Source organism: Rhipicephalus microplus, chromosome X, assembly GCF_043290135.1.
Source record: "Rhipicephalus microplus isolate Deutch F79 chromosome X, USDA_Rmic, whole genome shotgun sequence".
In the NCBI taxonomy this organism is placed as follows: domain Eukaryota; kingdom Metazoa; phylum Arthropoda; class Arachnida; order Ixodida; family Ixodidae; genus Rhipicephalus; species Rhipicephalus microplus.
In genome coordinates, this window is record NC_134710.1 from 79867815 (window position 1) to 80118689 (window position 250875).

The following is a 250875-nucleotide window of genomic DNA, read 5'->3' on the forward strand; positions in this document are numbered from 1 at the left end:
TTGTAGATGAAAGTATATGTAAAGCTGTACTAATCAAGCAAAATAGAAGTTGATATTCCTACTTAATTGTAACTTCAAATATAATTATTACACATGCCTATTGTAAATTAAACAAATTGAGGAGGCCAGGTTTGTCCGGAAAGTATTAAGAGTGCTTTTTCCCCAAAAACTTGATAAAAGGAGGGGAGGGATGTTCCTGTGCCAGTTAGGTGCTGGAGGAACTTGTCTACCGCACACCAGTTACCAGTCATCTGCATGCCTTTGTGGAGTATAAATTATGTTTAAGGTGAGCGCCTTTCAAGGTGCCTTGTCATCTTCACAACAAATTTCGTTAAAGAAGCATTACACGGTGAAGTTTGCTTAAAACTGGGCAAAACTGTGCGTGAGAACCATGACATGATCGATACGACTTCTGGGAGTGATTCCATCGGTTGGCCAAGTGTTTTTGAGTGGTGCAAATTGCTACGGGAAGGTAGAGAGCAAGTTGAAAATGAGCAACGGTCGGGACACCCTTCACTGGCAAAAAGTCACGACAATGTGCTGAGCCATGTGGCCATCGCTCTCATGAACTTCCTCATGAAGCATGGCATCACACAGCTTCCCCAGCCACCCTGTATTCCTGGTGTTACTTTTTCAGACTTCTTTTCCCAACGAAAAAGGGTCATGAAAGGATGGCACATTTCGGCTCAAGCCATTAAAGAAGGAGTAATGGTGAAGAGCATTTTGGCTTCTGCATTGCAGGTATCCTTTTGTGATCAGAATTATAATAGAAGCGTGGAAGCAACACAAGGGACAAGAAAGGATGCAGACAAGCACTAACATTGAACTAAGCTTTATTGTGAAATGAAAGGCTAATATGTAGGCAGCGATGATGATATGTGGGGTTTAACGCCCCAAAACACCATATGATTATGAGAGACACCATAGTAAAGGACTCCAAAAATTTCGACCACCTGGACTTCTATAACATGCACCCAAATCTGACCACATGGGCCTGCAGCATTTCTGCCTCCGTCAAAAATGTAGCAGCCACAGCCGGGATTCGATCCAGAGGCCTGCGGGTCAGCAGCCGAGTACCTTAGCCACTAGACCACCGCGGAGGAGCTATTTAGGCAGTGGTTGCAGTGACAAGAGAAAGAATAAAGCCAGACACGTGTCCATCAAGCATCAACAGAATGAACAGCATAAGTACGAACGTGGCAAGTGGACAGAAACTGTTATCACTGGCTTATCTCCACGAAGAGAAAACTTGCACCACAGTGGCATACCTGTAACAATGGGGCAAACAGCCAGGACGTTGCTATTTGGTAGGCATTGGTCTGTGTACTTTTCTGTAAACTATTGTATAGTTATTCATTCTCTGACACTGCGTGAAAAATCAGTTTCTGCAAAATTATTCTTATGGTGTGGCAAACTCACCATACTTCTGAAAAAACTTCTTGCGCAAATTAGGGCGTTGATTTGCTACATATGCAGTAAAAAGCCACTTGAGCACATGTCAACTTAAATGAACTATTCAATTGTAAAAACTATTTTTATTTTCACCTCAAGAGAGAGAGAAATAAATAAAAGGAAGAGACAGGGAGGTTAACCTAGAAGAACTGGTTTGCTACCCAGTCTTGGGGTGGGGAAAAGGGTCGAGAAGAGGATATAGATAGAGATATAAAATAAATTAGAAAAAAAAATCACGTGCGCACACATTCAGGGACTTCCGATCACAGTCGTTTGGACAGGCCAATTGAACGCAAGAAGCGCAGGAGCGCCTTCACAGCCTTCTTCTGCGACAAAGTCCTGTCGGTAGCGCAAGATTCTTTCTCCCGAAAGAGGCTGGTTGTCCGGTTCATCTAGTGCATTGCAGAGTGACTGTCTCTGCGAGCAGTATTGTGGGCATTCACACAGAATGTGCCAAGTTGTTACGTCACTGCCGCAATGGTCGTATGCAGCAGTGTCAGCCATTCCTATGCGGAACGCGTACGCATTGGTAAATGCGACGCCCAACCATAATCGGCACAGCATAGTAGCGTCTCGTCAGCGTAATTCCGGAGGAATTCGAAGACTGAGAGTTGGGTCTAAGGTACACAACCGTGCATGAATGAAATGTGACTCATTCCATTGTGTCTTAGTGCGCTTGCGAGCAAGCATGCGGAATTTCCGTGCAGCATCGGTTCTGGAAAGCGGAATTGATATTTCATCGCTTTCAGTATGGGCAGAACGGGCAGCTCGATCGGCCTGTTCATTGCCAATTATTTCACAATGACTTGGAAGCCATCGAAAGGCTACTTCAAGTCCTTTCTCAATAAATTGGTGAGTCTTTTCTGCAATCTCGAATACCACAAAAGTGCCATTCAACCCACTACTAATAAATGATGGTTCAGTGAACTGGGAGCACAGGGGTAAACACAGACACAAAGCAAAGAAGAGGCACACAGCACGAGCGCTCAACTAACAACTGGTTTATTCTCACGTTTGAAGGGCATATAAGTACACAAGGGTGCGCATGTCAACAGAACTAAGATGATAGTGTGAGCAGCAAGCGTGGCGTTCATTCGAAGCACTTGTCTACGAATTATCAATATAATTAAACTCACAGTCAGGTAGTGATAATGACGGATGGCTTCTTTACTTTGTGTCTTGTGTTTACCCCCGCGCTCCCAGTTCGCTGAACCATGATGAATTACCAACTAGCCCACCTTTCGATCATATTGCCACTACTAATAGACTTAGGGCATAGTGCACTTCAGTTCTACAAACATATTCCATGACACCATTCTATGCCTCCCGAGTCATTCTGATCACATCAACAAGTACAACTGCAATTTTTCTAGCAGAGTTTTATGCTGGCTTTCTTGAACAGCTCTGTCAATGACACACAGCCAGAGCTAATTGAAGATGATTTCACACAGACAATGGTGCTTCGTTATAATGTGATGAAAAGTGGTTATCATGAGTGCTAAACGGAGGCAATGCCTCTGGATGGAAAACATGATGCGTTTGGAGAAACTTAAGTCCTTTTCTACCCAGCAGAGTGTTGCTGGGAAGGTTCATGAGCGTTCAGACACAGTAATTCAATTTGTGACCGTTGCAGTCTTAAGAGCACAAGGGTAGTAAAAAATTACCGAGTTCTTCACGAGATCCCCAGTAAGCATGAATTCACATGTGAATGAATAGCACGATAAATAAATGGGTTGAAAATTTCCTTTGAACACCTGATGTTTCCTTTAGCTTGTGATAACAAGCAATAACAAAGCTGTTTAATCCAGTCAAGTTTCACTTTGACAAATGTTTTTTTTTTTGTTCTAATGAGCAGTTTTGATTGGGGAGCACTTTAGGGGCCCAAGCTGTCGAATGCTATCTTCATTTCTTGCCGTAAAACACAGGGCGAAATTGGTATGCGAGAAATTATTGGTCAGGTGCCATCTCGCAATAAGATCACGTACTACGCGACGCCTAACAGGCAAGATGAGTGTTCTACTCTCACCTTCATGGCAACAGGTAGCGCTGACTGATGCTGCCACGTTTAAATGCACATATATACCCTATAGCATGGATGGCGGACAACTGCTGCCGTAGCTCAGTGGTAGAGCATCGGACGCGTTACTCGAAGGTCACAGGTTTGGCTCCTGCCGGCGGCAAGTTATCTTTTTGTCCACTTTTGTTACTTCAAAGTTACATTACAATTACTTTTATTAACATCTCCATGCTTTCCATGGCATTATTGTCTGTTAGTTCTTATTAATATTGTGCCTGACAAAGGAAATGAGCCCTTCAATTTACACTTTCCTTCACATATAACGTAGCCATTTATATCATAACCGTGCATATAAAGGGGGCGGGAAAGCAAAGTGAGGCTGAGGAGAAGCAATGTGGGAGTGAGGTGGAGGAAAAAACAGGAAGAGAAAGGTAATATTAATATCTGGGGTTTTACATCCCAAAACCACAAGATGATTATGAAAGACAAGTTGGTTCATAGTCATTGGAAGAACAAACCAGTGAAAAATAAACAAAGGCAGCAGAGGAAAACAACCAGACAGGACAAGCGCTGGATTACAGCCTAATCACCTGCTTTTGGAGACTAAGGTGCAGTGAATGCACACAGCTCTTTATTAAAGAATTCCCAAGGCACAAATAACCAATACCTTTCTTTACAAGCTTTGAGTGGCATGATTCAAAGAGGAGCAATGCCTTTTTAACCCTCAATGTGTACCGCCAACACACATGACCACTACCTTAAACTCTACTACCAGGCCAAGAAACCCAAATTAAACAATTTTGGCACAGTTTGAAAATGAACTTGGAGTGCTGAGAGAGTGAGGAAAAGGTTGGTTGAATTTCTACAAGAGATTCATTGTTGCTGTCTTTATTAATGTTCATAAATTCCGAGAAATGTGAACAATCCTATTATCTTGTAAGCAGCTGCTAAGTACATTATAAAACTTTGATGAAGCGTCTGCCATGGTGGAGCAGTGGTTAATTAAGGTGCTCGGCAGCAGACCCGAAGGGCGCGGGTTCGATCCCAGCCACCGTTGTAACATTTTGATGAGGGCAAAATGCTAGAGGCCTGTGTGCTGTGCGATGTCAGCACACATTTAGGAACACCAGATGGTCAAAATTTTTAGAGCCCTCCACTACAGTCTCTCTCATGGTGGTTTTGGGACGTTAAACCTCACATATTATAAAACTTTGATAAAGAGATCTGGCAAAGTACTAGTCCCACGCTTGAGCCAATGCAAATTTACTTTGCACATAAAACTAGCCATCAAAGGAACCCACAATATTGGTTACACAAAATGATAAAAAGTTCAATAAAAGAATCAACTGTCAAATAACTAGAGTTCACAAACTTGGTGACCCCACACTGTTCAATTAGTTCACAGCCAAAAGTGGTACACCTTTTGGAAAATAAAACAGTTTCTTAACATTTATTGACAACCAAGTGTTGGCACAAAGATTATTTGACTACAAAACTTCAACCATATTCAAAGAGCACTTGAACCCAGAACAATCTGGGGGTCACCAAGCTACTTAAAGCAATCTGCAAGAGCCCGCTCGCCAACTTTTGTCATGTATCTGGTTGTTTTCCTTGGCACTCTTTTTTTTTTTTTTTTTCCACCGGCTAGCCTATTTCCTCGAAAACATGGGCAGCTTCGCAAACCTACCTTATTTCCCACATTGGGCAATGTCCACTATTATGTAACATAACGGCCCAATGATACCAGCCATTGAACATGCATGCATACCTTTCCAGGCTTTCTAGAAAACTGGGGGAGTCTCGGTTATTACAAACCTCGAGTTCATAGCAGAATGAAAAAGCATTAAAACGAGCCATTGCTATCAGTATCACACTAGTCTGGGATAAGGGGAAAGTTTATATTGCACTTACACTTGTACATTTGTATATATGTTCAATTTTTCACAAATATTTTAAATATATACATTTAGGGACACCCTTTCGTTTTAGCAATTTATAGGTTTTCAGAAAATTTGTTTAACCTATTTTTCAATTATGCAACACAGAACATAAATTAAAATAGTTTTTCATATTTTAATTATGAAATTGCAGAGTGCAGTGCCTTTTGCCATCAAAATTGGAAAATGTAATGGGAGACCTGCATCACTTCCATACTAACCAACTACCACTGCAAGTAGGAGCAATGGCATTGTCACTGGCTGGCAAGTGCTTGTACCATTTAATTTCATTCACAGTCTGGGACTCAAGTGAAATGAGACACGGGAGCATCCCCCAAGCCAATGAAAAAAAAGTCAAGCAAAAGTTGTGTACACAAAGGTACAAAGCAAGTTGAATGTCTTTATTGTCAACAGCCAAACAAAATTAAAGTCTCTCTCTACAGACTTTTTGGTCTTCACACAATTTGGTTGAACTAGCGATTGCTAAATATCAAGCCCCCTTGAAAGAGGCACAATGCTTTTACAAAGGTTAAGCATAAACACAATTCACCTGAGCTTGTGACGATCACTAAACAAAATGTGCCACTTTTACGGTGATTTTTTCTTTTTTTTTTTTTTTGCACACACTATGTGCAAATCACACAACACAAGGGACCTGCGACTGCATCAAATAAATGGTCCCACCCCCTCATCCCTAATATATGCCATCACACATGTGTAAACACTTAAACCTGCAGTGTTGACACAACTAAACACACAGTGCATGAATGATGCATGAACATGAAACAACTTAAAAGACAAGCAGCTACCAAACACTTACACAAAGGTTAAGCATAAATGCAATTAATTCACCTGAGCTTGTGACGATCACTAAACAAAATGTGCCACTTTTATCGGTGATTTTTCTTCTTTTTGCACACACTATGTGCGAATCACACAACACAAAAGACCTGCGACTGCATCAAATAAATGGTCCCCCCTCCCCCATCCCTAATATATGCCATCACACACGTGTAAACACAGACTTGCAGTGTTAACACCACTAAACAAACAGTGTATGAATGATTCATGAACATGAAACAACTTAGAAGACAAGCAGCTACCAAAGCTGCAGTATTTATCATTACTGCACAACCGTAATGATAAATAATAGCAACAAAGAAATAAGAAAGAAGAAAAGGTCACTGAGTGAAAAAGACACATTCAATCATACACTATGCAACAACATGTGCACAGTGACATACCCACAACCGCAAGTGTTACATAATAGTCCAGTTACTACATACAAAGTATGAACTTGACTAGGGGGGAAAAAAGGGCTCACATTCTCAAGGGACCAAGGACCAGTCATACACTGACCTCTCTTGCTAGCAATGCGTAATCCCTTTACAGCATAGTGCGATTCGAAAAGCTTAATTACAAAGATAAATATCCATACACAGCAACTTCTTTATGAACGAGACAAGTAACACATATTAGTTAACCAATAAAAAAGCAAAACGCAACAGTTAACCAATTGCCGAACAGTGGCAAATTTAGTATTGGCTAGTAATGATTGTTATATAAACTAAACTTCTATACAGTGGCAAATTCAGCAATAGCTACTAATAAATGTTAGATAAACACAAACTTGTATATAAAAGGGTACAAAAAAAAGAGTATATAAATACAAAAAAATGCAGTTCGCATTGTACACTATTAATACACCAAACATACCTGCTAAAAAACTACAACTGTAAAAATGCAGCAGGTAGTTTTATATATTCATATGTATATATGTATATATATTCATATGTATATATATATATATAAAGGCTTCAGGTGTTTCCATCATATGAACAATAAAAAAATGTTTGCTGCCATGGCCGAATGACAGCACGGAAGCCATTAGAACTAAAGCACTGAACAGCCAAAAGCAATCCTGAACTACAATAATAAATGTAAAAGGGGACCAGCGCACGTAAAGAAAGCAACTTAAATGATAAATGATCTGTACATTGGTATATATATAATGGCTTCAGGTGTTTCCATCATATGAACAATAAAAAAAATGTTTGCTGCCATGGCCAAATGACAGCACGGAAGCCATTAGAACTAAAACACTGAACAGCCAAAAGGAATCCTGAACTACAATAATAAATGTAAAAGGGGACCAGCGCACGTAAAGAAAGCAACTTAAATGAAAAATGATCTGTACATTAGAAAACTACACAAACAAAAAAAAACTTGCTAGTGGAAATATTAACTGGACTTGCACTCAAAGAGCACAGCGAAAATCTGTGACATAAAACGTTATCAGAAGTACCAGTTCTGTAGCAACATCACAATGCCCCATCCAGCATTCCTTGAACATTGTCAACATCAGAGGAACAGCCACCTTTGTCACTGTGCTCAGGAAAACGCTCCAAGTCAACAGGAGCACCTTGCTCGGCTACATCAGTTAGCCCGCCACCTTGGTCAAGCTCCTGAACTACTATGCCATGCTGAAGGACTGTAGGTGACTGCATTTCAAATACGTCCTGTGGTACAAGCACAGTGTCATCACCAGAATTTGTTTTGATGGTAGGCAGTGATGAACCAATTTCAATTTCTACGACATCGTCTTGCACTATGCAGGCGGCTACATCAGCTTCCGATTGAAGTTTATCAATCTCTTTGGCTTCTGGTTCTTCCGCAGCACAGCCATGTCCTCCACTAAGTTCAATCTCGACAGCTTCCGATTCTTCCCTTATTTCCAGACAGCCAGATTCTTTGTTTGTGGAGCCAAAGTCTGTAAGATCACACAAAACCTCTTCATCTTCTACCTTGTTATCTTCATCAAAACAGGAGCCACCGTTATGAGCATTCAAGTTGACATCTTGACAAGGGCTCAATGGAATATAATCTTGCTTAGAGCCATTAAGCCCAGCACTGGGTCCGGAAAAATCACATTCCCTTTGCATTTCACATGGGCTGTTCTCCTCGGGTTGCAAATTGTACCTTGAATCTTCAAAACCACACTCGTCTAGCTCTATATTGATAGGCGAATCGGACAGGACAGATTCCTCTGGACCAATGCACAAATGACCACCATCAGCTTCTCCTGTATTGACTTGAAAACCAGTAAGGCTGGAAGAGCAACCAGACCTACTATTTTCAAGTTCCTTTACAATGCATGAACTGTCTGCGTCGGATGCTATGTCCATCTTCAACACTCCCTTCAGGCATTCATCAGTAGCAGCGGCTGAGCCTTCTGAATCATCTAGAACATCTGCTGTTGAAAGCTGACTGGTCTGCTCTATGCTGTGCAGTAATGTGTCCTTGCACTCTGTAGCCACTTCACATTCACTTAAATTCAAGAACTCCCTATCCTCGGGATGCTTAACAGCTTTCAGCACAGGGTCGCTGCCAGCAACAAGAGCTCCACGGTCAGCAGAACCAACATTTTCACATTGGACATCACTAACATCTGGATCCTCAACTATTGAGTCACAGTACACATCCTTTTCATCTTCCATGTCTTCATACTCAGTCGCATCAGGATTGCAAATACGATTGAAGAGATCTTGCGCACTTTCTCCATCTTCTTTGCATGCAGTTTCACTTTCATTCTTGTGCTCTGTATGTGCAGATTCAGCTTCATCAATTTCACTAAGCTGTTTGGTTCCATCCAAGACAACGATGTTGATCACTTGCGTCTTACAACCAGCAGGCATTTCTTCTTTTGAGTTGTTGAGTACAACACTGCTCACCAAGTCATCAAGTGTTTCCTTGCTTGCCAAAACTATGTCATCCACCTCTTGCTCAACTGGTACCATGACAGGAGGCTCATGATTATTGTTGTTCAAGTGTAATTCAGGAGAACTGGACACTGTCGATGAACTGTCGATGGACACTGTCGATGAAGTTGGTGTTGAAGTCGGGCGTGATGGTGTTGCATCATTTTCACCAGCATCATTGCAGTCATGAAGGTTTGGAAAATAATTATCATCTCCGTCATCTCGAAATAGCAATGTCCTGGTGCCATCACTCATCGTACCCCAAATTTCTAACGAATCGCACTTCATGTACGCCTGTGGCTTGTAGTGTCGCATTGGCTGAAAATGACATCTTGCATGGTCCCTCAAAGTCGACGTATGAACAGACCGATAATCGCAGAAGGTACAGCGCATCCCCTCTGAAGTGCAGTGACGTTGAAGGTGATTTACAATGGTCTCGCGTCGATGGAATGCATATGGGCATCGGCTGCAGATGTAAACACGCTTCTCCTCTACAGGTGCTGGTGCAGGAGCCACTGTTCCACTTTCTGATGGAGATGCAGCAGGGCTGGGCTCGGTGCCTTTTTCAGATGGCTGGGGTGTGCTTGTAACCACAAGTGGTGTCGGAGACTTTGGTTTTGTAGTCTCAGATTCAGGCACAAGAACTTTATGAATCTTGCGATGTTTAACAAGGTTTGCTGCAAACTTGACTGAATAGTCGCAGTGCGAACAACAAAATCGTTCTTTGCATCCATGGAGGGCAAGGTGCTTTTGAAAGCGATTGTATTTTGAAAATGATGCAGGGCACTTGTCACATCGAAACGTCTTGCGAGGCTGTTTCTGCTTCAATGCACCTCGGTAGTGAAGGTGTGTGTGTGCATTGACATTGGCTGCACTGTTTGCAGCATAGTTGCAGAAGTGGCAGGCGTACACACCTGAGCTACCATGTAGACTAATGTGGTATTCAAGTGTAGTAGCCTTCTGAAAGACTGCAGGGCAGCGAGTGCAGCGGTGCAGTTGGACTCCCAAACCCCGAGAACCAGCATCTACAAAGGCACGCGTCTCGGCCTTCTCCAGAAGTAACATCTGATCTGCAGCAACTGGCGGCGGAGTAGCAGGCGCCTCAGGCTCTACATTATGACTGCGATCTTGGCTACGAATCTCAGCCAGTGTAAAGCCGTTCTGGCGTTCTGCATATTCTGGTGTGTGGACAAGAAGGTGCTTGTGCAGATGAGGCTTGTGTCTGGCTCTGTAATCACACAAGTGGCATGGATAGAGATGAGCAGAGTTGTGGTATGTCTTATGTGTGTCCAAGTCAGTGTGGCTCTTGAACATGGCTGGACACTTCTCACAGAAGTAACTAAATATCTTCTTGCGTGGTACCACTTTCATCTTGTCTTTTAATGCCGCAATCTCTGACCTTTGCACTGCTGCAGCTGTTGACTCTTGAGCAGACTTTTTGGCAATAGCTGGCCGGGGAGGCAATGCATTTAGATTTTCACAGAATGTCTTCATTCTGTTCAAGTCCAAGGACGGGTTGTCCGCTTTGTGCAGTTTCATGTGGCTGGCGAGAACACCAGTGTTGTTGCATCGATAGCTGCAGAGAAGACACTGGAATTTGGCTCCCTTTGACGCAGTGTGCATACGTTCATGAATTTTCACATTAGCCCTGCGCTTATTAGTCAGAGGACAGAACCTGCACTTGAACATGCGGTGTGCTGTGCCATTGACTATAGTTGTCATGGCTTGGATGCCACCACTGTTTGATGCTCCATTCAACGTTGTTCCATCAGCAGACTTGTGTACCTTTAGATGCTGCGCCATAAGGTGGCTGTGAGTTGACCAATAGTTGCAGTGAGTGCACTTGTGGGGAGCATTCTTGTTTGGTCGATGAAACTGCTTGTGGTACAGGTACTGCGTTTTGTTGTCAGACATGTATGGGCAATGTTCACATGAATGTTTCTTAGCATCTGTCTTCATAGGTAAACGAGGCAGTGCTTCCACGATTGGCTTCTGCTCTGCGTTATGAAGCTGCATGTGACGTGACAAGGTTTTCTTCACATTAGCATAGAATGGGCAGTATTTGCATTTGAAAATAGCTCCTTCTCTTGGCACATGCTGTTTCATATGGAACTCCATGTGGCACCCTTTGGAGCATTGGTAAGGGCACACAGCGCACTTCAAATGTTTTTGTTCTGCACTTGGTGGTGCAGGTGGTGCAGGTGGTGGGGCAGGCTCTTCTTCTTTTAAGCGAAACATAAAGCCTTCCTCCACAAAGGAAACCTTGTTTTCAATGTCCTTTGGGCCAGTGTTGTGTCGGTGCCTCACATGCATTAGAACAATGTGGTACCACTTTGAAACGAAGCTGCAAAGACGGCAACGATAAGGTTTCACTGCTGTATGAGTGCCTAAATGAGCAATAACCACTCTGCGATCACTGTGAGCAAACCTGCAGTGGCCACAATATAACAATTGTTGGCGTCCACTAGTGTCAGGTAGAGGGCCAGCCAAGTCATCCTGGTCACCATACAGTATGTCAGGTGTTACCACAATGTTCTCCGTTTCATCAGGACGGACCAGTTGCACTTCTGAACTGGGCTTCGGAGATGGTGTAGGCTGGAGAACTTTATCGCCTTTAGCAGATTCTTCCACGTCCACAAGATGAACCTTGTACTTGGCATAATTCTTAAACCCAGTTTCATCCATGACTACGAGTTCGGCCTTCTTGTGCTTGAAGTCATTGGCAGACTTTGACTTGATGTGCTTGTTAACATCCCATTGCCAATTTGAACGATAGTTGCACGCTGAGCACATAAACGGCCTTTTGTTGAGGTGCTGTATCATGTGCACATGAAATCGCGAGGCTGTACGAGTCAAAAACGAACATTGTGGACACTTGTACTTCTGAACAATCCTGGCTACTCCTGAAGTAGCCTGGTATGAAGACTGATATTCAATATGCTTTCCAGCAAACTTCCCAGACATAGCTCCACTGTCCTTGCTGCCAGATGCTTCGGCACTTTTAGAGTCATAATCATGGTCCGCATTTTTTGGTTGAGACAGCAAAAATCGCAACACATGGCTGGACTTTGCTTGTTCTACTTCTCCACTGGGGCCGTCAGCTGCTCCAGTATTCTCCTTGTGCATACGGAAAACATGACGTGTCATGTCGCCTTTCCAACGACTTGTGTAAGAACAGTAGGTGCACTTGAAGGGTTTTAAGTTTCCGTGGACCAACTCGTGCTTTCTCAGTTCTGAAATCCAACGTGTGGTATAGCCACATTGGTGGCAGGTATGCATAGGCTGCTTACTCTTTATAGAGATGTCAAGGGCTTGAGTAGAACCTGAATAGCTAGCTCGAGCTGTAGAATCATCAGTTTTTCCCAATTCAATGATGATGGGTGCACTTGTACCAGGACTGGAATCAATGATCTTCTCAGATGGTTCTTCCTGGTGGTCAAGTGTTACATGCTTCTCAAGGTGGTCAAGCTGGTCAAAGCGAACTTGACAAAGAGGGCATCCATGTTTCTTATTCATTTTAAAATGAGTTGCCTCATGTCTCTTGAGCTCGGATGGCCACAGAACTTGCTGAGGACAGTATCGACACTTGCGCATTGCCCCTTCACTTGTCTGAACAACAGCAGTGTCACCAGTTCGTTTCAGAGTCATTCTGAGTGGTGGTGGCGGTGAAACAGAGTCTTCTCCAGCATCTTCATCAATCATGAGCCTGTCATCATCATCATCATTTTCATGTTCAGTGTTTTCTCCCTCACTAGCTGAAGTATCTTTCAAAATTTCATTATGATGATGCAAACAATGGGCAGTGAGGCTTTTACGAGCCATTGTCATGAAGCCACACTTGTTGCAGCGAAACTCGCCATCCGAAGTGTGGTACTTGAGGTGCCTGTCCATGTTCCATTTGTAGCAAGTCTGAAAGTTGCAGAACTGGCACTTAATCTTCGGCAAACTGTGAAAACGCAAATGGCGAGTATAACGACCTTTCTCATGACACACATAGCCACACTGCTGGCAACGATAGAACCGCCGTTTCAAATGCACAGTCTTCTCATGTTCATCCACATGAACTTTGCTCCTCGCATGAAAGTTGCAACTGCTGCATTTGAAGAGCTTCTCTTGAACGTGCATACCGACTTCAGCTGCAGCTGCAAGAGCTTGCGGTGCTGCTGGTGCCACAGTCTTGACATCACGCCTCCGATTTTCACTGTTCATCTCTTCCTTATGGATAATGTTGCAATGTCTCTGTAGTTTCTGTGGTTGTTTAGATGCATACTCGCAAAAGGGGCAGTCGTGAATGTTTATTCTATCACCATGGACATCTTTCCTATGGCTGAGGAACTCTTTTGGCCACTTGGTTACCAAATCACATTCTGAACAAGTGTAGGTTCGCCTTCCAGTACGGCCCTTCTTGTTGGATTCAGGAGGTGAACTCTCACGTGGCCTTTTCCTTGACTGTCCAATGCCTTCACTCTGTTCTTCAGATGCGCCATTTTCCGAATGCGCTTCATCTGTAGCATCACCAGAAACCACTTCTGGCATGAAATCATTCTCAGGTACTTGTTCTAATGCTGCATGGTTATTGTCTCCATCCACCATGTTCACTCTTTCGGCATATTTTGCATACCGTATTCTCTTAGCTTCTAACTTCCTTAAAAGCACATCTAAAAACTGTGGGTGTTCACTTGACGTATGCACTACAAGCTCATCTTGACTCTCACACAACCGGCCACACATTTCGCATACATTGGCACTATTGAGTTTGTGAATGCTACGCCTGTGCCGGTAAAAGTTGGCCTGGTAGCGAGTAACAAATGCACACAGACTGCACCGATAAACGCGTGTGCTATGGTTTAAGGCTACATGATTGGCTAGGTGCTTCCTGTTCTTGCCAACAAATGAACAGCTCTCACATTTGTAATTAGGCATGGTGGGAAATCCAGGCTTCATTCTATTGGCTTTAGTGTCTCCAACCACGGGAATATAGGAATATGCAGTATGGAACTTCACCGTTGGTGTGGCCAGGCTTCCACTTCACAAAACAAGTCACCAAGGCAAGTTCTTGTACTGCAAAGTGTCTGAAAAAGGAATACACATATAATATATGCTAGATACTTGAGCATATCATAGCTTTAACATTTATGCGCATCTAGAATCTAACAATTTCTTTTTCTCTAACCAGCACGAGTTCCGAAAGGGTCGTTCTTGCGAGACTCAACTCGGCGTTCACCACTGACCTACATTCTAACATGAACAGTAATCTACAGACAAATTGTTTATTTCTTGATTTTGCAAAGGCATTTGATCGTGTTGCTCATTGTCGCTCGATATTAAAACTGTCATCACTAAAACTTGATTCACTCACGCTAACATGGCTCAGAAACTTCCCAACTAACCGCCAACAATTCACTATTGCCAACAGTCACTCTTCATCACTTTGTTACGTTTCCTCTGGTGTACCACAGGGCAGTGTTCTTGGTCCCTTACTTTTCCTCATCTACATTAATGACCTGCCTGACAACTTATCCTCATGTATGCGTATATTTGCCGATGACAGCATTATCTATAGTCCCATCCGCAACAATAGCGATCATCTAACACTTCAAAAAGACCTCGAGCATATTAACGAGTGGTGCAAAACATAGCAGATGCAAACTAATCACCTTTAGTCGAAAACGTGATAACTTTAACAGCCAATACATAATTGATAATAACATTGTAGAACGCACTGATCATTACAAATACCTAGGCATAAACTTAACTTCTACACTTTCATGGTCCACACATATCACTTGTATTTGTGCCAGCACATCAAGGTCATTAGGTTCACAAACTGGCTTATCTTGCTCTAATCCATCCTCAACTGGAGTTCGCATCCTCCATTTGGTCACCATATCAACAATACCTCATAGATAACTTAGAATGTATACAGAACAGAGCTAGTTTAGCTTAACACAGATTAAACATAGCCTTGCACTCGAGCCACTGAAAATTCACCGCGACATCTCACTTTTATCACTATTTCACAAACTCATCCACACCAGCATGATGCCATCTGTTCACCTTAATCTAGCACATTGAACTTCCAGCAGACTACATAACACCTTTAGCTTATCACACATGTACAGCAATACTAACCAGTCGGCTCTTCCACGAGCTATTCGTTTGTGGAATGATTTGCCAGATGATCTTGCGTCAGAACAAGACCACACAAAGTTCTATCATACTCTTGAAAAATACTTATGCACCAAAAACAGCTCTATTGCATCTTCGTAATCATCTGTACTTATAGGACTGTTGCTGATATTTTCGCGCTATTGCTAGGTTGTAGTTACTGTCATAATATTTTTTGTATTTCACCTTTACATACTGTAACTAACTTTTCTAGTATGTATTTTGCTTACATGTTCATAAGTTGAACTGCATTTCCTATTATATTCAATATTTGCCTATGTATGTGTAGATATATATGTATACATATTTTTCTAACATATCTGTACTGCCCCCCTTACACAATGCCCCTCGAGGGCTCTGTAAAGTACTGTAAATAATAAATAAATATATGTAACACCGAGACTTTCAAGTGATCACCTCAGTTAAACTCCATGGTCCAGCTAACCTTTGAATATGCACTAGAACAAAAAATATATCATGTGAAACGGAGTCTCATTACAACTGCAGGCAATGAGAGCACCACACACAGTTCCTTCAAGTCGCAAGCCAAGAACTACAATATTCGTGCATCACAGCACGGATACGCTCATTAAGCAGTGCGGTCCGCTAGGCAGCGGATGAGCCTATTGATCTCCGCGATATGGTCATGGACGTACAGTCGGTCACGTCTAACTATTGTGGGCAGTAGCCACTTTTTCTCAGCGCCATAGTATGGAACGAAATTACAAAAAATTGCTTCGCGGACATGTGCTTTACACTTGTCCTCACCTTTCTTGAAACTTAATTCAGTCGTATGGCAAAGATACACAGAAAAAACTGCCACTCATGCACGATAGCTAAAGATTTGGTCGACTGTACGCCTCTTGTAACATACAAACACGGCGGACAGCCGACCACATGCACACGGTGGAGTCACTCCTACCTAGCTGTCCCTGTCAGCGTAAACGCTCAATTGCTGTCTCGCTTCCGCACACGTTCCCTGCATCGAAGGCTTCTTATTGAAAAGCAAACACGCTTTTCATGTCCAGCGCTGTCTATGCAAGCGCCTAACGCTACCCGGCAGATCACCATCACCGGGCGCGACAGGAAAAAAAAACAGAACAAAGAAAAACTGGCTGCGTGCACAGTGTTGCCCACGGAGCGCGGGGCTGCTCACGAAGTCGGGTTCCCAGCTCCAAAGTGTCCGCGCTGACAAGTTCTCGCAACCAATTATAACAAGCAACGCTTCGAGTGCGGATACACAAGCAACGACAACACGTCCACAGCCTTCGATGCGGGGAAACTGCAGGTCGGTGTCACTCGGCGGCCCTCCCAACATGGTTCCTATTCCAACGAAAAGATCGGGCGCGATGAGACGTCCTCTGGTACGCGCAAATGGTGGGTACCACAGTTACGCGGCTATGCGGACAGACGGTCGTTATGCAACAGCTTAGAGTTGGCGTTCTTAGCGATGCGCTATCAATTAGTAAGGTCGCTTACCTCCACGGCGACGTCGATGCGAGCAGCGGCGAGTCTCTTTGTAGCAGGGCAGACAAGGCTGGGGCGCCATGTTGGCCTTTGCCAACACTGCAAGCTCTCGATAACTCTCGGACGGCCTAGGTGATGTTCTCTTGTTCTCAAAGCTAGTGGCAAGACGTATATTCTAGCTGGCGAGCAGGCAGAACTACGTTAGAGGCGACGGTTACGCTAGCCGCCGTGCGTACGAGAACACGGAGAGGGCCCGGCCGCACTCCGCTCCGTCCGCTGCCGATCTGCTAGTCCGTCTGCAGCTCTGGCAGGATCACGTGATGCATCTCCTGGTCCGCCGTGCTGCTGCTCCGCGTGTGGCTCTGCCAGACGTGGGCCATGTGGGGCTGTTCTCTCGCTTATATATGTCCTCGCGCTGGTGTTGCTCGTTGAATGTGCGTTCTCCCTAATTTTCATTCATTCATCGGTGGTTAGTATCACCTGTGTATATATATAAGAGCCGACCCTTGGTTGAGTAGTTGCGTATTGCTGATGCTTCAAAAGGCCGTCAAGACATTCGCTTATCATTGATGTACTTCGTGCTGCCGACTGCTTGATGAGATATTTCAATAGAAGGCGCAAAACAGTGGGGTTGAGTAACAGTATTTGCTCGTTTGCAAATATGCAGATTTTTTTTTTGTTTCGTTTGTTCTGTGACAGATGAGTGATTTATGTAATGGCCTGTCAGAGTTAATATTGCGCTTTATGGTTACCTGCACGCCTGACGTCATTGTGCATTGCCACTTGTGTTATGTTTATTGTTGTGGTGTAAACAATTACGTGATTTATTTGCGTAGTTTTGGACATCGCTAACGTCAAAATTTAACATTTTCGAAGATGTTCAGAAGGTCCCTCATCTTTTCTCTTTTATTTCGTTGGCAGTATTGCCTGATGAGAAAATTCGACCCAATGTTGCAACCTTTCGCCCAAAAGTTACGTACGGCTGCAGCGGGAAAGAAAGAGAAATGAACTTTTTTTTTTTTTGACCAGACTGTAATTTCAGGCGCAGCAGTGCAATGGCTGACGTAACCTAGATGTTGTGGGCTCACATATGTCATATTTTTCAGCATATTAATTATTGACGCCGTAACGCACAGTTAGCATGCACAGTCAAGGGCGGGTACAGGATTTTCTGGATAGGGTAGGGGGCTTGCTTATGGGAAGTCTGGCACCTATAGCTGACTATGGGTGTCAATGCCCATCGTCAGCGTATACATTGAAAAATAAAGGTAGGTGGGGGGGAGGGGGTGCTTAGTACATCCTAATCCTCCCACTCTGGATCCGCCCGTGTGCACAACGATCTAAGTTGTACATCTATTAAGTATCACTGCCTTTTACAGCTGGTACATAGCTGTTATCGCCGAAATGCTCTTAATTTATAACATCACTTGGTTTAACATTTTGTCATCGTACTGTCGTGGTCCCACACATAGATAGGTGTGCGCAAAGGGGGAGTGGGAGAGTAGGGGGTCGGCCGCCCTCCTCCCTTTGTTACCTAAGAGCGGGGGGGGGGGGGGGCGTGAAGTCAGCCCCATACATTGACGTAATAGGGAGGAGGGGAGCGCTTCGACTAACCTTTGCCCCCTCCTAAAGGGCAACCCTGCGCACGCGTATGGCCCCATATGTAACGTATATGAATACTGGCAGATTCGAAGAAAATAATACGCTGAAATACGTGTTTCCAGCTAGTACATGGGTGGGTGGGGGGAGTCTTTACGGCTCTATCCCATGTATTTCTATGGAAGCATGGCCTGGGAACTTTTGACCAGGACTCTACGTCTCCGTGCTGTGGCGGTGCTTTCTCGATCATTATAGTTACCTGCTGCGCCACATTTTTGGTATATGTATGCGTCAGCTTATAGCTTCTACCTTGTAGGTTGACGATTTCTGAAACCATCGCCCTCGCTTGACGGGCTGCGGTTAATAGACAACCTGGAGTACTCATTGCAGAGATTTTTTTTTTTTCGTTTTTATCGTGCCTGCATAATAGTAGTTACTGGGACCTGTCTGTCATGCTAGAGTATACGTTCGCAAGTGTGGCTTCCTCCGTTCACCGGTCGATGCGGATCCCCCTGAGTCCCTGCTGGAAATCCTAGTTTTCCGCCGTCAACCACACCCAGTGCTTAGCAGCCGTTTATTTTCAGCCTTGCGGCCCTCGCTTCTCTTGTCCCGGCGGAAGGGAGGGGGGGGGGGGAGCCAAGAAACTTGGTCGTCGTTATTTGTTCACAAAACTTTCTACCTTCTGAAGAGGCGGTAGCCTTACTTTATGCTCAGTACCACTTAATGAACAGAACATTTGCCACCGTCCGATTCTTTCGAATTAAAATTTCTGGCGTCGTTTAACACGGCAACACCGGTGAACGTGTGTTAATCGAGGGGTGTAGCCTGCTGCTACACGTTAGTTGCTGGTCGCGGCTGATGTCCGTGGCGGAAGCCGTTTTAAAAACTGCAACGTGTCTTTGGACAGTCGGAAAACGATGGAATGAGCTTTGCGCTTCGGGTGCGGCTGAAAGTTGCGGTGGTTGGGGAAGGGGTCACCTGCGCCCCTCCCGCCATCGCTCTCCTGCTTCGCTGCCGGCGGTGCGTTCGATAGCGGCCAGGCCTATGGATGGAATGGGTGCTGATGGCGAGAACGCCTACCTTATCAGGCGCGAGGCGTTTCCTTCATCAAATGTTCCTACGCAGCGAATTGCCCGTCATGGCAATGGCAGCTCTCGTCCGAAGCAGCCGCCCTTTTGGTGCGCGTACCATGCATGTCTGCATGCAATACGTGGCGGACTGCATTGGGCCGCTTGCTTTTTACTTTGACACCAGTGCGGCAGCGCCATGTCGCACTGCCGTTTGGAACGAGCTACGCCAGCGGTTATGTTGGGCCCGGCCGTGCACAGCGCCCGTCAGACAGCCCGCCGCGCTCGCATCGGCAAGTGCCGCGCAGCTGTGCCCATTTCGCTGCAGTGACGCGCGCTTGGCCACTTTTGTTTATCGTTGTAGATAAAGGACCTCCATCGGATGCTGTAGCACCCCGGTACCCTATTATGTGCAGCTAGTACGGCTGCCTTTAATCTACAATATCCATCTGGGTTTCTACGGTAACACTTGAACGACGTGACCATGTTTTAGGGCCCCGATCGTGCGCCTCTGTTCTGTGCACCTCGGCCGGAAGGCTCCGATCCGCATTTCTCATGCTCTGATAGACGCACGGCGTTGTTCGTATTTTCTTATCGCGGCTATTCGTCGCGTGCATTTTTTTTTTGTCTGTTTTGGTGGCTAACTTTGCACATCACCTCAGAAATGCCACGCGGCGTCTTGTGGTTTTGTTGACGTGTTAAAATAAAGTTTGATGGGGTGCTTGTTCGAAAATAGCTACTTGTTGCTATAGGCAAGCGTTCGAAGGCCCCATTTATGAAACGTGGCTTGCGGTCATGTGCGTCGCAAGTTCCACCGGCATGTCGGGATGGTTTGTTAATATAACGCCCATCAAAACCCCCAACCGACACATAGCAGCTCTGCACGCTGCATCCCCGAGGCGGTAGCTTTCTCGCCTTGGGTGAAGCCCTTTATGTAGCAAGTAAATTAGACGCTTTAATTTGCGGACAATTACGTGCGCGTGTTGGTTCTAGAATACAACCCAGTGCTTGTTCTGTGTAGTTATAAGCATATGGTGGTAAGCCGTATCTGTTGGAGGCTGTAGCCACCCCTCTTCTCTCTCCCCCGCAGGCATTTGCTCGGCTCGTGTGCGTTGCTGAATTCGAATTAATGTTACCAGAATGTCGGGGAGTGTTTCGTTACCACTGTTTGTAAAGTCCGCCTCGTACAGCGTGGGCCAGCTCTGCGCCGTGTCACGGCCCGCTCGCAACATTCCGGCCGGTCGATAGCGGTGGGTCGCCATCGCACGATGTGGTTGGGACAAACGAGGGGCAACTGGAGCTGCTGCGCCGGCGGGCAGCTTCCGTGCCGTCTGCTCGGCGCTCGAAAGAGGAAGCAGACGACGTCCTTGAGCCAGATGATCTGCCGCACGCGCCGCGCTGCTGCCTCCCACCTGGCCTCGGGGAGGGAGGCAGCCGCCATGGCCGCCATGTTGGAATAGTGGAGCCGCTCTTCTCTGCTCGGCACGGCGGCGCTCTGGGCTTTCTGTGTCGCTCGCGTGCTACAACTCTGAAATGACGCGGCTTGTTGGTGCGGTAGCTTCAAATATAATGACATTTCTGTCTTTTTTAGGAGCCACATTTTGCGCGACACAGAAGTGACATACGCAAAAGATTGGGACCCTCCTCCATCCCTGTTAGCGCACACTGCTCGGTCAGCTGTTGTGCACTCAAGAGCTAACAAGACGTAGGCCCCTAGCAGCCGTGCCATCGTTACATACTTCATAACTGTGTATACTAATTAGCCTATGACATAGTCCTGAAGCTAAAGCTTCCTGTTGTAATTAGCCTATCAAATAGTCCTGAAGCTAAAGCTTCCTGTTGTTTTGGTGTCTGAGCAATCCGGTGGGTTGATGTAGCGTAAATTAATCATGGACAAAGTATAAGGTAGGAGAAAAGGGTATCGCCAGCGTGCGAGATTTTCACTGAGGATTCGACGGAGAAATGCAACACACGTGTGATTTGACTGAAACATGGGCGTCGGCAGCGGTGTAGCCAACAACCCAAGCCACACCCACCGCGGTGTTACACGGGCTGGCACCCCCTTTCTACCCCAGCCCATGGACTCAGGTGTGCGTTTTAGAACCTCAGGTGCTCGAACTTAATCCAGAGCCTCGCTGTAGCTTGCCTGACTGTAGAACTCTAGAAATCATTACTGTTATTTTAATTGTTTAGCCCACAAGCGTCTCGATGAGTTTAGAAGAACTTACGTTGAATCTCACTGGCATTTTGGTATCACCAAAAGCGACAGAAACGCGCAGGTGCCTGGTGATTCTGCGTTTCTTTTCTTTTTCTGGCGTACGAGACCTTCACCGGCGGGAAGACTATACCTAGCTAGAATATGTTTACACTGCCAGATCACGGTGCTCGCTTGCGCAAGAGCGAGCGTTCTGAACGGGTGAAACTGGCTTTCTGTTTTCCTTACACTTAAGGGCTGAGTAGGAAGCTGACCGCTATAGTGCGTATTGTGATTATTGCTTAGGAGGTGCATTGACTCGGCTTGTCATGTTTGCTAGCTTCAGGTTTGCTAGAATTATCTCTGCGTGACATGCCTAGACTCTAGACGACCGACAAAGTGTCTAATTCGAGCACACGTCGTAGTCCGTCACTCTGTCAGTCGCATTTAGTCATAACGTGCCAGTTAGCACTATCCGTTGCATTTGAAGCTGTGACAACAACGCATAAGGCGGTGTACAACAGCGAAATGCTCTGCCGTGCTAAATCTTGATGTAGGATCGTTTGGTTGGTTCTTTATTTATTCTTTTTCGCTAGTAGCCTGCAGAGTTTTCGTGAACGCCCTAGTGACTTAAGTTCAGTTTTGCTTTTAACTTTGCGGGACGGTCGTTGCCGTAAGCATTTCACAGTATTTATTGGGCAGTGTGTGTTGTTTCGACTGCTACATAGCCGCCACTTTCAGATATCTTCACGTGGCGTGCCAGGTGCCGGCTCATCAGACCAAGAAAAAAAGGTGCGAGAGCCGTTATGGCTGTTCAGTGAAGGCGACTTTCCCGGCTTCATTTCCTCCGGCGGTGGCATATTCATTTCCTTTCAAGTCTCCTCGCGCGGTGTGGCGGGAAGTGGTTTCGAGTCTGGCAGCAGTAACCGCAGCCCAAGCAGGAAACCAGTTTGCGTTCAACAAGGCATGGGGGCGGCTGGGATTCGATGTCGCGGCGCGAGGTGGGGAGGAAGAGGCCCACGGTGCAGGCGCCATGCTGGCCCCGGAGGCCACAAGAGTAGTGCTCCGAGAAACGCGCCGCTGACGTCAGGTTGCCATGACTACCGGTCCTCGCAGGAATCCCGCGCCTGAGACAGCGATGACTCCTTCTTCGGCCACAATCGATTGGCGAGTGCGTGGCCGCGCAGTGAGGGGCTCGCCGAGAAGACGAGGAAGGCGCCCTTTGCTCGGCGCGAATACCAGGGGCGATGTTGGCCCCCGCTGCAGACGCCCAGTGCAGGCCACCGGTTATCGCCGGCTGCGATAACTGGCCGCGGCGGGGAGAGCGAACGAGACAGAAATGGTCGCCCGTGGTCCCACGACTTTCGGCCGTGAGACTACGGACACGCGCGGTATCGTGTGGCAGCACTCCGTCATGAAGGGTGCCGCGGCTGACGTCCATCGCGCGTCGTGCTCTGGGAGCGCATTGTTTTCCGAGCGGCATTCGGCACGAATTCATTGGCAGAGTGCCCGTCGCTCCGGCGAGTAGACGTGCAACCCAGAAAGTTGACCGTGAACGACCCTATATGAATCGGCTGTGCTTATCGTCCGAGTCGAGACAAGCGGCGTTTCGATGACCCTAAACCGAGAACCGCAGTTTTTAATTGCAGCTTGTCCACTAAGTCAGCGCGATTATTGACAATGCGACGAGGACAGTTGAATGCGTGAGAGGCCGGAGCGCGCAAGATGCACAATGCCTTAGTTTCCCATTCGCTGGTAACGAATATCGTTTTATATACTCGTTCACGTCTCGCCAGAGACAATGGAAACGTTGCCGAAGTGTCAATTCTTAGTCTTCACTTTTTTTTTACGCCGCCTCAAATCGAAAATGCCATAGGCACGGGACCCGAACTATCGAGAGAGATGGATGGATGGACTAATTAAATTTCTCCGCGTCTGATTTATCCATCCACGAATCATAGCGTACACTTTTCTTATGACCACCACATGACACCGAGTGACATCTGCAATGACATCGACTTCCGGTGCTCCATCGGAAGCTGGTGTCATTGCTCTCAAGTCATTAAACCCAAACAAAACAAAGGCTCAGGCGAAGTTGTAGACATGGAGTGATGAGGAGTCGTCGGACAAGCCAACGTTTTGACATGTGAATTTCCTTTCGTCAACTGTCTTAATAACCAATAGCCTCCCCACTTTTAAGTAGAGGAGGAAGCATGTGCGCTGAAATGTGCAACTGAAGGTCAGCAGAGTGGGGGGGCACGCTTACATACACCGGTCAATTCAACATAACAGTATAATTAATGGGGGTTTAACGTCCGAAGAGCGCAATACAATTTCGAGAACTCCGTAGTGGAAGGCTCCAGAAATTTCAACCAGTCCGCCGCGGTGGATCAGTGGCTAAAGTGCTCGGCTGCTGACCTCAACTCCCCCCACCCCAAAAGAAAAGGTCGCGGGTTCGACCCTGTCCGTGGTGGTCACATTATTTCGATAGAGGGGAAATAGTTGAGTTAGTGCATGTTCAAGAACACCGGATGGCCGAAATTTACGGAGCGCGGCGTCTCTCATAATCATATCGTGGGTTTGGGAAGTACAACCCCAGATATATTATTATTATTATTATTATTATTATTATTATTATTATTATTTAACGTGCACCTAAATCTAAGCACTCGAGCACTTTCGTGAAATCCCGACCCGATGGGTAAGCAGTTGAACGCCGTAACTGTATACTATATGAGTGGCAGCTTGGGCTAGTTGGTATGGCATGACGATAGTTATAGCGCGAGAACAAAACGACGATGTGTCTTTCGTGTCCTTCTTGTCTCTGTGTCGTCGTTTTGTTTTCGTGCTATAACTATCGTCATGTATACTAGATGACCGTGGCGGGCCGATGAGTTTAACGATTAGGCCTTGATTTTGGGCGTAAGGCATTGAAGCCAAGGAAGAGCGAGGGGGGGGGGGGGTACTCGGAGAGAGAAGCTAGAAGACGGTGCAAGGGGCGAACATCAAATGATAAACATGGAGGAAGTTTTTCCTTCTTCCATGCTGGTAAAGATACTACAGCGAGGGGAAAAAAACCCAAACCGCAAACATGGTGCGGTCACGTCGTTGCAATCTTATGAAAATACTACTCATCATAAATAGATTAATTATAATGCGTCGTCTATACCATCCCCGTCTTTCCCCTTCTTAATATATGTGCTGAGAAGGGATTATAAGAGGGAAAAGAAGAGAAAAGTGAGCCCCGTAACTGTCTGCAGCTGGTGCGACACCTCAACAGTAGCTTACAAGGGATGGGGTGAGGAGGGATTAAAAGGATAGCATTAAAGGTAGAGAGAGAGATGTTCTAAGCCAGCGAGCGAGGACATATCAAGGGGATAGGAGATATAGGAAAGATGGGAACACGGTCACAGGAGTCCGAGGACGGGACACCGCTTGAGAGAGCTCTTGTCGGCGTCAGGAGATGGCGTAGGACAAGTCCAGTAGGTCAGAGCTACGCTGTCGTCGGAGGTCGGCGTCAGGAGATGACGTAGGGCCAGCCCAGTCGGCCAGAGCTACGCTGACGTCGCAGATCGCGAGGGCACAACCGGTCGGCACGGAATCGAGCGAGCGAGTCCATATATATGTGATGAGCTTCTGCAACAGTCCCCGTGCCAGCATGTCCTGCCTACGCGAAGCCGCGGTTAGCATTTCCAAGTTTCGAAAAGGACGGCTCTATATGCGCCTATAGCCTTTACATTTTTAAAAGACAACTCTTGTTACTACGTGCGTGCGACTCGTGCTAACTTCGTGTTTCACGGCGTGACAAGCGTTGTCTGGCGTGCGTGGTATCGCAAACATTTCCAACTGGACGGCCCGGAATAAGTCCGGTCCCGACCGAAACGGCGCCGGACAAGCCATGCTGCAGTATGGAAATACCGGACAGTATCCGGGACGGTTAGTAACCCTAATTGTTGGAGAATTGTTGAGTGGCCTGTACACGCCTCGCCGCCTGGTGTCTTCCGCGTCGACATACATGCTTGCTTCATACATGCCTTCGAGAGATTCTGCTCATCAAATTTTTGTCCTCAAAGCGACTGCTGGAAGGTTAGAACATTATTTTAAAAACACGAAAACGGGCCGATTGCAGCAGTGGAAATTCGCGATCTTGGTGCAATTGAGCCGAACTAATTCCTGGGATTGTTAGGACGACTGCCAAAAGAGACAGGCGAGACAAAAAGTGCGTGCAACTTTGGTGGCCGCGACTACTACAATTTAGGGGAGGTGTAACTTTACTAGTTACACCTCCCCTAAAGCCGTAACTTTAGGGCATGATTAACTTTACTGGCCGTATTATTGTACGCACGCACGCACACACAGACACATACACACTTAGACAAGCTCTTATGCATCAAGTTCGTTCCTCGCAGCTCATCTCCCCGGTATTTGAAGCCTTCGGGAGGTGCACAGTAACCGGGAAGCACGCCGTTGAAATAAAATAGCCTTTCGGCATTTAAGGAACAGCGCAAAACTGGCCCGATAAAACTCAGGCACTCCTATAAACGATTCAGATACAGGGTGTTTCAGCTAAAGAGCACCAAGCAATAAAAAAATGAAAAGTGAGTGTTATACGTGTCTCCAGCTAGCGCACTGTTGTTCTTAGCTGTATGTAGCCACGTCAGGATATTTTTTCCCATCCGCCAAGCACGGTAATTAACAAAGATTGCTTCATGAAAACAAACACATACACATTGTGTGTGTGTGTCGCCGTGTTTCTCTGCGGCATACCTAGTCGCGCTCATGAGTACACGTACGTTCACATTCACGAGTTCTCACTCAAGCTCGTACTCACGTCCATTCACACTAATGAGTACTCACTACGTTCAATCTCGCGATTACTCACCCTCATCAGTTATCACTTGCGTTCACACTCCCTCGCGAGTGTTCTCTCAAGTTCAAGCTCACGAGCTCTCACTCGCGTTCACACTCACCGTGTTCGTATGAGTGCGCTCACGAGTGAGTGTACCGAGCTGTGATAGTGTGTGTCATCAGGCAACGCTTGTGGTGAGATGCACTGCGCTTTTGGAAGTAGTGTAGAGGGTGGCGTGAGGCGCGCTGTTCGCACGTCTTATTGAGGGACCCCACGAAGTTTTCCGTCTTGCTTTGAATGCGAAGCATTACTTTCGAAACATAACCCACTTTGAGCGTTTCTATCTACGCATCTCTCTCTCTCTCTAGATGCCCAAGTCTGGACGCATTCGGGGCCTCAACTGGACACATATCAAAGATTGCATGGGGAGGGCATAAGCGTATGACGAACACGATGAACAGCGCGAGACACTTGACGCGTACGCCATCTCTCTCTCTCTCTCTCTCTCTCTCTCTCTCTCTCTCTCTCTCTCTCTATGCCTTTAATCCTATTCTTTTAATCCCTCCTCACCCCCATCCCTTGTGAGCTATCTGTTGAGGTGTCGCACCTTGATGCAGACAGTTACGGGGCTCACTTTTCTCTTCCTTTCTCTCTTAGAATTACTTTGTACGCCATGCCACCCTTTCCCTCAGTTACGTGTGGCACATGCCCGCATATTACGACCCGTGGAATGCGGGTATTCCGTGGGTCGGGGTATGTGGCAATGAGCCACAGGTGAGTGACCGTTTGTGTCAAACCAGGAACGATGGTGACAGAACTTGAAAAACGTTTACGCGATCACGTCATACGGCGCTTGTGTAGTAGAAAATGCGAGGTAAGTGTCGGCAGTGTTGTGAGGGAAAAAAATCGGAGGAACGACAAGATTAAACACCGCACTTAGAGTCGGAATCGTGAACCCACGCATTTCGCGTGGCAGTCAAGTACTCTACCACAGAGCTATACGAGTGCTTGAAACAACTGATGAGAAAAAAAAAAAAACATTTAATGCGTCATATCGCGCCAACGCCAACTGTCGATGTCGCGTTCACTATAGGGTTACATGTAAGCCGATAGTCAATATGTAATGTAGTAAACATTACATATCTGTGACTCACCAAGATATGTCAACCAGTGCACAACCCGGAAGAATTCGGCGAAAAGCAGTAATGTTCGTGAAAACCGCTTCTTACGATATGCACATAGTCGCACCATATATCGCGCCGTACGTTTCTATAAAACCGGTGCCTGCGCTCTAATGTGAGTACCGTCGATACGACGGACCATGGGATGCCCCTTGGGCGTCATGTAGTCGACGTGACTATTAAACCCACGATCGATCCCGTAGCAGCGAGGGGGGGGGGGACACCTAATAGTCCACCCCTCTCCCTTGCGATTGTTTCTTCAGATAGGTTTCTTTCCTGAAAATAGGTGCTTTTCTCAAATACTCACGGCCTTCAGCAAGTCTTTCCGTGCCCCTCCGGCGAAAAATTTCTCGCCCATAACTACTCAACATGCACAAAGAAGTCGGTCGAACTCGCAACGCTTGAACAATATCTTTTTTTTTTTTTTAATGTGGTGGAGGTCACTATTCGGCTTGTTCGCCTGACATCGACTCTCAGAATGACTGAAACCAAGGGCGTGGGCAGATTTCAGTCATTGTGTGTGTGTGGGGGGGGGGGGGCACGTCTTTGGAATGGTGCGTAATTTTTCGCTTTGTAGGCCATGGCGAAAAAAAAAAATTCGGAGGGTCAAGGGAGAAGGAGGAACGGGTCCGATGTGCCACCCCCTGGCTGCGCCACTGACTGAAATCGGCCGATGTTTTTTTTTTCGTCCGTTGAAAACGAAGTATCAGTTTTTAAAAACTGTATTCTATACACACGTGGGAAGAAATTTGCAAGTTTGCGCTTTACCTACCTCGGTAACCCTGTGTCCATGGCCTTGTTATCCTCAGTTCGTGGTCGCGGCGAATCCCGACACACGGAAGCGGGGGAGTGCAGGAAAGGCTCCTCATACACTGAAGTGCACATTAAAGAACCGCGAGGGTTTGAAATAAGCCGGATGGTCCCCGATATCATCACAGGTTGGTTTATATGTATATTTTCTTTAATAAAATGGTTTCTCTACCTCTATAATCCGGAAGCGATTGCATCATGAAAATTCCCGTAACCACGCGAGCCTTCGTTAGCTCTACGGTGTATTCCATCATGATGGTTGCTATTGTACTTATACTAATGTGTGGCCTCCCGCATCGCTAGGAGTGTGGCCTCCCGCATCGCTGCCCCAGGTGGTCTAAATTTCCGGAGCCCTCCACTACGGCGTCTCTCATAATCATATAGTGGTTTTAAACCCCACATATCAATCCCACATATCGTTAAACCCCACATATCAATCAATCAATCAATCAATCAATCAATCCCGCATCGCTAATACGGTTGAGATACGCCTAGAAATGCCATGCTGCGCCGTCACCAGAATAGATAAAAAGCAGCATGCATGTGTCGTTTTATCAGGGGCACGCAGTGAAAATGACCATATATTTTTTTACTTATCTGCCTTCAGTTTTCCCACGCTTCTTTCACAATTCATTCGGTATCATTTTCATAACTAATGATTGATTGATGTGTGTGGTTTAACGTCCCATAATCACCATATGATTACGAGAGACGCCGTAGTGGAGGGCTCCGGAAATTTAGACCACCTGGGGTTCTTTAACGGGCACCCAAAATCTGAGCACACGGGCCTACAACATTTCCGCCTCCATCGGAAATGCAGCCGCCGCAGCCGGGATTCGAACCTGCGCCCTGCGGGTCAATAACTAAGCAAACGTGCCATGGACTTTTCTTACCAATGCCTTCGATCGTCGGGTACAACTTCAGAAGGCGTCCGCATTCCCAATTTTACGCTGCTCGACTGCTTGCCCGCAAGGCTCGGCCCCGGTGGATGACATTTCGGTCGAGGCGAAATTCTAGCGATCCATGCACTGTGTGATATGAGTGCACGTTAATAAACACCATATGGTCGAAATGTGCGGAGCCCTCCATGGAGCCCCACGGCGTCTCTCGTAATCATACCGTACAGTTTTGGCACGTTATATCCCGGGAAATGTTATTATTGCTTCCACCCTGAATTCAGGTGCATGCGCACAATCGTGCACCAATGAGCGCGCGTTCTAGGCTTACATCATAAGGACCGTGGTCACAAACGTCAGGGTCACTGACCTCTTCGTCGGAGAGGGCCGCCGCGTATACATGGGCTGCAAACCGGAGGCAATCGCGGCTGTCGCGATACGGTCATCTGGGCTCAGTCTCTCGTGCTAGATAGCCTACATACACACTCTGGCCGCGTATGTAGGCTCCCTAGCGCTTATCTACTGAGCTGGCGCGCGATAAGTTCTCTTCTACTCGTTAATAGCGACCATGTGACTGATAGACGATCGGTTTGGAACAATGATCTGGCCATTTGTGATTACGCTAGAACCTCGTAAAGTTACGCTAACTTTACATTCGTCTGAGCGCTGACATCTGTAATTGAAGCTGTCCCCAGATTGTAATTGTATGTAGCTTGCTAGACCCCGCCTGAGGGCATTAGATGCATTCCGCGAATCTTTTCGCGTTCTTCGTGCCAAAATAGTTTTTTTTCTTCTGTAATTTCAATCTTTTAAATCGCCAAACTTGTCTCAAATTAGCTCATGAGGTTTGTAAAATATGTCAGCCGTACCCAGCACAGACTAACTATTGACGAGGTCCCGGGTTGAATTCTGGCCGCGTTTCAACGTTGGCAGAGTACATAAATTTTCCCGCGCACTGTGAGAACCCCTGGCAGTCAAAATTAATCGGATGGTTGTTTGGACTCGCAAAGCCCCACTATATGTGTTGGACACACTACTATATGTACTTTCTACAGGGTTGGTTTGTCTATCGTGAGTATCAGTTGTAGACGTAGGCGCCAAAAACGCGACCACACAACAGACACACTGAAGGACGGGACACACATAGTTGACAGTGAGCACACGTCTTGTGCGCTTGGCGTGGTCGTATTCTACTATTGGCACTTGACATACACCTGTTGCTAGTAGACACTGTTTGTCTTGGTTTTGTTTTCGGTGCGATAGCTGCGTCGGACGTTGGGATTCTATCGTTCGAACCAGAGGCGGACTATCCAGGGTTCATAGAGTTGAAATGAACCGGGCCCTCTAGTTTTAGCTGCCCCTCCAAGGGCCAGAAAAAAAAAAAGGCAGACTTCGTTGTTTTGTTAGAAAAAGTTTAACCCTTCTGCTGGATTTCCCTGATAGAAACAGATTATTTATTTAAATAATCGATATACACGATAAGAGATTGTTCGTCGCATGATGCGCATAATCTTGAAGTCAGCTCACAGTTCTGCAGTCTGTGGTAGAAACCTTTACTTGCCCAAGACCATGCATCGTATAGAGGGAAGGAGCTGATCCAGCGGATGGACACATAGTGTGTTGCGTGTTGGACCGTAGCTGTTAAATCCCCTGACGGGGATTTTAACAGCTACGGTCCAACACGCAAGTCGAAGGCGCATAGAAAGTGGTTCGTGTTTAAAATGTCGTTTAATGCGCTGAATTAAAACAACCGGAATGTAGCAGACGCACAGATATGCTATAGTATATTTTCATTATAGACTAAACAACGCACTATTTAATATTTGTATGGTTCGGAACTTCCTGATTATGCAAGGACTCCGAAGGAGTAATGGAGCTTCATTTTTTTTTTGCTTCTGGCACTGCCGTTCTGTCTTCATTCCTGCTTGTTGGTTACATAGGGAAACTCAAGAGACCATCACTTGGTAAAGGTTGTGCACTGGAAACATCTACGACATATATCCACTAGCTGGTCGCCAGCAGACCCTCACCGCAATTGCTCGAGCGTTGTGATGGGGGTCTCCAACTGACCATCGCCTTTTGAACTTCTTTCACGCAATGCCCGGCATAGCACATGCAACCACGAGCGTCTCAGGTGGACATTATGCTTCTCCGAGCCGACCAGATGCGCGCAGCTTCTTCGCGATAACTTTTTACTTCCTAAATAATAACTTTTTACTTCCTAAGGTTCGTACTAACTATGGTAAATCATCTTCTCTCTTCTGTACCATCACCATATGGAATAATTTGCCCACTCCGCTAAAATGCAAAGCTTCTTTAATTTCATTTAAAAACTCATTAAAAGAGTACCTGTTAAATAGTTGATCTATCTTCTTTGTTTAGTTTTATGCTGTATGTTTGTTTTTTGATTCCATGCCTTTTTGTTTTCATTCTGCTTTGTATACTTTTGTTTCTACGATTCTAACAGCTGCTTGTGCTTTTATTATTTGTAATCATCACCGAGGGTCCCGTTGCAGTCGTGTACTTTGGGACCCTCGTCTGTATATTTTACTCCGTGTAACATCCTTTTATGACATGATAATAAACTGATTGATTGATTGATTGATCACGTAACACCGCTGCCAGGCTCACCGACCCACGAGGCAGCACGGCTCTTAAGACGCATTCTGTGGTTAAAGAAATTTCGTGTGCGCACACAACCGTGTGCGCACAACAGTATGCACACAACACTGCAACAAAGAAGACGTCCAAGTGATATTAAACACTCCTGAGAGGCTCAGAATAAATAAGGCTTTTTTTTTTTTGCAGCTATATCTAAAAAGCGTCAAGTCTCGAGCAGAGCAGGAAAGAAGGGGGTAGGGGCAAGAGGCCTCTCTATTTTTTTTTAACCGGGCCTTCGGCACCGTTAATCCGGCCCTGGTTCGAACTGGTTCGACTTGCTTGCACGTCTACCGCAGAGAAATGCGACGTGTATAGCACAAAGGTGCTGCCCTCCCCGAGCTCGCTTCGCGACAAGTGGGCGTCTGACCCAGTAACATTTGCCGCGAGCGCAACACGAGCTCTCACCACGGCGTCAGAGAGAGAGGCGAGACGGGTGTGCACGCCGCGAGTCGTGCTAGTACACCTATTTCTATAAGCATGCACTTACGAACAGGCCATGACTTCTCGGCTACTGTGTCCTGATGGTGATAATTGCGGGGTTTTACCGCCCCGAAACCATCGTTAGGGAAGTCGTCGTTGCGGAGGGCTCCGGAAATTTCGACCGCGTTGGTTTCTTTAGCTTCCTCGTGGCTTGCACCTACATTTAAATGCTCGGGCTGCGAGCGCCTCCATCGAAAAATGTGGTTGCCGCGTTCGGGATTCGATCCCGCGACCTGCGGGTCAGCAGTCGAACTCTGTAACCACCATGGATCGGGGGTTATTGTGAACTAGATTGTAATGTTGGGTAAAGGAAACATGCAGTGGGAGGGAACACTGGCTTAGCAAAAAGGTGGCGTTCCCCCCCCTCCCTCAAACTCTTTTTGTCATGGCTAGCAGATCACACAGGGACACTCGACTACATCTGCCTGCCCGGCCCTCACTTCAGATCAAGCAGGTGCCCCCCCCCCCCCGGGGGGAAAAAAAGGGGGGGCTCCTGGTTCATGTTTGGAAAATGCCGTTGTCGCTTATACGTCATGTAGCAAAGAAATCACATGGTTATGATTGCTTGACATGTAAGGAAAAAAGAACAACAATAAAGTGCGTTGTTAAACAGTGATATTGCGTTTGCGCATAAGCATGTTTGTAATAAAGAGCATATATAAAAGACAAGTGTTCGCTTCGTCATTTTTTCTTCGGTCCGTTGTCTTCCCGTGAGCGAACCTGCGGGGTGTAATTGACGCATGTGCATTCATCGCACTTGAAACCTAACAATTTCGCGAGGCGTCTGCATCATGTATGTGTCCGCGACGGCACAGACAACTTGTGCGGCTTGTGTGACCAAGTGGACCAGCCGTCACAGGAGAATCGCTCGTGCCAGTACCACGGCTGCCATACACTGCCCGGCGTCTTGTCTCCTGCGGATTGCGCTCAGTTTGCCATTCGTCCGCAAAGAAATCGATATTGGTCGTCGCAAGGTAAGGAGAGGCCCTCTTTGCGCGTGGGCGACAGCGCCGTATACCATCCTCCCGCAGTTCCTTCTCCAGCAGCCCGTTGACCATGCGCGCCATCTGAAACCGTGCCCTGGAACTGCGCAAAGGTAATGATTGAAATGTTGAGAAGATCGCGGGATCGCTGGAAAAGGAGAGGGTGTCAGATTGCGAACCCCTAAAAGTCGAAAATTGCATTTTTTTTTCTTTCTTGGGCTGCTGTTGTGGAATGAAACGCGTAGCCAACGCGCATGCCATTTGCGCTCTTCAGTTTGATTGATTGATTTGTGGGGTTTAACGTCCCAAAACCACCATTTGATTATGAGAGACGCCGTAGTGGAGGGCTCCGGAAATTTTGACCACCTGGGGTTCTTTAACGTGCACCCAAATCTGAGCACACGGGCCTACAACATTTCCGCCTCCATCGGAAATGCAGCCGCCGCAGCCGGGAATCAAACCCGCGACCTGCGGGTCAGCAGCCGAGTACCTTAGCCACTAGACCACCGCGGCGGGGCACGCTCTTCAGTTTAAGAATAACTAAGTGAATACAACATATTTCTAGAGTCAACCAGAAATATTCTACCTGAAGCCCCTCTGACTTGCAGTGACGTCAACTGAACCCTTGAACGATGTTCACTAACATCTCTTTTGCACGCTCTAGGTCTTACAAAATAAACGATTCGGTAATCTAAAAAGCCACGTCATTCAAGTATTTGGGCGTAATCCTTGCTTCAGGTTTAACCTGGACTGCACATATAGAGCAGATTACACATAAGGCTCTTAAGAAACTCTGCCTTCTTTTAAACAACGCTTGCATTTCGCCAAAAGGTACACAAGACTGCGCGTTTTCAATTCGTTAATCCGGCCGTCTCTAGAATACGCTTCAGTCGTATGGTATCCTCGCCAAATCAGTCTTACTAGTATGCTCGAAATGGTACATGATAAAGCTGCTCGGTTTATCTCATCATCTTACTCTCGTTACAAAAGTGTTTCGTTACTATAGCAGCAGAATTTAGCCTTGCCACACTTGCCATGCGTAGACGACGTACTCCTATCGTTCTTTCACTCCCTTTATCACAGCAACTCATCCTTCGCCCAGTCTTATCTTTCCAGCCCCTCGTACCTCAACCTGTCGTATAATAGATCATGCGCACAAGGTAGCCCCCATTTTTTGCAAAGGCCAACAAGTTTCGAGATTCTCGGCCCTTGTGCTCATATTCGGGTGCACGTTAAAGAACCCCAGGTGGTCGAAATTTCCGGAGCCCTCCACTACGGCGTCTCTCATAATCATATGGTGGTTTTGGGACGTTAAACCCCACATATCAATCAATCAAGTTTCGAAATTCGCCCCGCCGCGGTGATCTAATGTCTAAGGTACTCGGCTGCTGACCCGCAGGTCGAGGGATCGAAACCCGGCTGCGGTGGCTGCATTTCCGATGGAGGCGGAAATGTTGTAGGCCCGTGTGCTCAGATTTGGGCGCACGTTAAAGAACCCCAGGTGGTCGAAATTTCCGGAGCCCTCCACTACGGAGTCTCTCACAATCCATAAGGTGGTTTGGGGGCGTTAAACCTTACATATCAATCAATCAGACTTATGACCACCATCTTTTTATTTATCCGCTTAAGTTACATGATGAGTATGTTAGTAGGCCTTGCTAAGGAAGATAGGACTGCATGCTTGTCTGAGTTGCACCTTTGTCATTAAGCACTACGGAGTGCCTCTAACCGTTCGGACATAGTAAATATATTTATCAATATATTGTACACTGGCATACAAGCGAAGTTCGGGGGATGACTCAAATATTGTCGGGTGCGCGCGCGCGCGTGCGTGTGTGTTAGGTGTTAGCAGAACGTGCGAAGGTTCAATGGAAATGTTATGTTCTGGCATGACTATATCTTGCCGCATGTAAGAAAAGACATTTTAGTATGCTTGAACGTAGCCCGTATCAGACCTTGGTGTTGTGTCAGGCTTTTACTATTGAAATGAATCTCTGCCTACTGAAAAGTATCGTAGCGATCGACCCTGGCGAGATCTGTTCCGTTGAGTGCAAGTATGACCACCGGCTACAGCATTAACCCTTTGCCGAGACAACCTACAACGCTCGCAGCCGAGGTTCCGGCCCAAAATCTTGCAGAGTGTCAAAGCCTTAACAAACACCGTGACACGTTTTTCCGTCAGACATTAGTCGCTGTGAAAACGCTCAGGAATTATATTGCGATAGTAAGACCACTTCATTTCTAAATCATGTCAGCGAGAAGCGACGAAAAAAAAGGTTGGTAAGTGCCCCCCCCCCCCCCCCCCCCTTCCTTGGCTACGCCACTGGCAACGGATAGAAACGCCAATGAGTCCATTGACGAATGTCACGAGGACGGAGGGAGTGTTGGCTCGAATTTCGAGTAGTGTGTGTACTCTGATTGATGACTGATTTGTGGGGTTTAACGTCCCCAAACCACCATTTGATTAGGAGAGACGCCGTAGTGGAGGGCTCCGGAAATTGACCACCTGGGGTTCTTTAACGTGCACCCAAATCTGAGCACACGGGCCTACAACGTTTCCGCCTCCATCGGAAACGCAGCCACCACAGCCGGGATTTGATCCCGCGACCTGCGGGCTAGCAGCCGAGTACCTTAGCCACTAGACCACCGCGGCGGGGCAGCGTGTGTCTCTCTGTCCGTTGTAGTGCACGGCCACATGCATGTACGCGCGTTGCAGCGGTCAGGCATATATACACCTCGAATGCGCTTCGTATGCTGCGATCACGGACCGCCTGAAGCATAGGCGGAGAGTTTACATATTCCCGGAGGGGGCGCGGCGGCCGAAAGGAATATAAAGTGACTAGTACTGCCCTGCGCAGAAAGCCAAATATACTGTTAGAGAACAAACTTAAGCCCCGCCGCGGTGGTCTAGTGGCTAAGGTACTCGGCTGCTGACCCGCAGGGCGCGGGTTCGAATCCCGGCTGCGGCGGCTGCATTTCCGATGGAGGCGGAAATGTTGTAGGCCCGTGTGCTCAGATTTGGGTGCACGTTAAAGAACCCCAGGTGGTCAAAATTTCCGGAGCCCTCCACTACGGCGTCTCTCATAATCATATCGTGGTTTTGGGACGTTAAACTTCACATATCAATCAGAGAACAAACTTAATCAGAGAGTGTATTCATCGTTGGAAACTAAATATGCACTGAAAAAAAAAATGACCTGACGACCCATACTCGATCACGTTTGTTCCTTTTGCGCACGATTAGTGTTCCTTGCACACTGGTGACTAGCGAAACGTTGGCTTATACCCCCGCATCCATTATTGTAGACATGTGGTTCACATGCATGTGCACGTACGGATATGCACATAGGTTCCCCCTCCTTCACATACCTGAATATCAAATCCTAGATGCCTCTGTGCGATTAATATTACTCGTGTGACATCATTGAGCCAGATGAATAGCACACAGAGAGCGTTCTTGGTGCTCGTAAAGGTGTTCTAATTTCACTTTAAAATTATATCGCGGATGTTCCCTTGTGGTGGCCAGAAGCGGACACGCCGCCGTCGGCGCCAGGTGAGAGAGAGATGATGGCGGAGAAAGGAATGAACGGCGGGTGACCTGGGGTCGGGTTCTGAGACGACCACTTTTGAATATATCGCCATGGTATCGCTTTCAGTGAGGGATTCGCTCGCAGGATTTCAAGCTGGACGGTTGTGCCCTCGCGATCTCCGACGCCAGCGTAGCTCCCGCCGACTGGTTCGCCCTCCGCGGTCTCCTGACGGCGTGCAGCTCTCGCATTGTGGCGCCCCGCCCTTGGACTGCTTCGACCGGATCCCCACTTTCCTATCTCCTTCTTTTTTCAGTCGCTTGCCTGTCTATTTCTTCATCTATTTTCCTTCTATTCTTTTTATCCCTCTTTCCCCCCCACCCCTATAAGGCACTGCGCCGTGTCGCATGAAGGCAGACAGAAATTAGGTGCCTTTTTCCTCTTCATTCTAACCACTACCTTTCAGTGCGTGCTGATTGGCTCGTTGAGGAAACGCGGGCCTGTACAGCTGCTTCCCGTCATTTGGCGTGCCATATTGTATCACGCGACACTGGCGCGAAATGTGATTGTCGCGGAACGCGGTCGCTGACGTATATCGTGGTCATAAAAACATTGCACCCGTAGGCGTTTGCATGGGAGAAGGCAGCCCCCCCCCCCCCTATTCGCCTGACAGAGGGAGGACAAAGTCTGCCCCGTACATAATAAAGAGGGCGGACGTTCGCCCCTCCTCTAACGGTTAACCGTGCGCGCGCTTACGATTACACAGATTGATCGATATGTGGGGTTTAACGTCCCAAAACCACCATTTGATTATGAGAGACGCTGTAGTGGAGGGCTCCGAAAATTTCGACCACCTGGGGTTCTTTAGCGTGCACCCCAAATCTTAGCACACGGGCCTACAGCATTTCCGCCTCCATCGGAAACGCAGCCGGGATTTGATCCCGCGACCTGCGGGTCAGCAGACGAGTACCTTAGCCACTAGACCACCGCGGCGATTACACAGGTCATTAGGCGAAATAAGTGCGAGGATCTATAAGATTGTGTGGTGTGGCTATATATTTCCTGCGTTTCTCCCGCGAATAAATCAGTTACGAGTTGATCCTCTTTATCTACATCTGTGTGTCTTTCTTCTTGTGGTGTTTTGGGCGTCTAGAAGTTCCCCTCAGTATGACGAACCAACTAGCCCAGCAACAAGTATTGCTAAGATTATGAGAGTTGTCAGGACATAGGCGAGATCATTTAGTACGGGCCTTCGCATGATCATGTTTCCTGCACAAGCTGTCGAGTATACGACCGAGGCCTCGTTGCGTACATGAACTGAATGAAATATAAGTGTTTTCAATATGGCCACTTTTAATATGCAAGTGAATGTGTCAAGACTATGCGCACCGCCTGTGAGCATCGCGAAAAACGGCGCGTGCTTGGCCCCCCGCTACAGACCGGGTCGTGCATTGTTTCAGTGTGATGCCGCAGGCCTCCATGCAGCTGCGCACCGCTACGCAAGACACAGGAAGAAAAAAAAAAAAACTCGTGGGGACAATGGAGCTTTCCCAGCGTTCTGCTTTATTTGCGGCCGTTCCCATTGGAGGCGAGGGAAAAAAATAAAAAAGATGGACAGTACGCTGAATTGTCCGGAATTCTGGTTCGTCATTGTTGAATAGTAGGATACGGGGTTGGGAGTTAACCGCAGGCGTCAGGGAGGGCCGTAAATGGGGAGGGGAATCTACCCCCCCCCCCCTCATCGTCCCGCCAGTCGCCAAAGTTAGCTGTTCCACGGCCACTGGATGAAAGAGCGCATCCAGCGGCCGTGGCTGTTCTACCGACAACTCTTCCCCGCAAAAGAAAAAAAAAAGGTCCTGGTCTGACATTTTGGCGCTGCGCCGTACCCCAACACGTCTTGCCCTCTTCCACCCCAAAACGTATACTCGCCGGCCTGCTCCGCAGAAGTCCGCAGAAGTGGGAGGCCGCTTTGTCCAGCGCCCAGCCGGAATTTCGGTGACCTTCGCGGAGGACGTCGCGGCTATGGACGGCCTGGATGCCGCAACCGGCAGTCTGAAGGGTGCCCACGACGCTGCTCTTTTAAATTGTTTATTCAAAATTTTGTTTTACTAAAAAAAAAAAAGCACACCTGCCGCGAATCTGTTCAACAAGATCATATACACTCTTGCCGGGGGAACTCTACGAACGGGAATCTCTGGGTGCCTGAGCGACGCACTTTCTCTGGTTTGACAGCGTGGTGAAGCTGCCATGCTTTTTTTTTTGTGCGCTAGGCCACTAATAATCTCATCACATTACGCAATAAGCAAATGTTGCGGTTAGATTTAGAAAAAAAAAAAAAAACGCCACGCCTGCGCGGAATGTGCAGCACAGTGAAAACAGGAAGAGCGGCCTTTCGGAGCCTTTTCTAAACACTCTTTGGGTAAATGATACTTGCTGGGTACCCACTACGCCATTGATGATCATCATTTGTGGCTAGTAGGCCGGTATTCACTTTGCTATCCTTCGTAATTCTTCGGAAAAGCGCGGTATCCGCTAAACACTTGCAAGGAATTTCGTACCAATTGTTCATGCAGTGGCTGACTACGATGATTCCTGAAGTGGGTATGCGCCACAGTTAATAGGTGACCAAGAACAAGCTGTTGTAATGGGTTGGGACATTGAATGACCCACTAATTGTGTGACGCCTGGTTGTTTCTGCGCTGTTCTAGAACGCTTAGTTACTCATATTAACGCGATTCCTTTCTCGACATCAAGCCTGCCCGCCCCCCCCTTCTTTTTTTTCCTTTCACGTGATTCAAATCTTTATTCATGATTAGTACAGAAGGAGGTCCCGGAGTTAAAAAACTGTCAGGGGGACCTTCTATTAGTCATTTGTAAATGTCAATAAACTGCATAAAATGGCATAAAGCAGGTAATGAGTAAAAAAAAAAGATGCCAGAAAATAAATAAAGCAGGGCATATGGGAAAAAAGAACAATAATGGAAAGAACCAACAAAAAGTAAGTGTTTACAAGAAACGCAATTTACGAGCAAATAGTTCAGAACTCATTAAAAACGATAAAAATTGCAGGTTACGTTGCTTGCATAAACATAAGGGTTCATTAAAGAACACGGTGTACAATTGATATAAAAATATAAATTGATGTAAAATTGATTTGCAACTGATTTTAACGACATGAAAGCTTAAATTTCTAGAAACAAGAAGAAAAAATGGAGAATGAAGTTCAACACAATCATGTGATACATATTATAGAAGTTGTATTATGACTAAACGAATGAAATGGTTGACGTATATAATCACAATGAATCAATAGCGAGCAATGTTGTTTGTAGGTGTCTTCATCATGTGTTTTTAACACATGAAGAGACACCTAGACAAGTTTGCGAACAAGTCCCAAGCATATCTTTTGATTTATTCATGATGACTGCCTTGCACAGTATATGGTGCTCTCAAATGGCTAGATTTCACTCTGACCCTGACTGGAGACCCGCAAGACAGCATTTCAAATATATTTTAAAGAAAGTATCTCAAGGTTCTTCGACGTAGTAAGAACAAATGAATGTGTTTTCTTATGGTTAGAAAGGGCCCTTTACTGACCATAAAGAAAGTTTAACGGACGTGATGTGCTATATCAGTGCTTGACGGCCGTAGTAATTTTTCTGTCATGTTTGTCGCGTTTTGTAATATATCTCTCTTATACCTCGTGTGTGAGGCTTAACCCGAAAAAAAAAAAAAAAGGGTGTGGCTTAGTGGTAGGATGCTGGCCTGGCAAGCAGTGGGTCCGGGTTCGAATCCCACTGTGTTCTCGGTGTTTTTTTTTGTATTTACTGAGTTATTTTTTTCTTATTTCATGTGATAGTGGTTACGGACACCGGCAGCGGCGGCGGCGCCCGTGACCCGTGTTGTGATCTCATACTAACAGCCTTCGCTGGGTGATTCCACAAGAGATCGACACGGGTCCAAAAGTTGATATTTTAGATTTCATTGAGTATTTTATATTTCGTGCACCTCTCACCAGGCAGCCCGAAAGTCAACTTCGTTTTATGATTAACAGCATAACTTACGAAAAAAAAAATATCAAACTTCACCATCACGGAGGCACCAATTTCGTCACCTGTCATTTTAGAAAATTGCAGATGCTATAAAAAGACAAATATTTTTGTTTCAAGGAAGATACTTTTTGCCTGAAATGTATGTCTAATGAAGAATGAATTCATGCGGTTTCAAGTTTGTAGACCTTAAGAAAATAGCTTTTAAAAATGTCTAATTTTGCTACAGTTTAAAATAAGTTACGTATTTCCCTTTTTTTTTTTCTCCGAAAGTAATGCAAGCAGCGTTTTCAAACTTGACACGTTTGAAGGATATAGTGTGTTCATTAGGTACTTAAAATATTGCTGCTGTAGGGCAAATGTAAATTTTTATTTATACATTTATTAATTTTATTATATTTAAATGTAAATTTTTTGCGCACAAGTATGCACAGTGCGAATGCAAAACTGAAGTATAGTACGTTAAAATGAATTTCACAATGTTTTTGTCGATAAAATTACGGGAGGCGTAATCTTTGTCCCTACTTTGAACCATATGGTCTAAAGCATTGCCTCCGAGATGCGGCGCACAGCAATTCATTTGTAGAGCAGACGATGGATGACAACTTGCCCTAAAGCGTGTTCTTCAGTCTAATGCGGCAGTCTTCGTGCCCCAAATGATAAAAATTTGTTATGAATTGTTTATGAACTCATTCAACATTCAATTCTCTTACCCAACGTGTTGCAAACACATCGCCGTCACAGCAGCTCCATCTGTGTGTCAGTAATAGAGAGGCACCACATATTAGAAGTCTCAGTGCTCTACGTATAAGAGTGAATTCAGATACTGTAGAATACCGTGTTCAAATTAGTTACTCATATCTGCTAAAACAGCCTTTCTTCACCAAATGCGGTCACGTTTACTCGCGTTTGAAGCTTATTGCCGCTTTTCCGTTCCGATTTCTAGATTTCTCAACTTATCAGTGCATTCTCGAAAAGCCTTGATTTGTGCCACGAATATTGTCGCTAAAAACAAAATAATGCAACATGTTTTTCCATATTACTGTATTATGGCCTTCGGTTGTCTATTTACGAGATTTTAAGAAAAATCGAAGATGAAGTTTTTTTTATTATTCAAATTTCAGTGGAGTTCTCTTTTGCCAATTGGAGAACTTTGAGGCAATATATAAAAATTTATATTTGCCCTACGACAGCAATGATTTATGTACCTAATGAACACACTATATCCTTAAAACGTGTTAAGTTTGAAAATGTTGCTTGGATTACTTTCGGAGAAAAAAAAAAGGGGGAATACGTAGCTTATTTTAAACTGTCGCAAAATTAGACATATTTAAAAGCTATTTTCTTAAGGTCTACAAACTTGAAACCGTATGAACTCATTCTTCATTAGACATACATTTCAGGTAAAAAATTTCTTCCTTGAAACAAAAATATTTGTGTTTTTATAGCATCTGCAAGTTTCTAAAATGACAGGTGACGAAATTGGTGCCTCGGTGATGGCGAAGTTTGATATTTTTTTTCTCGTAAGTTATGCCGTTAATCATAAAACGAAGTTGACTTTCGGGCTACCTGGTGAGAGGTGCACGAAATATAAAATACTCAATGAAATCTAAAATATCAACTTTTGGACCCGTGTCGATCTCTCGTGGAATCACCACGCTGTAAAAGCTGTCTCCCGACCAGCGGCGGTGATGTGCTTTCGCATACTTACCAGTTGCGTAACCAAGCGGCGGCACACCAGGCCCACACCACCCAACCCCCTCCCCGATTTTTTTTTCTTCGTGGCACGCAAAGCTAAAATTTACCGTTCGATGATGGTGCCCCCCCCCCCCCCCCGTCTCCCAAATTAAGGAGGTGCGCTCCCGACAAAAATTTCTGCCTACGCCCCTGATACTTACCACATGATAATTTCCACTGTTAAAACATCAGTAAGTTAGTTATTGGGGTTGAATGTTCCAAAATCACGATTTTATTGTGAGAGACGCCGTAGTAGAGGGCTCCGGAAATCTTGATCACTGCCGAAACACTCGGAACAAACAGGAAAGTCACGTCGCTTGCTGCAGCTATTAGCTTTTCTTCGCAATTTGTTGCTATCGCATACAATACTTCACTTTTTCGATGTAAATGTGACCCCCCCCCCCCCTTTTTTTTTTCTTTTACCTTCTTTTGTTCCGACAAGAGCGAGGCTTTAAAGAGAGGGATCGCAAGCTAATTCAGCACGTAACTTGAGCTTGAAGAAAATTCTCGCTGTCTTTCTATTTATATAATTTTTTTTTAAACGTGACCGCCGACACGGGATGGCGGAGCGCTCCGCGGGATCCGCCGCCTCCAGGCTGACATGTATAGCGGAACTGTGCAGCGCGTTTTGATGCGCTATTGTGCGAAAATCTGGGCGATGTATTGGTGTACATTCGTATTCGGTTCATTACGAGTTGAGTGCATAGAAGAAGCGCTTGAAGTATAGCGTGGCCCACAGAACAGACTATCCGTTACCAACCACCCAGGATTTTACGGAAATTTCCCGACCTTTCACACAGTCCCGAGTCCCACGCCGTTCTGGTCGGGACAGCTAAATGTGCCGGATTTTTTTATGTGGTCCAGGGGTGGCAAGTATATCTGAATTGTGGGGGCGGTGTATGTGGGCGAATATATATATATATATATATATATATATATATATATATATATATATATATATATATATATATATATATATATAGCCGTTAATACATATCTCTGTTTTGTTAAGGCGAGAAAAGGAGGGGGGAGGGGTCGTAGCACCTTTCAACGGAATGGGGGGGGGGGGCATGCCACCCCTGGTTTCTAACCTGTAGGGGCGACGCCCCCCCCCCCCCCCCAATTCCGGAGCGCCTGATGTGGTCCAATGTACACCCAGCAACACGCGTCACAGTGATGAAGCCAGGGGCGGGGGGTTGAGGGGTTAAACCCCCCTCCCGAAATTTTTGGTCCAGCACCCCCCCCCCCCCCCACCTGCAACTTACCCTACTTTTTCTTTCGTCGCTTCGTGCTGATATGGTTTAGAAACTGGGTGCTGCTACCATCACAATATTATTCCTGGGCGCTTTTACGATGAATAATGCCTGCATACGGAAAAACATGTCGCGGTGTTTCGCAAGGCTTTGGCACTCTGTGGGATTTTGGGCCGGAATTTCGGCCGCGAGTGTTGGCTCGGCGATGGGAATAATGCTTAAGCGGTGGTCATACTTGTACCCGCCGGAACAGATCTCGCCGGAGTCGATCACTACAGTAATCTTCAATAGGCAAAGCTTTGTTTTAATGGAAAAAGCCAAACACAGATCCAAGGTCTGATAGGCCAGTTAAAGCATATTACAGGGTGACTCTTCGTACGCGTACTAAGATATACTCAAGGTCTGATAGGTGCATGTTGAAGAACCAAAGTGGTAAAATTTCCGGAGCACCCCACTACGACGTCGCTCGTGATCATATCGTGGTTTTGGGAGGTCGAACCCCATCGATTGATCAATAACATCTATGTTTTTACTTCTGTTCTTAAGAAAATCTCAATCCAAGAATAACTTCAGTTCACCGTTTTGCTTGATTTTTAGCATGCGCCTATGGGTGATATACACACATATTGTGCTGAAGCCGTCTACGTTCCCGGTAAAGAACAGGAAGAATGTCTTCTGGGTAGACATTCTTCCTGGGTAGACTTACTTTCTTCACAGCCTTACGCATGGGGAGAGGGGGGAATCTCTTGGCTGGATATACATGTGCACCATCTGTTTAAACTACCGCCCATAGTGAGCCCCCCCCCCCCCCCCCAAAAAAAAAAAAAAAGTCTGGCTACACTCTGACGCGTCACGCTTCGGAACGCGAAGTTTGCGCGAATCGATGTTGCAGGGTCTAGCAGTGGCTGTGAGAGGCTTTAGCTGAACTTCCACGTGAAGTGACACAAACTTTACGAGTGCTCTCTCCACCAAGCGGCGGGGGGGGGGGGGGGGGGTGCGAGCAGCGCGTAGCCAGCTGAATCAAGTACCACTTCAGGAGGCCGCAGCCATATAGAAAGAAACAACGAGTCTGGCAGATACCGCTATAAGGAAAACTGATCGCGCTGCTGGTTCCCTATATCAGTCGACGTACGAACCCTTGTTCCGACTTTCTTCATTGAATAGTTGATAAGCCCACCTAGCACGGGTGTATAGCGACGCCACATGACGCATGATGACCAGATAACATCATATGAATTAACGCTGCAGAAAACGAAACAATAGGCAGACGGCCATTTATCGGGACAGGAGTGACTAAGATGAGTAACTTTTTAGATGTTCTTGAAAATAACTCGAGACGAACAACATGATTATTACGCAGGGTATCTTTGCAATTATGAGACAGCCAGTGAGTCACCCTTCGTCTGTGTAGTTTGCCGAGATGATGGTGAGGGATTTCTAGCCGTCTTAGCAACAAAACTGAGATTTTGCTGGTCCGCGTGCAGTCGCATGCGTGTTCACGGAAGCCTTGCCTATTACTTATCGGTGGCGTCTCATTCAAATTGTTGCAGGGCCCCGCTATTTCAACTCCGACAACGTATACAACTTCAGTAGTCTGCGGCAAAGTGGTTCTCAAATACGGATGAACCCAAGCCTGTGCGCACTCCGGGCTGACGTCATGAGCCGAACGTCCGGAGGCTCTGCACTTCGGAGACCATCGCCGCATGCATGAGCGGGATTTCAGTAGTCTCGGAGGCGATCGGCTGGCGTGTATCCGTCATTTGGGTGGGGCATCTCAGGGCTTCGTGTTGTATCAGACAAAAGATTTTGAGCCTACAATGATATTTATTAACTTCATTGCACTGGCACCATTTCTTCTCTCCCGGTTTCTCGTATTATATTTTTATTGTATTCCCAAAAGGCTCATTAAATTACTTTCTGAGATATTATTGGTGGACACTTGATCAGACCTCTTCATAAAAAGGCAAGAGGGAAAAACGCGTGGTGTCTGTCTTCTCGCGCGCAAAAGACGTAGAAATACTAGACACATTAGACTTACAATTTTCTCGATTCACATTACTTTCTGAATGTAGTACTTGTACTGTTAACAACCTTTGGTGTTTCTTCAAAAACCTTGTGTTGCAGTGCGTTCATGACTTTGTGCCAGAAAAAGTGAAAATAATAAAAAAATGTTAGCCCATGGATTACTATGCCAGTTGTTCGTTTGGGGCGAAAGGCAAACAGGATAAGAAAACAGCATCGTCAGAACCCCACTCCATCGACCATGCTTAAACTCAGTAACGTGCGTAAAGAATTAAAAGACAGTATCAAGGAAGCAAAAGACCAGTACTATAACGTCACTTTAGAAAACTTCTTGCTGTCATCCCCAGCGAAATTCTGGCAGCATTTTGCCCCAAAGAAAAAGCGTTTTCATAATATATGTGTAAATGGGACTATCGTAACTAATAAAGAAACTATTGCAGAATCATTTAACATGTTTTTTTGTTCAGTGTTTACTGATGACGATGGGAGAAGGCCATGTCCAAAAACACTTCATGATATCCCACCAATAAGTGACCTTGCAATATCTGAGGAAGGAATCTTGTCTCTGCTTCTTAACATAGATCCCAAAAAGACGCCTGGTATTGATAGCATACCTAACGCGTTCCTTGTGAGGTATGCTGAATGGTGCTCGAAGTTTTTGTGCATCATTTTTCAGAAGTCAATGTCACAGCGCGCGCTTCCAGATGACTGGAAATTCGGAAAAATTATCCCTATACCCAAATCACCTAACACTTCTCTCGTCTCCGCCTATAGACCAATTTCTCTGCTTTGCTCATGTGCGAAGGTATTAGAACATATTATATTTAAGCATCTCTCAGTTTTTCTCGAGGAAAATAATTTAATCAATGACCGACAACACGGCTTTCGAAAAGGATTCTCAACCGTCACACAACTGTTGGAAACCGTTCATGACATTGCAGCTATTCTAGATAGGCAAGACCAGATTGACATGGTTTTCCTAGACTTCGAAAAAGCATTTGATCGCGTGTCGCATCCAAAACTTCTCGCGAAACTTAAACCTATACTAAAAAACAGTACATTAACTTCATGGATTGAGGCCTACCTTTCTTGTCGAAATCAAATAGTTTCTATAGATAACGTCCAGTCTGATTCCCGACCGGTGAAATCGGGAATCCCTCAGGGCTCTGTGCTTGGGCCACTTCTTTTTTTAGTATTTATAGACGACATCGCCAATGACATCCCGGTTTCTATCAAGTTATTTGCAGATGATTGCATTCTTTATCAAGAAATACGTAGTGCAGACGACCAGGTTCTTTTAAACGCAGCGTTAACAAAAATATCTTCTTGGTGTGCAGTGTGGCAAATGAAGATTAATGAAAAGAAAACGGTTGCTATGACCGTTACGCGCAAGCGGCTTCCTTTGAAACACTCGTATTCCATCAATGGTCAAAAACTATCCTTTGTTAAAACCTATAAATATTTGGGGGTTGTATTAAGTGCAGATTTTAAGTGGAATGAGCATGTTGCCTACATTGAAAAGAAAGCTTTACAGAAACTAGCATTCCTAAGACGTTCTTTGCGCAAATCTACTCCAAAGTTAAAATTAATTGCGTATAAAACTTTTATCCGTCCAATCCTCGAGTACTCATCTGTGGTTTGGGACCCTCATAGCCAAGTAAATATTAAAACACTTGAAATGATTCAAAGAAAAGCAATCCGATTTGTATATAATCGTTACAGTGCTCTTACGTCACCCAGTGAACTGTTAAAAAAAGCTGACTTGGATACATTGCAGGCAAGACGGCAACACGATCGATTAAAGTACATGTTTCTGCTTTACCACGACAAGCTACGCATAGACAAGCTCGCGTACATAAAAAACGGTTCACCGCCGATGAACTCGTTCCGAGCATCCAAAAAAACTGAAGGAATATTCCTGTCAAACGAAAGCCTTTAAAAACTCATTTTTTCCACGCACTGTCACTGATTGGAATGCTCTTTCTGCCGATCTGGTGAACTGCGAGACCGTTCAGTCGTTCGTGGAAAAACTTAAACACCAGCAACCCACTTGACTTTGATCTTTCTTTGCGCTTCGCCCTCTATTATTCCACCGCGCATCCTGAAGAGGCTTCCATTTATGTTCCACTTTCTATCACTTTGTCTCATATCAATGCGTTGTATTTTTGAAATGTTGCCGATTTTTGAACTGTTATATGATGTTTGTTTCTTAGTTCTGAGTGTACAGATGTTTGTCATCATAGTTTTTTTTGTACGTGTACGCGTAAACCACTACAATTGTGTAAGTACTAGCGTTTTACTTTGATACACTAGTTCTTGATGATGTAGCTCTACGTGACGTGTTTCGTTTCCTGTTGTATCTTCATATGTTTCCTTTTTTGTATCACCCACCCCTGCCTAAGGCCTCATGTGTGAGGCTGGCAGTACTTCTGAAATAAAAAATAAAATTTGCGCATGCACTCTAGTATTATCTCTTAACAATAGCTGTCACTTGCCGTCGCTCTAATACGATGTCAATTTCTTTCAGATAATGATCATAATTCGCCGCCACCCACCCTCTCTGGCCTCACAGCAGCCCAATTTTGGAGTGTACGATCAACGGGATCTTCCTGCCATGAACAACGAATGATAAGACCAGCATAGAACAAAAGCTTAAGGAATCCCCACGAAATACCGGCTTTGATCTGTCTCGGTATTAATTAAAACTCAGGTGTGTAGCAATGCGCACCCCCCCCCCCCCCCCCCCCGCCCTCTCGTAGTTTCTGTCCTCCATTCAGCAAGCCTGACGTGAAGTTGCACCAGACAGCACCTGCATGTCATCCCCCTTTTAATGCCTTTTTAGAGTTCAAGGAAGGATGCACCCCTCCTCCAGATGCTCACAAAAAAAAAAATTTCTTGACCATGCACTGCTACAATTGCGCGTAATTTTGTAGTTTCAATTTTTTAACGTTTGATATCCTACCATTTTAGTTACAGCCAATTGTTAATAAGTGATTGATTAGATGTTAACTTCCATGCTATAATACAGTCAAGCAATACTGATGTTTTCACAAACATGTTTTACACCCCTGCGCATTTGAAGTATAAACGGACGCTAAGCCCGCCAATTTTCAGCGCTGCTAAGTGGTCACCTCCCGCCGTCACATGGCGAAATGGTGACGCAAGTTTCGGCGGACATTTCGTCTGCTTTGCGCCCTTGTAGGCAGGTCTTCGTCACCCTCATCATCTTCCTCAGTGCAGATTCTTAAATCGACACTGGGCTGAACAACGACGAGGAAGCAGCTGTAGACGGGCGTGACAGTTTGGACTAGTAGGTATGGCATGACGATAGAACAGAACGACGACAAAGGGACAAGAAGGAGACGCGCGTTGGACCACGCTGGCTGGCTAGACATCGCAATTACGCATATTGAACGCTGCGGGCGTGTTACTTGTTCGCGATGATCGTAGCTTCGAACGCGCTAATGATTCCACGACAGATCACCTGAACGCACCGTTGATCCTTTAAACGCTCTTCGTGCTCGAAATAGAATCATTTCTACGTAATGGGCGCCGTTCATACTTCGCTTAAACATGCATGAATACCAAGCAATCGAATGAACGCCACATGTCGAGTTTGAAATTTCATGTCACTGCTTAATTCCAGGATGTTTTTTTTTCCCTTTTTTGAACTTCCTTAGCCACACGCTTTTAAGACAACTTGGGTGCAATTAAACTTTGTAACCAGCAAGATAAAATAATCAGAAAATAGGTTTAGTTAATATTTCAGCACTAACTTATAAGTGGTGGAGCATTCAAACAGAGTTTTTTGCATCTGCCTCTGTAAAGCCTTTTCATGTATTCGTGACTCTGAAGAAATGTAGACATGTGGTATCTAAAAAAAAAAAAAAAAGACCAAGCTTTCAAATGCACCTTTTTTTTAAGGCCCACTCAACTTATTGCACAAGGCTTGTACACAAAATGCCCTTCTTAGAGCGCTTTTTGTCACTCCAGCAAACTATACGGATCTTCGTGCATTGGTCTCTGTTTGCCAGATAAGTGTAAATTACTGACCATTTATTTTGGTTCCCACACTGAAATTTCTAGATTCCACTGCAGCAACCATATTTTTTTATGTAGCTAGCTGTTTTTAATTGGTGCGAATGGAAATAAAACCTGAATCCTTGTATCCTAAGTTCCAATGCAGCAATATGACTGTTATGGAACTCTGCAGTGGACTAATCTGAAGAGGAGTGGTGGCTAATTTTGCAATTGGCCACCACAGTCATGAGTTTAACCAGGGACTGTTATCAGCAGACCATCATAACCACAAGGAAACCAGAGTGACTGGCCAGCAGATAGTGATCTTGCCAGCACGTTTGCTGGTTGGTGCAACAGTATAAATGTAATAGCATTTCATAACAAGAACATCAGTAAAAGATGGAACATAATGGCTAAAATGTAATTAAGTTACATTGCAAATTACAGCTGGCCAAGAGCCACACTCATGACATTACATTACTCTTAAATTATGTTTAACAAATATTCATTATTAATGAAAAAATAATGAGCACCCTATGTACAGCACATACACACCGAATTATCCGAGATCATTTTTCAGCTTTTCAGGCTTGAGTTTGGGCATTCAGATTAAATTGGATTTATTATTTTTCTGTTTTTTTGTGTGTATATTTTATGCCATAATGGAAGCAGACACACTATATTTTATTCAAGAGTGATTGGGAAGGTAATTTTCTTGAAACTCCTTGCTTGAAGTAACTGATCACACAACCATGTTACCAGCCCACCCAAAAGTAGTTATATTACTCATTACAACAAAAAGTAATTTAATTACTGCAATGTCAATACTGCCAATTCTGACATATAAACAAAAAGATTGGATTTCGAGTGGCAAATGGTATAACTATGCAAATAAATTACAAGCACAGAATCTCATCGAAACACTTTGAAAGTGCATTCAAGAATGCTATTGCAGCTTATCTCAACATGCTTGCGCCTAGGTTAACCCAGCCTTTAACACTGAAGGCACCACTTCTGCATTTCAATGCGCTCTATCTCAGCTTTACACATATTACTACACACTACAGGCATAAAGAGCAAGGCAAATGCGCTTAAAATGACATAAAACTTTAGCGCAGGCCATAATGGGAACGGTTCCATACTTGTCTCAAATGACAAGTAAAAAGAGTGCAAAAATTCTGCCTCCTAGCAACTATTATGTCTGAACCATTGAACACCCTAGTGGATGAGAGGAGGCATTTCATAGCCTCTGACTGTGCTTTTGCGAGATTCAAAGGAAGAGAGGAAAGTTATACAAAAGACGTTATGTGTAGAAAAGTTCTAGTTGCCTGTCATCAATTAAAACTTTCTAGGCAATGCATTCACACACCGCCATAGGCAACTAAAAAGAGTGAATTGGATTAGTTGCGTTACCTGTAATGAAATATCACAGAGGTGCTTGCATCACAGGCATCTTAGCCATTTTCATAAGGCATGCACAGTGGCCATTGATTGAGTGCTGTCAGGTGATCTAAAGGTGCTAACAGACCTGGAATGAGTTGTCACCCTGCAGTACAATTACTTACAGGAGCTGAATTGACATGATACAGAGTATGGCATCTTGAAGTCACACAAAATGTTGGTCTTCATTTTATATTCTATCTCCTTTCTGTGACTTGCATAAACCTTGTGTCATATTTAATCAAATTTTGGGAAAAACTTGCCTGTGAAACAAAATTAATGCCTATACAGCTAACAGAAAATGATAATGCACTCTAGCAAATCAAGTAAATTATAAAAAATGCAATGAGTCTACTATCGATACAATATGCTTCTTATTTTTGTCTTTGCAAAGAAAAGTTTCTTGCAAGGACACCCAAATTAAAATCAACACAAGCAAGGGATTCCATTTCTTTCAATTAGATCAACTAGATATGCCAACTCTTTGCTCAGGTTAACTAAGAACTAAGAAATCCTTAGAACTCTACCTAAGCTCACCTCTGTTCACAAGAATAAATGGCCATACATAAACTAGTGCAACCATTTAGCAAAGTTGCTTGATTAAATTAATTTGCACATTTTGTGAGCGGTTCTGCATTCTGCATTCTGTTGGAGCTAGGCAGCATAGTTATGTGTGAATTACTATAACAATGTCTTTAAGCCTTAACATAACACAATTCATAATCACATGATTAAGGTTCTTGGCGATCGTACATGCCGTAAACTATCCAGTTTTTATGAAAGAACTCGACTAAGGAGACAGTGCAGGAAGGTGACAAGTTCAGCACTTCAAGCACCCTTCACCCGATAGAGAACTGGATTATACATATCCATGCATAATACAAGGAAACTTTTCATCAATTCACATTTTTTTTTGTCCAGGTTACATCCCATGCTTACCAATAGCTCCTATGTGCAGTAGACTTGTTGCTTCACGCATTACAAGTGTAGGCTGTTTAGAGATAGTGTACTTTGTCGAAAAACACTTCCTGGTGGACTTTGGAGTAAATCTATATGTCTAATCTAACACCACAAATCCATGCCTATGCATACATCCACAAGAAGTGAATAACAAGCATGGCAGCTTTTTTAATGCTGCTGCCAATGGATAATTCAACCAACCATAATTAACACTGCACCTTAATATAAAGTGTAGAGTATTTATGCCTATTTTGTGTTTAGATAAATCACTAAAAAGCTCAACAATTTTATGAAAAAGGTATTAAATGCAACTTAAATCAGTGCTGTAAGCAAAATTATTTTAAACTATTAGTACACCATCAACATGCATTGTTCTCCAATACTATAAATGTCTGTCTACAAAACCACTTTTGGCTACACTTGTAGATACAAAAAATTTAGCTGCTTGTAGCAGCCATAATTAGCTTTAGCAAGTATCAGTATACTTTTAATAGGGAATTTCAGAATACCATACGCAAAGCTTGCAGGCATAGTGTTAGCATTCATCACTAAACTGGAGCCTGCAAGAGGTTAGTATACAACGCATGTGCAATACAAACACAAAGCTTTGCACTGCACTGTTCTAAAACTAATACTGGCCATGCTGCCCAATTATTTCAAGTTTTTAATAGCTATGATGCTATCTCTAAAAAATGAAACAGTGTTATAGCATAAAACATATGTGTAAAGACTTGCTTTATTTCTCCAATTGCACTGCAATTATTCCTTTGGTTGCTCAAAGAATCTCATTAAAAATACACCACAGACTTGCAAATATGCACTGCATTTCTTAGTATTGCCCCTCAATAAATATGGTGTATACATAGTAGACATATATAATATTAGTCTTGCCAACCATTTGACCATAAATAACATTTCTCTTCAAGGCACTGTTATACACAGTGTACTTTACATCTCCGAAAAGTTGGAAAGAAGTGATTTCTGCCTCCATACAGTTCCAAGCATTTAACCGTAAGAAAAATATATATCCATAATAGACCGCTGAACAGCAACAACCTCACCTCAGTCTTATAGTGGCTCGTGATCTATCATTCCCTCAAGTTAAGCATGAAATGCAGTCAACGAAAAGTGAAAACTACATTCCAAGCAGAACTGTCAAGAATATGCACACTTGAAAAGCACCACAGAAAAAATTTTTGTGGAAGTGTGGCTTGTGCTCTACAAGGGATTGCAAGTATAAAGGATAGACCGCAGCCTGTTGCACTTAATACACTATCCTCTTTGCTTGCATCTTGCCTCACAGTGCACAGTTTTACTAAGTCAAATTAAAGTTCCATTAAGTCATGGGCGAAACAAAGACCTGCAGGCACTAAAGGTGCCTGGCAGCATTTCCGTACACTTATTTTTGAGGGTATCAGCTGAGAACCCTGTATGCAGTCAGTCACGTCGGTGGACGGTCAGCTGGCATCATCACGCTTCAGCGGGCCCTGGGGGCTGCCTGCAGCCAGGACCTGGAGGGAGCAGGAGATGAGGTGCATCTGGTAGAGTAGCTGCTGCTGAAAGGCCTCGGCGGCCTGCGTCTGACGTCGACTCTCCGCGAGAAGCTGTCCCAGGAGGCGCACCACCCGCTGCTGAAGGGTTCTGCGGGCGCGAGGGCCGCCGTTGCTGGACGCTGCGACAACGGGTCGTTCGGTGGGTTCATCCGCCGGTGGACGTTGCTTTTCGACACGGGCACTCGGCTCGGGCGCTCGTACAACAGGCAACGGCTGCCAATCCGCCCGCGGATTACGAAGCGTGTTTCCTTGCGAAGACTGTTCGCCCAGCTCCGTCTTGACCAGCACGGCGGGGCAGCACGCTTCCAGCGAATGCTCGGGCGAACTATGCGGGCCGGCAACGGCGGCCACAGACCCGTTAGGAGGCGACGCCGGCGCGCCGAGCGCGGCGCGTTTCGCCAGGATGGTGCCGACGCGGTCGGTGAACTCGCCGTGGCGGTTCTCTCGGAAGTCGCGCTTGAGCCGCTTGAGCCGTTCGCGCACTTGCATGGGCGTCCTGCTGTAGCCGTGCGCCCCCAGGAAGCCCGAGATGGCCTGATGCACCTTCTGATACTTGGGCGTGTTGTGCGGTGGGTAGTCGGTGCGTTCGTCGTTGAGACGCTCTTTCTCATAGAGGTCGAGCAGGAGTAGGGTCTCCTCGCGCGTCCACGAGCAGCCGCGGCCCAAGCGGCCCTTGAAGCTGCCGTAGTCGTCGCCCGAGAAATTGAGCGCCATGGCTAGCCGGCAGCGAACGGGGTCATCGCGGCGGCAGCGGGGCAAGCGCCACGTAGAAACACCTGCGCGACAGCATCACGGCCACTGACCTGGCTGCTCGCTCCGGGCTCGGGTCGCAGCAGCCGCCGCCGCCGCGGTATCGTGGGCCGCCCGGCGGACCGCGGGGCAACTGTTTACAGGTGACCGCCGGACATTCACCCCCTCACGGGTTATTGTACGTAGCCGTCACGTGACGCCTGCCCTTTGCCGCCGTGCACCGGTGGTTGCGCAAGGATTGTTGTGAATCCCCTCTCGCCGGTTGCGCGCCGCCATTTTTAAACCAGCCTGTCAACTTGGCTGCGGCTGGATCGCAGCAGTCACGTGGAGTCGCAGTCACGTGCCACGAGCAACCAATACAGTCGGCGGTCTCTTCGTCAGCTGGCGGGCGGTGCGGTCATTTCAGTTCGTGTAAAAGTGTGGTGCCTTGCTGGGCCACGTGCTTTGCCAAGAAAAAGCGAGAAACGTCTCTTACTCGCTTAACGTTAAGTCGAACGGCTCTTGTGTTTGCTGTAAAAGTTACAGCTGGTACAGGCAAGGCAGCGTGGGGATCTGCGGCAAAGTGCCAACGTGTTTTTTGAGGCGTGCTCGGGCGTTAAGCAAGTGGCTCTTAAATTATCTACTTGTCACTACATTTAGTTTTTGCTATGCATAAGCTACATTTCGATCTCGTTTTATTTCTCAGGAATGGGCGCGCTAAATCCGAGGGACTCGGCAGAGTACATCGTCAAAAACGCCAAAGACGTTACCATTGATCAAGGCGGCATTCGCAAGGTTGCTGATGTTGTGAGTGCACTTTATCACGTATAATTCTATCACCAAGACGTGCGGTGCGCACTTACCACGCTGCGCAACATGCAATATTACGTAGACAACGTGAGTGTGCGTGTGTGGCTGACCTGCTCGTTTTTCATAGCGGATGTCCGTGCCTTGCGTCAGGTACACACTTCGTGGAACAAAATGGGATACAATTGCAACGCTCTCTTTAAATATACTCTCTGTGTGGATGTATGTTTAATGTTTTTTGTCAGCGTACCCTGTACTGTCACACAGGACAGCGATATTATGTATTGCATTTCCTTCTGAACTGCGACGATGTATTTATTGATTTATGTATTAAAGATACTTTCAAGGCCCGAAGGCACTGCAGAAAGGAGTGGAGAAAATGATTATTACAAATGCAGTTAAAAAACAAAATAGAAAGCTACAGTCCTTGCGAGCTTGAAATCTTGATCGTCCATTATGCAGGTGATGGAGACGGGGAGGTGGTTCCAGGCGCTTGTCCTAGGAACAAACGAGTCATTGCACATAAGGGTGCGACAGGATGGTAGTTTCATATCAGCAAGGACCGACCACCTTATAGCGATAGTCGGTCCTTGCTGATATGAAACGAAGTGGATGAATCAGGGCTTTAAAAGCTGTTGTAATGATAGATTTTGTGGAAAAAGGTTAAGGCGAGAAAATTCACGACGCAATGAAAGGTCAGGCAAGTTTAGCGTGCTCTTCGTGGATATGCCACTGGAATTACGGGAATAATTTGATAAAATAAATCATTCTGCGCAATGCTGAATGGCTTCGAAAGTGTGAGAATGGCATGAACTGGATCCCATATGCACATGCGTACCAATGTGTTGTAAAGTGATAACGTGGTTGACGAATTGGCAGAGGAAAAGTTTTGATGAAGATAACCAGCATGCGGTTAGCGTTGTTAGTCACATATTCTACCAGAATATTCCAGGAAAGATGATTGATTGACTTGTGGGGTTTAACGTCCCAAAACCACCATATGATTATGAGAGACGCCATAGTGGAGGGCTCCGAAAATTTCGACCTCCTGGGGTTCTTTAACGTGCACCCAAATCTGAGCACATGGGAGTACAACATTTCCGCCTCCATCGGAAATGCAGCCGCCGCAGCCGGGATTCGATCCCGCGACCTGCGGTTCAGCAGCCGAGTACCTTAGCCACTAGACCACCGCGGCGGGGCTCCAGGAAAGATAAGATATATCAAAGCAAGGTGTTTATAATCGTCAACTTATTATAATGGAATGTTATTGGTGGAGTAAGTACAGAGTGGATAGCAATGTGGCATGAAATTTTAAGTGATTTTTAAAAGAGAGAAAAGAAGAAAAAAGTGAGCCCCGTAACTGTCCGCATCACAGTGCGACACCTCAACAGTAGCTCACAAGGGATGGGGTGGGGAGGGATTAAAATGATAGGGAGGATTAAAGGTATAGAAATAGAAGTGCAGGGGGGGGGGGGACAGAGAGACCACATACGGAAGTAAGGAGACGATAGGAAAGATGGACACTGTCGCAGGAGTCCGAGGACGGGGCACCACTCTGCGAGAGCTCTTGTCGGCGTCGGGAGATGGCATAAAACTTGCATGCTCTTACATTAGGTTAAATTAAGTGTCATGAGCCAGTTCTTACACCATTTGAATATTCTATCCAGATCGTGTGCGAGATTAAGGTGATCCGAATGGATAGTTATTTTCTGGTAAAGTACACAGTCATCTGCAAATAGTGTGGCATTTGAGGGAGAAACACTGGTAGGAAGGTCATTAATGTAAATTGAGCAGCAGTGGTGCCTAAAAAAGACCCTTGTGGTACATCAGATGTTACAGTGGAATTAAGGGAACAAAAGTTGTTAGTTGTCACGTATTGGCTACAGTTAGAAATTCTTTAATCCATGCGTGTTTGTTGGGGTCAAGGTTGAGCTGATTTCATTTGAAAAAAAGTAGTTTGTGTGAGACGGAGTCGTTTGCTTTAGTGAAATCTAGTATAGCAGTGAGTATCAAATTAAAGATATAGTTGTTAATATAACACAGCAACTGCATTTTTGTACCACAATGCTGCATAAATTGCTGCATAAAATTTATGAAGATAAATACTAAAGAAAGAATTCAAGGAATTCAATAAAGTGCGAGTATATTGCATGTTCTAAGATTTTTAATGGAATGAATGTTAAGGACAGCTGATGGTAGTTATTAGCGGACCACTTTCCCTGCATTGGATCCAATCCAATGGCAGTATGTACGTCTATAGTCACTGTTCAAAGAGTTTTGTTGACTACATTAAAAAATAGACTTGCTTACACTTAAACATTTTTGAGGAAATAAAATCTGCGCCGGCTGATGGAGACGCTTTCAAGTTGACAACCAGTCTTTTGACACCAACTGTTTCAACACCAGTGGGGTTCATTCGCAAGAAATGGGTTCTTGTTAAGTGCAGAAAAATTATGTGGGTCTTCTGAAAGTGTGCAGCAAGTACATCATTCAGTACATTGCTGATCTTGCTGAGAGCAATTGGGACATTAGACTGGAATAATTGAATATGTCAGTTAATTGAATATAGATATAGTTTGATGAGAACATTCTACATGTAAATCATTTCCATGTAATAGCAGCTGATATGCATGAGAGAGCCGTCACGGTGGCACAGTGGTTACAGTGCTCCGCTGCTGACCGGGATTTTGATCATGGTTGCATACTTCTTGTACTTAGATTTAGGCGCACAATTAAAAACCCCAGGTAGGCAATATTTCCGAAGCCCCCTACTGTGACAATCCTTATTGCCTGAATCACTTTGAGAAGTTAAACCCAAACCTAATAAAAAGAAGGTACTACATTAAATACATGCTAGACATTGAATATATGTTAGATGCATTTTGTACTGCCTGGTACCATTGGTTCTTTACCTGATTTCTGGAGGCTGTCGTAACCTTTGAGCTGGATTAGTTACACAGAAAACTCATTGAATCATGTTTTAATGTATGGTTCAAGAATACGTAATGCTGAATGAAATCTATCAGTATGGGAACAAAAGTGTCGTCTGCAAAACACTAAGTTGGTTATAATGCAGTCATGCAATGTGGAATTGTTTCAATATATTTACAGTTTTCCCAAACAGAAGAATGGAGTCTGTACTGCTCAAATTCAGTCTGCTTGCTCTGCTTAAAAGAGAAATATTTTTTGCTTTTTTTATTTATAGTTGTGAGGTGTTGAACCCTTTTTTTTAGGACTATGCTGTACTTGGCTCTATGACTGAAGGATCAAAGAATGGCTGAGAAGTGTGTGTTTGGCTTGTATGAATAGTAGTGCCACGCATTGATAATGCATACACACCAAGTTAATTACTTGCCTATTTATGTGCAATACATGTGTAACATTTATAATTATTAGTTCAATTTGTGCATGTACATTACTTCCCTGCCACTGAGAAGAAAATTGTAGGAATTTAAATAATGAAAAAAATTCATATCTGCTGATTCACACTGGCATTGTTTATCAATAAGTCGTGCATGGTGTGAGAAATTGTGAGGCTTGTTGCCGTGCCTTAGCATCTTTTGGCATTTTATTGACTGCTTTCTAAAACGTGGAGGATGCTTGAGCTCATAATAGTGTAACCGGGCCCCATGCGCATCATTATCAAAGGTGCTGCTAAAAAAGGAACATCTGTGTGTGTAACATTGGCCATTGCAAACGATCCTAGAATGCCTGCAAGTACTGTTGTGAAGGGCCCAGTGCGCCATACTTCTCCCTTTTGAAAATTGAAGTGCTCACTACGCGTCCACAAGGGCAGCTTTAAACCACCCACGCGTTGCGCAATGCACGTTTTGATGGTTGTTGTGATTTTATGCCTCTGCCATGCTATATTACATGCCTTAAGGAGACTCCTCCCAGTACATGACATTGTCATAGCTTTCTTGTGCAAAGAAGCTTCAAGCATTGGTGTGGCTTCATGGTAGAACACCTGCTTGCCATGTATACGTCCTGGGCTTGATTCTCACTGTAACCAAACATTTTTATTATTTATTTATTTGCATGTACTTTGAATTGTCGCTCACGGATAACTTCAATTTTTTGCTCTCAACCAAGAATGCCAACCCTGAAATTTCTGTGAAGTGAGCTCTTTAACGCTATTGCAGTAAAATTGGAAGAGAACAATATTAGCAGAATGACATGCTTTGGCTGCAAGTAACACAAACACAAGTGAAGGAACACACAAGGACAAGCTAACCCCGCAGGGGCGTCTCTGCAAGCAGGCGTTTCGTGTGTAACGACACCACGGAGCCTAGCTAACGGGGGGTTTCGACCTCTCCCAGGCCCAGGCGTGCATGGCTGAGCCATGTCCGGGGAAAAGGGGATCTTGGGGCTTGAGCGGACGCCGGGTGACTGGACCTTTAAGGCCCCCCGGCAGAGGCAACACACCCATTTGGCCCCGGCTTCACATAGACTGCACCCTTGGGCTGGTCCACCCAGGGAAAATCTGCAGTCACCTTTTCCTATCTCTCTCCCTCTAATTATCGGCTTTATCTCTCACTTTTTATCTATCCTGTCAGCTTCTCTTTTGCATTTACTTCCAAATTTCCTGGTGACGAGGGTTAACCCTGTGTAGTTACCCAACCTTGGGTTGTCATATTCGGTTATAGTGGCGATGCATGGCTGGCGTCTCCAAGTGTTTGCTTTCAACCTTGTAGCATCCCCTTGTTGGGCTCGGTGGTGGGTGGCCATCATCGCCGCCGAATTTAAAATGCTTCTTATGGAAAACCCTTTTCCCCTACTCCCTGATCGCCGCCTGAAAAGGTGGCACACCGATGACAGCTTCTTTTCTGCACAGCCAAAACAGACTTTCCCCAAGTACCATGTACAGCCAAAATGAAAAGAAAACAGTTCAGTCTATTTCACCATTCATTGTCTCGAAAACGCTCACAGATGCAATTGGCCCTGTCTATAAAGTAACAAAGATGGGGAATGGCGATCTTCTTCTAGAGGTTCGTGACAAGACTCAGTACGACAAGCTCTCAAAACTCGTATCATTTGATAACATTTCAGTATCAGTGGGCCCACATAGGTTGATGAACAAAGTGCATGGTGTCATATCTGATGATGACCTCCTCGAGCTATATGAAAGTGAATTGCTCGAAGGCTGGCAGGAACAAAATGTAGTGAAAGTACCAAGATTAACATTCAGGCTAGATAATAAACAGACCCCAACAAAGCACATCATAGCTACCTTTGGTACAAGCAACCTTCCTGACTTCATTGCAACCGGTTACTGTAAGCTTCGTGTCAGACCGTATATACCGAATCCTTGCCGATGTTTCAAGTGTCAGCACTTGACACGGATTCCAAACGTGCAGAGGGTGCGCTAGGTGCGCGAAGTGCGCATCTTGTGAACATGTATCTGAAAAGTGCACTTCAGAAGCCTGTTGCGCTAACTGTGAAGGAGATCATGCTGCCTGCTCCCGATCATGCCCTGCATGGAAAAAAGAGAAACAAATATTAGAACTTAAGGTCAAGTTCAACCTGTCATTTCAAGAGGCACGTCAACGGTTTTCTGCGCAAAACCATTCTGAACCTTCCTTTGCCGACGTGGTGCGCCGAGGCGCTGTGCCACGTTTTTCGGCACCCGCGAGATTCACACCAAGTGTGACTGTGGTTGTGCCTGAAGCGCCTCCGGCTGGAGCAGCCTGTACTGCTCCGCCTCCTGTTCGAAAGGGCCGGCAGACTTCAGAGTCTGCTGGACCCCGGACCACTGCAAGTGCAGTCAGGTCCGAAACTGCCATCAACATGCCTGTCAAGCAGGCACCATCCACCATCTCAGAAGAGGTGATGGACGCAAGCCATACTCCTCCGGCGCCCCAGACGCCGAAGGAAAGGCGCAGCTTTTTGGAGCGAAACAAGAAAGAGAAACCCCGCATTACAGGGCCACCAACAGGTCCTGTAACCTAAGGCAATGTTTCTGTACACACAGCACTTAACTACAATGGAGACAAAAATTTTACAGTGGAACGTCAGAGAACTCCTGAGAAACCTCGACGATATTCAAGAACCTTTACATAAACAGTCACCAAAAGTGCTGTGTGTACAAGAAACACACCCAACCAAAGATCACTAATTTTCTACGCCAGTATATTATAGTCAATCAAGGGATTGCATGTACTCATCTACCACTCGAAACATCTCTTGAAGCAGTGGCTATTCATGTAGTCCTTCTGAACAAACTCATCACCATCTGCTCTGTCTACATACCTCCACACTACCGTCTTGAAAAACGTTAATTTCAGTCCCTAATAGATAAACTTCCAGAACCTTATATTCTCCTTGGAGATTTCAATGCACATAGCAATCTATGGGGTGACTCACTGCAATGCTCGAGGTCACCTGATTGAGCAGTTCCTTTTTACTTCTGGCACGTGTTTTCTAAATCGGAAAGGGCCCACATACTACTGCCTCGCCAACAATACCTACTCCTCAATAGACCTCAGTATTTTTTCTCCATCCCTCCTTCCTTTACTGGCATGGAACGTCATCAATAATCCTTACGGAAGTGACCACTTTCTGGTAACGCTAAGCACACCCATATCAAATGAATATCGCCCACAGGTCCCCAGATGGATCACTGACAAAGCTGATTGGGAACAGTTCTCACAGATTACTCATTTAAGTTGGACTGACCTATCTGATGTAAACATAGAGGTAGCTGTACAATACTTTTCAGCTTTTCTGACCGACGCTGCGATGAAATGCATCCCGCACACTTCTGGACTGCCTGGCAAGCGATGTGTCCCATGGTGGAACACTGAATGTCGCTATGCACGCAAAGAACAAAACAAAGCGTGGAGGTTGCTACGGGACTCGCCGACAGCAGAAAATCTTGAAAGGTTTCGACAGCAGAAAATCTTGAAGCTTTCGACAGCAGCAAATCTTGAAAGCTTTATGAAAATTACGTCCCAAGGCAGGGAAACGCTCCGGAAGGCTAGGAGGGAAAGTTGGCATAAGTTTTTATCAGGCATCACTTCATATACACTACTAAAGTCTGGAACATGGTTCACAAGGTAGCAGGACGACACGCATCTTCACTACCTCTCGTAGGCACACAAGGGGACACCTTGGAAGACCAGGCAAACTTCCTCGGTGCCCACTTCGAAGAAGTGTCCAGCACGTCACATTATACTCCAACTTTTCAATGACACAAAATAAAAATAAAAAAAGAGAAACTACAGCAAAAATCCTTTAAACATGAGTCGTACAACAAACCTTTCTTTTTGGCCGACTTACTAGCATTGCTATATGTCTGCAATAAATCAGCTCCAGGTTCGGACTGTATAGTACACGAATTATTAAAACAGCTGCCTTCTGATACACAAAGAACTCTGCTTTCCCTGTATAGCGCTATCTGGTTTTCCGGTGACAAACAATCCCATCTGCCTGTAAGGAAGCCATTATTATTACGATTTTAAAGCAAAGAAAGGATCCATCTTCTGTTAGTAGTTATAGACCAATTGCACTTACAAATTGCATGTGTAAGCGTTTTGAAAAAATGATAAATCGCGGACTTGTACATTACCTTTAAACAAACAATCTGCTCGACACATTTTAATGCGGGTTTCAAGAGGGTAGATCCACCACCGACCACCTGGTACGTATCAAATCACAGATCTGAGATGCCTTCGTCCACAAACAATACTTTCTTTTTGTGTTCCTCGATATCGAAAAAGCCTACGATACGACATGGAGATTCGGAATATTAAGAGACCTGTCCAATCTTGGTGTGCGTGGTAGGATGTTTACTATTATCAAAAGCTACTTGTCCAATCGTACATTCCGTCTCAGAGTGGGCAGCGTTCTTTCCCGAACATTTGTCCAAGAAACAGGAGTTCTGCAAGGTGGTGTACTTAGTTGTACTCTTTCTATTGTCAAAATGAATTCTTTGTGTCTTTCCATCCCACAAAATATGTTTTACTGCACATATGTCGATGATGTCCAGCTTGGATTTAAGTTTTGTAACCTGGCAATTTCTGAGCGGCAGGTTCAGCTTGACTTGAACAAGGTCTCCAAATAGGCTGAGGAAAATGGATTTCGATTAAACTCCCCAAAAAGCATGTGTGTCTTGTTCTCTAGAAAGAGAGGCACTCACCCCAACCCTGAAATTCAATTGCATAGTCAACGTCTGTCTGTTATAGCCAAATACAAATTCTTAGGCTTAAATCTGGACACCAAGCTAACCTTCGTACCACACATTAAGTATCTAAAAAACAAGTGCGTCAGAACCATGAATGTTCTAAAGGTGCTGTCACGCACTACGTGGGGGAGTGACAAGAAGTGTCCCATGAATTTGTACAGGAGCCTGGTACGCACTCTCTTGGATTATGGAGCAATAACCTATCAGTCTACGACACCTACCGCACTAAAGATGCTTGACCCTATACACCACCTAGGCCTTCGCCTCTCTACGGGTGCCTTTCGCGCTAGCCCCGTTAAAAGCCTGTACATAGAATCGAACGAATGGTCATTCCACCTATAGAGATGTTACATGTCTTTTCTATATTATCTCAAAGTGAAGGCAGACAAGAACCACCCTTCACTTTTCACAATTGATGACATGTCTACTTCTGTTCTGTTTGAAAACCGTCCATCTTTGAGACAACCCTATTCACTTCGTGTGAGGGGCCTTTGTGAGGAAACCGGTGTGTCACTCGAATATCGTTTGATGGCACCTACAGCATGTCTGCCACCATGGCGGTGGCAATTGATAGATTGTGATAAGTATTTTTTAGAGATTACAAAGCACACACCTATTGTACATATTCACACATACTTCCTAGAACTACAACAAAAGTACACAGACCCTGAGTTCTTTACAGATGCCTGAAAGACCAACATTTCTGTTTCGTACACAGCCATTGGCCCATCTTTCTCAGATATTGGTGTCCTGCATCCTGATGCAAACATTTTCACAGGAGAAGCCTACGCAATACTTGCAGCTGAACACATTGGACTTATAAAAACTACAAAAAGCGGTAATTTACACGGATTATCCGAGTGTGGTGAAAGCCTTGAAAACGTTTAAAAAATGCAAAAACCCAGTTCTTGAGTCCCTTTATTCTCTCTTATGCAGAGTCTACTCATCCAAACAGCATGTTGTAGTCTGGTGGGTGCCGGGGCACCGTGAGATACAGGGAAACGTTTTGGCAGACCAGCTGGCTGCATCCGACAGCAACGATGCCACTAATGCATCAATACCAATCCCTGCACTTGACATGAAACCTTTTCTAAAACAAAAGCTCGGAGGTTATCGGAAAAACACGTAGGATAGACACACAAGTAATAAACTACATGTTATTAACCCACAACTTGGTCATTGGCCGCCATTATCAAAATCGCGACACACAGAAGTAACACTTACAAGGCTATGAACAGGGCATTTATACGATATACATTCATATATTCTGGCTGCCGGTGATCCACCATTGTGTGCGAGATGTGGAGAACCACTTATGGTTCTCCACATCCTCGTACAGTGTAATGAGTTGGATGCTCTAAGAAAAAAGCAGTTTTTACTGCCCTACCGACAGCAGCTCCCACTACACCCTGGGGTGCTTATCGGTAGGGATCTGATTTATAAAATTCACTCATTGTTTACATTCTTAAATTATGTACATAGTTTTCACTGCATGTTTCAAGGTAATCTTTAGCAGGACCTGTGGTGACTACATCTCCGCCATGGTCTTATTATCATGACCTTTCGATATCCACTCTCACTGCACATATTTCACGTCACTGTCATGATTTTAATGCTCATGTTTTTACCCGCGTTAGCGCGAGGAATTTTAGGGCCCCTATACAGCCACGCACCATATCATTGTTTACATCTTTAGTCACTGAAATAGCCCTCTGTGGCCATCAATTGGCCCTTGCGCCATAAAGCACCACACATCATCATCAAGGACAAGCTAAAGTCGACCGGGCGCAAACCAACTTAAGTAGACTGGGTGCAAACCCAGATTTAAGTAACAACATATAGACATGCGCAGTCTTCACACAGCCTTACGCTATCCACTTATCAAACAATCTCTTCTCCGATACGTACAACGTTACCAACGGTTCACTGATACACCTTTCATCTTTCTTTTTAATGTAATAGGCTTCCATCAACTCACGCGCAGTTTTATACCTACTTCTGCCTAAAATATTAAACTCATTAAAACGTGGTACACACCCGCACGCTTTACAATGTATAGGCAAATGCTCCAAGCCATCCTTCATTAGATTTAATTCATGCTCCTTAACCTGAAAAAGGTAGCAAGCCGGTATGGGGTACCTGTCGCCTTTTCCGCACCCGTAAAACTGGCTCAGCGGTGCCCAAAAACTGCTCGGGGGGTGGGGTGGGGGGGAGGCGAGCTGTCAGGGATGCGGCAAGAAACATGGCACGATGTACGGGAAATGTGCCAAAAGCGTTGTTAATGAGATTCCCTTTTCTTGTGGCAACTCGTACATTGGGGCTACCGGGCGCTGTATTGATGAATGGGTTAGGGAGCATGAATTAAATCTAATGAAGGATGGCTTGGCGCATTTGCCTATGCATTGTGAAGCCTGCGGGTGTGCACCACGTTTTAACGGGGTTAAGATTCTAGGTAGAAGTAGGCATAAAACTGCGCGTGAGTTGATGGAAGCATATTATTAAGAAGAAAGGTGAAAGTTGTATCAGCGAACCGTCGGTGACGTTGTACTTATCGGAGAAGAGATTGTTCGATAGCTGGATAGCGTAAGGTTGTGTGAAGACTGCGCATGTCTGTATGTTGTTACTTAAGTCTGGCTTCGCGCCCAGTCTACTTTAGTTGGAAATGCCGCTTGTGCTTGTCCTTGTGTGTTTCTTTACTTGTGTTTGTGTTATTTGCAGCCAAAGCATGTCATTAGCAAGTACCAACTAGGCCAACAATCAGTATTGTTACAATATTAGCAGAGTTCTTGATCATAAGTGAGAAGTGAAACTTTGTAATCATGAAAACAATGCTCACTGCTTTCATATCTTTTCTGTATGTCAACATGTTTATACGCAACAAGCACTTTGGAATGGTGAAGCTCTTGCTAAGATCTGGTACGTGCAGGTGCTGGACTGCTACAACAGGGGCCTTGTTGGGACACATGCATGGAGGGACCACCCATTGCATCCAAAAGTTGCGGATGATTCTGCAGCCCAGTGGGTTTCTCTTGTCGATGCCCTAAACTTCAACTTTTGGTCAAAAGACAGTACACATAAGTATGCTGTGCAGTGGAATGGCACTCTGCACACTGGCTACTTTTCACTATGTGCTGCTGTCGCTCGTGCGTTGGAGGTGAGGCAATTCTTTTTTATACCATTCACTTTCACTGCCACTATCATGGATAGAACTGTTACACTTTTTGAGATATGAATGAGTAAAATAAATTGCCATACTTGAAATAGGGCAGAACCAGCTTACTCTGTTTTGGGGCTCAACTTGCTTGCTAATTATTACTATATTCATCATTACTTGCAGCTATTCTTTAAGAATGTGGTAGCTTCTTGTTGAAAGCATGTGCATTAGAAAACAGAAATACTATGACGTATAATTACTATAACTTGTTTTGGGTTAATTTATAGTTAAGACATCTCAGCATGAGATAAAATGGTCATTAATTGAATAAGCACTACAGCCACACACTGTATGGCTGTACACATGTCGTGGGTACCACGTTGGGACCTATATAATTGAGAAGTTTGCTTAGCAAAACATGTTGCACGGCTAGTTAGGGATGCATATTTTACAGCGAAAGCTGTTATGAGATCACAACATGGGTCACTTGCAGCACCGTAGCTGTCCGCTGCTGCCATCGGTGTCCGAAACTACTATTGCATGAAATAAAAAGAAAAAAAACTAAGTAAATAAAAAATGCCAAGAGACATTGGTATTCAAATGCGGGTCCCCTGCATGCCAGCCCAGTATTCTACACTGAGCCACGCCGGTACTTGGAACTCATTTGCGAAATTGCCTTAGGCAGCTTGACGTCGGGAAAGGAATCGCGTTAATATGAGTAATAAAGCATTTCAGAACATCAAAGGAACAGCCAGGTGTCACACAATACGAATTGTATAACAAGTGAGCTGTCCAATGCTTCAACCCATTACAAAAGCTTGTTCTTTATGACTATTAACGGTGGCGCATACCCACAAGAGTGGGTATAGTTGGGCTAGTTGGTGCGTAGTTGGGCTAGTTGGTGCTAGTTGTACACTTGGGCTAGTTGGTGCGTAGTCATATTTGCAAGTTTTTCTTCAGTGCACGAACATAGTCAGCACTCTTTCTGTCTACCCTGTCCTTTTTTTCCCTATGTTCGCGCGCTGAAAAAAAAAAAACTTGCAAATATGACTGCGCATACCCACTTCAGGCCTAATTCTTCGTCGTCAGCCACTGCATAAAAAATTTGCACACATTTTTTGCAAGTGTGTAGCGGATACCACGCTTCTCTGAAGATTGATGAAGGATAGCTAACTGAATTCTGGCTTACTACACAGAAATTATGATTATTTATCGCATAGTAGGTACCCAGCAAGTGTGCTTGTAGCATTTCTACAAAGAGTGTTTAGAAAAGGCTCTGAAAGGCTGCTCTTCCAACTTTTGCTGTGACTGTGCTGCGCATTCCGTGCAGGTCTGGCGATTTTTTTTCTTTTCGAAAATATATTGCTAAACTTTGAACACTCCCCGCAGGGGCGCCTGCGCAAGGAGGCGTTTGGTGTGTAGCGACACCACGGACCCGAGCTAACGGGGGAGTTTTGACTCCCTCCCACGCCTAGCCGTGCGTGGCTTTGCCGTGTCCGGGGAAAAGGGGATCCTGGGGGTTGAGCTGATGCTGGGTGATTGGACCTTTAAGGACCCCCGGCAGAGGCAACACACCCCTTTTTGGCCCCGGCTTCACGTAGACGGCACCCCTGGGCTGACCCACCCAGGGGAAATCGGCAGTCGCCTTTTCCTATTTCTCTCTCTCTCTACATCTTAGTCTTTTCTCGTCTTTAAATATATCCTGTCTTCTTTGTTCCATTTACTTCCGATTTTTCCTGGCGGCAAGGGTTAACCTTGTGTATGTGCTCTGTCTTGGGCACAATATATTTGGTTATAGCGGCTGTGTACAGCTGACGTTGACATGCCTCATATAAATTTAGGACTTGTCACGTCCCCGTGTTGGGCTCTATGGTGGGCGGCTGGCATGGCTGCCGAACTCTTATTTAGTTTATGGCTTTTTCTTCTCTCCCTTCATTGCACGATCGTCCTCTCTCGAAGAGAGGGCGCACCGAAGACTTTTGCAATTATTTCAGCAAACCGAAAGAAACCTTTCCCCGCTACCATGTAATCCATTGTGAAACCGCTGAAAAGAACGCCAGAACTATTTCGCCTTTCGTTGTTTCCAAATGCCTCACCACTACACTTGGACCAGGTTACCAGGCCACAAGAATGGCCAGTGGGGATCTCCTCCTCGAGGTAAAAAGTCAGAGCCAGTATGAAAACCTCTCAAAACTAGAATTGTTTGGAAACGTACCTATCTCAATTACACCATACCGCTCACTCAACACTTCCCGAGGCGTTGTATCTGATCAAGACTTGCTTGACCTGACTGAAGGAGAGCTCCTCGAGGGCTGGAAGGACCAGCAGGTGACACAAGTACAAAGAATCAAAATTAGGCGTGATAAGAAGGAAATCCCAACAAAACACATAATTGTGACATTTTGCACCAGTACCCTGCCTGAACATCTCGAAACAGGATACTTAAAGTTGAATGTGAGACCCTACATTCCCAACCCACGACGTTGCTTCAAATGCCAGCGTTTTGGTCACGGCTCTCAGAGTTGCCGCGGCCAACTCACCTGCGGAAAGTGTGCCACCACAGGACACGCTACGGACGAGTGTAGGGTGGAGGATAGGGCCCACTGCGCAAACTGCGATGGTGCCCATTTCGCATACTCCCGAACCTGTCCAACATGGAAAAAGGAAAAAGAAATTGTTACAATCAAAATCACACAAAACATTACTTTCCGAGAAGCCCGCCAACAAGTATCTGGTCTTTTCACAAACAAACCATCGTTTGCCGATGTAGTGCAACAGGGGGCAGCACTACAACGGCCTGCGGCAACTGCCCATGCCAGGCACAGTGTGCCCAGGCGGTCGCCAATGCCCCCATCCACGGCGGGAACAGCCAAGGCTGCCCTGCCACTCGTCCCCACGGCGACAACCACAGCCGCTGCAAGCTCTTGCAGCGGCCAGGGTATCCCAGCACCAAAGGAGGTTCCTTCGACCTCTAGCCCAAGAGGACCGAAGGTTTCGCCCCCCGAGGTGAAGGAGACCCCAGGGTCGGCCGATATGAAGGCCTCGTCTCACCAGGCGAGGTCCCAAGCCCAAAACATCAGCTCGCAAATGCGGGCACGCAGTGCCTCTGAAGAGGCAATGGACACCACGGTACCCCTGGTGCCGAAAGATCGGCGTAGCTCCCTGGAGCGCGCCAAAAGAAATAAAAAGCCAATAACGGGGCCCGGCGACGGCCCTGTTCTTTGAGTCTTAACGCTTAGCTTAAGAAGCAGACACACCCATTTTTCCTTACACACAGCACTACGTTACCTCCAATATGGCAACACAAATAATACATTGGAACGTCAGAGGACTCCTTAGAAACCTCGATGATGTTCAAGAGCTCTTTTGCAAACATTCGCCGAAAGTGCTGTGTGTACAGGAAACTCATTTAAAATCTAAAAACACGAATTTTTTGCGTCGGTATGTTCTCTTCTGAAAGGACAGAGATGATGTTGTGGCATCATCCGGCGGTGTAGCCATTATTGTTAATCAAAAAGTAGCATGCACACATTTACCACTGCAAACAACACTAGAGGCAGTGGCTGTTCGAGCAGTTCTTTTCAACAAGCTCGTCACCATCTGCTCTCTGTACATACCCCCACACCACCGTCTTGGAAAACTAGAATTCGAGTCCTTAATAGATCAACTACCCGAACCTTATCTGGTCTTTGGTGACCTGAATGCTCATAGCAGTCTATGGGGTGATTCTCGCTGCGATGCACGAGGTCGTCTCATTGAACAGTTCCTTTTTTCCTCCGGTGCCTGTCTGTTGAATAGGAAAGAGGCAACATATTATAACCTTGCCAACAAAACCTACTCTTCCATAGATCTCAGCATCGCATCTCCTTCACTTGTACCATTACTCCAATGGAAAGTTCTAAATAATCCCTACGGAAGTGACCATTTTCCTGTTGTTTTGAGTACACAAACATCATACGAATGTCCTCCACGAGTTCCCAAATGGCTTATACACAAAGCCGACTGGGAACAGTTTCATAACAATGCTCAGTTATGTTGGACTGACATATGTGGGCTAAGCATAGATGAAGCTGTGCAGTACTTTACAGCTCTCCTTATTAACGCAGCAGCCAAATGCATCCCACAAACATCTGGACAGCCCGGCAAGCGACACGTCCCATGGTGGAACACAGAGTGTCGTAATGCGCGAAAGGAACAGAACAGGGCATGGAGGTTGCTGCGAAACTCGCCGACAGCGGAAAACCTTGAGAGCTTTAAGAAAATAAACTCTCAAGACAGGAGAACGCGTCGGCAGGCCAGAAGAGAAAGCTGGCAGAAGTTTTTGTCAGGGATCAATTCATACACACAGGAGGCTAAAGTCTGGAACATGGTCGGTAGGATAGCAGGAAAACAAGTACACACACTTCCACTCGTAAACACTCAGGGTGATACCTTGGAAGATCAGGCAAACTTCCTCGGTGCACACTTTGAACGGATATCCAGCTCGTCCCACTATACCGACACTTTCCAAAAATACAGAACAAGAATAGAAAAGCAGAAACTCGAACACAAATCCACTAGATACGAGGCGTATAACCAAGCTTTCAGTCTAGCTGAGCTCCGAACATCTCTAAACTCCTGCAGTACTTCTGCCCCAGGTTCTGACTGTGTGGTGTATGAAATGTTAAAAAACCTACCAGCCGAAACACGAAAAACTTTACTTTGTTTATACAATGCTATCTGGTTTTCTGGCACTATCCCTACCTCCTGGAAAGAGGCTATTATTATTCCCATTTTGAAAGAGGGCAAGGACCCTTCTTTAGCTTCAAGCTATAGACCTATTGCACTTACAAGCTGCTTGTGCAAAGTCTTCGAAAAAATGATAAACTGCCGACTTGTACATATCCTTGAAACAAACAATTTGCTCGACCCATTTCAGTGCGGGTTTCGAGAAAGTAGATCCACCACAGACCACCTTGTTCGTATCGAGGCACAGATCAGAGACGCCTTCGTCCATAAACAATATTTTCTCTCTGTGTTCCTCGATATCGAAAAGGCTTATGATACAACATGGCATTTTGGAATTCTAAGAGACCTGTCCCACCTTGGCGTGCGCGGAAGAATGTTTCACATAATCGAAAGTTACCTGTCAAACCGGACATTCCGTGTCCGAGTGGGCACGGTTCTTTTCCAAACATTTGTCCAGGAAACAGGCGTGCCACAAGGTGGTGTACTTAGCTGCACACTTTTTCTCATCAAAATAAATTCCTTGCACTTGTCCATCCCCCGCAATATGTTCTATTGTACATATGTCGACGACGTCCAGCTTGGCTTCAAGTCATGCAACTTGGCAATGTGTGAGCGGCAGGTTCAGCTGGGTTTAAACAAGGTCTCCAAATGGGCAGATGAAAACGGATTTCGACTTAACCCACAAAAAAGCACGTGTGTCTTGTTCTCTCGAAAGAGAGGCATGCACTCGGAACCTGACATTCGACTGAATGGGCAACGTTTGTCTGTCAAAGCCGAGCATAAATTCTTAGGCTTAATCTTGGACAACAAGTTGACCTTCGTACCGCACATCAACTATTTAAAAACAAAATGTTTAAAAGCCATGAATGTTATAAAAGTGTTGTTACGTACTACTTGGGGTAGTGATAGGCAATGCCTCATGAATCTGTATCGAAGCCTCATTCGCACCCGCTTAGATTATGGGGCTGTTGTTTATCAGTCTGCAACTCAAAGTGCTTTGAAGATGCTAGATCCCGTGCACCATTTGGGCATCCGCCTTTCTACGGTTGCTTTTCGCACCAGCCCTGTAGAAAGCCTTTACGTTGAGTCAAATGAATGGTCGCTTCATCTACAGAGAACTTACATGTCCTTTGTATATTTTCTTAAGGTGAAAGCAGACAAGAAGCACCCCTCATACTCTACTATTAATGATCTGTCGAGCTACATTCTGTTTCAAAACAGGCCTTCGATGAGGCAGTCCCTCTCAGTTCGCCTGAAGGGTCTAGCTGAAGAAACTGGAGTGTCACTTGAACACAGTTTAATGGCTCCTGTAGCATACCCGCCACCGTGGCAATGGCAGACTATAGACTGCGATGTGTCTTTCCTAAAAGTAACAAAACATGCACCTATTGCCCTTATCCGAACATACTTCCTGGAACTTCAACACAAATACAGACGTCCTGAGTTTTTTACAGATGCCTCCAAGTCTAACTCCTCTGTGTCCTACGCTGCTGTCGGCCCATCCTTTTCGGATGCTGGCCCTCTACATCCAGGCACAAGTATCTTCACAGCGGAAGCTTACGCGATACTTGTGGCAGCTAAACACATCAAACAATTACAAATACAAAAAGCAGTAATTTACACAGACTCCCTCAGTGTGGTAACGGCTCTGCACAGTCTTAAAAAACAGAAAAACCCGGTCCTTGTCTCACTTTACTCCATTTTGTGCATACTCTACACAAACAACATGTTGTAGTGTGCTGGGTGCCAGGGCACCGTGAGATCCAAGGCAACGTGAGGGCGGATCAGCTCGCTGCATCCGTCCACAAAAGCACTGCCCCTACACCCATATTAATCCCGGCCCTTGATCTTAAACCGTCTCTCAAACGAAACCTCAGGGACTACTGGCAGAGCAAGTGGGATACACACACACAAAACAAACTACACATTATTAAGCCACACCTTGGTCATTGGCTGCGAGTATCAAAATCACGTCATACAGAGGTAATACTAACGAGACTCAGGATAGGACACACATACACGACACACACATATCTTTTACCCGGTGGCGATCCACCATTGTGTGACAAATGTGGTGAGGCATCAACAGTCCTTCACGTTTTAATCCAATGTGAACAATTAGAAACTCTAAGAATACAGCATTTTCCATTACCCTACCGACAACATATACCTTTACACCCTGCAATGTTCGTTGGTAGGGAACCGCTTTTTACGACCTCTCCAGGGAGGTTTTTGCTGCGGTGGCTACACAGGAAAGCACTTGCCTCACGGCCCTTGGACGCAAGGGTATGAACGAGTGAGGTACTTGTGCTAATGCCATACATGTCCACCATCGTTTTACATTATCACCAACTTTTGTCATCTATTCACACCACACACACATTTCACGGCATGGTCATGATTTTATTACTTCTATGTTTTTACCCGCCTTACCGCGAGGAATTTTATGGTCCTTATACAGCCGCTAATCACAATCATTGTCCACATTCGTTGTCCCATGAACTGGCGCTCTTTGGCCATCAAATGGCCCTTGCGCCAAAAAACACCATATATCATCATCATCATCAAACTTTGAACACTAGCACTCGGAAAGACACAGCACGATATGCGCTGTCCCCTCAGTGCCCGTCTTGTCTTTCTGCATGTTTGTGTTGAAAGTTTAGCGATGAATATCTTAATAAAAACGTAATGAGGGAGTGTTAGAAAACAGCGTGCCCTAAAGGTAATGGACACATTAAAGCCAGTGTACAAAGGAATACCAGCTATGTGTAGGTTGTGCGTATGTGGTCCCACCAATGCAATTTTTCTTGCTTGTCACTAGGTGCTAATTCATGCCCTGAAGAACCTCAGTAAGCTTTTTCATTGCATTCCTTGAGTATTGTGATGTCGACCATTTTCTAAACTGTTAATTGAACTTTGCATAATGTTGTTATGCTTTATTCATATGAGCAGTGACAGTGTTAGCAGGGCAGTAATAAGTTTCTCTCGTGCACTTACTATGATGTGGTAACGCAGCAGCTAGGTATATGTTGTATTGGGGTATAGTATATATTTTCGTGCATTCAAACACAACATCCAATTTTTTAAATATCAGCTGGCACGCGCATTTTTTCAAGATAGCCACAATGTGTCGCGACAATGCTTGTCTCTAAAGATAATGCTGGCTCCGGTCTGCGCATTTGATTCGAAATTAAGCTGATATGACCAGACCTCAAGACTGTGGAAACGAAAGTGGGGTCATTACTTAGCACTAAATTGTCCCTTTTTAATCTGTGAGTACTGTACATCAGTAGTTATTATATAATGTTAAAAAGAAAAAAACAGCCACTGATTAAGTTGTCTCTTTGTAGCTATATATACACTAACTGCAGTGCTTACATGAAGTGCTTTTATTTGCCCTATTTTTCCAGGAGGGTGTGCCCCTTCTCAGTGCTGAATTCTGCCGCAGCATTTCTTTGCAGCAAGTTCACCAGATATTTCGATCTGATACAAATGTGGAGATACCCCTACTCACTGAAAGGCATAAAGTTCTGCAAGAATGGGGCCGTGTCTTGTCAAATGTAGGTCCAATGCCAAGCTTCACAGCTTAAACTTATTTTCATTATTTTGTCTAGTGCTGATGATATTGGTGTCGTAGCTGTTTCACATGATTATCAATTTTATAACCTGCAGATGAATGAGTTGCCTCTGCACAAAATGGTGCTTGTCTACTATATCTACTTTGTTTCACACACCAGGTGCAACGCTGTGGAAGCTATGCAAGAAGTTCGGCCAGAAAAACGTATAACTCAGCGTGTTTCGTGGTTGCTCGCGTGACGTCTGATTAGTGCTGGTGCACCCTCGCGTTTATTTGTGTTCCCCTTTGGCGTGACTGTCGAACAGAAGAAAGCGGGGTAAGCACAAAAGAACACGGGTACCGAAAGACCCTGTGGTGTCCTATCCTTCACTGACTCCAGACGGCCGCCATCATGACATACGCAGAGTAGAGAAGCCTGTATGTGACGTCACGGGGAAACTAATATATACAGCCACATAATATCAGACCTTCAATGGCGTTTTTGTTTATAAGGCACATAATATCTTCAGTTACTTTTCACTATAATAACGAAAGAAAAATTAAGTTATTGGTGGTAAAGACATCGAACTACTTTTCGTTGCAAAAGCATAGACTCCAACAAGTCTCGTTAGCTTCCGCAACGTTGCACATGATGTGTGAAACAGAGTATAAAGCTGTATAAAGATGGTCGTAGTTTGTTTTAGAATATTATTTGCACTACCTTAAAGGGGTCTCAAAGCACTTCTCAAACCTGTTAAGAAATTGCCTATAATCTGTAGACAAGGCTTTTGTGAATCTATAAGCCAAAGATTATTGCACATCATGCAGCACAGAACCTATTATGTCATGTCAACAACAGCCAAAAATCACTTGTTCTGTTTTTTGCAATGCCATCATCAACAACTCGCCAAGAAGACCCATCAGGATTGAATTGACTGATTCCTTTATTGCAAGAAGGTTCTCCGTAATAGTGTTGTTGCTAGCATTAAGTTAAAGATCCATGAAAAGCATACACGCCTGCACTGGTCTCTGCTAATAGTTGCCTGCTGAGTGTTTAATTTTCTTCTGTGCTCAGGTGATGTTGCACCCTGTGAACTTGACTACATGTCTGCTCTTTCATACACTATGTTCCTGAGTTTGTCATCTCTCGTATTGGGCCTGCCATGCCAGTATCCACTGATGCATGTTGTCCCCAAAACCAGATGTTCCAGTGTTAGCTCGCTGTCTTCTTTCTGCCTCATGAATGAAGCACCTTGGCAGATACCGCTTTGTGTTAACCAATAAAACCCCGAGCAAGCGCGGCTACCGGAGCAGGTGCCTCTTTTTCCTTTTTTGGGTAATTTGAAATGTGCGCCAATGACCAAGCAAGCACCGCACCCAATTTTTTTATATATATGTCTTTTTTTAAACCTGTTTTCTGCTCCAGAATCCTGCAGCAGCAGTTCCTAGGAACCCATGTTTTGGTAGTCTTTAGATACATACACAAATTCAACTTTTACAGTACGTATTGTGCCTTGGGGTTCAGAGTTGTCACATTTAAAGAACATTTTTTCCTTCTTGTGACAACACATCAAATTTCACATAGTGATTCCATGCTGTTCAGTAAGAACAGTAAATGCACGCATATTCAATAAAACGTTTCATTGGAAGTACCATGTGCATTCTTCGTAGATACTCTTCTGCCGCAGGCCTCTCCTCCAAATCTTGTCTGATTGTCTTTCGCCTTAGGGGAGGGGGATGCGTTTGCTTGGGATTTTATGTTAGGCTTTGAAATGTTCAATCTGGATTTGACTACACTCTGTCAGTTAAACTGGCACAGGGTGCAGTCGGTCTGCACCAGGTTAAGAGATAAACTGGCCAGGCCAGAGTGCATGAGCTTGCACTATATGAGAACAGCAGCATTTCGTTCCTTATGTTAAGCGTAGGTACTGGAACTACTGCATGGTGCATGAAATGCCATCGCTCTGCACCCCTCTAGCTGAACTGGTGACTTGCATGCTTAAGAGTAAAGAAAATGCTCCAGGCCCTTACATCTGTAATGTAACTTTAGCATAAAGCTCTGTCTCCTTTGCTCCTCCCTTCTGTATTGATTCCAGCATGCCCGTTAAAATGAAAGGAGGGAAAAACTGAGTAGAGCACCTAATGATTGCCTCTAACTTGCACTTTTAAGACCCAAAAAAGTTTTGCGACAAACATTTCTTAGAAAATGTCATACTGTGCCAAGGTCATTGTGCAGTTACTTGGAAAGCTGTCTCTGTGCTGCAGTATCAACTTTAAGGAAAACAGGTGACATAGCGGCATATTTAAATTCTTCATTTTGCCGACCAGCATTCCAGTACAAGTTCCTCGACTCTATCTGTGCATGGTTGCAAACTGCATGCACAAAGCAATTCTGAAGAATATAGGTGATAAGTAATCGGCCACTTATGACTAAAATAAGTCTGATAATAATAATGTTAAATCAGAGCTTGGGAATATTGCAAATTCAGAGTATTAATAAAATGATAATTGCCCTTCTATGAGTATTTCACTGAACAATTCAATGCATAATGGTGTCTATACTTCTTAGTCTTCTCTCCATTAAAATACTAAGGGATAACAATAGTTATGAAGATTATGGGGGAAAAAAGTGATGTGGTTCTGCTTTATGGGTCTTCATTTTGCAGACACATGATTTCTTGAGAATATGTTTAGAGGAGATGACTTATGCACAATAGTTTTCACATATTAAATAAGCCATAGGCTGCCTCAGAAATTTTTTTTCTAAATTTAAACAAAGCAGTTTATTACTTGTACAATGGCACAGTGTTCAGATTTGTACCAAATAATGGGCATCGTTTCAGCAATTCACTTATGGAATTATGTAATCACCACAGTGCTATGTACATTTGCAGACATACTCTTTCTTTGTTTCATTGCTGCTGTTGTCATTGTGTACCAGGTACAGCTACTCATTCTTAATTACTAATTTACAAGCTGTCATGGCATCATAGATGTATCAGATAACATAAATAAGCTCTTGTGACCATACAATTTTTTTTATATTTCCCTTAGTTTCAAATGTTTCTGTATGTGGTATTCAGTTTGATCTTTTGATGTGTTTTTTCATAAATATTTGTATTTTATTCAATCAGACACCCAGTAAAAAAAAAAAAAACTGCCATTCTTTATAAGTGGATATGTATTCGATGAGTTTTCCTATAATTTATGCTGTACTCATGAGATTTCTGCAAGGCTGGCATTACTTTGTACTCTTACATTAGTGACACTGTAGCACTCATAAATACCCAATAATGGTATTCAATGATATGTTAATTGTGTGATTTGATAGTTTTGATAGTGCATTTATTGTATATTAAAGTTCTGCTGGTTCATTCGCATCATGTAAGTTTTATATGCAATTAAAACATTGCAGAACAAAGAAATATTCAGAAAGATTTGAGGAATTATGTTGTGACAGCTAAGGGTAGATCGATCCCCTCATTTCAAGAAAGGCGGTAGCTTGAAATGAAACCTGAGAGGGGGTGGGGTCTTGAATTTCTTGTTTTTAATAGTTACCATCATCACAAAGACCCCGTCACTGCATAAATAGTGTTAATTTGTGCTCACGGTGGTCCCACTCATTTTCCTAATTGGTGATAGAAGGGGGACAGGTGCTGAAGGGAGGGATGACATAGGCTTTAGCGAGGGTGATTGCCCTCACTGCACCCCCCTCTGGATCTGCCATGGGATGTACCGGTCAAGTTCAAATTATACTAGTCTATAATGCAGTTTTTTTGTAACTAAAGTTACCATAACACAGAAACGGTGCATGTGATAAAGAAATACTGAAGTGTATTTTTATATTTTTATTTATTTATACATACTGCAGCCTACCATGGGCTATAGCAGGAGTGGCAATAACATTGCATGTCAAGTGCAGACAAAACATCGGCGATTTGTAGGCCTGTGCAAATATTCGAATGCTTTCAATATTCAAATGAATAATGGATTATTTGAATTCGAATTGAATTGAAAAATATTGAGAATTTTGAATTATTCGGAATGAACGAATAAATGCATATTAATCCGCATGTGACGCCCTGTAAAAGTGGTTTCACTACACTGGAGCGATGCCAAGCCGTGACAACACATGAGGATATTACCCTCACATCAATTCATTTTTTAAGTTAGAAGCTTGTTATATCGACTTGTGTGCTCCAAGTATAGTCAATTGTAAAAAGTAACATATTTTACATGCTGCCACTTGCATTCTATCGCAAGTAAAATCCTGCTACTATTTAAAATTGTTTCCACTTACTTTGATGCAAAAAATGGCATTTGCACAGGCCTCATTTTAATAAAAAAAATATATTGTGCAGGTTAGTTAGGTCATGACAAATGTGCTCATTTTTTAAATAATATGACATAGATACCATTCGAATTCGATTTGGAGTTATTTGACCAATATCACTAGATACTATTCGAATTCGATTTGGAATTATTTGATCAATACCACTGTTCGCTTCGAATTCCTCTCGAACCTCAAATTCACTATTCGCACAAGCCTAGCCATCGGCAAAGTGTGAACAAACCCAGGCAAAGCATTCCAACGTTCAACTGTTGCAGGAAAGTTGCTATATTTGTACAAATCTGTTCTAGATTTAAGCTAGTACAGGAAGGTTGAGCAAACTTAAAGTACTGATTTAAGTGGCCACAGTGTGGGAACGCAATCAAGGCAAGCATGAATTATAGGCTTTCATTGTGGTGACATGTTGCCAGTATAGATTAGAGAGTTTGGAAGATGGTGATAAGGGTCTATCGTAACGACAGTGGATAAAACGCATTGCTTTTTTAGTTTTTTTGAACGGACTCAATTCTGTTAATATCGCTTTATGAAATGGATTACAAACAATACATGCATATGCTATACTCCGTTTCATACATCAGGTGCAACCCTGTGGAATCTATGCTAGAAGTTCGGCCAGCAAAACGTATAACTCAGCGTCTTTCGTGGTCGTTCGCGTGACATCTGATTAGTGCTGCTGCACCCTCGCGTTTCTTTTTGCTCCCCTTTGGCGTGACTGGCGAACAGATGAAAGTGGGGTCAGCACAAAAGAACGCGAGTACCGAACAACCATGTGGTGTCCTATCCTGCACTTACACTGAAAGTCCAAGTGGCCGCCATCGTGACATACCCAAAGTAGAGAGCCTATATGTGATGTCACAGGATAACTAAGCTATACAGCCACATAATATCAGACATTCAACGGTGTTTTTGTTTGTAATAACAAACAAAACTGAAATTTTGGGGGGTAAGAAGATCGAACTACTTTTTGTTGCGAACACATCGACTGCAAGAAGTCTCACTAGCTTCCACAATGTTGCACATGATGTGTGAAACAGAGTATAGGACTGGACAGATTAGTGTTTTGTACGGGAGCAGTTTGGTTTCTTGAGCTACTCAAATGGTGTGCTGGATAACCAAGTTTTTTTTAATGATTCATTACATATTATTTGAATATGGTTGCTCCAGGATAGTTTTTAGTAAATAAAAGCCCTTGATACTTCTATTCGGATAATTTGAGTAAAGAATTTTTGAAAAAGTACGAGAAAACTGAGGGAGCTAAACGCCCAGTGAATGTCATTGAAACAGTTTTGCTGAAGTTTGTACTCATTTGCCAGGCATTGCACGATGAGCGAAAGTGGGAGAATGCATCTTCAAGAACTGTGTGGTCTTCAGTAGAGTTTGGTAGATAACAAGAAAGAATGTGCAGAGTAACAATAAAAGGCAGTATGGAAGAACTGTCAAGTTCATAGAGCATGACAGGTGTTAATGGAAGAAGGCAGGTAACTTAGCCATGTAATCACTGTACTGATGATTTCTAGATTGACGAGGGCACATTGACAGTTTATACCTGCCACAAGAGAGCATATTGAGCTCAAGAGGAAGATGATGTTAAGGACCATCTAACACCAGATACTAAAGCAGAGAGAAAAATGCAAGTAATATAATGGTGGAAGGTACTCGCTAAAGGTATTCATAGGAGGAGGTAGGGCCAATAAAAAAAGAAAAAAGTTTTTATTAAGTGTGCAGCATGTAAAATGAAATTTTGAACTAATTTTCTATTTCATGCTTCTTTGGGAACTTTATCCTTCTGGCAATATTGAAGGCTAAGGTTTTGTTAGGTGGTAACAATGAAATGCCATTGTAGAAGCAGTATGCTTAGTTAATGACTAGTTGCAAGGATGTCACAATAACCTTTTCCACTTGCTTTTAATGACCCCAACTCTTTTTGTAAACCTGATGTCCTTATTTTTTCTTTTCCGAACCTTGGATACAGATGTATGGCGGATCGTTTGCCAACTGCATTCGAGAATGTAAACACAGCTGCCAAACACTTCTGGGAAAGGTTGTGGAAAAGTTCACCTCATTTCAAGATGAAGGAACTTTTGATGGTGTTAGAGGTTAGTGAGACTTGACACTGTTACAAGCAGCATTGCCTCTCTTGTGCTTGCTACAAATTCGTGTGGAGCAGTGTAGCTGTAAACTTAGAACATTTTACTGACACTTACATGGAATATAATCTGGAAGACCTACACATAGTCAATGACGCTTAAGGGTAGATGCAATTTGGAAAAAAAAGTTGTATTAATCTGTAGCTCAGAGCAAAGAAATATTTTGCTGTATATATAGTCTTTTATGTTCATTTCAAATTTGTAATTAGTTTTATAGTAAGTTGCACAGTTTTCATTTAGTGCCATGACAATGTGAAAAGCTCATTTTGGACAAACATTTCATGCCCCTAAACTTTTATGGTTCTGAGCCATTATGGCTTATATTGTTACACATTAATTTTAGAATGCAAGTAACTGTCAAGAAATTGTGCATAAAACATTTTGATGGTTGAGAAAAATTGTAATGTCAGAATTATTAGAATTCTCAGCCCACAATAATTGCTTACTTTAAGTTCCTAATACTTTTACAGGCTATATCAAGTCTTGAAGGAGATACTTGTACCCCTCTGTGTTAAAATAATAATAATAATAATTGTTGGGGTTTAACATCCCAAAACCTCCATGTGATTATGAGAGACGCCGTAGTAGTGAAGGGCTCCAGAAATTTCGACTACCTGGGGGTTTTTCAACGTGCACCTAAATATAAGCATGCAAGCCTCAAGCACTTTACCTCCATCGAAAATGCGGCCGCCATGGCTGGGATCCGATTTCGCGACCTGCGAGTCAGCGGCTGAGTGCCTTATCCACTAGACCACCTTGGCGGGTTCATGTTAAAAAATCTGTGCACAACATTTTATTCCGATCGGGCTATCAGAAGTACCAAAAGCATGATGTCCAAACTGAAGAAGTTGCCCGAAATTGGATCTTGAGAAAAATATATTTAAAAGGCATAAGAGAAAGCTTCTTTATGTGGAAAAGATATGTTTTTCAAGATGACTTATTTCATCATGAGAGCTTCGCATTGATGGTTATTTTGAGCATGTGGCCTTAGTAAAGTCCTCATGCGAAATGTAATAGCAAGTAGCCAGGTGACAATTCCCAGGGGACTCTAGACAATGTGCACTTTTTATTTTTTTAGCAGCCACCTTCTACTCTTTAAAAGCGATTTTAAGCTTCTTTGAGTTTAATTATAATATTCAGTTTTTTTGTCGTCAAAATAAAAAAACTTGTTGAAGCAAATGAAAACAAAAAAATATGTAATTTTGGAAAAATAACTTGTGTTTTTTGACTCATGAGACTCTTAACGGGGTCGAGAAATGTTTTCAGAAAATTTTCAACTACGTGTGTATTCAAAATCTTGGCTGTGCATTCAGTACTATAGCTTGACTCGTTTCATTGTCTTGGTTTACTTAATAGCTATAAAACCACAATTTTGATTTCCCACTGACATTCCCTTCATCTGTGCAGCTGACGTCACTTATAGTCAGCTAATGAAAAACGTCGTCGACAGAACATGGTGATGCAGCGATGTTTGCTGAGTCATAGTTGACCGAGGTTCGTAGCCTCATCCCGCTTAGATTGCGGCACCGTAAAGTTGCCACATGTATGTTTTCGACTTTGATAAGCTGTGTGGCCCTTTCTTATGACACACACGATAGCCATAGACTAAGCCACCCAAAACACGCCGTGAAATACAACCTAAGGAATCTAGTAAAAAAAAGAAAACCAAACTGGGATGCTGCGTCGAGCGAGTGAAGGCAACACGTGACAAAGCCGGGATGTACTTGAAAGTGGAATGAAGCAGATCGCTCGTTATTCCATAATATACATAGCTCGGAATGCAAAAATTGCTGTTTTTTTTGCCAGGATCATTTTGGAGCAAAAGAAAGATAACGCTCTGTTAATAAATTCTCTTACCATGACGTTTTGCTGACTTTGATGTGGAAATAGCAGTCCAGAAACCTCATGGCTATATATAATATATAGCCTATATAATTTAATGTTGAAATAGTAGTCCAGAACCTCATGCATATATATATATTAGCAATGTCTACAATATCAACCACATGTCGGTGCTAAATAAACTAAGATGACTGCCCGGGGGAAGATAGCAAACGAGTAGGAGGACATGGAAGCGTGTTCTATGACATGTTTGAACAAATGCATGACACCATACAGCTTTTATTACGTAACATTGAAATAAAAGCCCCATTTAAACAAAACTACCCTTAGATTAATACGTAAATGTGAATGCTTGGAGCACCACCTTTCATTTTGTGGCAGGGACAATGAAGCTGAGCGGGCATGTGGCACAAGTATTGTATCATTGTTTTTGCTTATTTGTTTTAGTAGAAACATCATGAAATTAGGTTTTGTGTGAAGTTAGCCTAATTATTCTGGGTTAATTAAAACATGAGAACCCTATAGATACTTGCAGGGAAAGGAGGGTTCGTGGTATAGTTTGGAAAATTTTGTGAAATCAGTTTTTGTTATAGTTTGACTGTGTCAATTTATTCATGAGTATCCCACTGGTGACATAAATAATTCATCATTCTTAGCAATCATAATATGGTGACCTCCATAAAAAAGGGCACTGAAATACTAAACATAGAACTCAACTGTGTGTGTCTGTCTATACTGCGCATTATTCTACAACATTGGATGCTACACTGCCACTTCTTAGAATTACACATAATGAGCACCCATTGGAGGGGTTACAGCCTTGTCTATCACCTAACCAATCACAATGCATATATTCTACCATGTCCCCACCCTCCCCTTTCAAAACCCCTGTTCACTGTTGGTTTCACAGTAATAAATTGTGACAAACCAAAACACCATCTACGTACGTGCCACGCCTCAACTATGTCCCTCCCCTTCTTTTCATATACAGGCACTGCTTGTATTCAATAATTTAACTGCCCACCTTATTATACTACTGTATTATTCAGATTGTTTGGTGGTAATTGTGTCATGCATACGAAGATGTTTACCATGATGATTTGAAATTGCAGGCTAATTTGCGGGCAAAAAAAATGGGGTGTTGCATTCAGTGGTGTACGAATGACACTTGGCTCATCAGTATCTGTTTCCATGACAGTGTCTCTATGACGCCCCGCTGCAGTGGTCTAGTGGCTATGGTACTCGGCTTCTGATCCACAGGTCGCGGGATTGAATCCCGGCTGCTGCGGCTGCGTTTTCGATGGAGGTGAAAATGCTGTAGGCCTGTGTACTCAGATTTGGGGGCACGTTAAAGAAGCCCAGGTGGTCGAAATTTCCAGAGCCCTCCACTCCACTACGGAATCTCTCGTAATCACATGGTGGTTTTGGAAAGTTAAACCACACATAAATCAATCAATCATCACAGTGCGACAAATATGGCAGTTTAGGTTCATGGATGCATTATTAGTGGTACCGAAGGTAAAAAAAAAAGTAGAAGGTACAAGTATTTTGGATTAGTTTGTATATACTTGAGACCTATGGTGTACATGTAAATACTTCATACAACTCCACGAAGAGAGCTGTATTCAGCCTTAGGCTCAACCTGTGCACTGCAAACCCTGAAATAAATTTCTTGTTCATGACCATGGAAATACTTTTTATAGAATACATTGAAGGTATTTGTGATTGTTACTCATTAAAGAAAAAGGAATTGCCATGAATTAGTCGCACTTCAGTAACTAGCTGCTGGGTTAAATATTGCAACTATCCTTCCACTACTAAAGTATGCTGACTCTCAGCTCTTGCTGCTTTAGAATTAAATAGAATGTTTGACCAGTTAAAATTCACAATTTAATATTTGTATAATGTTAAAATAGTGTTGCAGGTCTAACTTTCGGCTTTCACCACTTTAGCCATTCTGTCACAGCGTGTTCATAGTGAGGATTACCACCACCAATGATGAAAAAAAAAGGAAAGAAAGAAAAAGAAAACTTCTTTTTTTTCTCGTTCTGCCCGAGGAAAACTGCTGGGCTTACCTTTAGTAAAGTTTATTCATTCATTCATTATACGAGTAGTCTGGGAGTGGAACATGGTTTCTGAATCTTAGTTTTTTTTATCACCTAATATGATTTTAGAGATTTAGACTCATTTATTTGATTTAGTGAAACAGTTGTGTGAGTTAATTATTCTATTTAGCTGAGTAGCACTTGCACCACTTGTTTTCTCTTGTGCTCATTCATGAGTTTTGGGAAATGTCAATATTGTTATTGTTGACTATGATCTATACTTCCATTTTTGTGGCTGAAACCATTTATGTGGCTGAGACCCTTTATTGTGGCTGAAATAAATAAAAAAATAAATAGTTCACATTTCAAAGGCCTACGCTGAGCTGAGCACAAAATTCAGGGTTGTGCACAATTTCACTGAATGTAGAGTTTCATCAGCTTCTTTGCAAAGGTAGTTTTTTTGCTGTTGTTCAATTGAATACTTGACAAACAATGTATGAATCAAGAGCAAAAGCTACATATTGTTTATGTGAAATTGATCTTGCATACTTTAGGTGAAATGAGAAGTTATTATGTAAATGCTAAATTATAACATGGATAGTAATTTAAAATGGGAAAATTATGTTATTTGCCTGATTTCCCACTGCATTACCACCAGGCAAAACTCCCTTTTGTGCAGAAATAATCTCCACCAAATGAGCTTTCATTACTTACATTAAATTTTGAGCATGTCAGTGAAGTAGCAGTGTGAAAACCCTCTTACCCCCGCATTCAGAAACACTTCTTGACTTGAACTTGACTTGAAATTGCCTTCAATGCAGCGCATTTGAAACGCGTCTGTGTATTTGTGTTGTCGCCACCGCCTAAAAACAGTGCGTTCGAAATGCGTTCGTGCTGCATTGAAGTCGATGGCAAGTCAAGTTCAAGTCAAGCAGTGTTTCTGAATACGGGGGTGAGTCTTTTTCACTCTTTCAACTAAATATTCTTTTGACATTTTCATGGCAACTATTGCAGTGTCATTCTACAAGCGTGCTCAAATACTTGTTGCTGACCTCTGGAGCTGCTTTGACGGAAAAGGCCTGGGCCATTTTGAGGATATTGATATGCTGACAGCATTTGCTGACTACCGTGTGCCCCAAGTACTAGCCTATTTTGGTGCTTTATGTTACTCTCCACAGCTGTCGTCTTTGCTTGCTAAAGGTGAATACCCGTGTTTATTTTTCTACATTTCTCTGCATTGCTTCAAAGTGTACATAAGTTAAATCATGCACATCGCTTTTGTTTTTGCCACTTATTTGTGAGCATTGCATATTATTTAGTGATTTGAGCAAATACTAGTTGCCTCGTTGCTTAGCTGAAGGTTTTGCAATTGCTGCTAAGTCTTGTAGCTAAAAATACTTTCTTATCATATTATTCTGTGATGTGTCTAGTTTGTGGACATCTTGTTGTGCTACATGTAATTTGTTCGTGAAATTCATCAGTCGATCACTTTTATTTTATTTTCACTCTGACAGAGAGGAAACAGCATTGGAAACTAATATAGTTTGACAGAAGTCCTGCCTCCTTTTACAGATGACAGCAGCACGTTGTGGAGACATAAAGAATAGGTGCAACACACTTATAACAAAATAATATGCGATACAAAATACAGTTTTGATAAAACACAGAAAATTTATATGCATATGTGCCTATGAATGCAAATTGGGATTTCACAGATATACATTTTCATACCTGATGCACAAGTCTATATACACAGGTCTATATACGCATATACACAGGTCTGATACACAGGTCTATATACGCATATGTATATGCTCTTTGATAACGTGTTCAACACGATTTCAACACGAGGGAAAGAAAAGAAAGAAAAAGAGAAAAAAATATCATGCACAATGTTAGTAATCTTTCTGGCACGATTGACAAAATAGTCTTATTGCTTGATTAGAATTGCACAGAGAATCAAAATCTGTGTTTGTAAGTTTATTAAGTAAGAATGGCACAGCATGTTTATATTAATTGTTTGTCATATTTGTTTCGAGGTGTAGAGACATTTAATTTTTCCTTATGCAGAGTATGACAAATAATGCGGTTTTCATTCAAATCGGCCAGCTAAAATGTAATAGAATTATTGGACTTTATGTTGATAAAAGTTTTAGCAATAGATGTATGTAGTTAGAAGACACTGCTGCTGTAATCATATTGGCCTATCTCTTGATTCAAAGGTAGCGTTAAACAAATGGTCCACTTGAAGAAGATGGAGTGGCAATGAAATATGCTTGGATTTCCTCCCCTGTCTGTCGTGGCACAATTTAATCTCTCTTGAGGAGATCAGCTAATTTTACAGTGAGTGACCAAAAAATTGTTTGCCATTGTAAATAATGCTTGCTTGTAGAATTTGAAAATAAAAGTGGTGAACCACATACTAAAATATTATCTCTTACCTTTAGTGCAGTATATTGCAGAGGGAGCATGCACTTGCAGTATAAAATGAAGTTTACTGTGCTTTCAAATTACAATGTGTTTGAAGTGGAAGTTTATCATAAAAATATAGCAGTGTTAAATAACTGTGAGGCATAGATGCGCATATTTTTTCACACTGGAAAGAACTATTACTATGGCACCTAGTTTCTGTGTCAGTTTTTTCATCATTGTGACCTACCTAAATTTGTCAAAAATTTTAGTGTGTGCTCTTATGATGTTAGTATTCATGCTTTACCTTGTCTATCCTCTATCCAATCTTCAGTACATGTAATCTACTCATGTAGATGAATGTAGGTCAGAAGTTTAAACTTCACCGGTATTCGCAGATTAGTTGGCGTGCCTCATGATTACATTCAACATATTTTAACATAGCGCACAATTATGCGTACACTAGAGAAGAAGGGACAAATCGCAGTGCTGTGTTTGTTCTTCTCTTGTGTCTGCATAGTTGTGCGCTGTGTTAAAATATGTTCAAGTACTGTCACCGATTGGCCAAGCTTTCAGTTATTCTACTATGTGATTACATTGTAATTTTGGCTCATTATATCCCATAAAGTATCATTATGTTGCCAGCTAAGCCTGACGAAAAACATTATAAGCCAACACATAAGCTTGATCAGCTTATTTTCTGGCTCATAAGTGTTGTTTATAGTGAATGATTGAGCATTGTACCGACTTGCACCCTGAGCAAAAAAGGGTAATAAGAGAGCCATGAAATATGACTTGCTACATTTTGGTCTAGAGCAGCAGCTCATCTCCACTGCTACTGAGCCATTATTTTGCTCATGCCCCATATCAGTCTTCAGTAAGTAAGATTGTCATTGTTTTTGTTGTCTCAGCTTCTGTGTCTACCACTATAACAAACTCAAAGGCAGAAGTAGTCGAGTTATGAAAACATTGAAGCCAGAAGCACAACTTGGCAGCGTTCATTAGCAAATTACTAGAGCTCTGAAAAAAAAAAAAAAGGTTTTTATGCCTTCATTTAAATTCAGACGAGAACACACTAAAAAAATGCTTAGTTTTGTTGTGCATCGAAAGGCTTCAAGTTATTTCAAGTTATGTAGGATGTGCAACTGTATTTTGGCTGTCATGTCGCTTGCCCCAGGATGCGTCTTGGAAAGTGGAAGCAGAGAAGAAATGGAGATTCGTGGAGCAACAATTCACGCATGTGAGGTAAGCAGGAGCTGTTCATTAATAGAAAAGTGACAAAGCTGTCATTCGAGACCTGGCAGAGATTGCCAGAAAAGTTAGCAGTAGACTCTCGATAAATGAAGCTCATTTGTATGAAAATGTTAGATAAATATAAAATGGTATCAGCTCATGTTTGCCACCCATAGGCACAACATTAACAAACCTTGATTTAATGGAACCCATGCTTTTTTTAAACTCTGGTCAAGCAAAACTCAGTCCAAGACTCCCATCTACCTCATTGTAATATGGAAAAGGAAAAAAAATCTGATAAAAAACATGTCAAATAGTGATGTTCTGTGTAAAGAAAGTCCAGTGTAGCAAGAAGTTGCAGGAAAGTTGACGCAACAGTGGTTCGTTCATCAGTGTTTGGCTAGGAAGGTAGCAATACCCAAAAAGGAACAGAGCAAGTGTCATCAGAACATTGCAGTCTGATTGCCACTACTACTTTGTTCACACTGCTAGAAATAGGAAACCCCTTATTACGCCTTTTTTTAGCTGCTTTGAAGGGATAGTAATTGAAAATATCAGTGGAAGTCATGCTAAAGGCCATGATTTTATTATTGAAGATGTGAATATTGCTGTTTTAGTGTGAATTACTGTTATAGAATAAACAAGATATCCAGTAGAAATTCTGAAAAGCTTTGAACATAAGGATTTTGCAGAATTGTTGAAGTCCTTTCATGCATGTACACAACTTTACCCAAACGTTTTCACAGTATTAGAAATAGAGCTTTTTTTTCCCCACAATATTAAAACACTTAGATACTTTTCAATCAATGCAGCATTTAGGAATTTTATTTTCTCTCTTTTAATAAAGCAAAGTTTAAATAAATTGAATACTTGCGTACCTCTGTCCCTTTTAAGGTTTGGTTATGGTGAGTCTACCATACTCGGAAGTCTTAAATTCTTGCATGCACAAGAACTTGTATTAATAAGCATGCAGACAGTTGTTCTTTCTCTTTACTGTCTTACACTTTATATTTTTGTGCATATAATTTGCAGTGTCTCTATGCTTTCCAAAATGCTCATTAGAGTATTAGACTTTGTTACTGCTGTTCAGAGCAGTAACAAAGTCTAATACCCTAATACAAAGTATTGAGATGTCACTACTTTTCCTGTGATATTATGTTTACTGCGCTAATGTGCATCTGCCTTTTATATACTGGTATAAAGTGCAGCTCTATAGTACACTCTGGAGGGATGAAGGAAGTTGAATCACCTCCAGCTACAATCTTGGAGGAAATCCGACGTTTAGAGACTGGCTTAGTCCCTTCCTCAGGGGTGACCGTAATGGTCAGGGAAGCGTCAACGCACTTTCTCCTAGGCTCTGTCTTTCCCTTTCCCTCACGTTTCAAAGGCCGTGCACGTAGATCGGAGGCATTGTTCCCCGGGACCGGTTCACGTTCATCTGTGTGTGCTGTATGTGCCAGGACTCAAGCGAGAGCCTTCTTTCCAGATTATTTTCCGCTTCTATGACAGAAGCGCCTTCGAAGTCACTCTTGTGGTCGTGCTCCTCACAATGCTCTGCAAGGGCACTGCGTTGCACCTCCATCTTCCTCACATCATTCCTGTGCTGGGTTATTCTTTCCGGGAAACACTTGCTCTCGCCTATGTAGCTCGCTGGACATTCCAAACACGATAATTTGTATACCACGCCCTGGTTTTGCTCCATGGATCGTTAGTGTTTTGCCGTGGTAATAAGCGTGTGAGCCACTGTTTTTAGATATTGTCAATTCGATAAGCGTGCATGGTCGCAGTGACCAAAAGTGGCCCCCTCCCTTTTGCCACACAGCGGTGGCGCTGCTGTCGCTTTGAGATCGGTGAAGGAGCATTGTCTGCTACCTGTGCATGCAGAACAGCAGAAAATTTGTTTCCAAATGTGCAGATTTTAGCTAAAGCAGCCAGTTAGGGCTGCACCTTAGTGGTAAATTTACTTAGTGGTAAATAAGGGCCATGCCTGTATCTAACTACTGTATGATTAATTCTGTGCCTGCAATGAATTAGTGGGGTGCTCAGGGGGTGGCACACCGGGCCTGCGCCGTTCTTTCTTTCCCTCTCCCCCCACCAAAATCTTTTGCGCTATTATTCACAGAGGAAAAAGGGACACTCGATCACACTTGCCTGTCTGGCATCCACTTCAGATCAAGATGGTACCCCTAGCCCCTGAAAAAAATTCTGCTTGTGCCTCGGCAATAAATAGCAGTCATCTGCACCTTCAGGCTGTGGATGATTTTAAGTGAACGAGCTTGTTATATTTACACATCGTATAAATTGCCTGAAGAATGTATTTAGAAACGGTTGTGCCTCTTTTTGAAGAGTTAAGAAAAAATAGACAGACCACACTGGCAGTCGTGCGAATTAGCACCACAACCCTCCTATGCTTTATATCAGAGAGCTAGCAGGGCTCACAGCTCACATAAATGGTATAATTTTTATGTAAAGATGCCTTTCATACACAAACTCTTTGGATTGTAGCGGAAATTATCCAAGCAGTTATGAGACAGGCTTAGAAAGTGAAGGAAGAAAAATTTAAGAAAAAATAGAAGGCAGTGCTATAGATGACACATAGGGAGTACTTAAATAACTTTTATTTATAAAAGCTTTTTCGCAAATTGTATTTCACATGTGACATGACGATCAAGCATGCTTGAGTGAATTAGCAGTTGAACATAGCAAACATGCCGACCTGCAGCCCGCTGGGCTGTCGAAGTGGCTATGCCTTCGACAAAAATACTGGCAATCAGCGGTTTTTCTTCAAAGCCCCAAATGACCCTGCAATTTTCAAGGCCTGGACAGCTGCTATTCCACGAAAAGACTTCCAGGTGACAGTCAAGATGTATACATTGGCGATCTAAATTTTAATCCGAGGACCTAATTAATTGCTTCGAGCACATCGTAGGCAGAAATGTTGTCGAAATTCCATTTGGTAGGTTGACACGTAATCCTGGTGCCGTTCCTCAAATTTTCTCGAACATTCCTGTACTTTTGTCTAAACCAGCGGCATTAAAGCTCAAACAAAAGCCACCAAAACTGAAGGAAACCACGAGTTTCGAGGGCCGTGTGTCGACAAGTGGTGGCGATTAGTCTGGTGTTAACATGGAGAACAGCGCTGTTGACGAAGCTACTGGCGTCCCCTCCAATGTAGAGTTGTGTCCAGAGGTAGCAGCTTGGTTCCTTGCATTATAAGACCAAACAAAGTTTCAATGCTGGAATTTCGAGCTTATCCAGGAAGTTTTTTTTTTCAATGTTGTTAGAAACAAAAATATTGTCGAAATCGACAAGGCAGTGGTGGTAACAAAAGACTTCATCGCTGTCCTCAGCTCTAGGGGGAAGCTTGTTCGTGCGCATACAGCGAAAATGGTATGGGAAGTCAGCTGAAACTCACGAGCTTGCAGATGGTATCAGCTTTTCTCAGTTATGTTGATCACCTAAAAATATGCATGGGCGGTCATAGTCGCTTATTCCCTTCTATTTCGACTGCAACATCAGCCCTGGAGATTCGGGACGTGTGGAGGAGCACTAAGTGCTTTGGGCTGTCCCAGGAAGACTTATGCCCACCATGCAAGAGCACTAGGTAGAATCAAAGAGCACGGTAAAAAAAAAAAGAGAAATCAATGGAACCAACAAGGCTTCACCAAAAATTACTCTCGACTACTAAAAACCTAAGAAAGACGGTTATTAAGGCCGCAGTTTTTCGAGAAAAAATGAAACACGACATTCGGAAAATCAAAACACAGCTTTGAAAAGTGTCTACCAGTCAAGTGGGTGAACTCATGATGGGCCTTCCTCCAGCAGAACAGCTGATGCAGCTGGTCGAAGCCTCACTGAACCCAAATTCGAAAGGCATTCCCTTATAATTAGTGTAACGCGTGCAGATGTCGGCAGAGGTAGTATGTTCATCTTTGACATCAGCCTATAGGCAGCAGGTCTCGATATTTTAAGGGGCAGGCAAGTGATCAGCCACTCGGTTATGTAGCACTACCCTCTTGCCCACTTCGCTTTTGAAGCTTTCAACACAAGACGAACAGCGAGTTTGAAAAAAAAAAAAAACTTCATTTGGTTTTGTAATGCAGAGGACCAAGTTGCCACCCGTGGACACAACTCTGGATCACAGGGGATGCCAGTAGCTTCGTCAACATTGCTGTTCTCCAGGTTGTCAGGCACATCGCCACCACTTGCCGACACACGACCCTAGAAATTTGCAGTTTCTCTAAGTTTCGGGGGTTTTATTTTGTGTTTTAATGCCGCTGGTTTAGGTAAGTGCGTAGGAATACTCGGGAAAATCCAAGGGATAGCACCGAGCCTAAATGTCCACCTACCATGTGGAATTCGGACAACGTTTCTGCCTACGATGTGCTTGTAGCAATCGACTAAGTTCCCGGATTCAAAATGTAGATCACGAATGTAGGTCTTGACTGTAACCTGGCTGGCTTTTTATGGAACAGTAGCTGTCCAGACCTTCAGAACTGCAGGGTCATTTGGGGTTTTGAAAAAGTGCTGCCGATTGCAAGTAATTTCCTCGGAGTTCTAGCCACTTTTCACGGCCCGGCACGCTGTAGGTCGGCATGTTTACTATGTTAAACTGCTAATTCACTAAAGCCTGCTTGATCGTTGTGTCACATGTGGAATACAATTTGCAGTGATCGAAATATAACCTTCAAGCTCCCGCCGCTGTGGTCTGAGCAAGCAGGCGCGCGCGCGCACACACGCGCACAAACACACACACACACACACAAGCAAACAAACAAACAAACAAATCTTCAACATTGCCGTGGGAAGTGGCGAGTAGCCGGCGGTGGCGGCTCGATCTCAACTATATGCCAGCGCCATCCTCGGAGCGGGCTTTTCCAACTGACAGTATCTAAAGCTATAGTGTGAGCGTTGAAGCCAGCTTATGAACTACCATGACACCAGCTTTTCTGAGGACCCTGGCGAGCTGTTCACTGGTTTCCAGCACATACGGAATGACAACTCGTTAGGCTGCTCTCTTTGTTCCCAAAACTCTCTTAAATGAAATTGCTGCTTAAATGGAACAACTGCCACTAATATGTTTGGTTTCCTATTTGAATACTGTACCCCTGTTTATCTCTCAGTAAACAAAACTCCTCTTTAAGTAAACACATTTTCCTGGTCCCTTCAGGTTTTGTTTAAGGAGAGACACTGGTCTGAAATTTTTTTTTTAATTTTCAGTATTTCTAGCTGAAGTTTTAATACAATTGAAAAAGGGTTTATTGACGACTGTTGCGACGGTGGTCCTACGAAGAAACACGATCGTGCAAGAGCAACGGTCAAGCAGATGCCGGCGATGATCAGCACGAGCCGAGCGAGCGAAGCCCAGCACCTAGTACCCAAGCGGTGGCGATGTTGCTTGCCAACGACGCTCTTTCTTCTTCACAATTTGCCCCCGCCGAAAAAGAGCCATCCTGGCGACCTAAGAGTCTGGAGGCAGAGGGCTATAATATGGCATAAGGCGGGCGACGTGGACGATGTCACGTCCACGCCGGCGCATGTCGTCAGATGGGGAAAGTGGCTCGATGAGAAAATTCACCGGCGAGGTTTGCTCCAAAACGCGGTATGGGCCCTCGTACTTTGGAACGAGTTTTGAGGAAATGCCGGGGGTTTGGTAAGGAACAGCCAGCCATACAAGTGATCCTGGGGAATAGCTGGGGCTTTGTGAAGAGTCGACGTTGTTTTCTTTCTGGCGCTGTTGTTCTCGAGACGTAAAAGTGCGTGCGAGTTCACGGCACTCTTCCGCATTTCGGGCAGCTTCGGACACAGATGGGCATTCGGATGCGTCAGGACGGTATGGAAGGAGAGTACCGATGGTGTGGGATGGTTCGCGTCCATAAAGAAGAAAGAAAGGTGAAAATCCAGTGGTAGACTGTGCCGCGGTGTTATATGCGAACGTAATGAATGGAAGAATGCGATCCCAGTTAGTATGATCGGATGTCACATACATGGCGAGCATATCGCCAAGGGTGCGGTTAAATCTTTCCGTGAGCCCGTTAGTCTGCGGGTGGTATGCCGTGGTCTTGCGATGAACAACATGGCATTCAGAAAGCAGAGACGTGACGACTTCTGATAGGAAGGCTCGACCTCGATCGCTTAGTAGTTCTCGAGGTGCACCATGTCGTAATATGAAGCGATGAAGGATGAAGGATGCTACGTCCCGCGCAGTGGCACTTGGAAGGGCGGCGGTCTCAGCGTAGCGTGTTAAATGGTCCACAGCGACTATAATCCACCGATTTTCATCTGATGTTGTCGGTAGAGGGCCATAGAGATCAATTCCGATCCGATCGAAAGGTTTGGCAGGGCACGGAAGCGGTTGAAGCGCACCGGACGAGTGGAAAGGCGGTGATTTGCGACGTTGACAGTCAGGACAGCCCATAACGAATTTTCGAACGAAATTATACATTCCGCGCCAGTAGAAGCGATGGCGAATGCGTTCGTAAGTTTTGAAAACTCCGGCATGACCACATTGGGGATCGTCGTGAAAGGAGGCGCAGATTTGTGATCGCAAGCTGCGCGGGACAACCAAGAGCCACTTACGACCTTCGGGGGCGTAGTTGCGTCGGTGTAGTAGCCGATCACAAATGGCGAAATGAGCAGCTTGACGTCGGAGAGATCAGGGTACCGCAGTGGTTGACGATCCAGAAAGACAGTTAAAAAGAGAAGCGATCCACGGGTCCTTGTGTTGTTCACTGGTAAAGGAGTCGAGGTCGAGAGATGCGATGGAGATAGCAGTGGTTCCGCAGGCCGAGTCGGGAGGTAAAGGCGAACGCGACAGGGCGTCGGCGTCAGAATGCTTGCGTCCGCTGCGATAGATGACACGAATGTCGTACTCCTGGATTTGCAGTGCCCACCGAGCTAGGCGGCCAGAAGGGTCTTTCAATGTGGCGAGCCAACAAAGTGCATGGTGGTCCGTTACCAGGTCGAATGGGCGACCGTACAAATAAGGGCGGAACTTGCGAAGCGCCCACACTAGCGCCAAGCACTCTTTTTCAGTGACGCTGTAATTGGCCTCAGCTTTAGTAAGTGTGCGACTCGCATAAGCGACGACGTATTCGGAGTAGCCCGGCTTGCGTTGGGCGAGGACGGCGCCTAGACCAACCCCACTAGCGTCTGTGTGAACTTCCGTTGCAGCTGTTGGGTCGAAATGCCGAAGAATTGGAGGAGATGTTAGCAGACTACGGAGCGTGGCAAACGCGACGTTGCAGTCAGAAGACCAGGATGAAAGGTCTGCATCACCGCGTAGGAGGTTGGTCAGTGGTGACATGATCGATGCAAAATTTCGCACAAAGCGCCGGAAGTACGAACATAGTCCGACAAAACTGCGTAATTCTTTCAGTGTAGTAGGTTTCGGGAACTCAGCGACTGCTCGCAGTTTTGCAGGGTCGGGTCGAACACCATGCTTGGAGACGATGTGCCCTAAGATGGACAGCTCTCGCGCGGCGAAGCGGCACTTTTTAAGGTACAGTTGGAGCCCAGCGTTGGTTAAACACGTCAGAACCAGTTGGAGCCGAAGCAGATGCGTAGGAAAATCAGGAGAGAAAACGACAATGTCGTCGAGGTAGCATAGACACACAGACCACTTCAGTCCACGCAGTGTGTTGTCCATGAGCCGTTCAAACGTGGCAGGAGCATTACAAAGACCAAATGGCATTACGTTAAATTCGTACAGGCCATCTGGTGTAATGAACGCAGTTTTCTGGCGATCAGCTTCTGCCATAGGAACCTGCCAGTATCCAGATCGTAAGTCTAAGGAGGAGAAGAATTCGGCTCCTTGTAGGCTGTCAAGGGCGTCGTCTATGCGCGGTAATGGATAGACGTCTTTCCGCGTCACCTTGTTTAATCGCCGGTAGTCGACGCAAAGTCGAATCGATCCATCTTTTTTTCGAACTAGAACGACAGGAGATGCCCAAGGACTGTGCGATGGTCGAATAACGCGACGGCGTAGCATCTCTTCGACCTGGTCGTTGATGACGTGACGTTCTGCAGCAGAGACACGGTACGGTCTTTGACGCAATGGCTGGTGCGAACCGGTGTCAATGTAGTGGTGCACTGCGGAAGTCCGACCCAATTGCGGCTGAGAAACGTCGAATGAATTCGCGAAGTGCTGGAGGAGATTAAGAAGCTCAGCGCGTTCATGGGCACTTAAGGTGTCGGCGATGGAACTCGAGAAGGTGTCACTCGATGAGCACTCCAGTGGGGAAAGGGCATGAAGTTCGGTCGAGGCGCTACTGCACGATTCGTCTGGCATGTTAAGGAATAAAGAGGAATCGAGGTACTCCACTCGACCGAGACATTCGCCGGCAAGTAGCGTAAGCGGTGCAGAAAGGGGGTTGTGGACGAAAATATTGCTTCGGCCCGCAGTGACGTCGAGTGTAGCGAAAGGCAAGGAAACGGCTCTGCGGCTCATGAAAATGTCGGAAGGTGTAAACATTACTGTAGCATCGTTATAGTCATCGCAGCAAACCGGGACAACGGCAAGAGAGGCTGGCGGAATTTCAGTGTCCTCACGCACGACAAGTTTTGGCGACCGCTCAAGGGTTTCGTGCAAAGGTTCGTCACACAGGTGCGAAAATTGAACTTCAGCGCGTGCGCAGTCGATGATGGCATGATGATTTGACAGAAAGTCCCACCCGAGGATAACGTCATGCGAGCACACCGAAAGGACGATGAACTCGACAACGTACATAGAGCCTTGGATGAATATGCGGGCCGTACAGGTGCCAAGAGGTCGAACTTGTTGTGCGCTAGCTGTACGAAGCGATAGTCCAGAGAGCGGCGTGGTCACTTTGCGTAGGGAGCGGCAGAGCTGGGCGGCTATAACAGAAACGGCAGCACCTGTGTCGACGAGGGCAAAGGTAGAAACACCATCGACAGATATAGCGACGACGTTAGCTGGTGAAGTGTGAGGACTTGAGCATTTCGACGACGGCGCAGTTCTTGCCTCTGGAACTGCGGCGTTCAGTTTTCCCGGTTGGAGGAAGCGGGTCTAGGACGCATTGGGGACAGTGATCGCCTGCGAGGAGATGGGGAGCGGGGAGAGTGAGTTTGAGGTTGGTGCGACCGAGACTCAGGAAAGTTAGTGTATCCATACTGCGGTGAGGGATAGGGAGCAGGTATGTGCATGGGCTGTGGGTCATGCGGTAACGGCCGAGTAGCGTCGTGGAGTGGTTGGAAGCGACGGCGACAATATCGTGCCACGTGTCCTGGTGTACCGCAGGCGTAGCAGATCGGTCGATTGTCAGGAGTGCGCCAGGAATTGCTGACTCGCGGTGCAGCCCAAGGTGTCGAAAGAGGGGTAGAGTGGGGAGCAACTGCAGGCATGGGTGGCAAAAGCTGCTGGCGGGGTCTGCTGCGTACCACCTGGGCATAAGTAAGAGGCGCGGCCACGGGCTGCATAGCCGGCGCATGGGGAACAGTCACGGCCACAGGCTGCTGGTGGGCAGCGACGGGAATAGCCTGAGCTACCTCTTCGGCAATAACGTCGCAGAGTGGTGAGGGCAGACGAGAGGACGGCGGCTGCTGCGTGAAGGGAATCAACGACAGTTGCCGAGCTACTTCTTCACGCACGAAGTCTTTAATCTCTTGCAGGGTTGGTGCGTGGTCGGGAACGGAAGTGAGACTGGAGAGCGAGTCGGCGTGTGAGGAAAATGGCCGAGTCAGGGCGCGCTGCTTGTTCAACTCGTCGAAACTTTGACACAAAGTAACAAGTTCCGCAACGGTGGCAGGATTACGGGCGAGGAGCAGCTGATATGCTCCGTCATTTATCCCTTTGAGGATGTGTTGAATCTTCTCCGACTCGGGCATGGTGGTGTTCAGTCGGTTGCAAAGTCCAATGATGTCTTCAATGTAGCTGGTGAAAGATTCCGTTGGCTTTTGTGCGCGAGTCCGCAAGCGTTGTTCGGCTCTGGACTTGCGGACTGCGGGTCGGCCAAAAACGTCAGCAAACAAGGTTTTAAAGATGGACCACGTCGTGATGTCGTTTTTGTGGTTGTTATACCACATTTCGGCCACGTCAGTGAGGTAAAAGATGACGTAAGTCAATTTGTCCGCGTCATCCCACTTGTTGTTTGCGCTCACCAGTTCATAGTTAGCGAACCAGTCTTCCACGTCGGTCTCATCAGCTCCGCTAAAGACCTTGGGCTCTCGCAAACGAAGAACGCCGGGGTTGCTGGGGGATGGAGTGGAAGAGGCAGGTTGCGCGTTGTTGGTAGCCATGATGGGAGGTAGCGTTCGGTTGCGCAGCTCCAGGTTCAGGCGACGGCGAATGGCAGCACCCAGGTTCAGGCGACGGGGAATGTCAGCACCTTCCACCAATTGAAAAAGGGTTTATTGACGACTGTTGCGACGGTGGTCCTACGAAGAAACACGATCGTGCAAGAGCAACGGTCAAGCAGATGCCGGCGATGATCAGCACGAGCCGAGCGAGCGAAGCCCAGCACCCAGTACCCAAGCGGTGGCGATGTTGCTTGCCAACGACGCTCTTTCTTCTTCACACAATATGTATTTTTAACAGCTGAAAACAAACATGCAATTAGTTTTTTGCTATCACTTTTAGATTTTTAAATATTGACTGTTACATAAACTTGCATTCTGCCCAGCCTTTTGACATCTTCCTCATAAAATATTGCTACAAATTTGATATGACAGCATTCCATGAAGGTCAGGGAGTGCAACAAAACCATAATTTTATTTTTAGCTTTATTGGTACCAGAGTTATGACCTTAACAAGTATACTCATTAGAAATCTGAAACTGCTGCTTAAGTTTGTTGCTAATTAAATCACTATTGTAAATAAAAATATTAAATTTTTTTGTTTTCTTGCACTAATCAATGTATAAGCTTTCAAGGAATTATCAAAATCCGACTGCTACATCAAAAGATACTGTGGGCAATGGCTTAGGGTGGGATGAAAAATGTTTTGAGAAAACGAGAAAAGAAGTTTAGGAACATGCTGAGCACTTATATTTAACAAGAAAAGGTGTGAAACGGTGTATTAACCATGTTAGAAGCCACCAGGAATGTAGTCATCATCATTCTCCTTGGTGCGCTTTCTTTTCATGGCATGCTTGAAGTTTTCAGCATGCTCATGCTTCTTCTCCGATGCCACTAGTCGGCGACTGTCCTTTTCTGAGCATCTTTCAGCGGCCACAACACTCTGCTGCAGGTGCAGCTCCTTCAATATGGCGGCATCTGCTCTCCCTTTGGCAGTGTTGAACCTTGCGACAGCTTCGGCCACAGCAGCTTTAACGGTGAAAAGCGACGCGTGTTTGTTTTTGGACACGAACGACCAGATGACGGAGTGCAGGCTCTCGTTTGGGTTCTGTGTTTTGCCTCGCTGACAACGCTCCAGCAATTTCTTGTCAGAGAGGCGCGTGTAAATAGGCCGCAAGGCATCAACCACATACTCTGGCAGGTTGTAGCAATGATTCAGAGGAATCTCCTGCTTGGCAACAGCCTTGTTGTACTTGCACCATGACTCTTCACCAGTTGGGCAGTAAGAGTGCTGAGGGCTTGCATCAGTAGATGCTACGTGATAAAAGGTTGCCCAGACAGCATTATTCATGGCCTCAATGCTTCCTTGGTTGCTTTGTAAAGCCCATTCATAGTATGACGTGAGCTTTGTGACCAGCTCGCCTGTCAGTTTGCCCTTGCCGCCAAGGCTTGGCTTTCCTTCGGCTCTTTATTTTTGCAGGAGGTTTCGAAGTGCTGTGCCCATGCGCTTATGCACATGGTTGACACACTCCTCTTTTTCTTTTGGCACGAGGCCATATACCTGTGCCTCCTGCAGACTGTTGAAGGCCCGGCTGTCTCCATCACACAACATGGCTGTGTAGCAGAGCCCATGTCTCTCCAATGAGCGGCCAAATAAAATTTGTGCTGCCGCCACCTCCATTTGTCCTGGCTTACTGGAGGTATTCTTTTGGCAAGTGTGACCAGCTAGCCACTCGGTATACCTTGGGTTGTCCTCCTTCGGCCCTAGCTGGCAGCCCAAACAAAAGTTCGATAGGACGACGAAGTCGAGCGCATAACCCGTGAACAGTTCAATCACGGTCTCTACACAAATATGGGATGAGTGGCCCCTGGTCAGCCAAGTCCCATCAAAGGAAACGGCGATATTTCCAGGATTTCTATAGTTGAGTTCGGAATACACCGTTTTCACGATGCTCGCGCAGTCGTCAATAACGCGCGCGGCAGGGTTCATTTTCAATTTCACATAATCCTGGTATGTCTTGGTGTGCAAGCCTCTCCGTGAAGTATTTAGGGCGGAAAAAAATATCGTTGAGCGCAGTTTGCCCATTTCCTGTGCTCATCGCCGCGCGAACCGCGAGCACGTTAATTTCGAAGGCGCCGTGCGCTGCGTCCCCCCCTGCTCTCGGCGAGCTCTATACGGTCCTCAGTTTACCGCACTTGTTACATGTGAGAACAAGTTTCGCGCCATATTCGCGGTCTTCCTTGGAGATTCTGCCAGGCCCGCCACACGCACCGCACTTCATACACTGAAGAAGTTCGTTGACCAACTCTAAGCTAACGACGGTGAACGGCGTACCAGGCGTTGCGGCTCCATCCGAGTCTCGAAAAAAAAGACCGCTTGCGTTTTGTGGCAGACTTCGATGAAAGATCTTGCAGAACATCGCTTGCACGACACTCGATGGCCACTTTTTCAGCGTCGGAAACCAGGGGAGTGTCGACACGCACAGCTCTCGTGTGATCTTGGGACGCGGCTATCGCGTCCGCGATCGCGGGTGCCGCGGCGGTGATAGCGCTGGCACAGCCTGCTTCTTCCGAGTTCTCGGCGGCAGAAGGTCTCGCTGGTGATAAGGTGCGGGCTCTCGGACGCCGTTTTCGCCTTTTTCCGAACGCATGAGCACTCCGAAACTCCGTTGACCGCCTGCCATTGCACCTAATACACAGCCGTTGTTAGGCCTCTACGCATAATGGCGGCTTGCACGCCGCTGTCTAGCAGACGAATGCCTTCGCGTCCATTAGGAAACCGGGAACTGTCCCACGTGACAAAAACGCACCAATTATGTGCGAGTATTTAGTTTTTTTTTATACGCGATAGCTGCGTTGTTGCTAGACGAAAAACGTTCTTCTGCTAGGAACAGACAATAGAAAAATGCGTGTTTAAAATGAGATCAAAATGGCCGCGCTACTTGGTGCGGTTCTCGCGCGCTGCGGCGTTGAATACGACCGTTTTTGAGGTGGTTTCGGAAGCGAAAATGGTCATCAAACTGACTTTGCGAGCCAATAACTTGACAAATACGCATTACAGAGCTATAATATTTTAGAAACAGCTTCCTTAGACCTTAATAAGTATGAAAAAAAAATACTTCAAAAAATCGGTTTTTCGGAAAATTTTCGGCCTCCCATACCCGTGTCTCCCCTTAAAAAGAGTCTACTGTATACCGATGGCCTTGAGAGAGATGTTCTCTCAAATGCCGCTGTCGAGTATCCATATGCCTTCCATCATAGCTGCAATGATCTTTGGTAGTGGCAGACACGTCATAGTCGTGTTGAAATGGTATTCCTTTGCCAGCACGTCGTGCTCTGTTGGGGAGAGTTGCCTGGAGGACAGGTTGACGACGAAATTCTCGTTGACTGTACTGCGGTGGCGTTTTTCTTGAAGCGTTGCAAGCTTGCCTTTGTGAGCAGCTTGTTGCTTCCAAGCTGTTGTTTTAGCCACATTCTGTGTGAGTTCTTCCATTGATGGAAAGATGTTGGGCAGATGATGGTGAAGTTGCCGTTGGAGGTCTAATTCCTTCTTCTTGATCACGCTGTGGCATTTATGGATCTGGGTGTTTAGCAGATGCCTTTCAGCTTGCGTGCACATGACGATCTTGTTGCCCTCCGCCAGGTGCACCATGCGTTTGAGCTGAAGGCTTCGTGGTACTGCGTTTAACTCCCGGCAGGTCCTCGAGTAGTTGAGATGGGTCTAGTAGGTCATGATGCCTCACGCCACGTGAGGAAGGGGCCAAGCCAGTCTCGAAACGTCGGGTTTTCTCCAAGATTGTGACTGGAGGTAATTCGACTTCCTTAATATTCTACTCAGCTAGACAGACTTCTGTCAAAATGTTTACATGTAAGTTTGGTGGGATGGCATGACAGAAAATAAATGAAAATTGGTGCAGTCACATCCCAATTAACACCACAACCTCAGGGCATCCTTAAAACATCACTTCAGGACTTTTCCAGTATGTTTTCATAGCAACCTTTGTGCAGCTGGTGTGGTGCTGTAAGCCGTGATATAATTATTTATTACTACTTATAATTTATTTCTTTTCTGGTTATATTTACATACATCAAAGGAAAAACACCTGTGCGAAGTCTTTTTGTATGTGTACTTTATCAAGCAACAGAGAGGTGACAATAAGTGCTTGACTATGACAGTACAACTTGGAAAGCTTGTTGACTAAAATTCATTTACTTTAACAGTAATTAGTCACAACTAGTTATAAGCACATCTTTTTCAGGCATCCGAGTCTGAGCAGTCAGAAAAGAAAAACAATATTAAAGCAGTCAACAGAACTCAATCTCCCATGTTTGTAATCTTCCGTCAAAGTAGGACACAGTGCCCTCATCATCATGTGTAACTCATAAACACTTTATTTTTTTTAAAAGTTTTCTAACTAAAAGTGCCTAGTTTTTTTTATTGCTGATTTGAGTATGATTGTACTAAAGAGCAGCTAGTAGATGTTGAAAAAATATTTGTACCACATACTTAGTCAAATGAACACAGTAAAGTTGATCTTTGAATAATACATAGGAAGCCAGCTACCTGCAAAAAAAAAAACCTTATAAACAAAACAGTTGCAGACGCCACCTCTTTTTTCACGCTAGTAGGCTAAGCACCCTTGGGCTATTTAGCTTGGAAAGCTTCGGGACTCTGTGAAAAATTTCAAAACATGGAATAACGCAAAGCAATTTCACTGGGGAGCACTTGCGATGTTCACTTACGAGCTGTCTTTTTCATCATTGGAGGAGCTGCTCAGTTTACCGTTATTGCTGTCTTCACTTTCAGACACACGATAAACATTGTATCCAAATCATAATTACTCGAAGTAGATAACGAAAATGAAAAGCTCTTCTTTGTGTTGATGGGCCTGCTATGCATGAGTCGCCATCACTGCATGCCATCTCTCCATACAAAACCACGCTTCTGCCACAGAAGAAAACTGAATTGTCGTGTGAATGCTGCCATTTAGTGGATGACACGCAATCTAAACCATAGACGAGTGCTTCTTGTCCTAAACACTACAGAGGAGTATCTTTTCTGCTACGACAGGCTCTGCTTATCCAAAGCAGCTTGAAGAAAGTTTGGGCATGACGAGCTCTGCTCGTCTAGAGCACTTAAAGGGGCCCTGCAACGCTTTTTTGTCTGTGTTCTGCAGCACTGTAGTTTGTGTAGTGCTGAATACTGAAATGAATGCAAAAAGAATGATTGATATTGGTACTCGTAATAAAAGTTATTAGCCTTCAGACCTCGAAATTTCAGCAAACAATAAAAAAAATTACCTTTTCGCATTTCGCTCCCCCACTGACGTCAAAGGCTGTTTCAAATCGCTGTGCACCTTTTACAGAGACGTACCGGATGACTCGCCTCGTGGTGGCTGTTGTTCAGCGCTCGTGGCAATATTTTGCAATTGTTTTCACATTTTTATATTTAAAAATGGAAATCCTTTAATATCTTATGAAGTATAAAAAATGCTTTTATAATTTTTAATGTATAATAGTGTGGCTATCTGGGACTGTATGAATATTATGCGTGACTTGTCCCGTCGAAGCAATCAAAACGCACAGCCTATGTCGTCACTTTCGCATGGTGAAGCGTGACTTCTAATTTCAAAAATAGCTGCTGTGTGTTGCTCTAGTCCGAAAAGAGTGTAGTTTCTTTGTACAAATAAAATTATAACAGCTTTGTTTTCAGCATTGCGACTCGTGCAGTGATATCTGTACATTCCACAGTTCGAGAACAAGCGGTGTCGCAGGGCCTGTTTAAGGGGCTAATGTTAGAGGCTCTGCTCTGACAGTCTACCAGTGCACTGGAAACAGGCATCGAGTTAACTTGCCCTAGGTCGAGCCATTTGTCAGACAGACGTTCATTTCTCGTCATTCACATTCCAAAGCACAATCAGTTCACTTTCCAAATAACTTCCAAAGCACAATTCATTTCAATTTGTTCAGCTGGTGCTGATTCATCCATGAGAGCAGCATTCAGAATGTTGAGCGATCTGATGCACCCTGAAACACAGCACTTGATCTAATATCGACATCTACAACTTACATTCTCAGACATATCTCACTTTTGTTAACTGTACACACAAAGAACAAAGGACATGCAGTGTGCTCACCAATCTTCATTGCAAAATCCCATCATGACAGTCAGTCATGACTTGGAATGGCTATCCAGAATGGCATTACATGGTTATTGGTGGTCATCAGCTAGTTTGTTATACTACAGTGGCAGATTTCACTTATATATGGCTGCCAGTTTAAGAACACACTATTTTAAATGAACATTTTGGAATACCAATTTAGATACCCAAGCTGATTATTTACCTATGCTTCAGAAAGTGAAATGCGTAATTTGAAAGTTTTCAACCGAAAGAGAAGAAACAATGTGAAAATATGCAATAACTGTACAAAACAAATGTGCAGAGAAAATCTTCACATGATATAGGCACATCTCCTTGGTGTGAAAATGACTCGAGGAATTATATCTAAGCACTCAGTACACTCCTTTTGTCATCGCCAAAAGGTCCTGGTAAGAACCTTTTCAGCATGAAGTGTTGTCCTAGGAAAGCTATTGAAAAGACATTTCTGGGACAAACCAGCTTGTGTTGTTTTCGGGGGCATATCAAGGGTGTTGAGAAAAATATGTGAGGATGATTGTATTATTTGAGGATGACTTTGGGACATCGAGTGTTGTTTGGGATAGGACACAGCACTTTCAGTCCTTCTGAGTGATATTGTATTTAGTTTCCAGGAAGTTCTTTTATTGCTCAGTTGCTATATTTCCCTCCACTTATTGCATTATCTGGGGGATGTGCAGCTGTATTACATACAATGTATGGTCAGTGAAATCCATTTTCTTTTTCATAAGCATTTTAGGTGCATGTGTAGTGGCTTAACTTCATGCACTGATTTTTAATTTTTACTTGCACAAACTCATTTAGTACACTAAGCTTAATTTTTATCTTATCAATTTTCATTTGGGGGTGGAAATGCTATATGTATAGTTTCATATAATGTTCAAGTTTTTTTTTTATATTGCTTGAAAAGTTGTGGTGTGGCTGTTATATAAGAGCATGACTTCCTCTCCTTGGCTGGACTCCTCTTTACAGATGTTGGTTGTAGCCTACGAGGGTGGTCTGAAAACTTCTCAGCCTCAATAAGAGCCACGTGAGCTAAAACTTGCAGCACTCATGTGCACGTTTATTCAAGTCTCTGCAAGTCTCAGATGAAACGCCATCTAGTGCCGACTAGCCGTGCGGCTTTGATAGTTGATCACAGTGGGTGTAGTATGAAGCACTGTAACGCATGGAGAAGCTTGAGTTTCGTGTCGTGAGAAAGTTCTTTGTAAAAGAAGGTTTATTTTCAAATGAAATTCACCAAAGGTTTGTTAGTTTAGAAGCAAGATTCACCTTCACACTCCACAGTCAAGAAATGGGCTTCTGAGTTTAAGTGGGAGAGAGAGAGCATTGAAGATCAACCGCGCGAATGGTACCCAAAAAGTGAAACAACTCCCGAATTGATTGACCTTGTGCACGATATGGTTTTAAAGACAGGAGAGTGAAGTTGCACGAAATTGCTGAGATTGTTGGCATCTCAGTGGAACATGTAGGCAACATTTTGCACAACGAACTGCACATGAAGAAGCTCTGTGCAAGATGGATGCCGCGCGTCCTTTACTCCTGAACAAAAATACAACTGCATGATGATGTCACAGCATGCCTTGGAGCTGTATAACAAAAATTCAGTGGACTTCTTGTGCAGATTCATCATTACACACTGGAATCTAAACAATAATCACAGCAGTGGACTGAAGCCGGGTGCTCTGTACCAAAGAAAGCCTAGTCAGTTTCCTTCACAGGAAAGGTGATAGCCTCTGTTTTTCGGGACGCTAAATGCATTCTGCTTGTGGATTATATTGAAGAGGGTAAAACAACAACTAGGGAGTATTATTCTGACCTTTTAACTCAATTGGAGCAGAAAATTCATGAGAAAATACTAGGTTTGCAGAAGAAGAAAATTATCTTGCACCGGTGTACAAAGGACATCTTGCAATGACAAAATGCATGATTTGAAGAACGAATTGTTGGAGCACCCACCCTTTTCTCCTGACTTGGCCGTATTGGACAACCACCTGTTCGCAAATTTCAAAACCTTTCTTGGTGGGCTACATTTTTCATCAAATGAAGCGATTGCTGCTGTGGCTGAGTACTTTTCAGAATTTTCACAAATTGATGTTAAAGATGGAATCTTGCCTCTGGAACATCGATGCACCAAGTGTGTAGAGCTGAGAAGAGACTATGTTAAAAAATAAAAATAATTTTGAATGTCCAAAATGCTTTTTTCTGCATCAGGTAGAGAACTTTTCAGACCACCCTTGTACGTACTTGTACATTGGTGCATATCAAAGTTTTTGTTAAGGTAGGGGAGTGCCTGAATGAGTTGGTGGTCAATAATGATGATAAGACAGTTATTTACTATAATTAGTTGTAATGATGAATTCTTTCACATTGAAGTGAACATTGTAGCGGCACTGTAAGAGCTGAAAAGAATTGCTTCTTGAATTTGTCACATGCCATATGCTGGCGCTGTACAAATTACAGTGTTCATAGAATGTGACATAAAAATTTACTGGCATGTGCAATTGTTCGAGATAGCCATGTCGTGGCTCTACAAATTTGGTCACTAAAGGTAATGATAGCTCTGGTGTAAGATTTTAAGTCGCATTGATACAAAACAAAACGTATCAAAACGCAACTGTGACTGCATTTCGTGCTCTTTTTTACATGTGAATGTTAAAACTTTGGCTTATCTGCCGATGAAGTGCCAAAGTATGTAATTGTTTTTATAGTTATCTATTCAATGTTTGGAGTACACTTACCTGAATGGAACTTCTATAAATGCTACTTGTATAAGTGCAAGTATTTGCAGTGCTTTGTGCTGTGTGCTGAAGTTTTCTTTGTGTTGGCTTTTGCATCTTGAACTTGGTTAACAGCACAGCATTAGAGACATAGGCACTAGGAAGGTTTGAACACAAGGAAGTTTTGTTTCTGCTTTCATTGTCTTTATTTCTAGTGTTGCACTGTTAATCGAGTTCCAGATGAATCCCAACTAACTGGCTTAACTTGCCATCTTACTGTCTTTTGCAGCTTGTTCGAGAGGAATTGAGAAAAAATATGCCATCTGAGAACATCAACTCAATACTGGTTGACTACTGTCTTTGGGACTACCGCAGGCAACATGCCAAGGAAATTGAGCATATACCTTACCACCGTGTTCGGTGCATCTACTATTGAACTTAAGAAGGAATCATGATTATGACTGCAGTTTCTAGGACTTCCACAGGCAGGCTAAGTTTGTGTATGGGGCTGTGTGGTGGATTTAGCAGTAAAATTGATGGTTTGGCACTTTATTGGCATGTCAACAACTTTCCATGTGTGTGTTTTTCCCTGAGTGTCTTTGTATAAATTGTACACTATTGTGTGGACCACATTTGACACTAGGACATTAAAAAAATTTTAATTGTGTTCACCATGTGATTTTGTTAATAGGTTGTGGTGACATGATTAATTGATTATAATTTCATGGCTTTGTATCATCATCAGCCCAACTACGCCCACTGCAGGACAGACCTCTCCAATGTTGAGCCAATCAAGTCGGTCCTGTGCTTGCTGCTGTCACTTTATACTCACAAACTTCCTAATCTCATCTACCCACCTAACTTTCCATCTCCCTTTCACCTGCTTGCCTCCAAGTTTCTGCTCCGTAGGTAAGCACCGGCAAGATGCAGCTGTTATATACCTTCCTCTTGAGGGATAGTGGCAATCTACCAGTTATAATCTGAGAATGCTTGCCGAATGTGCTCCACCCCATTTTTATTCTTCTAGTTACTTCAATCTCGTGGTTCGGCTCCGCAGTTACTTTTAAGACCTACCTTTCTGCTCTTCTTGTCTAATTCAGTAATCATGAATTGCAATTTGTCCCCTGAGTTACTCAGCAATGCAATGGCATCAGCGAAGTGCAGGTTGTTAAGGTACTCTCCATTAACTCGTTTTCCTAACTCTTCCCATTCTAGGCCTCTGAAAACGTCTTGTGAGCACGAAAAAATGGCACAGTGACGTAGTGGTTAGACCATCAGCCTTGCGTGCAAGTGGTTCATGGTTTTAATCTTGGTACCGCGCCATTCCTTAAAGCTTTATATAGTGCTGTGTACATTTTATGCATTAGGCACAGCTGGAGCCCACGAAAACTGGTTTGCTTTTGTGTGGCCACTTGGAGAGAGAGTGCTCACCACTTACCCCTCATATGAATGAGATGTTAACTGTTTCCTGCACACACACTCACATGCATGCACACACACATGCATCTTGCTTGTCTGTACTCTTACTTTCTGTCACATGCTTGTATGTTGGTGCTAATTGCACATTTCAATTGCACATCTAATTGAAACTACTACACCAAGGCCAGTCAGAAAAGTTTTAAGGGAACTAGCTATTAGCTCTCTGTATTTAACTTTCTATCTCAAATATTGTGCATGCAGCTTATTCAATGTTTTTTATGAGAATTCACAGCTTACAGAATGAAAATGTTGGCAACATTCTTAGTATTTGTAGCAAAACAGGCTTGTCCCAGTACTTTAAAGATTGGTTGAAATAATTCAACATAAGTTTTATTTGGATTATACACAACTGTGAGCTCAGATGAATGGCAAGACTAAGAACAGTCTCAAGCAGTGGAAAATGGCACCAAAAATAGAATAGAGGCACGGTAAATATTGCTACGGGGCACCACACTTCTCCTCGTAACAATATTTACAGAAATGTGTCAAACCACTGTGGCATAGTATATCATATACCAACTTGGACGATGTAATGAAAGTCACAATGCTAAAATGACTAAGGAATGTTGTTTTTTCTAAATACTTTCTCTGCCTGAGAAAAGTCTGACTCCATATCGAAAAGGTCTCTCACTGCATTTAGCATTTTTAATGCACAGAAATGCTCATCCTCAGCACTTATATTTAGCCACACAATACGTTCCCTGATATGTAATTAAATGCACATACAAATGCCTGAAATCTATTAAATACTTCTCATGCCTGGCATAATACAAATACAACTACTTGTATTTGGGGCGGTCATGGCATCGAATTCCGGCCGCGGCAGCCGCATTTTCAATGATGGCGAAAATTCTTGAGGCCCGTGTGCTTAGATTTATGTGCATGTTAAAGAACACCAGATAATCGAAATTTCTCGAGCCCTCTACTGTGGCGTCTTTCAAAAGCACATGGTGGTTTTGGGACGTTAATTGTATTACTTACTACTGAGTGTGCAGCTGCACATATTGCTTTATGGATGTGCAGCCGTATATCACTGGTTCGCAAGATGAGGAGTTATAGTGTAGTGGGCTCTATGCAACTTTACTTACTTTCCACTTGAATTCACATTTAGAATTACTTGTAATCACATCCCGTATATTTTCCTTGGCATCATTGTCTGTTATTTCTCATTAATGTTGTCACTAACAATGAAAATGAGCCCTTAAATTTACACTTCTTTCCTTTACTTTCATGAGGCATTCTAGGAGAGTTTAATATTGCCAATTTTATCCACACAGACATTCTTTTTCTCTTGGCATGGTTGAGATGTCCACTTTGTAGTGAAGCCTGGTAAGTGAATGAGAAGATGATAAAAATGAGGCATATTCGGGCTATCATGGTCTACTCTTGAAGGAGAAGCTCAAGCCTCCTCGAAGTTTTTCCATGGGTCTTGCAGTTTACAAAGGCAAGTTGCAGTTTTTCTCAGAAAGGCATCAGTGAGACAAGCCTCAGCTTACCCGCCGAACAAATTGTGTGCCTCAGGAGCTTTGTACACAAACACCCGATGACATAATTAACAATTCAGTCTTCCACTCGTGCAATTGTTGCACATGGTCAAACACATCTTCACACACTAGTTTCTCGTCAACCAAGCCATCAAGTTTTTGCTTTGGCTCCTAAAGTTTAGTTTCCTGGTCAGAATCAACTTAAAATGCTGATGGAAAATATAAGAGTGTAAGTAAATGAGATTCATTTATATTCTGGACTTCCCAGTTTCCGGATTTAGTTGGCTTGATTAGGCTATATATGACAAGCATGTTGTACAGCTGAAGGAAGGTTTGCACCAATGGATGTTCATTCTGACCACCTGCTTAGTGAATTATTTCAAAGAGCCTTTTGATGACATCCTGATTAAACTTCTGGTTTTCACAAGTCCCAAGGTAATATTTTTAAAGTTCAATTGCAAAGAGGGTTTCCACATGCAATCTTCTACCAGCTGAATCCTTCGGAAAGTTCTCGCGGTATATTCTGCCAGTGACAAGCTCCCTCTTCCATCTGTTCATTAAATGCAGAGAGGATGCTATCACCCTCAGTTGTTTACTGCCTAGATTCAGGCTCTCTTTTTGTATAATTTCGGTGGAAGAAGAGGACGAAACGTTATTCAGATAAAAAACATTGTGGCAGTTATGGTTGAGCCCTTAGTTCAGGCCTCCGCTGCATGAGTGGTTTGCTGGGCTGGACCTGGTCAAAAAGAGCTATTTGGCTGTGCTTTCCCTTGTCTACAAGCCATGCCTCCGACTACCTGTTAAACATGTAGAGCTTAGTGGTGTGTAGGCTGTCTGTACATGTGGGTCTTCCGTGCACTCCCATGTTATGTAGTTGAATGTTGGCATGCCTGAACACCATGGAGAGGTTTCCCTGTTTTTCTAAATCTAGTTAGATATATTTTACCTAGTCTCATGTTTTCTAGACTAGAGTGGCTTTCACATGGCTGGAAAAATTGCTTTACTATTGCTGCAGAAAACAAAGTTAACTTTGTTTTCCACAGCAATTGTAGCACAATTTTTTCCAGTCATGAAAAGCCAACTAGCCCAACACCTCACTTTGCTAATGTGGCTTTCGCAGTTTCTAGACCATAGTGGCTCTCACATTTTCTAGACCTGGCACCCCTCCGCTTGAGTAATAATCGAGACCTTTAGTGACACCCCTGCTGAAGACTTGTTTGGCCTATTTAACTTTTTTTTTGTGTGTGTGTTCGATGGGTGCAGATGAGAAAGTGTAGTTTTCAACACCCCCTGCGGTAGTAAGGAAGTTTGCCGTCTTCAACGAACAACATGTCGTAGGGCGCCCAAATTTCATGGCCCTCATTAGTCTACAACACCTGTTTCAGCAGGTAATTCCTCATACATTTGACTAGGTGTGGGCCATCAAAAAAACACAAACACTGCATTTATTTTTTTATTTATTTACACTTACACTTACAATGCCTACATCGCCGTAAGGCATTGCGTAAAGGAGGTACACATATCCCGCCGCGGTGGTCTAGTGGTTAAAATACTCGGCTGCTGACCCGCAGGTCGCGGGTTCGAATCCCTGCTGCGGCGGCTGCATTTCCGATGAAGGCGGAAATGTTGTAGGCCCGTGTGCTCAGATTTGGGCGCACGTTAAAGAACCCCAGGTGGTCGAAATTTCCGGAGCCCTCCACTACGGCGTCTCTCATAATCATGTAATGGTTTTGGGACATTAAACCCCACATATCAATCAAAGGAGGTACACATGAGTAATTTCACTTCATAGTTTGCAATTGATACAATAGATACAATAAATACAACAACACTTTAGATATTTTAAAAGAAAAAACACGAATAATGGTGAGTGACGCGAATTACAAACAACGTCACAGTTATGCATTTGTAAACACCCACACGCTTCGAGACAACAAACAATTCTTAGTGGCAGTGATATTGTAGGCGTTGTTACAAGGAAGAAAAAAAGGATTCATTATCAGTTTCATTGATGATATCATCCGGTAGACGGTTCCATTCCTGTATTGTTTTTACGAAAAAAGAACTACCAATAAAGTGGGTTTTGTTGTGGTATTCTAATATTTTTCGTGAATGGTCTCGTTGATTTGAGATGTATGTTGGTGTGAACAGATAATGTCATTTCCATTGTAATAAATACAATGAAGAAATTTAAGCAGCAGTCTCTGTCTCCTTACCACCAGTGGCTCCCATTTCAATGTTTGTTTCATTTCTGTGATGCTTGCAAAGCAATTATAGTTATTGCTATAGTCTGGCTATAGTCTGGCTATAGTCTGGCTGTAGTCTGGCTGCTCGGTTTGGAACTTTTTTTAGTGTGTCAATCAAGTATTGCTGATGGGGATCCCATATTACACTAGCATAATTTAGAATAGGTCTCACATACACGAGATAAAGGGTTTGTTTCACGGTCTGTGAAGCTTGCTTAAAATTTCTGCGTACGAAGTTTAGCATCCGGCCTGCCTTTGTCAGGGTTATATCAATGTGTTTATTCCACTTGAAATTGTCAGAAAAATAGACACCCAAATACTCATAATAGGATTCATTGCTAATTATTGAGTTTTTATTTCATATGTTGTGTCTAGTTTACAAATACAGTTGGTGAATGATACACAGCAACATTTACGGGCGTTTAGACTCATTTTCCATTTCTGACACCACACTGATATTCGGCACAGATCATGCTGCAGAATGTCAGCATCCTTGTGCAATTTAATCTCTCTAAACACTACACAATCATCTGCAAATAACTTATTGGGGAGGTAATATCGACGATGCTATTAATATAAATCAGGAAAACCAAAGGTCCTAATATGTTCCCCTGTGGTACACCGGACGTAACGGTTACCGCAGATGATTTGAGCCTACGAATGTCGCCATTAAACCAAGGTTTTTGTTTTGTTCTTTAGTATTCTGTTTGGTACATGAGCTTCAACTACGTTAAGTAGCTTATCACGAAAAGAGAACCACAGCGCTAAAGAGCAACGACTTTCTGCCAAAAGCAACAATGTTAAGTAATACATCTCTAATTCTGCAGAAACAGAATCATAGTTGCCATGTTCATTCAGAAAAATTTGTCGGGGTACTGCCTGTGCTACTTGACAGTATTTTATGTTTCATTCTGCCACAATGGCCTTAAGGTCACTTATACCAGGAATCACCGATGCAGTGGAAACAATATTTGGGTCACTACATAAGATTAAATCTAGGATGGCGTCATGTCTCGTTGGAACATTCACATATTGACAAAAACCAAGCATTCTCAAGAATTCACCAAACAAAGTATACACTGAAGACCTGTTCTGTGTACCATTGGTCATCCAGTCAAAATCTGGCAGATTGAAATCTCCATTCAGGAGTACACTGTCTGTACCATCTCAGAAAGCAGTGTCATTGGAGTATCACCACTGTCTGGGGACGGTAGAAACAACCTAACACAACAGTATTTCCCTTCGGTAAGAAAATGCGGCACCTAACTATTTCGGAGGAATTATGGAAAGAAATTTCCTCGCTAGTCTGCTCGTTTGCAACAAGAATAAATACGCTGCCATGGCGATTTCTATCTTTTTTATAAGTAGTGAAGCCATGTGGGAAGATCTCAGTATCAGGTATCGCACTGTCCAGCCAAGATTCTGTACCCATAATAAATTTTGCTTGAGTAGTCGCCACAAGGGACACAAACAGGTCAACTTTATTATTAATACTTTGACAGTTCACAAGAAGCAGAGGTATATGCCTGCATGTGTTGGAAGTATCGATTCTCCCGCTTCTGTAATGACTGACGTCACGTCGGTCGGCTTCTTGAGATCTCGCATGTGCATGAAGGGGGATGGGTTTGTTCATTTCAATGTGCCGCACGAACGCCTTTTTGTTATAACAAGCTTATCATAGTTAAGGTGCACTCTGCATCCTTTGCTATCTCTCTTTTTCCTCGCATAATTCCAAAGAAGCTGTGGTTTTTTGCGAACAGCATGACTGAAACCTTCGGATACACTTAAAGAAGTGTTCTTAAATTTGTAAGCATTATGCATAACACTTTCCCTGGCTTTTCACCTTGAGAAGGTTGCCACGATAGGCTTAATGCACCCCTCTGTGAAGGCCCCCAGCTGGCAAGCTCGTTCAATCGCAATGAAACTAAGCTTGAGCATGTTACTGCAAATATCTTCAATAGGGCTCTCAGAATTTTCTCGTGTTTCTTTGCGCTCATTGTCCAGAGATTAGACAAATTAGTGTTTCGTGCACATTAGTGATCAACGTAGAGACAACTGTTTATGCATACCCCGTATAGGGCTCTATCACACACAATGGCATCAACGAACGCTCATGCACTCTCGAGCAACCGAATAGCTTTCACTAGTAGTTGTTAGAAAACTGTTCTTCTTGTCAGTACTTAGCTTGCGGAGACTCTGAGTGGCTAGGATTGGCTGTTACGGAATGCATGAAATGTGGACACCGGTCCGTAATCTACAAATTTATTTGAAGAGCTTGCCACTTCACCAGAGTCCGCAAACACTGGATATGTCATTGTTTTAGCGTTTCCCCAAAACTCTTTCCTTATTTGAATTTCGTCGAATACCGAGATGGCATGAAGTTGAGCTAGACTTTTGGCTATCATTTTCTTGAAGGCTGCAAAGAAACAGTCAAATCCAAATTTGTTCTGCACCATTGACGGATACTTCCGTGCTGTGGTCACACAAGGCTTCAACAAGATCTCATTATCTCTCAGAAATAAGTTACCGGATGGGCGAATGCAGGCACATGAAAATCCAGTGCTCAGTGTACCATCTTTTCTTTTAGCTTCACCATCTGGCAGCTTAGGCATATTCCTGAATTAATTCCACCTGAGATAAAGGCAGCTTCAGTACCTCCAGTTTTTTTCATGGAGTGCTTAATTAAGTAGATGTTCTTTTCATCTTTACTTGGGCCTGCTTCAGCTCTTCACTGAGGACTTCCACATGTTTCATCAAGCATTCCTTAGGTCTTTTTGATGCATTCCTTTCTGTGGAAACGAAGCACGCTGTCGCCATTTGGTACAGATTTGAAGCGAAAATGTTAGTCGCTCTGGTTCCATTTTTGCACTTGGTCACCCTCTTCTGGTGAATCTGAAGTGTGTCAGACAGACTTCTATCACTTGCATGTGCTGATTATTTGTGGACAAAAAGAAAGCACTTTTTGTATCGCCATTGATCAAATGTATTGACAGATGCACTCTTGGGATATGCCAGTGGATACACTCTCATGTATTCCACAGATAGACATCTCATGTGAACATTACGGAAACATTTTGGCATGTTCGATTGTGCCTATGTCATTCTTGAAACTCATCCATGTGTATGCACGTTCTCATCACAAGTGCAGCATCTGCATGTTCTGGTTAATGTCAACAACCTTTGTTGCGGCCAAGTGTTTTCTTTCTTTCTGCCACACTGATGGCTCATGTGGTCATTGCATAAAACTTTGGGCTTGTGCTCCACGCCATCTTCATAAAAGGGATGTTTCTTATCTCGTCCATATCCTGCCTGTGATAGAAGGATACGGACGGAAGAACCACTGGGATGGAAGAACCACAGGCTCTGGCACCTGAAACAGTTTGTTAAAAACTTGTCGCCACAGTTGACTAATTAGCTTCTGAAGCGTCAGCTTTGAGGGGGGGCTACATCGGAGTTTGAATATTGTCCACAATCATGGTCACTGTCAATGAGATCATTGGCTTCTTGAATGCTCTTGGCCCGATCATTATGATGAACATCCTTTTGCATAGGAATCTAAGAAGGCTGTCTAACAGCTGGTCTCTTCCAATGTTTTGTTTGCTTGGAGAGGATTGCCAGACAACTGTGAATGATCAATGCCTCACTGCTGCGTTGTCACTCAAACATGCTAATTGTGCAGTATTTACAAAAATCTTGCTATTGTACCCTGCATTTCAGGTCTTTCAGACAAAACCAGGCCTGAAATGTCTCTCGCAGGCATAATCTGGCACTTGAAGGATCTCATACTTTCATAGAATAGCATGCCTCCAAAGTTGCAGGCGAACTTCATCTTTTGGGACCACAAATAACGAAAACATTTGCTTGCATAACTTGCAGCTGGTGTTACTATGTGGTTTAAAGCACCTTTTTCCTATTATTAAAAGACGTGTCCTGACTCACCACTGATGATAACCAACGTGAGGGAGGCAAAACCATGGCCTGCAGTGCACAGCTGGCATTTGTCAGGAGGCATGTGAATCACCATCATTTACTCAGCATGCCCCTTGTGCTGGGAGACCTGCACATTCAGCCACCTTCCCCGTCTTATAGCGTGGTACTGGGTTTCAAGAAAGAAAAGGGTTGTGGTGTTTCGAAGTGATTGAGATTACCAATGTACACACTGGTAACGGTCGTAATAGTATAATGATTATGGTGTTTGAATGCTGACCTGCAGGTCACAGGATAGAATTCCGGCTGTTGGAAACCACATTTTGATGGAGGCAAAATGCTAGAGGCCCTTGTGATTAGATTTGCATGTTACTTAAAAATACCTTGATCGTTGAAATTTCTGGAGCTCTTCTCTACAGCGTCCCTTATAATCATACTATAGTTTTCTGATGCCAAGTTCCAACAATCAGTTTTAAAAATGTACTTATGACAACGTGTGCGGCGCACTGCGCTTGTGAACGGATGCCTACAGCAATTATTCTCAGCCACGGGTGTGTCGGGGACCCCTTGTGGACTAATGGAAGTGATGGGGGACCCTTTGCAGCGAAGGAGAGGGAGGGGGAGTACGTAGGTAAGTTAACACGACTGGAGCATGAAACAGGTGCCTTTTGTTGCTACCAAAAACGCTACCAAAAACATGAAAAAAATGTGCCACATCACTTCATTTTGGACAGTTCATCAGTACGTAGCACATTCTCGTTTAAACATAGTGTCATATGTAAAAAAAATGTAAAGAAAGGAGATGAGGGTTTCGCGGACCTTAGGAATGGCTCTGCAGACCCCTATTTGAGAACCAATGGCCTACAGTAAACATTGCAAAAGGATTATCTTTCGTTTAGTTTTTTTTTCTTTCTTACATTCTTTTTTTTTTTGCAATCATCTTCACCAATTCAGTGAAATACTTTTTGGCAATCATCCTCACCAATTCAGTGAAATACCAGTTGTGAAAATGAACCTCACGCAACAATATTTCAGTTTTTTAAAAGCTGTACATAATTTTAAAAATGATTTTTGTTATGAGGAATTGGATTGTAAATATAAAAAGAATGCATTGTCATACTTACTAGAATAGCCAATTTACTGAATGGTTCTGCTGATCAAGAAATAGTGGGTTTGATGCTCAGCTGCCACAACTGCACATATTAAAAGCAGCATATAAATAGCATGTGTTCAAGTGCAATTATAAGCAATCCTGGATGGACAAATAATTTCTTCAGACTGTCAGACTGGTTTTGGGATACAACAAAAACCTGATTAATTGTATTGACTAGGGTGACCTCGGTAATATAGTCTACCACTGCCATATTTTTGTAATAGTGTGTGGACTTTTTCTATAACAATGCAGGAACAGAAAGGAATTTGCTGGGGTTACTAATGTGTATTCTGCCATAGTATGTGCATGACTGATTAGTCTGTGAATTCAGTATACAGATGTATCTTTTTGGCTGATTTCTAATGTCAATCTGTTTTGTTCATGTTGTTCATGTTCAGATATATCATAGCCATGTTGTTTTTCCTTAACACGCATTGTACTCATTAAAAGCACTTCTTTTAACTTGTTATTCTTGCTGCATATAGTAGTGTGGCTGTTGTTCTGAAGGGTATGTTTCTGTACTAAATCTAAATAAAATGTTTTATTATACTGGCATAAAACAATACATTCAATTCGCATCACTCTTTCAAAAGTGATATCGGCTATGTGCATACAAAATGCGTGATGCACACTTGATACCTCGAAAATACCAATTTATACTTCAAAATCCGTCTTTGCAATGAACCTAGCATGTGTGAGAAATATTTTCCAATAAATTGCTTGAGAAAGCTTGAGTCGTGATCATTAAGTTAACACATTGGAAACTTGCATAGCATGTGTTTAATCTTTATGATTGTGAATGCTGATGTTAATGTGATGTAAACACAATGTAATAAAAAAAAATGTAACTGCTAAGCTATGGCATTGCATTAATGTGACAAGCATTTGCTCATATGAAAAAGCATTGCAGTCGTTTTTATAATTAATAAGTTTTGTTATCGGTGGTGAATTTACAGTGTTTAATGTTGGTTGAATTTGGAAGTACGAAGTGTAGTTAATTTATGAGCTACTCATGATACTCCTGTAGGATCCTGAACACTAGCACCTGATTTGTCTTTAGTTAAATTCTTAAAAAAAAAATGCTTGCATCGCATAAGGCCAAGTGCTTTAAAGTCGTTGACGCACGCTCTTTTTCTTCAATTTGTATGAGAACTTGGCGGGCAGTTAAGTCCTGTCTTGAAGCCCGACCCTGCACCTAGAGTTGCGTTCTGTAACTGCATCTTTGGGCAACGCCAGTTTCGGTTTCGAAATTCGTGCATGGTTTATTAGAAAGTATAATTTGAAGTACCAGAAGGCTACTCGCAGTTCTAATTTATAAAATTTAAAGTTTAACTTCTTACTCATGCAAAGCTTATTTATTGAAAACGTAAAACTGGGTGTTGTGACGTCATTCTTACTCGTCTCGAATTCGGCGAGAAGAGACGCCATTATCGCGATATCGAGAAGGTACGTGATTTCGTTTGAGATTTTGCGGGGCGCTCACTTTTCGTTTCTGGTTGTGCCGCTCTCGCTGAAAATATTTGCTACTCTGAAAGAAGTTTAGTTTACGTGTCTTTCGCTGTCGTGTCATCACAATCATGACGATTAATTTTAGGCCTCGGCCTCATGTTAACTTTCACACTTCGGCGCTCTAACTGTTTGAACTACTTATTAGAGGCGGTTCGTCTGCTGTTACTGCGCTTCTTTCGCTTAGGCGATCGTTGTCTTCCTCATCACTTTGCTGCAAAAGATGGGCTTTAAATATAAGCACTTTCATCATAAACGTTGTACTCGCTTAGTAGAAAAATCCTGAATGTACCGTTGTTAACGTTGCCGTGGAGCTTCTTCGTGGCCCATCTCGTGCAACACTTTTTGAAAATTGAGAAAATAATTATTTCTCTCTCTCCCGATGAACTTTCGAATGTTCACCGTTACGGCAGTTTTTCTTTATCATCCAATGAATTGAACAACTGCACGGTAGATGACAAAACAAAGCTGGATGTTATCGTTTTCCCTCCATTTCTGGTCATAGTAAATTCCGGAGCAGTTCTTCACTGCGTGTTGCCATCTCATTCTTACTTTCGCTCAAGAAAAATGTGTGTGCTATATGAAATAAAAAGCTGCATGTTTCTCGCATTGAAATAGTGTAAATGCGCGCCCCTTCATAATGCATGTGTACGCAGCGTCTGCGAAGTTTTTCTGCTAAAAAAGGGAACGATAAAAATGATTCAGTACTGCCGCGTGTGCAGTGTACATTAAGAAAAATTTTCTTTTGTGTGTGGGAACGTGAGCTACGCAATATCTTTAAAATTATATTATTCATCGTTTCTGGGCACATATCGCTCGGATGTGTGCGCCGATCCAAGTAAACGCAACAGGTCGATTGCCAACTGATTCTCAGAACCGAACAGCGTCTATTTTTCATTCTAGGAGGATGGCGGACGACCCACCTTCGTCATTTCAAGTCACAGTAAATGGTGATTATGTCTTTGGTCTTTCTTTTTGCAAAAGAACGTGCGTGATGTGCGCATATCTCTCACGTAAATTTGTCGTTGAAACACTTTAAAGTACTTGCAAAGTGGCAAGCACTTTGAATTGTTTTCAGGAAGCGTCAGGAGAATTTCGGTCATATATTTAGAAAAAAAAAAAGACTATTCATGATTGTGATAATGCACTGTGGCTTTAGTGCTCATGCCCAACCACGACATGTGTTATGTGCAAATTGGCAAGCCTCTAAGTTTTTCTTGCATTTCATTTTTGGTTCAGAGTTTCATGCCTGCAGAAAACACTTCGTGCAATGTGTAATATAAAAATTGTACTTTGAAGACTTACTGCTTGAATATAGTAAATAGCAGGACTGTTCAAGGTGCTAAATTTTGTGTTTTTAGATGCACTTGTTGCTCAATATTTTTGCAGTCTTTAACGAGTTCAAACTGAGAGGGTTAATTGATACAAATTCTTTAATGAGATTTTAGATGAACTTGTTGCTCAATATTTTTGCTGTCTTTTACGAGTTCGAACAGAGAAGGTTAATTGATAGAAATTCTTTCACGAGATTGGAAAAAAATTTTTTTCGATGAGTGACATCGGAGTTATTGGTTCAGTAGCCTGGCAAGAGAGCAGAATTTGTCATCATGATTTCTATCTAAGCTCTTACGTGCTAATACCGTGACATGATTATGTGGCACGCTGTAGTAGAGGGCTCTAGAAATTTTGAACGCCTGGAGTTCTTCCATCTAACAGTACAGAGACCTCTATCATTTTGCCTCCATCATGGTGCAGGGCTTGATCCCCGCAGTCTTTGGGTCAGCAGCTAAGCCCATTTTTTCATCATGGTGACCAAGGCAGAATTTGTGATTGGCAGTCAGTGTTAAGAATTGGTCCAAAGAGTATATTTACAGAAGGGTAAAAATGGTTTGGTGTGTGTGCTAGAAGCATTACCAAGCCGTGATGGCAGCTTCTCACTATTAATGTGTAAGAAAAAGCAGTCATTACATTCCTCCAGTACTGACAAGTAAGGCAGAAACTTGTAGGTTAACAATGAAACTTAAGGTTTTGAAGACTGCAAAGTGAATGATGCTAAGTGACAGTGGTGTTGATATCAGAAGAAATAAGTTGGGTTGAGGTGGCCATGTGTAATGTACCGGGCAGGTAGCCACAGTTTTATCGATTGATTGATTGATTGTTATGTGGGGTTTAACATCTCAAAACTAGCATATGATTATGAGAGACGCTGCTTGGACGGCTCCAGCAATTTCGACCACCTGGATTTCTTTAATGTGCATCCAAATCTGAGCAGATGGGCCTACAGCATTTTCGCCTCCATTGAAAATGCAGCCAGCTGGGATTCGATCCCGTCACCTGTGGGTCAGCAGCAGAGTATCTTAGCCACTAGACCACCGTGGCGGGGCAGCCACAGTTTGATGTTTACACATTTAGTGTCAAAAAAAAAAAAAAGAATACAGTTGAGGATGGGAGAGCACTATTGAATGTGACTAAAGTTGGAAATTTGCAGGCATAAGACTGAGCCATCTGGCCTCATCCTAATTGACCGAGGTGATAGGGTATCACCTTTGGAGCAGCCCAAGAATTCTACATTTTATTTGAAACAAATAATCACTGGCTTCTGCAAAAAAACATTGCTATTACTTTTAACCGACAAAAAAAAAAAAAGCCACATTTTTCAACTGAGGTGAGCTCATATACAGCAGCAACTACAGCCTTAATGATATTTTGTAACTGCAGGATGAAATGCAGGAAGTATTATACTATTCAAAGTAGAACTTTGTCAAGAGCTCTCAAATAAGTTTATATGTAAATATTAAAAAATATTCATGAGTCGCAATAGTATTGAAAGTTGGGCTAGTTGGTGCGGCCACATTATGAGGTACAGCGTGAACTAGGGAAGTGATAGAAGCAGTCCATGTTAAACAATTGGATAAAGCATGTGTCAGTGAGGCATCAATGTATCTCACGGATAAACAGTTCGCAAATCTTCTTGGCACATGTGCCGTTAGGTGATAGGCTGTGTAACTTTTTATATTCTTTTTAAACACTTCTGCACAATGTTGATATGCTTCTTTTTCCATTTTTTATATTTTTATTACATTCATATTCTTGTGTTCTTCGAATAAAACTTTCAGTTGCGAGTCAGTGCTCGTCTGTGTCCCTTCCATCTTCGTCGATCTTGCATTGTAACCCAATAAGCATTCATGAGTCAATGTCATCATGAATGTCATGGACTCATGATAAAGATAGTGAGTTGATGACTGTGTCACTTTGGTGACACTGGTGTTTGATGCAAAAACGCCTTCATCCTGTAGTTAATATAGCACCAATAGTCACGTAAAACCTTGGGCTGCATGCATTTTGGTAATTTGATAATTAAAATGAATGTTACCGTTCTCTTTTTTGAGGTTTTGTTTCTTTGAGATTAGCATTATTTGAAAAATATTCGGTATTATAACATGCACTATTCAATCTGAGTACCAAAATGAACAGAAGACCATTTTATTCGTTATTCAGAATTTTAGATAATTGCACACTTCTACTAGTCGATTAAACATTAGTTGAGCGATTTTTGTGCGGAAATACCAAACCTAAGCTATTAGTTACACTTCCTGTCCCACATTTGCCAACTCACTTCGATAGAAACCTTTCAGTATTTTTTTCTAACGCTAACTCATATGTTTAATCCATATGTTTGTAAGCTGTGGTGACTGGTTTTGAACACAGCCTTATTATTTTTATTCTCTGATCTTTACCACTTATATAGTATCACGTTAAAGAAGAAAAGCGGTGTGACAACGAAACCTGAAAAATAACCAGCGGCATTGTTACCGCGAATTTTCTGCTTATGAAATGCCAACTATGATAAAATGTCCATCCATTAGCTTTTAGAGTTTAGAGAGCCTGCAATACACTGAATGCATATTCGCTTCATTCCAGTTTTAAAGACCATGCTCTATTCTATAGGTTTATGTTCTTTTTGTTAATTTCGGCATGTTGCTTTTTAAGGTTTTAAAATTTCTGGGCATTCCAAAGCGTGTGGCTGTCCACAAACAAGAGAGTTTTGCTAGCCCCGCTGCGGTAGTCTAGTGGCTAAGGTATTCGGCTGCTGACCCGCAGGTCGCCGGATTGAATCCTGGCTGCGGCGGTTGCATTTCCGATGGAGGCAGAAATGTAGGCGCGTATGCTCAGATTTGGGTGTAAGTTAAAGAACACCAAGAGGTAGAAATTTCTCGAGTCCTCCACTACGGTGTCTCTCATAATCATATGGTGGTTTTGGGACTTTAAACCCCATATATCAATCATCCACTCAGAGTTTTGCTAGGGGGACCCAGACTTTTATGTCAGAAAGTTGGTAGATGGGCACATTCATGTTGGCAGATTTTTCTGCACACGGGGTAGAAAAATATGAGCATACTGTGTTAATGCTTACTTAATAATTCAATCAATCAATTTATTGAGCTTCTTTGGATACAATATAACATAGTGAAGTGATTAGGTAATAATTACATTATAAACATTTTTTGGGAATATATGAGAGCATTCACCCTCGGTAGGTAATTCACATAATGTGAAAAACTTGGCATTTTGTTTGCTACCTGTGTGCATGATCGATATTCAAGAGATTTGTTCAAAATGGCATTTTATTGCGGCCTACTTTCTTTTTTTACTTCAGTATGTGTATATATTGTAAGTTGCTTGGCTGCACTGTCCCTAAATTATGTACGTTGAAGGCAGTAGCCAATGTTAAGATAAGATTGGAGGCACAAATAGGCAAGTGAATCCATCACGAGTTTTGTGTTGGGACTACCTTGACAGCAGGGGACAGCCTGCCAGGACTCGTATTGGTGGACCAGATGGCAGAGCAGGCCGACAGCCCATCTCTGCAACTGGTGCCTGTTGTGGGTGGCCAGTTCGTGTTGGCTAAGATGGCTGGTCTGCCTCCTGATGAGGAGAACAGCTTGGCTGGCAGCACCTCTGCACAAGATGACTTGGCAGTGGGTCTTTTGTCTTCTCTTGTAGTACAATGGGAGCCTTGTCGGCAGCTTTTGCTTAGAGGTGCAATTCATGTGGTACTGTTATGAATTTAAAGTGACTTTGTTGCACCACTTTTTCTATTCAAGGAGTGATAGCATGTCATTTTCAAATTTATTTTTTAGTTAGATCTTTGAGTGGATGTCCTGGACCTCGGGAGGCAAGGATAAGCTAGGAAAGTGAGAAATAAAAAAAAAACGATATTCATACTTCTTTAAGCTGTATCGCCTGAATATATGCATGCTTTGAGTGGTTTACTTCGTTTATATAACTTCAAAGACATTTTAGCCAAATATTGCAATGCAACCTTTTAAGCTGCTTTCATGTTTGTGTCGAACTGAACCTACTGTATCCACTGTGTGCTTATCTAAGAGTTCATAGCAACTAGTTTTCAACAGCAGTGCACCTTGAGTTGCTGTTGTTTTGTTTTTAGTTTTTTGAATTCAGGTTATTAATGCATAATTTAGCCAAGAGTTGTTAAACAACCTCCGACTGTGAATTTTTCGTTTCTGACAATTTTACAATAATTTGTACGCGTGTGTCTGGTAATACCGAAATTGAATTGTAAATGCTTGAACATGTCATATAATTAAGGCTAGCTTCATTAATTGTCACCAATTCTAGTGTCACTTCAAAACACCCACCTAAAATCGCAAGGAACTAGTGCTGCACAGCGGGGGAGCACCTGAGACCACGTTCACTCAAGCTTTGGTGACATGAGTCGTGCAGCTTTCAAATCAAGAGACCCGTGCACAATGAACAATGAAGCAATCTGTGTGCTTTGAGTGTGCTTCCCTCAGGAAAAAGAAAAGCATACCTGGCGTCAGCATCCAAAACAACCTTGAGAGCAGCCCGATAACAGAGCGAGAGGGGGCAAGGAACAATAACCCTTGTTGGCTGTCAGTCGTGATTTCGTGTACACTTCTTGAATGTTCTGCGACATAGACGATTGTCGCTTTTTTTGTGGAATTACAAAAGGAGCCTCTAAGTAAAACTAGTGGTGATTTCGCGAAATGCTGAAAGCTCAAATGAGCACTCATGCTTACTTTAAAAAATATTTTAAAATTAAAATATTTTAATGGCAGCATTCATCAGTGATTCAACCGAGGAGTTGGGCCCAGACGGACACCTAGGCACCGGGACAGGAGGAACTCTTCGGAGGCGTCTTGCTCCCACGAAGAACACACAAATTTATTTACATATGTACAGCTGTCAAGAACAATAGGCGTCGAGACGCTTTACATCAGACACGACCAGCCATAACAAAGGCCACAGAGAGAGACTTGCGCTCCTTTTATATCGCCCGATCCGAGCACGCGTGACGCTCCTTTTATATCGCCTGATCCGAGCACGCGCTTTTTGTCCAACGCCGATGCACGTTCGATGTGGCGCACACGGACGGCTCTCACGTTGCTGCAGGACGCGAACCGCGTTAGCAAGGCTCACCGATGACTGTCTCTTGCAGGGCTATGTCCTGCTCTGCCAGTCGTAACAGCCCGCCGGCTGCCCGAAGAGGTCACGTAAGGGCTGCAGTACCGCTGCTCTCTGGGCGACCCTTGTACGTGGTCTGTAGCGATTGTTCATACCCGTCGCACCGGTTGTCGACTGCAACACACACAAATAGCACAAAGCAGGTCGCACAACAAGCGCATTTTGGCGTCGCCAGAATCGACAGCACACCAAAGGCTGCTGGGTTCCAGCATGCAGCTCCACAGCTGCCATGGCCTGGTCACCACTGCCGGGTTGCCCGGCATGGTCAAAGGTGGAACACATAGCTGAAAAAGTCAGCAGTTCGCAGAGGCTAGTTCCAGTACACCTTGCCATGCTGTTGGACCGGCAGGCATTGCTGGATTTCTATTCTGCCTGGTGGGAAGGGACGCGCTCTACCCAATACCAACACTGAGAACACTCAGCTTTCCCGAGATCCACCAGGTGTCAACAATCTTCAAGGCTTCTTGACTTTTTGCACAACGGAAGCCTAAACTGTGGTGGTGACCAGTTAAATAACTTAGGGCTCAGGTGATCGCGTTCCAAACCATGTGACGGAATTCATTCATGTGCTGAACAGAACCTAAACAAAATGCTCATTTTAAGAGCGTTATTTTAGACTCATGTCTGGAAATCCGCACGAAAACACCGTGAAGCTTCACGGAAGCTTTATCCGCGAGGCAGAAACCAGGCGATCCAAACTGAAACATATCCCTCCAGTAGCATGCAGACGGGAGCGTCCAAACGACCCTGACCTGCACGCACACACTTACCTTTGGCTCGAAATCTAAGATACTAATGACCTTTGAGGAAGTGCATGCTGCAACCTGAGACACCACTGAAAATAGATTGGTGTCTACGCCAGTTATATAGCCAGGCATTTACAGTCCATTATCCTGTATGTCACTTTCTGCGGCTTTATTATTGCTGTTCCCACAAATGATCTCTCCATTTTCGCCATCCTGCCCATTTATATCACTATATATAGGCGAGAGAACCTTTGATTCAACACTTCCTGCTTTAGCATTGTATGCTACCCAACCGACAGTTCCAGTTTGGCTATCCTGCCCATCCACGTCTCTTATCTGCTGACGATAGCACCACCGGCTGTATGCTTTCTGGTTTGATGAGTGCATGTGCACACTCTTCCTGCTCAAAGATATCGCATTTGCCCTAAGCAGAGAAAAACCTTTGTTCATGAGCGAGTCATCCTGGCATTCTGCCATGCTTGGCACACCTGTTAACTCCGACTGGCGACAAACGCTGCACTCACCAGCTTGCTAAGCCGTGCGTAGCACGTTTATTGCACCTGTTCCGTCGTGAATCTCTGCATTTAGTGTATCCTGACCATCGGCAAATTTCGCCAAGATAATCCGAAGCTCAAGCCTCAATTATTCCATTCTCCTTTCGTGAGCTGCAGCTTCCTCTCTCCGTCTGGCAGTCTCTCTCTCAAGCGAAAGCCGCTCTTGTTATGCGGCTTCCTTATGCCTGGCCTGTACGAACTCCCAACTATCGCAAATTCTCTCCTCATTGTTGCCAGAATCATTAATTGCCTGTATTAAATGCGGCTTCCTATGTACCCTCGCAGTAAATCTGGTTTCTTTAACTTCTTCGAATCCATGGCCACCCAGCGCAGACTTCTGTTGCTCAAGCTGCTTGAAGGTACCTCTAATAAACACTAGTCTTTACGAAGCAGTCACCAATCTACCCCTTTGGATAAACATCACCATCTATCTATCACACCTTGTAGAAACCCTATGGAAAGCAAGCACTCACCAGCATCAGTACCAGGAAAAAGCACGAACTGGATTCAAACGAATCCTGCCGCTACCAACCAGTTGATGTAACCGAGGAGTTGGGCCCAGGCGGACACCTAGGCGCTGGGACAGGAGGAACTCTTGGGAGGTTTGCTGCTCACATGAAGAACACACAAGGTACAGCTGTCAAGAACAGTAGGCGTCGAGAAGCACCTTTATATCAGACACAACCGGCTGTAAGAAAGGCAACAGAGAGAGACTCCGCGCACACGTGACGCTCCTTTTATATCGCCCGATCCTAGCATGCGCTTTTTGTCCGATGCTGATGCGCGTTTGAAGTGGCGCACACGGACGCCTCTCCCGTTGCTGTAGGACGCAGACTGCATTTGCAGGGCTCACTGACGACTGTCTCTTGCAGGGCTATATCCTGCTCTGCCAGTCATAACATCAGTTATAATCGGTCGGTAGTGCTTATGCATGCAGGGCTATCAAACAACACAAGCATCTTGAGTTTCCAAATTTGGTGTCAGGGGTCTTTTAACATTTTAATACGAGTCTTTTAAGATTTTAATAAGCAGCTATTTTATAAACACAGTGCATTGAATTTACATACTTGAAAAACAATGCTCCCTTGCATCCGTTGGTAATTGTTTCTAGCACTGTACATGACACTACCTGATATGTCATAAATAGGCTTGTACGAATAGTGAATTTCAGGTTCGAAGCGAATGGTGATATTGGTCTAATAATTTCGAATTGAATTTGAATAGTATATATCACATATTATAAAGAGATATAGACGTATTTGTCATTACTAAACTTTACTTTACAGTACTTTTTAAAAATTGATACAAGGTCTGTGCAAATGGCATTCTTTTTGGTTCATAGGAAACAGAAACAACTTTGAATAGTAGCAGGATTTGACTTTCGGTATAATGCAAATGATTACCTAGCAAATATGTTGAGTTTTAAATTTTACTGTACTATCTAGAGCACATTAACCAGTATAAGAAGCTTTTAAACTTGAAGAATGATGAATCGATGCGAGGGTGATATGTTCACTTAACCTTAAAGTGGGACTTCATGGCAGTTTGGCTTCTTTTTTTTCATAAGGTGCTTTCATGGCTTAGCACCCCTTTACTGCAGTGAAACCACTTTGAGAGGGGCTACATGCGGACTAATATACACCTGTAGAAAATAGATTGAAGCTGGAGCTCGGAGGCGAGCCCCGTCGCGGTGGTCTAGTGGCTAAGGTACTCGGCTGCTGACCTGCAGGTCGCGGGTTCGGATCTCGGCTGCGGCGGCTGCATTTCCGATGGAGGTGGAAATGTTGTGGGGCCGTGTGCTCAGATTTGGGTGCACGTTAAAGAACCCCAGGTGGTCGAAATTTCCGGAGCCCTCCACTACGGCGTCTCTCATAATCATATGGTGGTTTTGGGACGTTAAACCCTACCTATCAATCGAGCTCGGAGGCGAGTAAGAAGAGGTTGGCCAGGGGCACGCTCTGTATATTTTTTTTTAGATTCACGTTGTGTCAGCAATAAATGAAAATGTATCAGATCTGCGGTCTCTCTGGTCCTTCCGAAACTGGTGCCGTGAACCAGGATACCTGAGTACAGTTGCGGAGACTTCAACCCCCTTCACAACAATGTGTTGAAGAACGGAACAGCGGCGTTTGGCTCAACAACGAACCACTGCAGGAAAGACCACGACCGATGACTTTTGGCGACGCACCTACACAGGCAAGAGCTCTTTCAAGAAGTTTTTTAAGCATGAATAGAGACGTCCTATCGAAGAAGCAGAAGACGCTTCGAGCTAATGGGACAACGCTTACGAGCGAAATTGATAAGAAGGTAAAAGAAGACGTTGATCGAGCGCAACTAATGACACTTCTAAACCAGATGAAGATGAAGAAAATAGAGAAAGACACCAACGAACCAGCAACGACGAACTGTGACTCAACATCTAGACAGATGACTTGTAGTTTGAAAGAAATAGAGCTTTTGAAGATAAATATACGCAGCAGAGAAGAAACTCGTGAAGAAAATTTCGATGTTACCCAGTCACCACTCAGCATGAGGCGGACTAGAAAATCTATGCTTCAAAGTACCTCGATGAAAAAATGCATCTTATGTGAGATGACTGTACATTACACGGAAGATTGCACAAGAAGCATGACAATGAAACAAAAGAAAAAAGCCTTGCAGCGGGATCGAAGGTGCTTCAGTTGCACTAGACCTCACCACATGGCGTAGATATGCCACGCTAACGTACACTGCAAGACATGCAAGGGGAGGCACATGACATCCATGTGTAGACCACATGCGCCTGCAGGAAAGTCGACTCAACAGAAAAGCGCCAGTGATAAGCACGTATGTACCAGCGCACAACCTGACTGGTTAGACACCAGCAAGTTTTGCAACATGCACGCACAGCAGTCTGGAGAACACAAGTGCATACTACTGCAGACAGCCTTTCCGTGGATGGAGGGAGAAGGCCGCGGGTGCTACACACGTATTCTGCTGGACAATGGGAGCCAGAGGACATTCATCCTCAAAAGACTGTCAAGAAAACTGGTGGGGCAAAGTAAAAAATCTGAAAGGATCACTGTTGGATCATTTGGAAGAGGAGAGATGGAACTCGACAGGAAAGTTGTAGAATTCATCGTGAAAAAGGCCCCTACACCAGAACACGTCTTGACTGAGGCGCTGGAGATAGAAGTTATATCCTGCGACGCACTATCATTGCCAAAGTTGACAATACACGAAAAAGCAAGATCAATATGAATTTGTTTGGCTGATGACAGTAAAAAGATGGGCAATGAGAGCGAAAATCTGGAAACTTCAATATTAATTGGAGCAGATTATTACTGGGCCGTAGTTACTGGTCGCATTAGCGAGATTCATCCAAAAGTAATGGTGATAGAAATGGTGTTTGGATGGACGGTATCAGGTCCAGTAGAACTTTGCTGTGTACCACTGAAATCATAAATGGTTATGATACTCAAGGTCAGTGCCAAGTCTGACACGATCGTTGATGAATCGCAAAGATTCTGAGACTTGGAAACCATGGGAATCAAGGAGAAACCCGTAACAAAGCTGAGCGATGACCATGTGCTAGAGTACGTCTGACAAACAGTGGAGTTCAAAGCAGGAAAATACCAAGTGCGGCTACCATGGAAGGAAAACATAACGTTGGGCGACAATAACACTATAGCAGAGAAGAGGCTTATTCAGGTGACAAAGAAATTAAACAAAGATAAATATGACCTCCAATTTTACTACAAAGCTGTCCGAGAGTACTTTAAGCAAGAAATAGCAGAAAACGTCAAAGAAGCTGCCAGATCAGATATACAAATTAAATTTGTCTACTACATGCCGCATCACGTAGTAATCAAGAAAGACCGAACAACAACAAAGATACGGATTGTCTTTTACACATCGTCAAGCCAGAACCCTGGAGAATCCCTGAATGACAACTTGGAAAATGGGCCATACCTTAACCTCGACATCACAAGTTTGCTGATGAACTTTCAACAGCACAAAATTGCCTTGTCATTCGATGTGTAAAAAGGATTTTTACAAATCGGAATACACGAAAATGACCCAGACGCCTTGCGATTTTTGTAGTGTGAAAAGATACCTAGCGAAAAACTAGGTAGCAAACCCGAAGAGTAGGAAACCCGAAGATAAGAACATGGAGAATGACGAGGGTAACATTTGGCAGCACACGAAGTAGCTTTCTTCTAGCGGCAACAATTCATCGACGTTTAGACAAGTTCGAAGAGAAATATTCTGCAGTTATGATGCAACTCCGTAAAGGAATTTATGTTGATGATGTCTTACTAGGAGCCGACGAATACTCAACATTGGCAAAGCTGTACAAAGAAGCAAGGGACATTTTTCGTAGTGCAGGAATGAATTTAAGGAAATTGACTACAAATAACGCTGAACTAAGAAAACTACTTGATGAAGGAGGAGAAGATTTAGATCGAGCAATCAGAAAAGATGCACAAATTAAGGTTTTGGAACTGAAATGGAATTTCATCGACGACGTGTTGAGCTTTCCCGACACCACATGGTGAAAGGACATGGATATGAGACAACTCGCAAAACGACAAGTTCTGCAAGCTATGGCAAGGCTATGCGACCCTTTAGGTTTTTTGACACCATTTTCAGTTAGAGCAAAATATTGCTGCAGAAAATTTGGATGGCGAAACTGAAATGGGACGACCCGTTGCCAAGCCAGCACCGAAGGACTGGTCGGAGGAGCTTCAGCACTTAGATGACTTCACCATTAGCAGATGCTATGACAACAACATGTAAGCTTAAATGAAAGCATCGACTTTACATGTGTTCTCTGATGCAAGTCCAATGGCGTAGAGAGCAGTACATTGTAACAGAATACTCTGATGGAAGCAATGAAGCCAGCTTAATAATTGCTAAGATAAAGTCGCTCTAATCAAAAGGATTGCCTTAGCAATAATGAAGTTGTCGGCTGCCACAATATCAGTCAGATTGGCCAGTCATATAACTGAGAATTTCATCAGAAAAGTAAAGAGCATTAAATTATGGACTGACTCTTGAATTGTACTATGCTGGATAAAGTCAAACAAGATGAAAGATCTGTTTGTTCACAATTGTGCAGCAGAAATCAAGAGCAAGTCCAAAGAGGATCAATGGAGCTATGTTAAAAGTGACGAAAATCCTGCGGATTTGATGACAAAGGGCATGAAAATGAAACGTTTATTGAACAGTGAATTATGGTGGAAAGGCCTCACGTGGGTGAAGAACAAAAAACAATAGTCTGATTATGAAATCGCGATAGAAGCGGACAGAGACAACAACAAAGACAACGAAGAGACCGTGGCAAGCTTAACTACCACCGCGAGTCAAGAAAAGATAATTGATGTGAACAGGTTCAGATCGTACAAGAAAGCATTAGAAGTTACAGCAAGGCTAATGCGTTACATTGGAAATATAAGAAGAAAAAGGAAAATAGGTTCTTTTATAGGGGAAGAAATGGACCAGGCAAAGTTTGTGCTGATATAGCAGGAGCAGAAGACGTTACAAAATGCAGTGACACGAATGTATGACACCATGAATCTGTATGCCATGAACATCTTCGAAGACAGTCAAGGTGTCTTACGAGTGAAAGGGAGGCTTCAGTGGAGTGATTTGAGCTTTGATGAGGAGCATCCTATTGTTTTGCGAAGAAAAAGTCAGTTGCCAGAACTCTTAGTTCTTAATGCGCATTAAGTGACAATGCACGGTGGCATTGCAGCAACATTGACACATTTAAGAACGAGGTTTTGGATTGTTCGTTGTCGACAGATGGTGAAATAACTTATAAAGAAATACATCACATATAGGAGGTTCGATTCCAGACCAATGATGCAGGAAACTTCATGGCTACCGGCTGACAGGATAACACAGACGAGGCCATTCAACATAGTTAGTATAGACTGTGCTGGACAGCTGAATGCTCGAGAAGAGAAAGGCAGCAATATTGCAAAGTTCTACATTGTGATATTTACATGTGGAGTGACAAGAGCTCTACAACTAGAGTTGGTCAAGAGGATTTCATTAGAAGCATTTATACAAACATTCCAAAGATTTTTAGCTAGAAGAGGATTGTGTACAACAATTTACAGCGACAATGCAAGAGTGTTCAAGGAATCTGAGAAAGAGATAAAGAATATATTAAAGATGGCAGATGAAATGGTGCAACAGTATACCAGTAACGTGAAAGGGAAATGGAAATTTATTGCAGAGTTAGCTCCATGGTGGGGAGGACTTTATGAAAGACTGATCAGAAGCTTTAAAACGTCCATGGCGAAAACTATAGGAGCTCGACTTATGGATGAAGAAGAACTGCAGACTAACAACCGGCCTTTTACTTATGTGTATGACGATCCTAACGAGCCCCAACCCATCACACCAGTGGATGTTATAGGAGGCAGGCGAGCAATTAAGAAGCAGGAAGACAACAAACTTGGAGAATACAGTTTGCTGAATTACTGGAGTGCAAGAAAAGAGGCCATGATAACATGGTGTAACAAATGGGAAAGGGAGTACCTGAGGGAGCTTAAGGGTGCCAGGGGAAGAACAGAAGCTCACACAACTATACAAGGAGATGTACTTCTGCTTGGAGAAGCGCGAAAAAGAACACAGTGGCAACTCTGCAGGGTCTAAAAGATTTTCCCAGGCAAGGATGAACGAGTGAGAACATGCTTGCTTCGGACATCTGAAGGAAAACTGGTCAAGAGGCCGATTCTACTGCTGTATTCACTCAAAGGCTGCTTTGGTTGAATCTGGCCGGCGGGAAGATGTAGAAAACAGATTGGAGCTGGAGCGCGGAGACAAGGAAGAAGAGGTTGGCCAGGCGCATGCTCTGTACATTTTTTTAGATTCGAGTTCTGTCAACAATAAACGAAGACGTATTGAATCTGCGGTCTCTCTGGTCCTTTTGAAATATACACCTGTTCGTTCATTTTGAATACTTCGAATTTTTCCGCAACTCGAATTCGAATCGAACTGTATTCAAATGCAGCGATATTTGTTTGAATATTCGAAGCATTTGAATATTTGCACAAGCCTTGTCATAAAGCATTCTGGAAGGTAGCAAAACTAGATAAGTCGTGGTGTTAGAAAAGATAATGTGCTAATTATAGCTTATAGCAATCTGATGTAATTGGCATATCATTTATTCAATCTGATGTAATTGGCATATCATTTATTCACAGTTATGTGTAATGGAAAAGCTGTTGGCACTGCCTTGCCAATAGTAATAGAAGATGCATTCATGAATCCAGTTTTTGCATTTTGTGTCATATGTAGAGTGCTATATTGCGCAGTAACAAAGGAGAAGAAGATCGCTATCCTATGTGCATGGGAACTGGCACAGTGCTTTGAACAGTACTGCATGAGGCTAATGTGTTGCAATGCAGTATGCAGTGTGTGCTAGTTATTTCTCATCAGTGCTGCACTTCATAAATGTCTATATTACCGATAGGGTCAGAAGTTATATTTGAAATCTAAAAGAAAAAAAAAAGTATTGAAGGCCATGCTCACTTAAACTAAGGATATGACATATTTGGAAACGATAAATCTCTTTGGTGAGCCTGCTCAGCATTTTGGGGCATATTTACATTCAAATGATTCCAATGACAGGCAGATTGCCCCTATCCCTCAAGAGGAAAGTATATAACAGCTGCATCATGCCGGTACTTAGCTATGGAGCAGAAACCTGGAGACTTACAAAGAGGGTTCAGCTTAAATTGAGGACGACGCAGCGAGCAGTGGAAAGAAAAATGGTAGGTGTAACCTTAAGAGACAAGAAGAGAGCAGAGTGGATTAGGGAACAAACCGGGGTTAAGGATATCATAGTTGAAATCAAGAAGAGGAAATGGACATGGGCCGGGCATGTAGCGCGTAGACAGGATAACCGCTGGTCATTAAGGGTAACTAACTGGATTCCCAGAGAAGGCAAGCGGGTTAGGGGGAGACAGAAGGTTAGGTGGGCAGATGAGATTAGGAAGTTTGCGGGTATAAATTGGCAGCAGCAAGCACAGGACCGAGTTGACTGGCGGTACATGGGAGAGGCCTTTGTCCAGCTGTGGATGTAGTCAGGCTGCAGGACTACGTCCTAATTCTAATTTAAACATTACTTTCAAAGTATTGCTCATCTACTTCTGATTTCCTTGCTGACTGGAACATTAAGCAGTTTTTGAAAGGCGTGAATTTGAGATTCAGAGGACTTCTTGATAAGTGAACATGAAAGAGCCGTACAAAGCTTCATTAACTAAAAAAACTGGGTCACTTATTTGGCAGTTAATTTATTCTTAATATCTCCATTATATATTCTATAATGAAATGAAGTACATGCACTAAAATGAGGTATATAGGATAAATGTTCTGTCAAGACAGCGACTGCATTAATTTGCGAAGGGTTTCTTCATATGATGCTATGGGCTTTTTAGGAAGCTGGGTCGGCAGTAGTGTCATGCGCTTTGATGGCTTGTTGGTTTTCTCAAGAGCAGTGCTGATGAAGAGTACTTCCAAAGTCATAGGTGGTTAGTGCTTCTAAGACTTCATTTTCAAAATGTGGAAATCAGCCCTGTTCGAAATTATGGTTTTCTTGAAGCTGTTTAATGCAGTATTAAAACTTCTGGAACACTCGAGCGCAAACGATGATGTATAGCTCAATGTGTGTGTTCTTACCATATCTTCAACAGACACAACTGGCAGAGCTGCAGGCTGAGGTTATGGAAAGGCTAGAGGGGATCTCCAACAAGCTTAGTGCAGTTGAGACACGCTACTCCAACCTTGGGGACAAGATCCACAGTCTTACAACAATGCTACAAACACCAGCATCTGCTGGGAGCTCTGCCAGTACACCCTCTAGTGAGACAAGGTGAGAGAGCAACTGTTTGCAGTCCTGCGTTTGAGTGGTTGTACCTTCGGTCACCAGTGCAGCAAATTCTGTATACAAGCATAGAACAGCTTTATATAGTACCACTGTGACAGGCAGCAATAAATATGTAAGTAAAAAAATTAACTAAAAGTAAAACTGAAGCTTTTTGACGAGTTTTTATAACCTTCAACTCAGCATTATTTTTTGTCACATGTGTACACCACAGGCTTTAAATTTCCTAGTTATTATAATTGTTGCTAGGGGTCCACAGCAGAAAAAGGAGACTTGTACCTGCTATTTGAAAAGTACGGTTTTGCTTAGTTGAGTGGTTAGTTGCAGTCACTTGCTGAGAACATTTGTTGTACATTTACATTTGTTGTACCTGTGTGTAGTTTGAGCCATATTTAGTTCTAAAGAGGCCTCCTGTGGGTCTTGGCCATTTATTTTTGCTGCTCATCCTCTCATTACGACAAATATTTTTAGGGAGTAAATCTTGCCTTTGGTTGGAAGATGCACTTCTGGTTTCAAGAGTAGCCTATAGTCTGCTCTGTGGAGCTTGCAGAGCAAGGGCGAGTCATCGTTCAAAAGTCAAGAGCTTGTTATAAGGTGCAACACTATTGGTATAGCCTGTATTCTTCCACATGTGTTGTCATCATTTACTTAAAGTTACGAGCTTCACTACGAACCGGCACACAGATTATACAGCAGTTTTAGGTGGTTTTTTTTACTATTTTCAAAATCTCGAAAAAAAAAGAAAGACAACTAAGGAAGCAGCCCAAGGAAATCGGTGTGGAAGAGACGAACATGAAAATTAATATGGTGCATGATATGTATAGATAGAAAAATGCATTTTTAGGATTTGGTTTACTCTTGCCTTGCTATAAAATTGGGAATTATAAATTAAAGGCCAGGCAAATACTGGTAAAGTTATGCCAATACAGAGTGTTAGGGTAGCAAACAACTAAAATATGTGCACTGCATAGTGATAAGTGACCTTGGAGAAATCCCAGCAGTGTTTTTTAATAATCTCTCTTCTTTTTTAGGGCCAGTATGCCTGCCTGTGCATCATCACCAGCTGGTGGAACTGGTGAGCTTTATTTTGCTTGAAGAAATATCTGCTTTTCATTGTAATTTTCTTATGCATTAAAGGAGTACATACCGGTACACAGAATTTTGTTAAAATATTTTTGCTTTATTAGTTAGACAGCTGCTTGCTTCATAGCTTTGGCATGAGGCCTAAATTCATTAATTACAATCAACATTTAATTTTTCTGGCTTTTTAGGACTACAAAATTCTTTTAAAAGTTGTGTATGAAAGTAACTAATGCATGCCTTTTTACTGTCCTTAGGAGCTCAAATCTCTGTAGCACTTGTGAAGCAGCGCCGAAGGCCTGCTGCTATACTTTTTAGGTGTCTTTGTGCTTGTACAGCAAAAGCTCATTAATTCAAACTTGAAGGGGACTTTAAAATTGTTTTAATTAAGCGGAGTTTGAATTGGCAGGTGGGCAGTAAAATGAACAGACATTGCGTCACACTGCGTGGGCGAAACCCGAAGAAGCCACTTATGGACTCGTTATTGCGAATGAGGTGACACTACATGTTTGTGGCAGCTGCAGATGATTTCATAAATTGAGTTCATGCAGCCTTAACAGCAAACAGAATTAATTGAACAGTCAGTGATGTGCCAGAAAGAAAGCGATTTCATGTGAGCAGTGAACCGTAATGTTGAAATACATGATGCTATTTTTGCTCTAACATGTTCAATTAATCAAACAAGTGCTGCTGCTTGTTTTGCATCTCTAGTAAATTTGCCCCGCCGCGGTGGTCTAGTGGCTAATAGCCCTGTCACACGTGGCAACTTAAGTATACACTTTGAGCGTGTGTACTTACGCTCATGAAGTGTCATTTTGGTGGTTCGCTGCTACACAAGAAAGTGAATTGTACTTTCGAAATGATGGCAGTGGCATTTGTAGCACACCGTATATTTGTTATTTTTGCGCCTGTGTCTCATCGTCGGACCATGTTGTCTTTGGGCAAGTAGAATTAGCAGCACACGCTATCGTAAACGACTGAAGAACGACTCGTCTACTCATGTGCAAGTCTGCCTGGAAGTAAACAACGCGGCAATAGCAGCCATTGCACAGCATGTGCTGCCGCATCGCCCTAGCGGACGTGGCCGCAAACTTCCCGACGATTAGAGTAGTGAGGTTTCTTGTGGTATTTTATGACTTGTTTTAATGCATATCAGTATTCCTCAAAACAAAAGCAATGGTTTAAAAATAGTATGAGTGCCGCTTTAGGCAACAGCGTATTTATGTACAAGTCGCTGATACCAACGCTACACATTTCGTCGCAGCTGTCACAGCGAAATGAGGTTAGCGAACACACTTACCGGCAAGTGTACTTTGCTGCGAGTGACACTAAACTTTCTCGTATGACAGTGTGCAAATGACACTCATGGCGAAGTGTACTCGCTCAAAGTGCACTTAAGTTGCCATGTGTGACGGGTATAAGGTACTCGGCTGTTGACCGGTAGGTTGCGGCATCAAATTCTGGCTGCGGTGGCTGCATTTTCGATAGATGCGAAAATGCTTTAGGCCCGTGTGCTCAGATTTGGGTGCACGTTAAAGAACCCCAGGTGGTCGAAATTTCCGGAGCCCTCACGATGGCGTCTCTCATAATCATATGGTGGTTTTGGGACGTTAAACCCCACACATTATTATTGTATGCATCTCTAGTAAACTTGGTTTGGTTTGGTTTTCCATCACATTGGGATCACTATGGGTCGACATATACATATTTTGCGCGATACATTGCTATAGTAATGCTGTTTGTATATGTTTAAAACATATTCACTACATCCAAACCTCGTTATAACAAAGTGGAATCTCACATGAAAATAAGTTCGTTATATTAAAAAGTTTATTCAAAGGTATAGTATTTCTAACTGTAGCTAATGCAAGACTACTCTTCATTTATTTTGTTATAAGCAATATTTCGTTATATATGGGTTTGTTATATTGAGGTTTGAATATGCCCCTGGCTTTCGCATGCATAACAGCACCTCTAAACAGAGCATTCAATGTCTTAGAACTTACAAACCGTTTTTAATGAGGCTATTTTCATCATTATATGGTCTGGTGGTAACCACTTTCTATATATATATATATATATATATATATATATATATATATATATATATATATATATATATATATATATATATATATATATATATATATATAGAAAGTGGTTACCACCAGACCATATAATGATGAAAATAGCCTCATTAAAAACGGTTTGTAAGTTCTAAGACATTGAATGCTCTGTTTAGAGGTGCTGTTATGCATGCGAAAGCCAGGGGCATTCATCTTGCTTATCGAAGCCTGCATGACTAGGCTGTTTTCAAAGAGCTGGCACTTTCTTCTGCTCTGTGTATACAAAAACTTCGTGAGGGATATAGGCCCAGCATTGTGAACATAGTGACCCATGTTGTGGGCCATGTTGGCTGTGGAGAACTATGATGTAATGTTTTCTAGGAAATTTTTCGTTCAGTAATTTAAGTGCACAATAGCTTCTGCATATAGAGGGCGCACTGGTTGTCTTCTTTATAGCTTCACACAAGCATTTTGTATATATAGTACCAGAGATTTGGCAACTGACAACATGAATCGCTTTAAGACCCAACTTTCAGTTATGAACCAGCATCCCAACTTTCAGTTACGATCAAGTTTTGAGCATGTGCTGGTCTTGTCGTGGTTCAACCATATGTGCAGCTTGTGACTAATCTTGTAGCTTTGTTGAATGTAGCCTCAAGGAGAAGTATGTGTTCTGTGCTCAGTTATTCTGCATTGTGCATCCTGTACAAGGCTCTTGGACACTTCTGTTGTGCAAACACACACGCTGCTGCACCAGCATCTTAGAAGCAGCTGAGGATGACAGTGTTGGCCAGTGGCAGTTGCAGGTTACTGTGGCATGTCTTTCAGTGCTGCCATATATTTATTACCCAGGGTGGATCCAGTCGCTCATTTGGGGGGGGGGGGTTGCCTGAAGTAGCACCAAAAAGGGGAGCGTGGTCATCACTTCTTTGAGTTTAATAGCAGAAAAAGCCTTTCATAGCATAAATACTCTGAATGCGTGCTCACATTGGTTTCACTCATTTTTCCTAATTGGTGATAGGAGGTGGACTACAAGCACAGAAGTGAGGAATGGGGGTTATTAGGACTGAGGTCCGACAGCACACCATCTCTGCTGCCAGTCATTGCGGCTTGGGTCCGGCGGGTCTCGTCGTTGGTAGCTGGCCACCGCCATCGAACCCGTTTAGCCCATCTTGCAGGGAGGAAAGCGCGTTCTTCAGGAGATATTTACAGAGGTTTATTTTACATTATTTACAAGTGAGGGTTTCTCGCCACTTGACGAACATGTTAACGAAGATGTCGCCCTACATGGTGACGATCTCGTCAAAAGCTCTACATAGAAAAGCATCAGCACTGCTTCGAAGAAGCACAAGAAGCAGCCCGCGAGGGCTGATTATAAACAGTCTCCTTTTCCCGATCCGTGGATCAGGGAAAGGGCGCCAAATCACACTGTCCAATCACCTGTCACACAAAACATGCGAGGGTGACGCGCACACACTGCCGAGTAAACGTCCAATATTGAGGCTTGGTCGCTGCAGTGCACTGTGTCACGAATGTGGCTCTTTATCATGTGCGTCCCTCTGGGCGAGGGGTCCCGAGCTCACGACAGCATGCATCTAAAGGGCCGCCGTAACCAAGCTCAAGAGGGTCTGTCGAACTGCTTGCTCAAATAGCGGGGGGACTTGCGGCTGCCGCCGCTGTCCCTTCCAAGGAAGATGTTGCCACTGCGTAAACCCTTGCCTTCCTCTCGCGAAACGGCCTACGCCGTCGTGGTGGCACGATGCCTCATCCTCCAGTCAGGAGAGACAATACATGGCAAATATAGACTGGCAGTTGTTCGGAGACTAGTGCGAGGTTCAAAAAAACACCGCTTCCTTGTTAGCCCAGGTGCCGTACTTAACAGCTTCTCCGCCGGGGAAGAAAAATCCCGAGATACAGTGTCCAGCAGGTACTGTGTAGAGGGATCTGTATGGCAGCCTGTCGGCTCGTCCTCCCCTACTCTTGACCTGAACAGTAGGTTCGATGATCACATCACTGCAAAACCCTAGAGAACGCCGCACGCAGGGATGAGGTGACCTCCTCCGTCATCCTACCTGCACATGACAACATAAGCACCTGCGAAAAGTGCACCGAAAACACAGCCACAAACCAGCAAGCACACGTCAGTCCTCCACTAAAAACCACCAGGCTTAGCTCCACTCGTGATAGCCTTTTCCCATATCTTAGTATTAATTCTGTGTCCTTCCCATCGCAACACTAAAAGCAGACACTTTTGAAAGCATGTAAGAGCTGTAAAACACACAGACTCAGTGGTCCTTCCAAAAAACTAAAAAAGAATTCAACGCACCAGCCGGCCGGTGAAAGCAAGAATCGACTTGAGGCTCTCGTTATATTAGGGCAACGACTTGGTCATTGATAATAAAGAGAAGCTTGCGCCTGACCCTATCGATCCAAAACATTGCGCCGCCAAAGCTAAAACTGTCCCAGTGGAAAGAAAATATAAAATCTGGCATGCTGCCCCATCAGGAACGCTGTTCACAACCGACATCTGTAACGACACGTACTAGTGCCATGAGCATCTACTCGGTGGATGTGTGATTATTCTAGCTGTGCTTTTCTCGGTTTGAATTCTCACCAAACAAGTCAGCAACTCCCGTGATAACTTTATTTTAATCGCCTCCATACAAAACACATGCGGAAAAAAAAACAGTAAAGAAATGAAAACAACTTTGGCATGGCTCTTCTCAAAACTCACACAAAGCATAGCTTCACTCATTTTTTCCCCGCAAGCTTCTGGCTTCAACTCTAACGTTTTCACTATTCAACTAGTGGTACACTGACCTGATATTTACATGCGTCTACACATGACATGTAACGGAAATGCCATAAACTCTTTTCCAGGTCAGCTGTCGTCATCTTAATTTCAGGGATCTCATCTCACTAGCCTTGGAACTCTCTGTAATGCGTGTCGCTATCCTTCTAACAAATATATATATAGTCGAGCCCGCTTATAACGAACCTGAGCGTGACGTGGCATCCGTTCGCTGTATCCCGAAGTTCATAGTAAATGAAACACAGCTTTTAAAAACAGTTGCGAGTGAAAACACCAACTTTTTTTGCCCCAAAAAGTCCGCGATGCACGTGTTCTCGAGTTCATTTAAAACGGCAGGGTGCTCGTTCGCCGAGGCTCGCGGCATAAGCTGCATGAGGCACTGGCTCCAAAGTTTCGTCGTTCTCGCAGTCCGATTCCTTCAAATCGCTCTCGCCACATACTTAATTCACAATGCCCCAATCCGTGCATGGTTCCGCAGTGTTGGGATCATCATCGGCCGTAATTAAACCATCGCAACAGATGTCCCACCCGCTCTCTCGGGTCGGAGTCGACGACGCGTGGCCACAAATCACCGCCACAGTTCAGAAGCTTCAGGCTCGGCATCGGGCCCGACGTCGACGAAGTTGGTCTCGCGAAAACAGTTTCGCGCGCATGTAGTCGTCACCACAGCCCACGAAATATTCACTAACTCCACAGCTGAATATAGGGATTCCCGAAGCGGCAAGTTGGCTGCCAGGTGGTCAACAGCTATGAGCAAGCGCTCCGCAACGCGGCACCTAACGCGCTGATTATGCTCAAGCCAAGTGGTCACAGTTTCGACGTTTTGTTGAGCGGCACGAAAAAGCGTGCTAGTCGTCCCATCGGCCATCATGACCACACACGCAAACCAAGAGCGAGCAAGACGCGCACACGCGACACACATGCCAGAGTGCGTGCAACAGCTCTAGGTTCATTTCCAGTCAGAAAACGAAACTAATTCGAGCCACGTCGCGGAGCAGCGGAGACGGGCGAAGGGGTTGTGAACAAGAGAGATGAGCAGACTTGCGAGAGAAAGGCAAGGAGTTGCGATAAAAAGAGGGGAGGATGCGGCGGGAGGGCAACATTAAGAACCAAAACACACGGGAAGGAGGCAGGTTGGGTAGCTTGCTTGAAAGGTCCGCGAAACTCGCATGTAGAAAAACTTGGAAAGAGTGCATGGCCGCCTGAATCGGTGCGTGCGGCGGGGTTCGAAGAATCGGCGGCCGTTGTCAAAAAATCGTTTTGTTGCGCCGGCGGGTTTGCGTGGCCTCACAAACTTCAATATTTCGCGATTCGTTCCGCGCAAATTAACAATCGTTTTCGCGCTTCCGCATGCGCACAGAAGGCATGCTCAGCCGAGTGCGAAGTGAGTAAAAACAAGTCCTAAACACGAAACTAATCGCAAATTATCAGAGTCGGTGGGGTAGCGTACGTGTGTGCACTAGTCGCAGACTATCGGATACAGTCGGTGGCCGACGATGTTGGCAAATGGTCTGGTCACTCCAGGCCGGCGACACCATCGACAGTACTAGCGATCAAAAACAGGGTTGATGGCCGACCGGTCTTCGAAAGATCGGTGGCACTGTGAAAACACGGGCCTCGTCTGGCGATGCGGGGTACTCAGGGTAGCGGGGGGGACAAAGGACGGAGGGGTGCGTAACAAAAAGCGGTCGGGGAGAGCGGCAACTAGAGGGGCGCGGAGGCAGGGTCGGCATTTAACAATAAGAATGTATGGGCACCTCGCCGATGCCTGATCGGTGGTCGAAATTGGTTTCCCGGGAAGTCGGCAGGCCGCTGACTCAGTTCGCTGTAAACTATCAGCAGCGCTGGGAGACGTTCGTTGCAAGTGCGATTTTGTGCCATTGAACCAATGTATATTTTGACGGTCACGCGGATATTGTTCATTTTAAGCGAAAGTTTGTTTTAAGTGGGGCCGTTATATGTGGGCTCGACTGTACTACGCATATAGGCTACCAAAATGATAGAGCGCTGACGAAAACAAAGTTCAAACTAATTATTTATGAAATCACTGAAGTAAACAAATAAAACGTTCCTTTTTACAGTCCCGAGTCAACATTTTTGAGAAGATAACAGCTGTTCTCAACAACTTTCAGTCGAACTGGCAGTGGTCGCGACCAGAATGATTTTCTCGACAAGTGGGGTGTACAACACACGTAAAAGTCGATCGCCTTGCTACTAAACCCCACGACGTTCCTCGATGCCAACTTGCTGTCATCCCTTCCTGTCAGCTCACGAAAACCACCCACATTTGTATTCCGAATCCCGTCCAATACTCCACAAGAACGATGAAAGGGTTCACTGCCCTCTGCTCTTTTCTTTGCTCTTCAGCCGCTCGAATGCTTCCGACATGGCAACTTTCTCGAAATTTCGCTCCGTCATTTGAACACATTACTCAAACGCGTTGCGATTTTCACCCGCTTGTCTTTAGGACGTTTTCTCTGTTTTTCATGCTTCTTGGTGCCCTCTACGGAGCCATTTGCCCACCTCTGATGCTCATCAGCACCCACATGCTCGTTGGCTCTTTTGCGTGCACTGTCTTGATGACTGTCTTGTAATTTGTCATTTGAATACTGCCGCGTACGATGTGCTTTTCTTTTCCAGCAGCTCGGACGCATAAGGTACAGACCCGTCAGAGATGACAACGGCACTTTTCTCGCGATTTCACTCCGCCGTTTGAAGCCTTTACTCAACCGCATTGTGCTCATCATGAGTTTTGCCTCACTGTTGCCCTTTGGATGCTTTCTCCTTTGCACACGCTTCTTTGTGTGGACTTGAGAGCCTTTCGTCCTACTCTGACGTTCATCATCATCAATATGCTCCTCTGCTGTCTCATGCGAACAGTCCTGATGATTGCCTATCGATTCATTGCTCAACCGCTGCCGCGTATATTGCACTTTTAATTTATTTACTCTCCGGCCGCTTGGACGCATGCTACACCGAGGTGTCAGAGGTGACGACATTTTTCTCGCAATTTCACTATGCCGTTTCAAGCTTTTCATGAGATGCGTCACGCTGATCGCGAGCTTTGCCGTGCTTCGGTTTTTCGTACACTTTCTCTGTTTGGCACGCTCCTTGGTGCCAACTTTGTAGCCTTTCGTCCGCCTCTGATACTCATTGACATCGTCTATAGGGCTGCAAGGTTCTATTGTCGTGGAACACTCTTAATCTTAACTCTGTTTCTACCACCACGGAACCCTCACACCCTGCTCTCACCGCAAGCTTTCTTCGCTCGAAACGAGTTAGGGTATCTACTTTTCCCTCACAAGTACTAGCCTTTTCTTTGGCCTTAAATGGCACTGGCGCTACATCACACCGCTCGTGCGCTACATCTACAGATGTCTGACCTGTAGCTTTCTCTTCGGCATTAAACGGCACTGCCACTACATCACACCGTTCGAGCACTACATCTACAGATGTCTGACCAGTAGCCTTCTTTTCGGCCTTTAACGGCACCGCCGCTACATCGCACCATTCATGCGCTACATCTACAGGTATCTGGCGTCTTTGCTCCAATGCCACCACTTCACGATGTATCCTTTCTATCTCTTCATCTAATGCCTGCATCTTCCTCCTATGTTCTTCATGCCTGCGCTCTCTTTCCTCTCTTTCCCGCTTGCGCTTCTCCTTTTCTTTAGCTTCCCTGTGCTATCTTTCTTCTCTTTCCCGCTTGAGTTTCTTTCTTTCCTGTTTGTGCTTGCAGTGATCTGCCTGCTCCCTAAGCCACCTTTTCTCTCTTTCTCGCTTGCGCTTCTCTTCCTCTTTTTGAAGCTCGATGTACTCTAAACATTTTTCGAGTTCGTCATCGTCTGCTCCAATCGCCTCGATCGCCTCAATCACTTCTGGCTTTCCTTTCAAGTTGGCAATTTGGAGACCCAACTCTAGGGCTAACTCTAACAGTTCTGGCTTCTTTAGTGCCTTCAAATTCATGGCTGCCCCCAGTGCTGCTAACTCTTCGCTGCTTAAACAACTTTGACGTACTATACCTACTTCTGTCAACAGTACCAAAATCACTGCTTCACAAATCCTGGTGATATTCTAACTAAGAACAGCCATGCACTCACCATATGCAGTCATGAATTCAGGCATGTTCCCTCCGGAGCTGTCAGCAGTGCCACGAGGAACCATCCTTCAGTGTTAGGTCATCCGGGTAGCAGGCTTCAGCGTTGCCTTCCAGTCCGACAAACTCAATCCCACCATCTGTAGGCAGTTATATATCAGCTGGCCTCCGTTCACTTTCAGATGTCCATCTTATCGAACCGTTGTCATCCAGTTGTTAGGACTGAGGTCTGACATCATATCATTTCTGCTGCCAGTCGTTGCGGTTCGGGTCCGGCGTGTCTCGTTGTGGGTAGCTGGCCGCCCCCACTGGATTTGTTTAGCCCAACTTGCAGGGAGGAAGGCGTGTTTTTCAGGAGATATTTACAGAGGTTTATTTTACATTATTACAAGTGAGAGTTTCTTGCCACTTGACGAACATGTAAACGCAGATGTCGCCCTACATTGTGACGATCTCGTCGAAGGCTCTACATCGAAAAGCATCAGCACTGCATCGAAGAAGCACAAGAAGCAGCCCGCGAGGGCTGATTATAAACAGTCTCCTTTTCCCGATCCGTGGATCAGGAAAAGGGCGCCAAATTACACTGTCCAATCACCTGTCACACACAACTTGCGAGGGTGACGCGCACACACTGCCGAGTAAACGTCCAATATTGAGGCTTGGTCGCTGTAGTGCACTGTGTCACCAATGTGGCTCTTCTTTGTCATGAGCGTCTTGCTGGGCGAGGGGTCCCGAGCTCACGACAGCATACATTAAAAAGGCTGCCGCAACCAAGCTCAAAAGGGTCTCCTGAACTGCTCACTCAATTAGCGGAGCAATTTACGGCTGCCGCCGCTGTCCCTTCTAAGGAAGATGTTGCCACCATGTAAACCCTTGTCGTGCTCTCGGGAAACGGCCTACGTCGTCATGGTGGTACGATGCCTTACCCTTCGGCCTGGAAGGACAATACATGGCAGATATAGACCAGCAGCCGTTCGGAGACTTGTGCGACGATCAAAAGAACACCGCTCCCTTGAAAGCTAAGGCGCCGTACCTAACAGGGTGCTGACATGACTTTTTGGGGGGTGGGGGCCATTGTTTTTACCGCCCCCCTCTGGATTCACCACTTTTTATCACATTTGCATTTGAATGCTTCAAACTCAGTTTCTTTGCGCTTAATATTTTCCAGTGGATGACTACCCCAATGGTTCCTGGCTTGGGAATCCAGTAGACCTAGATATGAGGGTTCGTGTACCTATCTCACCTGCGTAAGTTAAGTTTTTGCTCATCCCTTTCTTTACTCATCAGGGACCTATTGATGTCTTATTATATTTTTGAGTAAATTATTACACACGTTTGTATGTTTCATAGCTGTAAAGCTGCCACAGGTTGCTTTGAGCACTATAGGGAAACCAGCGCTGCAGTTTCTGTGCACATGAAGCACCACCCTGTCAGGCATGGCCAGCAACGTTTGGGCATACAAATACTAGTGGCTACTAACTTGAATCATGCCGCCATGGGTGGTAATCAAACAAGGAAAACGAAGCTTTGAGATTGGTGTTATTGTTGCAATGCCACAACCAAAAAACATTTTTAATAACAGGAAAAAATAATCCAGTGCATAGTTCACTTTCTCTTGCCTTGCTTTCCACCAGTGCACATGGGTTTGCATTCTGGAAAAAATCGCAAGTCTTTGATTTAAAGCTTGCCTTCAAAGCGTTAAAGAAAGCACATGAAAACAAAGGTTGTGTAAGCGTTGCGCCGTGTATTGCTCACTAAGTGGTTTTTTTTCAATTGTAACATGACTGCAATTGTAACGCGAAAGGTGAAATTTTATTGCATCCAGGAAGGGAAAAAAAAAGGAAATTCGGTACTCGGTACGTGAGGGTCGATATTAGTAGCAAAAATCTGGGGTGGAAAAAGCAAAAAACAAAGCTCACATTACATTCTAGTAAATATGGTATTATATAATTGTCACATGCAGAGCTCCAGACTGGTTACAAAATGAGGACTGCTAGAAAAAGCACGATGATTTATGCATGTTCCATTGCTGATCACTAACTGTCTGCCAAACACGGAACCACCACATAGTCAGTTATCACTAGGTTCTACAAAGGCATTTTTTAAATAGGGCCCTGCAACACTTTTTGAGCAGGGTCAGAAAATGCTGCCGATCGGTAGTAGAGGCTCTTGACAACACGCGGGCCAAAGATTATAATGCAGCACGGGGCCTGAAATTCACAATAAATTATCAAAATCAGCTAAAAATTGCTTTCTCGTTTTTAGACAAATCACGCAATAAGTCCAAAAATCGCTCGTAATAAGCCCATCGATCAGCCATTGGCTGATTTGAACATGGCGCGCTCGGGCGTTACAGGAGGCCATAGAAGGCCGTTACTTGTCTACGCGTACGTGCACGATCGCACTGAAAAAGCCACGTATTTAAAGAGAAAAAAAAAAGAGAAAAAAAGCGCTCAACGTCACAACGCGCGCAAGACGTTTTTAGTTTGCCCCTCTCACCCCTCCCTGCTTAGCTTCCAGTGCCTTCATTGGGACGAGAGAAGAGAGAATGTGAGTGCAGTGTGTGACAAATCTTTGTAACTCGGCTCGTACTGGACAAATACCCAAGATTTTTGCGGTGTTGAAATTGTGAGACAATATGCTTTTCCTGTGAATTAATTTCATGGTTACTCAAAAAAGGGTTCTAGGGCCCCTTTAAGTACAGTAAACTCCCGTTAAGGCGAACTTTGTTAAGAAAATTTTTTTCTTAAAACAAAAAACATGAGGGTGTTGTTCATTAAAAAAAAACTCAAAACAAAAAAATCTGCTCAAGATTACCCGCATAACAGGCCTCTTCTGTTAAGACAAACTGTCGCAGTGATCGATGGGGACGGGGATTCTGCGCAATGAACATTACAATCTTGATGGGGCAATTCAGGTGAACAAAAGAAAGCAAAATGACAAAAAAAAACACAGAAGTTTTCTGTCACAAAGACTTAAAAAGCAAATCGAAGGCAAATTGTGACATGGAGGGAGAAAGTGAGACAAGTGTAAAAGAAAGGTCAGTGGATAAAATGGTTCGAATCGCGGCTGTGGCGGCTGCATTTCCGATGGAGGCGGAAATGTTGTAGGCCCGTGTACTCAGATTTGGGTGCACGTTAAAGAACCCCAGGTGGTCAAAATTTCCGGAGCCCTCCACTACGGCGTCTCTCATAATCAAATGGTGGTTTTGGGACGTTAAACCCCACATATCAATCAGGTCAGTGGATAAAGCTGGTAACTCCCCCACCCCTAGCCTGTAGGTGGAGAAAGGTCGGCTTTATCAGTAAAGAAAGCAACAAAAAGCTTTCGTTTTTTTATATTCACCTCACGTTCTTCAGTTCCCCAACTGGAATACAGTGTAGAACAGAAGAACACAAAAGCTTGACTAGAGGGGAAAATGCAAGGGAAGGGGAAAAAAAAAAGAAGTCAAATGAGAGTGAAAATGGGAACAAAGATTGTCTGTGCATTATAATCACATGAAACGAAAACCACATATGTGGCACTAGCACTCCCATCAGAGTATTCAGATGCAGTGTCATCGCCGTAACATAATGGTGCCTGAGCACATGTTGTGGTCAGTTTGCGTTGTTTTGCATAGGGCCTGTGCACGTCGTATCTGCTCCCAGTGAAACGCAGCAAATTGTCATGCGCCATTTTTATTAAGAAAGTGCATAACAAAGGCAGGTTATTGTGCACACTAAGTATGGCTGCGTCGTGTCTTTTTTGTGTGCCCAAGGCTTGTGATCGTGAGTAGCGTAAATGGAGATCTGCAGCTGCACGTCGTTCCGGAGAAATTATTGCGTGCTGAAAGTGAAAAAATATCCGAACCTCAGAAGAAAAGCTTGCAGACTTTCATAAGCAACTTGGGGTTTATTGGCTTTGTCAAGGTAGTGGTGTGCAATGGAGGCATATCCAAAAGTAGTAATAGAAGGTAAACAGCCAGAAAAATAAATTTTTCATTTTTTGAAAGAAAATTGTGCTTGTCTCTCTCTTTTTATTTTTTTTCTGATTGTAAAAATTGGATTGTGATAGTTTTACTGATGAAATGTGGTAGCAATTTATTCATGAGCATATTTGTTATAAACTTGCTCAATCGAGTACTCGTTAGATTAGTCTAAATACTCTATATGAAAGCATAGTTTTTATCAAGCTGAGCCAAATAAATGATTTTTCTTGTTCCTTTCCTCACCATTGTAAATATATTTCATTCAGTGTTTTCAAGCAACTTATTTGGGCAGACGTGGCATGTTAGCATTTGGTTTTTGGGGGCACATCTGATGAGATGCACTCCTGATAAGATGAACAAATGATCATGGTCTCTTGGAGTTCGCCTTAAAGGGAGTCTACAGTATGTATCAGGCTTAGACAATGGCCGTCCGCAAGCTTGCGAATGGTCTGCAGACGACGGCAAGTCGACTTCGTTAAAGGGCCCCTGAAACACTTTTTCAAGTAACCATAGAATGAATTCACTGGAAAAGCCTATTGTCTCTCGAATTCAACGCCACAAAAATCTTAAGATTCCATGTAGTGCGAGTGGAGTTACAAAGATTTGTCGCGTGCTGCAATTGCATTCTTTCTTCTCTTGTCCCGATGAAAGTGCTGGAAGCTAAACAGGGAGGGATGGCAGGGGGAAATAAAAACATCATGCGTGCCTCGTGACCTTGAGCACTCCGTTCCTTTTTTTTCTTCAAATGCGCGGCTTCTTTATTGTGACCGCACGCGCGCGCCTGGACAAGTTTCGGCCTCCCGCGGCGATCTCTGTAACGACCGAGCGCATCATGTTCAAATCAGCCAATGGCTGATAGATGGGCTTTCTACGAGTGACTTTTGAGCATCTTCCATCATTTGTCAAGAGAAGAGAAAGCGATTTTTAGCTGAATTTGATAATTTATTGTGAATTGCAGGCCGCGTGCTGCGCTATATTACTTGGCTCGCGTGTTGTCAGGAGCCTCTACTACTGATCAACAGCTTTTTTGACCATGCTCAAAAAGTTTCTTTAAAGGGCCCCTTTAAAGCTTGACTGCTGCGACATGTTTCCATTTTCGCGAACACCACTAATCTCCTTTTTACACAGGCCTTTCATGTGCAGATTGCTTGGACACTTATTTCACGATTCACCATCAGCCTCAAAATTTTTTTTTTTATTAAACAGACTGTGATACGAACATTTTTTGGGTGTTTGCTAGCCATTGAACTAATCATAAAGGGAAGCGTGTTGCAAAGCAGCTTCTGTAATACAGTTAAACCTGCTTATAATGAACCTCTGTATAATGAATTCTTCTATGTAACAAAGTAACAGCGGAAGACAACCATAGATATTGCCACATTCCTTTCCTCAAGTTTTGTTATCATCCCGTTACACTACGTTCAGCGCAAACCACGGCTACGATGTTCGAGAAGCTTTGAGGCTTTAGCAGATAGTTTTGTTACGATTACGCCCACTTCGGGAACGTCACAGATTATTCGGGAACCTATGTCACCGCTAGCGATAACGTTAGAATATTCGATGGCAAGGGTATAAATCCCGACACGATTCGCCGCTTGCTTGTCAGTTGATCAACCTCCGACGCTCTGTTAGCCGCTATCAGTGCCAGTGTCTTACTTTCCTTTTGGGTGGCCACAAGTTCGGCCTGAATAAACAGTTTCTTCTTCGACCTAGAGTCTGCTCCCTTCATTCACGTCACGACCCTGTGACATCTGGTGTAGGTGCTGCTTCGTTCATGTACCGGACACCCCCGTCAAGTCGTGAACCCAGCCCGCGTCGTGAAGAAGACACCGACGCTAGCCACGAGCACTGAAAAAGCCGCAGGCAGCAGGGTTTGTCTCTGAAGTACGAGCCTCTGTAAGACAAGGCTCGGAAGACCAAGGCCATGACCTCGATCGGGGCAACGATGACAACTGCTGCGCCACAGCCCGCGATCGTGATGCAGCAGCCAAGGAAACCACCTATTTTCTATGGGTCATCTTTTGAAATCTCGGAGACCTGGCCAGAGACCTACGACCGAGTGGCCATCCACAACCACTGGGACGCGGAAGAGAAGCTCCAACGTGTCTACTTTAATCTGGAATACGCGGCAAGGACCTGGTTCAAGAATCGGGAGTCTGCCTTTCAAACGTGGGATCTATTCTGCGGCGTATTTCTGCAAACGTTCACGAGTGTCGCTCGTAAAAAGAAGGCCGCTGCGTTGCTGGTGACCCAGGTGCAGCTGCCCAATAAAAATGTCACCATTTTCACGGAAAAAATGACCCGCCTCTTCCACCACGTTGACCCCGACATGTCCGAGGAGAAGAAAGTCCGTTTGCTCATGCGAGGGGCAAAGCACGACCTCTTCGCTTGGCTGGTGCGGAACCCACCAAAAACTGTGCAAGAATTTATCTCAGAGGCTACGACAATTGAGAAGACTTGAGAAATGCGTACCCGCCAGTACGATCGCCGATCGATGCAAGACAGCACAGCTGTTCACACCCTCGGCTCCGACGACGTATGTGAACCCGACGCCAGCCACGAGAACCGAACAAGCCACAGGCAGCAGGGTTTACCACCGGAGTACGGTCCTCTACAAAACAAGGCTCGGAAGACCACGACCATGACATTGACCGCGACATCGATGACAACTGCTGCGCCACAGCCCGCAATCATGAATGCAGCAGCCAAGAGAGTCACCGATTTTCCGTGGATCATCGTTTGAAGATTGAAGATCCGGAGACCTGGCTGGAAACCTACAACCAGGTGGCCACCCTGAACCACTGGCACACAAAAGAGAAGCTACGCTGCGTCTACTTTTATTTTGAGGGTGCGGCTAGAACCTGGTTCAAGAATTGGGAGTCTGCTCTTCAAACATGGGATCTCTTCCGCGGCGCATCCCTGGATATGTTCAGGAGCATCACCTGCAAGGAAAGAGCTGCGAGGCTGCTTGAAAGGAGAGTACAACTCTCGAATGAAAATGTAACTATCTTCGTGGAAGAGAGGACGCAACTTTTTCACCGTTCTGAGCCAGACATGCTCGAGGAGAAAAAAGTTCGTTTTCTCATGCGAGAGGTCAAGCAAGAACTCTTCGCTGGACTGATCCGAAACCCCCTCGAAGAGCGTCCAGGAATTCCTGTGGAAAGCAAGATCAATTAGAAGACCCTGGAAATGCGAACCCGCCAGTACAATCGATAAATCATGGAAGACAACCCAGCTCTTCATGTTCTCGGCTCTGACGACCTTCGCGAAACGATACAAGCGATTGCACGGGAAGAGCTGCGTAAATTGTTGCCAGCCTCACAGCATCCCGTCGACCCGATCGAGGGTCGCCAGGAAGTTCAACGATTTTTCCGGACACCCGAACCAGCGCAGCCTGAGCCACAAGCCATGAGCTATGCTGTTGCAGCCCGCCGTCATGCCCCTCCTTCACGCCCAGGCCAAAACGCCGCCCCGTCGCACTTCCGTTGCCAGATGTCACCGCCGCCACCACCACCACCGACCTCCTACTGTTCGCCAGCGGGCCAGTGCAGCGCGCCGAGGAAAACTGACGTTTGGCAGGCACCTGACAACTGCCCGCTCCGCTACCACTGCGGCGAGGCCGGACACACATACCGCCGTTGCCAGTACCGACAGATGAATCTACGGGGCTTCGACATCAACGCGCCGTGCCCACAACGGGGTGAATGACCGCATGACATCGCCGACTACCTCGCGGGAGCGCAGTCGACACCCCGACAACCTTATCGTTCACCGTCGTCAGGCCGCTACGCCTCACCACACCGCGGGCAGTACACTGGCTCTGTTCGGGGCCGATCTCCGAGCCCTTACTCGGAAAACTAAAGGCAGCAACCGATGGAGGTGTGGTTGCTGTACCATGAACTACCGAAGATACTCCGCCGCCGCCGCCGCCACGAAATCGAAAGCACCCACCACAACACAAAAAGGATCTTGAAGTCAAACCTTACCAGCCTGCAGAAGACGTCACGATGCAATATGGAAGCAGCGGAGCAAACCGTCGTAGCCGTGATCCGACGCCGCGACGCAACCGCAACGCCAGGCGACGAACTAGCGACCTCGACATTCTCATCGATGGCCACAGCGTCACAGCTGTTGTCGACACCAGAGCTGACTATTCCGTCATCAGTGGGACTTTCACTGCGAAACTGAAGAAAGTTAGGACCGCATGGGAAGGCGCGGAAATCCGTACAGCCGGAGGTCACTTAGTAACACCAGTGTGAATCTGCACAGGCAGAGCGACCATTAACAGCCACATTTATCCTGCAAGCTTTGGCGTACTGCAGCATTGCTTGAGAGATGTTATTTTTGGAATGAACTTATTAAACCTCCACGGTGCGGTCATCGAACTGAGAGCAAAGTAAATAACACTATCCGCAGAAAAAGCACTACCGCCACGCACGCCATTAGGAAGCCGTGCCCTGAATGTGCTGGAAGAAGTCACCGTCCCTCCGCGCACAAGCGGAATCATTTCCGTCGGCACCCCAAAGCCAGAAGACTTCGAAGGCGTCGTTGAAGGCAATCAGCACCTATTGTTCAACCGCAATATTTGTGTTGCAAGAGGAATTGCTAAGCTTCGGGGAGGAAAAGCAACAGTTATGCTCACGAATTTCAGCAATGAGTACAAACACATGAACAAAGGTACAATGGTCGGCTACATTGACAAAATTATGGAAGTCACTAATGCTTTCGTCTTCGCCGATACTACAGAACCTACTCCGTGAAACGAAGCTCTTCACCCAGCTTTCGACCTAAATCTGAGCCTTCTGAAGCATAAGCAAGAACAGCTTAAAGCCCTGCTCCTGCAATACAAGGACTGCTTTTCGTTGTCGAAAATTCGTCAGACCGCAGTCGTGAAGCATCGCATAATAACAGAGGTAAACACCAGACCACTACGGCAGAGCCCCTACAGAGTTTCGACGCGAGAAAGCGAGGCCGTTAAAAAACAAGTTGATGAAATGCTACGTGACGACACAATCCAACCGTCTAAGAGTCTGTGGGCATCACCCGTAGTGTTAGCGAAAAAAAAAGATGGAACCCTATGTTTCTGCGTCGATTATCACCATCTCAAGAAAAATCGCACAAAAAAAAGATGTTTATCCTCTCCCACAGATAGAAGACACCTTGGATCGACTCCACAACACAAAGTACTTTTCGTTGATGAAACTCAAGACTGGCTACTGGCAAATTGAAGTCGACGAGAGAGACCGAGAAAAAACGGCGTTTATAAGAACAAACGGCCTTTTCGAGTTCAAGGTTATGCCCTTCGGTCTTTGCTCGGCACCTGCGACTTTTCAATGCTTTATGGATGCAGTGCTGGCAGGATTGAAGTGGTAGACTTGTCTCGTTTAATTAGACGATGTCGTCATGTTTTCCTCAAGCTTCGACAAGCATCTTCGGCGCCTTGAAACTGTACTTCAAAGCATCAAGACTTCCGGACTCACCTTGAAGCAGCAAAAATGCCGCTTTGCTTATGAGGAACTTTTGTTCTTGGGCCATGTGATAATCAAGTCAGGAGTAAGACCCGATCCGCAGAAGACAGCCGCCATCGCGGCATTTCCGCCGTTTGCCGACAAAAAGGCCGTGCGCCGATTTCTCGGCCTGTATGCTTATTACAGGCGCTTCGTCAAAAACTTTGCCTGCATTGCCGAGCCACTCACTAACCTTACGAGGACTGACGTCGAGTTCAAGTGGGGAATCCCTACAGGAGGAAGCATTTTGGGAACTAAAACAATGCTTACAGATGCCTTCGTTGCTCGTGCATTTCGACGAAAACGCCGAAACAGAAGTGCACACTGATGCAAGCAGTGTAGGACTCGGTGCCGTCCTTGTGCAGAAAACTGACGGACTGGAAAGGGTTATTAGTTACGCTAGCCGGTCACTATCTAAGTTTGAAAGCAATTATTCCACAACAGAAAAGGAGTGCCTTGCCATCATCTGGGCGACGTCAAAGTTTCGTCCTTACCTCTACGGCAGGCCCTTCAAAGTTGTGAGTGACCACTACGCCTTGTGTTGGCTAGCTAACTTGAAGGACCCTTCAGGTCTCCTTGCGCGATGGAGCCCGAGACTTCAAGAATATGACATTACCGTCATTTACAAGTCCAACAGAAAACACTTTGATGCCAACTGCCTGTCGCGAGCCTCCGTCGACCCACCGCCTTCGAAGACCTGAATGACGACTGCTTCTTGCGAACGATAACTGCCGACGACTTCTCTGAACGCCAGTGGGCTGACCCGGAACTTAGGGGCCTAATTGAATACCTTGAGTGCAGAACCTCTATTGTTCCGAAGGTATTCAAATGGGCACTTACATCATTTTCACTGTGAAACAGCCTTCTGAAAAAGAACGTCTTGCCTCTTCAAGCCAAGTACCTTCTTGTGGTGCCTTCAGCTCTGCGACCAAAACTTATCCAAGCCCAGGCCCTGCACAATGCTCCAATGGTAGGACACCTTGGTATTTCGCGCGCGCTCTCAAGGATACAAGAAAGGTGCTACTGGCCGCACCTTACCACTGACGTCGCTCGTTACGTGAGGACACGTTGAGACTGTCAGCATCGCAAAACACCGCCGATGAGGCCAGCAGGCTTTCTTCAGCTGATCGAACCACCTCGCCGACCATTCCAACAAATCGGTATGCACCTACTGGGGCTATTTTCGACGTTGAATTCGGGAAACAAATGGATCGTTGCAGCTACTGACTACCTCACCCGCTACGCCGAACCACAGGCCCTGCTTAAAGGTAGTGCTGAAGAGGTAGCCAAGTTCTTCGTTGAGAACATCGTCCTTCGTCATGGTGCCCCAGAGGTTGTGATCACTGATAGAGGTACAGCCTTTACTGCTGAATTGACTCAAGCGATCTTGAGGCATAGCCAGACAAGCCATCGACGCACCACCGCCTACCACCCACAGACAAATGGTCCCACCGAGTGGCTAAACAAGACATTCGCCGACATCTGGCCATGTACGTCGACGTCGAACACAAGACGTGGGATGCCATCCTTCTGTACATGACCTTTGGATACAATACGGTCGTTCAAGAAACGATGCAGATGACGTTGTACAAGTTGGTCTGTGGAAGGAGCCCGGCAACGAACTTCGACGCTATGCTTCCAAACGTCGCTGACGAAGAGAACCTCGACGTCGCCACTTACCTTCAGCTCGTTGAAAAAGCTCGTCGACTCGCCCGCCTGCACATTAAGAGTCAGCAGGTGACCGACAGCCGCCGTTACAATCTTCGACGAAGCTTCGTTGAGTACCAGCCAGGGGACCGTGTCTGTGTACGGATGCCGATGCGCTGACGTGGGCTCAGTGAAAAACTTCTGCGACGGTACTTTGGACCGTACAGAGCAGATCGACGTCTTTGCCCACTTGACTACGAGGTCGTTCCCGATGGCATTACGAACTCTCAACGGCGCCGTACTCGACGTGAAGTCGTCCATGTCGTGCGTCTCAAGCCATTTCATGCGCGAACGTGAAGACTGCATTTTGTTGTCGTTGCTGTATTTATTGTTTATTGTCTTTATTATTGTACTTTCGTCTTTTGTTAAAGCATTGGGACGATGCCTTTTTGAGAGGGGGGCAATGCCACGTTCCTTTCCTCAAGTTTTGTTATCACCTCGCTCAGCGCAAATGGCGGCTACGATGTTTGAGAAACTTCGAGGTTTCAGTAGATCGTTTTGTTAAGATTACGCCCACTTCTAGAACCTACGCTGCCGCTAGTGATAACGCTAAAATATTGGATGGCATGAGTATAAATGCCGACACGATTCACCGCTTGTCATTTGATCGACGGCCGATGCTCTGTTCGCCACTATCAGTGCCAGTGTCTTGCTTTCCTTTTGCGTGGCCGCAAGTTCGGCCCGAATAAACAGTTTTCTTTTCGACCTGGAGTCTGTTCCTTTCGTTCACATCACGACCCCATGACAATATAATGAATTTTTCCCACGGACAATCTAGGAATTACGCTCCACATTTGGTACGAGCATGCATCTTCTGCGGCTGCCCCGCCGCTGACGAAGCCTGAAGTGGCAGCGGCGTGCACCAGGCAAGAGTGAGCGCTCGTTATTGGACGCGGGGAAGCACGAGAGGGGCTTGCACCCCACGAGCCGGCTTTGTGGCAATTCTCGTTGCCGCGGGTGCATGTGCGAGTATGCCCTCTCCCACCCTCTGCTCCAAACCAGAAAAAAATAAAACTACTTTTGGAGTTTGGCAGTGCCACGCTTCTAGTTAACATCACATATGTGGGGCCGCACTGCATATGAATAGAGCTTTACCGTATACTTTTCCACAGTATCGGTGTCTGTGTCCGTGTCGTTCGCTTTTCATTTTTGACGCCGTGCACACGCGCATAATTTCACTGCGGGCACATGGTGATGTCCAGTTTTCTTTTTAGTTGCGATATCAATTATATGGACAGTCGGCTGGTTTTTGCCGTCGCCGTCATTCACCGTATATGTCTACGTATCTACATATGTTAAAACTCAAAGAAAGAAAAAAAGCCACCCGTGCTTATCTTTCACATGTACTTTGGCCTGCGAATGGGGGGTACGCCTTCGACTCTCACCGGAATGATTGCGTTTAGTTGCCGACGACATCACCCTTTTTTCGGCGTGGCTCGGTGGGCCACACCGAGAGTACGCTCCAAGAAGCTGTACGCACGGCCGAGAAACACATTTCTTGTATGAACCTCGCACTATCAGACAAGAAGTCCGAGCGCCTTGTTAACCGACCCATTCGCATGGGGCGACGTCCTAATCGATGGGTACCAACGCCGGAGATCGACATACACCTGTTCACGAAGAGCGGTGCGGAAATACCCCACAAAGACACTATTCCCATACTAGGTCTGAGAACCGCAGAAATGCAGCTACAATACAGAAGCTGCAACAGCACACTGCTGCCACCGTTTGGCCTATTCAAAGAATCTTAGGTAGACAAGGAGGCATCAAGGAGGACAACCTCCTCCGGCTATTCCATGCCTTACTTTTAAGTCGTATCAATTACGTTGCCTCTATGCACACTTGGACTACTGCCGAAAAGGCCAAACTAGAAGTCTTGATTCGACAAACTGTACAAAAGGTTTTGGGCATCCCTTCTCGAACGAGTACCATGAAACTCGAGGCGTTGGGTGTTCATAACAAGCTTGACGAATTAATCGAAGTGCAGCACACTGCCCAGATTTCCAGACTTTCGTGCACTGGAGCCGGCAACAAAGGAGGTATCCCCTCTCCTCTGACTAAAGAGAGAGCAGGTCCTTTTCCAGACACTGTAAGGTCGACAATAATGGTTCATCCACTACCACGAAACATGCGTCCTGTACATAATCGGGGTAGAAGAAGAGCGAAGGCTAAAGCCCTCCTCTTCAATTTAAATAGCAGAAGCGAAAACGCGCTCTTCGTAGACGCATCTCGGTCGGGACCAAATAGCTTTGTGGCCGCAGTGGTAGACATGAGTGGCCGCATCGTTAGTTCCGCCTCGGTTAGGACCAAGTCCATCGAGGTAGCTGAACAGGTCGCTATCTCTCTAGCACTGATGACTAGAGATTCGTCCGCTATTTTTTCTGATTCCATGACGGCCATCAGGTCGTTTGACACCAACCAAATCTCTTTGGCTGCTTACAGAGTTCTCATGAATGGCACAGTATTTCCTCACGAGTTGACGTGGTTTCTCGCCCACATGGGTGCCTCCGTCTCCAGCATCACCAACCCCAACGAAATGGCTCACGCTCGGTCGGAAGGACTCATTCTCCGCCCCGGGCTAACAAGCCCTCTCATACTGAGGGGGAGGGGGAGTGGTGATGGTGCCGACGGGGACCCGTTGCCCGCCTTACATGAGTTGTGTTCGCACTACCGATTAGGTAGGAAATTCTTTCCAGATCCGCTCAGAGGAGACAGCAGATAGCCCTCCGACTCCTCCAAACTAGCTCCTTTCTGTCACCGGCCACTATGGCGCTGTATATAGGCATTTCTCTTAAATGCTTGGCATGCAATCAGCTCGCCACCTTCCCTCATTTGATGTGGTGGTGCTCCCGCTTGCCCCTTTCAACTAGGAGGCATCATGTAAACGAGACAAACTTTTTAGAATGTATCGCAAGTCCACAACTTGTGAAACAACTCCAGGCGGTTCAGGGATCCTGTGAAGCGATCAGGAACCTTTGGTCCCTGAATCAGTCACGGGTGCAGCCCTCGGTGGGTTCTTAACCTTCTTCCCAGGATGCAAATAAAGTTTATCTGTCTGTTTGTCTGTCTAGTTGCCGGGCGCACAAAGATCACTTCGCTCGCTGGACATGTGCCGTTTGCGAAAAAAGTGCGCTTTTCAAACACAACGAAGTAACAGCTGGGGCACTTGTTAGTTCGCATTTATATCTGTATCTGCGATTACATTTTGTGTCTCATTTTTGTTTAAACAGCGTGATACGTGTTGAGCGGTAAACATTGTTAGTTCGCTCTCGCCCTGTGTATGTTGTTTTCATGCGTCATTTGTGCTTGAGCAGCACGCTGCACGCTTCAATCTGCTTGCTGTTCTCAGTGTTTCATTCAAAGTTGTTGCTTATCGCATTCATTGCGACGAAACTGTGATTTTTCTTAATTTCGGACAACCATGTCGTCGCCATCGAGGGGATATTAGATTAGGTGCTTATGGAAACTGTGACGACGCATCTTCGGAGGTTGACTTGTGACGCGCTTCCGTCTTGACCCGTGCCGCGAGTTCGCAGGCTGGTAGTTTTCGTGATTAGCCGATTAGTTCTGGCAACACAACCGCGCTTTGAATACAATGCAATGAACGTGATAGCAAAAAATTGTACTTTTACAAGAAGTAAGGTTGGCAGCCAACTCTTTTGGATCCGATATCGCGGAACTCCTACAAAACGCTGGTGTGAGCAAATACGGCCGGTCCAGCAAGAACTGCTCTTTTCACACAGTCCCTTCGCGTTAAAACCGCACTGCGACTCGCCGAGATAGCAAGCGCGTCAGCAATCGCAACCGCCCTTAAAATTCAAGCTCATTGTTGCTATTCGAGCGATCCCCCTACCCCCTCCTCGCATTGTTTCATGTTCGTTGAAAATGGGTGGTTTACTTTCTGTTTGAGCATTGGACCGCAGTTCTAAAACCCGGGATATGTTATCTTAAGCACTTTCCAGGCGATAGAGATGGGCCGACTCATTTGATCTCTACTTCAGCAGCGCTCGCGCGCTTTTACCCACTCATGAAAGTTACGAAGCGCAGGGGCATGTTATCAATTTGGACTTGTTACAGAACATGGCGGCGACGGCAAAAACCTGGTCAGAGTGTCCATATAATTACTATCCTAATAATAACACAGTTTTTAGTGTAAAATAAGTGTTTTGGGTTAGCTCTGCCTTCAGTCGCCCTTTTGTTTTATTGGTGCATTTATTTTCTAAATTTTTCTGCCAAACCTGCATGTAACAAAATCCTCTCTATAACGAGCTTTTCTGTGATTTTATTAATTTCGTTATATCCAGGTTTAACTGTATAGTGCAAGAACTGTGACGGCGGCAGTGCATTTTGTGTGGATAGTGTTATCGACTTTGTCAATAACACTATCCACAAGGGTGACATTACGATGAACCTTGCCGAATAAATCTGGCGGTTAATGGTGATTCTGGCTGTGCAGATTTCTACCGGTCTAACTAGGTGACCTCCTGGTGTACTTATTTGGGGCCTTCCCAAGTGGTCCTAACGTTATTCAACTTCACAGCATAAGGACGACTGACGATGAAATAGTCGGCTCCAATGTCGATGAGAGTGGTAACGTTTGGCTGTCGAATATTACGTCGAAATTGCTAGTTCATTGTCGTGCGTTGCGGTTCGGTTATAGTGTCGTGTCATGGCTATGTTGGTTTGCTCCGCTACTTCCACACGACGTCGTCAGGTCTCCTTCTGGCCGAGAAGTTTCGACGTTAGGGCTCTGTCCAGCTTGCGGCGTATTTATGTTTCATTGCGTCATCGTTGGCGGCGGCGGAGGGTCTTTTGTAGTTCGTCGTACAGCAACCGCACCTCCATCGGTTGCTGCGTTTAGTTTTCCAAATGTGGACTTGTGGAACGGCCCCTGTTGGGGCTACTGTACTGCTCTCGTCGATGAGGGGACGGGTATGGTCCAGGTTATGGTGAACGGGATGAACGTCGAGGTGCCCATTCTATGGTGGTCAGGTAGTCAGTGATGTCACGTAGTCGCTCGCCGTGCTGTGGGGGCGGTGCGTTGATGGTGAAGCTGCCTAGGCCCATTTGGCGGTACTGGCAGCGGTGGTATGTGTGGCCAGGTTCTCTGCAGTAGTAGCAGAGTGGGCGGTTATCAGGGGCGTCCAAATGTCAGTCCCCCTTGGTGCATAGCACCGGGAGGCTGGTGGGTGATATGTTGTTAGTGGTGGCGGTGGTGTCTTGTGATGAAAATGTGACGGTGTGGATGCCGGGGACGCGGCTTAACGTGGACATGGAGGTGGAGCGTAGTGTTGGACTGCAGCAGCGTAGCTCATCGCTTGTGGATGAGGCTGCAGTGCTTCTGAAACTCCAAGCAATTGCTAAACTTCTTCATGGACAGTGTCGGCAATCGAATCCACTTGGAGCTGCGACGAAGGCAACAGCTTTCGAAGCTCCTCCCACACGATCTGTTAGATCGTTTCACGGATGTTATCGGCTGCTTCTATTACAATCTGATATGATAAGCTCTTAAATGGCATATTAATTTTCGTGCACGTGGAAAGGTATAAAGGACATTAATATGAAACAATGCAGCGAAATGTTAGCATAACACACAACATGTTGTTTTGCACTTTCACATTTACCCTCCACACATACTGCTATGCACATGCAAATGCTGGTAGTGAAGGCCTTTGTGGCAATAAGTGTGATATGCTCCAAATCCAGCTTCGTGGTTGAGAAAGACTGGTCATATTTTCAAAGCCTGTGCCTTATTTCATTATATTAAGTAGGGGTGTGCAAATATTCTAGTTGTGAGTTCTAATAGAAATATACCTAGTGGAATCATTTGATTCGATTTTCATATAGCTGGTAGTCAAAGTTTTGAATAATTCGACTCGCGCTGTGCATTCGCCATGGCCACACTGCAGCAATAGTTCAGAAACTCCCATTGTTCCAGTGGGCAATCGGAGTGCTGCTGTGAACGGGTGCCCGAAGATTTATGGGCCCATAGCACTCATGGCAATCGGGCACAGCATTACAGAAGTATACTGTGGGTAAGGGCTAGTTGGTATTCCTTTGCAAGAGTGCACAGCGCTAGGAAAGACACGGAACAAAGAGACCAAGGAAGTCGAGCGCTGCCAGGTGAACCATATTTACTATTCTAGTCTTATGGTAGCAGTCACACACTGCGTTATGTGTTTAAGGTCATCAGCAGATTTCATTTCTTTGTCCTTTCTTTCTATGTTCTAAGATCGATACCCAGCACCTCCACCAAATGTGAAGAGGTTTATTAGCCGTTAAAGACAGCGACGAGACAGCATGAAGAACCGTCCAGCGATCGGCACAGCAATGAACCGAAGCATGAGCCGAGTGAGCCGGGCGTTGGCGATGCTGCTTGCTGCAGGCACATCTTTTTCTTCACAATTAAAATATTTTGGTTCGATATAGTTGGCCACTATACGGCACTATTCGATTGAAATTTAATTCAAGGTCACAATTGGCTACTCGCACTTCCCGATTCAAAAAAAAAAAAAAAAATTGGAGTGGAGTGGAGGGGTAAGGGGAGCTGTAAGTGCACCAGAAGTTCAATGTTGGTCACCGCTACAAGAGTCTACATTCGCCTATAGTGATCAAATATCAGAAAGCCGCACGTTTCTCAAATGCATGGCAATGCCTGCAATTTGAACACGTAAAATCATATGTTTACGTCATGGAAACAGTGGTGGGGACGCGCTGGCGTATGCTCATGAATGGATTTCGTGCGGCTGCCAACTCACGCCTGCTCGCATTTCACGTACAAGAATAGTTCGACGGCTGCCACTTATCACGTTTTATTTTCAGACCACAGGAGCAGTCTTCTTGGTTTTTTGGAAAGGAAAACATTTTCAAGTCATTTTATCTTTTATAGTGCATTACTAAACGCAGCACCCAGGCATTCTGCACTGAGACAGCATGGTGAAAGATGCTTTCCATGTCTCGCTGGAGAGTCTGCATGAGCGGAAAGCAAGAAAATGGCATCGGCACTCCCCGGGAACCGGTTTTGGAGGTGGTGACCTTTCAAAGAGTGACTCCACCTTAAGCAGGGGCTCATGCAATGAGGCACCTTAATTTTAGGTCTTGGGCAGTGTTGGCTTCACATGGAATGAAGTGTTTGAGCTGTGAAAATGGGCATAATATATACTAAATGGAAGCATTTCAAGCTTTAAAATTGTAACCCAACCCCATATCATTTGAGACCAACACATGGTTGTGATGAGAAGAAGAGCACAGTTGTAAAAGACAAACAGAAGAATGAGAAGAGTGCAGGTGTAAAAGACAAGCAGAAGAAAGGCATAGGAATAAACTACTGACCTTTATATCTACCTTCGTCGCAGTGCACTCTCACTCTGTTTCCTGTCTGAAAGTCAATGTGCTAGCACTTCAGCTCTACCAAAAAATGGAAGAGCTTAAGTTGGTTGCATTTGTCAATGTGGTATCATCTTAAAAGGCCCCAATAGTTTTAATTGGTGCATACCCCAGCTAACTAAAGATGGCGGGCTTTTCTACAGAATGCGCTCCTTGTTCTTTTCGTGTCAACTGTCTGAGATATGTTATTAGACTGGGAAAAAACCAGAGGCTCTATGTATTAAGTATCAGTCTTTAAATCTAGTAAGAGCACAGGTGAACCAAAGTGTTTGTAATTGCACGTTACACTATTCTGTATTGCTTCGATCATGTTAGGTAGTTCCATTTATTATATATGGAGCTGGGCTTCTTGCTTTTGCCTAGTTGCTCCTGTATTTGTATTTTTAGTTGTCCCAGTGTTTTTCAAGCATTCTTTTATGCATATATGCATGTGAGTGAAACTTCATAAGCATGTACATGGGAGGAACAGGACGTTAAACCCCACATATTAATAAATCAATCAGCATAACTTAGCACCAGCTCTATCATTCCGGTAACTTTTTTTTGGTCGACCAGATTGCATTGTTGGTCAAAAGCAGCTCATCCCCTATGGATAATTTACCTACAAACATGGTTATTTCCTGCGTAAGTACAGCGGAGAATCTGCTGCTGGAAATTAGCTAGAAGGCGCTTATTGTCTGCGCAGGCATGTGTTATAAAATGGCGGTGCTATTTACAGGGCCGTAACTAGGGAGAGGTGAGGGGGTCCTGACACCCCCCGAATTTTTTTCATGCGGTAACTTTTTTGAGGATACTAAATGAATTATATGCCTTCGCATTGACCACCAGTTGCCAAGGTTGACCGTTCTACACATAAACATGCCCCCCCCCCCCCCCCCCAATTTCTGAGTATGGCCCTTGTTATATAGTAGCACTGTAAATCGTCTATATTTGTGTAATAAACTCAGTCCCCCCCCCCCCCCCCCCCTTTTTTTAAAGCAGAATTACAGATGCAGCCTCAGCTCCCTGACATTAGTTAAGGCTAGTTACAGTTTTACAGGAAGTAAGGATGCCTCTGTTGAAGTTCCTGTCTTTGGCTTCTGCCAATTAGATTTATTGGGTTTAAAGCTAAACATGGTGCCCAGTGTATTGCCATAGGAAATACACAAGGCACTATGCCTATATTATATTACAAGGTGCCTTCAGATAGTAATGTCAGCAGCATTAAAAAAAATACACATTACTGGCATCCATGTGAGCAGACAAAGTGTATGCTCCTTTTTTCATTATATCTGTTTGCACAATGTGGTCTCACTTAACCATGCTCAAGTTGCAGCCCTTTCTAGTGCAAATATCTTGTGTGCAGGGATTTGGAGAACCTCAACCGGACGTGCACCACCCCGGAAAAGATGGCCTTAACACTCCTTGACTTTCTTTTTGATCGGGAGGTTCAGGCCAGCTCAAACATTTCTGGCACTGGGCGCTATGGAAAACAACAGCTTGACCCACTTCGCATCTTTGCAATAAAATGTAGGTGCTGGCCATCTTGTTGCCTCCCGATCAAATTTATGGGCCTTCTGTGTGCTGCATATGGCTAGTGGCTGCTACTTTTATAAAAAGGAAAGGAATCAGAACCAGGCACTATAAAAATGAAATGAATAGGAACTTTATTCTGTGGATATAAAAGCTTAGTCTATAATGCTCGTACCATATTTACCGGCATAATTTGCGCACCCCTAATATTTTGTCAGCTTTGCTTAAAATAAATATTCACTTGCATATTTCGCGCTCCCCGACCCGCCTGAGCCAGCTCGTCGGCACACGCACGAAGTGACTTTGGGCCTTTCGATGCTTTGGACAGGCGCGCGCCTTACCGGGCAGACAAGCTCAGTCAAATAGGCTGTGCGTGGTAAGTCCCTTCTTCCGAGGACTTCCCCAGAACCTAGAATATCATACCCAAACTGGTCGCCGGAATCGCTCGAGCATTTGTTTCTCCTTATCTCTACCGTTGCGACAATGCACGCTCGTGTCACGGCATGGACAACTTTTGGCATTGGAGGCGGAAGAAGGCCTGTTGCACGAACTGTTCCCCTTGGTCTCTGCGTTCGTGCTGCAACGCATGCTTGGTCGATTTCGGAAGTTTAGGTTTTGTCATCCGGCCGATGTGTTCTTACGGTCACCTTGCGATGTCGAAGGAACCGGGAATCGCACCGCCACCAAGCACTAAGGTGAAGTACTTCAACGTGTGACGATCGGGGCGATTGGTACGCGAGAAAGCAGATGTGCGCGCTTGTTCATGCAAGTTTCCTGCCATTGAAGAAGGTCTTTTCAATTATGTGCGGATGCTTAGGTCTTCCGGTACGCCGTGTCGTAGGACCTAGTTTCTCCCAACGTTGTCTAGAAGAGCTTCAAGAAAGTGGGGCATTCGAACACACTCAACAGAACCGAAGCGAATGCGCTTTGGGAGGGCGGTGACAGCAGCCGCGACGATGATTCCCAATCGGACTTGTGATCAGTGACTCCCACAAAACCGCGCCTGACTGGATCTAACTTGTTAAAGTACATGCTAATTCTTTTGAAATAATGAGTATGGTTCAATTCATTTTTTTTTAAAATATACTGCGCGTGTTAGGACTGTTACACAATATTTCGTATACACGCTCGTGAAATCCCTGTGTAATTTGTGCACTCCCTTCTCGGGGCCCCAAAATCTCGAAAAAAAGTGCGCAAATTATGTGAGTAAATACGGTATGTAGGTACAGGGACCTTGTTATGAGACTGATAAATAATTTTGGTTGTACTTGGTTTTTTTAGCAATATATTGCTAGAGGGGCCGATTCTGCAATGGTAATGCTGAAAACATTGTGAATTTCTTTTTCATCAGAATTTTCCTGTTTGCAGCCACAATTGTGTTCATGTAGGGATATACGAGAAAGAGTGACAACAATATGATAGAGATTTTGTGCTGATATTAGTGGGAAAGGGAATCGAAATATTGTTATTCATGTAGCATTGGCAGTTAGTTATGGGAAAATTAGTTCATAGCATTTTTATATTATAATATTACAAGGAGACTACAGAAATATAAGCACTTGCTTGATACTCGCACGCACGCATACGAAAAGATTGAAGTGCACCACTATGTAATGAAGGGTACCAATGGGATGAAAAGTCGGGCCCGTGGTAAGGCAGCACGTTTAGTGTAATAAACATGGTTGAGCACCCGTCTGTGTGCCTTCTATTTCGCCTTAGTCTTCGTCATTTTGTATTGCACTAAACATTATAAGTGTACCACTGCTCACCACGGTTCTGCTGTTGACCCTTATGATTGCTGTAAAGGCAGGTCTGCTGTGCGTGCAGACTTTTTTTTAGATTTTAATATGCATATAATAAAGCTGAATTGTAGATATACCATAAAGACTACAATTTTAAACAGGCCCTGCAACACTTTTAGAGAAATAATTGAATGGCTCCATTAAAAGAGATGATTGCCTCGTGCATTGACTGCTGCAAAAATTATTTAGAATCCGTGAAGTATGAATGGAATTGTGTAATGAACTCAGTCCCCCCCCCCCTTTTTTTAAAGCAGAATTACAGATTTCAAGCAGCTTTTTCTTTTTGTACCAGTGAGCATGCTGAAAACTATGCAGGGAGGGGGAATGACAAGGGGGCGAGAAGATATGTCTGTTAGTCATCACACATCATGACCTTGAGCACTTTCTTTTCTATTTTTCTTTCAATGTGCTGCTTACTTTCAGTATGATCAGGAGCACGTGCATGGGGATCCTTCAATGGCCACGGTAACTATTCAGTTTCAGTTCACGATGCTCAAATCAGCTAATGGCTGTGGACTTTGGTTTGATGGCACAGTCATTTGGGTTTATGGCATCATTTGTGAAGAGGGGATGAAACTATTGGTAGCTGGTTGTGATCATTCGTTGTGAATTTTATGTCGCGTTTTATGCTATAATGTTTGGCTCGCATGTTCTCAGGAGCCTCGACTACTGATTGACAGCGTTTTTTGACCATGCTGAAAAAGTATTAAAAGGACACTGAACAGAAAAATAATTTTGCTTGTCTTGGTATGTCACCCTTGCCATTGAAAGACAGTTCGTAAGCCAGAAAAGGTTAAAAAAGAAAAAAAAAGACACACAGACGGGTGGCAACACTATTTTCATGTTTACACACCAGCTTGCTATCAAATTTTTGACACAATCTACTATGACTTATATAATTGTTCATCACTCAAAGTGGGTTATCAAAGAAGCCAGAATTAACTCTGCAAACTTTGGAAAATTTTTTTTTCTGCCTGAAAAAAAGATGGGAAAAGAAAGACATGACCTTAGCATCAAAGCAAGTGAGAGCAATCTTTTGCCAAGTTAGTTGTTCCAAAGCAAACAACACTAAGCATGAACATGCTCCAAGTTAAGCAATGAAAAACACGTTTGACACTGTTGGAACAAAATATTCTACTTCTGATCAAACTAGTAAAAACGCTATGAGAAAACTGAAGCATTAAGTTCAAAACTTCGATTTTACATTAAAAGTTACAGATTTTCCACAATTCTTGTCAAAAAGAATTTGGTAAGGCTTAAATTGAAATTCTGCTTCCTGCACTCAGTAAAATTTAGCTTTCCCTCTTTAATGAAAAAAGTTTTCAGCGGGGTCAGTGGTTGTTTAATTTAAACATTTTGGATATATTGAAATAGATAACTTGGAATCGGCTTTTAGGCAAACATTTCTCCATAATTCAAAAAAGTTCTAGTGTAGAGTACTGACATTTCTAATAAGGGTTCTTATTAGCTGTCAGGAAAAGAGAGGAAGGGGGCAATAATGTTTAGTATTTTGATGTTTATTTGTATAGGTTTTATTTTCGATTGATTTTCCAATGCATTCTTGGCATTCACCACCTGTAGGTCACTCAGAGGGGAAATATGTTCTTTAATAGCTGTGTATTTAATAGCTCTGTGCAAACAGGCAAGAGTCTATCTGGGCTCATTTTTCTGTGAAAACCTTCTTTTTATTGTACTATAAATGCTCTTAGAGGAAAATAATTGTCTACTGGTCCTTGCAGGTCATCTTGTACATCACTTCGCAATCAATGACCTTGACTGGCATCGAATCAAGCAGAATATGGACTCAAAATGCCGCACAGCATTCAGGCGCAAAAGCCGGGGCATGTCACTTTCAGTCAAGGCATTTCGTGATAGGTATGTGCCTATAAATTTTTGAAAAATGACACTAACTCATTTCGATGGCACCATGCCTCAGAAGGGCTCAGTCATGCATATTTTGCGGTCATTTCTTGCACAATTCTTGGGCTGTTATACCCTGACTGAACCACATAGGCATTAATGGCCAAGGCAGAATGGTTTGTTTGTTTTTCCCAAAATTATGCATGCTTCATTTACCTAACTGGCTTTTTGTTTATTTGTTTTGTTCTTACAAATAGTCAAAATGATGATGGCATGCACTGCTGTACGCAGTTTTGCAAACAAGTAATTTCTTTTCTTCAGACATTGGTCATAAATATGATTAGGTGTGCGAGGTGCTATTGGGTCCACTGGTAACTCTACACCATTAAACATACTGAGGTCCACGACAGGCTTTGATTTATATTTATTGAAAGCATGCATATGCTACATTCGTATCTGTTGCTCTTTGCATTAGGGAGAAAGAATAAATAGGCTGCAGGCGCCAGTTTTGTAAAATAGTGTGCTGAACTAGGTTTTTTGCGCAGCTCTGTCTGGGTTCCTATTTCATGGTATCCTATAGAACTTGAACTCATTTCTGGCTTGCTCTATTCTTTGGCATCTATAAACAGTGCTCTGTCATCAGCAATGGCCCTTTCATTTGTTTGGGAGTGGCTTTTCTAAAGAAAACAGCTACAAGAAAATAGCTCTCCACCCTCTCTCTCTAGTAGTAGCAGTAGTAGTAGTAGTAGTAATTTTATTTCTTTGAAAGCAATAAAAAGGATACAGAAGCAAAAGGTGCTTCATATGCCTGACAAAGGCCTCTGTATCTGTAGTTTGTCACAGATGCACATTTTTTTCATTTTTTTTGCAGATACAACAAGCAACAATACTAACATGTCATGTATCAAATGTGCACTAACAAAAGAGATACAGTAACAAAAAAGCAAGTAACACATAATAAACTTGACATAATACAAATATGCATGCCTTACACACAAAAAAAGAAAAAAGAAATACCGGAACAAACCTGGGTGCATCGTATACCACACTGAAACAACATACTTTCCGAACACTAGTGAATATGTCACGGCCCAATTTTACCTACTCTATGTGACTCGGAAGTGATTATGTCACGGCTCAATTTTACCTGCTCTATGTGACTCAGAATATATAGAAAAAGAGGCTATGCCCCTGATTGTAATCTATCTTTCATGGTTTTGATGAGGCTAGTTAGGAAGCAGAAATATTTATTACATGATGCCCTTTCTTTCAACTTCATTTGCTGTAGTCAGAGTGCTTACTGTTATCGTTCATAATTAAGATTTGAACCAGAGTTTTTGTTTTACTGCTAAATTGCACTTTGCTTTTTGTTACAGAGGTGTGTATCCCTCCACAGTCTCAAATTCTTCGCGTGCAGAAGACCCTACTGAGCAGCTATCACTTCTTTCTGAAGAAGCCCTGCGTGATATTGCCAGCTTACAGCCACAGGTGAGGATGGTTCGCATTCTGTGCCACTCTCATTCACCGGGTAGAGCACCTAACTTTATAGTACAGCATAGGCCCGTAGCCAGGAGTTTTTTTCAAGGGGAGAGGGGGGCACTTGCTGATGGCCTTGGCATTTTGAGAAAAATTTTTTTTTATTGGTGAAAAATGCCTTCTTCAAAATCAAAAGGGCGGATAAAACACCTATTCTGGCTACGGGCCTAGTACAGCACCTTGTAGTGCAGGACGGAGTGCAGATTTCAACTGGCTGCTTTGAATATTGCTGTGATTGTCCTGTACTTTGCTGCATGGAAGCAGTTCCATAAGCTTTTTGTAACAACTTCATCTTCTAGGCTTTTGTGAATATCCGAGTAGTTCTAATATTCAAACGAATATTACTGTATTCGAATTATTTTCAATTCGAATTTAAAATGTTTAAAATTTCGAACAAATATTAGTCCGCATGTAATCTTTGCAAAGGTGGTTTTGCTTCAGTAAAGAGGTGTTATGCTGTGAAAGCACCCATTGAAATGTACCTATACAGTCGAACCCCGCTACAACGAACGCGGCTTCAACAAAATTTCCTCTACAACAAAAAATTCACTGTTCTTTGTCAGCAGTCCATAGGAGTCAATGCATAAATATTGTCACCACAACGAACACTTTTTCTTCTGCCGTCCCGCTTCAATGAAATTTCACAATGCAATTCCAGGCTCAGATATTTATCGCTATACAGGAAACCCATTCTTTAACAATTTGATGCATTTTGAGAACCTGAAAATACTCCCACGAAGTCTAAAACACGCATTGGCACCACCAGAAATGGCCGCTGTTCTTCAAGCATGGGCGCCGTCATTGCTCGATAGCGATGGCAATGAGACTTCGAAGCTGAAGAGATGAATGAGAAGCTGAATGAGATCCGAAGCTGAAGCTCAGTCGCTCAGTTCATGGTTTCCTTCACGCAGCTGCTGCATGGAACTGCGGAGCGATGTCTTTTCCGATTCAAATGCTTATCATTTTATTCGCGCTTGACCAATGTAATACCTAATCAGAGCGGCTGTTCGTTTGCATCATCAACCAAGCCAGCCAGCCATGAGATTTGGATGATAAGAATGGCATGAAATAAAGGAAAAGTCACCGCTTCACGATATTATGCCTCCATCTCGGCGTTGTCGGATACACTTTGACGGCGGACAGCTGCTGGTGTTTACGTGCGAATGCAACTGTTTGGTACGTTTACGAATGCGGTTGTAGGCGTTATTCCAGTGGTTTTCACCATGGTCTCACTATGCATGACTGTAAATTGCGTCGTGACGCTGCTGGGAAAGAATAGGAAGCAGTGGACACTTTTTTCATTTTAAGAACAAACGTTCCTTTGTTTAGCTAGTTCTAGTAAGCTATATTTTTTTCGATATCACAACGAAATTCTCGCTTCAACGAAATATTTTCCGCACCTCGTGAGTTTTGTTGTAGCGAGGTTCGACTATTAGTTTGCATGCAATTTTTTTATAAAGGTGGTTTCACTGCTGTGAATAAGTGCTAAACTGTGAAAACATCTTTCAGGGGAAATCCACACTGTGGTTAAGCTCCACTTCAAAGTTAAAGGAACTTGTTATGCTCATATCGATTTATTAAAGTTTCAAAGCTTTCTATACCAGCTTATACTCTAAGTATAGCAAATTTGAAAACATAACATATTTTACAGGTTATCACTTGCATTCTATGAATCGTCAAATCCTCCTACTATTCAAAGTTGTTTCCACTTCCTTTGAACCAAAAAGAATAACAGTGGCACAGGCCTTGTTTCAATTCTTAAAAAATACTGTGCAGGTTAGTTGGGTCATGAAAAATATGCCTATTTTTCCTTGTAATATGTGATACATATATATGAACACTCTTTGAATTCGATTTAAAATTATTTGACCAAAATCACTATTCGCTTCGAACCTAAAATTCAGTATTCGCACAAGCCTATCATTTTCATCTTGAACTAGCAAAAAAAGCTAAAGGACCTTGCCAGCTTTCCATTGCTTTCCCAATATGCATAATAAAACTTTTGTGAAGAGCTCAAGTATGTACCAAAGCACTTTTGTAAGTTAAGTTGCTTCACTTGCAGAGAGCTATTGCTTTTAAGCTCTTACAGGCTCCACAAAAGTTCATTAGGCTTTTCATAAATAGGGTTCACTATTCTTGGTTTAAACTGAAAAAAAAAAAAAATGAACCAGGTACTTCAAAATATTTTTCGGAAATCAGGCTTTACCTGACAACTTACATGATAGCGAACTTGTGAAGGAACGCTGACTGTGCCCCAACTGCAAAGTCAAAACTGTGCTTGAGCTTGCCACCCAGTATTTTTTAGTTTTTCTCTTATTTGCCTCTATTTTGTCTGTCAATCTGACAAAAGAATTAGTAGAAGGGTGAAAGAAGTCTACAGAGGCCCATGTTTGGTGACAGTAACTAGTATAACTAGGTGACAGTGACCAGGCCGATAAGATTAAAAAGTTTGCAGGTATAACATAGCAGTAGAAAGCACAGGGCCGGGTTAATAGGAACATGGCAGAGGTCTTTGCCCTGCAGTGGGCATAGAGTCAGGCTGATGATGATGAACCGGCTTAGCAAATGGGAAACCTTGTGAATTTGCTCTTGCATGCCTATTTGGCTTTTTTTCCCCCTCAATTGAACAATAATAATTTGAAAAATTACAGCACAAACAAAGAAACCTCTGAATTAGCTGTGATATATGATGCCAGAAACATTTAAGCTGCCCTTTCATCACACACAGCATTACTTGCTACTAATCTTCTACACAGATTATCCACACCGAGCATGGGGACATCCAGGTTGTGCAGGCTACTGTGGAGCAGCTTGCGCAAATGGAACAGAACTCACAGATTCACATTCTTGCCAGCACAGAGGTTCTCAGTGCTGCAGACATCGAGCAAGGCAAAGTTGAAGAGGATCTAGAGCCATGACAGTGTTGAGTCGACAGTGGTCTGACAAATGTTTCATCAGTCCCGGTCTCAGGGAGGAGTGTACTGGTCCACAGTAACTTGCTTACTACTGCTAAGTTGCAATACCAGGAGTCGACAAGTCCGTCCATGGCTCCACTCATCCTGCCTGAGCAGTCTTGGGTGTTCAAATCTGCCTACATGCCCCCCTTTTCAAAAGAAAGGAAACAGCTGCTCAATGACTGATGTAATTTAGTTAGTTATCTAAAAACAGGTGTCCAATCCTATGATGTTTATGCAGCATGACCGACTTGCTCAGCATTGTTGGACTTTATTTTTATTGTTAATTGTACTCATAGTTAGCACAACATCAGTTGTCAGTGCTCTAGTTCACGGAGAACCAATATATGTGTGGTTATGCTTGTTAAGTGTGTTGTAAACGCAGTGAAATCTCGGTAGAACGAACACCAGTTTAACGAAATTTTGAAAAATCTCTCGCCAACTGCTAATAGTTTCAATGTAAAAATATTTCGCTACTACGTACTTCAGAATACCGAACTTTTCAGAATAATGAGCGTTAATTTAGTTTCACGTTATGTTAACAACGCCTCAGTACTACGAACTCATGTTTTGAAATCCGTCGCGACCACTAGCGCGGTACGCAAGCATACGACAAAGCGAACGGACGCCTTTTTTCTCAAAAGTGTCGCAGTTTGTGCTAGTTTGTAGACGACAAAGAGCGCTCATGCCATTCTTGTCTCTGTCGTCGTTCTGTTCTTGCGCTATAACTATCGGGCTTCTCAAAAGACGCGCGACAGTGCGGAGGGAAAAAAAACAACAACAATGAAAGGGCGACTTTCTTTTCTTTCTTTTTATTGAAGCGCCGATGCTGCAGGTTTACAAGCGCAGAGGCGAGAAAAACCAACACCACCTAGACTATTGACAAGGCCCCTCCAGGGAGAGCGTGATGTCACGCTACTTGCCCACCTGCACCCCGGTCGTCGTCGCCACTCGTTCTCGTTATATCTGCTGTGGGCACTTATTGAAAGCCGGTGTTTCTTTTTTTGTTCTTTTTTTGTTCCTGCGCGGTTTGCATTTGTTTACGCCTGCCTTTACACTTTAGTGATCAAACTGTAATAGTTAGAAATGCATTTGTAGAAGTGGTTTTATTAGGATGAAAGGCTAAAACCATCCTACCTCATTTCTTGTTCAAGGTTTTGATTGTTCTCTCAGCTGCCTTTTTTTGTGCGGTGCTTTGGATGGTGTCATTTCGAAGTCTACAAAAGTTGTTCAGAGCGACATTTGTTGCAACACGCACTACATGCCGCACGATAGTCTCAGAGGTATGGCTATTTTCACAAGTCTTTAGCTCAACATCTCCTAGCAGTGATGTGGTAATGGAGCTTACAATGCCACGTTGGTTGTTCGACGCGAGGAACGCCTTTGCATTTTCTCCCTTGGTGAACTTTTCGACAACAAGCGTTGTCACCAGCACCATGTGCACAGTACATGGCTGCGGAAACTTTAAGCTTCCTCTTGACAAGTTGTCAATCATTGTGTTACCTTCCGCATCTATGTTCCTGCTCTCCAGGACGAGCACGCTGCTGCAAAATGCGCATGACAGCTTCTTCAAAGCTGAATGAGCACAATATCCAGCGATATAAGCAACGGCCTCCATGTCATGCTTTGGGTTGGAAATTTCATCAATTGAGATGTGAACAGAGAAGTTATGTTGCGATACTTCTGAGTCACTTTCGCTGCTGATGTCTGGCTGCGGAAGCATCAGCAGCTTTTGCAGACGAATTTTCTTTTCAGACTCCAGAAGCTGCCTCACGGAAACATGATATTGTGCACCAGCAAGCTGACGGTAGCGACCGAAGCGATCTTCAAGAGTGTCAGTTTGAAATTTTCCCAGCAAGACATACTTGAACTTCAGTTTATCTAAACAGTACCGCGACAGCTCAACAAGGGAGTAGCAAGTGAGTCTCAACGCAGAATGTGTTTCCCTTGTCAAGCAGGCATGGCTCATGTTGACGCTGCTCCAAGCATCCAGCCAGTCTACCATGCCACTAAGGAAAACCAGCTGTTGATCCACCGTAGAATTCACTGGATTTTGAAGGGTGTCGTTCAGTCGGCGACCTTTCGAAGAGGTCTTCACGTTGACGATTTTCCACCACGTCGATATGATGTTTATGAAGAGAGCTGTTGAACTGGCACATGTGGTTTCAAGGGCATCGCCACGCGTCTCAAGTGCGTTTGATACAAACGGATTAATGACATTTAACACCAACTTTACATTGTCTCTCCTTAGGTGTTGGATTGATTGCCTTGGAATTTAGCTTGTAGCCAAGCTTGAGAAGCGATGTCTGCTCCAGTGCATACAGCTGCCGTACGGCTTCAAATAATGCTGCTTTCATTCTGGGTGGCCCGTTGGGCAATATTCCTGACAGGCTTACTTCAGGAAAGTAAAAGCATATTCCTTCGTTTTTTTTATTCATCCAGTTGTTCCTGATGCATTTTAGTATGTGCAAAGGGTCTACGACATAAAACAGAGGCCGATTGTTGTCGGCTGGATGAGGATATACAATGCTTACTTCCTGTTTCTCTGAGAAAAACATCATTTTCCGGTTGAGGGAATTGTTGTCGGTAATTACAGCAATGACCCTGAGGCCCATAGATTCCACTTCTAAAATTATTTTCTTGCAGAACTCATGTAGAATTTCGGCGGTCATTTAGCAACAAGAAGAATGTGAAGCACATCTTTGTTTGATGACAAGAGCAACTGAAGCATGAAAACATGAGCGGTTGTGGCTGCCTCTTGAGAATTGGCTGCAGATCCAACTATGCTGCCCCCTTTATAATCAAAGTATGGCTTGATATAAATTTTATCAACCATTAGCGTCACCGTCTTTTCGTGCGGCTGCATGCACTTCACTCTTTCTCGAATGTAGGAGAGGAAGTTCGCTTCGTTTTGCTCTTTCAGTGGATCGCCTCCATACTTGGAACAAACGCGGCGCAGGGTTGAAGGATGGGGTAAAGTCAACATCGACGCTGATCTGGCAAAGTTATAGGCGTGCGGAGATATGGAGTGCAGGATGCTAGAAAACACTAATGTTTCAGCACTGTAGCGACGAATGGGGGCAGCGAGTGCGAGAGCTATTTGCTCATTTAGCAAACGAAACAAAGCACTGTGTTCTTCGGTCGTGTCACTGTCTTGGGACAGTTCATTCAATAAGGAGCCGATATGCTGCAACACTGACGCTGTTTTCGACGGACTTGCAACTTCAGGCGTCTCAGTCATGTGGTTTTCCAGCTGCTGGAGCAGTGAGGACCACGTCCGGATGTCGCGCACTGCGTCTGGAACTGCGCCTCCGCAAGGTAATGAAACCAGCTTGATCATAGCTGCTGAGACTGCAAGTGAGAGATCAGCAAGCACAGTGACGGAAAACCTCACGTGCGGTGAAGGATTATCTTCGATGCGGAGAAACATCACACAACGATCGTCGGCCTTGATGGTTCAGAAATCATTACTGCATACAGCAGAAAGCTTGCCTCTTAAGTGTTCGAAAGAGGACACAGCATTTCTCTCCTCTTCGCTTTTTTTTGCGCATATAGAGTCCTTAATCGCTTTGCTCAAGGCCTCGTCTTCCATTGGAGCTTGTTTCGAGACAGGAGATTCTCGAAAATTGCGATTCGTGCTCAGGTAGGACGGACAGTTCGGAAACACTGATGGTATAGCATCTAACACTAGGTGCACCCTCTCGCTGTCGACTGTCAATGTCCGTCCCGATGCTGTGTCGAAATGTGACAGCTTTGTGATGAAGTCAGCCTCGAGGAAGTGGAGTTCACAGACCTGCGCCAAGCATAACAGTGACTTCATTACTTTCATACGAAACGGGCTAATGGGAACTTTGACACGAGCCTGAGTATTTCTGTTCTATTTTACCGCACTGCCCTACCTGAAGCGCGACAAAACTACCATCACCACTCACGATACTCGCTCCGTTCAACAGTAACAGAGCCAGAACGCCAGTAATGCGATAGAGCCGGTAAGACAACAAACTTCAGCAGTTTCTCACCTTGGAGTGTATGCTTGGTGTGAAATCCTTTCGCGGAATGGTTTTTATCCAAGACTTCTTCCGAGCTTCATCCTTGGGGAATGCGAAAACACGCACTTTGGGACCACTGTCAAAATTGCCGCGGCCTCGGGAACACAACAACGTCCCATGTCGCACTAATCGATGTGTAATCACATACTCACAAATACAACACCAATAAAATAGGACACGGGGGAACGGACGAAGACTCAGAGCAGCGCGATGCAGCACCAAGCCTAACGCAGTCTAACCAGCGAAGCAGGTAGCGATGAAAGGCAAACCTGTCGTGGCTTGTCCGCCGTTCGGGGTTAAAAAGTGCGCGGGGTGACCAACACCACCACCTGAGCGACGCGTCCTCGGCCACTGGACAGTCGGTGATATGCCCGGGGAGGGGTTGAGGCTGCTACCCAGGATCCGGCGAAGGACGACTCTTGCGACGCGTCTCACGAACAAGTAGAAGATGCGTTTAATTTACATATTTGCAAGAGAAGTACATTGCAACGAGAGCGTACAGACGTGCCTTTCCATCACAAGGGCCCAGAGCGAACTCGAGACGAGCGGGCCAGCGAAGTCCAGAGAGAGAGCACAGCGCACTCCCGACACGCTCCTTTTATAGCCGTCCGTGCACGCCGACTGTGTGTCCCAGCGACGCTGATGTGCATTTCCTGCGGCGCACACAGACGCCTCCCGCGTTCCTGCAGGACGCGGACAGCGTTTGACCGTTACGCCGATGAGCGTCCCTTGCAAGCCACCTCCTTGCTGTGCCGGTCATAACATTGGACAACTAGCGTGACGTATGCCGTCTGGAGAGAGGGGTATGAACGGGCCTTGTGAATAGTCTAGGTGGTGTTGGAAAAACACGATAGGGCAAGGCACGGAGGAAGGAAAGGTCCTTTCCTTCCTCCGTGGGGCAAGGTCAGCGAGGCAGAGGAGTACACTGTAGCAGAGGGCAGAGTTGGAGTCGCGGAGCAGGAGACATAGGCGCGGAAAACCCGAGACAGCGAGGGAACAAAAAACGAAACACGAAGAATTTTTTAGCGCTTTTTTTTTCTTCGGAAGAGGCGATGACAGCCGCGACGCTTTCGGTTTATCTCTCTCTCTGTCTCTCTCTCTCTCTCTTTTTTTTTGTCGCTTCTTCATGTGCTCTAAGACTAGGAGGCCTTGTTTGTCAGTCTTGTTCATCTCTTTTCGGTGACTACTTATCGCGTCCGCAAAGCTAGTCGGCGCTCGCGCTGTGATGCTACTACGATGTTCGTTCGTCTCTTCTTGAGACAAAGAAGCGGAATCAGTTTTCGCTAAGCGAGAAAGTGGCGGCAACTGGAAGGCAAAAAGCGGGCTGTTGTGACCAAAGAACCGAATCACACCACAGGAATGTGGATGAGCTGGGGTCATTCGCGCTGCAAAGTTTTTGCTGCATGCATCAAAAAAAAAAAAAAAAACACTAACTTCTTCGAAGTAAACGTGTATTTTCTGGTGTTCACCTTGCATTAGTTTTTTTTTCCTCGTTAAAAATGAGTTCAAGGACCCACCGTTGTAAAGGTAAGTCGTTTTGATTGGTGGAAAATAACTATTTATGGTTATTTTTTGGGTTTTCACAATAAGACAGTTCAAAATAACGAATGAATTGCTGTGGCCCCCTGAAGTTCGTTATACCGAGATTTCACTGTACATGTTTATAGCATATAGAGGATTGAAGCAAGTGTATGTTATTCTTGTTTCAATAACAGAACTAGTCAAACAGGTTAAAATGAAAATAGAAAAGTAACTACACAGTTCATGCGGTAATTTAAACTCATATGTAAATAAACATTTCCCCCCCTGCCATATCAGTATTCAAGTGTGCACAAAAGTCAATATATTTGCGTATCCCAGTTATAGTAGTTTAACAGTCGGCTCTGCAAACATAGTGTCACTTGTGTTTATAGGGTTTTCTAAGAAACATGTCCGAAAACTCTAAAAAAAATGAGGGTATTGGTTGCAGGTGGTGCCAGTACCACGCTTACTGTCTGTTGAAGTCATTATGAGGAGGGGCCTGAATGAAGTCATTTAATTTCTGTTTGTTTAGAATGCCATGTCATGTGTTCTTCAGTGACAGGTAGTTGCAGCACTTGGCCACTGAGTACTCAACCTTGGCAATGAATTATTTTATTTGGCATCCTGGCCTGTATGGGCCAGACACCACACTATCCCGTGATCAAACAGCAGTTCACTTGCCAATAGCTGAATGGCCCTTTGCGTCGTGTACCCAGAGAGATATCCAAACATATTCAAATGGTCGGGGGATACTATTTCAACATTCACACACATGAACTACCACTGTCCAGAGTGACCTGCTACAGTCGTCATTGAACAAGTGCACCCAACACACTCGTGGTTGTGGAAGGCGGTATTTGCTGAACTGACCTTGGCATACCGACTAACGTCCGGTGAGTAGCAATAGCCAGTGCAGCCTTGGGCTCCACCTGCAATCAACCGCTTTTTTTTTTTACAGTCAAAGCTCTTATGAGATCAAAACTCGGGTCTCGCGCAGCGCAGTAGTTGTCCGCCGCCGCCGGTGTTCGTAACCACATCTGGCGAAATTAGCAAAAAAAAAAAAAAAAAAACTTGTATCAATGACACACTGGGGCTTGAAATCGGGTCCGTTGGGTGCCAGCCAAGTATTCTACTACTGAGCCACGCCGGTGCTTGGGACTTGTTGGCAACCTTGCCTTAGGCAGGCTTGGTGTTGGTAAGGCAATCACGTCAATACGACTTATAAAGCATTTTAAAAAAGCAAAAGAACAAACAGTCGTCGCACATTGCGAATAGCGTAATGAGTGAGTCGTCCAATGCTCCAACCCATTACAAAAGCTTGTTTTTGTTCAGCTATTAACTGTGACATAGGCATAGTTCCTCATCGTCGTCAGCCACTGCATGAACAACTGGCACGAGATTCCTCGTAGTAGTTTAGCAGATACCACGCTTCGCAGAAGAATGACGAAAAGTAGCGTAGCGAATGCAGGCCTACTACCTTAACATTTTTATTATTAATGCCGTAGTGGGCATCAAACAAGTGTGCTTGCAGCTGTTACCCACTAGCTTTCGCTGCCACTGTGCTGCGCCATCTGCGCAGGCCTGGCGTTTTTTTTTCTTAGTAATGTTGTATGTGTCTTTCTCTTATGAAAAATAAGGGAGATATGATATTTGTTTTCTGCATTCATCTGCGTAGGCCTGGCATTTTTTTTCTTAGTAATGTTGTATGTGTCTCTCTCTTAAGAAAATGAGGGAGATAGGATATTTGTTTGCTGCCTTTTTAATTACTTTTTATGAAGTGGCAAATATTGAAAGTTGACTAGAGATAATATTTATGGTAGTATTTAAATAAATTACATTAATTAACCTTTTAATTTGTGGAGACAAGCCGTGGGGTGAGAGTGGAGAATTAAATCCCTCATGCAAAAAGCCCTTCACCACTTTGAGGTTTTAGGAAAGCTGGTTATTATTGTTGGGTAATGATTAATTTGGTAATTACTGTGGTATATGAACTTTGACCAAAGTCACTGGCAGAACTGAAGTGCAGATGCGTGAAACTATAGCAGACGACCAGGATGACGTCATGTACTGTTCACGAAAACAACTGTCGTGGTCTTGGGTTCACGTTAAAAAACCCCAGGTGGTCGAAATTTCCGGAGCCCTCCACTACGGCGTCTTTCTTAATCATATGGTGGTTTTGGGACGTTAAACCCCACATATCAATTAACTGTCATGGTATTCTGTATATAGCGCCATGCCTGCTATAAAAAATCAACCTAGCAAAGTCGATCAATAATTGACATAACGACTCTTACTTTTTTGGTGTGTCTGAGGTGAGTATGACAGTAGTTTTCTGCCCCATGTCGGTGTCGATTTCGCCTTCGAAACTGGTCTGAATTCATCACTCTTCTCGAATTGCCAGCGTCTGCTCTTGGGAAATTTATACAATTAGGAACCTAGTCTACACCACCGTCTTCTCTTAAAGGGAACACTCAAATCAATACTGCTGACCCTTTAACGGCATGTGGTTATGAAAACAATCTGCATGAGGTTGTTTTCATAACCATCAGAAAATTCAACCAGCACTAGTCTTATGCATTTGTAAGCTACTATGCCTCTGTAAGATTGTGAAATGTAAACATGCTGTTCCGGCGGCTGCATTTCCGATGGAGGCGGAAATGTTGTAGGCCCGTGTACTCAGATTTGGGTGCACGTTAAAGAACCCCAGGTGGTCAAAAATTTCCGGAGCCCTCCACTACGGCGTCTCTCATAATCAAATGGTGGTTTTGGGACGTTAAACCCCACAAATCAATCAATCAATCAATCATCAAACATGCTGTTCCCTTTATCTGTGGTGGCCTGTGTACAGTGTCAATTTTTATGAAAGGGAACACGGCGACGCGCGGCCTTCGCACTCCGGCGGCTGCTGGCAGCGCGTTCAAGCGGGAGCGAAAGCAACCACAGTCCTTTTTCGCGTCGTCTCGCGGCGAGCAAAACAGCCATTCGTTGCTGATATCGTACGGTAAGATTGCAACCCCTCCCCTTCCAAGGCGATTACCAGTTCTCGCGTAATCGCCTTCAAGGGAGAAGGGGTCGCAATCTTGCCGCTGGTTCCATGTCTACCGTACGATGAGAACTGGACGGCCCAGTGCCTTTTGATGCGAAAGCGCAGCCCGAGACTCTATGAGCACCTGCGTAAGGAAAAGATATTTGTTTTGCCGGGGCGAGCTTGTTTGCAGAAATACGTGCAGTGGTTTAGAGGCAGTTTTAGACTTAAATCGAATATATTTTCTGCCTTGAAAAAGAAGACCAAGGAGACGTTTTCAGCCGCCACGGGGGCCTTGTCATCTACCTGGCGAACTATCTGTTCGCGATTGGCAGTAGCCACATGATACGATTACCCCGGCAGTGTACCCTTAGCATGGTGCTGCATCATACCGAGTCTGATAGGCCGCTAACAAAATAAAATATGATGACGGCTGAGCGGTGTGAATAGCAGTTGACTAGATCGAGGTCGAGTAATATCACTGCGTTGGAAGCAAAACGAAACGGCTGGGACGAAGACTGAAAAAAAAAAAAAAAGCAAGCGCTGTTGCTCAGTTCCGTGTGGCGCGTTTTTTTAAAGCAGTAAGATGTACCAAGTGGCAGCCAGTTGCGGCGACACCGTTAATCGGGAAAATATACTGCGAACGTGCTCGTGTAGCTGTGAAAAATCGGGAGTTTTATTGTTCGTGATCGAAATTGCCGTGAGCCAATCTTACGGCACGATTTCTCGCATCTAATATGTCAGCCTTGGCTTATTATTTTTAAAGGCAGCTTTCGTATGTCGTAGTACATTCAATGTGGCTCCTCGTATTTGGCCTTGGTTGTTATAAGCACGGAATCGCGAAAACAAGCAGACGACTCGAGGTATGTGCGTGTGAAACGCTTCGTCGTTTTGTCATTGCGAACCAGCAGAGGATTATCTTGGGGCAGTTATTTGGCACTAAGATCTTTTCCCGTCTTGTGAAGTCTCTTGTCAAGTGTGTTAAAAACAATGAAAAAGACCGGATTCGCCGCAGAAAGTGCTCTGCTATGCTACTCATAGCGCAGGCAGTACAGGTGTTCTGTGGCGCAGGAGCCGCCGACGCGCGGCGGACGGTGGATAGATGGATTGATATGGCTGTACCCTTTAGATCGGGCGGCGGCTAACGCCATCTAGCCGTAGCAGAAAACGGCCGTAGTTCTTAGTGAGGAAAAACTAAATTTATCTTCTTTCTTTTAATGGCGAAGTTAAGCACCGGCACTTTGCAGTGAAGATTTTAATTTTCATTCGTACCTTGATTGTAGCCACCAATCGATAACCTCTTTCTAGTTGATTCTACCCGCTTAATGTCTATTTTGCCCCCCCCCCCCCCCCTTGCCCTAAAACCCAGTGCTTTGAAAAACTCTGTGCCATCATCCTGAACTACAGAATGCAGCCCTTTACAGAACACTGTGAAGTGTTCGGCAGTTTCCTCCTCCTCTGCAAGGGGCAGACACTGCATACTGTGTCTGCCCCTTCGTATTTGGCCCGATATGTCTTGCTTCGTAATACTCCCGTCCTGGCCTCAAACAGTAGAGAACTACCCCGAATATTGTCATAGATCCTCTCCTTGGCAATTTCCTGCTTAAATGTTCGATAGATCTCTAGTGCGGACTTCTTAATTATGCCAATTCTCCACATATCGGTCTCCGTTTCCTTCACCTTCTTCTTAACCGAAAGTTCTTTTTGGTTTGGCCCCCTGCTCTTTTCTAAGTATTTACCGTCAATTTACTGGTGCGTTTTCTCCATTTTGTATCGACATTCCTCATGTACATGTAGCTGAAAACCTTGCTAGCCCAAAGCTCCTCCCCCATTTCTCTCAACCGCTTCTCAAATTTTATCTTGCTGCTAGCTTCCCTGCCCTCGAATGATGTCCATCCCATATCACCTTGTACTCCCTGATTTGGTGTAATCCTGTGAGCTCCTAAAGCAAGCCTACCGATTCCACGTTGCTTAATTTCTAATCTTTCTTGAATCTTTGGTCTCACGCACAAGACCGCATTGCCGAAAGTCAGACCAGGAACCATATGACACATTTCCAAATTCCTCTCACATCGTACCTATTGTAATTCCCCAGTGCCCCATTCTTCATCACCGCTGCGTTCCTGTTTGCTTTAGTCGTTACGTATATTTCGTGTTCCCTTATGTACTCGGTCCCATTGCTTATTCTTAGAGAGCGGTAGTGCCACCATGCGGTGACTGTGGGAAGGCATCAGCGCGGGGGCCACGCGAGAGCGCGTGCTCAGCGCGTGCGTGAAAACCGCTGCGCCGCCTTTATTTGAACAACAAAATGCAACAACCCTCTTGCGAAAATATAAGTAAATACAGTATTAACACTTCAGAATCAGAACTGCTCGGATTCAAGCACAAATTGTTGAGCTTAGCAATCAAAATGGTTGCAAATGTTGCAACGATTGCAAATATTGCAGTGTTGCAAAAATGATACCTCACATACCGTGCGTGATCCTTAAAAAAAGACTTGAAGTAACATTACTTTGGCGACGATAATATTGAGTACGTGGTGACTACACTCGGTATCACAATGGCAATGAAGTAAGTACAGTATTAACATATCAGAATCACAAATGCTCAGATTCAAGCTTTGTGGACTTCAGCGATCGTGAAAGATGACGCAATGTCTTTCAGAAATGACGCTGTTTCCACGCGAATTGCGTGACGTTTCCTAAAATGACTAGAAACAACCCTTTGGGTGACAAGAGATAAATACGGTATGAGTACACTCAAAGGATTCAAGTATAAATTGTAGAGTTCACTTTCGCGATCATTTCTTGCGGGATGACAAAGTACGAACAGTTAATATTCCGGAGTCGCAGTCCGAACTTGATCTTGAGAATTGAAACAAGCACTTCATCGGACATCCGATTTCTGATGTCGTTCTTGGTTAGTATTATAACGCTTGAGAACACTCGTTCAGCTTCAGCATTAGATATGGGTATACAAGGAAAATAACTTCTATTGCCCCTGTGGCAATTATAGGATTCGAGCCAGACGGGTCATTAATTGTAGCTATGTACTTTGGTCCAAAACTCCAGAAGGGGTTCGTCTGAAGCGGTGCCAACAAGTTTCTGCAGGTACCTTAGCTCACGTTCGAGCTGGTGTTTCGAGCATGCAAAAACACCGGTTGGCCGATCCTCTAAGGTTTCCATGGCGCGTGGGCCAAGGATCGATTGTGGACTTATGGCCCTGAACTTTCTGAGCAGCGAAGTGGCATTCGGCAACCGTATCTGTAGATCAAAGGTACAGAGCTTGATGAAGGTAAAACAGCGCTGCTTCATGGCTTGTTTCTCGCGCGAAATGAGTTGTGTTCTCTGAAGATGCTCAGAAAAGGTCATGCCGATCCTATGATCTTCCAAACTTACAAAAACTGATTCAAAGTTCATAGAATCGAAATCACCGAGGCTGCCTTCATGCTGACGTAACACAGACGGCTTAATTACCCTTGTCAGAGGGCTCTTAAAAAGCCTTTCCAGCTCCTCAAGCGGGTAGTCATCCTGACCTTGGAAAAGTCTGTTCGCTCTTTTCAAATCCGCAAGGATGGGAGCGAGAAACGTAAGGTACGCCAGGTTCCTTTCGTCCTCATACATGTCCTTCAGGAGCCTCACGTTGTAGATTTCATCCGAAACTGTAGCGAAGTGAAGTCTCAGGGCCTCGTACTGGGAAACTGTACGTCATAATGTAAGAATTTAGTGCAACCTTGGCTCTCGCAAACACTCGCACATCCACCCGAGTAACACGAAACGCAGCGCTCCCTACCAACTGTTTATTGCTCCTATATGACCTTCCTATATACGTACACATGGATGCGCAAAGGCAATAATTAACAGAGCAGCGCATGTGGAAAGCAAACAGCACGTGCGGTATATAGAGCTGCCACACAATAAGGAACAAGTAAAAAAAAATATGAACACGGAAAGCAGATAAACCAGCTGGAATCACTAAATACTTGCCTCGAGGAAAGATATTTCCTGTTGATGCAACACCAAAGACGGCTCGCTGACACAAATATCCTTATTTTTTTTTCTTTCAATAAATTATGTATACTCCATTCCTTTATCCTGCGGTAACGTGTAGATTGGCATTACCGAGAGATGCCTCAATGACTGGCTTAGGGAGCATGCGCTAAAGGTCAAGAAAAACGAAGTACGCACATTTTGTGTCACATATTGCCGCATGTGGGTGTGAACCACGATTCACTGATACGAAGGTTCTTGGAAGAAGCTTGAATTTATCTGCACGTCCGGAAGCATATTTTATAAGCACCAGTATAATCACGTGCTAGCACACGACGAAAGTTGGTGCGCGCAGTGAAACGACGTGGATTAATACGTCAGCGGGGTCATGGTGGAGTGTGCTCGCTTTGCGAGCTCGTCCCCTGCTGCGATACCAACATGGTATGGGAGCCACTGCAATACAACGTCGCAACCACTCTCCCGAAGGAGTTTCTGATCGATGCGCTGGGCGAGCAGAAGGCCAGAGTCCTTCCTCGCGAGCTGGCGCGAGGTTCGTTTGGAGTCGCAGAAAATAGCTGCGCTCGTGACAGCCGTAGTCTCGGAGGAGATCAACAGCCAGCTCCAGACCCACCAGTTTGACTATAGTGAAAAAAGGTGGTGGTGGTAGTGGTTAGAAAGAAGAGGAAAAAGGCACCTAATTTCCGTCTGCCTTCAGGCGACACGGCGCAGTGCCTTATAGGGGTGGGGAGAAGGAGGTATAAAAAGAATAGAAGGAAAATAGACGAAGAAGTAGACAGGCAAGCGATGGAAAAAGAAGGAGATAGGAAAGTGGGGATCCGGTCGAAGCAGTCCAATGGCGGGGCGCCACAATGCGAGAGCTGCACGGCGTCAGGAGACCGCGGAGGGCGAACCAGTCGGTGGGAGCTACGCTGGCGTCGGAGATCGCGAGGGCACAACCGTCCAGCTTGAAATCCTGCGAGCGAATCCTGAAAAAAAAAAAAGCCGAGTAGCTCAGGCGTCGCTGGAGTTCAGTGCCCAGCTCAGGGGCAACGCATGCTGCAGTAGCGGAGCGGGCCTGCAAGAAAGAGAGAAGTGGTTATAAGAGGGAAAAGAAGAGAAAATTGAGCCCCTTAACTGTCTGCATCAGGGTGCGACACCTCAACAGTAGCTCACAAGAGATGGGGTGAGGAGGGATTGAAAGGATAGCATTAAAGGTAGAGAGAGAGAGAGAGATGTTCTAAGCCAGCAAGCGAGGACATATCAAGGGGATAGGAGATATAGGAAAGATGGAAACATGGTCACAGGAGTCCGAGGACGGGGCATCACTTGCGAGAGCTTTTGTCGTCGTCAGGAGATGGCGTAGAGCAAGTCCAGTAGGTCAGAGCTACGCTGTCGTTGGAGATCGGCGTCAGGAGAGGACGTAGGGCCAGCCCAGTCGACCAGAGCTACGCTGACGTCGTAGATCGCGAGGGCACAACTGGTCGGCACGGGATCCAGCGAGCGAACTCCGCAAGAAATCCGTCGGAGAAGACGTGGGTCCTGCCGGCAATTCCTCGTGAATCCGCGCTGCGGCTTCCTGTGCGATAGCACAACGGGGAGGGTTTTGCTTAGAGCGGACACCAAGGAGCTCGAGGGAAACTCGCCGGGCTCGCATCAATGAAGGGCGGGCCAGCATGCAGGGGCCATCGGCTCGTCAAGCACCACACTTTTCGTAAAGTCGAGGATTCGGCCAACGCGGGAGTAGGGGCTGCACGGAGTCGCACGAGGAGAGGGCCAGCGTGCGGGGCCTGCTATAGCCGCTTTATGTGGTACAGGCCGCGCGTATCAGCTGGTAGTGAAACAGTTCACGCGCGAGCTACCGCAAGTGTTTTTGACACACAAGAACTGCGAGGAAGTGCCCCGCCGCCGTGGTCTAGTGGCTAAGGCACTCGGCTGCTGGCCCGCAGGTTGCGGGATCGAATCCCGGCTGCGGCAGCTGCATTTCCGATGGAGGCGGAAATATTGTAGGCCCGTGTGCTCAGACATGGGCGAACGCTAAAGAACCCCAGGTGGTCGAAATTTCCGGAGCCCTCCAGTACGGCGTCTCTCATAATCATATGGTGGTTTTGGGACGTTAAACGCCATATATCAATCAAGAACTGCGAGGAAATCCGTGGTATATACGCGGATCACTCGGAGGTAATGGCGTTCCATTGCCACCACTGCACCTCATCAACACTCTATTCACGTGTCCCGTTAATTAGGGTGGCAATCGCCGGGCTGTTTCCAAGGGCGGACGTATCGGCCCCCAGAACGCACGGACAATTTAGAATGGGTCCTTTTGATGCACCAGCGAACGCCGGCTGTGGTCCAAAGAATGAAGCCGACCGAGAGTTGATAACAGAAATATATTCTCAGATAAGGCAGAACAAACAACGCACAAACAAGCGCACTCGGCTGTTATCAAATACTATACGACACCGGTCACACGATACTCGAATACACTCAAGACAACGGGCACAAACAACAACATGGCAAGTTAGGCCACTTTGATTACGTTCAGAATTGAAAATTTTGTTGAAGCACACACACAAACAAGCAGACGGACAGAAGAGGCTGACGACAAAGACAGCGCTTGCTGTCCTTGTCAGATAACGTCGCATGGCAGGTAACGTCGAATAAATATATGTACCACCAGACTAATTGCCGTTTATTGCCACAGCTTCATACTTGTACTGCCCTTTTACCAGTGGCGTAACTAGATAGGACGGCGCTCATGGCAAATATATTTCCGCGCCCCTCAGGATGCTATAATGAGTGAATATTTTTCTATTATTGTTTTGCATGAAAAAAAGCTATTTGGCTGTTTTGGGCAAGCAAATGAATGATCTCTTTATTGATCAAATATTCACTATAGTGGACTATCTCCTTGTTCGTATTCAAGTTTATGAAAATCATTAAAATAAATAGGTCAACGTAAGCCTGTTTGCACCTATAGCACGATTTTGATCATGAACGTATACATGTCCAGGGTCGTAGACAAAATCTTTCTTTTGGGTTCTGTCTTCGCTTTATTTGTGGTCTGACATCTGTTTGTATGTGTGCGAATATATACACATGTAAACAAATGTAATGTTATCGGCGCAGTGGGAGGTATACCTCCCTAACCTCCTTCCAGCTTCGCCACTGAGCTTATCGCCTGAAATGTTCGTTTTCTCTTGGCTTGGTCCAAACCTGTTTTGGTTCTTTAACACACATATAGCCCTAGTAGAAATTGGAAAGGAAAAGCGCTGTCCATAGTCTTGTTGCTGAAGAGTTGCGATCGAGAAGCTCTTTACCAACTCATCAGACACGTCAGTCTCTATGCTTACGGCGACCTTTCGTAGGCCGACGTGGGGAGGAAAGGACGAAATGAAAAAGCCAAGTATAAACTGTCCTGCAATGTTTCATTCTTTTTGAAATCAAAAACTTCTTCACATATTAATAACAACATCTGGGGTTTAACGTCCGAGAACCGTGATTTGATTATGAGAAATGCCGTAGTGAAGGGCCCCAGAAATTCCGACCACCTGGAGTTCTTTAATGAGCACCTAAATCTAAGTACACCGGCCTCAAGCGTGTTCGTCTCCATAGAAAATGAAGCCGCCGCAGTCAGGATTCGATCCCTTGACCTTCGGGTTAGCAGTCGAGTGCCACAACCACTAGACCACTGCGGCGGGGGGCGTTCGCATTAAGGCTGGGGCACACCGGCGGCTAGCAGTGGTCGCGCCACCATTTGCGACTGGCAACCAAAATGCGACTGATGTTCTCACCGACAGAGGCTGCATGCGAGCGACCGGAAGTCGCAATAGCGGACAGTCACGTCCGGATCTCGTCATCAGTGAGAACTCTGGAGACCGGCGCCGATCAGCTGATCGCCGCCAGCTGAGTCAGCCGAGCAAACCGAGCGCGCCGCATTTATTGTTTTTATTCGTTCTCGCCAGCGCAATGAAAAAACAAACAACAAAAACTGAGCATTGCTAATTGGTTCCAGCAGCTTTGCGACTGCAGTCGCGCGACTGAAAAATCGGTCAGGAAGCGACTAGCCAAAGCAGTCGCTTTGCGACCATTCGCGACTGTTTGCGACCAGTCGCAAATGGTCGCCTGACCGCTGCTAGTAGTCGCCGGTGTGCACCAGCCTTTATACTGCTTTGTTTCATAAAATTGTGTCACCTCTCCTCCTCTTTCTCTGTGTACCGGTACTTTCCCCACGGCAATTTTTCCGATTAGGATGCATATAAGATGGGCTTGACTATGAGAAATTATGAACCCGAGTATTTTTTGGAAGCCTTCGAGGTGTTTGCGTCTTCACGTAGAAAAGGAGTGTAACGTGAGAGCTCATGGTCACTCCCCAAATTAACATTTGCGCTCCTAATTTGCCGACAAAGTCGCCTTCTCGGAAACGCTTGCATCACGTGATCATTATGTCGTAGCATATGCCGACTGCCATGCCCGTGTCTCCAGTGGTGGGCCTCGTGCATAATAGCACTAAAGAATCAAAGGAAGTGGAACTGCAATGGCAAATTATCCTATTGTGATCACATTCATGCCATTATTCCTGTGAACTCAGGTTGAACAAGGGACAAAATTGCGATAAAGGATTCGTAATGATAGTGTCAAAGTAAGTGTGAACAGCGGTAAGTATTAAAAATCATATGGTGCGCGCCCTCCAGTCACCACCGTTGATAGGCGCGCAACAGACCTATTTCGCATCACTGCACATCTCCACGGCGATGGCTGCGCGGGACACACTTGACTATTGCTAATGCTTGGCGCTGTTCGCGTTCCATTTCATGCCGATAATACCAACATCTCTTCACGTTTTTCGTAATGACCACAAACGCAGTCCAGCCGTGCTTTGCCGAGAGTTAGTCATCTTGATATCTTCCTCATTTGTTTTGTTTTCTTGCTTCTGCCGGTGAGCACGTTGGCAATAACAGCATCCAGGTGTGATCTGACTCATGTGATGTTGACATCGTTTATATGAGCCAGCCCCGCAGCAATTCCGCGTCAGATTTCACACGTGTTCTGCCACTGTGCTACTGGAAACTATATCTTCGACGGTTTTGATCTCATGTTACATTTCTTCTCACTGGTACCCTCGCACCTGCTCTTCGGATGCGTGAAGCATTACAGGGGCAGATTGAGTAGATAACCTTGCATGGCTGTGCTTTCACTGCTCCGCCGCAATTCTCTTCACGGCACGCAGCCTCGGCTCGAGTTCTACAAAACGAGAACGCCCTTAAAGGAAAACTTAAACACGCGTGTACATAAACAGTATTCGGCAGTCGGACGCGTCGCTTATGTCATCGACGAAAACGACGGAGCCGGGCTTCATTTGCAGAAGGAGCTGCTGCCACCGCGAGTGCACGGGGGATCAATGTAAAGTCACTGAAATGCAATCCTGCATCCATGATGAGATCTTTGCTGTGAGGTTCGAAATCTGCGACCACATCCATTGCTGCAATCATGAAAGCCACGACTTCATTGCACCAAGGCCAAGCAGAGGTCAATGGAACGCGTGGTGACGGGTGATGGCGCTTTCTAATTCGCTATGAGCAATCAGATTTGTGACGATATCCATTCACCACGGAGTCTGAGGCGAGACGCATTTAGTAAGAGATATTCGACCTCCGCTTTATCTCTTTGGTAACTTATCTTTTCACACCCAACCAAAACTGCACGCATTCTTCAATGCCCCTGCTCATTCCCTAGATGACCGAAATAATCCCAGATGCTCCCTACCGGGCAGCAGAAATTAGGCGCTTTCTTCTTCTTCTAACGACTACCACCACCATCAACAGGGGCGTAGTCACAAATAATTTTTCTTGGGGGGGGGGGGGGTAACCATATTTTATGTAAGTTTGTGCGTGCGTTTTCATGTTTGCGTGTATGTATACGCAAGCAAAATAAAAAAAATTGGGGTGGGGAGGGGTTTGAACACCCACCTCCCAGGCTCGGTCACTGGTGGACTCAGCGGTACATTCTACGTTAGCAGATCTGGAGGAAAGTGCACTCCTTTGGTATGTGCACACTGTGAGTTAGCGTTGAAGGCACACATATGTCTTAACGTAGATGGCACGGAATGAGACACATATGGTTGCGATGGTAGCGCAACAGTCGCGAAGATTGAAATGTTGTCTTGGATGGCTTATTTTGTTAAGGATGGTAGGTAACGTCGCTTCACACAATACGTCCGCAAGGGAAGCTTCCCGCTTCGCTCCAAAGGCACGTCGGGGACGTGGAGTGAGAACGCGTCGTAAATGTACACGATCACCCTAGCTGGAATTTTTTTTTTCCGTGGAAGAGGGAAGGGGAGGTCGATTTTGTGGCTCAACCATACTTATGTGTTTTCGCGCGTGCTTTCGTAGGTGCAATGTGGCATAAGCAACGACGAACTTGTCAAATTCACGTTTACACTGGGCAAGCACAGTGCCGATGCCGACACCGCAAGTGTCCTTGTTTCATTTGGAGCTCTCTCAGCTTTCCTGTCATAATAAACTGCACTCTCTCTGTCTCTCCCTTGGGGCGAGCAGATCGAAATTTCGCAACATAGGTGAGACGACTCAAGAATGCATACAGCGGAGTTTGCTGTATGCATCGCCACATGTGATGACCGCGCTCAAAGGTCGCGGCCGCTGCGGAGGTCAGTCAGAGGCACTTTAATTGTGGGAAGCTGCGAATGAAACCTACAAAATAAAATCAAAGGCACAGAAAGCTGCGAACCCATTTATTGTCAGTTTGGGAAATGCAGCAACAGCACGAAGTGTCGTATCCGGAAGTGCGTCATCTCGGACGAAGACAGGGCCCAGAATAAACCGCTTTCGAGCGCCAAGGCCATTGGAGCTGAGGATATAGCTTCGACCTTTTGTATATACATAGAACAAAACGTTGTCTGAAAAGATTACAGCACCATCCAGGGCAAAGATTCATCTGCCACCTAAGCTTAATTAGGTAATTAACCAAATCATCAATATAGTTGGCTCAGTCTTAACTAGTATTAGACAAAGCTCCGCACATCTTACCTTGCGCGGCATGGCTAGATACAAGAATTTCAACTCGGCTTGACTATGGTTTATTACAGAGTGATTTCATTAGCTTAGTTATACAATGCTCAATATGGCTTTGTAAGGCTTGCCTATGGTTACATTGGTTCAGCTAGGCACAGCTGTTCTCAGTTTTTGCTTGACGCCGCCGCCGACTAGTTCTACGTTGCGAACTGGGTAAACGGTGGGCATATTGCCGATGCTGTAAAGAAAAGAAAAGACTAAGTTTGGCTGCTGTTTTCAAAATTTATTGATATGTGGGGTTTAACGTCCCAAAACCACCATATGATTATGAGAGACGCCGTAGTGGAGGGCTACGGAAATTTCGACCACCTCGGGTTCTTTAACGTGCACCCAAATCTGAGTACACGGGCCTACAACATTTCCGCCTCCATCGGAAATGCAGCCGCCGCAGCCGGGATTCGATCCCGCGACCTGCAGGTCAACAGCCGAATACCTTAGCCACTAGACCACCATGGCGGGGCGCAGAAGCCTCACACAGCTACATAACGTGCCACCGCGGCACGTTATTGTCCACCTATCAAAGTGTCCAGCCCTACTTATGTCAGGAGCTCTTCCCCCGAAGTGAAAACAAGATACATTCAGCATTAGAATACCGGCGCACACTCTTCACTGCAGCACGTTATTATACTCTGAGAACTGGACGAGCGTGCTTACAATGTGTGCATACAGGGTCGGGTTACTTGTCATCCTACTGTAATCATTAGATCTGGAGCTCCATGAGTGCTCCCTTCCTGGAATGCTGATAAACCAACTTCCAAGAAGAACGATCGTTACGGAACATCTGAGTTGACCGTTTCCTACTTCACTCGACCCTCTGGACATATGCGAGTGAGTGGCTCAATACTTAAACACCCTGCCCCCCCCCCCCCTTCCCCAAAGAAAAAGGGAAAGTTTCGTGACCACATAGGTGGCAAGCTTGGAGGGTCGGCTGAAGACAGGAAGCATCCCGTTCGTTCCCAAATTAGAAAGCTGATATTATAGGGGCGGCGCGTTAAAATCGAGTTCAGGGCTGCCTCGGAGCATTCCGCGCCACAGACATCAACGGTTTCAAGAAGTCGGATTGTGCCATCCACGCCAGTGGCTACGCGTCGAAATCGAAACGCGGCTGGCGGCGTGTGCATAGTTTTCCTGTTTGGGGGCTGCGTTGGTTCCGGCCAGGGGCGGCCGCGAGGAGAACTTCACCGTGCTGGCCACCTCTCCCCCGCCTTTGCGCTTGAGGGAAACAACTGCTGACTCACGTTGTTTCAAGCGCATTCTCTGCGTCGCACAGCCGAAACCGAGTCGCCATGAATAGCGCAACGACAGCGAAACCAGTCTACCACTCCTGCTTCCTGGGACAGCAAAGGGTACAGCGGGTTTCGCATTAAAAATAATAAAAATAGCCCAGACATGCGCAGTCCCCAATTCTGGTGTGTCTGTTTACTGACTGTTACGAGACGCCGACTCTGTATTGGAATGGCAGTCGTGTGTTATGAATACCACACACAGGGTATCTGGCAAGTCTAATTGCTGAACTAACGATGGCTAAACGCTTCTCAGGGTGCTAGAAAAATGGCGAAGAACTTCGGTGCAATGGAAGGTTTGCCGGAGCGGTCTGCACACAGTGTTATACTTACATCGTTCACTACATGCTCTACTAGCGTCAAAATATTTTTTCTAAGTTACCTTTTTAGCTTGTCCAGGCTATATAAGACATCAGTGAAGCGTTTCTTGACCTTATTTTCTATGCTGCCTCCGGGAAAGGGCATACGCATAGGGAGTACGGCAGCCCCTGTCAACAGTGGCCTATTGGCCAGTCGGGTGTGAGTTTTTATTTTTTTATTTACAAATACTGCTGTCTCAGTTTTTGAGACATTGCAGGAGTGGAATACAAATGTTCAAACAGTAAAACAAATTATCAGAATACATGACTACGCAACTCTTTCTCGAATTGCAGAGCATCGAGTCTGCGCAGAGACCCATCAAGCTCATTCCATAGATCCACGGTCCACGGAAAAAAGGAAAACTTAAAGCAGTCGAGACTAGCTCTAAAGGGCGTAATGTTTAAGGGATCAAATCGTCGGGTACGGCGCGCAGAAGCTGCAACAAAAGAAATGGGCGCTAGAACACCCAAGCCTGTGTGAACAGTCTTATGCAGGAGGATGATACGATCGCAAGTGCGCCGATGTTCTAGAGACTGCAGTGATAAAACATGCGCATGCGAAGTAGGCGAGAACCGCTGGTCATAGCGACGAAAAATAAACCTTATTGCTTTCTTCTGAACAGATTCTAACATAGCTATGTCATGTTTATGGTGAGGCGACCAAACAACCGACGCATATTCAAGTATGGGCCTGACCAAGGTCTTGTACGCTGTCAATTTGCATTCTTTTGTCGAGTTGTTTAAAGTGCGTCGGAGATACCAAAGTTTTCGAAGAGCCTTGTTGCAGATTGTTTCGACGTGCGTGCGCCATTTTAAGTTTGTTGTCAGAGTTACACCTAGGTATTTAAACTCCGTGACACGAGCTAGACTGACACCATTATTAGTGTATGCAAAACTAAGAGGCTGTTTCTTATTTGAAAAGGTCATGGCTACAGTTTTTTTGAAATTAATTGACATTTGCCAGTTTTCACTCCAATTACAAAACAATGAAAAAACACTGTTCAGGGCTTCCTGATCTTCAACACTAGAGATGGTGTTATAGATAACGCAGTCATCTGCATACATTCTTAGTTTAATTTGTGTGTCACCGATAATTTCTGCTACGTCATTTATGTAGATAATAAACAAGAGCGGCCCAAGCACCGAACCTTGGGGCACCCCTGAAGTGATTTGTACTTCAGACGATTTCACATGGTTAAACGTAACAAATTGTGTGCGTGACCGCAAGTAATCTGCTATCCAGTCAACTAGCTTATTGTCACCAAAAAATGTGCGAAGTTTAACTAAAAGTTTAGCATGGCAAACCAAGTCAAAGGCCTTTGAATAATCAATAAATATGGCGTCAATCTGTCCTCGGTCGTTAAGAGAAGAAGCGACGTCGTGCGTAAATTCAAGCAACTGTGTAACAGCAGAATAGCAAGCACGAAAACCGTGCTGTGATCGGGAAAGTATATTGTGTGCATTTAGGTATTCTACAATATATTTATGAATGATATGCTCCAAAAGTTTAGAGCTGGTAGAAAGTAAAGATATTGGCCTGTAATTTGGTATTAATTGCTTGTTTCCAGACTTAAATACAGGCACGACGTTTGCTAATTTCCACAGCTGGGGAACTGTTGCAGAGATTAATGATTTTTTAAATATTACAGTAAGATAATTAGCACACCACTCTGAATATCTTTTTAGAAAGACATTGTGAATACCGTCTGGGCCAGAGCTTTTCGTTACATCAAGATTTAATATAAGGTTATGTACTCCAGAGGAGCTTACTTCAAGATCAGGAAGAGCAGACAGATTGCTGCATGCAGAAAACGAAGGCTTGATGCCGTTATCAGTGGAAAAAACAGATTTGAAATAATTATTAAAGGCATTTGCTATAGCTTCGGGATTTGAGCAGGATTGGTCATTAACAATAAATGATGAAGGTATAGACGATACAGGACTAATCGATCTCCAGAACCTGGATGGATTTTTTTTCATAAATCTAGCCAAAGTATTGCTGAAGTAGTAGTTTTTAGCCTCTTTCATTTTAGTGCCTAATTTACTTTTCAATGTATTAAATGAAGAAACATTGTCGTTACACCTGGAATGACGATTCTTACGTAAACGCTTTACGCGACGAGTGAGTTGAATGATTTCTCTATTATACCATGGGTGTCTTGGGTTCCGTTTAATATACTTTTGAGGTACGTACTTTGATTGGCATTCACGCACAATGTCACAAAACTTAAGGAGCAGCGTATCTACATTGCAAAATTCACTGCAATATACAAATTCATCATAAGATGAAGCTAAAGTGTCCAATACGGAAGTATCATCAGCGTTAGAAAAGTTCAAAACAGTTTTTATCTCAGGTCTTTGAGGTGGACACACTAAGTTCAAGGCAACTTCGACAGCTTTATGGTCAGATAACCCATCGATGACTTCGCATTTTACACCGTGCGATAAGAGTTGCTGGTTTACAAATACAAGGTCCAATATTGCGTCCTTGCGTGTTTCGGTATCTACAACTTGAGTTAACCCAAAAGAAACCGCCAGATCGATCAGGGAAGCGCAAAGTGTCCTGTCACGCCCTGTTGGGATAAGTAAGTTCCAGTTAACGTGCGGGAGATTGAAATCTCCAGCCAAAAGTAACCTACAATCGTACAACTTGTTACTGACAAGGTAATCATTAATAGCAGGGACAATATCATCGGAGTTAGGAGGACGGTAGAGGACACCAATAACTATTACGATACCTTTAATGTATATTTTGCACCAAATGGTTTCTGTACCCGGAAGGTCAGGTAATAAAGAAAATTCAAGATTAGATTTAATTAAAACTGCCACACCGCCTCCACGTCCGGCACGCCTGTCTTTCCGAAGAAGCGCATAACCAGCAGGCGAAATTTCGCTGTCAATAACAGTATCATTTAGCCAGGTCTCAGTAAGGCAGACAATTGATGGGCTGTGGCATTCCACTAAACAGTTCAGAGCTTCAATTTTGTTTAGTATACTCCTCGCATTTAAGTTGAGGACAATTATATTCCGATCACAACGTCAATCAGCCTTCGCGAAAACAGAAGCGGATGAAGCTGAGTTTATACCAAGCGCTTGCGCAGAAGCCGATTTCGCAGAGTCGGACCCCGCTGAAAGCGAGTGCGTAGAAACCTTGATAATGGCTTTTTTATCAGTGTCCCACGTGTAACGAACACCGTCAATTGTGAGGGTGTCGTGTTTAAGCTTCACTTTCCTAGCATTCTTGCGCATATTTTGCGAATTCTGCCACAGCATTTTACGTGCCAGTCGAACCCGAGCAGAGTAGTCCTCATTTATATAAACTTTAGTTCCTTTAAGTTTTCGGGCGTTGCTCATGATGGCAATCTTTGACCTGAAGTCCATCAGTTTAATGATTACCGGCCGAGGTTTATCTCTTCTTACTGCTCCAAGCCTGTGGCAACGCTCTATGTCGTCACAATTTACACCGAGTTTAACTGATAGCAGATCCAATACAGACTCAAGCAAATGGTTAGTCGTCTCGGATGGTGTCTCATGCAAACCATGAATTATCAGGTTGTTTTTACGGAGTCTGTTTTCTAGCTCATCGTTCTGACGGTCAAGCTTACCAACTAGTTTTTGAAGCGTACCAACGGTCTGCTCCAGTTCACTTACACGTGGTATGATGTTTGACACAGACGCCGCCATTGCCTCAACATTCATTAGACGATTTTCAAACGATGCAACTGTTTCAGATAGGCTAGCTAATTCCTGGCTGATACGGGCTTGTCCAGACAGTAGTTGCGACAACATTTCATCAACTTTGGGACCGGGATTGGTCTCTATGTCGCCACAAAGTAACAGTAATGACACTCTTAAGCAATGCACCAGATGTGTCACAACGGCAGTAAAGTTCAGAGGGTCCGGTAGCAGCAGCAAACAGCGGTTATCACTTCTGCAGCATTTGTAATTATATGTTACCTGCAAGATGAAACAGACGTGCTTGAAACGGCAGTTCGCCATGCCGCCACCGGACCCACTGAAGTGATGGTTCCACATTGCCGCTCTTATATCCTTGGGCATCCTCGCTGCCAGCGCCGCCACTGTACCATGCCGTGAACAGTACAGATGGTTGATCGAAATCACGTCAACAGGCGGAAAATCCTGCACACGATCAGCAGCAGCAGATTCCCGCCCCGTTTGGTGTGCGAAAGAGGATATCTTATCAATTCGGCACCAGATCATCATCAGGGTCTAATCTCGGCACAAGTATATGGTATGTCACACGCACACGTTATGCTGCAGGATTTCTGTGGGTAGTTTAATTTATCTGTGTAGTTTCGCGTGCACCGTGTCATTTTGTTCCAGTTCGCCTACTTGGTTGCGTACTGTTTAGAACGCGAGTTTAGAAACGCAAGACCCTCAGCTGTGTTGTAGTGGTTAGGGGGCTCAACTGCAGATACTATAAAGTCACGTGATCTAATCCCAGTCACGGCCGGGAGTCAATCTCGGCTGGACGGAGGCGGCCGGATGGAGGCTAGAGGTCAATGTAATTAGAATTAGGTGCACATTAACGAACACCAGATGGCCACAATTCTGGAGCCTTCCACAAAGCCGTACCTCGTAATGATATTGTGGTTTTGTGACATAAAATTCCAATAAATAATAGAGAAGCTCAATAAATGTTTCGCTATATAAGTATATTATATAGCGGTCTGGTGCTCTCGATTGCTCTAACCGAAAAGTTAGTGAACAGAACGGTGCCACCCCTGTTTCCAAGAGTGTGAGTTGCCTCATGCTAGAGTTGTTAGTCGATGCCGAGGTAACAAGTGAATAATGGTCACAAAAGAAGCCTTTAAAAAGCTGCACGACTTTCGCAAAGCCACAAAAAAAGGGGGTGTGCTTAAAAATTGAACGTTCCTAGAATGTTTTAATTATAATAAAAAATATCACTCAGTCATGAAAGGGAGTTTAAATATGCACAACTTAGAACGAAAGCACATGGTTACTTTTTAAGGTTGTCTCAACGGTAGCCTCCTTAATGAAATGCACGTTTACCGGATCATGATTAACTTTACCTTTACTAGTCAAATACCCCAATGTGTGTTTGACATCAACACTTCATTACTCAAAGTCATTGACAAATACGCAATCAACGAACGATAAACGCGCTATTTTTGAACGTGATGATCACTAAAATAACCACATCTACCATAAAAATACAAACAAGCCCCCCCCCCCCCCTCCCCCTCTTAAAAACACGACAAGCTACTGCAAATTTTCTACGAACTACTCGGCGAAAAGCAAGTCTAAATCCGCTTATTATAGGCGGAAGTGGGACCTATACCTCATGCATAGGCGTTTGTAGGGTTTTCAATAAGGGGGAGCAAATTTCCATCTTAGCGCCCGCCCTCCTTGGCAGCATTGGTTCACAGGTTGTCGCTAATGGTGATGCATCTGGGCCCCGCCGCGTTGGTCTAGTGGCTAAGGTACTCGGCTGCTGACCCGCAGGGCGCGGGTTCGAATCCCGGCCGCGGCGGCTGCATTTCCGATGGAGGCGGAAATGTTGTAGGCCCGTGTGCTCAGATTTGGGTGCACGTTAAAGAACCCCAGGTGGTCGAAATTTCCGGAGCCCTCCACTACGGCGTCTCTCATAATCATGTCGTGGTTTTGGGATGTTAAACCCCACAAAATCAATCAATGATGCATCTAGCAACGCGAACAACTGAATGAGGACTTGCGTAATAATTGCTGAGATTTCGCGAGCGAAAACCACAATAAGGTTATGAGGCACGCCCCATAGTAAAAGACTCCGGATTAAATTTCGGCCACCGGGAGTTCTTTAACGTACAGCGAAATCTAAACGCACAGGTGTTCCTTGAATTTCGCCCCCATCGGAAGTTATCAAATAATCCTTTCTGTTAGACAATATAAGATGCACAATCTCACGGGAGTCCGCAAAAAGAAAGTCAGGTGCCATTGGCGACTGCTCCATGCCATTTTGCGGAAGGGCGGGCGCATCTTCAGTGCAACTGGCACCACATTCGGGCTCATCGAACACATAGAGGAGTTGCTTCTGTACGATAATAGTATGTGATATAAAAATATTTGCCTTTAAATATTTTATAAATTTTATTAGTAAGCTTATAGTCAAAAGAATTTATTATTTTAACACCACCGGATTGTTTTACGTACATTGAAAATTATCTGTACTGCGGTGGACTTACATTTAACTCCACTAGAGAACAAAAGCGGTATTTGAATATGACGTGCTCTTTCTGTGTTTGAAAGCTGGCATGGTCATGGTAGCGATACAGTCACATTTCGATTGTCTCTCATTCACAAGAGCGTTAGTTGACCGATCGTCCAGTTTAAAGGATATATGTAATAAACCATGTGAATAAATTCTTCATTAAGAAAGCCGATTTTGAGCAGGGTTTATACTTCTCGTTGTCTAGCAATGACGAAAAAAAAAGAAACGTTCTTATTATTTGATTTGGTTTGAAAAGTAGTGCTATTCAAACAAGATTTTTTTACTCACACATACGATTGTGTTTTGTACATTTTGATGGAGCTAAAGAAGATGAAAAAAAAAAGTTTTTTTTTTTCACTATGGCTTCGCATGTCGACGATGTAGAGCAGCCAGTAGAAGTGCAGTGCCGTTTTGACAAGTGAGCATTTTAGGGTGACTGCTTGTGATGGAGTGCTGGACGCTCGGCCGCGTACCACTGTGTGCGCATAAGCTTCCTCTGGTCTCTTTTTTTTCCCCCCATTTTATCTTTCTTAACTCGATCGCTTGCACTTCGCTGTGGTGTGTACAAACTGCTTTCTTTCTTTCTTTCTTTCTTTCTTTCTTTCTTTCTTTCTTTCTTTCTTTCTTTCTTTCTTTCTTTCTTTCTTTCTTTCTTTCTTTCTTTCTTTCTTTCTTTCTATCTTTCTTTCCTTCTTTCTTTCTTTCTTTCTTTTTTTTCTTTCTTTCTTTCTTTCTCTCTCTCTTTCTTTCTTTCTTTTTGTCTTATTTTTTAAAAACAGGACAGAGTTGTCCTAAGAGGCAGTGGAAAATGCTGAGGCTTTATTATCTCGATCGTATTTATGCTCTCCAACTTTCTTTGGTTACTTATTCCGTTTACCCAATTCTTCATTCGCTAGCTCCTTTGGCATCGTATACGCACTGCACTTCGAAAGAAAGAAAAATAGAAAGAAAGAGGGGCGCGAGTCGTTTTCCATGAAATAAAAAGCCTCGATGGAACCCATGAAGTACGTTTCTGTAACATGCTGTCGAATCTATCGGAATGTAGCTATAACACGTGATTGACGACTTCTTGCACTGCAGAATGCATTAGCTGTTCACAAGCGCCCATAGCAGCCAACGGCGATCCCGCTCCTTGCTGATTGTTAACCTCGTTCAACTGAATCTTGTTACGCGCTCCAATCGCATCGACGTTCGTTGGCGTGCGTTACAAAATCGCTGAAATGCGAAATATTTTTAGGAGAGACTTAAATACAACTTTTATGTAAACGCAAAGTATTACAGGTTTCTCTGTCAATGGTTTATCGCATGGGAGGAAATGTTACATGTATAAGCCTCCGCATTGGCTACAGTATTCCTTCGAAAGAACGAGACGCGTCGGAGAAGGAATCTCGTTTCGGAGTTAAATTTCCAGAAATTCATGACGCAAGTAGTTTCAGCATGGATGCATCGTGTCATTTTTTTTCTTTTTTTTTTCGCGTATGGTAGAAGCTCGCAAGAGCCTTTCGGGCAAGAAAATGTATCTTGACATGACAAAGGTAACCATTCCGAACCGACATAGAATTGAGAAAATAGGATACTATTTGTTCACTTTCGCATCGAAATTGTCGACCTATTAGTCAAAGATGTTTTTCGTCTCTTTAGTTGAGCTGACTAAAATTATAAAGCGCGTTTTTCAATGTCGCACGCCTCGCCGTGAGACTCGAATCATGACGTTTCTTCGCGGCTGCTTTACGACTGCCTGAGGCTAAGAGTGTTCACGACAAAGAAACTGGCTAGATCTGAGGCGATAAGGTGGAATTGATGCCATGACTGCACACGTAGCACGTCATCTCTTCTTTTTCTTTCTTGTTATCTTGTAAAACGCTGAAAAACGCCACATGCTCAATCGTAAGTCGTATGCAGCCGTTTCATCAGAAGTCTGGCTGTGCTTTTTTTTTTCAAGGAGCGAAACTCCTTTTAGTCTAACCTTGATTGATATGTGGAGTTTAACTTCCCAAAACCATCATATGATTATGAGAGACGCCGTAGTGGAGGGCTCCGGAAATTTCGACCACCTGGGGTTCTTTAACGTCCACCCAAATCTAAGCACACGGGCCTATATACATTTCCGCCTCCATCGGAAATGCAGCCGCCGCAGCCGGGATTCGAACCCGCGACCTGCGGGTCAGCAGCCGAGTACCTTAGCCACTAGACCACTGCGGCGGGGCTTTTAGTCTAACCTTGTCCTGCTTCCGGCGTAACCGACAGTATCAGACAAACAGACATATAAACAAATAAACAAACAAACAGACAGACAGATGGATGGACAAGTGCACGGATGGATGCACGGACGATCGCACGGACATACGGACGGATGGGCGCACGCACAGACAGACATACGCTTCGCCCCACTGATCGTCATTGACCCCATGGATATGCAGTTATTTTTTACCAGCAAGTCTGTTTGAGCTTGCTGTAAGTTGTCCATCGGAAACAGAAAGTTGTCATCACCGCGAAATGGCGCACACTCTCTCCACAAAACGTCAATTCTCCCCTTTTGGGGACAACATCTCGACCGAGGCTGTGGGAGACCTGGCTTCCTAGCAAGGATCGAGAAAGCTAACTGGCTCCGCCCAGCGAACCGCAAAGGCCAGTGGAGCCCTGGACTGAGGACCCCACCCACTTGCCCAGACACTTTTTATGTAATAAAAAGAAAGTTCCTTCTCTCTCTCTCTTCGTCCTTCTCTCTCTATTCTCTCTCTCTCTCCGTCTTCGTCCCAGAACACGCGCGCTGATTCGTCCGGTAATATGTTTCTCCTAGTTATTTCATTCTCGTGGTTCGCGGAGCCGAACCACAAGAATTAAATAACTAGAATAATTAAGGATGGGGTGGGTCTCATTCGGCAAGCATTATCCATTCATGAATGATAATCTGCCACTAACCCTAAAGAGGAAGGTATATAACAGCTGCATCTTGCGGTAGTTACCTACGGAGCAGAAACCTGGAGGCTTACAACGAGGTTTCAGCTTTAATTTAGGACGACGCAGAGGGCGATGGAAAGAAAAATCATAGTTTTAACCTTAACGGACAAGAAGAGAGCAGAGTAGGCCAGGGAATAAACCGGGGATTAAGGATATCATAGTTGAAATCAAGGAGGAGGAGGAGGATTGAAAGAAGAAGGATGGGGAGGTTAGCCAGTTCTCAGACCGGCTGGCTACCCTGTACTGGGGAAGGGGGTAAGGGAGATAAACGATGAGAAAAAAAGAGACGCCGAAAAACAAAGGGAGAGAGAAGGTCATCAGACGATCCACGACGCTGCTTACAGTCTGTCTCTAAGACCACTTGCCCGCAGAAAACGCAACAACGCTCTCAATGCCTTGCGTGCAGAGGACGGTTTCGGCCAGTGTCCTAATACCCCTTTTTCCGACAATTGGCGATTGTCTAGTCTATCTAAAGCTTCCGACAGTTTTTTTCTTGGCACGCTGAAGCGAAGACACTCACAGAGAATATGGGAGAAAGTCTCTGCGCAGCCACATTTGTCACATGTTGGGCTGCTGGCCATTCCGATTCGAAACAAATAAGCATTCAAAAAGTAAATGTACATGGGTCGGGCACGTAGCACATAGGCAGGATAATCACTGGTCATTAAGGATAACTGACTGGATTACCAGAGAAGGCAAATGCACGAAGGAGAGACAGAGAGTCAGTTGTCCACTGATATCAAAAACTTCGAAGGTATAACGTGCAGCAGGAAGCACAAGATCGGGTTGATTGGCGGATCATGGGAGAGGCCTTGATGATGATGATTATGATGATCTTCGATAGATTAGAGAGCAAGTACAGATAGAATGAATGACATAAGGAAATAGAGATAAAAGAAACAAATAGTAGTAGGGTACAGCAAGAAGGTTGGAAAAGGGAGTGAAGGCGAAGAGGACGGACGTCAGTGTGATGGCGAGGGCAAGGAGGAGGGTGAGAGTAAAGCATGACATGGAAAGAAAGAGAGAAACGGAGAGTTTGAAAGGCAGAAAAAAAAATGGTAGCATATCCACGGGCTGAATGATGGAGAGTGGGGCGAAGCATCCGTCCGTCCATTCGTCCTTGCTTCCATCCGTCCATGCGTCCGTCTGTGTGACCGTCCGTGCGTCCATCCACCAGTCCGTGCGTACGTCTGTTTTTGCGTCCGCACGTCCATCCGCACGTCCGTCTCTGCGTTCGTCCATGCATTCGCCCCTGCGTCCGTCTATGCGTCCATCCGTCCATGCAGCCATCCGTGTGACCGTCCATGCATCTGTCTGTGTGTCCGTTCGTTCATCTAGTCAACACTTCAAGTACCACCATCTCGCATCTTTTCATCATATATTCCGCATATAGAAGCACCGCCATCCAACGGACATTCCAAGGACGGAACGAGAGGTGGCACACGCACACTTTCTTATGGCTTGCGCTTCGTGTCAACTTCCCACATACTAGTTCACTGTATTCATGGCACTGCGGCTTAACGCTCACTAAACCTTTCTAAAACCAAGGTGGTTACGCCTAGCGAGTATAACGTAGCAACCTTTTCTTGTCAGATAGTGCTCAATGTACATGCCAATGGTTGATAATGGGGAATGAGAGACAGGAGAATTTGGCTTTTAGTCAACGCGCACGCTGCGACTTTTTATTGTTCAACAACGCACAGGAAAAATCTCCTACCAGCACCACCTTGCAGGTCAAAGCGTAAGACATGTTACGCGTACTCCGACGAGGGACGAACAGGTGCCGCTTTAAGGAGCTTCGCCCCTGAAAAGAAAACAGAAAGTTAAACACAGAGGAAGAAGTAAATAGTGAGAGAGCAGTAGAGAGAGGGGAGGCAAAAAGGTAACATAGCGGAAAAAATAAGACCGAGAAAGAGCGATAAATGGAAAGAGAGAGAAAAACATCAACAAGATCAGAGAGGAGCGAAGAAGAAAGGAAGAGAAAATTTGCAAAACTTGACCAAACAACAGAAGCCAGGACAGCATTGGTGCCCATCAGCTCCGCTGTCTCTTCAGCATTGGGCCTCCAGTTTGACATGAAGCGCTGGTTCTCGCGAGAATGTTAGCCCTGGACGCTGCTACATAAGTCAACTTCAGCGGATGGAACCTAACTACAATTGACGTTAACACGACGTGAAGGCTGCTTTATAGAAGTATATATGATTGTTTATAAAATTGGATAGTACGCACGGCAACCACAATTCTCTTTTCACGAACATTTGTGTCCTTTTGAAAAGTAGTTCCAAGACCTGGCATGGCTCTGTGGTAGAATACTTCAATTCATTCACAGGTGACTAGTGGCAGTTCAATTCGTGCCACAGGTGACTTGTGGCAGCGTTGGTGACGAATTTGCATTAGTCGTGCCAACGCTGCGAAAATCGGGTCTTTTTTTTAACGCTACAGTGTTAGAATTACCCATGTGCGTTCTCGCCGTTTTGGGGAGTCAACAACCTGTGGCACATACCCGCTTACCAGTGACACATACCCGCCCGTGGGTATGTTCCACTGTCTGGCGGAAAGTGTTCGACGACGTACGCGACGGCATTGTGACATTATTCATGCCTCAACTAGCGCGTCGTATTTGTCGAACCATCTTAACTTCCTATACTAATTTTGGTTCATACCAAGTTAAAGGCGTGACTACGAGAGCATCCTGACGTAAGCGGCTAGATAGATTTTATACGCCAAAAGTGCTTGCAGTATACACAATGAGGCGCTTCGCATATAAAAAAAAAGCATTCTTTAGATATGTTGCGTTAAAGCAGCGCCTTGAAAGCGCGGTCACCCTTTGGAAAGGATCTTGCTTCTGGGATCAATTTTAGTACGGCGGCGGTTCTCTAAACTATCAAACACAGGAACGAAATTTGCAGTAAACAGTGAAGTTAAGTTAAAAGAAATTTGCTGAGGCTCAAGCACATTATGCGTAAACTAAGATTTCAAGTTTAAAAAATGATTTGATGAGACAATCTGGGCAAGTTACAGGCACCTCACCCGGGCAAGGTTGGTGGTTTCGTCTTTTGACCTTGTAAAAGTAAATACGTTGAATTGTATGAACGACACATAACAGCCACTGAAGCAACTGAAAGTAACCTTGCGGGACGGCTCTGTGCTCTCCCATAGAAGAGTATACCTGGTACTCTAAATCGTTACCCACTTTTTCTCCTCACAAAGTAGAGTACGAAGTACTCTAGTCGTGAACCACTTTTTCCTTTCAAACAATATTAGCCGGGACACATTACGAGTTCTCTTATGGTAGGGTGTGTACAGTGCTCAAAAGCCTTCGCAATTTATTCTGAACACTGCCAGTATACAGTAATATAAAAGTTAAAGAGTGGTCGCTCTGGCCGAAAGCGGTGCCTCGACGTTGCTTCACACCGGCCGCAAGATGGCAACACATCGCTCACTGCTTTCAAGAAAACGCGCGTCCTAGTTATCTACTACAGTGCCGTTTCTAGTGCACTATACGTCTACGTGTGTTTGCGACTGCGATTGTATCTTTCACTAGCTCACATTGCGGCTCGGAATCCGTCTTTATCGCCTGCGATTGTATGGTGCGATATCGTCAAGCAGACTCTGGCATGAGTTTAGGTGCCCGAGAAGTGCACGTGGTGTCGACGCGATGGCGACGTTGTCAGGCCCCGGTAACTTAACGCTAGTTTCGGTTTTCAGGAACATGCACGCTCGTAGCGATTGCCGGGCATCCGAAGATTCGGTTGAACGGACTGAGTTTTGATGTGAATGCTCGTATTTTATTGCGACAGATATTATATAGAAACTATCGGCTTGATTTTACTGCCGGCGTCGACGTCGACATTAGTGTCGCCGTCACTCACCGTATGTATACGTATCTATAGATAGTAAAACGCAAGAAATAAAAATAATTCAGAAAATGCTCCGGTGTGCAGATTGATTGGGGGACCTCTGAAACGTGAGTACGAGGCGTTAACCATTAAACCACGGAGGAGCACGTCCTTTAACGTTCAAACGGCAAGCTTTTTATATATACCGCTTACTGCTGGCGACGGGCATCTCGGGGGGGGGGGGGGGGGGGCTATCGTGTTTTCAGCATTACCAACAAGATGGTGCAATGAGCGTGCGAACCTCTTGATTGATTGATTCGTGGGGTCTAACGTCCCAAAACCACTATATGATTATGAGAGACGCCGTAGTGGAGGGCTCCGGAAATTTCGACCACCCGGGGTTCTTTAACGTGCACCCAAATCTGAGTACACGGGCATACAACATTTTCGCCTCCATCGGAAATGCAGCCGCCACAGCCGGGATTTGATCCCGCGACCTGCGGGTCAGCAGCCGAGTACCTTAGCCACTAAACCACCGTGGCGGGGCGAACCTCTTGATCTAGGGGCTTTAGCGTCACCACATCGTCACGAGGTGGCGGCGCGTGGTCTCATTTGCACGCGTGCTTTTCCCTCCGGAGAGGAGGGGGGTGCCTTTGGAATTGCACCGGAACGATCGTGTTGTAGCTACCGGGCGCACAAGGGTCACTGCAATCGTTGCTCAGTCTCAGTTTGCGAAAAGAGCGCGTTTTTCAGACACGGCGAAGTAACAACTGAGACGCTTATTCGCGTTTATTTGTCCCTGTGAATATGTTTCGTTTGTCATTTGTGCGTGAGAAAGGTGGGGCACGTTTCAATCTGCTTGCAATTCTGTGCGTGACCTTCCAATTTGTTGCTACCACGTTCAATGCTTCACCTTTGCTGCAAAGCTGTGACTTTTATTGACTTACACAAGATTTTACAAATGAAAAAATTGATACCCCTTTAAAGAACTTCTCTTCTGTTTATACGTCTTTTCTTAATCCTTATTGTGTGAATTTTAAATCAGCCGAAGCGTGGGGGGGGGGGGGGGGTGATTGACTTACCTTGCCCCGCCGCGGTGGTCCAGTGGCTAAGGTACTCGGCTGCTGATCCGGAGGTCGCGGGATCAAATCCTGGCTGCGGCGGCTGCATTTTCTATGGAGGCGAAAATGCTGTAGGCCCGTGTTCTCAGATTTGGGTGCACGTTAAAGAACCCCAGTTGGCCTAAATTTCCGGAGCCCTCCACTATGGCGTCTCTCATAATCATGTAGTGGTTTTGGGACGTTCAACCACACATATCAATCATGATTGACTTACCTTCGTAGCGCTTGCCTCCACTCCTTCTCACCCTTCGCTCAGCGATATTAGAAGTTGGATCGCGCTCAGTTATCTTGTTCGGTTGGCGTGTCAACCACAAGAAAGATAAAGACGGCAAGTTGTGGCGGGCAGAGAACGGAAACGGCAGGGAGCTATGCCGGACAAATAAACCATGCACTCGTCGAAGATTGCTTAATCGGGCAACACATGTTTTGCGCGGCTCTGCGGTGTGCTACCCCGGGGTTTCTAGTTCCGCGGAAGTTCTTCACCGTTTGATAAAGGCAACGGGTGAGCGGAAGAATTTCGACCCATTATTTGAGCAGGTATTGATTTCGCACGAGTACATCATTGAACCCAGTTCTCTGCAAGCCCGACTGGACTGACAGAAGTGCAGTTGTAGTGCCTAGAATATACTGGGCCCCGCCGCGGTGGTGTAGTGGCTAAGGTACTCGGCTGCTGACCCGCAGGTCGTGGGATCGAATCCTGGCTGCGGCGGCTGCATTTCCGATGGAGGCGGAAATGTAGGCTTGTGGGCTCAGATTTGGGTGCACGTTAAATAACTCCGGGTGGTCGAAATTTCCGGAGTCCTCCACTACAGCGTCTCATAATCATTTGGTGGTTTTGGGACGTTAAACCCAACATATCAATAAATCAATCATCAATTAAAATATACTGGCTAGTGTGCCGTTCACCAGCTCTTTTCAATGATAGAGGGTGGCACAGACTTGGATGAATGCCTGCGGTGACCACGAGGGTCACTGCTAAGCGGGCGGGTGCTGACCACGTGTGTCGTCTGCTTCGCAAAGCCGATTCACTGGGGTTGCGTGAAATTCCGTGTTCGTGTTTTCGGTGTTATTACTGGGTTGTGTGTTTATTGTTCATGTCGTCAAAGGGGGAGTGAGTGGTTGTCGTATTTATGTGCCTGTCAAACGGGAACTATGAGGTGAAAGAACGTCGAAGTCAAGGTGATCGAAGGAAAGGACCTGCTTCGTAGCGTTCTGTACAACTGGTTACCCTTAGAAAAACAGCGATTATCATTGTTCATGACCCCAGCAGATGGAGCAAGACTCGTGGAATGGGACAGAACGATAAAGAGGGCGGACAGGAGACTGACACCAACTGCTGTGGTTTGTGAAAGACACTTTGATGAGAGTTTTGTCGAGCGTGCGTTCACCGTCACCGGGAATGGCGTTGTCAACAAGATCTCCCGTGACGAATCTCGCCCCAAACTTGATGCTTTACCCTCCATTATTCCCTGGATATCCCCAGCACCTTGTATGAAAGTTATCAAAAAAAAAACGAAAAACAATAAATTTTTGCCTTTAGCATGTAGACTTCTAGCAAAGCGCCGCCACAGTGCCAAGTCGATTGCCTCGGAAGCGGTCTCTGCCGAAGAACTCTGTGCTGAAGATAATTATTCTGTATCAAAGAGTTCGCCACACCCCGTGGATCAGAAACGGAAAACGTGCAAAACACTGAAGCTCAGCAACCACAATGCACCAATCGAGACCCCTTTGAGAGTGTAAGGGGGACAGCGCCTTATAATATACTCTCACCACTCAAGCATTTCGTAAAGAATATAGTACAGATGATTGACCATGCATGCTAAGATGAAACATGCGGCCCCGGTGTCATCACGTTCTGCGATCTATCAAAGTACATTCTGTTGCAAGGTTTAATTTTTTATCATTTCTGAGAAGTGTGCACCTCATACTTTACATTCGGTTACGTTAGCTTAGATGATATTAAGCACACCTGCCAAAGACACAGAGGAAAAAGGGAGAGAGCAAGCTGCCAACTGCCACCTGGAGGGGCCCATCCGTTGCACCACCGCCTAAAATGCCTTTTAGGTGGTGGTGGTGGTGGTTGGTATTATCCCAAGCTATATGTGCTGACATAAGCTAAAGAGAAGCTAATGCCAGTGCGAAAACTCTTCGAGGCAGGGCATGCTAGCATCTTAGGCCCGCCGAGGCCATACACCAAGAGTAGGAGATATTAAATACTTTCGCCTTATAAATTCCGGTGACGTCATGTATAGCAGCACTATTGTGTTTCATCAAAATAAATCAGCCTATGGTTGCTTCACCGAACAAAAATATTCTGCTTCAAGCATCAAAACGGGCAGCGGCTCCCATGCCGATGCTGTGGAAACACGGCAGGCTATGAGAAGCGGGCGGCGCCGTGGCACCCTCCCACGCTGCAGCGCCCTAAGTGGCAGCCACCAATATTCATCTAATCTGGGGCCACCTAAGAAGGCCGTTGACGGTACACTTGCCGGTATATTCAGGCATTATTGAGCAGATGTCGCTTGACTAATTGGTGAAGATGGACGCCAAGCTCCTGTCGGGAAAATGTGTTTATTGAAATGATTGAATTTGAGTTGACTCGGCTACCTAGTTTTAGTTTCTTTTACGTTCGGCGTATAGTTGAAATGATGTCAAGCAATTATAGGCTGTTTCCCGTCATGAAATTCTAATAGCCGTGGTTTCAAAATTTGTGTCTTTACTTCTAATAGTGTCACTCAAGTATACGTGATGTAGTAACTTCTAAAAATTATTACAGGGAATGTTGTGGAGCCAACATTTTCACCAGCGAGCTTTTCTTTGTTAAGGAAAAACTGTTGCCCTGACGAAGACAAGTCATCTTGCCGAAACACTGTTTGCAACGACGTTCTTTCTCGAAACACTTCTGATCGCTTCAAGCCTCTCCGTGCATCTCAACTTCAGTCTCGTTTGGTATTCAAGTTCTGAAACAAAACCATGCCCGTCGTCATAACAAGCGTGATTGAGTCACATACAACGTGTGTCCTGTCCTTCTAGCGATTGTTGATAATTTCGTATTGGTTCGGATATTCTGGGTTGAACGTTTGCTCAATATGTTCGTATGACAGCTTTAAGTTAAATCTGTTTTTATTGATTGACACTTTCACAGTACGTGTACGTCTGTTTTTTTATACAAAACGAGCAATAAATAATCACAGCATATCCACAGACTGAATGATGATGAGTGGCGCGAAGCGTCCATCCGTCCGTTCGTGCATCCGGCCATCCGTCCAACCATGGGTCTATCTATACGTTCGTGCATCTGTATGTCCGTCCGTCTAGTGAACACTCCATGTACCACTATCTCGCATCTTTTCACCATATAGTATTGATTATATACCAGTACCGCCATCTAGCGGACATTGCAAAAACTAAACTCTCCTGTGGCGCATACCCGAGAGAGGTGGTTACTACAGAGGACGATCGGGTGACGCCTTAAGGAGCTTCGCCTCCAATTAGAGGTTACGAAAATGTTACGAATGAACGCACCGCCCGAGCAGCCAGCGGACCTGAAAGAAGTCACGAGCGCATTCCGCATGCATGCGCAGTGGGAAAGGAGGGCTTCCACAGCAACTCTCCTGCTCTCGATTTTTCTTCCTTTCCCTCTATTTCTGGACGTCCTCAGAGACGTAATGAAAGGCATTTTCTGTTCCTGATTTATTTGTAGTAGGATGCCCGACAATTACCACTGGAAAAATCGGCGCTGCCACTGGCGAGAGCGAATACATGGCAGGTATAGGGAGTTTCCGCCCCCTGACGCTGCAACGCCATAGTAATGTGTACAAGAAGGGGGCAGTGGAATGAACGAGGCGGAATCGCCGCATCTCGGATGATTCTCCGGTGGGTGACAGTAGTGGCGGCGCTGTAGTCCCATGGTACTGAAGGTCTCAGGAGCGTCTGCAATGGGAGCGCGCGCGCCGTTGCCTGCGAAAACGTGTAATTGCTCGTTTAGAGTGCGATCAATGTGTTTCTAAGCCTTTATCAGTGGACGCACCTGCTACGCACCATAATGCACGAGTGAATATGCAGGCACGCCGAAATTGCGTCGATACAATCACTTTTTCAAGAGCCTACCGACCCACACAAAAAAATGAAAATGTCAAATGGAATTTGCCCGGATCCGTCTAGCTTCTCACTCAAGCAGCGCTTTGAGCTGCGTTACATCACAAGTCGCTACTGGCGAACTACAAGGAGAGGAGAAGTATCAAAACTGCGATTAAATCATACGGTCATTTTGTCGGCAGTCTCCACGATATCCACAGCACAGTGTTCTTCATATGAGCCTACATGCACTCGATTGTTTCACGAGAAACTAGAGTATGAGTAACGTTGTCACAACATTTATATCGGAAACGACTCAGTTTTAGCATGCTAGTTTTGCGGAAGATACTAGTCATTGCTTTTGGAAAGGTTTATTACATATTAAACATATTAAAAACAACACACGAACATATTAAAAAGTGCCAAATGTATATATAGCCTGTCTGTTAATCTGCGTTAATTTATTGTAACCTCTTCTCATTGTGTATCGACAGCTTAAGTTGTGCTGCTTTCCAAATATTCTATTGGCGTAACGCCATTGCAAGCCAGCAAATTTATGACCATGTTTCACATCATAAGCATAGTTCTACTATTAAGTGTCAAAGTGTAGGCAGGCGGTGGCGCATCTTGTTTTGAGAAATTAACCTTGTATATGTACAGAGTAAACACACACACACACACACACACACACACACACACACACACACACACACACACACACACACACACACACACACACACACACACACACACACACACACACACACACATATATATATATATATATATATATATATATATATATATATATATATATATATATATATATATATATATATATATATATATATATATATATATATATATATATATATCACCGCCCCCTTAACAATACTCTTAGCACGGCAACTATTTTGAGGCGGTGCATTTCTCGTCCGACTACGTTAGACTTGAACTAGTTTTACGCCGTCATACTGTATACTAAAATATACAGTGCGCATTAGTACAGAAGCACGCTATATTCAGCTTCGCCAATAGTAAACGTTTGGCGCAAGGCTACCCAGAATTTTTTAGGGGGGTGGGGTGTAGCAGAACGACTAACTTTGGCAATTGGTGGTCGCTGTGAATGCGTGTAAATATTTTACTAAGAAATCTTAGCGCCACAGAACGGAAACAAAAGAAAGAAACGTAGACAACACGAGCGCTAGCTCGTGTTGTCTACGTTTAGATATTTTGCCGTTTAAATATTTTAGTATACCCTGAAAAGTTAAGTTACGAAAACATTTCGTGGTGTAGGGGTTTCAGACTCTCTTGCTCTCCCCCTTTTACTTATAGATTCCTAGTTCTACGTGCGTCTGACATGGTATAAGTTTTTTAATCTCACAGCTTTCCAAGCACAACTAGCTTCCAATATATCGGCTCAGTTATTCTGAATATTGTGGATGCCTAACCAATGAAGAGAGAGTTAAGGGAGAAGAAAGCAGTATAAGACACAGTCTTTCTGAATTATTTTTGATCTCTCACAAGGGCTTTTATGGAGTTCAAACTCACTAGATTGGCGTGTCATACTTCAAGGCCTATGGCATCATGTGCTAGACATGAATTATGGGCAGGTACGAAAAAATCTGCACCAAGAAAGCGCGATGGAGGAGCCGAAGCGCATAGCAGTTCTGGCACGCGGCGTGCGGCTCTTTCAGTACTATTCGACTGCAGCGCCGCCGCTACGGGCAACGCGAAAAAGATCAGGTGGCGAGGCGTGGTAACGCCACTCAGCACTTTTATTACACTGTAGCGATAGAGTAATATATAAAAAGTTAAGAAAGGACACCCTCATAGGCTCCTGTGGCCCTTCCTTCATGCCTGCGGCTGATTTGGGTCCGCAGCGCTCCAAACGGGCGTTGGGAACCTTCGCAGCCTTCGAGAACACTTCTATGTGCGTGCTCGTCTCTGAGGCCATTATTATTATTATTATTATTATTATTATTATTATTATTATTATTATTATTATTATTATTATTATTATTATTATTTGTAGTAGTAGTAGTAGTAGTACAACGGGTCGTTCGAATGCATCGATTAGCTTCTTGTAAGCTACACTGCCAGAGAGGCAAGCACACGATGCCACTGTGTTTATGCACACTTTTTAAATAAAACACGAGAATCGTTCGAGAAGCGAAAGCTTTTATTTTCAATTGATATCCTTGGTAAGCGGATGCCCACTTTCTTAGTGTCTGACGAACGCGGGCACGACGAGATAGGTTCATTTCACTACAAGACGCGGAAATACAGCTGCCATAACATGAGTATAAATTACACACAAGGAATAAACACATAGGGAACATTATAAGAAGACCTGCAGAACAGTAAAACTGCAGTAAACGATTATAACTACACATACAGTGCGCAACGCTACACAGCAGTAGTTGTCGCAGCACTCGGCATGAACGAAAAAAAAAATTGGGTCACGTTTTCTTTTCCGCCTTCGCAGAAATTTTCTCCTACACTTTATTTACACTTGTTTTTCGCGAAAACAGTCGGAAGCAGTTGCCGCAGCAAAAACGAAGCAATTTTAGATGTCGTGCAAGCCGTTAACGAGCCAGAAGTGTTTACTCAGAGATTACGTCCTAGCTTTAGCTTACAAACATTTTTCTAGATTTACCACTTCTCCGCTATTGCGGTCATCAGAGCATTAGAAATTTGCGAATGTCGTAGATAACGATACAAAGAATAACTGCATTTTTCACAAAATTTCACTCTTTCACTGAATTAAAATGCATGTACTAGCACAAAGAAAACCTAGCAAAGCCGCAGCGACTCATTTTCTTGAGCCAAGAAACGATTTTCTCGTAGTGCAGCATAGCTAACATTTTCTTTAGGTGGCGAGATCCACGAAAATAAGACATGAAATGAAGAGCACAAAAAAGCTGTTGGTGCTGAACAGCACAATGCCAGAAATGTTAGGTTAAGGATTCAATGACAACGGCAATACACACTTTGCAAAGTGTTGATGGTGATCGTACCTATAGCAGCAGCCAAGCTGAGAGGCAGACGAAATAAGCGAAGACCACGACGCACGCCGGGCACGTTATCGGACATCTCTTACGGCGTCTTCCTGCTGCTGTCCGTACTTCTTCATTGCCTTAAATGCTCATGCGCACAGAGCGTGACAACGTCGCCATCGCGTCGACGCCATGTGCAATATATTCTCACATCCTATTCATGCCTGATCCCAGCCCGACAATATCGCACCGCCAAATCGCAGACGATAAAGACGGACTCAGGCGACGATCACAGCCGCAAAAACACGTAGACGCATAATGCACTAGAAAAGGTACTAGTACGCGTGTTTTCTTGAAGCAGTAATTAATCGATGTGTCGCCAGCTTGCGGCTGGGGTGAAGCTGCGTAGCTCAGCTGCTTTTTGCCCCGAGTGACCACTCTTGTCATTTTTATTTTGCTCTATGGTTGCACTCCGTGTTCATGAGTGTTTAAGGCAGTGAATTACGGACAACAGCAGGGAGACGCGATAAAAGATGCGCCATAACATGCCCGGAATGTGTCGTGGTCTTTGCTTATTTGGCTGCTAAGGTACGAACGGCATCAACACTTTGTGAAGTGCGTATTGTATTTGTCATTGAAGCCTTAACCTAATATTTCTCGCATCGTGCTGTTCGGCGCAGATATCTTTTTTTTGTGCTCCTCACTTTGCGTAATAATAATTTTGTAGACTGCTTCCCACAAAAAAAAAATGAATACTGGAATGCTGCGCAGCACGTTTGCGAGAAAATAATTCCTTGGCCAAAAAAAGTGGGTCACCGCTCGCGTTGTTAGGTTTTCGATATCACTGCAGTAGAGAGATTCTGTGAAAAGTGAATCTGCGCTAATATCCTTATCTGTGGCGTTCGGAAATTGCTTAAAGCTCTAACGAGCGCAATAAGAGAAAAGTGGTGAATCTAGAAAAATATTTGACAGCAAAAGCTAGGATGAAATCGTTGAGTAAACACTACTGTTTCCTTAACGGCTTGCATGACACTTAAAATTGCTTTGTTCTCACTGCGGCAACTGTTTGTGACTGTTTTTCGCGAAAGAGCGATGTAAAGTGTGCAGAGAAAATTAGTGCGAAGGTGGGAAAAAAAGAAACGCAGTGAAGGTTTTTTGTTCTTTTTCGGTTCATGCCGGAGTCAAGTGCTGAAGCAGCTACTCCCTTGTAGCATTGTGCACTGTATGCGTACTTGAATGTGTTTATTGCAGTTTTACACTTCTGCAGGTGTTCTAGTTACTATTGTCTAGATGTTTATTTATTGTGTGTAAATTATATCATTCATATGACAGCTGCATTTTCGCGTCTTGCAGCGCAATTAACCTCTCTTCGTGCCTGAGTTCATCAAACATTAACAAAGTGGGTATGTGCTTACCAAGAATATCCACTGAATATAAAAGTTTTCGCTCCTCCAGTGATTTCCATGTTTTAATTAACATGTGTGCATGGACACACATTGACAGCGTGTGTTGGCTGCTCTAGCGGTGCAGCTTACACGAAGCTTATTGATGCATGTAAACGAAGCATTAATAGAAAGTATGGCCTCAGAGAGGAGTACGCAGGTTCAAGTGGTATTGGAAGCTATATATTATTCCTAGTCACAACGAAATGGCCATTGAGGCGTATTTTTTTGTGGACTTCGATCTCTGAGACTGCAAATGTTCCTAATGTAGAGTTTCATACAATGATACCTAGAGGGGAATCTGGCGCTAGTGTATACGCAGGATCCTTCAGCGGCACTTGTTAAGGGTCGGGAGTTCGATGATGGCATCCCACCGCTGCCACCAGTTGTGAAGGGTATAAGGTCGACAGTAGGTACGGCGGGTTTCTTCACGGTAGCTGGCTCCGCACGGTCGTTCGCATAGCTGATATTCGCCAGTGAGGGGACGCGTTAAAAGTAGAACGAAGGTATATTTACATGATAGACGAAAGATAGGAACTGTACAGGGATCAATAAGATGCCCAATTATGTACAACAGAGATGCAGTTCATGATTCAGCTCTTATTAACAAAATGCTTCGTCTTTTATAGCCCGCCGTCTCCTTACACGGCAGTCCAAAGAAGGCGGTGGGCACTCTCGCCACAAATCAGGTGACGAAGTCTGAATGGTCCACCTACCAGAAAGGGTGCACTTATTGCACCACTCGGCTGGGCAAAAAGGTCCAATGGTAGCACGAGTGCACCACACAATGACGCACCCGGCCCCCGCCTTGAAGGCACCGCAGGGCGAGGAGGTAGTCCGGAGAGGGAAGGTTGAACTCCTCCGGGGAGATGGCCGCTGACCCGAACGCCAGCAGTGGTCCATGGCTGCTTTCAGCTACAGGCTTCCAGAACTCTCTCGAACATGACAGTCCAAACGCTCGATCCCTGAGAACGGCTTCTTCGACGCGTTCCCACGCTTCCGGGCTGTCGGTGCTTTGCGATGGTCTCGCGCAGATGACAATAGCCGAGTTGAGAGGTTGATTTTAATGAGATCAGCAACAGTGGCGCCATTATATTCTGCTCGAGCCCATTCAACAAAAGGCTTGTCTCGCGAAGCTTTAGTCGAGACCCGACTGCTACCTAGAGCATCTACAGGAAAGCGTCTTGCAGACTCGGCGCCGATGGGGTTGGACGTATCCCTAGTAGACCGGCTTACGCACAAGGGCGTCTGTCCAGACGAATTGCCGGGCCAAACGTAACACGCTTGTACCCCCATGGGAATCATGGGAAGTACAGACTTTGGATCTGCTTCGGGTGGATCAAGTTCTTGAGATTGGCGACACTTGTTTGCTGAGTGTAAAACAAAGTGATATGAAGTTATGTCTAATTGAAACTCACTTCAATTTTTTGTATGCAAACTTTATTGCAAAATGTTTTGGGACTAGGCGGTAGAAGTGAAACCTGGACAAACTTAACCACCAAGCTATGTATTGCTCTGTCATTGCGCTTCAGATTTAGCATCAAGATGTATTAAATTAATCTTTACAATATTTGAAAAACATTCTTCTTTTGCTCTCGAAGTTACGCAATATATATTTTTGCAAATGACAGCACAGTTTTAAATGAGAAACGCTTAACGTTTCGTCTTCTGAAATTGAAGGTGCGTCCGTTCAAGTGGTCTGCCCCCAACGAGCATTTCGTTTCGTTGTGAAGTCGAGTCAGAAGAGTGCGGCGATGCGTCTACTTCGCGTCACCGTCGTTTTCCAGATGATTTCAACGAGTTTTTGCTATAGGCGCACTAAGAACAAACGTGAACTCGATGTAATATTCTGCACTGACATGGGGCGCTAGATAAGACAGATGCTTGGGTGATTGCGAATACACATATTTGCACAGCGGAAGACTACGAGTAGTTACGACGTAACTACAGAAGTAGTTACGCGTCAATTCGTTGCGCGATTGGGCGGGGATGTTCTGTCACGAGTATATACGTCCAGTGTTCTCGCTAATAAAATTTCAGTTGTAGTCAGCGCTCTTTCTGTGCTTGTCTCTTCTTGTGTAGTTACGTCGTAACTACTCGTAGTCTTGCGCTGTGCAAATATGTTGATGGGACGCTACATCTATGCGCAGCGGTGAGTGAACGACGCTTCGCTTAAACTATCAAATACGACTGATACAACTCCAGCGTTGCAGTACGTTGAAAGGCCTAGCAGTTTTCAGCTTCTTTGAACAACAAAGGCGCATCTTCAGTCCTTTGCAAAAATAGTAACAATTAGTTGCCGCTGCGAGAACAAGGCAAACTTCAATGTAATGAAAGCTGTTAACGAAGTCATCCTGTTTACTTAAATATTACGTACTATATTCAGCCAAGAAGCATTTTTCTATATTCACCACTTCTCTCTTATTGCGTTCGTTGGAGCTCTATAAGCAATTCGCGAACGCCACAGATAACGATATTAAGCATAGCTGCACTTTTCACAATATCTCACTCATGCAGTGAATTAGAACACATGTAGCGGCACAAATAAATACTAACAACGCGAGCGGCGACCCACTTTCTTGAGCCTAGAAACGATTGTCTCGCAAACTTGCTGCACAGAATTTCAGTTTTTTTTTGTGTGTGAAGCAATCCACAAAAAATATTACGCACAGTGAAAAGCACAAAATAAAAAGGCAGTAGGAATCGATGATATGCGAAGCACGAGTGAGGAAGATTGATATGCCACTTTGAAATCATGACAACGTTACGAGGTCGAGGTAAATTATACCGTACACAATTTCCGTGTCATGATTGGATGTGTAGTTTACCTTCGTCATCTATCCACGTCACGTGATGCCATATTCAGTATATGTGAAGCTATCGAAACGGCCGCGAGCACGCTATGAACGTGGTATGTTGTCATGTTTTTCCATGGCACGCGTGTCATGATTATAATGTTTGCACCACTCACATACCTTTGTCACCCATTGACGTCACGGGACACCAAATCTGGTATACGTGTAGCTAGCGAAACGGCCGCGAGTGCACCATAAAGGGCCCAATATACTCCTACGTGGCGTTGACGCGCGCGCATGCTGGGCACAGCGACGCTACACACTAGCAAAACGCGAGAACTCTATAGCTTCACGCCAGGCGCAACTGACGCGACCAGCGTCCATTGGCACGGCCCGATGGCAACCGGCTCGAAATGCGACGTGCTGCATTTCGCGCCGATGCGTTACCCAGACAGCACTGCGTCTGCCTCTTTTAGTGAGGGAGGGACGCTGGACGGGCTGAAACGCGCATGCGTCAAAGCAACGCAGCGCGACGCGTGCCTTGGAGTTTATGGCAGGACTGGCGCCTGGCGTGGCCACCCCGGCATGACGCGACAAAACGAACACTGGCGCGCACGCGCGCCGTGTCTCGTCGAAGGGTATTGGAGCCTTTACTGGGCCATGTATACATATATTCATGCTGTCCCGTGACACGCATCTCATGATTATTATGTTTTCACCAGTTACAAACCTTCGTCATCCATTGACGTCACGTAATACTGAATTCGGTACATGTGAAGCTAGCGAAACGGCCGCGAGCGCACCATGAACGTAGCATGTTGTCATGTTGTTACATGACACGCATCTAATGTTTATCATGTTTGCACCAGTCTCATACCTTCGTCATTCATTCACGTGCCGTAATACCAAATTTGGTATAAGTGACACTAGCAAAATGGCCGCTAGCGCGCCATGAGCGTGGTATGTAGTCATGTTCTTACATGATACGCATGTCATAATTTTCAAGTTAGGGTCTGTCGCTTGTGTTTGCCATGCAATTGTGTCATACCATACCTGTTTTGCAACATTTCATGTGAGCAAAACCTCCGCAATGGCAGCAATACCATTAAATGTAAACCATGATTCATGACATACATATCATGATTTTCATGTTATGACTAATCAAATGTGCTCGTCATACAGCAATGTGATGCCATACGAAGTTTGGTATCGATATCGTAATCCAAACGGCCAGGAGAGCTGAAAGTCGTATCTGGATGAAAAAAAAGATAGATACGCTCCAAGTCGCCGACTTTCGCTAAGAAATGCTTCGCATTTAACAGATATCTGCGCCGAACAGCACGATGCGAGAAGTATTAGGTTAAGGCTTCAATGACAAATACAATACGCACTTCACAAAGTGTTGATGGCGTTTCTACCTCGCAGCAGCCAAACAAGCGAAGACCACGACGCACGCCGGGCATGTTATGGCACATCTTTTATCGCGTCTCCCTGCGGCTGTCCGTACTTCACTGTCTTAAATGCTCATGAACATGGTGCACACCACATTGTCACCGTCGCGTCGATGCCATGTGCACCTCCCTGGCACCCAAAATCACGCCACATTCTGCCCGCCGATATCACCCCATACAATCGACGGCGACAAAGACGGATTCCGAGCCGCAATGTGAGCTAGTGAAAGACACAATCTTAGTTGCAAACACACATAGGCGTATAATGCACTAAAAAGGTACTGTAGTATATTACTAGGACACACGTTTCCTTGAAATCAGTGAGCGATCTGTTGCCATCTTACGGCCGGCGTGAAGCTGCGTAGCGGCAATGTTTTTGGCCAGAGTGACCACTCCAAATTTTTAGGGGTGAAGCTCTTTAAAGCGGCCGCCGTTCATCCCTCATCGCAGTCGTAGTGCGTCACCAGTCTCACGCTTTGACCTGCAAGGTGGTACCGGTGGGAGATTTCTCCTGTGCGTTCTTGAACAATAAAAAATTCCCAGCGTGCGCGTTAACTTAAAGGCGAATTCTCATGTCTCTCATTCCCAATTAGCAGCCATTAGCATGTACAATGAGCACTATCTGACAAGAAAGGGTTGCTACGTTATAATCACTGGGCGTAACCTCCTTCGTTGAAAGGTTTAGCGAGCGTTGGGCTGCAGTGCCATGAATACAGTGAACTAGTATATACCATGAACACGAGATGCTTAAAGGTGGGAAGTAGACACGAAGCGCAAGCCGTAAGAAAGTGTGCGTGTGCCACCTCTCGTTTAGTCCTTGGGAGGTTCGCTGGATGGCGGTGCTTCTATATGCGGAATATATGATGAAAAGAGGCGAGATGGTGGTGCTTGGAGCGTTGACTAGATGGACGACCGGACACACCGACAGATGCACGGACGGACGCAGGGCGGATGCATGGACGAACGCAGGGACGGACGCACGGATGAACGTGTGGACGCACGAACAGCTAGACGCACACACGGACGGGCGGGTGGACGCACAGACGGTCACACAGACTGACGCATGGACGGACGGATGCTTCACCCCACTCTCCATTATTCACCCCGTGGATATGCTGCCATTTTTTCATTACTCTATATATGCTGGCAGTGTTCGGAACATGTGACAGCTCCTAATGTGTCGCGTCTAATATTGTTGAAATGAAAAAGTTGTTCACGATTTAAAGCACTCTGTGCTCTACTTTGTATTGTAGAAAAAAAGGGGTAACAATTAAGAGTACTAGGTACTCTGCTGTGGGAGAGCACCAAGCCGTCCCGTTAAGTTACAGATGGGTTCCTCACATGGTCTTTATTGATATGTCTTTCTTGCATGTCGATTTTATTTTGTCAGACCTTCAGCGAAAAACACCACCATTCCTTCCCCGCTTAATTGTCCATGACTTGCCAAGATTCTCTTAAGGCACTTTGTGAAACTTAAAATCTTAGTTTTTGCAGACTGTACTCCATCCCTAACGTTTTTCTTTTAACCTAATACTACTGTTTACTGCGAACTTTGTTCCTGCACTCGATAGCTTGACCAGAGAACCGTCGTAGTAAAATTGATCCCAGAAGCGAGATCCTTTCCAACGGGTGACCGCGCTTTCGAGGCCCTGCTTTAAGGCAACATATCTAAGACACGCTTTTTTTTTAATGTGAAGCATTTCATTGCGTACTACACAACTTTTGGTGTATATCTACGTATCTATCTAGCCGCTTACGTTAATGACGTGGACTCAGCACGTTCGCATATTAAAGGAAAAAGTTGCGTCATACGCGAGCATCTTTCGCTTGTTATTAGGCAATGACGGTGGCTGTTCTGTTAATGCCATGCTACGAATGTATACCGCTCTCTGCGAAGGTCTTCTACGTTACAGCCTTCCTGCGATACATAGAATTTCTCAAACCAACGTACAAGCACTGACTGAAGCTCAAGCAAAAGCCCTGAGGGTGTGCCTTGGCCTACCAAAGAACACATCAAGCACCGTAACCCTTGCTGGAAGTATATATATATAGGCGCCTTTCCGCTCCTGATCTTCTGCAGCAGAGGTTTCTTCGAGCCCCGCCACGATGGTCTAGTGGCTAAGGTACTCGGCTGCTGACCCGCAGGTCACGGTATCGAATCCCGGCTGCGGCGGCGGCATTTCCGATGGAAGCGGAAATGTTGCAGGCCCGTGTGCTCATATTTGGGTGCGCGTTTAAGAACCCCAGGTGGTCGAAATTTCCGAAGCCCTCCAATACGGCGTCTCTCATAATCATATGGTGGTTTGGCTACATTAAACCCTCAATCAATCAATCAATCAATAAATCAATCAATCAATCAATCAATCAATCAGGAGTTTCTTCGAGTTTGTGTGCGTTATGGCACAAGAGTGCCGGATCATCCGCTTGCTTCAGGCAGTAGTCTTGTCGGGGCCTCCTCTCGCTATGCTATCAGAGAGTATCAATGCATGCAGAACCATCGTGTAAAACTCCTTCGTGGACCATAGTCACCTTCGTGCTTGGGTTCAAGAGCAAGAGACGCACACCCGGACCAGCACTCAGATATTTCACTCTATATAGGGCATCTGGAAAACTGCTACAGAGCTCATCGTCATATTTACACTAACGGCTCTGTTACGTCTACATCATCCGCCGTTGGCATCTGGATTCCATCTGCCGATGACCCCATCTTCTCCACTCTCAGTCACTGCACCTCATATACAGCCACTGAAGAGGCTGCACTGCCGGCTGCCATTAATTAAATTGTGGACCAGACAGCCGAGTCCTGGGTCTTCTCCAGTGACACAAGAACAACGCTGCAGTCACTGAAGTCTCCAGCACACAGGAACAACTCGTCACGGACATCAAACGCCTATGCAAGAAAGCATGTGACCTCCATCATCCCATTGTTCTGCAGTGGATACCTGTCCACAGCGGAATACAAGGCAACGTCCGGGCTGATGACGCTACCAAAGCTGGACATGACACTTAAGCAGAAATTGTCGAGATACCTTTCTCGAGGCGAGATTCTGCAACGCTGGCTTCGGCACACGCCTGGCGCCTCCAGCGATCTCTCTGGACAGTCCCTAGCACACAGTATGGACCTCTGTACAAGATCGTTCCATCGTGTCACCTCAGGATGCCGCGAAACCTAAACAGCCAAGATGAAACATGTTTACACCGCATCCGATTAAACGCTACATATAAGAATTACTTCAGAAACAAAATTGAATTGTCCGACTCAGCATTTTGTGCACAATATAACGTCGTTGAAGACATCAATCATGTCCTGTGTGAGTGCACGATATGCGCATCAGAGAGACAGTTTCTGAAGATGGCCTCAAAAATACAACAGGACACAAACTTGGAGTTGAAAAATATTCTAGGCGCATGGCAGAACAGCTTCAGTGCGTTAGACTCCACAAAAACGCTACTGACATTCTTACGGACCACAGGCTTGAACTTAACGTTGTAAATAGTGCAGTGCGTGTGAGTGACTGTATGCGTTATGCGACTGTTATGCCTGCATATAACTGTATGCGTAGTGTGTTTATCATTGTATTTATCATTGTCATCCCCCGGCACCTGTAGTAGCCTGTCAGGTGAAAAACCAGCCAAACTTCTCCAGATCACAATTAAAATAATTCTCTCTAGCCGCTTAAGTCCGAATCCTCTCATGGTCACCCTTTTGACTTGGCGTGGAGCGAAATTTTTATTGGAAATAAAGATTGTTTGAAGGATACGGCGTGATAATCACGGCATGAATAATGTCAGAATCCCGTCGCGTGAGTCGTCGAACACCTTCCGCCAAGCAGTGGCACATACCCGCGGGCGGGTATGTATCACTTGTATGCGGGTATGTGTCACAGGTCATTCGCACCCATGAATGGCGAGAACGCACATGGGTAATTTTAACACTGTAGAATTAAAGAATATGCCTGACGTCGGCAGCGTTGGCACGACGAATGCAAAGAATTAATTTCAGGATACCAGCACGAATTGAACCCAAGCATTCTACGTGGCACTCAAGTATTTTACTACAGAGCCACGCAGGGTCTCGGAACTACTTTTCAAAACGACACTAATGCAAGGTATGTAAACTGGTAGCGTAAGTTCCATAGAAGCCCATGGATCCAGCAGTCGGCGGCTCGTTGCCACAGTCGCCATCTACGTGAGGAGGGGACAGCTAACAGGAAAAATAAAAAAATGAGATATGATGTAAGAACCGGAAGTGGTACCGACGTCGCGAATTTGCCCTACCTGGCGCGAAATTGAATTTTTGCTTAATGGCTGATCTGATACGTGGCCTTTATTATTATGACATTTTGTTGCGCCATGTGTCTCGCTAATTGCATGCGATTAATAAAAGAAACAAAAATACCAAGTTTGGCGAAGCAAAGTTGTTTTATTAGCCAAATGACATACTCGCAATATGCAGAAGAAACTTCGCAGAGGCAGTTGTGAGACAACTGTTCACAAGCACAACAGCATAATTTTTTTGAAAACTCACGTTGCCAAATCGTTGAAAACCACTGCACTGAGACAGCAGTTTTGAAAACATAGCTTTTTTGCTTAGCCTGTCGCCTTCACAGTCATCAAAGGCGAGGTCCGGCACGCCGGCCATGTGCCAGCGAAAGCAGTCGGCAGTCACAGGACCGTCTAATTGATTTATATGTGGGGTTATTAAATTATCACACTAAAGTGTTCAACAAAATATTTATTAAATAATCTACTAATTTCCGCAACAAAGAAAATAAAACAATCGAAAATAAATGTTTAATTATTCTTTTTTCTTTTCGCTATTTGTCCACCCCTCCTCTCACCTAGTCACGCTTCAATCGTCACGCGGTTGTTGATGTCTGTCGCAATGGGTTTCAGACGACTTTTCGTTCTGACTTTCGCGACCCATTTAGATTGACCTTGACTAATGTTCGTGAAACGGGAATAGTGGATGCAGAGCGGGCTTTCATATTTTATAAGCATTACATATGTATTACATGAATGCAACTGTCACGTCGTGTTAATATCAATTGTAGTTAGGTGCCATCCGCTCAAGTTGACTTATGTAGCAGCGTCCAGGGCTACCATCCTCGCGAGAACCAGCGCTTGATATCCCTTTTTCGCTTCTGGGGTTGCTAATACTCATGTTCCTGTTGGCATCGTTGCGCAAGTGCTAACAACTGCTTATATGAACATCTGCAACTGTTCAACATGTGTCTGTGCGTGCAATATCTGTACATATATTTAGCATCATTTCATAACGTGTCGCTCAATAAAAAAATTGAAACACTGTCACATTCCCTCTGCATGCTTTGCGTAACGTCGATTCCCAAGGTAAACGTTGGATCAGCCGAATTTCTTTTCTCTCTCAATTACAGAAGTTCACCCTCAGTAATAACAGGGCAACTTGTCTAGCCACTACGGGGGCCAGTGGCGCGCACAAGGAGTTTATTCCGTCTTAGTGCGTGTTATGCTACCATGCAGAATGCTGACCGGTATCGAAACTCTGCCGCGGCGGCCGTATTTTCATTGGAGGCGGAAATGCCCGAGTCCCATGCATATATACATTTAAGTGCACGTTGAAAAAACCACAGGTAGTCCACGCTAAAGAATCCCACCTAGTGAAAATTTCTTGAGGCTTAAACTATGGTCTTCATTGGGTAAATTAAACCCTATTTCAGCATATTCATAGGATCGTCATGCACTTACATGCAAGCATATATTTGCAACATCTAAACGAATAACCCATTATATTTACAAAAAAGCGACGAGATGCTATTATGAACATCCATCTTTTGCAGTGGAATAATAAAAAATAAAACAACTGCAAATATAGTTCGATAATTGATATACACCAAAATTGATATCAGGGGACGTGACTGCATGACGAACACGATTCGCAGGTCATGACATAAAAGAATAATTGCCTTCCACTAGTCACCTGTGGCACATACCCGCTGTTATAAAATGAGGTTCGGGGAGCAGGCTTTTATGAGTGGTGTGACAGACGCTGGCTAGCGCAGCGAGGAAGCAACTTGCTCGAGATACAAACATATATTCAAAGAAAAAAGAGCACACAAGGGGAAAATGAAAAGTATAGAAATACAAGGAACACGGGAAGCATCTTTAGAAATTGTTTAGTTCAAATAAACACCGCGCTCACGCTACGGGCCTTCGCTTGATGGTCGAGCCAGCGTCGCGGATCGTGGACGCAGTTATAAACAAGAAGGGCCAGACAAGTTGTCGCAGCTACTGCGTCCGCTGCGCCATAGTAGAAGACGTGGCGTTTATAAAGTCCTTCGGGTGTTGACGTTCGGCCAGGCCAACGCGTCTTCTTCGCTCCGGCTTCTGGCTTCGGCTGCTCAGCCAACGTGGCCTGTTCTTCTTTTTGGCACGCGCCAGGTGGGCACGTGCAGGGAGGTATTTTGAAGGTGGATGAATCACGATAGCTATAGCGCGAGAACAAAACGACGACACAAAGACAAGAAGGACACGAAGGACACGAGTGCTCGTGTCCTTCGTGTCCTTCTTGTCTCTGTGTCGTCGTTTTGTTCTCGCGCTATAGCTATCGTCATGCCATACCAACTAGCCAGAGCTGCCAAATTTCGGATGCCCCGCCGTGGTGGTCTAGTGGCTAAGGTACTCGTCTGCTGACCCGCAGGTCGCGGGTTCGAATCCCGGCTGCGGCGGCTGCATTTCCGATGGAGGCGGAAATGTTGTAGGCCCGTGTGCTCAGATTTGGGTGCACGTTAAAGAACCCCAGGTGGTCGAAATTTCCGGAGCCCTCCACTACGGCGTCTCTCATAACCATATGTGGTTTTGGGACGTTAAACCCCACATATCAATCAATCATCAAATTTCGGATGAATCACTCTCGCTTCAGTGCACGTGCTCGCGCTCGTTCGCCACCACATGTCATCTACTTAGCGGCGTCAATGAACCTCATCACACCCGCATACAGCGGATAGTTGTAGGCGGTTACGAGCCACAGATGGTTAACAGTCTTTATCAACAGTCTTCAACGCCCTCGTGCCGCTGGAAACGCGGTGCCATTGGTGGCGTTGCCGATGTAATATCCCGATGGAAGCAAAGAATAAAAACAACGATGGCAGCGCAAATGAAACTTGGGCGTTCTGCACGTCATGTCAGCTATTATACCACAGAGCCATGCTTGTGTTTTAAACCATTTCGGAAGATGACCATATACAAGCGTGATGTCGGGACAACGCTAGATGTAGTCGCGGGGCTTACTCGCTTTTAAAGCAGTGTAGTCAACATTACAGATACGTAAACCTCCAACTCAGCAAGCTATGATCAAGTAGTATTTATCAACTACGCCTAAGATCGCTACTTATGACAGGCACATCATTGTACCGTATCGTGAGCTTTGTGGTGATAAAATTGACGTCTCTTCTCTAGTCAGAGTATACGATATACACATCGCACCATGAGCCAACCTTTACGCGTACTCGATGCGCCTGGTAGGCCCACGATATGCGCACACCTACTCTATTAACCCAAATACATTGACCAGTCTCGTAACATTTGCCCGAGAAAAAAATAAATCTTTTCTTCACATGAAACCATCTGCTTCACATGAAACCGATTCCCACAACGATTTGTACCCGCCAGGATTTGTTTTCCTCGGATGATGATGGTCGTCCGAAATCTCGAAAGATATTACCGGTCCGAGCAGCCACTCGTAATGCTCATGGTGGCTTGCTTTGTACACCTCCCATAAGGAGGCTAAATTCGACTGCACCGCTGCCGCCGAAAGCGCTAATAACCCCGTGAAGTTACTGCCTACGGCTCTTGTGGAAGGCCGCGAAGCTGTCGCTCTGATAACGAATGGATTACGTTGTGTACGTTGTCAGGGCGACAGTAACAACAGCTGCTCACTTCTTCTCGCCTCTTTTCATTCCACTCTACGCGCCATTATTTGTTTTTTCGCCTTTCTTATTTTTTTACATTGGCCGAGTTTCTTTTTCTTTGTTTTTTCGTGCACTTGCGCGTTAACTGTATACTTAGCCGCGCATTCATGTTTGCCTGTTCGCTCGCAGTCCACAGTGTGTTTGAATGTACGCAGGCAACATGCTCACAGCTAGCCCGAGCGTCGAGCATTACAAGTGTTCTATAATCATAGTTTTAGTGTTTGTGTTGATCGCAATGAAGTGCTCAGTGTATTCGGCTTGACATCGCCCTTTCAGTGAGGTCATCTTCGGCTAGGCCTTGTATTTCCGATGTAAGAAAAGCTGTGTAGGTAGCTTATTTCGCCTGGCTTTGCGAAATACGCTATTTTTTCATGTTATGTGCTGCTTAAACAACTATTAGCTGCCTCTCATTGTCCCCAGCTAACTACCAAGTAGTGACCAAGTACGTGATGATATGCCTCGGTATTTTTTATTGCAATGTGATGCTTAGATGCAAAATATGCTTTTTTATTTTGTTTACCCGTAGTGCAGATGTCCAGCATTCCATGTATATTTGTGCAACGCCTGAGCAAATATATATGACTGATTGTTTGTGTTTTGCATCAGTACAATGGTTCGTGGGCATATCATTGCATCTTTATTATATATTCAGATAGCTTGCGCTTCACTATTGTTTTTGCTATGCTCTGACGTTCATCAAAGCTTTACGATTGTTTCCCATCAAGAGCTCCTCTGCACTTCGGCCGGTTAATAAACGAAAATCACGTTCTTTATATGCGTATACGTCAAAGGACCCACACATTTGAACGTGTTCGATTTTTGAAATGTCTTATTTCTGAACAATGGAGTCACGTTTTGTGTTGGTCAGTGATGGACACATTGTACATGCTTGCTGTCGGTTCTTCTCCTGAACGTGTACCGTGCCCCATTATACGCAAGCTTGAGTTTCGGAAGCGGAGCAATAAAACGAGGCCAGGGAACACGTTCCGCGCTCGCGTACAAAGGTCCTCTTCAGGAGATGGACATACCGTGGACGTCTGGACAGAGAGGGATAGAATGACCCGATACTGCAAAATATGAACTTTTATAAAAAAAAAACTACGCGTATTTAACCATCACCAAGACCCAAACTCGACAGATCTGAAGCGGTAATTTTGAGGCAATTGGGAACCCAGACCTTCTCCAACACCATTCATTTTAAGAAGATATGCCCAGATGTCTATCCAGATGATACTTGCAAAATGTGCGGCTGAACGCATGCATCACTTAGGCACATTCTCTGGGAATTTGGAGCTTTAGTAGAAGAAAATGCGAGCAGTCTCCCCAGGTGAGGCTCTGGCGTTGTGGACGGCTGCGCTGCGCAGTTCCAATCTCCAGGATGAACTGTGGGCCATCCAGCAAGCCTTCGAGGCGGTGAGGAGACAGGGTCTCCGGCCCTCCTTGGGAGTAGCCTAGGACCAGGGCATTGGTACAAATATTGCGCGCACAGACATATGCGGAAATGTTGCAGATGTTTATATAAGCAGCAATTGTTTGCACTTGCGCAACGATGCCAACAGGAACATGAGTATTAGCAACGCCAGAAGGGATAAGCTGATTTGAAGCGCTGGTGCTCGCGAGGATGGTAGCCCTGGACGCAGCTACAGTGTGGTTGATCGCTAGCGTGAGCATGTCTACTTCCTCATGGACTCATCCACAGGCCAGTCGACAGATCATCGCGAAAAACCTAGCAAACTCTTCTTGAAAAATTCACGAATAATGAAAAATACCACGAGCAACGTGGTCGGGAGATTTGCGAAGCATTGAAAAAGGTTAATACAAAGGTGGCCCATGCTAATGTGTCATTGTATACTCCGTGTATTTGCATCATGTTGCATTTCGCTGCTCAATAAGCTTACGGTAGAATAGAATACGGACAGCAGAGGCTCGTTCTGGAATTTGTTTTCGTACAGGTAGTGAACATTGCTATATGGGACATTGCAGGCGAGTATCCAATAAGCAATGGTTGTTGGCGCGGTAACAGTTACCCGTCCGTCGTTGGCGTGAGGATTTCCTTGGGCTATGACAAGGCACTCAATAGTATCAGAGGTTCTACGTCCCAAAATTATGATGCGATTATGAGGGACCCTGTAGTGGAGAGCTGCGGAAATTTTGACCTTCTGGTTCTCTTTATGGTGCGTTCAGACGACGGACCGAATCCGGATTTGTCGTGGACGCGGACGGCTAATCCGCGGATGATCCACCTGCAGGTGCATTCACAGGACGGACGGTGTCCTAGGAGAAAACAGCCGGATTATCCTCGACAGCAGATTTGGCGCTCACCTACGCCCGCTGGCAGCAGACCGGTTTGAGAGTATTCAACATGGATGCCCGCAAGAAGCGACGCTTGGCTGTGATGTCTGTCGCGTTGTGACAAATGAAGGATGAGTGTTATTCTTTCAGGAGAAAAGAGAGTTGCTGGCAGAATGTTCTTTCAACTACATTGTTCCCCAATTGTAGAACTTCTAAACGCGTCTCCCATCCTTTTTTAGAAGTGGCACGTTGCCAGTTGCAGAAGTTAGAATATTTCACACCATGACGGCGCTAAGAGTCTCGCGTGTGAAACGACGGCGGCGACATTTCCCGAACCACCAAACGTGAATTCTGCGTATTTAATCACCCGAGAACAAAGCCCCCGGAAATTAAGTAAACCATGCTCAAGCGTAGATGATGCCGACCAGTCATGCAGCTGTCCGCGAGCCATGGAGGACATGCCGCGAGCAGATGAAAAGTGTACCGGTTGCCAGAAACCCCGAGCTAATCCGCTGAAGTATCGGCTTTCTCCCGACAGAATCCCGATGTAAGAAACAGGTTGGAGTCATCCGTCCACGAGCCGCGCGGACGAGTCGCGGACGAGGGGAATCGCTGATGTGAGGTCACGTGACGCGCCGTCCGTCCCGCCACATCCGGATTCGGTCCGTCGTCTTAATGCACCATTAACGTGCACTTACATCGCACAATATACGGATTTCTATCATTTCGCCTTCACCGAAATACGCCCGCCGCGGCCGGGATTGAATCCGCGACCTTTGGGTCATCAGCCGAGCACCGTAGCCGCTGCATCCACCGAGGAGGACAAAACGAGCCAATTGGTCGTTCCGTGCGCAAGCAGACGCCCAGTTGCGGATGTTTCAGCAGTGACGATAATAGCGTACCATTTACACTACGATATTACCGTTCCGTGTTAAATGTGCCATGATCCTGACACGTATTAGCTGCGTGAGTTTCTCGACGCGTACGGCAAAACGATGAGATAATTATAGTGGCTCACACGGGTCTTACAAACTGAAACAGCGATGCGCCCACTAATTGCGTGTGGTATTTCCGTACTTACCATATGGAAAACCACCAAGGCTTAAAGGAGCTGAGAGTCAGACCTGAGAGTAGATAACGAAACAAAGAGACAGAGAGTGATATGGTATGAAGAAAGGCAGTCAGGTTAACCGGAAAGCAAGTGTCTGGCTTGCTACCCTGCACTGGTGAAGGGAAATGGGAGACAGAAAAAGTAAGGAAAAGGGAATGAGAGGAAGAGAGTGGGACAAAAGCGAAAGCACACAAACACACTAAAACGTCACAAACGTTCGACGAGGCGGGTCGATCGCAGAAACTTCAGAAGGGCCTTCGTCACTTTTTGGTGTGAAGCTTGATCTTTCCGGTATTCCAAAATTAATTTTTCGGAAAGCGGCTGGTCTTCGAGGCGTGCAAACACTGCTGACAGGGACTGTCTCTGACAGTTGTACAGAGGGCACTGACACAAAATATGTTCGATGGTTTCGTCAGCGCCGCAATCATCACACGCAGCACTGTCTGCCCATCCGATGCGGCAAGCGAAGGCGTTCGGAAAAGACACCCCAAACCACATGCGATAGAGAACGGTTGTCTCAGATCTGGATAACCCAGATGGAATGGAAAGTCGTAGGTATGGGTCCAGACGGCGAAGACGAGTGTGTAGAAATCCGGGCGTGTTTCATAGAGACCTGGTGGCATCATGCGTGAGCGTATTAATCCTTGCTGCTGCGTCGCTTCTTGGCAGTGGAATGAGATCCATCACGCCATTTTCGTGAGCGTTCTTTGCTGCAGCGTCGGCATGCTCGTTATGAATGATTCCGCAGTGGCCTAGTAATCATTGAAAAGTTACATCGTGTCCTTTATGTAGTACTTGCTGATACAATTGTGTTATTTCCAACACTAGTTGGTTTTGAAGTCCTCGACGTAGCGCAGTTCAAATACAATACAGAGCTGGTTTCGAATCGCTGAAAATGCACCATTTTAAAGGTGGTTCTTGATCAATCCTACGGATTGCACAGCGGAGTACTGCAACCTGTGCGGTTGTCGATGTTGTTTTGTGAGACGTTCGAAATTGAATGGTTTCGGTTTTTGCTGGGGAGATCACAGCTCCTGCAGATTCTCTAACATTCGTCGAACCATCCCCATAAAGTTTAACGTGGTGTTTGTATTCTTCGTGCAGCATATGTAGAGTCAGCTGCTTCAACGCTGGTGTTGAGAGATCCGACTTTTTTCGAATTTCTGACACTGTCAAGCGTAGGTTGGGACAGTCTAAACACCAAGGGGTTGTTAGGATACATTCCGGAGGTGTGCGGCATGCTGGAAGGCACACAAGGTAACTCAATACTCTCTAACAGAAGGAGGCACTCGGTCGGTCTTCTGGAAGCGAAGCGAGGTGGTGGGCGGGGGCGCGAGCAAGGTGCCTAATATGCGCTCGAAGCACCTTTAGAGTAATGTGTACTGAGGCTGGATGATCTTTGGCGATTGCGATGGTCTCCGCTGTGGATGTGCACCGTGGTAATCCAAGACAAACTCTGAGTGCCTGACCCTGGGCATTTTCGATTGTACGCATGCTACTTTTGGAGGTGTTCGTCAAAACAGGCAAGCTGTACCACAGGTACCCCAGGAACAACCCACTGTATAGCTGCAACATTGTGTGTGATGTGCCCGACTTTTTTCCTCCGAGGAAGTTGAAAAGTTGGGAAATGGCTGTTAGGCGCTTTTTTCAGAGTGACCACATGGGGATTCAAGCAGAGATTTCGATCAATGGCGGCTCCCAAAAACCTGTGTGTGCGGCTGTAGCAGACAATTTGTCCAATTATGGTGATGGGATATGATGTAATTGCCTTCCGCGTGAACGCAACCGGCGCTGATTTGTCGGGAGAAATCTCGAGGCTTAAGGTACACCGAAATAGAGTTCACAGCTTTCTGAAGTTTCGCACGTATCATGGACGTGTTACACCAGATGTCCAAACACCAATATCGTCTGCATAGATAAATATCTGCACAGACTATGGTATAGTTTCCACAAGGCCGATCATGACAAGACTGAATAGTGTGGGGCTCAATACACCACCTTGGAGAAAACAACGGTGTATGTTTTTTTTTTCAGATGTGAGCCCATCATCAGTTCCCATAAACAATGATCTCATATGAAGGTAGCAGCAGATCCAGCAGTACACTCGTCCACCCAAGCCAACGGACTCGAGGGCATCAAGTACGGCTTCATGGGAGACATTGTCATAAGCTCCTTTGACATCCAAAAAATAATGCTACAGATAGCCACCGGCTCATTTTCTGGTGCTGTACGTATGTCACGGGATCAATGACGTTGTCAATGGAGCTACAAAGACGACGAAATCCGGCCATGGCGTCTGGATAGACTCTGTATCATTCTAAGAACCACTCGAGTCTGGCAAGAATCATTCGTTCCATCAACTTGCCCAGGCAACTAGCTAGCGCTATTGGTTGGTATGACGTCAGCTCTAGAGGTGATTTTTCAGGTTTGAGAATTGGAACCAAACGGCTTGTTTTCCATTCTCTGGGAAGAGCTCCAACGCGCCTTGACTCATTAGTGTCGTCCAGTAAAGCACTACGTGCGCGATAGGCGGTATGAGGTTACACAATAGGTGGTATGATATATATCGATCTGACCCGGGCGACGACGATCGATTACAAGAAGCACAGCTCTTCTATCGAAAAAAGGCAGGTCCATGCACGGATCAAGGGAGTGTGGTGCGGAAGCAGCAGTAAGGACCCTTGTGCAACGTGATAGGCCGGCAATCTCTCTACAAAAATCTTCCGCTATCTCGATGTCCTTTCTACGTTGGAAAAGTGTCAGGGCTTTAAACGGATAACGTTGTTCGGGAAATGTGCATAGGCCTCGCATGGTTCACCATATTTCAGAAAGTGGTTAGCGAGGGTCTAGAGAATAGCAAAACTGCGCCCACCGTTGGAACTTCAGTTTATCCATACGGCGATGGATCTTCTTTTTCACGCGATTTGGTATGCGTAGATCTTCAATGGACTTTGTGCGCCGATATCTGCGCTCGGCAGCCGACGAATCGCGCCAAGTCACTCTAACTCTATATCCATTTCCGAGGGCCTTGAAGAGCACGTCAACGTGTACATCGTGTTCTGCGCTGCTTCTTTGATCACTTGCTGTCACAGAACGAGCGCTAAAAATGGGCGCGCCGCCAAATTCTTGCGATAACGCGCGGGAGAGACGCCGGGAGGTAAAAGAAAAAAAAAAGAAAACAAACATCCAAGGCTCCCCGGGCGCGCGCTCTCCCCTCGGAAGCGTGGCTTCGCCGGCGAACCTCCTCACCCCACATCGGCGGCCGAGCAAGCCCGCAAAATTTCTAGAACGAAAGAGGCGTGGTCACGCCGGGTTGAGTCATCCATCGCGGAGGGCATTCCAACCGTCTCGCCCTCTCCCCAGCCTTCGCTGCGTATGGCGCCGACGAAATGACGAGAACCTTCTGGAATCTCGCGCGGAAGGTATTTAATCGAGCAGCCGAGACGAGAGAGCAGGAGAAGACGGAAGTTAGCGCCAGAGTGCGTAGGGATTCCGCCGTGTAGTCGGCGAAGGTTTTGTCCGTAGGGACAAAGCAGGAGATGAAGAGGATTTCCACGTGAGGGGTGACGACTCGAGCTACAGGCAAGAGTGAGTGTTTACCGCTATCGAGCGAAGACGCGTGGCAACAGCTGCGTGTGTGAAGCCGACGTGTTTCCGGTGAAGAAGTTTGAAGCTTGGAGAGTGGCCATTTGAAGACGCGAGGTTTCCTGGAAGAGAAACTTCGGCGAGGTTTCCTGGAAGAGAAACTTCAGGGGCAGCGGAACGACAACAACGCTGGACTTTGAGTGAGTGATTCTCGGAAGAGTATCATCCAGACTTTTGTTCCAAGAACTTCGGACTGAATAGGTTTTCTATCTCTTTAGTCTTAAAGTGTCTTGGTTGTTCAATGCATGCGACTGCAGTGTAGTGCGTATTGTTGTCTGTGTCCGTTGCTTCGAGTGTGGCTGATTGTACTGTGTAGTACGTTGTTTGATTGGTGACATATTGTCCTCATCTATTGTGGAGTGTGCATTCTTGTGTATGGTTTTCGATCTGCCATTATTGAGAATATAGTTGTGTTCGTTTATCAACTCTCGGCTCTGACTTGTTCTTTGGGCCACAGCCGGCGTCCGCTGGCGCGCCAAAAAGGACCACTTCTAAATTGTCCACGCTTTCGTGGTGCGGTTCGGGGGGGCCGATACTTCGGCCCTTGGAATTAGCCCGGCGATTGCCTCCCGAATTAACGGGACCTGCGTGTGACACTTGCTCAATGCCAGAGGATAAGCCTTTTGCACATGAGTCTTCTAGGTTGGTTGTCATCATCATCATCATCATCATCATCATCATCATCAGCCTGACTACGTGCACTGCAGGACAAACGCCTCTTCCATGTTCCGCCAGTTAACCTTGTTCTGGGCTTGTTGCTGCCAATTTATACCCGCAAACTTATTAATCTCATCTGCCCACCTAACATTCTGTCTCCCCCTAAACCACTTGCCTTCTCTGGGAATACAGTTAGTTACCCTTAATGACCAGTGGTTATCCTGTCTACGCGCTACATGCCCAGCCCATGTCCATTTCTTCTTCTTGATTTCAACTGTGATATCCTTAACCCCCATTTGTTCCCTAATCCACTCTACTCTCTTCTTGTCTCTCAAGGTTACACCTACCATTTTTCTTTCCATTGCTCGCTGCGTCGTCCTCAATTTAAGCTGAACCCTCTTTGTAAGTCTCCAGGTTTCTGCTCCGCAGCTAAGTACCGGCAAGATACAGCTGTTATACACGTTCCTCTTGAGGGATAGTGGCAATCTACCTGTCATAATTTGAGAGTGCTTGCCAAATGTGCTCCACCCCATTCTTATTCTTCTAGTTACTTCAATCTCGTAGTTCGGCTCCACGGTTATTACCTGCCCTAAGTAGACATACTCTTTTACAACTTGAAGTGGACTATTACCTATCTCGAAGCGCTGCTCTCTAGCGAGGTTGTTGTACATTACTTTCGTTTTCTGCAGATTAATTTTAACACCCACCTTTTTGCTCTCCTTGTCTAGCTCCGTAATCATGAGTTGCAGTTCGTCCCCTCAGTTACTCAGCAATGCAATGTCATCGGCGAAGCGCAGCTTACTAAGGTACTCTCCATTAACTCTTATCCCGAACTGTTCCCATTCTTGGCTTCTGAAAACCTCCTGTAAGCACGCGGTAAATAACATTGGGGAGATTGTATCCGCTGCCTTAAACCTTCTTCTTACCCTTCTTGATTGGTATTATTTTGCTTTCTTTATGAAGCATTATGGTAGCAGTTGATTCCCTGTGTATTTGTTCCAGGATGTTTATGCTTCATCGACACCCTGATTACACAGTGTCTGCATGCTTTTAAATGCGAAGAATTTCTTAGCGAACTTCGGCGACTTTGAGCGTATCTATCCATCTATCTATCTATCTATCTATCTATCTATCTATCTATCTATCTATCTATCTATCTATCTATCTATCTATCTATCTATCTATCTATCTATCTATCTATCTATCTATCTATCTATCTATCTATCTATCTATCTATCTATCTATCTATCTATCTATCTATCTATCTAGCCGTCTACGACTTTTAGCTCTCCTGGCCGTTTCGCTAATGGTATCGATGCCAAAGTTGGTATGGCATACGATGACTGTATGAAGAACACATTTGACAAGTCGCACCATGACAATCATGACATGTATGTCATGAATGTCATGATTTACATTTCATGGTCCTGATGCTCTTGCGGTGGTTTCGTTCACATGGCATGCTGCAAAACTGGTATGGTATGACATGATTGCATGGCGAACACAAGCGACTGACCCTAACATGAAAATCATGACATGCGTGTCATGTAACAACATGACTACATGCCACGCTCATGATGCGCTCACGGTCGTTTCGCTAGCATAACATATATCCAATTTGCCATTACGGTACGTGAATGGATGAAGAAGGTATGTGACTGGTGCAAACATGATAATCATGAGATGCGTGTCATGCAACAACATGGCTACATGCCATGCTCATGATGCGCTGGTGGCCGTTTCGCTAGCTTCACTTATACCACATTTGGTATTACGGGACGTGAATGGGTGACGAAGGTATGATACTGGTGCAAACATGGCAAACATGAGATGCGTGTCATGTAACAGGACTACATGCTACGCTCATGATGCACTCGCGGCCGTTTCGCTAGCCTCACATGCACCAAACTCGCTATTACGAGACGCGAACGGACGACATAGATAAATGTCACATCCAAACATGATAACCACGACATCTGCGTTATGTAACAACATGACTACATGCCACACTCATGATGGGCTCGCGGCCGTTTCTCTAGCTTCACATATGCCAAATTTGGTATTACGTGACGCCAATGGATCACGAAGGTATGTGATTAGTGCAAACATTATAATCATGAGATGCGTGTCATGTGAGAACATGACTACAGGCCACAGTCAAGGTGCCAAGACATTTCGACGTGACGCGGTGGGCATGCTCGCCGGCGTTCATTTCGTTGCGTCACGCCGGCGTTGCCACGCCAGGCGCCGGTCCTGCCATATACTCGCAGGCACGCGCCGCGCTGCGTTGCTTCGACGCATGCGCGTTTCAGCACGTCCGGCGTCCCTCCTTTACGAAAAGAGGGAGACACAGTGTTGTCTGGGTAACGCATCGGTGCGAAATGCAGCATGCCGCATTTCGCATAACGCAAGGACCTTGCTGCTTTCGTTGCAGGTTTGGAACGGAATTGATACGTATCCTGATAGTCTGATTGGGTTTGTTAAGTTTGATTAAAAAAAATCACGATGATTGGGAAACGGTTCAAGAACACGTACTGACGAAAATCGGAAATCTGTGATTTAAGTCCTCTTGCGTTTCACTGGATAACTGATGTTTCTCTGACCTCTTTGCGGAACAATTGTTGATCTCCTGCCATGGTTCTACGCGAGGGCGGCGAGGACTGGGCTCAACGCGTCCAGCACCTGTAGGCCACTTTGAGCAGTTGGACTTCCCAGGCTTCTGAGTAGGTCTGCAATGACAGCGACCAAGAATCGTAGCATCGGGATGATCTGTCGATCTACCCTTGACACATTCTCAACAGAAGTATAGGCTCGGTGGAATCTGTAGGACGGGGAGGCCTAGAGGAGGCTCATTCGCAGGCTGCGTACGAGGAAGTGCAGGCCAGTCATCCGCAGCTATGGGCTTGTCCAACTCATTTCGCTTCGTGCTTATACTGTTTTACTGGTATTCAAATAAGATTGGTTACGCGCGACACCCTGTATTGCATGCCTTCTACGACGGCTGGCTCGGTACCGTACCCTTTCAGAAGCCTCTCTGTGCGATGAATTGTCTCTGACCATATGCTTGATAATGACAATTTATTTCTTTATGCGCGGGCATTTCTTGGAGGCAGCATCATGTGAACCATCACAGTTTCCGCACTTCAGACTTGTGTCCTGACATGAGTCCGCAGTGTGTGGCTCAGCGCATCGTGGGCATGCTGTGGTGTTCGTGAGTATACCCATGACATGTTCGATTTTCATGCATTTATGGCACTGAAGATGTTTAGGAACAAATGGCCGAACAGGATGTCGGAAACGTCCCACCTTGACATATGACGGAATAGAATCTCCTTTGAACATTATCTTTACACAGCGGATGTTTCCGAGGTGAAGTACATTCGTGATGACAACTTCCTCGTTCGCTGGTTTCATAAGAATTAGAAGATCCGAGTTCGCGATGGCCAAATCAATGTCATAGATTACTCCCGCCATGCCGGTACCATCCATTGGAATTATCAGTCGGACTTTCATGTCTGCGAACTCCGATAATCTGCGCAGCTTGTCTAAGGCACTGGCAGTCATCGTGTCTACAGCAAGAATATTCTTGCGCGGGTTCAAACGGATATCTTTAATTTCTTTTGGCGCAACCCCCCTCAAAGTACATAGAGAGAGCTTGCCTGTTTACTGCTCGAGGGCATGATGGAGGGGTCCTCGGACACGAACAAGATGATGTGCGACCAGCGTTGTTTTTAGATGCGGAAGCATCTTATACTCGCGCCTTGTAGTGCGCCGTCCGCGCCGTCCGCGCCGTCCGCACCGCTTCTCGAACATTCGACAGCTGACGCACGCGCATGCGCCGTCGCGCCGTCGCCCACTCTTGCACCATCTGTGCATCCCTTCCTCCTCTACACACCGCGCGTGCTTCACTCCTCCACCATCTGTGCACCCTTCCTCCTCTACACACCGCGTTCGACATCTACGATTCTCCTGATTCTCCAGTGGACGCGCATGTGGCGTCGCGCTTCGAGAACATTCAACAGCTGACAGTGCATGCGCCGTCGAGCTGTATATATACTCAAGGTCGGCGCTCGCTCGCTCAGTTGCCGCTCGTCGGTTGGTTTGTACGGCGCGTCGACGTCCAAGGTCGCGGTGAAATGAATTCCAACGAATCCACAAACACAATGATCGACGTCCCTTCGACCAGCGCCGCCCTTTCGCATACGTGTGTACGTGTTCACTCATTTAACACCCCCTCCTACAACCACGTTAACCAATTTAGCCATCGACCCAAGTAAGTCGCAATTTAACACCCCATTTCACAACCACGTTAACCAATTTAGCCATCGACCCAAGTAAGTCGCACTTTAACACCCCGTTAACCAATTATATGCTCCGCATCCTCCTCAGTGTTCCCCCGAGGGAAGCTGCGGGCAATTTTTTTTCTTACTTCCCAGTTGACATCCCCGATGATGAAGATGGCTTGACGTTTTTTCGTTTGGCCTTCCTGCTTATCACGGTCTCGAAACTGTCATCCGACAAGTCGTCACCGGAGGCCGGGTACAGTTCCGTGTCCTCGCTGGTGCTCGAACAGGTGCTTCATTTCCGCGACAAGCTTGCGTAAGTTCATCTCTGGTCGGTCAGCGGCGCAGAAGGATCCGCGTCCGTAGCCATTGAGCAGTGGCCATCAGTAGTTCCGGGCAAGGCGCGCTGATTTAACGAGCAGCTCACCATGGCAGACCTCTGACTGGGCGGGCCGGTGGAAGCCTGTGCGTCTGGTCGCCCTGGGACAGGGAGCATCGTCTTCCGGAAAAATCGGAAACTCAATAAAATTGCTGGGAGCAGAAAGCAGAAGCGTTCTATGAAGAGACACTTTGTCATCGTTTTCCCATATAACGAAACAAGATATTATTTGACTGTTAGTGATATACATTTCAGTACAAGCAGTAACAAAAATAAGAGGAAACTTGTAGACAGGTGCTGAGTATCACCAGTGATTACAACCAAAAGCAATGTAATGAACAGTTATTAATAGATAGAAAACTAATTCAGCATACGAGTGTACTATAACAAACAAAATACAAGAGTACACTTAACAATTGCTAACTGAAACAAAGTTGCAAAAATACAAAAATACGTCATGTATATGCCTCTTAGCAACAGCCAGTCTATACACAATGCATGCAGTCGACGACAGAGGTTTTCCGCCAAACGCTAGGGAGTCTCTTGAGGTGTATTGTATTACTGAGCTGGGTTTCGTCGGAGTATAGGTATTCGAACTCCCGCTGTCAGTTTGAGCTAACTTGGGAGGAAAAGGTGCACACTTGCTTGCAGACGTTGGTTTGTCATCTCTTAATTCAGCCTACTAATTCGTACTTAAAATAAGGCTAGGTGAGATTCATCTTCATCTCATCTTCTGTCGGCTCTTAGGAGTCAGGAACGGGGCTGCAGCTTGTAGCGCGCTTCTGACAAGGTACCCAGTGTCCACTGCGGTCGATCAGTGGCTGAGGAGCTCGACTGCTGAAGAGAAGGTCGCGAGTTCGACCCCGGCCGCGGCGGTCGCATTTTACTCCAGGTGAAGTGGCAGAGGCCCGTGTACAGCAGGATGTCAGTGCACTTTAATAAACACCAAATGGACAAACGTTTCAGAGCCCTCCACTACGTCGTTTCTCATAATCTTATCATGGTTTTGGGACATAAATCCCCAGACAATATTTGATAACGTACCCGATATAACAGAGTTTATAGTCGCTTGGGAGCACACCCAACCTTTTAAAAATCGGTGGCATGGGACCACCGCGCCTAAAATTAGGTCGCCTTTTCTTTATTTGTCAGTATTTGGTTCATCATATTTTCTTGCACTTATTAGATATATCTTTATTCGGTAATTCACACAAACTACACCAAATACCCTAACTGCCCTTTACAATCTACGAAAGGCATTTACTCATGCAATCAGCACGACTATTTGGGTGCTAAGACCACTTCCTGCTTAAAATGTTGAAAAAAATAATGACAGTTGTGTTTTCGATGCCAGAGGCAACAATTAACTCTAAATATTAAGACCCAAATCAGGCAACTTCATCTCTCAGTTAAAGTTAAAAACACACATATCAGTTAGACACCTTTCTGAATGCACAAGCATCATATTGTAACACCACAGAGTCATATACAGTCGAAAATTAGCTAGAATAATTCAACACCTTGCCTTCTAGCTGGTTCGTCTAGGCACCAAAATTCGCCTTAAGCGCCAGAGTTTTCTATATGAGAAGTGCTCCTCAGCTAAATTAGACACTTTGAAGCTTTATTAACCTTGTTTTGGAAATATGGTCGAAAATTTTGAAGCGCGTAAAAAATGATATTGCTAGAGCACATAAAAAAAGCGCAGCAAGAGTGTCAAACCTGTTTGTGACCACGCGGCAAATCACGCGTGTACGTCACTTACACTCGTAAGATGTTTGTATTTTCACTTGCCACGACTCGCATCGATAAGCAATGGCTGCAGTATATACAACCATGTCTTATCGAGTTTTCTTTCCTTTTCTTTTTTGTTTTTTTTGTTGTTGTTACTGTGTCAATTCGATCGTTGTACCATTTTGCGTTCGCTAAATAATGCGAGTATTGCATCTCACCTCGCGCAATACACGGCTAGAATCCATTGCCTCGAAACTCAAAATACTTGACTCAGTGGAGTGACGAGTAGTATACAGCCAAATGTCGCTGCAGTCGAAACGCTTGCTCATGTGTCCTTCCCTGCGCACCAACTTTTCATCACTTCAAGCATTCATTTTCCTGTGAAAATCTGCCCTAGCTGTTGATTCATTAGAGTAGTTCATTTGTTTTTCTCGTTTTTTTCACAATGTTTTATGCCTTCACACATTTTCCTCTTATCATTTTTGAGAAATACATCAACTGGGCTTTCCGTGCAACATTTGAACTTTTTGTTAATTATTCAAGGCACTGAGAAGCCCCAATCTCCGAAACCAACAAAAGACAGTTTAGAGAGCCCAAGAACTAGCAGAACGCCACCACGTTCCCTCCCCTACTCGGGCGTCGCCTACCGGGGCCTCCGCGATCGGCCACCGGCAGCCGATCGCGGAGGCTACGCGCCTACAGTATTCGCCCCGAGATCGGGCTATAGGGGGCAGCACCATCACCGTGCTAGTGTGGATAGGCGGCCGGTGGTTCACATGCAAATGCACGCAACGGCGCGTTTTCTGAGCGCTGTGAGCCGATCATCGGCGAATAAAATGCATTGACTACTGCCTAGTCGTAATAAATATGCCGTTCATTGCTTAACGGATGTACGAAGCTCACTGAACGTTACTTTTACTTGTGACAGAAACGCAGTCTGCCATTAAAAGGGATGTTCGCGCTAGGCGACTGCACTTTCGCACTGCAGTGTGTCACGTTCCTTGTATTTTTATTTTAGGTGTTGAGCTTGTGTCCCGTCTACTATGCACTGCTGAGCATGACTGAATTCATTCTTCATGCACGCTTATCATGAATACCAACCCCCTCGCCCCTCCCCCCCCCCCCCCCAAAGGAAGAAATTCGACATTTTCGGGTGATGAGCACCAAAATACAACGATTACTCATTCCTCCTTTTCGTCTTAATCATTTCTTCGTGGAATAGACGTAGGACAGTCGATAAGCTTATTCAGGAAAGCTACGTGACTTACAGCGCCTAAGCGCGCTTGTTCTTACTCTTATTACAGTATAAAAAGGTAATACTTGAGCCCGCAGCTTTTTTTTATATTGATTGATTATAAAGTGATGGAAAGGTTCGACTAATTGATGGCACGAAGTTTTTCTTTTTCAAGCGAATGTGTGTCCACTCCTTCCGTCTGTCTAGCACAATGCCACAAAAGCTCTCAAGATAATGTCGAAAAAAAAGTGACGTTCTCCTTGAAATTATGCGTCATATGTGAGGCACGCAGTCTGGAACAATTTTGACAATCTGGCTTTTTTTAAGTGAACCGAAATCAAAGAACAAGAGTGAAGCAATTATGAAACTCCAACCAAAAATTGTATTACAGCGCTTGAGTCAGCGCATGGTCTGGCTTCGAAACGTTGGTTTTCTGAATACAATTTTTGGTTGTTTTCTAATTGCCTCATTCCTATTCCAACCAGGCAGACTCCTGACAAGTATTCACCTTTGATAAAAACATGGGTCTGTCTGTATAAATATATCGCCCAATGCTAAAATTGCGCATGGCAACTCAAGTTTAAGCAGCTCCGTGTCATTCTATTGAAGTACCGAAGTGTCAGAATTTACTATACAGCAGTGTCATGGGACTGGGACCGTACAATACAAGGTTATCTAAAGCACAGTTAAGGGTCGTCGCATAACCGTTAATCAAGAACGCCACAATTTTTTAATGTTGACGCCTAACTACAATTCAAAACTTTAGTTTATCCCTGATTTGCTAAAACGCTGCATTCACACAATATTTATTATTCCTCATGTTTGGGGTGACGCCAAGTGCTCTTTACGACGGGCTTCAGCTAAAAAGCAGAACCTACACCGACATGATCCTGGCGAAGAGAGGCTACGACGGCGATACACATTACTCTCGCTAAGTGCTCGACCTCATCCTATTGCGGTACATGTACAGGCGAGTAAGGCCAAAGCTTCTGTAGACATTGCTAGGCAAACGTACGAGCAGTTGCTTCTGCGCTAACAGAGTGGGACAGACCGCCCTTTGAGCATGAGCATGACGTACGCGCACGTGCTAGCCTATGTGGATAGCAGACGACGCCGGGAGCAATCCACACAAGGTGCGCTTCAGCCAGTGGCCACCAGGCGGCGACTCCGCTTGATCCCGGCTGCTAGGATGTCCCTCGTGGACACCCTGGTGGCTTAAACTTCTCAACACCTTTTCATAAAGTTTCTGACTGACTGCATTTCGCTCACATCACCCTACACTGCTGGGAACCGCTACGATTCGCGTAATGCGTATAGCACTGTATCAACGCATAGGCGTCGAGCTTCGTCGTCCTCGCCATAGTACATCATTATTAGAGGCCCTAACAACATTTCACTGAAGACCTTTCTGTCGTTGCAGTACAGCCAGTATTTATTGGAGGGCCGCATTAATATATTAAACCCTATAGAGATCTTCAATGCAGCGTAAATTCATGCAGAAAACTATAAGCATTTTTGGGAATCGCCATTCACATCGTAGGAAGTGTTCTGTATGAAACAAACTAATACAGTTTGGTGCTACAGTGACGGCATACCCTTTGTTATGCAGGCTTCATGCACTTATAAGTTGCAACATCCAGATCTGTTTCGTTGGTCTCCACTTTTCGCTTCCTTGATGTTTGACGTATAGGGCCAAACTCGTGAAGCAGGATCTTTGCGAGGCTTCTATGCACTTGAAATCATGATCCTAAGATGTTGGTTAATACTAACACAACCAGGTTTGCGGCTAATAATAACTTTTTACTTCCTTAGGTTCGTACTAACTATGGTAAATCATCTTCTCTCTTCTGTACCATCACAATATGGAATAATTTGCCCACTTCGCTAAAATGCAAAGTTTCTTTATTTTCATTTAAAAACTCATTAAAAGAGTACCTGTTAAATAGTTGATCTATCTTCTTTGTGTTGTTTTATGCTGTATTATTTGTTTTTTGATTCCATGCCTTCTTGTTTTCATTCTGGTTTATATATTTTTGCTTCTACAATTCTAACAGCTGCTTGTGCTTTTATTATTTGTAATGATCACCGAGGGTCCCGTTGCAGTCTTGTACTTTGGGACCCTCTTCTGTATATTTTACTCCCTGTAACATCCTTTTATGACATGATAATACACTGATTGATTGATTGATTGTAGGAAAGATAGTTCTCGAAAAGAGTAGGTGCGGAACCCAGCCACATACTCTTCATCGCGCAAGTGTCTGCTGCATATGACTGTCGATGCAGAGTTGTCGTTGATGATGAGGTTGTCTCTCGCAATATTCTTTTGTCACTTGGCGCACAGCTCAGTATTGTTTGGGAATTGGTGAGAAGGAACACCGGGTGTTTTCCCCGAACGGTACTTGCAATACACAACCACGGTGATGGAGCGGCCGCGACGGAACACAGCAAAAAACCTTCACACAGGTAATATATATCCATGCGCTTAATGCGCGTACTGAAGGTTGTGCGACTGCCTTCTCGACTCAAAAAATTGCTGTAGACTGAACACTAACAAAGCACTGAATGAAATTCAGCCGTAGTGGGTAAATCCCAGAATAAAGCAAGCCACACTAGAGATAAAAGGCAATCCACAACAACCTGTTTGTCGCAATAAGGCACAAGAGAATTTATACAGATTAAAAAGAACTGCTGCTCACTTGACGAAAAGTTGTAATGTTGTCAATTTCTATTTCTAACCATGTTGTTCTACGAACTAGAAAGAGAGTGCAGAACTCATTTCCACTACAGTTTAGTTCTGGGGCAAGCGGCTTGCGAGCGTAAGCAGCTGCGTCCTTCGTTCGCAATCTTCGTGGACGTGGCTTGCAGTACAAAAGAATGCAAGATGGCTTGGTGTCTCCGGAATCAATATTTCCAGGTGGTGTTAACACCTGGACAATGTCCTCCACCACTCTCTGTGTGTGCCGTCCAAAGATGTTATTCAGCAGCAAGGGCCCTCTTTTTTTTGTACTTTCTTTCTCCTTATACGCAGTTTTTCAGCCATCAGATATACAACACACGTACGTGTTTTAAAGAGTTTTCAGGCTGCAGACAGCAGCTATTAGCCCTGAAAACACTCCACATGTATTTAGAAAAAGAAATAAAAAGCGAAAATAGCTAGAAAAGAGAAGACGCGCTCATCATTCCCTGGGCAACTTCTCTTAATTGCAACGCCATTGTACGACGAGACCAAGGGCCAAAGGTGTTTAGTTCTCTCTAATTGCAGAACAGGTGTAGCATTGCTCCTCTATCTTTTTGATCGTTGCCAGTGCTTTATGCCTTCTGAATTACGCCTCTCATTAGCCGATTCTTCCGCATTTTCCCTAAGTTTCAGCTTGTATTATCCACGAGCACATACATGCCTACATTAAGCAGCAAGCCGTCTGGTAAATTGGTTTCATTTTAGTAGATGATCCTCTATCTATCCTCGATTTCTTTAATCATCCCCCTCCCCCTCTTCGCCGAGAACCCTTAATCCACGGTTTCACATCAACAATCTCCCTCGTGCCGTGCGCGCCGCGAAGAAGATGCAATGTCAGGGTCGCTGCGCCCCTACCGCCGACGGGTGGCGCAACATACTCAGAAACTCTCCCATTGTATTCGTGAGGGGTGAGAAGACCATGAGGAAACAAGCACGCGGAAGTGCACTCTAGCCCGGTCGTTAGTTGCACTGCTCCGCTGCCCTCCCGCGCACTGTTATGCCTGCGAGTCCACAGCGAACGGCCCTGCCTCTGAAAAAGGCAATCTGTGTCAACGCCAGCCGCGAGCCCGCCTGACGCGATCAACAACTCAACGGCGTCAGCACGCCACGGCGCCTTTCTGTCGGCGCCTTTCTGTCGCCCACGTGCAGTGAGTCAGCGCACGTGCAAGCGAGCCCGTCGAGTAAACAACGGGCGTCTTCATGTCTGGGGGTCTGAAGCATTGCGCGGCGACCCCATTGGAGGAGTCTGCCCTGACGACCAGCGGCGCTTCTGGTTGGACATTTGAGTTGGACCCGGTGCATATAAGAGAAGCCCTGCGGCGCGTCGCGATCGGCGGTCCTAGGTGAAAGCTGACATGTGTGTCAGAGCGGACCCGTTTGAGAGCAGACCTATGTGTTAGAGAGGAGAGCTCGGCTCTTCGAGTCTCTGTCGGCCCCAGTGCCGAATTTGTAACGCCTCTGTATAT

General features: G+C 44.8%; 4 protein-coding genes and 2 long non-coding RNA genes across 11 annotated transcripts; 3 read left to right on the plus strand and 3 right to left on the minus strand.

Moving 5' to 3' along the window:
- Window positions 1-5786: 5786 nt before the first annotated feature.
- On the minus strand, window positions 5787-17257 carry LOC119176150 (uncharacterized). Of its 2 annotated transcripts, none has more exons than XM_037427297.2 (2): window positions 16812-17257; window positions 5787-14236 (listed from the first exon to the last, which is right to left on the minus strand). In XM_037427297.2, the coding sequence occupies exon 2, from the start codon at window positions 14106-14108 to the stop codon at window positions 7728-7730; it is 6381 nt and encodes a 2126-aa protein (XP_037283194.2). In that variant the 5' UTR covers window positions 14109-14236; window positions 16812-17257; the 3' UTR covers window positions 5787-7727. The 2 variants fall into 2 exon arrangements, with proteins under 2 accessions (XP_037283194.2, XP_037283195.2); XM_037427298.2 differs by lacking the exon at window positions 16812-17257 and adding an exon at window positions 16255-16413.
- Window positions 16455-49149, plus strand: LOC119176151 (uncharacterized). Its single transcript, XR_005110432.2, has 2 exons — window positions 16455-16709; window positions 48635-49149. It is a non-coding gene; the product is annotated as an uncharacterized LOC119176151 (long non-coding RNA).
- Window positions 49150-53245: 4096 nt separating this feature from the next.
- Window positions 53246-55065, minus strand: LOC142775630 (uncharacterized). The gene has a single exon (XM_075877205.1). The coding sequence runs from the start codon at window positions 54792-54794 to the stop codon at window positions 53985-53987; it is 810 nt and encodes a 269-aa protein (XP_075733320.1). The 5' UTR covers window positions 54795-55065; the 3' UTR covers window positions 53246-53984.
- Window positions 55066-55214: 149 nt separating this feature from the next.
- LOC119176152 (queuosine 5'-phosphate N-glycosylase/hydrolase) lies at window positions 55215-109066 on the plus strand. Of its 2 annotated transcripts, XR_005110433.2 has the most exons (9): window positions 55215-55429; window positions 55516-55616; window positions 66725-66952; window positions 75091-75240; window positions 81560-81683; window positions 86636-86821; window positions 87844-87964; window positions 89208-89275; window positions 108685-108947. XR_005110433.2 is itself a non-coding variant. In XM_037427300.2 (8 exons), the coding sequence occupies exons 2-8, from the start codon at window positions 55518-55520 to the stop codon at window positions 108829-108831; spliced, it is 1002 nt and encodes a 333-aa protein (XP_037283197.2). In that variant the 5' UTR covers window positions 55216-55429; window positions 55516-55517; the 3' UTR covers window positions 108832-109066. The 2 variants fall into 2 exon arrangements, 1 of the variants encoding a protein (XP_037283197.2); XM_037427300.2 differs by lacking the exon at window positions 87844-87964 and having other exon boundaries at window positions 55216-55429; window positions 108685-109066.
- LOC119176153 (uncharacterized) lies at window positions 59122-117677 on the minus strand. Its single transcript, XR_005110434.2, has 3 exons — window positions 117544-117677; window positions 60847-61089; window positions 59122-59619 (listed from the first exon to the last, which is right to left on the minus strand). It is a non-coding gene; the product is annotated as an uncharacterized LOC119176153 (long non-coding RNA).
- On the plus strand, window positions 109210-181024 carry LOC119176154 (protein BANP). Of its 4 annotated transcripts, none has more exons than XM_037427302.2 (10): window positions 109210-120130; window positions 121094-121140; window positions 124991-125169; window positions 136688-136866; window positions 137910-137953; window positions 148101-148179; window positions 166845-167008; window positions 170553-170688; window positions 172050-172161; window positions 174966-181024. In XM_037427302.2, exons 1-10 carry the CDS (start codon window positions 120027-120029, stop codon window positions 175125-175127), a joined length of 1206 nt encoding a protein of 401 aa, XP_037283199.2. In that variant the 5' UTR covers window positions 109210-120026; the 3' UTR covers window positions 175128-181024. The 4 variants fall into 4 exon arrangements, with proteins under 4 accessions (XP_037283199.2, XP_075733316.1, XP_075733318.1 ...); XM_075877201.1 differs by having other exon boundaries at window positions 124994-125169; XM_075877203.1 differs by lacking the exon at window positions 109210-120130 and adding an exon at window positions 120143-120343 and having other exon boundaries at window positions 124994-125169.
- Window positions 181025-250875: the final 69851 nt, after the last annotated feature.

Bases quoted from the DNA above. Each gene is read 5' to 3' on its own strand.
- LOC119176150 (XM_037427297.2), bottom strand. From the start codon at position 14,108: ATGAAGCCTGGATTTCCCACCATGCCTAATTACAAATGTGAGAGCTGT.
- LOC142775630 (XM_075877205.1), bottom strand. From the start codon at position 54,794: ATGGCGCTCAATTTCTCGGGCGACGACTACGGCAGCTTCAAGGGCCGC.
- LOC119176154 (XM_037427302.2), top strand. From the start codon at position 120,027: ATGCAAAGCTTATTTATTGAAAACGTAAAACTGGGTGTTGTGACGTCA. The intron at 125,170-136,687 runs GTGGGTCTTTTG...TATCTTCAACAG, and splicing joins CTGCACAAGATGACTTGGCA to ACACAACTGGCAGAGCTGCA. The intron at 136,867-137,909 runs GTGAGAGAGCAA...CTTCTTTTTTAG, and splicing joins ACACCCTCTAGTGAGACAAG to GGCCAGTATGCCTGCCTGTG.
- LOC119176152 (XM_037427300.2), top strand. From the start codon at position 55,518: ATGGGCGCGCTAAATCCGAGGGACTCGGCAGAGTACATCGTCAAAAAC. The intron at 66,953-75,090 runs GTGAGGCAATTC...CTATTTTTCCAG, and splicing joins CTGTCGCTCGTGCGTTGGAG to GAGGGTGTGCCCCTTCTCAG. The intron at 81,684-86,635 runs GTTAGTGAGACT...CAACTATTGCAG, and splicing joins AACTTTTGATGGTGTTAGAG to TGTCATTCTACAAGCGTGCT.